Below are 288,358 nucleotides of genomic sequence, written 5' to 3'. Positions count from 1 at the left end.
ACCCATAACGACACAATTTGGTGTCGTAAGGGGTCATATGGTGTCCTAAAGGGCCATAGGACACAATATGACCCCTTAGGATACCATAAGACCCATAACGACCCAATATGGTGTCATAAGGGGTCGTATGGTATCCCATGACCCCTTAGGACACCATATGACCCCTAACGACACCATATGGTGTCCTAATGGGTCATAGTGTGTCATAAAATGGTAAGATGAACCATTATTACAATATAAAAAGCAGTGCCAATACTGCTTACAAAAATTTGACACCTAAGGGGTCATATGGTGTCCTAAGGGGTCATAGGACACAATATGACCCCTTCCCCCTCCCTCTCTCTCTCTCCTCCCCCCTCTCCCTCACTCTCCCTCTCCCCTAATCTCTCTCCCTCTTGGTGCAGGAGCACCTAGTTGAGTAAAAACTCTCCTTTTTGAGTATTTCATGCTTTCATGTTTGTAATGTCTTGTGTTAGGTTTATGAAGTTGTTTTAGGTTTTTGTGTGTATTTTTCAAGTGGTTTTGATCTCATTTTGTGCTCAAGAGGTCAAGTTTTGCCTTTCAGGATTTGAGTTGACAATTTTGGGTTTTTAGGCCAAAAAGGGCAAAAATATGTAAAATTGCCTAAAAGGTCTAGAAATGCTTTCCAAAGCATTGCAACATGTTTTATAAGTGTTTTTAAGCATGTATTAGGTGTTTAGATAAGCTGATGAGGTTAGGTTGTCAAAAAATGTCTCTTGGAGCAAAAAAATGTTGTCATTTGGGCTTGAAAAGTTGTCATATTGGACTTTTTGTGAAAAAGCAAGCCCAATATGCCCTATTTCCGTACTGGGCTTGATAACTAACTTGAAAGACTATAAAATGCCTCCCTTTTCCTTGAAAAAGGTTGGTGATTGTATAGACTAAGGATTCCAAATAAAAAAAAAAGATGAAATTATGGTTTTTACTATGTTTTTTTCTCTTTTAGAGCAACAGTCCGTATTGTAGCACATCTGGTCCATACTGTACCTTTTGGGGAGTGTTCATATTTGTTTCCCAATTCTCTCCAAGTGATCATTGTATTGGTTTTCCCATTTTCAAGTTGGTTAAATAAAATCCTTTCATTTTGGTGTGTTCTCTGCCCTGTGAAGGGTTTGGGGTCTCAAAATGCAGCAACTTGATTAATCCAGGTCTGGGCTCCCACCAAATGGACTTGGTCAAGTTGGTATGCATGTATATAGTGCATATATGTTCATTTTTGTGCCAGAGCTATGCTTGGAAGGGAAATTTGAGCACTTATTAGGCAAGTTGTCTAACTTGGCTAATATCTTCCCTTAATACTCAAAGTTTGGGTTCTAAGCACCAAATGTTGAAACAAGACATGGACAGAGGTCTGCACCTATCCTAAAAGCATTTTGAAGGAATTGGAGCTCCAAATTTTACTCCTTTTACATTGTAATATGTCACTGTTTGTGAAGGACAGCGAATTCCCTGTTTTGGGAAAGTAATTGGTTTTTATCACAAAATTGGCTCTATGAATACTTTTTGTATTGGCAAACGATTCTTGATGTTGTAGAACAGTTGAAAACTTGTTTGGTAGCATCTATTTACAATGGTGATGTTCTAGTTGTACTCCTAATTAGCTGTGATGCAGGAACAACAGAGAAAAATCAAGAAAAAACAGTGTTTGATAGTGAATTTTGCTCATTTATAGTTTGATTGTCAAGTGTTTGGCATAATGCTTGTTTAACAGTGGTAGGGGATGCATTATTTTGTTGTGGTAGAGGTTTCCTAGCTATGTGGAAGCTTGAACTAAGCTTGGTAGTGAGGACCTATGATGAATGAACCAAAACCCTCACTAAACCCTACTTTTATGCCTAAAATTGAGAACAGTCACAAAACCTTCTTCATGGAGCCTAAGACGTGAAAAATATTTGAGTTTAGACCTCATAAACATCATCCAAGACATGTTTTGTGGTGGAGTTACCCATCGTTGGTCTAGGTGAACAAAAGAGTTTGCCTTGTGTTGGTGCAGTAGGTATGAATGCCTAGAAAGCAGGGCATTGAAGTTAGAAGTATATTCAAACAAGGAAGAGTGAATTGAGTAAGGGTATAAGCCTACATCAAAGGATAGACGTTGGAGAAGCTATGCATGAGATGCTTAGCATTAAAGCCTCAAATTGATTTTGCAAACATACATGACAGTCACAAACAAGTCTTTTGGAAACAAATTGAACCATTAGACCTAATTCACCTTATCGAGTACTTCTCAATCATTCTCCCTATCACCTCCCTTCCCCCCTCTCTCTCCCCCTCCACCTCTCTCTCTCTCCCTCCCTCCCTCCCCCCCCCTAATATCTCTATCTCTCTCTCCCTTCCCCTCCCCTCTCTCTCTCTCTCTCCTAATCTCTCTCTCTCTCTCTCTCTCTCTCTCTCTCTCTCTCTCTCCCCCCTCTCTCTCTCTCCCCTCTCTCTCTTTCTGTCTCCCCTAATCTCTCTCCCTCTCCCCCATTCCCCCCTCTCCCTCTCCCTAATATCATATACTAATATATTTATAAATTAATATATTGTTTATTAATATATTATATATTAATATATTAATAAACAATGGATTAATTATGTGCAAATTTAGTTATTGAATTTACTTATAAAAATCAGATATCTGATTTTTGTTGTACAAATTTCAAATTTCAAATTTTGGCTTGAGTTTGCTTTGGGATTTGGCTTGGAAGTGACAAGCCTAGAAAGTCAACTGAAAAAACATGTTTTTCAATATTCCTTGATTTTCAAGACTTTACACTGGTGGTTGACAACATTTTTATAGCTAAAATTGATAAAACAAAAAGGGTTTCTTAAGGATGTTCTCAGATTTCCAACAATATAAGGCTTGTTTTATTGCAACTTTAATATATAATTATTATTTATTTTCTAATTGAATTCTGACAAAAGTCCTGATTGATAGACTGATTGAAAAACACTCATAACTTTCAAACGATATAACATTTTTTGAATCCGAAACATGGGCCACATCCTATGCTTCATCTACTATAGGGAAACATTTTAAAAAATTGATTTTCATAAGGTTTTGACCAAGTTAAGGTGCTCAGACTTAGGAGTTTCTGAATTTTTGAAAAATTGTAGTAAAAAATTCATAAATAATTATTTACATTATAAAAAATTATAAAAAAATATGTGTCACATCCGGACATGAGTCTAATACTTATATTATAAATCTTATAAAAAAATATTATGATTTTATTGTGACTAGGGTGGTTAGACATACACCTACTTCTTATCTTTTTCCTGAAATTTTAGTACCACTATTGAAATTTGAAATTTTCATCAAATACGATTTTTTCTTCTTCCAAAAAACAACTAGTAGATTAGAAACTACATTCAATTTTATATAGATTCTCTTCTTACATATTTTAAAAATAATGTTCAAAACTTATTCAAATTTTCATGTCAAGTTGCATAACTCTGATTTTTAAAAATTTCATTGCCACTTAAGGACCTGTTTTGGCACACCATGATCATGCACATACCCACAACTAAGACAAGTATTTATAAATATCTAGATTTATTTCTACATTGTTTGGGTTTATTTCTATATTCATATTTCTATTTTTCTTAAAATTAATATTTCTTTAAGTTGATACTTTTGTTTATCCCTATTTCATTTTCTTTTGTTTTTGCTAATAAATTTGGGTTAGGCACCTAGGGGCCACAAAAGATTTGATGTTGAAGCTTCGATTTTGGTAATAACTATCCCACTAGATCCATCTAGGGTGAAATTATAAAATCTATCATTTATTTAAAACATTTAGTTCCTTTGGATATGATTAGCCTCCTATTGTTGGAAGAGTAAGGACCATCTTCAACCCATATTTGAAATTTTAAACACTAAGATACATTGTAGGGTAAAAGCACAAAGCTGTATCACACTTCTAGAAAGGAAATGGCCAATGTTGATTCAACTTTTTAAATTGAATCAATAGAAAGTGAAATATATGTTTTGAATTTTGAAATGATGTAAACTAATAAAATGTATATTTTTTTTGTGTATTTTATGTTTATAATTTAAAAAAAAATTAAAAAATTATTTGAATATACTTTCTTATAAAGTAAATACTATAATTTAGCTACTGATAAAATGTTGAAATTGAAGTTACACGAGGCGTCACACTTTATATAGTAAATTTTACCTATTTTTCTTCAATTTTTTTTGTATTTATTGATAACTTGAAACATTAGTGCAAAAATATATTTTTAACTATTTTTTATGTATATATATTTTTCAATAAATTTGAAAAGTTGCTTGTACTGAAATATAACCCTTTCCATTTGGCGTCACTTTTTTTCTTAATTATTTATCCAAATTAGAAAATAATTATATCATCTTGACATAGACTCTTTTCTCTAGTGCATTTATTTTTTTCAAAAATTTTAGACAAATTTTAGCATTTTTCCTTTACAAGATAATAAACCTTATATTTTAGTGCTGATGAATTACTTTCAATAAAAATAAAATATTAAATATAATTAAAATATTAAAAGATATATATTTTGGAAGATTCACTCATAGATCTATAAAAGGGTATTTTTTATATTTCAAAAAAAATATTATTTATAAGAGTAGGAGTTGTTGAAACATCGAGTTTTTAAAAAAAATATAAAAAATTGGTAATAAGACCCAAAGTGGTATACAATATACATTCAGTATAAAATTCCAGTTGGAAAAGTTGTGGCCCATATATAAGATAGCTATAATGAATCTCTATAGACCATATGTTTGACTAAAAATAATTTTTACTTAGAATTACTTAAATTTACTTGTGCTGATGTGATTTTACCTTGTAGACTTCAAAATTCCATTAGAGAAAAACCACTTATCATGCCAAGTAAAAGGAAATATATATTAAAAACAACTTTCAAGGAAAATCTAGAATGGAGAAATTATGCCACAAAAGAAATTGATCGTAATACATAGGAAGCCCATATAAGAATAATATGTTGGCATTTGCATGAAGATTGCATTAATAAAATGTTATGTTGTCATTGATGTCAATTAACCGGTAATGATGTTGTTATAATATTTTTTTGTAACCGGTAGGAAGAGCTAGTGAAGGGAACTGTAACTGGTAGGTGAGTTTGTGGAGTGAATCGGTATTGCTAAGTATTGGAGAGTTGAACTGGTAAACCCTACCCATTGATATGATAAAGCCTAACTGATTAAGTTTGGTGAATTGGTTGTATTGGTTTATGATCTGATGATGAGCGGTAATGATTATGACACGTGTGCATGTTGTATGAGAAGAGTTTCAAAGTGTTTTTGGTGCATTGAGATAACGGTTTTTATCTTGGGAATGGGCAAGTATATTGCATGTAATGCAAACTGCGTGATGAGTTATTGAGTTCGATGAAGCAGTGATCAAGGAGTCATTGAGGCTATCTTGAATGATGTGCAGAGATTTTTATGTAATCGAATGGTCATACTTGAACTGACTTGTTGTAATCTCTATGAGAGAATTAGGTTTTTGTTGTGTTACCGACCTGTTGATTTTTTTATAAGGTCGATGAGTTGTTTTGTTTTAGAGTTGGCAAAGTTGTAGTTGAGTGTGGTTGCCGAATCGGATGATGTATCTGTAGTTTGTGTAAAGGCATATAGGAGCATGAAAAGGATCTGAACAAGCAAGTGTAGTGCTATTAAAACAGATCAACAAACCCCTATTCTTTTCTAACAATTACAATAGTAAAATCCTCTAACTGGGTAAGCTCTAACAAGCTTAGTATTATTCAAATACTCTAACCAAGTAGTCCATTAGCTTGGATTTCAAATCCTCTCCCGAGGTTACTCCTCATAGGGTATTGCTTCTAATAGGGCATTATAGTCAATCCCTTAACTGGGTGGTCCCTAACAGGATCTGTTCTTAATAGGACTCATTGTAAAGCTTTAACAGGCTTGACTCATAACAAGGTGAACTTTAGAAGACTTCAAAATGTTAGTCCCAACCAGTGCTGAGAGGGGAGGGGTGAATCAACACATTACCAAATTTTTACTCAATTAAACCTTTTAACTTTAGTTGTTTCTAACTCAACATTCATCAATACAAATAACTATTGCAGAAGAATAACGAAGCATGAAAAGATACAAAATAACAAACAAATTTATCTTGTGGAAACCGAATAGGGAGAAAACCACGGTGTGAGTTGGAACTCACAAAATTTGTGCTCTTTTGGAGTATGCCCGGTGAAGAGCCATACCTGTTAGGAGATTACAAAGACACTGGTTAGGTGCCACCCTATTAAGGGATTTTGATCAAGGCCGGTTAGTGCCTTAACCTTGTTAAAGGTAGCCTGGTTAAAGGACTTAGAACATCAATAAAGATGTTACTCGGTTAAGGGATTTATACAATGGGACCTGTTAAAGTCCACCCAGTTAAGGGATTTATGTTGCAGTTGTTAGAAAGCAACAAATGGATGATCAGATACAAAATGCTACTCATTATCCTGATCAGATCACAATTAAGTATCACTCTAGGTCTACATCGGTTGTGTTGGTTCTCCACAACTCTGCCTTCAACCGGTTTGCTGGTACTTGAATTCTACACTGCCGGTCCTCTGTCATCCGAGTCACTGCCCAGTGAAGCCTCCACTCTACCGGTCCTCTGTCACTCGGCTCTACAAACTCTAAAACTCCCCATATGTCCACTTTTACATTGACTTAATTCACCTGGACAACAACCATCTCAAGAATGAGATATGTGTATTTATAGACCCTTTAGTCTGTCGCAAACTTTTCCTCCAAAACATACCATTCAAAATTCCGTTGATAGGCCTCAAATCATTGAAGGAATCTTTGTCAATATAGTCGAACATGCCGATAAGTCAGCCGATTGACTAGAGAAGATTCCTGATTTACCTGGATGTAACTAAACATTACCAGTTTGTCAGTTACCTATTCTTTCAGTGTTATGATCAAAACCTATCTAGCCGATTTCTTCCTGTATACTAGTTGCTCTTTGCTTAACCGATGGACATCTTCTGTGCTGATTTACTCACCGCTACCCAATCTCCTTACTGCTTGACGGTCTTCTCATTGCTTGCCGGTTTACTACTTGCTGGTTTACTTACTGCCTATCAGTTTACTTACTACCTGCTGATTTACTCACCTCTACCCGATCTCCTTACTGCTTTCCGGTCTTCTAATTGCTTGCCAGTCTTCTGCTTGCCGATTTACTTACTGCCTGCCGGTTTACTTACTGTCTACCGGTCTACTGCTTGCTAATTCACTCACGGCCTGCCGGTTTACTCATTGCCTATGGACTGTGAAGACTAAGGAGATGATGTTGCCAAAAATGACAACCATACCATTTACCAGTCATATAAAATTGCATCAGAATGCCAACAAACTCCCCCTTTGGCATTGGTGGAAAATTCTACAAACTGTTGTACTGGTTCCATGGCCCATTTCCTGACAAGATTCCAAAAATTCCAAAAATTCCCCCTTTTTCCATCAATGGCAAAGACTATCCAAGAAGATTTGTCAAAATAAAGCAAAAATCTCTTTAAATTTTTCTTGAGCCAGTTTCAAGGAAGATTCCCATGAAGATTGAATTTGTTTCATGGTAGTGAAGTGGCCATGTAATACTGCAATGAAGACCTCCATATCATCAATTGTCTTACAGTCAGGTTCATTTATTAGGCGATCTGCTTCATTAATGTTTAGTTGCATGAAATCAATAATAGGTGCTAAATAGCACTGGAGTTCTAACAAACTAAGACTTCTTTTGTCTTCTTCATCTTTCAATCTTCTGATTTCATGATTGAGCATTTTGACTTTTTCAATAAAGGGTGATGTTGAATTGATAAGAGGATCAAAGGATCTTACCAGATCTTGAATCTCCTTTTGAATCTGACTTCTTTTATCTTCCAAGTCTTTGAATAAAGTAGGAAAACTTGAAGGTTTCACCAACAGTTGACCAACTCACTGCAGTATATTTTTAACTTCTTCTGTTCTAGTGGAGAAAGCAACTTGTCCAACTATTATATGCTCCATTAGGTTATCTCCTCACTTTGTTTCATATTGCCTTACTAAAACCTTCTGCAGATCGGTTGCCTCTGAACTAATTGCTTTAACCCAAGTATCCAACTGATCAATAATGAGTGGAGTATCATCAACTGTAATGTCCAGGATGAGACCAGAGAGAATTGTTTTGGCAGAATTGAGGATTCTTGCCTTCTTTTTCTTCTCTCTCAGTTTTACCTTTTCAGCTTGGATTCTCAGTTTTTATGATACTTTCATCAACTGTTTAGGGGTCATTTTCTTTATATCAATGACCAAGTCACCTTCATCTTCCTCCTCTATTCCTTCTTCCATTTCTAAATTCTCAACTTCTGAGCTATTTGTTGTGATGAATCTTACCTTTTTCTTTTCATTTTCATTGTCTAAGTCTAACTTCCTCTTTGTCGGAGGGGTATCCATCACTATTGTGTTATCCTTTATTTTCTTCTCTTCCTCATTTACTTCCTCTTCTTTCTTCTCTTCCTCTTTTCCTTCCTTTGATTTATTTCCTTCCTCTTTTCCTTCCTCTATTTTCTTCTCTTCCTCATTTTCTTCCTTTGTTCTCTTCTCTTCCTCTGTCTTCTTTTCTTCCTCTTTTCCTTCTTCTGCTTTCTTTTCTTCCTCTTTTCCTTCCTCTATTTTCTTCTCTTCCTCATTTTCTTCCTTTGTTCTCTTCTCTTCCTCTGTCTTCTTTTCTTCCTCTTTTCCTTCTTGAGAGAGATTAGGATTTGGTGTCAATAAGGTTCTATGAGGTGTATCCTCATAAGGAATGTCTTCAACTAACACTTCATCTTGACCAGAAAGCTTAGTTTTATCAGCTTCCTCCACCGGTGAAGTATGAACTAGTTGTTCAATACCCTTTGTCAGATTGGGGATGTCTGACACATCATTTCCTATGATATCCTCAATGGTGAAGAAATCAAATTCTTTAGTGGAGTCTATTTACTTATACTTTTCTTTATCAACGACAACTGCACCTTTGTCCTGTTTAGTTTCCTGTTCAATTTCTTCTTCAATCTTCTTTTGCTGATCCATAATTTCCTTCCACAAGGCAACACCTTCAGCGTGTACTTCTCTAACTTCCTTTACTGCCACTCTTCCAATTCTATTCCTTATTTTGAAATGTTGAATGCATGCTTCAGCCACTAGTGAAGCTTGATCAAGATCTAAGTCATGTTGCACTTCCATGAGTGCTTTTATTCTGAGTTCCTTTTTAGTAGCTAGAGCAGTCTTCCATATTCGTTCAATTTGATTTAGAAAATGTGATGGGATTATGCATGCCATACAATTCATTGGGAGTTCTACAAAAGTTGTGCAAGTTCTAGATCAGAGCTTCCTCAATTTTCCTCTTGTCTTCATCGTTACTGAGAGAATATATTCTTCCAACACTAGACAAATGTCCAAATTCTTTGATGCCATGCATGATCTCATCAATTGTTGGAGCTTTGTTCCTTTCACTTCTTCTAACCTCCTTTATTTCCACATCTGATACAGTTTCACCTTCTTTCTTATCCTCTTTAAGCTTTGGATCACTCTTCTTCTTTCTGGTGTAAGTTACTCCTACCGGTCTATCTTTTCTTGGTGAAGATACCAGAGTACCTAGATTCTTTTTCTTTGTGTATGATGCCAATTTAGTTGTTGCAGTCCCCTTTGGTTTTGTTTTTGTCACTTTCTTCTTTCCATTGGCCAGTTCTTCATCTTTGGCAGGTGTGACCCCTATTTTCTCACTCGCATCGGTGGAGGTAGTGGCACTGGATGCTTCACCTCCATATTTCTTGTCAAGGGTATCAATAATTTTCTTTACTTTTCTTTTAATGATAGGCACCTAAAGTTGTTGTTTTATTTTAGAGCTTGCCTCCTCATATGTTCCAAACCTCTTTGCCTTCAAGTCTACCAATTTAGATAGAAGCATATTGATATGAATTTTAACTAGATCTGCTGCAACCTCATAACCCATAGGTGGAACCCAAAAAGTTCTTTGTTCATCTGCTTGGATAATACAACAATCTGTATCTACAAGAAAACAAATGTTGTTTTTGTATTTCTACACTATTCCAGTTGGAATTCTTTCCCTCTTGTGCATTCTAGTTTGGAATTCCTTGAAATATCCCCACATTGCTTCCCCAAATTTATTTACCAGATCCCTAATCATTTCACCTATTTGAACCATGATAGGTTTCTCCTGTGACCATAGTACATTACCCTTACTAGGAAAATATTTTAGCACATAGAAAAATATACATACTAGTAGAGAACCAAATTTGAGGGATTGCTTCTTATCCTTCTTTATTCTTTCCATGTTCACCATGAACTGACTTTGAATCATCTCATATATATCATATGTTGCATCTTCTTTTATAATTCAATATCCAACATGGATGACACCGCTTGACACACTATTCATCTAGCTTGATTGATAAACCCTGTATCCCAACACTGCAGAGGAAAATTTTACTTCAACATCCTCAATATGAGTGATTGTCATTTCTCTACTATCACACTGGGATTTGGTCAACTGGGTGACTTTAGTTGATGAAATCGTTCTTAGGGTTAATGCTTCACCGGTTTCACTGAACCCTATCACTCTCCAAATCACCTCCTTTGTGATCTTGATCGGTACATGATCTTCTAGCCACAAAAATTGATCATGAACCCTGCTCAATACATAGCTAACCCAGTCACCATGAAACTGATCAGGAAAGTCTACAACATATGCCAAACCCTTGGTCTTCAGATGTAGGAAACTTGGTTTCAACTGATCATTGTCATAGAACCCTTCAAATTCACTTCGAATGAACTTATCTCCAAGTTCTTCAAGCTCGCAATGAATGTAGGAGCAAATATCTTCTACCAACAATACACTAGAGGGCACATATGATAAAACATCAGTCTTATCGATTTCACCGGCTTTCATCGGGTGCAGCTTGAACTCAGGTTGGGGTTCCTTGATAGCTTCAACCAACACATGAGTCGATATCTGCGCTGCCATGATGACCTTCAATCAATATATTCTCAGATGTGATAGTTCTGATACTTAATGTTAAGTACAGATGCCAAGCTAATAAGATGAGAGGGGGGGGGTGAATCATACAAACTTAATCTTCCATAAAAACAACAGATTCAACCTCAGTAACATATACTTCAGTAATATAACCAAAACTGCTAAACATGCAAACTCAAAAGCATATAAACATCATAACACTCATAACACCAGATTTAACATGGAAACCCAAATAGGGAAAAACCACTGTGGGATTTCAGACCCACTAAGAAATATACTCTTCTAGAGTATGCTCGGTTAAAAGCAAATCCTGTTAAAGATTACAAACACATTGCTAGATGTGACCCGGTTAAGGGATTTCCCTTAGATCTGTTAGGATCTTCACCTTGTTAGAAGTGACCTTGTTAAAGGATTTCAAACACTCAATCAGAATGTCACCTTGCTAGAGGGTTTTACAAATAAGACTGTTAAGTCTACTTGGTAAAGAGATTTTCTATCACTTCACAAAATAACAGTAATAAAAATCTATCTGCAACTTCACATCTAAAATGCTAAAGCAGATTCTTATTTTCTCAATACAACATAGGACTAATCTTGTCCATCTGCTGGGCTCTATACTCTGTTATTCAAACAGGTTTTCAAGCTTCTGTGCTCGGTAATCACTATGTAGCATTCCTGTGCATACACTTGCTCACATTCATTGTTTATCAACAGTTCCTTATTTATAAATAATTTGCCAACCGCTTAATCTCCTTGATCACATTTCCCATGATCAATCATAGCCATCAGATCTTCAAATTTTGACTAGGTTCAATGTATCCTTCGATCTGAAAATGTTTTACCCTGCCTTGGAACTTGCATACATTTCTTGGAACTTGTGCTAGGGTATTGTGGTTCAATTTGAGCTGTAGATCTTCCTGTCAATTTTCCTTTGCCATAGATTATTTAAGAAACTTCATTCTCGACATACCAATCATTTAATCATAGCCAGCTCATCAGCTTCCTTCATTAAATAATGCTTTTATTCATTCAATGCGTTCTGTTACTATTCGGTTGCAACTCAGTAAATACTAAACTTCACTCAGTAGACATTCTACCTTCATTAACTGATAGCAATAACCTTAGGGTTTATCGACTAGGTTCCTTAGGGTTTACCGACTAGGTTCTTTGCTCGGTAACATAGTATAGTATTAACCTTACAATCAATAACATATGTAGGATATCAAAACAATCTAAACATCACAATCTCATCATTGTCTAACTCGGTAATAGTTGCCCATTGAATAACTTATTCCTCCTCTTATTCATCACATTCTTTCTGTGTCTTTTACCGACATCTTTATATTCATCAAATCATTCTTTTTAATATATGGCAACATCATACTGAATTAGAAAATCAATTTCTTGACATCAATGACAAAATAATAATATTAAGACAGTAAACATCCTTAATCAGTTATATCCATAATCATCAACAACCTTCTCAATATCCTTATTGAAATGCCAACAATCTCTCCTTGTCTGTTATAATGCCAACAAGATGCAGTTGAAAACCCTTTCCTAGGGAATACCAAACACCACTATCGCTCTGCTTGAATTTTTATTTTGCACAAACAAAGCTTAGCAATTTTCGAATCACCTTTGAACGCACATGAGCTCATGAAAATTCATAAGTAGTTAGGTAAATGAAAATGTGCTACCATTTCCTTTTTTATCTATTGAGATTTGTCGGTGTTGTCATCCAACGGTCAGTAATGAGACTTATAACTTAAAGAACACCAATTTGACTTTATCAGTTATTTGTTGCTGATACTAACACGCAACTAAATAACTCACATAACATACTTCAATTGAGAACTTTTAGACCATCTTTCATGCATCACAACTATGCAGATAAAGCACATCCTTATATTTGTTAAGGGGATTCAAAAGTAATCTTACCATATGTGCTCCCCCTAAGCATCGACATGCCTAGTTTGAAGAGGAACTGTCATCACCGATGGATGATGACTTGGATTTAGAATGTCCTTTTCCTTCTTGATCCATGTCTTTTTTTATTTCATTTCTTATTTCTTCAGTTGTCTTCTTTCCTTTCAGGTCATTTTGCTCATTTTTCTTGCTAAACCAATTCTTGTCTGCAGACCTATTGTAGGATCGACTTCTGCATTCTCTGGATAGGTGGCTGATCTTATGGTAGTTAAAGCATGCCATACTAGTTGTCCTCCATGGTCCTGGATTGTTTCTCTGACCCATCCTCATTTTGCATGTTTTAACAACACAACCAAAATTACCACACATGGAACAAGTGGCATTCACCTGATTACTCTGTTTGTTAGGACTAACCGGTTTGAACGGTGGTCTTGATACCTTTGTCTTGAACCTGCATTCTTCTGATCTATGTCCAAACTTATTACAAGTGAAGCAATGTCCATTAAATATTTTTGCACTTGGTAGGCTTCTTGACTGAGATCTACACTCATAAGCAGTTTGACCATACTTATGACAATTGTGGCAGTAACCATCAAAAGTGAAAGTCTTTTTTTGATTAACCGGTTTGTTCCTACACTCATTGGTCTTATGACCCAATTTTCCACAATGATTACAAGAGAATTTGAAATATTTCATTCCTCTTTCTTCCAATTGATTTCTTTTATCATCCTTCATCTTTTTGGATTTAGATGATTCTCCAGTTTCCATAGGACCTGAACCGGGGTAACCAAGACCGATTGTATCCTTTGTTATTCTCTGAGCCTTCAACTATCCATCTACCTTCTTAGAGATTTCATTGAATTTTCTCAGCCTCTCATTTCTCTCATTTTCAGTTTTCAACTCACTCTTGAGTTGTTCAATCTCTTTCATCACCCTCTCCTTTTCTTCTGCATTCAATTGTTTATGTATGTATTCATTTTCCTAAGTGAGAACTCAGATCTCTTCATCTTTCTCAATCATGATTGCATCATTTTCTCTCAAGGCATCTTCAGCAAGCCTTCTGGCTCTTTTAGCTTTTGACAGATCTTCTTCTGCCTCTCTCTTTCTTTGGTCAACACTTCTGCTAGCTTCTAGTAATTTAGTCATTCTTAGGGCCTGACCTTCATGTTCTATTTTGAGATGTGTGATTTCTTCGATCAACTTCTTGTTCTTTTCCATGAGTTATGAGACTGCTTCTTCAACTTCTTCAGATCCACTTTGTTCAGAGAGTTGATCTATGATATCTTGGCTCTCATTTAGCTATTGAGCCAATTTGTTCCTTTTAGCAAGAGATTTTCTCAGTCTCTCTTTCAATTGAACAATAATCTCATTAACTTCATCAATCTGCTTCTGATACCGATACTCTTCCATGATCTTTATCCTCAAGCTGTCAAGCTTCTCTCTAGAGAAACTGTACTCTGATACCAATTGTTCGTCCCAAGTGGTGCTGAGAGGGGAGGGGTGAATCAACACATTATCAAATTTTTACTCAATAAAACCTTTTAACTTTAGATGTTGCTAACTCAACATTCATCAACATAAATAACTATTGTAGAAGAATAACCAAGCATGAAAAGATACATAATAACACACAAATTTATCTCATGGAAACCCAATAGGGAGAAAACCATGGTGTGAGTTGGAACTCACAAAATTTGTAGTCTTCTGGAGTACGCTCAGTGAAGATCCATCCCTGTTAGGAGATTACAAAGACACTGGTTAGGTGCCACCCGATTAAGGGATTTTGATCAAGGCCAGTTAGTGTCTTTACCCTATTAAAGGTAGTCTGGTTAAAGGACTTAGAACATCAATAAAGATATTACCCGGTTAAGGGATTTATAAAAGGGGACCTATTAAAGTCCACCCAGTTAAGGGATTTATGTTGCAGTTGTTAGAAAGCAACAGATGGATGATTAGATATAAAATGCTACTCATTAGCCCGATCAGATCACAATCAAGTATCACTCTAGGTTTGCATCGGTTGTGCTTGTTCTCCACAACTCTGCCTTTAGCCGGTTTGCTGGTACTTGAATTCTACACTGCCGGTCCTCTATCATCCAAGTCACCACCCGGTGAAACCTCCACTCTATTGGTCCTCTGTCACTTAGCTCTGCAAACTCTAAAACTCCCCCCGTGTCCACTTTTACATTGACTTAATTCACCTGGACAACAACCATCTAAAGAATGAGATATGTGTATTTATAGACCCTTTAGTTTGTCGCAAACTTTTCCTCCAAAACATACCATTCAAAATTCCATTGACAGGCCTCAAATCATGTCTCTGAAATCATTGAAGGAATCTCTGTCAATATAGTCGAACATGCCGATAAGTCAGCCGATTGACTAGAGAAGATTCTTGATTTACCTGGATGTAACTAAACATTACCAGTCTGTCAGTTACCTATTCTTTCAGTGTTCTGATCAAAACCTATCTAGCCAATTTCTTCCTGTATACTGGTTGCTCTTTGCTTAACCGGTGGACATCTTCTGTGCTGATTTACTCACCACTACCCGATCTCCTTATTGCTTGACGGTCTTCTCATTGCTTGCTGGTTTATTGCTTGCTAGTTTACTTACTGCCTGTCGATTTACTTACTGCCTGCCGGTCTACTGCTTGCTGATTCACTCACGGTCTGCCGGTTTACTCACTGCTTATGGACTGTGAAGACTAAGGAGATGATGTTGCCAACAATGGCAACCATACCATTTACCGATCATACAAAACTGCATTAGAATGCCAACAAACTCCCCCTTTGGCATTGGTGGAAAATTCTACAAACTGTTGTGTCAGTTCCATGGCCCTTGTTCCTAACAAGATTCCAAAAATTCCAAAAATTCCCCCTTTTGCCATCAATGGCAAAGACTATCCAAGAATATTTGTCAAAATAAAGCAAAAATCTCTTTAAAGTTTTCTTGAGCCAGGTTCAAGGAAGATTCCCATGAAGATTGAATTTGTTTCATGGTATTGAAGTGGCCATGCAATACTACAATGAAGACCTCCATATCATCAATTGCCTTGCAGTCAGGTTTACTTATTAGGCGGTCTACTTCATTAATGTTTAGTTGCATGAAATCAATAATAGGTGCTAAATAGCACTGGAGTTCTAACAAGCTAAGACTTCTTTTGTCTTCTTCATCTTTCAATCTTCTCATGTCATGATTGAGCATTTTGACTTTTCCAATAAACGTTGATGTTGAAATGATAAGAGAATCAAAGGAGCTTACCAGATCTTGAATCTCCTTTTGAATTTGACTTCTTTTATCTTCTAAGTCTTTGAATAAAGTAGGAAAACTTGAAGATTTCACCGGTGGTTGACCAACTTGCTGCAGTATATTTTTAACTTCTTCTATTCTGGTGGAGAGAGCAACTTTTCCAACTATTATCAACTCCATTAGGTTATCTCCTCACTTTGTTTCATATTGTCTTACTGCAACCTTCTGCAGATCGGTTGCCTCTGAATCGATTGCTTTAACCCGAGTATCCAACTGATCAATAATGAGTGCAGTATCATCAACTGCAATGTCCTGGATGAGATAAGAGTATTGTTTTGGTAGAAGTGAGGATTCTTGCCTTCTTTTTCTTCTCTCTCAGTTTTACCTTTTCAACTTGGATTCTCAGTTTTTCTGAGACTTTCATCAACTGTTTAGGGGTCATTTTCTTTATATCAATGACCGAGTCACCTTCATCTTCCTCCTCCATTCCTTCTTCCATTTCTAAAGTCTCAACTTCTGAGCTAGTTGTTGTGATGATTCTTACCTTTTTCTTTTCATTTTCATTGTCTAAGTCTAACTTCCTCTTTGCTGGAGGGGTATCCATCACTACTATGCTATCATTTATTTTCTTCTCTTCCTCATTTCCTTCCTTTGCTTTCTTCTCTTCCTCTTTTCCTTCCTCTTTTCTTTCCTCTATTTTATTCTCTTCCTCATTTCCTTCCTCTATTCTCTTCTCTACCTCTATCTTCTTTTCTTCCTCTTTTCCTTCTTCTGCATTCTTTTCTTCCTCTTTTCCTTCCTCTGTTTTATTCTCTTCCTCATTTTCTTCCTCTGTTCTCTTCTCTTCCTCTATCATCTTTTCTTCCTCTTTTCCTTCTTGAGAGAGATTAGGATTTGGTGTCAATAAGGTTCTGTGAGGTGTATCCTCATAAGGAATGTCTTCAACTAACACTTCATCTTGACCGGAAAGCTTAGTTTTATCAGCTTCCTCCAAAGGTGAAGTATGAACCGGTTGTTCAATACCCTTTGTCAGATTGGGGATGTCTAACACAACATTTCCTATGACATCCTCAATGGTGAATGAATCAAATTCTTCAGTGGATTATTTTTCCTTTGCTTTTCCTTTATTAAGGATAGCTGCACCTTTGCCCTGTTTAGTTTCCTATTCAATTTCTTCTTCAACCTTCTTTTGCTGATCCATAATTTCCTTCCACAAGGCAACACCTTCAATGTGCACTTCTCTAACTTCCCCTATTGCCACTCTTCTAGTTTTGTTCCTTATTTTGAAATGCTGAATGCATGCTTCAACCACCAGTGAAGCTTGATCAAGATTTAAGTCATGCTGCACTTCCATGAGTGCTTATATTTTGAGTTCCTTTTCAGTAGCTAGAGAAGTCTTCTATCTTCCTTCAATTTGATTTAGCAAATCTGATGGGATTATGCATGCCATACAATTCACTGGGAGTTCTAAAAAAGTTGTGCAAGTTCCAAATCAGAGCTTCCTCAATTTCCTCTTGTCTTCATCATTACTGAGAGAATATCTTCTTCCAACACCAGACAAACGTCCAAATTCTTTGATGCCATGCACCATCTCATCAATTGTTGGAGCTTTGTTCCTTTAAGTTCTTCTAACCTCCTTTATTTCCACATCTGATACAGTGTCACCTTCTTTCTTATCCTCTTTAAGCTTTGGATCACTCTTCTTCTTTCTGGTGTAAGTTACTCCTACTGGTCTATCTTTTCTTGGTGAAGATACCAGAGTACCTAGATTATTTTCCTTTGTGTATGATGCCAATTTAGTTGTTGCAGTCCCCTTTGGTTTTGTTTTTGTCACTTTCTTCTTTCCACCGGTCAGTTCTTCATCTTTGGCAGGTGTGAACCCTTTTTTCTCACTTGCACCAGTGGAGGTAGTGGCACCGGATGCTTCACCTCCATATTTCTTGTCAAGGGTATCAATAATTTTCTTAATTTTCTTTTAATGATAGGCACCTGAAGTTCTTGTTTTATTTTAGAGCTTGCTTCCTCATATGTTCCAAACCAACCTCTTTGCCTTCAAGTCTTCCAGTTTAGATAGAAGCATATTGATATGAATTTTAACCAGATTTGCTACAACCTCATACCCCATAGGTGGAACCCAAAAAGTTTTGGGTTCAATTGCTTTGATAATACAACAATCTGTATCTACAAGAAAACAAATGTTGTTCTTATATTTCTGTACTATTCCGGTTGGAATTCTTTCCCTCTTGCGCATTCTAGTTTGGAATTCCTTGAAATATCCCCACATTGCTTCCCCAAATTTATTTCCCAGATCCCTAATCATTTCACCTATCTCAACCATGATAGGTTTCTCTTGTGACCATACTACATTACCCTTACCGAGAACATATTTTAGCACATAGAAAAATATACATACCAGTAGAGAACCATATTTGAAGCATTGCTTCTTATCCTTCTTTATTATTTCCATGTTCACCATGAACTGAATTTGAATCATCTCGTATATATCATATGTTGCATCTTCTTTGATAATTCGATATCCAACATGGATGGCACCACTCGACACACTATTCATCCGACTTGATTGATAAACCATGTATCCCAACACTACAGAGGAAAATCTTACTTCAACATCCTCAATATGAGTGATTGTCATTTCTCTACTATCACATCGAGATTTGGTCAACTGGGTGACTTTAGTTGATGAAATTGTTCTTAGGGTTAATGCTTCACCGGTTGCACTGAACCTTGTCACTCTCCAAATCATCTCCTTTGTGATCTTCATCGATACATGATCTTCCAGCCACAAAAATTGATCATGAACCCTACTCAATACATATCTAACCCAGTCACCATGAAACGGATCAAGAAAGTCTACATCATATGCCAAACCCTTGGTCTTCAGATGTGGGAAACCTGGTTTCAACTGACCATTTTCACAAAACCCTTTTAAATCACTTCGAATGAATTTATCTCCAAGTTCTTCAAGCTTGCAATGAATGTAGGAATGAATATCTTCTACCAACAATATACTGGAGGGCACACATGATGAAGCATTGGTCTTGGTTTACTGTTAGTTTGTTATAACAATTAAACAATTTATCTTGATAGTGATATTGCATTTGTAGTTCAGTGGTTTAACTTGTTAGTTGAGAGTTTACTTTGAGAGGTTGATTCTGAGATTGGTGAAAGTTTATATCAGTTTTCTATCTACTGATTCACCCCCCCTCTCAGTAGTTGACCGGATCCTTATTCTTTCATCATACCATCACAATATTCCTTACCACTTAAAAATTATAGCATGAGGAAGATGTCAAAGGATGCCTACGATCATTTGGAGATTGTTTAGAGTGTTGGATAGATTATGTGGGGCACATATTGTCATTGATATCATGTTGGAATGCCATTTGTTGAATTTTATTATTATCATTATAGAAGTAACATTGGGAGTAGGCACTAGAATTGACTATTTCTGAATGTCTAGCACATTTGTAGAACTCTAGAAGTGTTTGCATTAATTTTTTGAGATGTGTTTCTTAGAGATGGTAACTGTACAAAGTTAAACTGCTATTATTTTTGGTGTTGCATTTTACCACCAATGATTGTTTTTACTTTTGGTTTGGAAATTAAGTATGGCTACACATCAACTATGTTATATTTAAGTTTCAAAGGTTTTTACCCAGATGATAGGAAGTTAGACATGATGGAGTGCACACTACATTAGCTTGGTGATTGTGTAAGAGTTTTTATTGGATGCACCAAAGAAAGGAAACATATGTTGGTTGGAGGAAGTATGTGAAGGTGATATGGGACCAATTGAGTTCATGTTAGGAAATGCATGTATCATGTTCTTACTTCACCTAACACATTTGGTTTTGGTTCAAGTTGACAACATGTTTCATATTATTTTGAAATAACGATTTATCCTTGGCTAACATGGTGAATTGCCAATTATGTAAATTGATTCTAGGCCAACATAATGATAATAATTTAGTGAAAATATATACTACTGTTGGAATTTTGATGATGTTTTGATTGTCATTGATGGACATAGACTTTCTTGATGTATGAGTTATGCTCAACCGGTAATTGCTCCAACTGGTATTGTGTATTATTGAATGTATAGTCTTTAGACTATCGGTGTTTTGCAGAAAATGGTTTACTGGTCATAGATTGTATGAAGACCGCAAGTGGTATGAAGACCCCAAGTGGTACGAGGATCCCAAGTAGTTCGAGGAGCTCAAGCAGTACGAAGGTACCAAGCGGTAGTTAACTTTTGATCAAAACACTACGATCTACTAGTCTTCATCTTTGAGAACTTGTAATCGGTATATTGTATTGACTGGTATTACTCTGTGATAAGTTACCAACTGGTATTACTGTAATGTGTGATGAGTTATCATCCACCGACACTTTGGTGGTATTTTTGTGTCGTGTCACCAAATGTATCTAGATGCACTGTACCTAGGAACTTGTAGTCTAATTCTATTGGACCGACATGAAATTAGATTCATTTCTAAGGACATCATGTCTAGGGTTTGCATGAGAGATGCATGTATGAGAGATAGAATAGAAAAGGTTATGTGCGATCATCGAAGAGAATATTAGGTCTGTGTGAAGAGATAGAGTGTGGAGATATTGAAGACTGAAGTAATGCTAAAATGCATTAAAAAGGAGCTGTCAAGGATCTAATTAAGCAAACTGTGCTATTAGCTAGATCATTCACTTGTTGATTACTCACATCTTCAACAAGTCTAGAGCCCTTAACCAGGTAGGCTCAACAAAGCCTTTGTAAATCCTCTAACAAGGTGGTTCACAACTGTGGATCTGAAATCCTTTAACAAGGTAGTCTTTAACATGACTTATCTCCTAATAGAGATCTAGATTCCTAACAGGATCTATTCTGGTGAAGAACATTGTATGACCTTAACCGGTCTGGTTTCTATTATGAAGATAGTTACTTTTGAGTTTCTGCTCATTGTGGTTTTTCCCATTTGGGTTTCCACGTCAAATATCTTATTTTATGGTGATTGTGCTCTTGTGGGTGAATTATTTGTTTGCTATTTGGTTTGCACTTATCTTAACTAGTTTATTAGTGAATCTGTTGCACTGGTTATCTTCTAAATTGTATAAAAGATTGATTACAGTATTTTTTGGTATACTAATCCATCCCCCCTCTTAGTATTCATCAATTGGTATTAAAGCCAACCTTTCTATAAGTCTACCACTTGGAAGGAGATATGGGGGAATATAGTGTGAGGGAACTTACTCATTGTCTCACTCAGACTGAGAGAGCCTATGATGAACTCAAAGTCAAGTATAAAGCCTCTTTGGCCAAAAGGAGAGAGCATGCTGAGAAACTGATGGAACTCACTGAAAATAGCTCTTCTGATGAAGCAGACATGAATGCCCTAGTTGAAGAAGTTGAAAAACTGAATGAATCTAAAGCCAATCTGAGAAAAGAGTTGGAAGGACCGACTATCAGAATGTGTCAAGAGCTTGAGAATGGAAGGAAAGCTGAAGATCTGGTAAAAGACAAAGATCATGAGATCTCCAAGCTAAAGCATGAAATCAGTACCCTTACCGCTCATCTCCAGGAGAGTAAAGTGGAAAAAGAAGAAATTCAAGGTGAACTAAACATGGCTATTTATGTGAATGCAACCTTGATGGAATCCAATGCTGCTATTTCCAAAGAACTTACTGAGTCAAAGGAAATACTTGCCAAATTCAATAAGAGTATTGTTAAGCTAGAGCAAAAGCTGGAATTGACAAAGCTAGTAAAGAATACCACTGGACTTGGTTTCTTTGGGTATGAGGAAGGTGAGACCTCTGGAACAAAAGCTGAAGCATCAAAGAAGCAACCGATATCCAAGGATAAAGGTAAGCAAAAATTTAAACCTGTTTGCTTTAATTGTCTCAAAGAAGGACATACTGCTAATGTGTGTAGAAGCAAGGCCTACAACAATTTTTCTTATTTTCAAACAATATGCCTAGATCCAATAGATTCAATGGAAATTGTTATGCATGCAACAAGTTTGGGCATAAAGCATTTGAATGCAGGTTGGTTTTGCACAACACTGGGAGATATCCTCCAAGGACTCAAGGAGTCATCCCTGAACCTTCTGTGAACCGGAATCCCAACCGGTACAATACCTATGACCATCGGTCAGGTGGTTATCAAGCGACAACTAGTTGGAAAGCAACTTGTTTGATCTGTCATGGTAGCGGTCACACTGTTGCAACATGCAGAAGGAAGAATGGAAGTATGAATAACGGACCATGGAGAACACCTGGAATGGTATGTTATCATTGCAACAAACTGGGACACACTGCCAGAACATGCAGACTGAGAAAGAACCTATCAGATGATATATTGATCACTCCAGAAGGGAAGATTGATGTTGAAACCATTCAGGTAAAAATGAATAAAACTTGGAAAAAGAAATTAGAAGAAGAGTCACAGAATGAACCTATTTCTACATCGAGTGTGGAAGTCTCTGAACCGGCAAACTGAGCTTCAGAAAAGCTTAGGGGGAACATATTGGTGAAATATTTCGAACCCTTGGTTTATATCGATAAAGACCTTAATCGGTATATGTTACTTGTTAGTTGGCAGAAGACTTGAAGTGGTAAAAGGCAAAATTAGGGTTTGTGCCCTAGCGGTGATGCATTTATTATGGTAGGTGAGAATTTGTTTAAAATGGTTTTTGTCGTCATTTTCACTTATCTGTTTTCGAAAGAAGAATTTTGCAAGAGCAGAACAACCAGAGCGATTTGTCTAGTAGTTGACGAAATCTTGTGTAAAATCTTGCAACCATCTTCAAGCAATCAATGAAGAACTCTAAACGGTGAACTTGCAATCGAAGTGGTGTTTTGTGCGCAACATTGGAAAACCTAAATCCCAGTTTGTGAAGGTATTTTCTGAAATTCTTACTTATCATTTGATCATGGCTTCTGCATTGCACTCTAGTTCTAGTGCACCTGTAGATTCAACCGAATTTCTTCAAAAGAAAATGAAATACAATGCCCTATCTCAAATACCCGCTAGAGTTATTATTGAGGGAGATATTTATGGGTATATAGACTGTAAATTGGAAGACCTAGGATCCCTAGTGATTCATTCCTAGCTAAGTCTATTTTGTGGGGATGGCAAGAAGATCAAACCTGAGTATAGTATTCTTGAGAAGATGAAATTGTACAATGCAGCATATTTTCTGGAAGAGTTCACAGAAGAACATATTTGCATCATCCTTAGCAGAGTGTATGGTAACAAGATGTATCTCAAGCGGACCCATGACATCACACCGAAAGCAATTTATGTAGTCACCAGTTTCTGTAATATTAGAGAGGTGCCCGCTCTACGGAAGGTCACCAAAACTAAAATGACAAAGCTCACCAGTTCTGTGAGTGACCAATGGGCGATTACCGTCAACACCATCTTTGATGATCTAGTAAAATATGCTTGCATGGTGATTGGTTACCGGATATTTTATGCCAGCAGAATGAATTCTGTCCTTGCTATTGTAGTGAATGCTGCTTACAAGATGATCAAGGAAGACACTACATTTGACCTATGTACCTGTCTACAGAAGCAATTGCTATTGAATCTGAAGTCCATCAAACAAGACAATTCTCTAAGGTTCAGGTTTGGCCAACTTCTAGTCAGTTTATTCTTCTACTTTCAAGGTTATTTCCCTGGAGTAGGTGATGTTCAATGGTTTGCTGACCTACCAGTCTCCAGACAAATTAAGGAAAGTCTACAAACAGTAGGAACTACATATCTTGAGGTTCTAAATAAGTATTTTGATGAATTCAAACAAAAGATGAACCAGAGAATAAGGATATCTGGTGATATTGTGAAGATGTATGAAGATGACATCTGCTTCACAATAAGGATAGATAACTGCATAATGGAAGCGATGGAGCCGAGAAAGGAAGTAGTTGGCCCTATGGGGTATGAAGTGGTGAATGACATGTTGATCGGGTATGCCTCTACCCTACTTGCCTCACCACTAGATGCAAAGAAAAAGAGAACCGATACCTACTTGGAGAGGGTCACACTAATTGAAGAACCAAAATAGAAAAAGGGTGAAGCAGTGCCATCAATATCTGCACCGGTTACCTCTGCCAGTCCGAAAGTGACCAAGTGGTCACCAGCTAAGAAGAAACCTGAGATCATTCCAGCAAAAGTCTTTGAGAGGAAGCGGAAATCTAGGAATCACTCACCAAAGGAAGAAGACACTGAACCAGAGATTCAAACAAAGAAGACAAGGCAATCAAGCAAAAAGACAAAGTCTACCGGTAATGTACCTGCAACTTCTGCACTGGAAAATATTGATATTTCTTCTTATAAACCAATGACATATTGTCAGAGGACAATTAAGTGTTGGCATTTTTGATGTTTATGTTGTGATTGTCATTGATGGACACACACTTGCATTGAGATCCCCTTTATATGTATGAGTTAGAGAACAATTGGTATTTGTTCCAACTGGTATGTTGTATTATAGTCTTTAGACTATTGGTGTTTTTCAGAATGTCTTTCCTAGTCTGAAGCGGCATGTTGACCCCAAGTGGTATGAGGGACTAAAGCGGCATAACACATTTTTACCAGTCTTCATTTTTGTATAAACTGGTAATACTCTGTGATGAGTTACCATCCACCGATTGTTTGACAGTGCCGACACACGGTTCTTTTTGTGTCATGTTACCAAGTATGTCTAGGTTCATTGAACCTAGAAAATTGTAATGTAATCCTATTGGACAGACATGAAATCAGATTCCTTTATAAGGACATCATGTCTAGGGTTTTAGGTTGTTGATGCGGATATAGTGAAAGTTTATGTTGTTGCTAGGGTTGAAGGTGGTTGAGGAATTAGAGAGAATATGAATGTGTAGAAGACTAAAGTAATGCTGGAGTGCATTAAGAACAAGCTATCAAGGATCTAACCGAGCAGTCTGTGCTACTAGCTAGATCAAATACTTGTTGATTACTCACATCTTTGACAAGTCTGTAGCCCTTAACTGGGTAGGCCCAAAAGCCTTTTGTAAATCCTCTAACAAGGTGGTTCACATCTGTGGATCTAAAATCCTCTAGCAAGGTAGTCTTTAATCGGACTTATCTCCTAACAGAGATTGAGATTCCTAATAGGATTGTTCTAGTAAAGAACATTGTAAGACCTTAATCGGTTTGATCTTAACCGGTCTGGTTCCTATTCTGCAGATAGTTACTTGTGAGTTCCATCTCACCGTGGTTTTTCCCATTTGGGTTTCCACGTCAAAATCTCATGTGTTATGGTGTTTGTGCTTTTGTGGGTGAATGCATTATTTTCTATTTGGTTTGCATGTGTGCTAACCGGTTTGTTTGCTAAACTATTTTACCGGTTTACTGTCAGTCTTGTAAAGTGTTTAAGTGCAAAGATTTTTGGCATACTAATTCACCCCCCCTATGAGTATTCATCAATTGGTATCAGAGCCTACCTTTCTATAAGTTTAACCACTTGGAAAGAGATATGGGGGAATACTCTATAAGGGAACTTACTCATTGGCTCACTCAGTCTGAGCAAGCCTATGATGATCTTATGGTCAAATACAAGGCATCTCAAGCAAAAGGAAGAGAACATGCAAAAAAGCTGATGAAGCTATCTGAAAATAGTTCTTCAGATGAAGCATACATGGAAGCCCTAATTGCAGAAGTAAATAAGTTGAATGAATCAAACTCCAACCTGAGAAAGGAATTGGAAGGACTGACTATCCGGATGTGTCAAGAGCTTGAGAACCAGAGGAAAGCTGAAGATCTGGTGAAAGAAAGAGATCATGAGATCTCCAAGCTGAAACAAGAGATCAGTGCCCTAACTGCTCAACTCCATGCAAGCAAAGTGGAAAAGGAAGACATGCAAGGAGAACTGAACATTGCCATCTCTGAGAATGAAAACTTATTGGAAACAAATGCTGCTATTTCCAAAGAACTCTCTGAGTCAAAGGAAATACTTGCTAAGTTCAACAAGAGTACTGTCAAGCTAGAGCAAAAGCTTGAATCTACCAAACTGGTCAAGAATACAAATGGACTTGGTTATTCCGGTCATGAGGAAGGTGAGACCTCTGGTACAAATGCTGGAACATCAAAGAAACAACTGACATCAAAGGATACAGGTAAGCAAAAGTTTAAACCTGTTTGCTTCAACTGTCTTAAAGAAGGACATACTGCAAATGTGTGTAGGAGTAAGGCTTACAACAATTTTTCTTATTTCCTAAATGATAAGCCTAGATCCTATAGATTTGATGGTAGCTGTTATGCATGAAACAAGTATGGGCATAGAGCATCTGAATGTAGGTCTGTTATGAATAACACTGGAAGATATCCTCAGAGGACCCAAGGAGTTGGTCCTGAACCTTTTGTGAACCAGAATCACAACTGGTTTAATACCTTCAATCATCAACAAAGAAGCGGTGGTTATCAAGAGGCAACCAGATGGAGAGAAAACTGTATGGTATGTCATGGTCATGGTCACACTGCTACAACATGCAGAAGGAAGAATGGAAACATGAACAATGGACCTTGGAGAGCACCTGGATTGGTCTGCTATCACTGCAACAAATCAGGTCACATTGCCAGATTTTGTAGATCAAGAAAGGACATATTTGATGATATATTGGTCACTTCAGAAGGAAACATTGATGTTGACACTATTCAAGCGGACATGAACAAAACCTGGAAGAAGAAACCAGCAGTGTTACAAGAGGAATCGGTTTCTGCCCTTAGTGTGGAAATCACGGAACTGACAAACTAAGCTTCAGAAAAGCTTAGGGGGAGCAAACGGCGAAATGTTTCAAACCCCCAGTTTACATCGGTAAAAGACCTTAACCGGTATGTGATACTTGTCGTTTGGCAGAAGACCGGAAATGGTAAAAAGGAAAATTAGGGTTTACACCCTAATGGAGGAGCATTAATTGGGGTAGGTGAGAAACATACTTAAAAGGATTTTTCAAATCATTTCTCACTATCAGTTTTCGAGCAAAGAAAAGTTTTTCAAAGAGCATAGCGACGAAAAGGCAATTTGAGCTGAGATCTTGAGAAATTGAGAAACCACGAAAGGGATTCAAATTCAAACTGCAAACGGTCAAGTGGAAAACACAAAGCGGTGATTTAACAACCGACGGAGTGTGAATTGAAGGAGAATCAGCAAGCCCTAAATTTACGTGTTTCAAAAGATATTTCTCGAGTTCTTAAAATTTCTATCATGGCTTCCACATCTCATACCAGTTCTAGTGCATCTGTCAAGTTTACAAGTTTTATTCAATGAAAGTCTAAGTATAATGCCCTATCACAAGTTTCGGTTGGTGTGATAGTAGAAGAGGGAATTTCTGACTACATAGATTGCAAGATTGAAGACCTAGGGTCTCTAGCTATCCACTCCCAGTTAGTTTTATTTTGTTGAAAGGATAAGAAGATCAAACCGAAGTATAATATTTTGGAGAAGAAGAAGCTCCACAATACTGTTTACTTCCTGGAGGATTTCACAGAGGATCATATAAGGACCATTTTGAGTAGAGTCCATGGTGATAAGATGTACCTGGAGAGAACACATGATATCACGCCATAGGCAATTCATGTAGTCACTAGATTCTACAACACAAGGGAAGTGCCAGCCCTAAGGACAGTAAGCAAAACTTAAATGTCCAAGCTCACCAGTTCAGTGAGCGACTCATGAGGCATGACAATCAATTCTATCAAGGATGATCTGGTGAAGTATGCATGTATGGTGATTGGATACCTGACATTCTCAGCCACCAGAATTAACTTTGTATCTACTATAGCGGTAAATGCCGCTTACCGGATGATAAAGGAGGATGCATCATTTGGTCTATGCACCGGTATGCAGAGACAACTCCTATTGAATCTGAAGTCAATCAAACAGGATAATGCACTAAGGTTCAAGTTTGGACAACTACTGGTTGGGTTTTTCTTCTATTTCCAAGGCTACTTTCCATGAGTAGGAGATGTCCAGTGGTTTGTTGACCAACCGGTGACCAAGCAAATCAAGGAAAGCATTGAAGCAATTGGAACTGGTTACCCTGATATTCTGAACAAGTATTTTGATGAGTTCAGATGAAAAAATGTGCCAAAGAATGAGGATATCAAGTAACATCATCAAGAAATATGAAGACGATATCTATTTCACCATCCAAGTAGATAAATGCATAATGGAGGCTGTTGAGCCCATACAGGAAGAAGTGGAGCCAATGGGCTATGAGGTGATGTACGATATGCTGGAAGGGTATGCCTCTACCCTCATTGCCTCACCTCTTGATCCTAAGGCAAAGAGGACCGGAACCTATCTGGAAAGGGTTACACTAGTCGAGGAACCCTCTGCAAAGAAAGGAAAAGAACCTACAGTGAAGAAGGCAAAGGTAGTGCCTACAGCATCAGCACCGGTTACTACTACAACTCCTAAAGTGACCAAGCGATCACCAGCCAAGAAGAAACCAGAAGCGGCACCGACTAAAGTGTTCTAGAGAAAGAGAAAGACAAGGAATACCTCTCTAGACTCAGAAGAAACTATGTCTAAGGAAAAACCAAAGAAAACACGTCAAGCAAAGAGAAAGACAAAGAATGAACTGACATCATCTGCACTGGTAAATATAGATATCTCTTCCTATAAACCTTTGACACATTGTCAAAGAACAATAAAGAATATTAGGAGAAAAGTCCTACATGACTTAATTGAGTGTTTTGATGACTTTAATGATGATGAAAAGGAAGCGGTTGGAAAGGAAATAATTCAGTACTTATGTGTCAATGACTGATCGCCCTCAGAGATTAAACCTCAGACACCGGATTCTTTATATAAGTCATTAGATAATAGATGGCATATTGCCATAGAGAAAGAATAGGAAATTAGGGAGAAATTTTTTGCACAGTACTTTCCCGACCTGTCAAATTCTAAATTATTTGATGTTATTAACCAAAATAAAGGACTCTTCTTCACTAGAAGAAGAAGACTCTGGCTGTTAGAAGGTAGAGTTGATGATGTCAAAAAAGACACTCATCAGTATATGAGAATAGCTGTCTAGTCTCACAAAGCGCGCCTAGCCAACCGACAAGCTGAAAAAGAACCGGTTATATCCAAACTGGATGAAGTATTTGATGATGAAGGAAATCTAATTGTTGAACCGATCAACACCATTGATTTCGATGCTCTAGACATAGAGGATGTTACTCAGGAAACACCATCTGAGGCAACAAGACAAGAGTGACAGGCTAAATAGGTTGATAAGCAAGCCGATGACAGACAGGAAGTGGCAAAGGAAGAGGCCAAGCAGAGGAAAAAGGATGAAGAAGAGAAGAGGAAAATGGATGAAGAGGAGAAAGGATGAAGAGGAGAAGAAGAAGAAAGATGAAGAGGAGAAAAAGAAGAAGGATGAAGAAGAGAAAAAGAAGCAAGAAGATGAAAAGAAAAAGAAAGAAGAGGAAGATAAGGAACAGGAGAAAATGAAGGAAGTAGAGAGGAAGAAGAAGGAAGAGGAAGATAAGGAATAGGAGAAAAAGAAGGAAGCAGAGAGGAAGAAGAAGGAAGAGGAAGATAAGGAACAGGAGAAGAAGAAGGAAGTAGAAAAGAAAAAGGCTGAGGAGGACAAGGAAGCAGAAAAGAGGAGAGAAGCGGAGAAGAAGAAAGTAGAAGAGGACAAGGCAGGAGAAGTGGAGAAGAGCACCTAGATAGAAACTCCAAAGGCAACCAGGAGTCAAGCCAAACCGGCTGATCTCACTAGTCCTATCGATCTCCAGTCTACAAGTGAAACAGAGCTAATGCAGAGCATCAAGGTTTCTCAAGAATGCCTTGAAATTATTCGAAGGAAGAAGTAGAAGGATGTAATTCAAGTGGCTGTGGACACTCTTACGGATTTGATACCTGGTACAAATCTTCCCAACACCAATTCATCACTAGCTAAACTTAAGCTCCTATGCATAGTAGTGGATGATAAGGTGCAGAGCCTAGAAGAGGCAGCAGAGGCAAATGTCAAGAAGGAGCATCGAAAAACTCTTAATATAGCTCTAGTGAAGAAGTTGAATGAGCTCCAGTCTGAACTGAAGAAAGAACAAAAGGATATAAGGGACACTCTGGATGAGGGGAATCTTCTACTCAACAAGATCTGCCAACCCCATCTGTTCTATGATGATGTGCTAGCTCAGAAGCAAAAGCCTCAAACGGACTTGCAGTCCTACATGAGCACATTCAAGCCACCTTATGATTCCTTTACAACTTATGGGCAAACCGTTCACCGGTTTCACATCGAGTCAGCTAAAATGGAGCAAGAGATGAGCACCCAGTCTAGAGATTTGCAGGAGCTACAACTGGTTCTACTTCCATAATTGCAAATTCTTTAGAAGTGCTATGTAAACCTGGATGCCTTAACAATTACACAGGAGATGAGTACAATCGATGCTATGGAAGAATAGGTCTCCCAGATGCAGATAGAGAAAGAAGTAGCCACTTCCCTACTTGAGTCCTGGTCTTTGTCGATGAAACAATTCTTGCAGGACTTTAAATCTGTTTTTGACAAGTATTATTCCTTATTGTCATAAACTTTTATTATTTTAATATCAAATGAAAACATGGCTGTTCAGCTGTACTTTGTCATTGTTGGCAAAGGGGGAGAAGAATTCTATTTGGGAGAAGTATCTGGTAATCAAAATTTTGATATATACTCTGAATATCTCAATGTTTATGCTCTTTATGCAAAATTGTTATACATTGTATTGACAAAGGGATAGTGTATATGCTTAGTGGGCACAATTTTGCTAATGGCATGATTTTGTTGTAAAACATTTAGATGTCAAAATTTTATTTTCCTAAGTGTTGCCATCAATGCCAAAGGGGGAGATTGTTGGCATTTTTGATGTTTATGTTGTGATTGTCATTGATGGACACACACTTGCATTGAGATCCCTTTTATATGTATGAGTTAGAGCACAACCGGTATTTGTTCCAACCGGTATGTTGTATTATAATCTTTAGACTATTGGTGTTTTGCAGAATGTGTTTCTCGGTCTAAAGTGACATGTTGACCCCAAGCAGTACGGGGGACTAAAGCAGCATAACACATTTTTACTAGTCTTCATTTTTGTATAAACTGGTAATACTCTGTGATGAGTTACCAACCGGCATTTTGTGATGAGTTACCATCCACCGATTGTTTGACGGTGCTGACACTTTAACAATGCTTTTTGTGTCGTGTTACCAAGTATGTCTAGGTTCATTGAACCTAGGAAATTGTAATGTAATCCTATTGGACCGACATGAAATCAGATTCCTTTATAAGGACATCATGTCTAGGGTTTTAGGTTGTTGATATGGATATAGCGAAAGTTTATGTTGTTGCTAGGGTTGAGGGTGGTTGAGGAATTAGAGAGAATATGAATGTGTAGAAGACTAAAGTAATGCTGGAGTGCATTAAGAACGAGCTATCAAGGATCTAACCGAGCAGTCTGTGCTACTAGCTAGATCAAATACTTGTTGATTACTCACATCTTTGACAAGTCTGTAGCTCTTAACCGGGTAGGCCCAAAAGCCTTTTGTAAATCCTCTAACAAGGTGGTTCACATCTATGGATCTAAAATCCTCTAGCAAGGTAGTCTTTAATCAGAGTTATCTCCTAACAGAGATTGAGATTCCTAATGGGATTTGTTCTAGTAAAGAACATTGTAAGACCTTAACCGGTCTGACCTTAACCGGTCTAGTTCCTATTCTGTAGATAGTTACTTGTGAATTCCATCTCACCGTGGTTTTTCCCATTTGGGTTTCCATGTCAAAATCTCATGTGTTATGGTATTTGTACTTTTGTGGGTGAATGCATTATTTGCTATTTGGTTTGCATGTGTGCTATCCAGTTTGTCTGCTAAACTATTTTACCAGTTTACTGTTAGTCTTGTAAAGTGTTTAAGTGCAGAGGTTTTTGGCATACTAATTCATCATTAAGAACATTAGGAGGAAATTGTTGGATGATTTAAAAGAACATTTTGATGATTTTAATGATAATGAGAAAGAAGAGGTAGAATAGGAAGTCATTAAATACTTATGTATTAATGATCGGTCGCTATCTGAGGTTAGATCGGTTACCCCAGATTCTTTGTATAATTCTTTAGATAATAAATGGCGCATTGCCATTGAAAGAGAATAGGAGATCAGGGAGAAAAGTTTTGCACAATACTTTCTTGATGCTTCAAATTCTGAATTATTTGAAATAATGGATAAGAACAATGGCATCTTCTTCATGAGAAGGAGAATACTCAGGCTACTAGAAGGTAAAGCTTTTGAAGTGGAAAAGGACACACATATACATGTTAAAGCTGCTGTCACAATATACCGGGTAGCTGAAGCCACTAAGAAGACTGAACAAGAACTTGACCTATCATCAGGCAAACCGGATGAGGTATTTGACAGTCAAGGAGAAAGAGTGACAACAAATTGATCCTATTGATGTTGATCCATTAGATAATGAGGATGTCATTCTTGACAAAGAGAAAGAGAAATGGGACAAAGAAAAAGTAGAGAAAGAGGAACAGGACAAAGAAAAAGCAGAGAAAGAGAAATAGGACAAAGAAAAAGCTGCGAAAGAGAAACAGGACAAGGAAAAAGCTGAAAAAGAGAAACTGGACAAAGAGAAAGCAGAGAAAGAGCAAGAGGAAAAAGAAAGGCAAGAAGAAATCAAGAGGAAAGAGTCAGAGAAAAAGAAAGAGGAAGACAAGAGAAAAGAGGAAGAGAAAAAGAAAGAGGAAAATAAGCGAAAAGAGGTAGAGAATAAGAAAGAGGAAGAAAAGAAGAAAGAGGAAGAGAAGAAGAGAGAAGAAGATAAGAGAAAAGAAGAAGAGAAGAGGAAGGAAGAAGAAAGGAAGAAGGAGGAAGAGAAGAAAAAACAAGAAGAGGAGCAAAATAAGAAAGAAGAGGATAAGAAAAGAGCAGAAGAGGAGAAGGAAGCAGAGAAGAACAAACAAGCAGAGATCAAAACAAAATAAGGAGGGTAGCCTCCTAAGGCAACAGGTGATCAAACCAAAAAGGTTGATACCACCAGTCCTATTGATCTAACTCTTGCAAGTCTAACTCAATCAACAGATGAGTTTGAGCTACTACAAAGCATCAAACTTGCACAGGATAGACTGGAAGAATTGCAAAAGAAGAAAGAACATGACACTCTTACTAGTCTAATTCCTAGTACCAACCTCCCCAATGCCGATTCCTCTCTATCCAAGCTCAAACTTCTTTGTACCGTAGTAGAGGACTAGATACAATGCTTAGAAGATGTTGCTGGAGCAATTGCAAAGAAGAACCATGAAAAGGCACTCAATGTTGCCTTAGTCAAGCAAATGAATGAACTGAGGACACAACTACTGAAGCAACAAAATGATATCAGTGTTGCTATGGGTGAAGGTAAATTACTGTTGAGTAAAATCTACCAATCCCATCTATTTTGTGATGATGTGCTTAAATAGAAAGCTCAACTCCAATCAGAGTTACAGGCATATATCAACAATTTCAAGATGCCATATGATTCATTCACTACCTATGGACAAACTGTTCATCATTATCAGCGTCAGATTGCCAAGATGGACTTAGAGATCAGCAACCAGACTCAAGATTTGTAGGAGCTTCAACTGCTCCTATTGCCAAGACTGCAAATTCTTCAGAAATGTTTTCTCAACCTGGAAGCTATCACGGTAACTCAAGAGATGAGTACCATTGATGCAATGGAAGAAATGGCATTCCGGATGAAGACTGAAAGTGAGGTTGCTACCTCCTTACTTGAGTCATGGACATTGGCCATGGAAACTTTAATGCAGGACTTTAAATTTGTTTTTGAGAAATTTCATTCCTTATTGTCATGAACATTTACTCTATTTTTATTGTATAAGGAAACAGGGGCTACTTTGCATTACTTTGTCATTGTTGACAAAGGGGGAGTACTGTACATTAAAATTTTGGTGATTGTTACCATTTTGGGAAGTAGTGTACATTGTAATCTTTGCAAAAGGGGTAGTGTATATGCTTAGGGGGAGTAACTTTGATTATGACATTTTTGTTGTAAAAACACTTAGATGTCAAAATTTTCCTAAGTGTTGCCATCAATTCCAAAGGGGAATATTGTTGGCATTTTGATGATGTTTTGGTTGTCATTGATGGACACACACTTTCTTGATGTATGAGTTATGCTCAACCTGTAGTTGCTCCAACCGATATTGTGTATTATTGAATGTATAGTCTTTAGACTATCGGTGTTTTGTAGAAAATGGTTTACCAGTCATAGATTGTATGAAGACTGTAAGCGGTATGAAGACCCCAAGCGGTACAAGGATCCCAAGTGGTTCAAGGAGCTCAAGCGGTACAAAGGTACCAAGTGGTAGTTAACTTTTGATCGGAACACTACGATCTACCAGTCTTCATTTTCGACAACTGGTAATCGGTATATTGTAGTAACCGGTATTACTCTGTGATGAGTTACCAACTGGTATTACTGTAATGTGTGATGAGTTATCATCCACCAACACTTTGGCGGTGTTTTTGTGCCGTGTTACCAAATGTGTCTAGATGCACTGTACCTAAGAACTTGTAGTCTAATTCTATTGGACCGACATGAAATCAGATTCCTTTATAAGGACATCATGTCTAGGTTTTGCATGAGAGATAGAATAGAAAAGGTTATGTGCGATCATCGAAGAGAAGATTAGGCCTGTGTGAAGAGATATAGTGTGGAGATATTGAAGACTCAAGTAATGCTGAAATGCATTAACAAGGAGTTGTCAAGGATCTAATTAAGAAGACTGTGCTATTAGCTAGATCATTCACTTGTTGATTACTCACATCTTTGACAAGTCTAGAGCCCTTAACTGGGTAGGCTCAGCAAAGCCTTTGTAAAACCTCTAACAAGGTGGTTCACAACTGTGGATATGAAATCCTTTAACAAGGTAGTCTTTAATAGGACTTATCTCCTAAGAGAGATCTAGATTCCTAACAGGATCTATTCTGGTGAAGAACATTGTATGACCTTAACCGGTCTGACCTTAACCAGTCTAGTTTCTATTCTGTAGATAGTTACTTGTGAGTTTCTGCTCACCATGGTTTTTCCCATTTTGGGTTTCCACGTCAAATATCTTGTGTTATGGTGATTGTGCTCTTGTGGGTGAATTCTTTGTTTTCTATTTGGTTTGCACTTATCTTAACTAGTTTATTAGTGAATTTGTTGCACTGGTTATCTGCTAAATTGTTTAAAAGATTGATTACAGTATTGTTTGGTATATTAATTCACCCCTTGCTCTTAGTATTCATCAACTACCAATCATGTTACACAAAGTGATGAGAGGTGAGCGTTGATGATGATCTGAAGAAGGTGGTGAATGAATTAACAAGTTGTAAAGTGTGTGAGTGAAGATGCAATATCCTTTCCACAAGTTATGATTGGATTGTAAAGGAGATCTAATCCATCTGACGATGTTGATTGTATTGAAAATGTTTGCATGACAATTATTTTTTTGTTTCTTTGTCTTCATTATAATTGAGGTAGATCTGAGTTGGCACTCAATTAATAGCTTGTAGCTTAGTCAATGGGGATTGGTGTCTCCTATAGATTGATGCCTGCAAGTCAGTATAAGTGAATGGATTGGTGTCTCCTTGGGTTTTAATTCTTGTTGGTCGGTGCCTTATTATTCTTGTTAGGATGGATTTGGGTAGTAGAGACAAACAACTATTCTCACCATGGTTTTTCCCTTCTAATTCTCCACATAAATCTAGTGTTCTCTTGTGTAGATGTGTTCATTACTTGTATTGTTCTTGATAATATTTTGATCGAGTAATGAATCCAGTAATTTAAAGCAAAAAATTTAAAATATTGATTATAGATAAATCTACAATAGTTCAAGGCTAAGTTTTAAAAGGTGGCCATATTCCTATAAGTTCATAACTTTTTTTTTGACTAATGCCACTCACTTTTTGTAGCTCACAGACTAAAATTTTGATTTCCATCAAAGTTTGCCACTTGGAAGCTTTCTTTTTATGCCATAGCTCAAAGTTTTTCTGAGGCATGTGGAGCCACCACTTGTCTTTTCATGCGTTCTTATTTTATAGTCTCACTTTTTGAGGCGTTCACCATGATGGTTGCCAAGTGTCATCCCCATGTGACTTTCAATGGAAAGGAAAACTAAAAGACTCAATAGTCTCTGCCTGCGTGCCATGTGTGCTAGAAAATGACAACAAAAATTAGGTAATGATCCTTGAAGTTGTTGCATCAAAGCCAATGAATTAGTCCAGGTGTCTTGATTTATCATGCATGCGAGGGGATAATAATGAAGAAATATTAACAAGTTAGAGGTTGTTGCAATGAACTTCATAATGATCTTTACACATGACAAATATGCATAAGCTTTTTCAGTTCCTCTCTTCTTGTTGATTAGAAGTTTTGATTTCAGCTTGTGGGCAATTTTAATTAAGGGTTCATCATCTTTTAAAGATATCAAGACTATATTATTTCTCTAACTTTTAGTTTCATTTCATAAATCAATAAAGGAAAGCATATCAGACTATGCCTAATTTTCCTCTTCTCTCTATTTGATTTCTTTGGTGGATGATTTAAATTTTTATGTCACAAGTGAGTAGAATACTTCTCTTAATTTTGACTCTTATGATTTAAATTTGATTGAATAGGCTCTTGAATCATGTATTATTGTGTCGACTTGAATTTCATTATCAGAATACTACCTGCAACATGTTAGTTTCACAAAATACAAAGGAAATGCTACAGGAAATCCAAACTCAATCAATGAAACTACATGAAATGAATATTAAAATAAAAACAATTATTGTAACCTTCATTATTTAAGTCTCATTATGTCCTAACTGCACTGTTCCAGCTGGTTGCAGATGATGTGCTCTCAGACAAGCACTGATAACTTCCAAGATGGCATATGAAGAATGGACTGATAATTGATAGTTAACTGATATTATGATATGCAATACAAATGATTATGCTAAATTTCTTCAAGATTAAACTCACGAATGCATATGTTTATTCAAATTGTTAACTTGAAAACTCACTTGAAGACTAACTCTTTCTCAACTCAAACTCCCAAATTTATAGACTTTGAGAGGATAAGATGATGTGGCCTAGATCAATGGTCATGATTAGATCTGCAGATTTGGATGGCTGTGAGCAAAGGTGAAGCTTGAGAGAAAGGGGGAAGGAGAAGACAAGTGTCACTCATCTCACCTTTACTGGGTTATTGAATGAGGGAATCTAGGGATGGTTGGAGAGAATTTAGGCATGAGAGGACAAGCGGATTCAAGTCCTTCCTAAGATATAGGGATGTTAGAGAGAATATAGAAGAAGGTTAGGAAATATGTGTACATACACAATATTTCATTTATTTTGGAAGTTGAAGATAAGTGGATAATAAATGATTTATTTATTTTAATTTGTTGACTTAATTTAGCCACATGATGGATGAGTTGGCAAATGAAAGATGAAGTGGAGATGGAAGGTGAGTTGGAAATGAGATTAAATAATTTAAGAAATTATTTAATAGTTGAGACTATAGGATAGAGGAATAACCATTAAATATTAGATATTTAATTGATTAGAGGAATAATTAAATATTAGATATTTAATTAATTGATTAGAAGAAAAATGATAAATGAATTAATTAATAAAATGTTTCAATTAAATTAATTAATAGAAAGACACAAAATGAATTAAATAAATTAATCTTTTCAAATTAACTATCTAATAGAAGAAAGAAAGATAAATTTTATATCAAACTAATGTATAGTGGGAAATAATGGTGAGTGAGGCAGGGCAGGGCGAGAGCGAAAATTAGAGAACAAATTGCAAAGTATAGAGGGAAGTATTTGGAAGTCGTTCGATGGGGGACAATATCCAGCAACAAGCTTATGACCGCATACGGGGCATGGCCAAGGAAGATGAAAAGAAGCAATCAATGGACAATTAGACTAAGAGGCGAATTTTGGAGGATGAATGGAATAATAAGGGACCAAATCATACTTGCTGCAACAATGATGATATCTCTATGGAGAAGGATGATGCCCCAAATCAGAATACCATGAAAGGAAGCAACATGCTGAGACTGGTAGAGATTGATTTAATAGAGGAAACTATTGATGACAAAGGTATTTGGGAGGATCTCATAGTTATTGCCAGAATCATTGGGCCAAAAAAACCTAGGCAAATCATTAACCCATGGATAAAAGACAATTGAAGTAGTCAAGTTGTGGCGAAATTTCTGCTGAAAGGAATAAGGGATCAAATTTTAAGTTCAAAAAACTGGTATTTTGATAATTTGCCACTCTACATTCAGCCATGGACACCCAATTTTAACCCATTGAAACTCGCAGTCTATGAAACTCCGGTATGGATCAGACTGTATAATCTCCCAATCGAATAATGGGGGGACTCAAGTCTTGAGAAAATTGGGCGAACGCTCAGAACCCTTCTGGAAATTGATGAAGAAATCATTGAAAATGATTCATATATATATGCCATGATGAAAATTGTTGCAGTTGAACAGATTCCTTCCATTATAAATCTTAGAACAGACAATGGATTATGGAAGCAGGGCATTGAAATTGAGAGAGAAGTTTATGCATGTCAAAGATGCAGACGTAAAACCCATCAAATCAAAAGTTGCAGAATTTTTGTTCGTAGGGCATATAATACTAAGCAGAGGAAAGAAGATAAGGATAAGGCAATTTGGTTAAAGAAAGTAAATGAGCAGAAACAGAAGCCTCCTAAGATAAAATTATTGCCTAATGCTAGGATGCATCTTGAACCTAACCCTCAACCCTGTCAGATAGAATCAGAAATCAATAATGTTGAAGAAGCGGCAATACCAAGCCAAATTTTGCCTCCTTTGCCAGGCTCACAGACTGAAAACATTGCTGAGGAATGCACAAGCGATACAGAAGGGAGTAGTTTAGACTGGGAGGGTGAAGATGATGTCTTGGATAGCCTAGACCCCAGATGCATTAGTTAATCAACCAATACCCTCTTGGGCAGAGCAAAAGGGGTTAAAGGCAGGAAAAGTCATAAATAGATCAGAGAAGAAAAAGCATCAGAGAAAGGTATCGTTAGTGTTCTGGAATACATGAAGAACTCCAAGGGAGGCATCCCCTTGCTTGGACAGAAATGAGAATCTCATCTTGGAATGTTAGAGGCTTAACAACCCCTAACAAAAGATGCTTGGTCAAAAGATCTTTGGCCAAGCTAGAGTCTAAAATGATCTTACTTCAGGAAACCAAATTGAATGGTCATAAGGTGGCCGAATTCATAAAATTTTGCAATAAGTGGGAAGGAATATTTCAGGACGCTAGAGGATCTACTGGAGGACTTGGAATTCTGTGGAACTCAGAGGTTTTAGAGGTGATCCCATTAGAGTCCAACAAGTTTTGGATGGCGTGCAACATTATATACAAACTGGGAGGTTTTGGATTTCCCTTGTTTAATATATATGGGCCAATTAAGATAGATGAAAAGCTAAGAGTATGGAGAGAGATATATGAGCAATTGCAGCTCTTAGAAATGCATAAGGTAATCTTGGTTGGGGACTTCAATGCAATTTTAGATATTGACAACAAGGAAGGAGGGCTAAGGAAGAGCACTAGAGTAATGGAAGAATTTAGAGAGTTCATTTCGAACTATCAAGTGGTGGATGTTATTCCAAAGAATGGTAAGTTCAACTAGACCAATAGAAGGCTTAACTTTTCAAAAATTTCTGAAAGATTAGATCGTTTTTTTGTGGGGGAATGGTGGATTAATGGTAGCTTCTCCATTGACACTAAAATCATCTCGCGAGCTGGATCGGATCATCTCCTGGTCACTTTGTCAATTAATCACGAGGCTCATAAGAACATAAATTACTTTAAATTTTAGAGTATGTGGTGGAGGGACCCTAAATTTATTGAACTACTCAAAACATGGTGGCTGGAAAGCAACTCTTTTTCGGGCTCCCCTAGCTTCTGTTTTGTAAAGAGAATTCAATATATCAAAAACAACATTAAACTCTGGAAAAAATCCTCATTCAAGAATATATTCTCTGAAAAAATTAGAATTGAGGAAGAATTGGAAGAAATCAACAATCGAGTCATGCTGGTTGGGATGGTCAAGGAAGACTACTTGAAGGAAAAATTCCTCAAGGAATAGTATGCGGAACTGCTAAGCAGAGAAGAAGTATATTGGTGAGATAAGTCGAGAGCATTATGGGTTACTGAGGTAGAACGTAACACTAAATTTTTCCATGCAACTTCAAAAGTCAGAAGAAACATAAATAAAATTACTGCTATCTTGGATGGTGGAGGCATTTTGAGAAGCACTGAGGCTGAGTTAGAGCATGTGGCACTCGACCATTCTGTTAAATTATTGGGCAATTTCTATCAGGCAGGCGATATGCCGGATAACAAGCTCCCTGAACTTATGCACAAGTTGGTAAGTGTGGAGGAGGCTAAACTGCTCTATGAACCATACTCCCTAGAAGAAGTCAAAAGGGCCACTTTCAAACTCCATCGTCACAAGGCACCAGGCTCGGACGGTATGATGGATGAGTTTTATCAAAAGTGTTGGGACTTTCTGGGATATGATATCTGGTTGGTTGTAGAAGAATTCAGGAAAAAAGGGAAGTTTGTAAGAGAGATGAACAATATAGTCATTGTTTTAATTCCCAAAAAATAGGAATGCACTTCAATGCACGATTTTAGGCCCATATCGTTATGCAATACCATATACAAAATCATCTCAAAAGCAATGGGCAATAGACTGAAGAAACTCTTACCTCACCTCATCTCAGAAAATCAGAATGGGTTCACCCCAGGAAGAGAGCTTGTGGACAACATTATTTTGGTGTCTGAAATCATGCACTCCATCCATAAAGAGAAATCAAAAGGTATGATCATTAAACTTGATGTTGCAAAAGCTTATGATAAGGTAGTTTGGAAATTCTTAATTAAGGTTCTTAGCTATTTTGGTTTTCCAAAGGAATGGATGGACTTGTTAGTTTTTGCATCTCCATGGTTAGCTTTTCTGTGCTTGTCAATGGTGCAATTTGTGACTTCTTCAAAGCTACCAATGGATTGAGGCAAGGGGACCCTTTATCTCTAGCCCTCTTTGTTCTCATGGCAGAAGTCCTTAGCAATCTAATCAAAACCAAGCAATCTGTCTGTCATTGGAAAGGTATACAAGTTCATAGATTGATAGAGCCCATTACCCATTCTCAATTTGTGGATGACACTATTTTGTTTGGTGAAGCAACATTGAAAGAAGCCAATGGAATTAGAGAGGTATTAGAGGAATACTCAAAGCTGTTAGGCCAGGTAATGAATATGGATAAGTCACAGATTTTCTTTTTTAACACAGAAAGCTTGTTAGAGAACCGTATTTCGCAATTGCTTGGATTAAAAACTACTGATCTGCCCCTCAAATATCTTGGGATTAGAATTAACATGGGCTATAGGCAATCACATATTTGGGAGGATGTACTTAATTCTTGTAAGACTAAATTGAAGCAATGGAAGAATAGATGGTTTACTCATGTCAGACGACTATTAATGATTAAATCGGTGCTATCAATAGTTCCAATCTATAGTATGCAATGCTTTCAAATGCCCAATTCGGTGGGAGCGAAATTAGAATAGGTTTCTAAAAAAGTTTGTTTGGGATGGGGCCAAGGATCATAAGAAGATACCTTTGATTAACTGGGATACAATGTGCATGCGGAAAGAGGATGGAGGTGTAGGGTTGAGAAAAATGAGTATGCAAAATTTGGCACTTGGAGGGAAGCTGTCTTGGAAAATGTACAAATGCCCCAATAAATTATGGTGCAGGATCTTTCAGAAAAAGTATTTGGACTCAGATGACTCGGAACGTATCTTCACAATTGCAGACGCAGCCAGGGGCTCTCCCACTTGGAATTTTCTTTGGGACAGTAGGGGCATATTAACGAATCATATTTCTTGGAAGATTGGCAATGGTAATAGGGCCAAGTTCTGGCAGGATTCATGGGAGGGGGAGCTGCCGCTATTAGAGTGCTTCAAAGATCAAGATTGGGTCAACACCATCGAAGCCACTTTTGGAATGCAAGTTGGCAACTATTTTGAGAGTACTGAGCCTCATGGTATGAGGACTTGGAAAAGGGTAACTATTGGCAGTACGCAATTGTGCCAAAAACTCAAAGAATTACTTAATAGTAGATCAATATTAGTGTCAGATGAAGAGGAAAACTTATTCTGGTGTTTAGCAAAGTCAAGGGAGTACAGTGTTAGGCTGGGCTATGAAATCAAAAGGCACAAAATCCTCAATCCGGACTGGCCCAGTAAGTTATGCTAGAACAAATGGGTACTGCCCAAAGCAGGGGCATTCTTATGGGTTGCGCTGAATGAGAGGATATTCATTGGTGATAGGCTGAAAACAATAGGTATACAAGGGCCAAGCTGGTGTGTGTTATGTAATAATGGGGAAGAAATAGTGGACCATCTACTTTTCAATTGCAGATTTTCTTAGAGGTGTTAGGATTGGTTCCTTGGAATGGTTAGCCTATTTACAGCCAAAAGTATGACTCTAAAAGACTTCCTTGTTGCATGGCCTAGATCTAGTCAGTCAAAATGGGGCATCCTATGGCTGATTGGTCCAGCAATGATTGTTTGGTATATCTAGAAAGAGAGAAATAAATGAATATTCAAAGAATCGGCCAAGCCAGTAGAAATAGTCATGGACAATCTTAAGATAGGCATAGAAGAAGTCATTTGTGGTAAGTCAAGAAATGTCAGAAAATTCAAATTCAATGATTGGGACATGGAAATGGAAAGGAATTGGTCTTTCAAAAATGCTTTATTCCATCATCCCAAGAAAAGAATCAACTGGAAAGAGGTCAGATGGGAGAAGCCGCATAGAAATTGGGTTAAACTTAACTTTGATGGGGCCTACAGAGGTAATCCGAGCCAAGCCGGTTTTGGAGAAGTCATTCGAAATGAGGAAGGGAATATGGTGAGTGGTATGTATGGCCATATTGGCTGTGCTACCAATAATGAAGCAGAAATAAGAGCCCTTGAGGCTGGGCTTGTTCTCTGCAAAGAGAAAGGTTTAACTAATGTATAGATTGAAGGAGATTCTCAGATAATTATAAATGGGGTGATTATTGGTAGGTTACTTAATTGGAAACTCACTAAATGGCTACCTCTAATTCAATTATTACTCCAAGCAATTGAGCCATATGAAATATCACATATTCACAGGGAGGGAAATCGAGTAGTAGACCTATTAGAAAATTTAGGAGTCAATTCACAGGTTATAGAAGTGATAGCTGATTCCAAGACACCAAGTTCAGAGATTACGGACCTGTGTAGAGAAGACCTATCAATAAAGAAATGCGATGGAGTGGGATGATGACCCTTGAACTAGGCCTATGGGTGAAGGACAAATGATAGAATTATTGCACCGAGAACAGGCCAACCCCTCAAAAGATGTAGCGACGACGGTCTAATTTACAGAGGATAGGCAGATGTGATGGAATGGCAGATTCTTGTAGACTATGGGATTTAGATTAGGTTGGAAGAATCTTCTAGAGTTTGTAAGTATTTTTATTGGCCTTTTCAAGAGCCGAATGCATGGTTAAGTAAGGTGCTTTGAAGGTATCCACATCTTGGATAGTGCCCGGGCAGGACTGAGACTTAACCATGGCCTACTTTGGTAACATTGGATGCATGAACTGTGAAGAAACATTAGATGTGCAGCTTTGCAACTTATTTGTCACTGAGGCCTATGTTTATGATGCGATCAAAGGACTAGTGGGGATCACACTTAACTTTGATCATAACTGGTGTGATGCCATAGTTTATGAAGCTATGCTCATGCCATTGGTCGACATCATTGAGTGCAAGGAAAGAATAGTGGAGATCCTGAGTGGTTTCGTCAAGCTTGTCAACGATAACAACATTGCAGATTCCATCCTAAGTTTGCCAGAGAATGAATGGATTAACATTCTCAAGAATTATTTCCAGCCGAGTTACTTCTTGCCATCAGACTCTGAAGAAGAAGAAGAAGAGGAGAGTGATAATGAGGAGGGCAATGAATCAGATGCCAACGAGATAAGTAGGGCAGAGTGCAGACATGTTGAAAGGGAAGAGTTAAAAGAGTTGATGAGAACATTTGGGGAAAATACGTGGGAGGTGTTTAGGTGCGCTGTGCAGAACGGGAACATGGCCCCTTTTCGTAGAGTAACTAACTCAGAAACATGGTGGTTCTCGACTGGAGCCACTGCCAGTGTAATCAACATTGGAGAATATGTTGGGGTGATCATGCAGACCCTAAATGGGGATTAGTAAGAGGCATAACCAAGTATGCCTTGTCTATGTCTATCGTCCTGTAGATAGTTTTACTCACTGTAGATAGCAGTGTTTGTATGGACCTGCCAATAGGCAGCGAAACCTCCTATAATATTTTCTTTTATGCAATAGAAGGGTGCTATCCCTGTACTGATAGCTCTTACCATTAAAAAAAAACTAAAAAAAAAACTATCTAATAGAAGAATAATTATTAAATAAATATAACATACTTATTTAATTACTCATAACCATTTTTATGTGTATACATTTTTCCCCTCTTTGAAATGATACCGAGACAACATTGTTTCAAAGATTAAATCAAGTCTCGATAATGTGTCTGATGGAGATAAAAATCTTGATTGTGTGCCCCCTCGGGAGATTGATCGTGAAATTGTTGAAAATTTTGGATAAGCGATTGATCTCACGATAATTGAAAAGGTCCTCCAATTAAATTCATTTATGAAAAATAAATAAAATTGCCCCATTTAAAAACATTAATTACCATTCCAAATAGTAAATATAAAACTAACCAAAGCTAATTTAAATATCACTTGCATCCTTGTCAGCTTGTGAATAGAATTGTCTTTGGTGAGGTGGCGAAATGGTGATCCCGTTGGAGAACCATCGATTTGAGCATGTTCGACGATATTAGCGACCTCTTGACTATGGTTATCTGGTATGTACCTTATCCCAAGCTTGTTGGCAACTTTCCGTACAATTTTCCTTGTTTTTCGACGCGTGTGAGGCTAATAATTTTTTTTTTGATTTTTCACCGTTTATGTTAGCATGTTTGTTTTTTATGTTAGCGCTTTTGCAATTGATGTTAGCAATTGTGCAAGTTTTAGCACATTTGTTTGTTTTGTTTACACTTTTGAGATGTATGCTAGTGCATTTGTTATGTCAGCGCATTTGTCTTGAGTGTTTGCGCATATGTTAAAAAGCTTAGTGCTAATGGCTGTTTCACGCTTTTGTTACAAGGTTTAGCAGTTTTGTGAAAAAGGTTCACGCATATGTGTGGTTTAGCACTCATGTTCAATAGAATAGCACTTTTGTTAAAAGGATTAACGCTTATGCTCCAGATGAATTTGTTTAATGGTGTTCATGTTAAAATTCATTGAGATGATGATTAAATTGAGGAATTTTTGATGCACAATTGTGATTGATAGGTAGTTGATTGATGTCTTGATTGATTGGTTTGATTGATAGGATAAATGATTTATTGATTTATTGGATAAATTGATAGATTAGCTCTAAGAAACTGATTCAGTTTCTAATGAAGAGTGTAGCAAAGTTTGATTGAACTCATTGATTGATAGAAAACCATGATTGATAGGTTTAGATTGATTTGATAGCCTGATTTGCTTCATTTTGAAAAGATGTACCAATTGTTGATTTTAGAGATTAGAAATCTCTTTGATTTGATAGATAGATGATTCATGTTTGATATAGATCAAATTATTTTGTTAATCATGAGAAACTTGATGTTCTTCAGTGTCGGAAGAAATTCTCGGCTATGCGCCACTTAGTACCAGAGCTTACACAGGCTGAGGTTAGACATATAGATGCCTACGGATTACGCCACTTGTTATACATGCCTGATATTACCCATAATAGGGGATTGTTGACTGCTTTAGCAGAAAGATGGCATAGCGAGCATAACACCTTCCACCTGCCCATTGGTGAGATTAGTGTGACACTCGAGGATGTCAATAGGATTCTCCACATCTCGGTGACTAGTGAGTTAGTCCAGTATGATTTTCAGGATCGCGGAGGGACAGAGGATTGTAGAGCCATATTTGGTGATGAGATCATTTCCAGAGGAGAGATCCGATGGGAGGATATGATTATGTATTACGAGACTCTCCTCGTGATTCATGCAGGTTTGATTGGGGGATTTATCTGTCCAGACAGGAGATCTCAAGGTTTTGTTGTTGGGTGGGGTGAGATTCTTCAGAGAATGATGCAACATTGGACTCGATATGCTTGGGGTGTTTGTATGCTTTCTCATTTGTATCATGATCTTCATCAAGTTGTTTTCGATGAGAGTGCTAGTCTGTTGACAGGATGCACACTTTTACAGATCTAGTGCTAGGAGCACATTGCCATTACTCAACTTATCTATCATAGAGTTCACGGTGAGAGGCAGCCATATGTTTATTTATATGCAGGTATCCTTACGCAGATGGGTAAGATGGAGTATTGGCGTTGGGTTCTTGATTCTTTTGATAGTGTTATTTGGATACCTTATATCGATTGTGAGCCATGGATGGATGATGTACATACATTACCATTTATTATGTAGAGTAGATATCTCATTGGTTGGACTCCATACATTATTGAGCGATAGTTGATTAGTTGCATTTTGAGACAGTTTGATATCATTCAACACATGCCTACTAGTGGTACGATATATGCACAACGGTACAAGGATAGGCGAGATTGGGGACCATCTTTTTCTTTTGAGATAGCACACATAGAGTTTCTGGCTACTCCTAGGGTGGCTTATGTTTTGAGATTACACATTCTAGATCCTAGGGTGACAACAGATTATGCTTAGTACATGCTTGCACACCCATTTCCTTGCATTACCAATCCAGTAGACCCTCCTCCCAGCTTAGGAGATGAGGAGGATGACTCAGATGATTCTATTATTAGGAGACAAAGACAGAGATGAGAGCTGAGAGTGGCATAGGAGGGCAGAGGTGATGGAGATGAGGGAGGAGATGGAGGCGGAGGCAGTAGGAGACCTGAACGAAGAGGAGGTCAGTTGAGAGTGCGTGGAGGATCTTTTGGACCAGTTGGCAAGATTGGGAGACCACTTCCTATGGGTGGGAGAGAGGCATTATGGATTGGGAGGGATATTGATAGGGTAGGGATGAGATCAGTGAGAGGGTTACCCTTTATAGGAGGAGGCATGATTACTGGACTGGATGGGGGTTGCGGGAGGCATTGATTTTGGTCAGATTCAGCCAGACCCTAGGGTGATTGCAACTCATGGTGGAGAGGAAGAGGATCCAAAGGATTATGTTCCCCTTATTAGATGACGATTTCTGAGAGCTACTCGGGTTAAAATTCCAGCAGGTGGACAAGGAGGTGGAGATGAGGGGATTCAGGGTCATGCTCCTTAGCAGGATGTACCAGAGCAGGAGGCCTTGGAGAGTCTCAGAGCATAGATAGATCAACTTAGAGCACAAATAGAGACACTCATGCCAAAGAGGGACAAGGATATTAGGAGACATCAGGACACTCAAGGTCTCCTTGATCATATTCAACAGGTTGGATCAGGCACTCTCTCATCTCATACTATCAGAGCATTAGTTTGGGCTGGGAAGGAGACATCACATTGGCGACAATTATATGAGGATTTAGTCGCAGAGAGCCAGAGGGAATGTAGCTATTAGACCACTGTGAGGATGGATACTAGCAACAATGGAGTGATGGGACCTCCTCAAAGGAGTGGTGATTGTGTAGGACAAGCATTTGAAGAATCTTCTCGGCCACAACCATAGAGACAGATAGAGTTAGGTGGTAGTGGTACAGGGCAGCCGTGACTTGATTTATATGGATGAGGCATTTATATTTTTGATCTGATATCATTGTATACTTGGAATTTTTATTGTTTATGATGATTTATTATGCAGACATGGACTTTATATGATGATGTTTTATTATGCATGTCGACTTCACTTAGTAGCCTTTCTCATTGCTCGACCCATCGACTCCATTCGATGAGATATTACATGGATGCATATTTTGATGATATTTTCTTTCCATATCATGATGATGATGTTCTATATAATGCGATAATGATATATGAAAAAATTCTTTTGATTTTTGATTTTGATGATCATGAATGCACTTTAATGGTTACTAACCTAAATGATGCAAATGCAATGATCTATATGGGAATGTAAATGAATGACTATTTTTGTTTTTAATGTATATGCATATAATGATGTGAAAATGCAAATGATCTATTTTTTATTTCAAGTTTTGATAATTTAAATGCAAATGATGATTATGAATGCTATGTTTGATCAAACTTATAATGATAAATGCTTATAATGATAAATGAATCTAAGTGCAAAGATGCAACTAAATAACTTTAATGGATAAAAAGAACTGCAATGATAATGATCCTAATGCAAATAATAATGATGATATACTACATGATTTAAAGGAAATGCACTTAATTGAATGCAAACTAATGCAATGATTGAATGAAACTAAATAAAATGAATGATGTTTTAAATGATTCTAAAATGAATGCACCTACAATGATCAAATGCAAATTGTTTTTGTTTGTCCAAGTATACTCAATCTTTATTTATGACTATTGATCTATGAATGAAATGAAATGCTTATAATACAACTGACAATGAATACTTATAATGTAGATGAATAATGAGCTAATCTAAAAAATGATCTAAAATGATATTTCCATTCTTCATATGCTATCTTGTAATAGTGCTTGATTTCATCATTGAGCTTTAAAAATGTTGTAAGAGAATACACGCAACTTGACATAAATATTCAAGCTGACCTGAGTATTTCTTACATGGATTTTGATATAGCAAGTTAATACAAGCAACTTGATATAATGAATCAAGTTGACCTGAGTATTTCTTGCAGAACAAACAAGGATTATCTCTTTTCATGCATGACTCAGAACGTTCTCCTTGATCTTTTGTCGATCATATCCTTAGACAAGTACATACCTTAATAAGAGATAAACCACAAACAACAAACAAATAAAATAAGCATGCCCCATCATAGCTTCTCTAGTCATGGACATCCTTGAGTCGCATAGAGTACATGATTAGCATTAAAATCAAGATATAAACACTGAATCTTGTATGCCATTCACATGTTCTCATGGTCATTGACTGATATAATCATCTTGATGAATGATCATTGATAATCCTTTACTACTTGTTGGTTGATTGTTTGTATCTTGAGTTTCATGATTTAGTTGATATGAAAGGCCTTGATCTTCGTTGCTTTGTTGCTTGTTATATGTTTCAAAACCCTAGGTGTTTTTGGTTTTTCTATGTTTTCTAAATGTTTTGGATTTTCAAAGTTTTAAAAGATCACCTTGGCAAAAGGAATTAGGATTTTGCCCCCAATGGAAACAAACTTTATTATGGAAATGAATTGATCAAGATCCAAATCATGGCGGGATAAAATGCAAATTGATTGATTTTGATAAAATCTAAGACAGTGACTACGACAAGTATGTCAAAGATTGATAACTGTTGGTAAGCTGCATATTTCCTACTAAATGGTTCAAAGAAATGGATGTGAAAGATGAAATGGATAAGCTAGGATAAATGGAAGTGGTAGATGCGATAGAATGGAGTGAATAGGTGTGCAAAGCGATCTTATAGATGGAGGAACTCACTTTTTAGATAGTGCCTATTTGCTAGGTTTTCACTATCTAAATTTAGCGCATTTTTCCAGATTTTAATTTTTTCCTTCTATTTTCCCTATTTTATGCTTTTTAAGGATTTTCTTCTTTTTCTGATTTTTACTGATTTCTTCAGGTCTTTATATGCTTTATTGATTTTTTCCAGGACTTCTCATCTCAAGCATAGAATTTCTTAAGATGGATAGAATTGATAGGTTCATCAAACCAATCACCTTCACAAGTAGATAACTTGTATGCTCTTGAGCCATATACTGCTATGACAAAAGGACCTAACCAATTTGGTTCAAATTTACCCTTCTTTTCTCGGTCTTGCTGATTTCTTGGATTCTCCCTTAGAACTATATCTCCAATTTGAAAAATGTGTGGCTTGACTCTATGCTTATAAATTCTTTCCATTCTCTATTGATATACCTTCAAATGATCTGTTGCATTTTGGTGACATTCCTGAATCAGCTCAAGTTCTTGAAGTCTAGAGACTCATTCTTCTTCTTCTGGTATGAGACCTTTCAAGGAAACTAATAGAGAAGGTACCTCTACTTCTATTGGTAAGATGGCTTCTAATCCATAGACTAAACAATACGGAGTTGCCCCTATTGGTGTCCAGATGCTGGTTCAGTATGCCCAAAGAGCAGGATTTAGCTGAATGTGCCAATCTTTCCTAGCTTCATTGACTATTTTCTTCAATATTTTCAAGATAGTCTTGTTTGATGCCTTAGCTTGGCCATTTCCTTGTGGATAATATGGAGTATAAAACCTATGTTGGCTATGAAATTGCTCACAAAGTTCCTTCACATCTTGATTTTTAAATGGTCATCCATTATTAGTGATAATGGTCATAGGAACTCCATAGTGACAAATTATATAATTCAAGATGAATGATGATATTTGTTTTCTTATCAATTTTGTCAAATGTACTGCTTCAATCCATTTAGTGAAATATTCAGTAGCAGTCAGAATGAACTTATGTCCATTAGAAGATGAAGGGTTTATCTTACCCACCAAATCAAGACCCCATTGAGAAAATGGCCATGATCCTGCCATAGGATACAATTCTTGTGTTGGTGCATGAATAAGATTCCCATGGATATGGAATTGATTGCATATCTTGGAATATGTAAATGAATCTCTCTCCATAGTAGGCCAATAGTAACCCATATGAAGAAGTTTCTTAGCCAGTGTTAATCCACTTGAGTGTGTGCCAAATATACCTACGTGAACTTCATTAAGAACTTTCTCAGATTCTTCTTGTTTGAGACATTTCAATAAAGTGCTATCTAGACCTCACATATATAAGGTATCAACAATAATAGTATAGCGAGATGACTGACAGATAAAATTTCTTCTTTGATTGCGGGATAGGTTAGGGGGAAGGATATTCTCTTTTAAGTATTGATAGGTTTGTCCGTATAAGGATTGATTAGTTCCCGATACATGGAAAATCATGTAGGTATGCTAGGATTTAATGGTAGGGGTTAAAATATATTCCACTGAGAATTTGTAACATTGTTGATTTTTTTGATTCTGTAAGAGAGATGCTATTGTAGCCATTACATCTACTGCTTTATTCTCATTTCTTGGGATCTGGGTGAATGATATTTCTTCAAAGTGTTCTTTAAATTCTTCTACCAATTGTTTGTAGGGCATGAGCTTGTCATCCTTACTTTTATAATCATCATTTATTTGGTTGATGATAAGATGTGAATCACCATAGACATGTAATTCCTTGATATTCCATTCAATAGCCATTTTAAGACCAATAGTCAATGCTTCATATTCTATAGTATTGTTTGTCCATGGAAACCACAGTCTATATGATTTTGGAATTGTGTGTCCCTGAGGTGTGATGAACAAAATTCTTGTGCCTGATCCATATTGTGTATAAGAACCATCAAAGTACAACTCCCAAAATTTTGTACTTATTGTCAAAATGTCTGCATCAGGAAATTCAATGTGTAATGGTATGTCATCTTGTAAAGGTGCTTCAGCTAATTGATCAACAATGACCTATCCTTTGATAGCTTTTCAATCAACATATTCTATATCAAACTCACTTAGTACCATAACCCATTTTGCCAGTCTACCTATCAAAGTTGACTTGTTCAGCAAATACCTTAGTGGATCAATTTTTGCTATCAATTTCACATAATGAGTTAGCATATAATGTCACAGCTTCTGAGTTGCAAATACAACTACTAGGCATGCCTTCTCTATTGATGTATAATTCAATTCATAGCCTACAAGTGTTCTACTGATGTAATACACTGCTCTTTCTATACCTTTTGCATCATGTTGTGCTAGGAGAGCTCCTAATGATACATTTGTCGCTGAGATATAAAGTAACAATGGTTTCCCTTTGATTGGTGATACAAGTACTGGAGGATTTATGAGATATTCTTTGATTTGCATAAAATCCTCTTCACACTTTTGATCCCATTTAAATGGAACATTCTTATGTAAAAGATGAGTGAATGGATGACATTTGTCTGCTAATTGAGAGACAAATCTTCTGATTGATTGCAATCTTCCTTGTAGAGAACGCAATTGAATTATATTCCTAGGTGACTCCATTTACATGATAGCTTTGACCTTTTCTACATCTAATTCAATTCCACAAGCTGATATAATGTACCCAAGAAGTTTTCCAGAGGTTACTCCAAATGCACATTTCTTTGGGTTTAACCTTAACAAATATCTTTCAAGCCTATCAAAGATCTTGCCCAAGATGTTCAAATGTTCTTGTATGAGATTTTGAAAGTATATCATCTACATAATCTTCCATAAATGTATGCATCATATCATGAAAAATTGTTGTCATAGCTCTTTGATAAGTTGCTTCTGCATTCTTAAGCCCAAATGGCATAAAATTCCAGCAGTAAGTACCCATGCATAGGTGAATGTTGTCTTTTCTTGATCTTCAGGAGTGATTCTTATTTGATTGTATTCTGATAATCCATACATTAATGAAAACATCTCATGTCTTGCTGATAAGTCCACAATTATATCAATGTTGGGTAGTGGGAAATCATCTTTGGGACATGCCTTGTTCAAATCTCTGAAATCGGTGTAGACTCTTATGCTTTTATCTGGCTTTGACACAAGCACAATGCTTGAAACCCATTTTGGATAGGCAAAAGGTCTTATGAAACTCACATCTAATAGTTTCTTTAGCTCAAATTTTACAAGGAGAGCGATGTGTGGATGCATCTTTCTTAGCTTTTGTTTAACTAGTTTTTCTTTTTGATCCACATTGAGATGATACATTATAAGATCTAGATTTAGTCCTGGCATGTCTGCATAGGATGAAGAAAAATTTATTTGTCTCTGTTTAAAGAATTCTATGTAGTCTTTCCTCTCTTCATCTGATAATGATGCAGTAGAATGAAGTATCTTGGGATCCTTTGGTGTGCCAATGTTTATTGCTTCTGTTGGTTCTATTAGAATAGCAGATCTCTCCTGAAAATATATGCAGGGAGGATGTCAAACTTTCCATCTTCTAGCGCCTCAAAGAGGTTTTCACTGTTAGATACATCCTTTATTTTTTCTTTTGATTGATTGATTGTTGCCATGAAATGGTTTTCAACACTAGGTCTTTTTCCTTGTTTTATTTCAATTTTTTGAATAAAAAGTTTGGTATTCTCTTGACTGCAAGAAAATTTACTTGATTCCATGATGGAAGATATCTTATGTGTTATGGGTTCAATGATATTAAGATACACAACTAAATCATGATCATTAGAAAAGACATCCAATTCAGGGTTTTCTAGGTTATCCTAATCAATTAGTTCTGGATGAAGAAGGAGTAAGTCATAGTCATCGTCAGTGTTAGGTGCTTCAAAGTTCATGACATAATAGTCATAATTTGGCCTAGAGTAGGTAATGACATAGATAGAATGATCTTGAGGATAGTCTCTCCCAAGTGTTCTCCAATCAGTTCTAACAAAATCAGTACTAGTATTTTGTGATTCGCACTCCAGTGACACTTCATCTGACGTTTGTCCGGATGGACTTGTAAAGCACTAAGACGGGGGGGGGTGAATCAATGACACCAAAAATAATACTACTTTAAACACTGACCAGTAGATAAACTTAACAAGTGCAGGTAAACTTAACAAGTTTGTTAAACAATATGCATGCAATCAAAAATGATATAACAACATCCACAATAAGTAAAACATCCACCATAACACAAGTGTTTATACGTGGAAAACCCAAATAGGTAAAAACCACGATGAGATGGGACTCACAAGTTAACTATCTGCAGTAATAGATAACTGACTAGTTAGGGTCTACAAAATGCTCTGCTAGGAGTGAATTCTGTTAAAGATCCCAAAGCTTAGTTAAAAGCTATACCCTATAAAATGTAGTACCCTATAAAATGTAGATAGATCAATTTGTTGGCTTGATGATGATTCTAATATATTCATCATATGTTGTCTTTGATGAAACACATACACACATAGACATGTTTATATTGTCTACCAATGTAACTTCAAGTTGTTTATTCTACAACCGGTATGCTAGAGGTTATACTAAGAGGTTTATCTCTAACCGGTACTTTGTGACAAACCGGTATATACATAGAAGACAACCAATGGATACACATTAGTTGGCATCAAGATGAAGATCAAGCGGAGATTATATCAGAAGAGTCAAGGATAATAGTTCATATGTTTAACTCTAACCGATATTTATTGTTCCAACCGGTATTCATTGATTTTGTGATGAGTTATCCCACCAAAAAATTTTGGTGGTATTTTTATGATGAGTTATGATCACTTGACGAGATACACTGCACCTAGGAAATTGTGTTATGATTTCTTTGGGCCGACATGAAATCTTAATGTCTATATATTGACATCACAATGAATTATTTCATATGAGTGAAAGTGATATGTTGTGTATGAAAGTCAAAAGAGTTAAGTTGCAGAGTATGCATAAGAGTAGTGTTGAATATGTTTAGAAGGATTCAATCAAGCAATTATTGTGCTACTCGGACATATCAAACCAATCCTTTTGTTTTCTAACAATCACAATGGAATTCAAATCCCCTAATTGGGTAAGCTCTAACAAGCTTCAATGTACAAATCCTCTAATAGGGTGATCCATTAGTTTGGGTTCAGAAATCCTCCATCGAGGTTACTCCTAACAGGGTACTACCTTTAGAAGGGTATAAGCTTCTAATCAAGATTTTAGATCTCTAACAAGATTCGCTCCTAGCAAAGCACTTTGTAGACCCTAACCGGCCAGTTATCTATTACTGTAGATAGTTAACTTGTGAGTTCCATCTCACCGTGGCTTTTACCTATTTGGGGTTTCCACGTACAAACACTTGTGTTATGGTGGATGTTTTACTTATTGTGGATGTTGTTATATCATTTTGGATTACATGTATTGTGCTTAAAAGTTTTGTTAAGTTCATCTACTAGTTAGTGTTTGAAGTAGTTTTATTTTTGGTGTCACTGATTCACCCCCCCCTCTCAGTGATTTTCAAGTCCATCAATCGGTATCATAGCCTAACTTATTTAAAGCCTAATCTCTTAGAAGGGAGCCTTGAAACCACCATTGGGACATGAGCTACTTTGAGATGGCTAGAGAGCTAGAAGCTTGTAGAAATGAGCTTGAAATCCTTAGGGTCAAACTAAAAGCTTCACAAGTCAAAAGGAGAGAGATAAATGAACAATTATTAGAGATATCTGACAATAGTTCTTCATATGAGGCTAATATTGATGCCCTAGCTGAGGAAGTTGAAAAGTTAAATGGTGAGAAACTAAATCTGGGGAGAGAGCTAGAAGGTCTTACTATTCGCACGAGTCAAGAACTGGAAGCCAGAAGAGCTACTGAAGATCTTATCAAGGAAAGAGATCAAGAGATTGCCAACATCAAGCAAGAAAATGCTACCTTGCATGAGAATTTGAATGCTGAAAGAGAATAGAAGGAGAACTTACAGCTAGATCTTGAATTAGCATCATCTCTGAGAGAGAACCTATTAAAGTATAATGAAGATCTCACCAAACAACTTACCAAAGCTAATGAGAAATTGGAAAAGTTTAACAACAATTCTACCTTGCTTGAAGAAAAAATTCAATCACAAAGGATGAAAGGTGATACCTCTGGACTTGGTTTTCACACATCTGAGAAAGGAGAATCCTCCGGTACTAAGAGCAACACTCTTAAGAACAAATCTGCTCCTAAGATCAAGAAGCCTACCGATAAGAAGGTCTTCAAAACTATTTGTTTTGTTTGCCATAAACTTGGTCACACTGCAAATGTTTGTAAAGACAAACCTAACAGAAATGCAAGCTACAATACTAATGCTAGGTATGTGTCCAAGAAATTTGAAGGTCATTGCTTTACATGTAGAATGTATGGACATAGATCTGTTGAGTGCAGATATGGGGCAAATAATCCTGTACCACATATGCATCCAAGACCAAATGGCAACTGGATGAGGAATTTTGACAATCGGGTCAACTTGAACTGGTAAAGACCCTATGTCAACTGTTTTAGTCCATTTGAGATGGAAAAGGTAAGAAATGTCATTTGCACCAATGTGGCTATGAACTATAGAAGAAGACATGAGAGAGGAAATGTAGGACCTTGGAAATCATCTAGTGTGGTCTGCTATTACTGTAATAAACCGGGGCACTTAGCAAAATTCTGTAGATCCAGAAATAGCAAACCGGTCAATTCTTCTAAGGATCAGAAAGGAAAGAAGAAAGTTAATCTTGAAGAAATCAGAGAGGAAATCAATCAGATATGAAAAAAGAAAAGTGATGACTCACCTGGAGAAGAAATTGTTCCTTCACCCAGTGAAGAGAACATTGCACCAGTGAATTAAGCCTTTTAAATATGGCTAAGGGGAGCATAACAATAAATCCACCTCCGAACCCCTTGAGATGAATGAGTGGTAAGAGAATTTTGAAGCATGAAAATTTGATAATTTTTTGCCAATATGTTATCAATTGGTTTTCTTCTTGAGCGGTGAAATTAGGGTTTGTAACCCTAACTAGCGAGTATTTAATGTAGTAAGTAAAAAGGATAAAAGTGAGTTTTTACTTTGTCATTTTTACCCTAACGCAATCCAGAAAGAAATTTGGAGCGCTTGCTGAGCTAAAAGAGTTTTTTGGCTGATAATTGTCGAAGTTGCATTATGATTTGCAATCAAGTTGATTTGAAGGTTGCAGAAGATTGAACTGGTGTGCACTTGGTTGTTCAACTGGTAAATGAGGCAATGTACGTGAAATAAGGTATTTCTTTAAAAAATCCTTCTTTGAATCTTGTTCATCTGCAATGGCATCATCTTCAAAGACCGTAGAAAGGTTAATGATTACATTTGAGCCAATGGAAGTTGTAGAGGCAGAACAAATTGTGTCATATAATGCATTATCACAAGCTCCGAGTGGAGTTTTAGTAAAAGGAGATTTGTCAAGTTATATTGATTGTAAGATAGAGGATCTAGGATCACTATACATTTACACTCAGCTAAAATCCCTCTATGATGAGAATGGAAAGATTCAAACACAGTATGCTAGGGTTTTCAAGAAAGGTTTTCACAACGCCGCTTATTTTCTAGAAGATTTTGAGGAAGAGCATTTTAGAATTATTTTGAGTCGGGTTCATTGTGAGAACATGTACTTAGAGAGAACTCACATAATTACCAAGGATTTCATTCAGGCTGTAACTGGTTATTTCTCAACCGGTAAAGTACCTGAGCTGAGGCGAATTTCAAAAGAGACGGTATTCTCACCAACTGGTTCAACATCTGATAAGAGTGCTTTTTCTGTTAACAATATCAGAGACCTAGCTGTGAAATTGGCAGTAATGGTGATAGGCTATTGGGTATTTTACTCCAGTAGACTAAATAGTGTTCCATCTACAACAATTCATACAACTTACAAGATGATAGTTGAAAATGCAGATTATGATCTTTGCGAGGCTATATGGAGACAACTATTTTTAAATTTGCAATCTATCAAAAAGGACAACAGTCTAAAGTTCAAGTATGGAAAGCTATTGATTGGGTTATTCTTTTATTTTGAAAATTTGCTACCGGGAATAGGTGATATTGAAAGGTCAAAGGACTTACCGGTATCTGCACAAATCAAGAACAACATCAAGGCTATAAAGAATACTTTCCCTGCTGCTATGAATAAGTATTTCAATGAGTTTCAGAAGAAGATGAGCATGAGAATAAGATTGCCTGAAGATGTGGTAAGTCATTTTGCAAAAGACATTGTTCACAGTTACCATTGATTTTTATTTGATGCAAGCAATTGAGCCAAGGAATGAAGAAATTGAAGATATGAGTTATCAGGTGAACCATCACTTACTGGTTGGTTATACTAATAACCTATTAGCATCTCCTAAAGATAAAAAAGAAGGCAAAACTGGATATTTTGGTATTCCAGGATGTACAAGCCAAATCCAGTATTGCTCCTGCCACAAGTGGGTAAGGAAAGAAAAAGAAAACTGATGAAGCACCTCCGGTGATAAAGAATACAAGGGTGACTCAGAGTATCCAAACCAAAAAGGAAACGACACCTAAAGTCTATACAAAGAAGGAGAATTTACCAAAGAAGAGAAACCAGAAACTTATTCTCCAAGCAGAATCTGAGGGTACAGATATTGAAGAAGAACCTAAGAAGATGAAAGCTACTGGTAGAGTAGCAAAGATAGTAAAGGAAGTGCCAAAGGCAACTCTGCCTATTGATATATCAACTTACAAGCCTGATACCCATTTTAGAAGAACAATGAAGACATTAGGGAGGAACAAATTTGACAATGTCAAAGAGCATTTTGATTCCTTCACTGAAAATGAGAAGAAGCAAGTCATTCAACAGGTAATCACCCATTTGCGTTATTACAGTAGATATCCACATGATTTGGAAAAGGATATCTCAAATTCTTTGTACACTATTTTTTTAGATAAATGGGAGGAAGCTATAAAATTGGAAAAATAAATCATTGATGAAGTATTTGTACAATATTTTCTAGAATTTTCTAAAGATGAAATTAGTGCTTTAGCCGATCGGTACAAAGCTTAGTTTAAGTTCAAAACAAGGAGATTGAATCTACTCAATGGAAAGAGGGCAATTATTGAAACCGAGACCCATCAAATAGCCTATGAAATCAAAAAGATGGAAGAACTCATCCATTCCTCTAAGAATGAGGAAGATGTTGTTAATCGACTGAAAATGGATGAAGAAGAGATTGTACAAGCTGATAAGGTCTATCCTGTCAAGAAGAAGGATGAAACCATTATTCATGTTGATGATGATGTTCAGGATATAGTTGATCTACCTAGAGACAACACTGCCCCAGATATGGAACCTCTTGAAATCACTAATACACATATTACTTTAGTTGAGAAACCGACAACTCAATCGAAAGTGGACCATCCACCAGAAACTGAACAACCGGAAAATCCCAATCCCCACCGGTCTTTCAAGATACTCAGAAGGAGTCTATGGAAAATGTTGTCACACAGACTTCTGAACAGGAAGTAGAGAAAAATATAGAGAAAGCAATCATTAAGGTTACATCCTCTGAATCGGCAAAGCCATTAGTCACTCAACAGACTAATGAGGATGATGATAATTCATTAGGCATTTCAAGGCCTATCATCATTGACAACATGAGCGCATTTGAAATGATGAATATTGCAAGTGTTATGCAATATAGAGCGCATAAGAAGAGACTTAAAGAGCAAAGGTTTGAAGCTGAAACTATTTAGAATGCAATAGATATTTTATCTAGTCTACTACCGGAAAACTTACAACACATCTGACATCCCCTATTAGAAAACTTGGTTAGTTGGTTACTGATGCATTTGATCAAATCAAGTCACTTGAAGAAGCAACACTAACCTATGTTGAGAAGAGTCACAAGAAGAAGTATGGAGAGAAACTTGCAAAGGACATTGATACTGGCAAAAAGGCTCTATCACATAATAAAGATTTGTTGAGCAAAGCTATTAAAATAGGAGGAAAGTATCTTGCTTCTACCTCTAATGTTTCATTTTGTTATTCTAATATCACAAAAAGACAAACAAACATAGAGAAAGAGCAAGAAAGGATATGCAATGCATATATCCCACTTCAGGACTCTATATTTGCTTTTAGCAAATCTGTAGATAATCTACATAATAGGTTGGAGACTTATGACCATGAGAAGGAAAAGAGACTCCGGTCTCTCAAGGAACTCAAGAGTCTACTCACATCACATGTGGACATACTACAAAGAGCCTACTCAAATGCAAAAGCTATCTTAACAACTCTAGAAACCTGTACACTAGATTTGATGGAAGAATTCCATACACAACTTATGTCTACAAAAGAGTACATTGAGAACATGCTAGCGACATGGACAAATGCCATATCACAGTTGAAGTAGAACTTTAATGATATTTTTATGAGACTAGCTAATGCATGAACATTTTAAGTTATTGTTGTATATGCTGAACACTTTGATACAAATTTTATATATATATATTTCAATTTGGCATTGTTGTCAAAGGGGGAGTAGAAATATGTATGTGTATTTTTGAAAATTTTGTACAATGTATGTATTAAGGGGGAGCATGTGTATATGTGTAAATTTTGTTTTGTATGCACACTTAGTGGTATTACTGTAAAATTTTAAGTGTTGCCATCAATGCCAAAGGGGGAGATTGTTGGCTTGATGATGATTGTAATATATTCATCATATGTTGTCATTGATGAAACACATACACACACATGTTTATATTGTCTATCGGTGTAACTTCAAGTTGTTTATTCTACAACCGATATGCTAGAGGTTATACTAAGAGGTTTATCTCTAATCGCTACTTTATGACAAACCGGTATATACATAGAAGACAACCAATGTATACACATTAGTTGGCATCAAGATGAAGATCAATCGAAGATTATATCAGAAGATTAAAGGATAACAGTTCATATGTTTAAATCTAACCGATATTGATTGTTCCAACTGATATTCATTGATTTTGTGATGAGTTATCACAAATCGCGATGAGTTATCCCATCGACAAATTTTTGCAGTATTTTTATGATGAGTTATGATCACTTGATGAGATACACTACACCTAGGAAATTGCGTTATGATTTCTTTGGGCCAACATGAAATCTTAATGTCTATATATTGACATCACAATGAATTATTTCATATGAGTGAAAGTGATACGTTGTGTGCGAAAGTCAAAAGAGTTAGTAGAGTATGCAGAAGAGCAGTGTTGAATATGTTTAGAAGGATCCGATCAAGAAATTATTGTGCTACTGAGATAGATCAAACCAATCCTGTTGTTTTCTAACAATCACATAGAATTCAAATCCCCTAACTAGGTAAGCTCTAACAAGCTTCAATGTATAAATCCTCTAACAAGGTGATCCATTAGTTTGGGTTCAGAAATCCTCCACCGAGGTTACTACTAACAGGGTACTACCTTTAACAGGGTATAATCTTCTAATCAAGCTTTGGGATCTCTAACAAGATTCGCTCCTAGTAGAGAACTTTGTAGACCCTAACCGGTCAGTTATCTATTACTGCAAATAGTTAACTTGTGAGTTCCATCTCACCATGGTTTTTACCTATTTGGGTTTTCCATGTGTAAACACTTGTGTTATGGGGGATGTTTTACTTATTTTGGATGTTGTTATATCATTTTGGATTACATGCATTGTGTTTAAAAGTTTTGTTAAGTTCATCTACTGGTTAGTGTTTGAGTTAGTTTTTTTTTTGGTGTCACTGATTCACCCCCCCTCTCAGTGCTTTTCAATTCCATCACAATTGTATCCTAAATATCATCAACAACTTGGATAATAGTGTCATCCTTCTTCTTGACAGGATAGACAACACCAACTTGCAAAATTTCTTCTTCATCCATTTCAGGTTGATGAATAATGTCTTTCTCATCCTTAGAAGAATCTATAAGCTCTTCCATCCATTGGATGTTACAGGCTATCTGATGAGTCTCAATCTCAACAATCTGCCTCTTTCCATTAATTAGCTTCAATCTTCTTGTTTTGTAAGCAAAAGGAACTTTGTACTTATCAACCAACACACTCAATTCATCTTTGGACAATTAAGGAAAATATTGCACAAATATATCATCTATAATTTCTTTTTCCTTCTTTACAACTTCCCATTTATTCAAAAGAATAGTATACAAGGAATTAGCGATATCCTTTTCAAGATCATGTGGTAATCTATTGTAATTGCATAAATAATTGATTACCTATTGAATGATTTTCTCCTTTTCAGCTTCAGTGAAAGAATCAAAATGTTCTTTGACATTATCAAATCTGTTTCTCCCTAATGTCTTCACTGTTCTTTCAAAGTTGGTCTTAGGCTTGCAAGTTGAGATATCAAAAGGCACAGTTGCCTTCAACACTTCCTTCACTGGTTTGGTTGTTTTACCAGTTGCTTTCATCTTCTTGGGTTCTTCCTGAATGTCAGTACCTTCAGATTCTTCTTGGAGAATTAGTTTCCGACCTCTTTTCTTTGATGCACTCTCCTTCTTTGTATAAACTTTAGGTTCTGGTTCCTTTTTGATTTGGACACTTTGTGTCACTATTGTATTTTTCATCACCGGAGGTGCTTGCTCAACCTTCTTTTTCTTACCTTTACCACTTATGGTAGGAACAATACTGGTTCCAGCTTATGCAGTCTGAACTTCAACAATATCCAATTTTGCCTTCTTTTTATCCTTTGGAGATGCTAACAAGTTATTAGCATAACCAATCAGTAAGTCATAGTTGACCTCATAACTCATATCTTCCAATTCTTTTTCTCTAGGCTCAATTGCCTCCATCAAACAAAAATCAGTGGTAACTATGAAAACAATGTCCTTAGCAAAGTGTTTTACCACGTCCTCAGTCAATCTTACTCTCATGCTCATTTTCTTCTGAAATTCATTGAAGTATTTGTTCATTGCAATAGAAAAGGTGTTCTTCACAACCTTGATATTGTTCTTAATCTGGGTAGATACCGGTAGATCCTTAGACCATTCAAGATCACCTATTCCCGGTAGGAAATTCTAGAAATAAAAGAATAGACCGATCAATAACTATCCAAATTTAAACTTTAGACTGCTTTCATTCTTGATAGACTGAAGATTTAACAATAATTGGCTCCTTATGACCTCACATAAGTCATAATCAACATTTTCAGCTATCATCTTTTAATTAGTATGCACCGTTGCTGATGGAACACTATTTAATCTGTTAGAATAAAATACCCAGTAGCCTATAACCATAGCTGCCAACTTTACCGCTAGGTCCCTCATGTTATTGATAGAAAAACAACGCCTATCAAATGTTGATCCAGTTAGAGTGTATACTATCTCTTTTGAAATACGCCTCAGCTTAGGTACTTCACCGGTTGAGTAAAAACCAGTTAAAGCTTGAATGACTTCCTTGGTTATAGTATGAGTCCTTTCCAAATATATGTTTTCCCCATGAACTTGACTCAAAATAATTCGGATATGTTCTTCAAAATATTCAAGAAAGTAAGCTGTGTTATGAAAACCTTTTTCATAAACCCTAATATATTCTGATTGAATCTTTCCGTTTTCATCGCAAAGGGATTTTAACTGAGAATATATTTACAATGATCCTAAATCCTCAATCTTGCAATCAATGTAGCTAGACAAATCTCCTTTCACTATAACACCACTAGGAACTTGTGATAAAGAATTATAAGACACAATTTGTTCCACTTCAACAACTTCCATAGGTTCAGATGTAATCATTAATCTCTCCGCTGGTTTAGAAGACGACGTCATTCTAGATAAACTAGATTCGAAGTAGGATTTTTCAAAGAAATACCTTATTTCACGCACACTGCCTTGTTTACTGGTTGAATGCCCAAGTGCACACCAGTTCAGTCTTCTCCAACCTTCAAATCAACTTGATTACACAAATCACAATGCAACTTCGACTGAAATCAACTAACAATCCTTTCTTAGCTCTACAAGTGCTCAAAAATTCTTTCTCATATGCGTTAGGGTAAAAATAACAAAGTGAAAACTTGCTTTTATCCTTTTTACCTTCTGCATTAAATGCTCTCCTATTAGGGTTACAAACCCTAATTACATCACTTAATGATACATGGATGTAAAACTGGTTGATAATCGATTGACAAAAAGTTATCAAAATTTCATTCATTCAAATTCTCTTACCACTCATTCATTTCAAGGGGTCCGGAGGTGGATTTACCGTTATGCTCCCCTTAGCCATATTGAAAAGGCTTAATTCACTAGTGCAAGATTCTCCACACTTGGTGAAGGAACAATTTCTTCTCTAGGTGAGTCATCACTCTTCTTCTTCCATATTCGATTCATTTCTTCTCTGGTTTCTTCAACATTAACTTTTTTCTTTCCTTTCTGATCCTTAGAAGGATTGACTGGTTGGCTCTTTCTGGATCTACATAATTTTTCCAAGTGTCCTAGTTTATGATAGTGATAGCAAGCCATACCAAATGTTTTCCAAGGTCTTGCATTACCTCTCCCAGTTCTTCTTCAGCAATTCATAGCCACATGACCAAAGTTGTTACAGATGGTGCAAATGACATTTGTTACCTTTTCCATCTCAAATGGACTAAACTGGTTACCATAGGGTCTCTGCCAGTTCATGTTGATCTGGTTGTCAAAATTTCTCATCTAGTTGCCATTTGGTCTTGGATGCATATGTGGTACAATATTATTTGCTCCATATATGCACTCAACTCATCTATGTCCATACATTCTACATGTGAAGCAATACCTAGCATTAGTATTGTAGCTTGCATTTCTATTAGGTTTGTTTCTACAAACATTTGCAGTGTGATTAGGTTTATGGAAAACAAAACAAACAAGTTTAAATACCTTACCAGTAGGCTTTTTGACCTTAAAAAGCAGATTTGTTCTTAAGAGTGTTGCTCTTGGTACCGGAGGATTCACCTTTTTCAGATGTGTGAAAACTAAGTCCAGAGGTATCACCATTCATCCTTTGTGATTGAATTTGTTCTTCCAGCAAGATAGAACTTCTATTGAACTTCTCCAATTTCCCATTCACTTCAGTGAGCTGTCTGATGAGATCTTCATTATGTTTTGACAGGTTCTCTCTCAGAGATGATGCTAATTCAAGATATAGCTGTAGGTTCTCTTTTTCTTCTCTTTCTGCATTCAAATGCTCATGTGTAAGGTAGAATTCTCTCATTAATTTTGGCAATCTCATGATCTCTTTCCTTGGCGAGATCTTCAGCAGTTCTCTTGGCTTCCAGTTCCTGACTCATACGGATAGTAAGACCTTCTAGCTCTCTCCTCAGATTTATCTTTTCACTATTTAGTTTTTCAACTTCCTTAGCTAAAGCATCAATATTGGCATCATCTGAAGAACTATTATCAGATATTTCTAACATTTGTTTAGTTAGCTCTCTTCTTTTGACTTGAGAATCTTTCAGTTTGACCCTTAGGGTTTCAAGATCATTCTTACTAACCTCAAGCTCTCTAGCCATCTCAAAGTAGCTTATATCCCCCATGGTAGCTTTAAGGTTTCTTTCCAAGTGATTAGGCTTTAAGGAAGTTAGGCTCTGATACCAATTGATGGACTTGTAAAGTACTGAGAGGGGGGGGGTGAATCAATGACACCAAAAATAATACTACTTTAAATACTAAATAGTAGATAAACTTAACAAGTTTGTTAAACAATATGCATGCAATGAAAAATGATATAACAACATCCACAATTAGTAAAACATCCACCATAACACAAGTGTTTATACGTGGAAAACCCAAATAGGTAAAAACCACGGTGAGATGGGACTCACAAGTTAACTATCTGCAGTAATAGATAACTGACTGGTTAGGATTTACATAATACTTTGCTAGGAGCGAATCCTGTTAAAGATCCCAAAGCTTAGTTAAAAGCTATACCTTGTAAAAGGTCGTACCCTGTAAGGAGTAACCTCGGTGGAGAATTTCTAAATCTAAACTAATGGATCACTTGGTTAGAGGATTTGAACAATGAAGCTTGTTAGAGCTTACCTAGTTAGGGTATTTGACTGTTGCAGTGATTAGAAAACAACAGGTAGTGTGATCTTGTAATAGCACAACTTGCTTGGATAGATCCTCTTCTGTGCACTTAACACTTCTTTACCAACATACTTTGCGACTTAACACTTCTACCTTCACACATAACATATCACTTTCGCTCATACAAAATAATTCATTGTGATGTTAATATATAGACATTTAGATTTCATGTCGACCTCTAGAAATCATAACACAATTACCTAGGTGCAGTGTATCTGGTCAAGTGATCATAACTCATCACACAAATACTGCCAAAACTTGTCAGTAAGGATAAATCATCACACAATCAATGAATACTAGTTGGAACAATCAATACCACTTGGAGTTATATATATAAACCATTATCCTTGATCCTCCTGTGATAGTCTCCGCTGGATCCTCATGTTGATGTCGAGTTATGTATAATGACTGGTTGTCTCCATGCATATATATACTGGTTGTCACCAAGTACCGGTTAGATATAAACCTCTAGTATACCGGTTGTAGTATAAACAACTTTGAAGTTACACTGGTAGACAATATGAACATATGTGTTTTATCAATGACAACATATGATGAAGTCATTACAATCATCATCAAGCCATTATGTCCCTCAAACGAATAGATTATATCAACACTCACATCTTTAACACTGCAAGTTCCTTCTTGATTAACTTCAATAGGTTCATTTGTGTTTTGAAGTTGACATACTTGTGCACATGATATAGAAGATTCTTTTTCTATCGTCTGTCTTCTCTCGAACTCAGCTTCTTCTACTTGACTATCTCTTAGTTCTTCTATGGTTCTTCCATACCTTGGCACATCTTGTTCTTAATTTGATAGAAATTTGATATTTCCTGATGTTTGATCAATATCTGTTTGTGCTTCTTGTGGCTTTACTTCTTGGTCTTTTTCATCTTCTTTCTTTTGTTGTCTTGTATATGCCTCTTTTCTCTGGATTCTTAGTTCTTCTTGTCTTCTTTCTAACTCTATCTTTTTTTTTGTAAAAGATAAGTCTTCATTTGTGATAGTTTCTTGCTCTTCATTGTTTTCTTCAATTGATACACTAGATGATAGATCTGGACCCTATTCATATTCATTTGAATCAGTCTCTGAACCATTGTCTAGGATTACACCACTGTGCCATACAAGAATTTTGCATGGTGCAAATAGTTCTCTGATTTTTGCCATCTCTACTTTTACTAATTCTAGAATATCTTGTTCAGATTTAGAATTTGCTCATATTCCTTGAACTTGTTTACAAGGTTATTCTTCTCTTTTGATTGCAAGTTCTTCTTGTTGTTTCTCATATTCTTCTTGTTTTTGCTTATTGGCTACTATTTATGCTGCTTGATGTATCTTTTCTTGTCATTGTTCTTCTTTAGGGATTGATTTCTTTCTCCACTTTGGATGTTGATAATTATGTTGCTTTTGATTTGATTTTGGATATCCAAGACCTAATTTATCTTCTTTAGATTACAAGTGAGGACAAATAGGTTCTGAAATACCTTGATGTCGCTTACCAATTGGTCCTTTTCCTTCATATCCTATTTTTTGCATGATCTTATAACCATTACCATATTGCTCTATGGGAATATTGACTTCTGTAGTTGTTGCTATAGTTTCATTTTCATCATTGTACAACCAACCAAGAATGTCCTTGTCTTCAATTTCTTTTGCAAGTGTTCCAGCTCTAACAAATTTTCCATTAAACATTTCTTTTGATTTTTCTGAGATATGTGGTTGGTTATTTGCAGGCTTTCCATATGATTTAGGTGAAAGTGGAAAATTATGCAAAGAATATTTTCCCATTCCTTCATCATTTAATTTGAGCTTTTTCTAGAAGGTTTCCCATAGCTTTTCTTGAATTTATTTTGTAGGATATATTGATTCTCTGTTATGTGGAACTCTTGTATTTGTGTTGGCTTCAGATTATTGCAATATTGGCTAGAGTCTACAATTTTAATGGCCTCTTGTCCCTCATGAGGAAACTTTACACATTGATGATATGTAGAAGGAACTGCTTGCATGTTGTGAATCCATGGCCTTCCCAGAAGAATGTTATAAGAGAGATTCAAATCTAAAACCTGACATAATGTATTCCTTTCCATAGGTCCTATTTTGATTGGTAACACCATAATTCCTTTAGAAGAATGCTCCTCTTCATCATAAGCCTTAATGGTTATTTTCTTCTTTGGATCTACTACATTTTCTGAATATCCCAAAGCCTTTAATAAACTTAATGCACAAATCTTTAATCCAACTCTACCATCTATGAGTACGTGTTTGACACGGGTTTTATTGATGGTGACTTCAACATGTAAGGGAGCATTGTGAGGATGTTGCAAGGATGCATCATCATTTTCAGAAAATGATAAGCAATGAGGGGCTATAAGGTGTCCCACCATGTTTTGGAACTGATCCACATCCAAGTTTTTTGAAACTGTTGTTTCTACTAGAGATTTTTCCAAAATTTCCTTATGCATAGGTGAAACTTTGAGAAGCTCTAAAATTGATATTTGAGCAGGTATTATTTGTAATTGTTCCACTAAGTTATATTGTCGTGAAGTGGAGGTTGATTCATTTGTTATACCTGGAAATGTGACCTTTGCTTTACTTCTCGTAATAATGTTGATTGGTTCTAAAGGTGTGTTATCCTTAACGATGATCACATTTACCACATCATCATATTATAAGTGTAGTTCACTTTGGTTTTGCCTTTGTCATCTTTTGATTTGGATTGCTCACCTTTTTCATAGTTTGGAAGTGGAGTTTTAAAGGCTAGGTGGGATTCGTTTGTCTTATGACTATCCACTGTGATAGTTCCATTATCGATTAAATCTTGGATAAGGTGCTTCAATCTTTGACAATCATTAGTATGGTGTCCTTTATTTTGATGGTAATTGCAAAAATGATTGTCATTCCACCAATTTGGTTTGACTTGTGGTTCATAACTTCTTGCTTTTGGTAAAATAATCAATTTGTTTGCAAGAAGAGTTTTCAAAGCTGATTCCAAGGGTTCTCCAATGTTTGTGAATTTCCTGCAAGGATTGGAGAAGAAAGACTTGGATTTATTGCTTTCTTGATTGTTATTGTTTGGGATTTGACTTGATAATTTAAAGATTGGTTGTTGTTTCGTAGAATTATTGTCGTCATTTCCTCCATTGATGACATTCCTATTCTTTGACCAGAACTTGGGTTTGTCATTGTTGTTGTTGTTGTAAGAATTATTATTATAAAGTTTTAGCTCTCCTTTCTTTACCATTGCGTCTTCTATTTTTAGACCATTCTCAATCATCTTAGTGAAAGGAGGACATTGCATTTTTAGACGATAACTCATTTCATTGATAATATTATCAATGAATATGTCCATCTTTTCTTGATCAGGTACATCTCTTGGATACCTATTAAATATTTGTTTCCATCGTTGTAGGAAAATCATGAAAGATTCACCATTCTTTTGTTTAACATTGCATAAATCCAACATTGTTATCTCATTCCTTACATTGTAGGAGTATTTTGAAATAAACCTATTCACAAGTTCTTCAAAAGATTTGATTCTAGATGGTAATCTTGAAAACCATTCCATTGATTTTTCATTTAAACTCCTAGGGATAGACGCATCAGGTAAGTTTTGTTGTGCGAAAATTCCATACTCATAGTACAAAACTCCCTAATATGATCTTGAGGATCAAATTTTCCATTGTATTTATAATATTTAGGGATCTCACAATACTGTGGAAATGGTATCATATTCAAACTTTTATCAAAAGGATATGGATAGATATCTTCCAATGAATACTTCTTGGAGCTTATTCCATTTTGCATATCTTGTATCTATTGTTGTAGAATTTGCATTTGTTGAGTGAGGTTTAACAACAGATTATCCATATGGTTTCTCCTTGTCTTGTCATAATTTCTTCTATCACTATGATCTTTTCTTGTAACATCATGTTCTTTTATTGTTTCTTCACGACTTTCTTTGTTTATATATTCGTTATTTGGATCATCTGTTTTTTGAGTGTTACTTGCCTCTGCATCTTGTTTCAAGCTTTCTATGTTAAAGTCTTGTGGCAATTTAGCTCCTGATTTTGCCAACATCAAAAGATATTTTTCCTTTTTCTTTGCTAATAATTTTTCCATTAGTCTCAAGTTTGAAATCTTGCTCAAGGTCTCTAATGGTGCTATTAACTACTTCTTCATCAACAACTATATACCGAAAAGTTTGGAACATCGGATTATCTTCTTCCTCCATTTATTTTTGTTGTTTTATCAATTGTTCGTATTGAGCTCTAGTCCAAATTGGCATGTGATCATTTCAAAATTTTGAAGTTTTCTAAAGACAACTCAATAGGTGATTATTGTTTTAGGAAGGTATGCTTTGTTGATTTTACCACTATTATTTGTTCATTGTGATAAAGCATCTCTTTGTTGAAAAGCATGTCCTTGCAAAATTTCTTCGTCAAATTATGTCTGGCAGCCACGTAAATAGTGACAAAAACGGTGTAAGAATATCATATGCTTTAATAAAATCTTGCAATTGATATACAAGAATCTTATTCTTTTCTGAGTAGCTTTATAACTGGTCTTTCTTTTCTTAAGGCGATATTTAAAAGTCATATAAGCGTATGATAGTTAACAAGTTTTCTTGATTCCAATGTGAGTGTAGATTTGATTTTGATATAACCTAGGTTCAAAAAAGGAAAGATATATCCAAGACAATGAACACAAGGTGGATTGATCAAGTTTCATGATAGAGGATTTGATAAATCCTGATGAGAAACTGATAATGATGTTGATTTTTTTGCACTTAAGATGTTTGAATCAATAGCTTGTTGAATGTTTTATGCTTATGAAAACCTTTTTGGAAATAGCTTGTTGGATTGGTGACCTAGTTATGGTAAATGACTATGCTAAATTGCTTCAAGATTAAACTCACAGATGCATACATTTATTCAAATTGTTAACTTGAAAACTCACTTGAAGACTAACTCTTTCTCAATTCAAACTCCCACATTTATAGACTTTGAGAGGATAAGATGATGTGGCATGGATCAATGGTCATGATTAGATCTGCAGATTTGGATGGTTGTGAGCAAAGGTGAAGCTTGAGAGAAAGGGGGAAGGAGAAAACAAGTGTCACTCATCTCACCTTTACTGGGTTGCTGATTGAGGGAATCTAGGGATGGTTGGAGAGAATTTAGGCATGAGAGGACAAGCGGACTCAAGTCCTTCCTAAGATATAGGGATGTTAGAGAGAATATAGATGAAGGTTAGGAAATATGTGTACATACACAATATTTCATTTATTTTGGAAGTTGAAGATAAGTGGATAATAAATGATTTATTTATTTTAATTTGTTGAATTAATTTAGCCACATGATGGATGAGTTGGCAAAGGAAAGATGAAGTGGAGATGGAAGGTGAGTTGGAAATGAGATTAAATAATTTAATATTCGAGACTATAGGATAGAGGAATAACCATTAAATATTAGATATTTAATTGATTAGAGGAATAATTAAATATTAGATATTTAATTAATTGATTAGAAGAAAAAGGATAAATGAATTAATTAATAAAATGTTTCAATTAAATTAATTAATAGAAAGACACGAAATGAATTAAATAAATTAATCTTTTCAAATTAACTATCTAATTGAAGATAATTATTAAATAAATCTAAAATATTTATTTAATTGCTTATAGCCATTTTTATGTGTATACAGTTATTATACTCTTTTAATAGTTTGTAATGTTTGTGACTCGATATCATATCATATCAATTTGATGAGCTATAAGTTATTGAATGAGTAATCATCTAGAGTAACTAAGAAATTTGTATCTCAACATGCCTTAATATGCACTTCTCTTAAAAGATCTGAATATTATGTTATGTGTCCTATGACCTTATGCATTTTGTTATCTTTCTAATAATGAAGAGATGGTGGTATTATGTGCTTAATTTTCAAGGGATTGCATATTTCTTTTCCAGAGTGAATTTTAAAGTATGACAAAGATCTTGTCATTCCACTTCAGGTATTGATTTGTTTTCTCTATTTTCTTCTATTCCTTTTTCATCCAACATAATTAAAGAGAAAACTTTTAAAACCCTAAAGGTCATTTAATGAAGTGCGGATCAACAATTCTTTTTTCACATGCCTGGTGGAACACAGACTTTGAAACCTTAAGCAAGTGTATGAGCATAGGTCTTTTACTAGATCTGAAACCTCGTACAACCTAAGATTTTTGTTGCCCTCTTTAGTAATCGTAGCTTAGGCCAAAGTTGCTAGACAAGGCACAATACAAACTCAAGCGCAAACTCGACCAAAACTAAAGATGACCCATCACTACACATGAACTTTATTACTTGGAATAATAGGAGTCCACTAATTGGCCCTATACCTTTCATCCAATGGGATCCTATTCCTACGTCAACATTGAAATATTTACATAAGTGTATAGGGGAGGATTTTATAACACATGTGGAACTTTTGCAAGATGTAGCTAATTATTGTACTATCCACAATGCTACGAAATAGAATATTTCTCTTAGATTTCTTGCAACCTCTTTTAAAGGCAAGGCATAAGACTAGTATAGATCATTAGCTTCAAATTCCATAACAAATTGGGATGCACTCAAGAATTGTTTCTTTGATAGACTTTTTGAAGAGGGAGACCATTCCATGGGGGCTTCAATTAGTGAACCTGAGTTATAGCACGTGCATTCATGGCATACTAAAGAATCCCCATATTTTCAAAAAATATTGCCCTAAACTCCGTTCTTAGTCACCCCCTCCCAATACGCAACCCAAATTAAAAGCCCCCCTATTTTCACTAAATATTGTATTTTTCATAGCTAGAATTAAAAACCCCCCTATTTTCACCGATAGGCAATATATTGTACCCTCATTTTTGGGATATTAAACCCCCAACATGAATGCATGTGATATAATATTGCCTATCTAGTGAAGCCCCCATGGACCATTCATCCATGTTGTAATAACTGATAACCATTAAGAGAGACCCACAAGAAGCAGTGATAGATTTCAACACCTAAATCCATAAAACCTAGGAAAAAATTCCCTTAACGACTCATCCCCCTACTCATATGGCCTTTTCTTTTTGTCTCAAAGGTTTCAATCTAGACATATCTATCATGATCTAGTCTTTGGGAGGTAATACCTTGCTACAAACATATGAGATGGCAATTAGAGCTACTAGAAAAATAATTTGATCGATGTTGAGAAATTTCCACCAAGGATACCTATGTTTGTGTTTCGTGAGATACCAACTCAACCTCAAGGAGAAGCTACTCCTAGGACCTTTGTTCCACCTCAATCAATATACATATTTTAGACTGCTCAACAAAATAATGATACTTTGATATCACCCTCATTGGCAACATAAATAAGTGATATGAATAATTTATTGTAGATATTTTAAAAAAGAGATCATCAACTTTAAGCACCAACAAGCGATGCCTCCGAAACCTCCATTCCAAAGCTACCAAGTAGGAAGACCACCTTTTCAACAAAATTAGTATCAAGGAGGCCTTAAAGAAAAAAAACCGCCTGAACCATCAAATCAAATCATTCTCATTCCCACTCCCCTCCAAACTATACCTCCAAGCCGAAATAAGTAGTTGGTCACAAGACATAATAATCTGGCAAATGACTTAATTCCTAGTGCTTTTCCTGTAATTATGCCCATATGCCTCAAAATTGTCTATGAGGCAATCTACAAAAAAAGGTGGTAGAGCAACACACTCAAGTCATTACACCAGATACTATACTTTATGCCTATTCATCCCTTGGCATACATAATGCAATATTGAGTGCCCAAATGCAAGGTATGTCACTAGAGAAAGAAGCTAAAATTGCATCGAACCATATTTTCTTCTCTTGGATGGAAGAAGAGAATGTTGGCTTTGCAAATTAAGAATCCAATTCAAAGGCCCCTCAAGTGCAATCTGATTGTAATACTTTCTCAAAGTGGAGGTTTATTGGATAGCATGTGGTCCAATCCCAACAACCTAAAGCTATTTTTGAGAAGAACTCTCAATCCCCTGTAGTGGTGCAACCTTTTCAAAATCCAAAGTAGAGTGTTCCTTGGAAGACAAGAAAATCTAACCCCTTGCATCACTTAATGTGGTGGATAAATTGATGAAATCCCCTTCTAATGTGCCCTTATGGTATTTCTTAGTGATTCTAGAGAACAAATCATTACTAAAAGAAGATTTGGAAGGTAGAGAAAATTAGGTGTGAGCTATAAATGTTGTAGAGAAATCTCATATGAAAGGAAATATGTCAATCAATAATGAACAAGAACAACAACCATCACCATTCACTACCTCAAGTGAAAACCAAAAGGAGGGGGGAACAGGTAAGTCAAAGCATATGCCTTTTTTCTTGACACTCATTGTTGGAGATAAGTTGTTAAATAATTTCATGATTTATTTTGGGGATAGTACTACAGTTATGCCAAAACAAATAGAAGTAGCTCTTAAGCTGAAATATGAGCCTTTAAATAAGGAATTTATGCAATTAGATAGATAGGCATAATTAAAAATATTCCTTTAATCTTGTATTCTTGCCTAGGTAGCATCATAGTTACCTAAGAAGTGGTCATAATTGATATTCCTCCCATTTTAGGCCTTCATTTATCCTATAATTTTACAACAAAGATTGGAGGTTATATGTTCATTTATTGGTCACACTTAATCCTAAGAACCAATAATGGATCTAAGTTAAAATTAGTATTTTTTGAACCTTTACACCTTGAACATATAGTAGATGATACTATGATGAATTTTGATGCTATGCATTGAGATGTTAGAAGAAAATGTAATTGGGGACAAGAGTGAAGATTAAGAAGTTTTACTAAAACAATTTATTGATAATGACCCTTTCAAAAATTATCATTCTATTGGCTTGGGAACATATGTAATATTTGATGAAGATCAGGTTATTCCTTGGGTCACTAAAAAGGATAGGAGTGGATTCAAAAGTAATAGTGACCAACAATATGATAAATAGACTATGCATTTTGACGGTGCAAGATGCAAAACATGATTTGGAGCTGGTGTTTGTATAACCTCTCTGACCAAAGAAAGAACCTTAATTGATCTTTTCTTTAAGTTTGCTTGTACAAATAATAATGATGAATATGAAGGTTTGGTTAGAGGACTTAATCTTGTTGAATGAATGAGAATCAAGAAATTGAAAATTTTTGGAGACTCCAAGTTGGTTGTCAAACAAGTACAAAATATTGCAATTGCCAAAAATGTCTATATGAGAACATATCGACATTGAATGTGGGACCTAATAGAATGTTGTTAAGCTTTGAATATTGAGATGGTTCTATGAAATCAAAAAGTTGAAGAGGATCGGTTAGCCACAATCCAATCTCAATTTGATCTTTCTATAGACTTATTTGTAAATAAACACTTGGTTCGGGTGATTATTAGGCCATCAATCTCAAACAATGATCAAAATTGGCAAGTCTTTGAGATTGATGTCAAGATTGCCATGTTTATCCAACAAGCTGGTGAGTTTGCAAAGAAGTTGCAATTGAAGATTGAAGAAGCATACAAACACCAAATCATCCAACTTATGAGTAACAAGCTTCACAAAGGGTTGATAACCTTAGAAAATCTCTTTGATTATGATGATGTAAGAAATTACAAACTAAAGTTTATTGTTGATAAAGGAAATTATATAGACCTTGAGGTCAAGAATGGCAGGAAGTTCAAAGTTAGGAAGGAAGTGCCTCAAAAGGATAGAGACCGACTTATATCTTTATATGATAAGTATGAAGGGGTCATAGCATGGACTTATGATGACCTAAAAGGATATGATCCTAATGCTATTAAACATACTATAGAGTTTGTTGAAGGAGCTAAGCCTATATACATGTCAAAATCAAAGACCAATTAACTTGAAGATTGAGTCCCTCATGGCTTAATAATTGAAGAAGCTTATTGATTCCCAAATTATATACCCCATCAAGCATAATACACGAGTGTCTAATCTAGTGCCAGTTAGAAAGAAAAATGGAGATATTTGCTTGTGTGTAGATTTTTGTGTTCTAAACAAAGCTTCTTGAAAAGATCACTATCCTTTGTTCTCTATGGAATTTTTTTTGCAAACAATTGTAGGATTTGAAATGTTCTCATTACTTGATGGTTTGTCTAGCTATAAATAGGTTTTGGTGAAAGAAGAAGATACCCATAAGATGACATTCACCAGTAAGGGGAATTTTTGCATATGCTAAGATGTCGTTTGGTCTCTTTAACATTGGAGCCACTTTCTAGAAAGCGACCGATATTTCCTTCGATGATTCGATTAACATAATCATCCTTATTTACCTAGACGACCTTACAATATTATCAAAGAAAAAGGAGGATATTTTTTATCATCTTGAGAAAGTCTTCCAGAGGTGTCAAGAGTTTGGGGTGCCACTTAATCCCAATAAATGCATATTTGGGGTCCTGCAAGGGAAGCTCCTTGGATATGTTGTGACAAAAGAAGGGATCTCAATTGATCCAGAAAAAGTTAAGGTCATTATGCCTTTTCCTATCAATAAGAAAGGAGTTAAATCTTTCCTTGGAAAGATAATTTTTCCTAGCAGATTTATATCCAATTTCATTGGATTGGTCAGACCAATCACTCTCATGTCACAAAAATATCATTTATTCAAATTCAATTCCAAAGATAGGATGGATTTTGAGATAATTAAAGAAGTTGTGGCCTTAACTCTGGTGCTAGTTAACGCAAACTTCTCTAAGGATTTTATCATGTATGTCCATGGTAGTGAACATAGCATTGCAACAATGCTGACCCAAAAAGATGAAGAAAAGAAAGTAGAACATTCTATCACCTTCCATTCAAGGACCATCAAAATCTATGAGTCAAAATATAACTTTTTTCGAGAAACAAGCTTTTTTCATTATCAAAGGTCTCAAGAAACTTCAGCACTTGATTGCTAGAAACAAAGTATTGATATATGTGGCACATTCAAGTGTACACGAATACATAATGGAAGGAGAAATCATAGAAAAAAGAGGAAACTAGATCTCAAAGATCCTAGAATATGATGTAGAAGTCCAATCAACTAAATTCATTTGTGGAAGAGGACTTTGTGAACATATGGCTATAAAAGGTGAGTTGACAACAATACAAGATGAAGATCAAGAACTGGCATCGATTAATCAATATAAGCTTGTAGCTAATTGTATAACTAATCGAATTGATTTTATGTAGGCTAGTAGATATCTACCCATTATCCCTCCTTTTAAAGCTATATTTTATAGGCTACAATAATCCAAGTATGCTTTAGTCAAAGGAGTGTTGTTTAATTTTTTTTATGTCATTCTCCTTTGCCGTGTGGACAAAATACAAGCAGAAAAAGTATTAGATAACATGCATGTTGAACACTTTTAGATGCTGAGAGGGGGGAGTAGCATATATTAAAACTTAACCAATCATTTCAATTATCATAAGTACAAAAGTAAACAATATAGAAAGAAAAACATTAATCACACAATGACACCAAGATTTTACATGGAAAACCCAATGAATAAAAACCACAGTGAGAATTATCTCACTATATGAAAACTGATTACAAAGTTTTAGGTTCCAGGCCAAGAACACTGTTCCTGATGTGGACTTGAAATCTAAAGCACACAACCTTAGGGAAGATACAAAGGAATTGAAAAACATGAAATATCACTTATTTAAGAAAATATGAAATAGATCTAATTACAAAGAGTAATAGTTGTTGAACTAAGTAGATGCACATCCTCTAAAATGTTGATTGTAGTTCATTGTTATAAACATTTGAAACTAACTTCATCACTTCTCATATGCACTTGAACAACTTCACACTTACACCATGCATCATATAAAATGTCTCATCCAACTGATACACTCACACACCATCCTGTGAAAAATTTCTTCCTGTATATATCATCTTCTCAAAGAAAACACATCAATTAGGTTGACCTAATTAGATGTAATATGTAGAGTATAAATAGTCAGCCCAAAAAAAATATCTAAAGAAATGTGAAAGGGAAACAATATATGTGAAGCATCACACCATGTCGGCTCACCTTCCTAACAATCCTAAATCTTTTCCTTCAACTTTAGATGCTATTGCATGGACTAAAAACACTCAAGTCAACTCCAGAGGATATAACTAATAGTACAACCAAGTTAGACATACTCAAATATGGTGTGGACCTCCACAACACTTATGGAAGCACAAAATAGCATCACCCAACACCAATAATACAACATTAGAGAAATACAACACTTAAATCACCAAAAAGTTGAGGAATGCAAATCATTCCTACAAATAGGTAGAAAACCACTGTAAATCAACACTCAAACTAACACCAAATCAACTACGAATTAAATGAGTACATGAAATATTAGATATAATGTTCTTTTACATCCACCAATATCATATTACAATCATAATCAAAGATGAATCAATGTGGCACAATGTAGACTAGAAAGTTGACCTCATCTGACAATTTATTCACTAGAACAATCACACAATCAAAATTTGTTGCAATCATCCAAATACATCTTCAATTCTTTAAAATAGTCATAATACAACCATATATACAAATCTCCATACATCAATATGAACCAATGAGTAGTCACTTAATATAGCACCATTTATCACATACTTCCAACCGACTTTTGAACCTTGGTAGAACATGAAATCATATTTGCAATAGTTTCCCCTTTGTCATTGATGGAAACACTTGTGAAACCACCAAAGCACTAGTATATCTCTCCAACAATAACTTTCTCTCCCTTTGACATCAAAGACAAAGGGTGACTCTACCTCACTGTATAAACTCATTCTTTCTCTGCAAAATTTTACCCACTATCACAACAACTCCTGAAAACCAAAACTTTATTCTAACAGTCTTCTACTCATCCATCCACATATAATTGTGTAGGAACAAAAATGTATTATCAATAAAAAATTAAGGAGTCTACATAGCTAGGGGCGTAATGCCCTTATGAACAAACTTGAGTTGAGACCAAGTGTTCTTCCAATATTCTTTCACAAAGATCAAAATATTGTGCTTACTTTCCATCCTCAAAAGAAGATCCTCTGCCTCACTACATATATTTGTAACCTTTATTGTTTGATCAAACATTTGAGAGTCTTCAAGAAGTCTCACCATGATAGTGAGCTACAAGTCTACAAATTTAACATCATGTACAAATTTTCTATCTGATTTCTTCCATTACCATCAACATCCTTCTTCTAGTCTATAGTACTAGATAAAATGTAGAATTTGTGATTATATAATGTCTATATATCCCTCAATGTCTTTAGTAGATTCAAGCCATTGGTGACAAAACCTATATGTAGCCACTACATCCTTTACACTCTTTTCAAAAACTACTATCTTGTAGCTTGATATGTATTGTTGCATATCTATCTACTAACTCCTCTAATCTCTTCTCTTTTGCCTTCTTCTCTACCTCCTTTAAAACTTTGGTTTTCAATGTGGAAGCATGTTCCTTAAAACCCTTAAGAAACAATTATAGCTGCTCCTCACTATATAAACTCTCATCCAAAAGAATTTTTGGAAGTCCTTCATGAAGAACTTTCATTACATCGTTAATTACTTTTGATCCTTGCATATGTGATTTAATGAACTTATTGCATAGAAAATAGTGAGGTATATCATCCAAATGAAGCATATGCAGGGGAGACAACTAGTCAAGGTTCATCTTACCTTGAGATATAGGTACTTGAAGTACCTCAGAGGTAATCACTAGTTCAAACTGCATTTATAGACTCAAAAGATCTGAAATAGAACCTCTAGGATGTCCAGAAGATTATCCACTAGGTTTCATGTTCTTCTCTCCTTTTGTCACTTTTTCCTTTTCACGTTTATTCTCCAAAATCTTCTCCTTCTTTGAAATCTTCTCTGCAACTATCTCTACACCCTTTTCTACCTCTTTTAGTTTATCTAGACTAGTTTATAGACCTACATTATCATATTTTTGCTCTCTAGTCTTCTTCTTCATCTCATCTACAATATTATTACCACTGGGAGTACCAATTTTAGTCACTACCGGACTGGTACTAGTGCTTGTCTTTTTCGCAAAAGAATATACATTCTTCGTCAATTTTTATACAACATCTTCTACTACCTCTTTTGTCTGTTCGTCTACACTTTGATAGTCACTCTATGTCTTTGATCCCTCTTGTAAAAGTTATTTTGTCTCAGAAGATATTTTTTTGCAAAAGGATGAAATCATTGATACCTTTCTTAATGTTACTCTACCATATCTTCATTCCAATGCACTCTCTTCTAGAGTTGATGCATTAGTGACTGATGAATCTAATCTCACATCTGAACTCACAAGCAAGTTCCTTCAAGTAATTCTTCTACAAGTAGTAATTATTTCGTGAATGTCATTGCTATCTCTCCTGCCCCTAAAAGGCCTAAGAGACCAATCATTTATGTGACTGCATCTAGTTCTTCACCAGATAAGGTAATTTCTATTCATGGTGTTCCTTTTAAAAGTGACCCATCATATCTTCTTATGAGATATAAATAGTCTAAGGCTGCTTCTTATTAAATGGTAGCCCATACTTATAACACTTGTGGAAATAAGAAAAAATATCTATCAATCAAATACTTATTTACGACCTTCTCAACCAGATCTTCATCAAGCACCTAAGCCTTCAGTTAAACAACCTAGTGATTATGATCTTATTGAGCAACTTCGTGTTACTCCCACTAAGATCTCACTTTGGGATTTGCTTCAGACTGCTCCAGTTTGTCAAAATATGCTTCATGAATCTCTTCAGAAGATCTTATTGCCTTCTTTTACTAGGCCTTCAAATGTGAATGCAATGATAGATCATATTCATGCAGATTCGCTGAATATTATATTTTATTCATGTGAACTCCTTCTTCCAGAAGTAAGAAATCAAATAGATCCATTAATGATAATTGTTTATGTTAATGGTGTCAACATTAGATGGAATCTCATTGATATTATCTCAATACTCAATGTTTGTAGTCTAGACCTATTGCCCAAAATCAAAGTGGATTATCTCTCTCTTTCAACATCTTTTATATGCATCAGTGGTTTTGATAATACTAGTAAAACTGCTTTGGGCACTCTTACTTTACCAATAAATGCCTCGGTTACAACTACCTTTAAGAACTATATTACATCTTTATCTTCTAATATGCTGACAACTATTCCTATGGTTCCTCCTAAAGAGGAAACCCATGAGAAGGTTGTCCCTAAAGAAGATCCTCCTAAAATAGAAAGTCCTAAGTCTACTCCTACACTATCTCCTTCAAATTCATCTTCTTCTCAATCATTTGCATTTCTTGGTGATGATTGGGGTTACATAGAATTTACAAGCTCCTTCATTGGAGAATATAAAGTCAACCCTATCCACCGTAACATTTCAAATGTTTCATTCGCACTTACTATCAAAGATGATTATTCTTCTGTATTGCAGGATCATGTGAATGCCATTGGCTATATACCATTAAAGGTGATCCTTCCCCTTTGGAGGAGTTGCAATCAGGATATGGTCTAGGATTCAATATTGCTTCCAAGTATAGATACAAAGGAAATGGTCTTGGGCACATGGGTCAAGGAGTTAAGGTCCCTTTGGAATGGAAACTATGCCCTTTTACAATGGATTTAAGTTACAAAGCTTCTCCTTTGTCTTCTTCTTCTTGTGAGCAATCAAACATTTATCCAGAAGAGAAAGGATTGCTTCCTTCTCCTCATCCTTTATCTAATCAAGAGCTTATTTTGTTGAGGCTTCTTAAAGCATGCTTGATTACTCTTCCTCCTACACATAAGAAGTTTCACAAGGATGATAAAGAAAAAAAATCATTTCTGTGCATACAATCAAGTGATTAGTCATTCTACAAGTGAATGTAAGGCCTTGAAGGATAAGATACAAGAATTTCATCAATCCAGTGTCATCAATTCTTCTTCTTCTTTGCACAACATGTGATATCAAGGTTTACCTCTATCCTATTCTTTTACATATTCCACTCATTTGTGCATTATTACTATACCTACTCTCCACCTATGGTGGCACCCATCTCTCACCCGCTATGGTGACTATCTTTTTGTCACCTGATGTGGCGAGTATCTATCTTTGCCCTTTGCGGCTCTTATCTATAGTGGCCTCCCTCCATAGTGAGGTTGGTCCTATATATCATCTAATTATCTCTATCAGTAGTGGCTTTCTTGCACAAGCGGAGTTGGTTCTATTGGGCATCTCATCTTTTGGTAGTGGCTTTCCTTCATAGAAAAATGTAGAGTACAAAATTGCATACCCCTTTGCAATTCCACGTACACTTTTGTAGCCACTTTAGTGTCCATTCCCCTAGCATTTGAGTAGGCTCATTTTAACCCTTGTATCAACCTTTTCCCTCTCAAGATGCTCAAGACACATTTTTAGCAGCTATCCTTAAGCTTCTATTTTGCATTAATCGTGTGTTTCTCTTGTCGCTCATCATTTTTTAGTGTGATTTGTTTGGACACTAGCGCACCACGCAGATGTCTGCGTGCCACATTTTTTTCCTATGACATGTTGACATTCAAATGTCGATGTTTTTATCCATTTCAACACTTGTCACCTATCTTGGTTGGTGGAAATGGACAAATTTCTTTTCCCTCCTATTCTCTCATTTAAACCTATCTCTTTCATTCATGCAATCTCTCTTGGTTCTCTCAAAAAAGATCTCACATTCTTTGGGCTCTCACATCTTTCTCTTGCTCTCTCGTTTGCTATAATAGTCTCTAGTTTTCTACAACACTCTCAAGCTCTCATAATACACTTTGCATCTCTCTTGGCTTTCTCAAGCCTTGTCAGTAATATCTATCTACTTATCTTGTCTTCGAGCATCTTAAAGATTTATCACAACTCTTATCTATCAAAGCATTTATTTTTTCTATTTATATTTTTATCTATCTATTTATCTGACTATTGTGGAGGTGGAAACACCAAAATAGGGACTTAACTGAGGCAAGTCTCCAAATAGCCCCAAACATTTTTCCTCTTTTGTATGGGTGCAAGTTTCTTGAAGGCATTCAACCACATTAAGGTTTGCAATATTATTGATTTTGTTCCTCTCATTCAATCCCTTAAATCTTGTTATTTATTTTATTCTTTTATCTCTATATTTGTTGCTACGTTTCTAACTTCTAGGTTTTGTAGGTCATTTGAAACATAGAGTTGGGTTTTCTCTGTTTTTTGAGTTGTTTGTTCGCGGTCTGTACGAGACTACAATGTGCCGTGTTGGCATCCTTGACCAAGATGCTCAGATTCAAATCGAAAACTCCCTCTCATCTGCTCTTACCATTTCTCTAATCTTCACCAATTTCACGAGTTGGAGATATATGAATATATGTTGTGAAATTGGCTCTCAAGGGAACATAGTTTTTCCCTTTGAAGGGTCACTTTTGCACCATTACACTTAAATGATCTATGAACTAATTTAATAGAAGAGACATTATAAGAAACAACTAACATTATTATCCTTAACCAAGAATTAAGAAACCTAGCTCATGCCTTAACCCCTAAATCTTGGTAATGAAACTTTAATATGTTTGAGTATGTATTGTTTGGGAATGAGTTTATTTAATTTTTATGTTAAGGCGTGAATTATGTACATATAAGGGAATCTACATTTAATGATAAATAAAGACCAATGTCATAGTGGTGAAGAAAGATTAGCTTAGAAATACTATGCATCATATAAGAAATCATATCCCTTTCGTTAGAAGATTTATGAGTAGTAAATAAATCCATATACAAGACAAGTGGAGAAGGTATGATTTGGAACCTATTCCTTTAAGTTATGGTTTGGACCTTCTATGTTCATCAGAGACAAACAAACAAAAAATCGAAACATTTATTTGTATAATTTGATTTGAAACAATGCAATAAATTATAGATCAACCTTATAAAATTTAAATGAGTTATAACCCCACTGAAAAGAAATCTAAGAAAAACAAAATCAATATCAAATTCGAAACTTTAAACTACATTCTCATAATTAATAGAAAAATAATCTCTATTAAATTTTTATCTTTGTTACATCCACTCTTCTTGTTGAAGAGTAAACAACTCCCTTATTAATTTCCGTTTTCATCACTTAATACTACTACTGAAGAACAATTTTGTATTTGGATAGCTTCTCAATATTTAAAGCTTTTTGGTGATCCATAGTACCTTAGCTTTACTTATAATACTTTTGTTTTGGCTTTATAGTTTTATTGTCATTGATCACTGTAAACTCTTTTTATAGTTTTCCAGCTTTATCTCAATAAAAAAATATTAAGTACTTTGGAATAAATACTCTATCCCCAAATAGCTAAATTACTTAGGACCCACATACAAAGTCATTGTTTCTATTCACCCAATATGCATGAGCCTTTCATATCGATTGATTTAGCTCAAGAAATCGACACTCTTTAAGATGTCTTTATCAGAAAGACATTCGATGTAGATTTGTCCTCAAATACAATCATAACTTCAGCATCCATCCTTAAGCCTTACAAGCATGCATTCCACCACCGACACTGTTTTCCACCAACCTGCAAATTCAAAAGTGCTCTCTCACATCGCCTCTTTACTGCAAAAGGACCACATAATCTGCCAGGGACCATGAAAGCTAACCCAATGAATATCCACACATGCCCAAAAAAGGGGGGTGGGATTCCTTGCATTCTTGCATTGGAATGAGGTTTCTGCAGTTCAGGAAGATAACATTATTTTTTTTAAATTATATGTTTTGTATATTGATACGTTTCAAATCATGTTCAATGATCTGTTATCAAAAATTAAAAATATCTTTGATTCAAACACAACAATTTCAATAAAATGTCATGAAGTTGCTATAAAATTGACAAATTGTCTTGTTGGCTTTTGGATTTGACTGCGTGATCAATTTTTTCATCAATGTCTTGGAACATGCAGCATGATCCAAAATTTTGATTACAAAATTGATCACACAGTCAAATCCAGAAGCCATCAAGACAATTTATCATGGACTGTGGAAATTTCATGCAATTAATTAATAAAATTGATAGTTAAATATGTTTAAATTGACGATTTCGGGATTTAAAAGCATGAAATTTCCACTGTCTATATCAATGTTGCTAAGTAATTTCTACCATGTGAACTTTTATTATTACGGATCAAACTCTATTATCCATCTTCAGGGTAAGATAGCAAGAAAAGAGAGTAGAAAATCATTTCAGATCAACATAAGAAATCTGGATTTGACTGTACATGATTTTTTTCATCAACGTTTCAGATCATGCTCCACGATCCATCGTCAGGAGAGAACTCTAAAAGAGAAGAGTTTTCATTGTGATGATGGATCATGGAACACGGTCTTAAATGTTGATGAAAAAATCACCCACACAATCAGATTAAAAAATCATCAATTTAAATCTATCATATACTTAAATATTTTTTTCTAACTCTGACTATTTGTAAGTGTTAGGCTTTTTCTTAACTATCAACAGAGTATTCCATTATCGTTTGTTATGTAGAAAACCTGTGGTTGACTAACAAGCTAAATTGAAAGCTGATCTATCAAATAATACACACATTTATTACACCGAAAGTATTGCTTGGGAGAGAAAGGACTTGTGAAAGTACATTTACAGTACCAAACTAAAAGTTGATCATTTCTGAAAGACCATACATTGAATTTTGGTCAGATACGTATTGACCTCCTTTGACGGTGGGAGGTCCTGGACAAAGTATTTAGACACTAGTTTGGTCTTCGCCTTCACCTCCAGCTGTATACGGATTTCTTCAACGTCACAGAACAACAATGGCGTCAGCCTTATCTACACCATAAGGAGTTAAGTTTAGAAAATAACTAAAAAGTCACAATTTCTAATTTAACTTCCGAGACATGTTCAATCTTAAGTTTAGGGTGTCAAAATAGAATAGGCTAGGGTCACTCGGCTCAAGACTTGTCAGGACCTGAGTCCTAGAACTATGATTTAAATGTTGGGAAAGATATTAATAGTTGTTATAGTTAATTTTGTGTAAGGATACATTAAATTTTGACAGTTTTTTTGTTAATGCTAGTAGATTTCCACAATTCATGTGATTGATATGAGCAGCTTCTGGATTCAATTGTGTGAATATTTTTGTCTTTATACGTGGCTTAAGTGCTTATAGCTATTGTTTTGGCTTATGGGTAGTTATGATGAACGTTGTGGGATTCGTTATGCACAAAATGGTCAAAAAGTGGTCATTTTGAGTTGGCGTTCTATACATATTCCCTATTACCTTGTTAATAGTCCACTTTGACCACCATAAAGTTTGCACAATTGATCAATCCTTATGCACAAATGCCCCAATAATTGCGTGTTATAGGTACCGATAAGGTGTAAAATTGGTCTATTTACTAACTTTTTCCTAGCTATTGGGTAGTGATATTTTAATAAGCAAAATCCAACGAATGGTAATTGGAACACAGGCGGTAACTAGGTCCCTTCCCCTATATAATTACCATCATTCACTTTTACAGAATATATACATCTTTTAAGATAATTCTTCTCTTTTAGACTTTTAGTTTGGTAAATGTCACCTACCATCTTTCATAGTGCAAATGTTATGCTCTCCTCTAAGACATTTGAGATTATAGAATTTACAAGAAAGAACTAAATGGTTCCTTCTACTTTATTGTCCAACCTTTTCTAATATTCATCAAACATTACATGAGACTTTCCTTCCTTTGAAGCAAAATTTCAATGATCCATGTCTTCCAAGTGACACTCCATCTTCAAGTTCCATAACTCATACCTAGTGTCATTTTATCAATCTTTCATAGAGAGGTGCAAGCTAGGGAATCTTATAACCAAGACTACCTAAAACCATGTTATAGAAAAAACCAATGCCCCATAGGACAAATCAATGCATCAATGGATATAAAAATAATGTGCCCAAGAATCAATGACCACTCCACTTCATGGGTAAAGTCCCTAAAAAATGACACTTTTGTAACGTCATAAATTGTGTCTCTGGATACAATTTCATCCTCACTTACGCCTCACTTAAGCGTTTTGGCCTTCCTTACTTTTACCATGATTGATTTTGCTCACACTGGCTTCAAATTAAAATTTTCACCTAAGATCTGGTTCAGTGGTCTGTTGATCATCTCTAATAGGCTAGAAAAGGATGTTCTAGGTGTCATTGTCCTTACACAATGGCACCCTAGGTGCCATTGTCCACCTAAAGCGGGCCCAACTTTGGACCTTCCAACGGTCAAAAAATATGAGCAATAATTCCCTTCTTGTGTCAACCTGCTTCAGAATTTCAAACATGTTTCATGAGGTGAGGTATAAAAGCAAGCCTTGCCCCGTCATTTGAGACAAGTCCATCACCTCTCATTTTTTAATTCAATTCCTATCAAGAAAATTCAAGTGAGCAAGTAATCAAACATCATCAAGGTAGTGAAGGAGAGGTCAAGTATTCAAACTTCAAGCATTCAAGATGATATCCATGATCAAGACATTATAAAGACATTTCTACACTCCTATATGACAACATCAACCTTTGCATGAAGACTTCAAAGCAAGGCTCGTCAAGGTTTAACATTCCAATATCAGTATTTTAATTTCAGATCTAGCCTCTGACCTCTTAAGGCACACTTTCAATTCCATTTCAATTCAATTATAGGGTTAATTCCAAACCTGAGGTTTAATCTAGGCAAACCCCTATCACAACAAAAATTCTCTTCTTTTATGTACAATTGGTAGGTTTGAAAGACACAATTACATATTTAGGTAGAGTAGACAGAGACACTTAGAGTAAGCTTTTGTAAAGACAAAAAGTGGAAGACAAGGTCACCCCACACCTATGTCCAACAACTTTTTGGTGAAACTCTAGGGAAATATTCAGAGAAGTATCTTGATCTTGGAAAGGTACCTGTTACCCGCATCTAATACTTTGGAGACAAAATCACCCCACACATCTATATCTGATAGTTTCAAGCTGAAATTTTAAGACACATTTTCCTCTCCACTTCTTTCTAGATTTGTAATTTATGTCTACATATTTGATCTGATCCTATCTATGCATGTTGATTACTATCAATTTCAAACTTTGAGACCAAGACCTTGCATTCTATTTACATTTTTCCATATATCATTTTTAACTAAAACAAGGAGAGTTGAATCCACCTTGTGCTGAACACAATGTACCACTGAGAGGGGGGGTGCGAATAAGTGGTTCCTAAGAAATCTTAACCTTTTAAACCAAGCTTTGAGTATCGGTTAACAACCTAAGAACCAAGCAATCAAACAGGTAAGATATGAGAGGATATCAAAAAGGCAAACACACAAATGCACAACTCACAACACCAGATATACGAGGAAAACCCAATATGGGAAAAAAGCTTGGTGAGAAATGCTGCTAGAGTCTACTGCTCCAATCCATCCTCACAATAAAATAATGGATTAAAATGATTTAGGACACCAACCCCTACTGATTTAGGGGACCAACCCAAGGAGCACCAACTTAGTGTATTACAATGAAATACAACTTAATGCAATGATAGCACCTTGTTACAAATGAGTTTTGAAACACCTGATCAACTAATATATGTCGGTTACCTATCTCCTCTGTTTCACCGGTTCTTTCACTACCGGTTATCAAATTGCTCTCTTTGATCACTTACTGGCTACTCTCTGCCTTCCTTCTCTTCTTCTAATCTTCACCCTGCATCGTATCACTTTCGGATGCCTTCCTAACTATTCAATCCCTACCGGTACACTTGACTGTTAAGACGAGAACAACTCACCAGTTACTTTGTCACTTTTGGTAAAGATCTCTTACCGGTTCTGTCTGCTAACTCCACACTCTGGCTGTCCATGAAAGAACTCTCAACTAGATTGTCTCTCTTCTTTCTCGAGATCTCTTTTCTCTCACAACTTGCATCTATCATCAATCGATTCAGGCTTGAGTTCACATATTTATATCTGAATGTTCCCACCAAAACCAATATTCAAATAGTGGCGTGCTAGAGTTTTCCTCCACCAACTCAATCCGCATCAAATCTGATCGGATCTTCTTTTCTGGAATGATGATTTGCATCACATCAATCAACACTACCATATCCTTACCTTCCAATGCACGTTTTCTATTTTTAGACGTCTGCAACTTGTTTTTTGGCCTTTCTTTGTACATCATCATTAATGCTTCAGCTGTTTCCTTTGACCAACGATCACAAGGATTGGATCATCCTACAAGATTATATCAAACACTCTACCTCTATGTCTTCCTTGAGCCACAACATTCTGCCATCATCCCATGATTTACAGGTTCTCCATTAATGCTGACTTACTCGTCAACTACCACGTCGATGAACACTTCACCGACCTCTACTTGCTCACCACCTGGTGTCCACCTGTCATCCTTATCGACATCCACCTCTGCTCAGACTGCAAAGTCAATTTGGTATAATCTTCAGACGACTATGTCAGTTCGACATCCTTTACCGACCAAGACTCACTACTGGTTCAACTCACCTTACTAGTATAACCTAACCTTACTGGTGGATCTTCATACCTGCTAACATCTCCTTTGTTGGTGGATCCACTTGGCTTGCCATCAAACACAATCTAAACACACCAGTCCATCCACTAAGACTATTTATCGGTGATGTTGCACTTCTCTCTGTATATCGGTGATCACATCCCTTTGTTATTCTTTGCTTGCTTTCCAGTGGTCCTGCTTTATTGGTAGATGTTGCACTTCATGTGTACCGGTAATATACCTTTTATGTCTACTTACACACTCCATCCTTCATACCGGTTGACATCACTACTTACTTCACCCATATCGGTCACCACTACTTACTCGCCGGTGACCATTCTATACCGGTTGACATCAATGACAACCTAATGTCAACACCTTGTTCTCGTTCCTTTTTAGTAAGTTTTGTGATTGAGCCAAGTGGGTCCATTCATCTCCTTAAATGTGATCATTGTGGAAATAGTTCTAGTTCCTAGTTTGCATGCAAAAGCTTGTGAACCCTATTTTCAAACATTACATTTTGGGTGAACCCAATATAGTGCTTACATTACTTCTAATTTTCATTTGGAGATGTGATTTGTATGCATTTCATTGATTCATATTTGCAATCATTTCTAAAATGCATCATCTATGCACTTAAATAACATTAATTTAGAGATTTAATTCACAAAAAATGCTATATGTTTTAATAAATTTGACTTGTGCATTGCATTACCTTTGATTTATGAGCTTAGATATTATTGTTATTGCATGCTATTTTTAGATTTAGAAGCATTTATTGTTCACATCTATCATTCATTTAATGTATTTTGTTGGTTAATCAATCCTTGTATTGAAAAATTGTATTGTTTAATCATTTAATTTGATTTCATGAGAGGCATTGTGAGTGAAATTATATTTCACTATCTTTTTCCTCTTTGTGTATGATTTTCACTACCCTTTCTTCCACATCCAATATCCCAATGAGAAGAAGTTATAGACTTATGGCTTCCCAAAGTTTAAATACTAAGGGTATTGAGTCTGGGTTGACTAACCTATTCCATGGGAACTTGGGTGAATTCTCTAGTCCTACACAAGACATTCCTAACATTTTGGAGAACCATTCCTCTTGCACCTCTCATGATGAGGATGATTCCTTAACTCAAGTAACTATTGACCAAATGGGTAATCTTGACCATGATTCGAATAAGCTTTGAAAATGGATGGGTAAAGAATAGTGAATCAATCCTCTTGATTGAAGGCTTGAGGAGAATGATTCAAAGTGATGAAAATGGTGTGGAAGCATTGTATGACATTGCTCATATTGTTGATAATAATGTTATGCCAATGAAAAGTCATACCGAATCCCCTAGTCTTTCCAATCCTATAAATAAAGTTGAAAATTTCATTCCTATGTCTACATCTTTTCCTAATGCACCTACATATACATGTTTCATCATAGCTACCTCTACACAAAATGTTAATCCTACACATGTTAGTAATGGGCACAATCCTATCAATCAATACTCCTAGATAGCTCCTTCCATTATCTTTCCATTTGTGTCACAACCATTTCCTATACCCACATATCATAATGTTCCACCTTCTTATTCTCAAGCTCCACCCATTTATCCTAATGTTACACCTCCATCACAATCCAACATGTCCAATTCCCATTCATCCATCGAATCCACTATAAAAAAATAGCTCAAATTGTTTTATCCTTACAACAATTGGCTTCCTTAATCCAATCCAAATTCAATGTCCCTACAATAGATATAGGTAGCCCACTTTTTGATGAAATCGTCCATACTCTTGTCCCACAATACATGGAGGTTCCTCAATTGGAGTTATACAATGGAAAAGGTGTTGAAAATATGTGTTGGCATTGATGTCAACCTGATGTCTAACAATATATTTTGTCACTAAGAAGAGGTGTTGAATTTTTTTATCGATGTTGGTGAGGCATATTTGAGAGCAGTTGTGTCTCTAGCTCAATTAAGTATCTGGAGATATGCAAGGAAGATATTTGACATAGAAGCATCAGAGATATTCATGACAATATATCAGTCCAAAGTTACGATATGTATTGTTTAACATGATTGATGATTTGTTTATAAGTTGTGGTCACTGTGGTTGTTATCTACTTGTGATGTTTGAGATCAATCTCATGCTCAGTGTTTAAAGAAAATTGTCTGGGTGTTGAAATAGTGCATTTTCCCTTTATCTGTGAACTAATATTTTGCTCTGCATTTTATCATATTGCATGCTATGTGTGTGAAATTTTGGAGTTAAGATAAGTATGTAACCTGTTTCTATACCAATATTCATGACATTCACATTTGTATAGAAAAAGTTAATAAGGGTTTGTATCCGAAATCACAGTTTGTCAGTGTAAAGTGTTCATGTTAGCTCCCTAGAATGCTCCATATTCTACCTTGTTAATTGGTAGGACTATGAGGTTTTGGGAGGATGGTAAGGATGGCGTATTGGATCAATGATATGATTTTCAAGTGTATTTGCCTACTCCAATGTATAGTATTCTACACGTTGATGTCAAACAGTCTATCTGATTTACATAGTGTTTACCAACTTAGTGTTGTTTATCTTCTGCACGAGCACTTGATGGTTGATTACTTTAGGAGACATTTGTAGAAAGGTGCTTGATTATTTTCATAGCCTTCATGATGGTATGCATGGTTTTTTTGCTTCTCCTTAGAGGTATTAAGATAAATAGAACCTAGCAATTTTGATAGTGGTGTTGATATCTGAGTCAACTAGGTATGTTCCTTTAATTATGATTGATCGTGACCCATTTCATTCTCTTTAAAGGGTGTGGTATGACACGTTTTTATTTTAGATTAAGTGTTGATTGATATGAAATATATTTGTGTTGATGGTGAATGCATTTAAGGCCGACCTATGGTATGTCACACATTTCATTTATTAGGTCTTGTTGAATTGATCTAATTGGAGTTTCATGGTGTTTTAGAGGATATATATAACTTGATAATTAATTTTTGGAGATGTGAGAGTTGATGTGAAGTATTTGTAATGTGTGAAATCAATCAGTGATATATCAAATGATTATGAAGTGTGTGAAATCTATGTGACAAAATATTTGGGCTACAAAGAGGACTACACTATCAACATTTGTCATCTTGGATGCTTCTTCTACAACAGTTCATTTAATGTTTCTCATTGTAATATAATTTTATCTTTCTCGATAGAAGTGATATTTAGTTTGCAAGTCCATTTGCATCTTGCCCTAGGGTAGTGTACCTTAGTCTACAAGTTCATTCAGGAAGTAGTAAACTTCCTTGACAGTGAGCTTAAAACAAACATTGTAATATCAGTTTCATATAATGTGAGTTGATCCTCATCATGTTTTTTCCCTCCTTGGGTTTTTCACATAAAAGCTTGGTGTTCTTGTGTGGAAAATGTTCTTTTTTTTTTCTTTACGTTTGTAGATCTGATTTAATATATTAAAGGTTAATGAATGGTTAAAATTTAGCTTGTGTTGATTCACCCCACCTCTTAACATCCGAGTGTGTTCAACAATTAGTATTAGATCAAGGTTCTTAAGGCAACAGTCTAACAATTGAGGTGGATCTTGCGTTGGAACACAAAGGATTTTGGAGTGATGTTGAATAGTGAGAATCTTCTAAAAGCGATATTAAAATAAATGAAATTCAAGAAGGATGGGATATTGATCCTGCTAATTGTTAGGCTGATCTTGAAGAAGAAATTTGATCTGCCTTTGATGATCTAGATGTTGCAAGAGAAAAATATGAGGATTACAAAACCAAATTCAGTAAAGAGGAAAAGATGATTTCCAAATTGAAAAATCAAGTTGTATAAAATAAGGAATGCAAAGAAAAAATCAAAATGGTAGAAGATGAGATAGTCAAACTAAAAAATGAGAATGAAGGAAGTCAAAATTGTGATGATAGACTCAAGAAGGAAGAAAAAAGGTATAATAAATCTGTAGATTCAAGTAGAAAAAGGAAAGAAGGTTGTTGATTGTTTAGAGACTAATCTTTATAAGTTTTTTCTGAATGTACCATATTGTTGCTCCAAGAAAAGAATTGAGGGATGCAAAAGATAAAATTGAGAAAGGGCTGAAACTCAAAGGTGGTAGTGTTTTGCTTGATGAGATCCTTAGTTTTCAAAAACCACAGAAGAACAAGGGTGGTCTTGGTTTTGAAAAAGGAGAAATATCTTTTAAGACTAAAGACACAAATGAGAAAGGAAAATAAAAGGTTCAAGATGATTCCAATAAGATAGAAGGAGATGGGAACAAATTCACTCAAGTTTGTAACAAAAGGAAGAATTACAAAAGATCAATTCCTAATCAAGCTAATCAAACCAAGTACTACCATTATTTTAATGGTAATTATGTTTCTTGCGATAAAATTGGACATAAAGCTATTGAATGTAGGAGTAGGATGAACATGAATTCATTTAGGCCCTCAAGGCTTCAACCATTTAATGGTCAGTGATATGCTTGCAACAAATTTGGTCTTCTTTAACCATCTTTTCAATATATATTAGAGTGTAAATTTGACACATTTACAACTAGAGATTGTCCTACAAAATACACTCTACGTTTGAATATTTACAAATGAATGGTTGTGAATAATTTTAAATACAACTCAAAAATATCTATAACTCAAATAGAAAGCCCGAGTAAAATGGGGTATAGTATTGAAGAGAACACTCATGATGAATCAATAACCACTAGAGAACATATGTATTAAATCCAAATAGTTGAAGAAATAGGTGTAGACTATTCCAGGGCTCTTGGTAGAACTGTGAGAAATAATGAAATATTTGTCACCCACAACTTCAATCTTTTAGCATACTAATATATACAAGAATTTATCAAAGTAAATAAAACAACAACTGGTGGTTACAAGTATTTCTTAGAACACTACAACAATTTTTACAACCCAATTAGATAGCCTAATGAGAGAATAATTTAATGTTAAGAAAATGTATATGATAAGTTGAGAGCTACTAAAGTATAAAAATATTAAATCTCCAAGGTTGAAGAATTATAAAAATTGAACATAAATTTGTCACTCGCTACTTAACGCTTTCATTGTAATAGACAATAAATATAAGAGAGAGTGAGTCATTACATGTAATGCCCCGCCAAGAAACCCCGAAGGGATAAAGCTAAAAACACTCATATGGAGTGTAAATATATATTTTTTAAAAGTTTTAATTAATAAGACACAACATTAAGATACATTGGAGTTATCTAATGCTTAGATAACACAACGGAAGGCTAAACGAACCTAAGGAGTTTCCCGACGTGATTACGTAACCTTACACCTAACTCAACTCACAACATTTGATCCAATTAAGCTGGATGTCTTAATTACATGTTAATGTACTTAAGACATGGATATACTATGTTCGATGAATTGACATTTTAGAATTTAGGAAGCGTTCATCTATTATGATAGGAGAGGAGGCTAACATGAGGGTATTTACTCAATGAATTTTAAACGTAGGCAACTTAAGAATTCTCCCATTAAGGTTTAAATATGGTTACCTTGGCGAGACCATCCATTTTAGATACAATATAACCAATATATCGAAGTTTATTTGTAGATGGTTAAAATGTATATAGCCAAAAGAGTTCATCCATTGAAGTTAAAATGATGCTAAGAGATGAAGTTCATTCATTAAGGTGAAAATGTAATATAACCACATGAGTTCATCCATTTAATTAAAATATAGCTAATAAGATGAAATTCATTCATTAAGGATTAAAATTTAAATACATAATGAAGATCATCCATTAGGGTTAAAATATAACTAACTCGATGAGTTCACCCATCATAGCTAAGGTAAAGTTAAGATGATGCAGTTCATTTATTAAGATTGAAATACAAATAACTAAATGAGTTCACCCCTTTTTAGTTCAATTATAGTTATTATGATGAAGTTCATTTATAGATGTTGAAATGTGGGTAACCAATTGAGTTCATCCCGTTATAGTTAAAATGAAGCTAATTTGGTGAAGATTATTTATCTAGAATAAAACGTAAATAACTAAATAAATTCATCCCATTTAGTGAAATAAAGCTAACATGACGATGTTCATTTATTAAGATAAAAAGGTAAAAAACCAAATGAGGTTCCTCCATTAGATTTTCAATTTAGATATTATGACAGTTAATCCCATAATAGATATCCATTCATTACGTTCAAATTTCATGCTTTATGACAAGTTAATCCAATAATTGCAACCTAGTGAGTTTCCTTCCATGCTTACTTCATTCATTAACATAAATAAAATATTTTTTTTATAATCATATTTACAATCTTTTATGACCCTAATTACTACATTTAACAAGAGGACTTTATTCATGCATTCAAGAAATAACTTCATTAAATCCCCATTAAACACTTATGAAATGCAACCATACATGCTAGCTCTAAGAATGAAACAAGAGAGACAAAAGCATCACATAACATAGATATGATCTCAGAGTTCTCCCCTAGAGGGCTACATCTCCGGGTTTGCTCAACTGCAAGACCCCTCTGACAATTATTTAAGTTAAGATTACATAAGGTTCATGTCATTTACATCTCTGCCTTTTTAGGCGAACACAACCACTATACAACGACCACTTCGGTCAATAATTACATAAATTTGATCTTGCCATATTTCCTTTTGTCTATATCACAAAACCGAAGGAGGGTGTAACTAAACCATTTATTTTTACAAATGAGGATATCATTAACTTATCAATTTCCAAATCGATGCATTATTAATTTTTCCGATAATTCAATATCATATCATTTGAGTTTTTAGAATGACCAATGTTAAATATCCCATTTTCCAATTACTCCTTTTTCTAAATATCCCTTATGTCCTATAACATCTAAATCTAAAAATAATATGCACTTGGATAATATATAAATTTAAACACCTCCGAATAATAAATATGATTTATTTCATAAATTTCCATTAAAAGAGGGTTATTCTATCTACCCCCAAATGAGTATTTCCTCATTTAAACAAGTTCCCAACTTCAATATTAATCATTATATAATTGTTAGCCCCTGGGTAATAAAATATAATCAATTAATATTTTAATAATACATGATTTTAATTTAATTATTATTATTAAAATATATATATATTAATCTCATTATATATATATATATATATATATATATATATATATATATATAAACAATTTGGATAAATCATAGATTTCAAACTTAATATTAATTAGTATATGTTTATTAACCCTTGTTAATAAACTATATAATAATAATATTTAACACTAAAATTAAAATGAACTTTTCTTTTTTTTTTATAAACAAAAATTACTTTATGCAATAAAGAATGTTTTATTTTCTTTTAAAAAAAATTAAAAATTAAAAACCTTTTAATTAATGAAATCACGGGGGAGTCACTGTTGGGCCCATCATGGCACCGCTCATTGCGGCCACCGCGGGCGCAGGTAGCTGCGGAACCCGCGGGGGTAGGAGGGGAAGGGGGCAGCCGTGTGAGCCAAGCTTCGACTCCTTCGCCATCAAACCCTAACCCAAAATTTTTATTTTTTTTCAATTTCGTTTTCTCTTTTCTTTTTTTAAATAAAATAAAAACTTTAGAATTTATTTAAAAAAAAAAAAAAAATTAAAATATAAACTAAAATAAACTCCCACTAAAAAAACCCAGATCTCATTCACAACCACAGTCATATATATATATAATTTTTTTTCTAGAATGTTAAAACAATAAAATGGGGAAAATTTTCTCAACAAGATCATGATTCTCCAATACACATATGGATAAAATCCCATCTATCTATTTTTTTTTTTAACAATCTTGACTCAAAAACAAATCAATATTCTCAAACTAAAAACTTAAATCTTAAGAGCATTCATGGATATTTTAAAATCAGCATTTCATGAAGAACAACCAAATACCATTTTTTATTTTTTTTGATTTAGCAAAGAACAAAAGGGAAAACCAGAATCCTACCTCTTTAGCATTCCTGGTAAGATTCGAAGAAGAGCCCCCAATCCTGCAGCTGTAGAAATCCATCCTTGCAAAAATCTCCAAATTTCCATCCCAATATTTTTTCTTTTCCAAAAATTCAACCACCCCCAAAATATTTTTCAACCTAGGTTAAATGAATCACCTTTTGACCTAATTTCTAATTTTGAAATTTAAACATTTTTTAAATAAAAAAGAAATAATAATTTTTTTCAACTATTCAATTAATTTAACTTGATTTTCTAATTAAAATGCTTCTCTCTTATTAAATTTTAATTTCTCAATATTAATTAAGCCAACATTTATATTTCGCAATATTGACAAGGGTAAATATTTAATTAAATTAATTCCCAAAATCAATCTTTTACACTATATCAAATTTACTTCTAAATTAAACTTGCTTTTCTAATAAAAAATGATTTTCTTAAAAAGTAAAATTAACCTTTCTTTTTCAAAATGCAAAAGAGGTTAATTTAATTATATTTCAAATAACTTTAAATATTTCCCTTTTAAAACGCATAAACTAATTAAATTCATTATTTAAAATTAATCATTAAATTAAATTCGCTACAATATAAATAAAGCAATCTTTTTAATTAATGATTAATCACCTAAAAGAAGCCTATTTATTTTGATTTCTCAACTACTAATGCGTAAATGAACACATTAATTCAAATTAAATACTTAAGCTTGCTACAAATATAAATAAAGCGATCTCTTAGATTAACAATTAATCATATAAAAGAAACCTATCTATTTTAATTTTTCAATTACTAATGCATAAATCAACACATTAAATTGAATTAAATACTTAAGATAAAATACTCCATTTACCACACACAAGGCACGCAAACCAAGAAAATCCACCAATCACACGACACACAACCCAAACGAAAAAAGAACCCGACGGACCACACACGATGCTCACCTGATCATGACTAAGGCAAGACGAGAGTTTTATGAGCACCTAATCCAAATTCTAAGGATTAAGGGGTTATACTCAACCCTGCGAATCCTGATGGAGGCGAACCTCGCACCTAGGCGATATAGTACCTGCAATCTCCAACAACCATGAGTCACACAAGCATACATATATATACATATTCAATGAAGGCGTTAGCTCAAGATTTATAACAAGAATTAGGGAACAATTACATTTACACAAGAATCGATGCAAAAACACAATAATAGGTATGCACAATTATTTATATTATCTAATCTACAACATTACATCACGGTTAATCAACCATTCAAGAATGCCACATAGGAAGTCAACCAAGGTCAAATGGGTTTTACAAGGCCGACTAGGGTAGGGCATTACATTACATGTCTTTGGAAGTCACTTATCTCCATTGGGGATTTGATCTTTCTCACCATTGTAACTAGCATGCTTTCAAAGAAATCATCACATTCAATCAAATCTATTATCAATAGAAATAACTCTTGGTAAAAGAGTGCAGGAATTATGAATGCATTATATCATGACAAGGGTATTTACAAATGGTCGAAATAGAAGTTAAACAAACCCTTTCTTGACTCTTCTATAGATAATTGGTAATGCATTGTTGCCCACTTCCCTGCTTTGCAACCTTTAAATGATCTTTATTTTTCTTTGCTTAAAACAAAAAAGAAGATTTTTTTATGAATAGGCAGGTCAGATTTTATTTAAATTATAAAATATACATGTATTTACAAAAAAGGTAAGAGGACACAAGGTCACACACCGAAGTCACATTGGTTGTGTCAGGCAAGCTAAAAAACAACAATAAAAATCAATTTAATAACAATAACAAGAAATTGAATAAAATTTAAATTTGAGCTTGACAGTCAATAGAATGCATGGCATGATGTGTCAATCTATCTCTGCAATATATGTCTTTGAAAGTCTCTCATTTATCTTGAAAGATCAATCTTACTCTCCATTGCAACTAATTCTATCAAAGCATTTGTCTATACATTCAATTGAACTCATTTCAATATAAATAATTCTCGAAAAAAAAACTACAGAAAACTATGAATGCATTCTGTGATAATTATCAAAATATAAATTAAACAAACCCTTTCCCAACTCTCGTCTATGTAACTAATAATGCTCTATTACCCACTTCGCTACATTGTACCCTTGAATGGTGTTTCTCTTCTTTTGTTTATAAGAAATATAAGCACAATCAATGGGATGCATGGCATGATGTATGAATCTAAGTCTACAACATATGCCATGATGGGTGGTGAAAATATCCATTACATTCACAATTATCAAGCCCACTCTATAGTAATGAAAATTTGTGCGGCTTTAAAGAATTCTGTTTCTATCCCCACAACTTGTAAAATGTCTGAATCAAAAGACCTTCAACGTACAGTTATCCTCAAATACAATCATTATCTCAAGACTTGGTATTTCACTAGGAATTTGCACATCCAACTTTAACCAGTTAATCCTCACAACCATTCCACCACCGACAATTTTTTCACCATCCTGCAAATTAAAAAGTGCTCTATAATCTTTACAAAATTGTCAGGGAATTGACAGTAAAGCAATCCTGTCCCTGTATATCCTTTTTCAGCATCTGTTGTTTTGAAATGAAATTACTTTATATACATCCATATTTGGAAATAGTTGTATAGTATTTTTAAAATCTTTGTTTGGATCACATTTTCATTTTCTTTTTTAACTTAATTTCAATCTGAAATTTCTATTTTCTTCTCTAACTCCATCTTATTTTGATGATACATTATAGAATATGATCTGAAACATTGATGTTAAAAAATATTATATAGTCAAATTAAAAAATCTATGTATATCATATCATAAATTATGAAAATTTCATCTTGTTAAATGAAATGATTTATTTTTAATCTTATCCATTAGATCAAAATTGTTTATGACATTATATAGATTGTATGTCCTTTTTCAGCTCTGCTCGTCTGGAACTGCTGGTTTTGAAATGAAATGACTTCTTATACATTAATTTTTGGATTTAGTTGTGTAGTATTTTTTAATACCAATGTTTCCCATCATATTTCTATCTTCTTCTGTAATTTTATCTCATCTCCTCAATGAATTGTCATACTTCTTTTCTCTTCTCTAACTCCATCTCATATCAATGATAGATCATAGAGTATGATTTGAAATTTTGATGTTACAGAATATTAGACAATGAAATTAAAAAATCTATTTATATAATATTTTGAACTATGAAAAAATCATAATATGAAATGAAATGATTTACTTTTAATCCTTCACAGCAGACCAGACCAGAAAAATTGTTTATGAGATTATATAAATTGTATAACAATTATAACTATTCAAAGATTAATGAAATACTATTTTGAATTACCAGTCCCCAAAAGTTTATTAATCTGTTTTGGTCAAATAGTTCTACCACCCAATAATTCTATCACTATCAACAACTTTAGATTATCTCGTTTGTTGTTATTTAATACAATATAAACAAATTGCAGAAAAACTTTTCAGTTTTCTTACAAGGTAATGAAAGCAAATATAGATCTGGCAGGCACATTTAGTGCCGAAAGCATTATTTGCGTGGGAAAGGACTTGAGAGTACATTTGCAGTACGATTTTAGCAGTTTGAAAGTTGTAAAACGTTGAGAGACCATACATCAAGCTTGCTCAGACAGTACTGATCTGCTTTGAGGCACGGTGGGAGGATCGGACCACAGAATTACTTTTTTCTTATACAGTGTGAGGTATGGTCCTTTTGGAGTATACTTGTCTTCTTTGTTGCACGAGGGTTTTCTCATAACCGTCTCCCAAAGCTTTGGTGTGCACGGAGGGGCCTGATGGCAGCAATGGCGTCATCTTATCTACCCCATTCCACTCGTGTCTCCATCGTTTCTAAGCTCCATTGGGGGCACACTCACACTTCTGTCCATGATTACGTGATGATGGGTGTGATATAATTCTTATCAAGATCTATAAGTGAAGAATCCACAATGAAAAGAATTTGAAAATTGTTAACGATGATGTTCTTGGTTTTATAGATTGGTGGTTTTGTGCATGTCATTGAAACTTATTCATTCAAATGTACTGTATAAAAAGGATTTGTCAAACTAGAAAGCTACCGACATTCTTAGAATTGTATGGTTTGTTTTCAACACGTTCACAAGTTAAAGACATTAAATTCTTATAATCTATAATACTAGGTGCACAAGTAGTTACTTGAATCAACTACGTAAGATTTGTTTAGTATCGATATTAAATTCTTATAATCTATAATACTAGGTGCACAACTAGATATTGGAATCAACTATGCAAGATTTGTTGAGTATCAGAAACGTTTCAGGTCACATTCAATGATTAAATCATTAGGATAGTAGAGATCTTTAAGAGTAGAATGAATTAATTGTAGACCAAGACATGATAAAAAGAGAGGGGAAGGGGAGGGGAAGTTGCACATGGTTCGAGGTAGAAGGAAGAAATTTAGCATGTGGTTGAAAAGGAGTATTTGGATAAGTGTACATATATAGATAAGTAAATGAGGAAGTATACTTCCTAGTCAACTATGCCATTCAACATAATACTAAGTGTTACATACATGTTAAGGTGATTTTTTGTGAAGGCTTTGAAACATTTCCTTGTCCCTCATTACTATGACATTGGAACTAATGTTGGAGAATGGATACCAATTAGCTTCTCTTGTTGTTAATCGTTTTATAAGCATAGGACATAAACAATGATTTCACAACTCTAATGGGAGATGAACTCAAAGACATAATGATAAAGAATATAGATATAATTTAGGCAAGACTATTATCATTCACATGCAAAAACCATTTCATTTGCTATAAGTTAAACCTCCTTTAATGATATAATGCATAATAGTGTCCACTTGGTAACAAAGCAATAACAAATGACCTACTTGGTGTATTCTTAAAGAGCTATGCCATGCCTAGATGTTTGCTTCTTTGAGTTCTAGTTGCTTTGGAATTATTTTTTGACTATATATCAAGATTGTGGTTTTGCATGTTTCTTTGAGTGCTTAACAATGGATGAAATATTTTAATGATGTCCATGAGACCAAACAGTCTAAGGGATTGAGAACCACATCCTTAAGTAATCTTCCAACTTTTTTTTTATGTCAAATCCTCTCCTATGGATCTTTAGCAAAAAATTGGCCATCTTGTTGATTTTTTTGCCGTTTTTGTTGTTGATGAAAACCGACATTGTAATAAAACCCTAAAAAGGCCAACTTTGTTTGTTGCCCTAAAAATGCATGTTATAAGCGGTTGGGATGCTTAAGGCATTGTAAGGTTGATGTACTATTTTTGCTAGATAATAAGAAAGATTGGATGACTGTGTATGGTGGACGTAACCCATTTTGGGTGAACCACGTTAAATCTCTGTGTTATCTGTGTTCTGTTTTATTTCTTTATCTTTTGTATTTAAATTTGCATATAATTGTTAGTTCATATTTGTTTTAGATCTGCTTGAAATCCTAACAATTGGTATCAGAGCGAGGTTTTCTGTAAATTGGCAGGACTTTCAGATTTGAGTGGGAGCAATGGAGGATTCCAAATTCAAGGTCGAAAAGTTTAACGGCTAGAATTATCAGTTATGGAAAATGTAGATGGAGGATTACCTGTATCAAAAGGATTTGTGGCGACCGTTGGAAGGAAAGGCAAAGAAAGCGACTACAATGTCAGATGAAGAGTGGGACATTCTAGATAGAAAGGCATTGGGATCTATTCGATTGTGCCTTGCACCGTCTATAGCATTCAATATCACCAAAGCAAAAACAACTGTAGATTTGATGGCGACATCAGCTAAGTTGTATGAGAAACCCTCGGCTTCGAATAAGGTATTTCTTATGAAGCGTTTGTTTAATTTGAAAATTAGTGAGGGAGGATCTGTAGCGGAGCACTTAAATGAATTTAATATAATTACCAGTCAATTGTCTTCGGTAAAAATTACTTTTGCAGAAGAGGTTAGGGCTTTCTTGATTTTATGTTCTTTGCCAGAAAGCTGGAATAGCTTGGTTATGGTTGTAAGTAACTCTGTCTTTGGTAAAAATACTTTGGTATTTGATGATATTGTTGGTGTTAACCTAAGCGAGGAAATGCGAAGGAAAAGCACAGGTGAGACTCCAGCATCATCAGGTAGTGTTTTGAATGTGGACAATAAAGGAAGATCAAAGGAAAGAAGAAAAGGCCCTTGGAATGAGAAGTCACGAGGGAAATCAAAGAAAGGACACTCTTAATCTAGAGGAAAGAAAGATTGCTAGTACTATAGAAAGCCTGGTCTTCTAAAGAAAGGCTGTTGGTTTCAGAAAAACAAAGGAGACAAAAATGAAAATGACAGTAAGGAAGCTAATATTGCAAGTAATACTTTACAAGATGCTTTAATCTTATGTTTGGATAATGTTAATGATTCCTTGGTAATAGATTCTGGGGTTTCATTTTATGCTTCACCCCATAGAAAATATTTTCTAGATTATGTTCAAGGTGATTTTGGACAGGTATATTTGGGTGATGATGAGCCCTGTCAAATTGTTGGAAAAGGAAAGATAAAGATCAAGTTGCAGAATGGAAATGACTGGTTTCTATAGGAGGTAAGACATGTTCCTAACTTAAGAAGAAATTTAATTTTTGCAGGGCAACTAGGTAGTGAAGGTTGCATAGTTACCTTCTCAGACAGTATCTGGAAGGTCACTAAAGGATCATTAGTAGTAGCTACAGGTGCGAAGGTAGGCACATTATATCTGTGTACTGGTAACACTTACTCTACCTTAGCTACTACAGATAAAGTTACTGCAAGGACAACAACAATAGATGTTGCAAGAACAGATTCGATAATGTGGCACCATAGGCTTGGGCACATGAGTGAAAAAGGGATAAAAATCCTTCACTCCAAAAATCTATTGCCACAACTAAATAAGATTGATTTAGAGTTATGTGAAAATTGTGTTTATGGCAAACAGAAAAGAGTCAGATTTCTTAAGGTTGGGAAAGAGAAGAAGAGTGAGAAGTTAGAGCTTGTGCATTCAGATGTATAGGGACCGACTCAGGTATCATCTCTTGGTGGCTCTTGTTATTATGTTATTTTTATTGATGACTCAACCAGAAAAACATGGGTATATTTCCTAAAACAAAAATCAGATGTTTTTGAAACTTTTAAGAAATGGAAAGCTTTGGTTGAGAATGAGACAGGAAAAAAGTTGAAGTGTCTCAAATCGGATAACGGAGGTGAGTATTGCAGCAAAGCATTTGAACATTACTGCTCCTTAAATGAGATTTGAAAGCAAAAGATAGTTCCAGGAACTCCATAGGAAAATGGTGTGTCAGAGAGAATGAATAGGACTATCATGGAACGTGCGAGGAGCATGAGATTGCATGCTAGATTGCCCTTACTTTTTTGGGTAGATGCTGTACATACTGTTGTCTATTTGATAAATAGAGGACCTTCAACCCGTTTGGATGGTGGTATTCCAGAGGAGGCATGGACTGGTAAAAAGGTAAATTATTCTTTTCTAAAAATCTTTGGTTGTGAATCTTTTGTCCATGTTGATAAAGAAAATAGAACCAAGCTTGATGCTAAATCTCAAAAATGTACCTTCATTGGATATGGGATAGATCAATATGGCTATCGGTTATGGGATTTTGAAAATAAGAAAATAATTAGAAGTAGAGATGTTATATTCAATGAGAAGGTTATGTATAAAGAACAGATTCAGGAAAAGAAGCATGAACATGACAAACAAGAATATGTGGTGTTGGATGAAATTCCTGAAAAATGAAATGCCACAGGTACCTAATGCTTAGCAACAACAGATTGTCCCACAAACTCCTGCAAGTGTTAGATGTTCTACGAGGTCAAGTAGACCCCCTGAAATATTTTCTCCTTCTTTGTATTCTATTTTATTAACTGATTCTGGTGAACTAGTAAAATATGAAGAAGCAATGCAGGTGGATGCCAAACAACAGTGGGAGCTAGGCATGAAAGAGGAGATGGACTCCTTGATGAAAAATAAGACTTGGGACTTAGTCCCTTTACCTGCAGAAAAAAGAGCCTTGCCTAACAAATGGGTTCATTGGCTGAAGGAGGAGGAAGGAGGTCAGAAAAGATATAAGGCCAGACTTGTGGTAAAAGGTTTTGCACGGAAAAAGGGTATAGATTATGATGAAATATTTTCTCTAGTTGTAAAAATGACTTCAATTAGAACTGTACTTAGTATCGTGGCTACAAAGGATTTACATCTTGAACAATTAGATGTCAAAATAGCTTTTTTCCATGGAGATTTGGAGGAGGAAATTTACATGTTGCAACCACACGGATATGAGGTCAAAGGTAAGGAGAACTTGGTGTGTAGGTTGAAGAAAAGTTTGTATGGCCTAAAGCAAGCACCCCAACAATGGTATTTAAAATTTGATAGTTTCATGGTTGAACACGGTTATCATAGATGTCATTCTGATCATTGTATATATTTTAAGAGATTGGATAATGGCAGTTATATTATCTTGTTGCTTTATGTTGATGACATGCTTGTTGCTTGGTCTAATATGCAACATATAAATGATCTTAAATAGAAATTAGCCAGGTCATTTGCTATGAAGGATTTCACGGGACAGGAAAAAGAGAACCTTGAATTTGTCCCAAGGAGAGTATATAAAGAAGGTGTTGAAAAGATTTAACATGCAGGATGCAAAAGCAGTTAGTACATCTTTGGCTAGTCATTTCAAATTGACTAAAGAGATGTGCCCAAAGGAACAGGAAGAGGTAAATAAAATGTCTAACATCCCATATTCATTAGTTGTTGGTAGTCTGATGTATGCAATGGTATGCACAAGGCCAAATATTGTACATGCAGTGGGAGTTGTGAGCAGGTTTATGAGTAATCTGGGTATGGAACATTGGAATGTTGTGAAATGGATTCTTTGGTATTTGAAAGGAACTACTACGAAGGCATTATGTTTCAAAGGATCTAATGCTACTCTGAGTGGATTCGTTGACTCTGATCTAGTAGGTGATATTGATTCACGGAGGAGTACTACAAGGTATGTTTTTACTTTAGGGGGAACTGCAGTCAGTTGGATTTCTAGGCTATAAAAGGTTGTTGCACTTTCAACCACTGAAGCTGAGTATGTTGCTGCTACAAAAGCCAGCAAGGAGATGATTTGGTTACAATGTTTTGTGGAGGAATTGGGTCAGACACAAGAGGATCACCCATTGTATACTAATAGCCAAAGTGCCATTCATCTTGCAAAGAACTCTACTTTTCATTCAAGGAAAAAGCACATTTAGCTCAGGCACCGCTTCATCCAGACTGTTTTGGAGGAGGGTCAGTTATGACTTGCGAAGATTCACACAAGTGAGAATCCTGCCAATATGTTCACGAAGGAAGTTCCACATGAGAAGCTGATTTCTTCAACAGTTTCTATTGGTCTTCTTGATTGAAAATTGTGAAATTTATACCAGTCAAGTCCAAGTGTTTTATCCAGTGGATGCTACAAGTATAGTGGTGTTGTCCAGTATCAGTCTCCAAGTGGGAGATTGTTTGGTGTGGAGCCTGATCAGTCTCCAAGTGGGAGATTGTTGATATGTGCGACTGATCAGCAAAGTACTGTACACTCAGCATGTATCCTCGCTAGGGTTTGGGGCTGGGTCAGGCTCTGGGAAAGCAGGCGTAGCCCGCTGTAGGGGCTCGGGGGCGGCAACCCCCAAGATTGATTTTTTTGCCATTTTTGTTGTTGATGAAAATCAACATTGTAATAAAACCCTAAAAAGGTTGACTTTGTTTATTGCCCTAAAAATGCATATTATAAGCGGCTGGGATGCTTAAGGCATTATAAGGTTGATGTACTATTTTTGTTGGATAATAAGAAAGATTGAACGACTGTGTATGGTGGACGTAACCCATTTTGGGTGAACTGCGTTAAATCTCTATGTTATCTGTGTTTTTTTTTATTCCTTTATCTTTTGTATTTAAATCTGCATATAATTGTTAGTTCATATTTGCTTCGGATCTACTTGAAATCCTAACAGATCTTTTCTTCCTCAAATAGTTCATGAAGGCTTCCAACTTCCAAGTTGTATTTGTACTAGGTATGGATATCCTCATAGGTTACACACTCCATGATAAAGTGGCATTCTATCTCCACTACCCCTTTGCTAAAAAGTTTGCATGCTCTTTCTTCTTAGACTTCCTTAGGTATGATGATATGATGAATCAATAAGGATATAGACAACTAATAAGAGTGGGGGGTGGGTGAATCAGTAGATAGAAAAATGACTTAACTTTCACCAAACTCAAAAACAATCTCTGAACTAATTGGTTAAAACACTGGACTACAAACTGCAATAGCACTATTAAGTTAACTGGTTGACTAGCATATCAAAATAACAGTATAATAGCTTTGAAACTCTCAAACCATTTAACCAAAACATCAAAATACTTTACTAACAATAGTAAAAGCACAATTTAGATTACTGACGATCATCTTAACATAACTAAGTGGATTTAACAATTAAGCAAATTAACCATATCAAAACATAACCACAAAAACCATTCACCACTAGACACAATGATTTTTGATGTGGAAACCCAAATGGGAAAAACCACAGTGGGGATGAATACCCACAAGTGTTCTGAACTCTTATGAAATTCGCCCTATTAGGAGCCAAGCCTATTAAATCTTTACAAAATATCCTATTAGGAATAGATCTAGTTAAGGACCACCTGGTTAAGGGATTGACTATAATGCCCTGTTAGAAGCAATACCCTGTTAGGAGTAACCTCGATAGAGGATTTGAAATCCAAGCTAATGGATCACCTGATTAGAGGATTTAGATAGCACTAAGCCTGTTAAAGCTTACCCGGTTAAGGGATTTAACTGTTGTAATTGTTAGAGAACAACAGGGGTTTGCTAATCTGGTAAATAGCACTACTTTGCTTGATCAGACCCTTTTCATGCTCCTATCTGCCTTGACACATATTGTAGATACTCCTTCTGGTTCGATAATCAATCACACTGACACTTAACCAAAATTGCCAATGCTACTACAAAACAACTCATTGACCTTATAAGAAAAACAATAGGTCGGTAACACATCACAAACCTAAGATCTCATAGAGATTACAAACAAATCAGTTCAAGTATGACCATTAGATTACATAGCAATCATCAACAAATTGTTCAATACAACCTTGATCTCTCCTTGATCACCACTCATCGATTCCTATAACTCATCACGTCATTTCCTCTTCATGCAATGTATTCGCTCATTCCCAAGATAAAACTGTTATATCTACGCACCAAAAACCACTTGAAACTCATCACATACAGCATGCATACATGGCATAAACATTATTTATCACCATTTCATCATAAATCAATACAATCGATTCACCAAGCTCCATCGGTTAGGGTTTGGCATATCAATAGGTAGGGTTACCAATTGATCTCACTGCTTCTAAAGTAATACCGGTTTCCTTCACTTTCTCAACTACCAGTTGCAAAACAACATCATAACCGATTACAATTGACATCAATGACAACACAATAGTTCATCAATGCAATCTTAAGTCAAATGCCAACAATCTCCCCCTTTGGCATTGATGGCAATACAAATATCAATACCCTTGATTGTGATGATTGAGAGTAATGCACATACACAGGTATAGGAATCTTGGTTTACATTTACCATGTACTTTCCTTCAGCTGAGTCTCCATGTCTTCAGCTAGTAACTGGCTACAGTTCTCCTCTCTATCAATCATACAATTCTTCTCCCTCATAATCATATAGTTCTTCTCCCCTTTTGACAACAATGCCAAAGTAAAAGTAAAACATGTAGTTCCATACTTCCCTATTCTACAATGACGATATGCAACTTGTTGCTCCCCCTGTGGAGTAGCTCCACTCTACACCAATCCTACTTCAAGATTCTTCAATTTTCTCTGGGACTCATGTCATCCACATCTACTCAATTGACCTTGTTGGCATTTTGAGTTTGTTGGCATTTTCCATAGAGATTGCATTAATGATATGTTGTCATTGATGTCAATTGAACCGGTAATGGCATTCATGTTATTGTTGATATTGTTGTTTTTGATATTGGCTAGTAACCGATAAGAAGAGATTTGTGGAAGATGTTGTAAAATGGTATGTAAAGTTTGTGAGTTGAATCGGTGAACTGATGTAAAGGGTTAAACCTTTCTAAGCAATGTAACCAGTAAACCCTATCAGTTGTTAAACCCTAACCGATCAACTTTATTGGTTTATTATCTGATAAGCGGTAATGATGAAGACACGTGTGATCATTGTATAAGGATAAGTTCAAATTAATTTGGTGCATTTGTTTTTGTTTAGGGAAGGAGCAAAGTGGATTGCATCTAATGCACAACGCGTGATGAGTTACAAAGTCCGATGAAGCGATGATCATGGAGTGGTTGGAATTTTCTTGAAGAATGTGAATAGATTGTCATGATTTCTAATGGTCAAGATTGTACCGACTTTTTTGTAATCTCGATGATGAGAATTAGGTTTTTGTTGTGTTACCGACCTAACTGATTTGTATTTAAGGTCGATGAAGTTGTTTGTAAAGGTTGTTGGCAAGATTGATAGAAATCTGTTGAGTGTGTAGTTGCCTAACCAGTGAATGGATCTGCACTTTGAGTGAAGGCAGATTGAAGCTTAGAAGGATTTGGTCAAGCAAATGTAGTGCTACTCAGACAGATCAAGAAAACCTGTTATTTTCTAACAATTACAACAGTAGTGAAATCCCTTAACCAAGTAAGCTCTAACAAGCTTAGTTACTCATTAAATCCTCTAACAAGGTCGTCCATTAGCTTAGATTCTTAAATCATCCAACGAGGTTACTCCTAACAGGGTATTGTGCTTTTCATCAAGGCATATTTGTAAATCCCTTAGCCGGGTGATTCCTAACCAGAATTAGTTCCTAACAAAACTTATTGTAAAGCTTTAACAGGCTTGGCTCCTAATAGGGCGAACTTCAGAAGAGTTTAGATAGCTATCCTTGTGAGTCTCATCTCACTGTGGTTTTTACCTATTTGGGTTTTCCACGTATAAACATTTGTGTTAAGTGGTGAATGCTTTTGTGGTTATGATCTTATTTGTTGATTTGGTTAACTTCTGATAAGGCATGATAAGTAGAAGCATTGAAAGATGAATATGTTGAGTTATGATTAAGAATGGCTGATGTTTATAAGATTGAAGTTGTTTATTGTTAAGTTGTCATAATAGTTAAACCAGTTGATGTCAAGTATTCTTATGAATATTGATCTTGACTGAGATATGTTTACTTTGCATCGGTTTTTCAATATAGTGATTCACCCCCCCTCTCAGTATTTTACCGGATACTTATTCTTTCATCATACCATCAGACCTCATGTAGGGGCACAACTCCTAGCTAACCTCTAAGATACTCAAAAGTAGTCTTAGGAAGAGGTTTATTAAATATATTCGCTAGCTACTCCTTAGTAGATACATGCTCCAATAACACATTTTTACTTTGTACTTTCTCCCTCAAGAAATGATATTTTAGCTTAATATGCTTAGTTCTAGCATGCAACACCAGGTTCTTTGAGATATTTATTGCATTGGTGTTATCACATAAAATTCTTTACTGGTTTTCCAATCTTCAACTTGAATCCTTCTAGAATTTATTTCATCCATATTATCTGGGTACAATTTATATACGCTACAACATATTCAACTTTAGCAGTGGACTCTGATATACAGCTCTGCTTCTTGCTGCTCCAAGATACAAGTCTTCCTCCAAGAAAGAATGTACCACCGGTTGTGCTCTTCTTGTCATCAACAATTCCTGCCCAGTCTGCATCTGTATAAACTTTCAAATCAAAGTTACCTACATATGGATACCATAATCCATAATCAATAGTACCTTTTAAATATCTAAATATCATTTTTAGTTGCAATCATGTGTGTCTCCTTTGGGTTCTTCTGAAATCTGGCAACTAATCTAACTGCATGAGCAATATCTGGTCTGCTGTGAACAACATAATGCAGTTTACCTATCATTGAACTATACTCCTTTTCATCAACAAATGCGGCATCATCCTCCTTAGAAAATTTACAACCTGTAACCATTGGTGTCCCAAATGGTTTATAGTCTCCCATTCCAATTGTCTTCAATACCTCTTTCACATATTTGGACTGTGTGATAAAAATACCACTCTTCATCTGTTGAATTTGCAAACCTATGAAATTTTTTATCTCTCCTACCAAAGACATTTGAAATTCACTTTTCATCTTATTTGCAAAGTCATCACTCATGTCATCATTACCTCCAAAAATGACATCATCCACAAACACTTCACTAACCAGTATCTTATCTCCTTCAGTCTTGAGATATATATTGTTGTCTTCACTGGTTCTCTGGAAACCTATCTTCATTAGGTGTGAATGTAGTCTTTCATACCATGCTCTCGGTGCTTGCTTCAAACCATATAGTTCCTTGTGTAGTTTACACACCATATCCTTTGCATCAGTCAAAACATAACCATCCAGTTGTTCAATGTATGCTTTATCTTCCAGTATTCCATTTAGAAATGTTGACTTCACATCCATCTGATATGCTTTGAATCCCCTATATGCTGAAAATGCAAGTAGATTCCTAACACCTTCCAATCTAGCAACTAGTGCAAATGTATCGCCATAGTCTTCTCCTTCTTCCTGTGCATAACCTTTGCATACCAATCTAGCTTTGTTTCTGACTACTACTCCATCTTCATTCAGTTTATTTCTGAGTACCCATTTAGTACCTATCACATTTTTGTTTACTAGTCTGGGTACTAGTGTCCATGTATTGTTCTTTTCAATCTGGTCAAGCTCTTCTTCCATAGCCTTGATCTAATGATCATCTCCAAAGGCTTCCTTAGTGGTTCTAGGCTCAATAGTGGAGATCATGCAAGAATTCTCTCTAATTCTTCTTCTAGTTAACACTTGGACATATTTTTTATCTCCAATAATCTGGTCAGGATTACGATTGAGTCTCACATACCTTGGAATGACATGATCATTATCTTCATCTTCTGTAGATTCTACCTGTTCTGGTTGAACTGGTGCTACAACATTCACTTCACCAACTTCTGGCTCCATCGGTTCTGGTTCCAAAATCAAAATGTAAGGTTCATCTTCCTTCTTCTCCTCACTAGTTTCTCCCGAAACTTTAGGACACTCATCCACTTGGACATCAACACTTTCAATGATTCTTTTTGTCTGGTTGTTGTGACATATATAGGCTTTACTCTTGGTGGAGTAACCAAGAAATATGTCTTCATCACTCTTAGCATCAAACTTACCAACATAGTCACCTCTCTTGATAAAACAGTTACTACCAAAAATCTTAAAATAACTGACATTAGGCGACCTACCATACCAGTATTAATAAGGAGTTTTATCCTTACCTCTCTTTACCAATATCCGGTTCATAGTGTAAAAAGTTGTGCTGACAGCTTCTCTCTAGAATTTTTTTGCTACACCTCCTTGTATTAGCATCGTTTTACCAGCTTCAATAATTGACTGATTATTCCTCTTCACAATACCATTTTGTCGGGGTGTCCTAGGTGTAGAAAGTTGCCTCTTAATTCCATCATCTTCATAATATCTAGTGAATTCCTCTAAAGTAAATTCACCTCCTTGATCAGTTCTTAGACACATTATCTTCTTTCCTTTTCAACTAAGGCCTTGAATGCCTTGAGCTTACTAAAGGCTTTTGTTTTGTCCTTCAAGAATGTGACCCACATCATTCTTGAGCAATCATCAGTGAAGATCATAAAATATCTATCACCTTGAATACTTTTAGTCCTTATTGGTCCACAAAGGTCTGTATGAACCAAATCTAACAAATGTTCTATTGAGAAATATTTGCTCTTAAAAGTTGAGGATGTCATCTTCCCTAGCTAACATTCCTTACATAGAGCGTTCACCAGTTTGTCCAACTGAGGTAAACCTCTTACTGACTTGGACTTACTAACTTTGACAATGTTATCAAAATTTATATGACAAAATCTCTGATGCCAAAGCCAACTATCATCTATTTTAGCAATTAAACAGTTGTTGACTTTAGGATTTAGGTGAAATAGGTTACCTTTTGTCTGCTTGTCGGTTGCAATCAATTCACCTTTGCTCCCATATATTTTGCATATTTTATTCTTGAATTCCAATGGATAACTTATGTCATTGAGTTGAGCTACACTCAACAGATTGTGCTTTAATCCTTCGACTCAGTAGACATCATCTGCACTACTCTTTCCATTAAGAGAAATGGTTCCCTTTCCTTTTACCATGCAGGGTAAGTCATTTCCAAAACTCACAACTCCTCCATTAAATTCCTTCAAAGTAAGAAATTTACTCTAGTCACTGGTCATGTGGTGTGAACAACCACTATCTATGATCCAATCGTCCGAACTATCCATGTGAGAAACTAATGCCTTCTAATCAGATGTCTCCTCTTTAATGGCAACAAAGACAATGTCTTCATTCACATCTCCCTCAGATTCCTCATCAGCGATTCCACCATCAAATGCAATGAGGCAATCTCTTTTGCCTTTTCCTTTTTACTTCTTATACTTCTCACGCTTATGCTCATTGTTGCCATTAGGACAACTAGCAACAATATGTCCAATCCGGTTACATGCAAAAAACTTCAAAGGTAATTTACCTCTGTACTTATCGGTAGCTCCGGGTAACCACTTGGCCAACAATGCTTCAAGCTTGATCAATCTGTCTTCATCATCAACTTCTCTGCTAGATCTAGCCTCATAACTGTGGCTAGCTTCTCTGCTTTTCCTCAGAGGTGGGTTAGAAACTGAAGCACTAAATGCAGATTCAGATTTTTGAGCACTACCACCATAACCATTTCACTCAAATGCAGTAAGTTTATCAATGATGGAGTGAAGAGTTACATTTGTTTTATCAATATACTTTAGCTCTTGAATGGCTGCAACTTAGATAGCGTAGACTAGTAGAAGGGTTCTCAACACCTTACTAACCACTATGGCATCCCCCACCTTACCATGACCAACACTCTTGATCTCACCGACTATCTCCTTGATCCTCTGACCATACTGTTGAATATTCTCACCTTTAGCCATCCTCATGTCATCAAATTTACCTCTCAGACTCTCTTCTTTGGAAATATTCACATGCTCATCACCTCTATATATATCCTCAAGTTTCTTCCACACACCATAAGCAGTCTCCAGACCATGGACATCAGCATACTCTGAATTAGACAAAGAACTGATAATGGCATCCAATGCTTGATTATTCTCTTGTTGCTCTTTCTTTTGATCATCAAGCAGAATCCCACTAGGTGCAGTATATTTTGTAACAACATGCTCCTAGTATTGACTTCCTACACTCTTGATATAGATTTTCATCCTATCACTCCATATTCTGTAGTTTTCCCTACTAAACTTTAGACCTTCTTTCTTCATCATGTTCTTCTAGATCTTTACCTCAAGCTATTAGGATTAGACACTAGAGGACCTGAAATACTCTGATACCAATTGATGATATGATGAATCAATAAGGATCCAGACAACTACTAAGAGGGGGGGTGAATCAGTAGATAGAATACTGACTTAAATTTCACCAAACTCAAAAACAATCTCTGGACTAATTGGTTCAAACACTGGACTACAAACTGCAATAGCTCTATCAAGTTAACTGGTTGACTGGAATATCAAAATAATAGTATAACAACTCTGAAACTCTCAAACCATTTAACCAAAACATCAAAATAATTTACTAACAATAGTAAAAGCACATTTCAGATCATTGTCGTTCATCTTAACATAGCTAAGTGGATTTAACAGTTAAGAAAATTAACGATATCAAAACATAACCACAAAAACCATTCACCACTTGACACAATGATTTTTTACGTGGAAACTCAAATGGGAAAAACCATGGTGGGGATGAACACCCACAAGTATTCTGAACTCTTCTAAAGTTCACCCTGTTAGGAGCCAAACCTGTTAAAGATTTACAAAATATCCTGTTAGGAACAGATTCGGTTAAGGACCACTCGTTTAAGGGGTTGGCTATAATGCCTTGTTAGAAGCAATACCCTATTAGGAGTAACCTCGATAGAAGATTTGAAATCCAAGCTAATGGATCACCCGATTAGAGGATTTAGATAGAACTAATCATGTTAAAGCTTACCGGGTTAAGGGATTTAACTATTGTAATTGTTAGAGAACAACAAGGGTTTGCTGATCTGGTAAATAGCACTACTCTGCTTGATCAAATCCTTTCCATACTCATATATGCCTTCACACATTTTGCAGATACTCCTTCTGGTTCAGAAATCAATCACACTGACACTTAACCAAAATTTCCAACACTACTACAAAACAACTCATCGACCTTATAAGAAAAACATTAGGTTGGTAACACATCACAAACCTAAGATGTCATAGAGATTACAAATAAATCAGTTCAAGTATTACCGTTAGATTACATAGCAATCACCAACATATTGTTCAAGACAACCTCAATCACTCCTTGATTACCACTCATCGATTCCTGTAACTCACAACATGGTTTCCTCTTCATAAAATGTATTCGCTCATTCCAAAGATAAAACCGTTATCTCTATGCGCCAAAGACCACTTGAAACTCATCATATACAACATGCATATGTGGCATAAACATTACCAATCACCATTTGATTATAAACCAATACAACCGATTCACCAAGCTCCATCGGTTAGGGTTTGGCATATCAACAAGTAGGGTTACCAATTGATCTCACTACTTCTAAAGTAATACCAGTTTTCTTCACTTGCTTGACTAGCGGTTGCAAAACAACATCATAATTGGTTACAATTGACATCAATGACAACACAATAGTTCGTCAATGCAATCTTTAGTCAAATGTCAACATGGTATATCCCATCCCTAGTCTCACACCTAAGATGATGCGATCCAATCATCAACCAAGCAATTAACAACCTTGGTTTTCCATTAATAGTTCATCCTAAATATGTTTAATCATTGCTCCTAAATTGGGTTAAATTATTTGATGTAGTGAGCTTTCTTTTTCTCAATGTATTTTGTCCACAAGGCAATTCAAAATCTTTTTGCCACATACTTTTTTATTTCCTCATTTGTGTTAGGACACTCCTACAAGTTGATGTCCCACTTGCTCAACCATTTGTTATTTTTCTTCATCCAAGTTTTCTTCCTTGGCCTAATTCCTCCTCCACAACTATTTTGGGCTAGCAATGGGTAATCATATTTTGATCCTTCTTTAAATAGTTTAGCAACCAAGTTATTGTTGCTTCCTCTAATAGTAAGGTTCCCGCTTCAGCCAAAACAATCTCCAAGGGACCATGATTTTGACTTTGAGACTAGTTATGATTAGATGCTTTTGGATTATTTTGACTTGTCTACATCTATGATTTTATATGCCACTTCCCCATACTTTGTAGCCATAGAGGATAATGTTAATTCTTTAGCATTTTTGACACTTGTTGTAACTATTGTTTGCTTGCATTGAAATACATATTTCGTTGTGTGCCAAGTTCCTTGTGAAAATGTATTTCATTACTGTAGACGTATAAAAATGACTACTTTATTAAGTGAATATTTAATATTCATTTTAACTTCATTCTTCTATTTAATTAAATTTTGCTTAATTAAATTATTCACATTCATCTATTTGATTAAATAAGTTATTCAATTTATTTAATTAAATTCACCTAGGCCCTTCATATCATTTAATTGAATAAATCACTTTATTTAATTAAATCCCTCTTCTACTCTTTTTAATTAAATTTACATTTAATTAAATTGTTCACTTCAAATAAATAAATCTAAGTTATTTAAATTCTCCACTTGCATCTATTTTATTGAAATAAAACAATTTATTTTAATTAAAATTACCCTCCATCCACTCGCATTCTCCTACATCTCCCACTTGCCTCTCTAAACCCCTTCTAAATTCTTCTAATCCCTTCTAAATTAACCTAACCCATCTACTAAATATTATCACAATCCTAAGTAAAGGGAAGTCACTTCTCAAACCCTTAAAAGTCTTCAATAACCATTAAAGGCTTTATGTCCTCAACAACTTAACCATTTAAGTCTCTTACATAACCATTAATGGTTAACTCAACCTTCTTAAATGGTAGGAGATTTTTTGCCTAACTCAACCCTCATCTAACCCTAGGGTCTCATTAAGCATTCATTGCTTTGACCATGGTTATTCCTTTAACCCTTGCACAAGAGTTTATCCTTTGGGTAAAAGCTTTACCCAATGGGTTTTCTTAATCTAACCTTAACCCTTACCTTCTAAGGTAACCATGAGGTCTTCTCAAGCATTTAATGCTTCTTGCATCCCCTCTCAAGCAGTCTTATGTTGACAATTGTCACCATTTCATTGGCAAGAATTGTAAACATGGATTGATAACTTTCAATCCTGACCCTTGATAAGATCATCCAATCTTGACCCTTCATTGCCCTATTTTTCCTATAAATAGAACTCTCTTTCCTCCATTTATCATCCAAGTCTTTAACATCAAACTTATAGACATTTTACTAAGCATCTAATCTAAATCATTTTAATCAAGCATTTGGCCTCTCTTTGATAATCTTCATAGCATCTTAAAATAGGCATTTGTATTATCACATAATACTCATCTCAAACTAGTATAACATGCTAGGATAGTTTTGTTACTAATCCTTTCATCTTTTGTTAAAATCATGCACATTAGGATTGCATTCATGTTAGATTGATCAAAACATCCCTCATTCTCATGATTGTCATCCCTAAGTCATTTTGCCAAGTGATCTGAGAGCAAAGGCATTGGCTTAAGGGGTCTTGTGAGATAGAGAGCAATGGAACATCCCTTGGGAAGTTGAGCTATTCCATACAACTCCATAACTTGCACCAAGAGTTCCATTGGTGTGTGGACTAGTCCTGAATTCATAATATTTGTTTCATCGAGCCATTTTTCTCGCATTCATTTCTGGTGCCCACTGTGGGGCATAACCCTATTTATCAGATCATTTTTAATGCAAGACTAACTTTGCAGGTATGCGAAAAACTTGAATCAGCGAGTGGATACCATTCTATAGCGCATCCAGTCTTTACTTTGGTACATCTGGCTGACTATAGTGCGTTGATACCATACCATAGCGCATCCAGACTTAACTTTAGCGCATATCACTTTTGCTATTTCCTGTAGGTCTCGGTGCTTTAAAACACCAGTAGCGCATTTAGACAACAATGTAGCGCATCTAGACTTTTTGCTAGCGCATCAGTTCCATTCTGTAGCGCATTTGGTCTGTAGATTAGTGCATGACAGATATAGAAGAAAAACAGAATTGTAACAGAAATGAAAAAATTAGACTTGTAAAAGTTCACCTTCTTTTCTGACTAGTTTTTATTGCAAGTAACTAATGTTTGTTTGTAGGATCGAGAGATTTTCCTTTTACTAAGTTAGGTTTGTGATTAAATTTTTCTATTTCTAACTAGGTTATTTAAAATTTTTCTTCAATTCCTCATGAGTAAAATTGAACTCATTCTCTTTTGGAATACTTAAAAAGAACAACAAACAAAACTTTGCTTTCATAAGAAGAGAAAACACTTCGTTTTTGGGTTTTAAAAAGAACAAAACAACTTTTATTTGTGCAAAGCTTAAAATGAACCTCACCATCCTTTGGTGTTTAAAAGGATCCATTTCATTTCTTGCATAAAGTTAGAGAACCTCATTTTCAAGTTCTATATAAACCAATAGAGGGAAATCTTTCCCCTATCTAATTCATTTTGTTGACCATCTTTGTTGACCTGGATTTCATTACTTAGCTTAAAAAAATCATTGATTTGGGAGTTAAAAAGAACACCATGCATTTTTGGATCAACATCTCCCACTAGAATTAGCAAACAACTGAATTGTGGGATTAAAAAGAGTCATTTTGTGCCTTGTCTCGAAAGTGGAAGGTATATGCTCTCCCCTTAACTGGGTGACCAAATGCCAAACCACTCTTACGCTTTCAGTATTTCAAGCATTTACAACCTTTAGCAGGCCTGCCCTCCCGAGTTGCTCTTAGAGTGCCATTTAAATGGTTGGTGAGAGGAGAATGACCTAAGTGGGAAACAACTTTATCGCCACGTGTTCCAACCCACTATAATCAAAAGTGTAGAGTGTTGAAAGTCCCTTTCAACAGTTTCACGCAGCGATTAGCCTTCCCCCAGTATCTTTACGATATGTAAAGTCTTTGTTCTAAAGGTTGTGAAGCCTCCCGAGGGAGTTTATCACTGACGACCGAACAAGAAGCTTGATTACGAACCTTAGAAATAGAAACCTTGAGTTGAGTCAGTATTTAGACACTTCAATATCATAGTGCAAGGGTGGGGAAGAATCCACCCCCAAGATTACTCACCATATATCTCCCATGATAGCTACTCAATTCTGATGCAATTCACTTTGGGTTAATTTCTGGCAAAAGGCAAAAAAATGGGTGCCCCCTAGGGGGTGACACAACTGTTTGAGATGACGGAGTATCGAGACTAGTGGGCTATGATATTATTGATGAACCTTGAATAAAGAGTTTGCTTGAATTGTATTATTTGTATCCAAACCTGTGAAAACATTGGGGATTTGAACACATCCTCACAGAACATACACTCTTTGTTTAGAATAAGCAAAAATGGTTGTCTTTTTTGTGTTGTGTTTGCATTTTATACTTCAAAACATCATCTGTCAAAGTTAAGAAAGTGTTAAAATTTCTAGAAAAACCCACAAGAAAAACAAAACAGGACACTTTAGCGCATAGGAACAACATCCTAGGGCATCTAGAGAAAACTTTAGCACATAGAAGCTGACACTTAGCACATTCATTTTCAAAAATAGCACATAACAGTCTAAACATTTGACAACTAAACATTAGCGCTTCTTAAGGACATATTAGCGCATTGAAGCATCAACCTAACGCATTGGGGGCAAACTGTAACACTTTGAGTCTAAACCTTAGCGCATACTCAGGACAGATTAGCACATAACCATTCCTAAAAAAACAGAAGTCAAAATATTGGTTTAGCGCGTGACACAGGCAGCTTAGTGCATTGGTGGTTTTAAACAGCGCGCCTGAGTCAAACTTTAGCGCATTCAGTCTCTGTCTTAGCATATAGATAAAACTGTGAAAATAGAGAGCAAAACTGAACCTTCTTGAAAAAGTTTAAACATCAGTTTCAAACACCCTTTTGGATCTTCAGACGACTTCATCAGGCAAAACTCGAGTCAGAACATCAGAACTATTCCAAACAATCGAGCAAGTCATTCTTAGAACAAAAGTTGTCAAAAATCCAAAAGTAGCTAAGGATAACACTTTCTCCTATCAAAATTGGGTAACATCATCACACTGATCAAAAGGTCCGCCAATTAAAGATTCCATCATCAAAACATACCTAGTTTAAACTTAAGTTGTCAAATCAAGTTTCTATATCGGGAAGGCTCTTATTCCATATCATTTGACGCACTTTGTCGTGAGGGGGCATCTAAACCTTCATTTGATAAAAGAAGGCTTAAGTTTTCAAACAAAGTATCATAATCCAAACAAATCAAAGGAAACCATTGATCACCTGTGTATGACTACTCCTCATATTTTGAGAAGAAAAAGTCTTCATCCCAACACTAAGTTGAAGAAATGACAACCTAGTTCCCAGAAACTTGCTAAATGGAATAAATTTCTCTACATCAATCACCAACTCTTCAAATCTCATCACACATTTCTCCATCATATGCGGTTATATCTTCAAGACAAGTCAAATGAATTTGATGAAGAACCATTGAGAAGTAGGGCTTTTTGCCAAAAATTGGTATTCAACCAACGCTTAAATCATGGAGGAAAGATCAATCCAACTTTCTTCCTCATAGTTTGCATCACTTATAACATACCTCGATTTGAACCACCAACTCCTGAGCAACACGTAGAAGAAGAATTCATCCCCTTTGTCACAGAAATTTTCTACTAGATTCCCGTTGTCACTCGCTCTCAAAGAAACAAGCAAAGCGAACAACAACTAGAGTCTAGTATGGGTTGACGATTATCAAATCCTTTCAAGTATCCAAATCTAGAAGACATAGAGATTTCTGAGGAGATCCTCGATGAGTGTCAAGAAAGTGCTTCATTTCAAAAACTTGTGGAAAACCTCATAGAGGCTGACAAAGAAAAATACATGCTCATGCTAACGAGCAAAGGAGTTAGGATCCTTGAAGACTTCGATACTGATGTCTTTAGAACAAGGTCTCAAAATTATACTTATCAAGAACAACAAAGACAAGAGGAAGCACGTGACCCTGAACAAAACATACCTGAGCCAAACATACCATAACACACACATACCCAAACTAGGGATAATGAAAGGGAAGAACTCTTCCCTCGACAAACAAATGCACCCTTGGTTTCTCTCACACAACAAATACAAATGCTGTAGAGACAAATGTAGGACATGCAACAGGGGACAATAGTATGGTATTCCTTAAACGAAATTTGTCCTTACCCTTTTGACAGAAGGTTAAACATGATACCTTTTCCCTCGAATTCAGATATTCCCAAATTTAACAAATATGATGGTAAGAGCGATCCTTGCGATCATGTTTGAGAGTTTTGTACCATTAGCCTTGAATTTTCCCTTGATGACACCTATTTGATGAGGCTATTCCCAAGAAGCTTGGGAGGAAAAACAATAGAGTGGTTATCCAAACTCACACCTCCTGTCAGATCCTTTGATGAGTTAGTCAACAAATTTATCACTCAATACTCCTACAATATTCAACATGCAATCACCATGATAGATGTTTGCAATACCAAACAAAAAAAAATGAAACATTCATGGTGTTTCTTCAACATTGGAGACAGATGGTTTCGAGATATCCTCGAGATGTGCCTGGAAAGGAAAAGATGGAAATTTTCATCAATAGTCTGAATAGTGAGATGAGTTACATACTCAAGCTCCAATGCATACCATCTTTTGCCAAATTGATCGAAATGGAATCCAAGTGGAGGAAGCATGTATCAACAAATTTATCACTCAATACTCCTACAATATTCAACATGCAATCACCATGATAGATGTCTGCAATACCAAACAAAAAAAAATGAAACATTCATGGTGTTTCTTCAACATTGGAGACAGATGGTTTCGAGATATCCTCGAGATGTGCCTGGAAAGGAAAAGATGGAAATTTTCATCAACAGTCTGAATAGTGAGATGAGTTACATACTCAAGCTCCAATGCATACCATCTTTTGCCAAATTGATCAAAGTTCTTTAATGAAGGAACTAATTCATCCAACTCTGATTTCAATAACCAGAACAACAACAACAACTTAGACAAATCCAAGTTTTGGACCAGAAACAACAATACTGGAAATGAAGGAGGAAACGATGCTAATGATGTAAAGTCCAAACAACCAGTATTGGCTTTATTAGGTAATCCTTAGGCTAGCAAGAATCAAAAGGGTGCTAACCAAGGCACTAACACTTATGCACCAAATACCAATCCAAAACCTTCAAATGCGAACAATACCAACAATATCCAAAACAACAACACAAATCGAGGACCTAATCCGAATTCAAGGGGTAACACCAACAACTTTCCAAATAAATGCATTTACACACCATTGGGGCAATCATTAGAATCAAAATTCAGAGAACTCCTAGCAAACAAGATTATCACATTACCAGCTATAAACAAATTTGAACCCCAGGTCAAACCACCTTGGTGCAATGACTCACACTTCTGTGATTTTCATCGAAACAAAGGACATCAAACAAATGATTGCACAAGGCTTAAAAACATTGTTCAAAACATGATTGATAGAGGTGATTTAACGGTTGATGGTTTCAAGACAAATGGTGATCATGGCATTATCAGGATTCCCAAAGATACTGAGAGGGGGGGGGGTGAATCAGTATCTAACTGGTATAATAATTTTCTAAGCTTATAACATGAAAAGCATATTAAAACTGTGTACCGGTAAACTAGAAATAATGCAGCAAATAAGAATAACAACCACAACATGAAAAGCACACCATAACACAATATTTTAATGAGGAAACCTGGTGTGGGAAAAACCTCAGTGGGATTTGTGACCCACAATATTCACTTACTGGCCAATAGGAGAATATTACTGCTTACAATAGGGGCCTGCACATGCAAGAAGGCCAAGTGCCTAGAGCTCACTGCTCAATTACAAAAGAAGTCACATTGAATTACAAAAATGGATTATACTAATCCAATGTCTTGTACTACTTTAGATCAACATCTACTATGCTAGATTCATTACCGGTTTAAGCTCTGCAATATACATAAATCCTTATCCAATAATTCTCATATTAGGTCTGCTACCTTCTTTTCATACTTAGAATTATTCCATATCATATATCATACCCTAAATGATCTACAATGATCTCATACATATATGAGTCATATTACAATCCGCCATGTCGGCTTACAAAATATTTTACAATTAATTACAAAATACATTTATACAATTGTCGGCCAAGGTGCCGGTGAACTGTATGCCGATGCCGGTGCCTATGTCTACTTGCCGGTATCTCATGATTGTAAGGCTGCCATCAATGACAATACCTTAAATCACCTACAATGTCTCATTGGAGTGTGCATTTTCCAACAATCTCCCCCTTTGGCATTGATGGCAACACTCATGAGAAAAATAAAAAAGTGTCCAAAAAGATGTCCAAAAAGAACATGCCAAAATTTGTCTTACCAAAACTATGTGCCCAAAAATGTATGCTCCCCCTGAGTTGATGATGTCCTGTTTTGATCATTTTTCTCATCACACTACTCCCCCTTTGATATCAATAGAAAATGTTGTCATTCACTGTCAATGGAGTGTGGTTCCTACCTAGATTTTTGTAACTAGTGGGTTACAATCTGGAATATATCTGCCAAAACCAGATTTAAACCGTCACTAAATCTTTTGCTTTCCTGTAATTCCTCTTGTGTTCTCTGAACTGTATCAGTGAGTATGTGCATTTTCTCTTCCGGTGTCTTAAGTCTGGGAACCAAAGCCTCAAAAACTTCTTTTCTCAAAGAAATGAGGTAATCTAGTTTAGGACCAAGTTTACACTTTAAGCTCTTTGCCTTATCCTTTATTCCTTCTTTGTCCTTTTCTAACTTCTCTATTTTCTCTTCAAGGTTTGCAATTTTCTTTTCTATCTCCAAAAATGAATTTGATGTGCCTATCAGATTGTCAGCAATATTTTTAATCTCATCTTGTGCTTTGCTGATTTCCTTGTCTAGGTCTTTTGTCAGAATATTTGTTTTACAAGTATCTCTATATAGTTTTTTGAAATCTCAAATTGTCTCTCCTAGTGCTGGTAATAAGGTTTTTGTTTGTTCTTTAGTATTTCCTCAAAGAATTTTTCTTTCTCCTTAATCATCCTTTCTTTGAATGTGTCTTCATTTATTTGATCAACAGTCAAAATGTTGCCGGTGATGAATTTAGACAATGTGTCTAGTTGACCTAAAGAATCTTTGTTATCCATAATTCACTTGGGTGCTACCAATTTGAGAATAGGAATTGTGTCATCGATAGCCTTATAGGCTTGTGCATTACACTTTGTGATTTTCTTTATTGAGTCCAGTAAGACCTCTGTCACATTTGTAGGCCAGAATTCCGCTATTGAAGTATCAGATGTCCGCCCAACTGCTTACACAATATCCATGTTGTCGGTTGTAGTGATAACCCTGCTTGATTCGACCTCTGGTAGGTCAGTTTGTGTTTGCATTTATATTGGCAAAGGTTTAGGCTTTTCAGGCTTAGCTGGTGGCACTGTTTCAGTCTGAACTTGTTTCTGTTCCAGTTTCTCCATTTGTGTTTCAGAAGGTTTCTCCATCTGTGTCTCAAAAGGTTTCTTTGAGCTCTCAATAGTCAGTTTCTTAGTTTGTACCTCTGCACTGTCCATTTCCAGTTCTCCTGATTGTTTTTTAGTTTTATCTACTGGTTCTTCTAATATTTTACCAATGGTGTCTTCTGTTGGTTGCTCTGTTTGAGTAGGTTTTTATGTGCTTATGTTTACAGTATCATTAACCTTGACCTCAACATCTGTAGTCGGTGACTCAGTAGCCACATCTTTCCTTTTATCCTCAGTGGTTTCTCTGTCAACCACAACATTTACTTCCTATGTGTCTATATTCATAGTGTATAAAATTTTGGATTCAGGATTAGTATCCTCTAGAGGAGTCTCCATACTCTCAATAGCTAGTTGATTGTCTGTAGTTTCTATTGGTGGAGTATTCGAAGGAGCTGGGGTTAAGTTATTTAGTTATTTTTAGGCTTGGAGGTCCACCTACCTTAACTTTCCCCTTATCCTTGTCCTTTTGGTATACCCTGATGGTTTCAGGTCTTAGTATCTCTTCTTGTTTCTCTTTTTCCACAAAGAATATGTCCCATTGGTCTGCAGTTTCTTCTGTTACCTCATTTACTCTCCCTGCCATTAGTGCTACATGTCAGTGAGCAGTTGAAAATACTATCTGGTTGGCCTTACTGATTAATTTGTCTATCTCATCAGGTGAGTTTATTGGATGCACTGCAAGTAATTTTTCAATTTTTATCTTCTTATCCATCTCAACAATGGCTACCCTTCTAGCTTCTAGTCTTCTATACAAATCAGCTGGTATTTCATCAACAATTTCCATCAAAAATTTCTTGTATATATCCAATTGTAAAATTACACTATTCTCTATGCTTTCTTTGTCATCGGCAGATAGTGTGTTGTACAGTTTGCTAATATTTTTCAACTTTCCATCTTTAGTTATTTCACTTAAGATTTTATCCAGTGGAGCAATATCTTGTTTTACCTTCTTCTTCTTAGGAGTTAACTTCTTCACTGGAGGCCTCACTACTTGTTTCTTTTGCCTTGTTTTCCTAGGTGTGGGTGAGGGTACCGGTGAGGGTTTTCTTTTCCTTTCTACCCTTTTGAATACCGCTGGAATATCACTCTCAGAGGAAGTTGCAACCAGTGACAGATGAGTTTTCGGTTGAAGTCCTTCCAACTCACTTTCTTTGATACCAGTTTGCTTCAATACATCTTCCTTAAGTGCTTTTTCTTGTCTAGTGCCTTTTCTTACTGTTTGTTCAACTTTCTTAACTGTTTTCCTAGACTGAATACCACTTTCTATTGTTTTAGCACTGCCAAAGACTTTCTTAGAGGGTTCCTTAGGTGCTTCAAGGAGGGCTTTAGCATAAGTTTCAATAATATTATCATATGTTTCATATCCCATATAGTCCTAGGGACAACTGCCTCCATCCAGATTTCATCCTTTTTAATTACAAAGCAAATTTCCTTCTGATATTTATCTACAATAGCCTGTGACAGTCTTATTCTAGTCTTCATTCAAGTCTTCAGTGCTTGAAAATGTTCGTTTATGTTTTTCTCTCTGTTTTCTCCCATATTATTTAATAGATCCAATAGTTGCTTTCCTACTGGTATATGAAAGCCAAAATATTTTCTACCAATACTGAGTACTTGCTTAGTAATGTACAACATTAAACATACAAGAAAATTTCCAAATTTAAAGGTTCCTTTCTTATCTCCTTTGATCTTTTTCAGATTGTCTATTAGTTCATCTTTGAGCCATTCACACACATCTATTCTAGCATTATCATTAACCATGTCATATGCACTTTTAATACATAGGCTAGATACTGAGTTCAACCTATTTGCACGTGTAGCTTTATAGCCTAAGATCATACTAATAAATCTAACATTGATGTCCTTTACATCATTTACCCTTAGAGACCTTTTGTCAAATGTTGCACCGGTTAGATCTATCACTGTGTCATTTGAGACTTTTTTAGTTCTGGCAGGTCGGCTGCCAGTGGAAGGTAACCTTGTTACTGCTTTAACGACTTCTTTTGTGATTTTATGGATCGAATCCAACCAGAAGAATTCACCATGGAATTTGCTTAAGACTATTCTTATCACATCTTCAGGAAAATCAGGAATGCTAAGAATATCCAGAAAACCTAGGGTTTCTACTACCTTGTGTTCCAGTTTGATATTGCCATTTTTATCACAAATCACAGTGCTATACATTTTCTTAATTTCATCATCTCCTAGTTCCTCTATATGACAATGTATGTATATTCTAGGATCTTCAGCATATACTACTCCTTTAGGAATTTGAGAGAATGCACCTATGTTATCATCTTTCTTAGCTATTTTGGGAATAAGCTTAAAAACGGGTCTAGGGAATTTGATAACCTCAATTACAGTAGGGTTTGCTATAAATTTAGGAACAAAGGAGGATGCCATGTTTATAAATACCTAAATCTACCTTAGGGATGAGTGCTTGGATGAACTGCTTCAATTCTTCGCTAAGGATGCCTTCGCTTAGGAATTTTTGTGCTCTCGAAGATTTGAATGCTCGGTGAATAAGAAAGAGCCAAAACACTTGCTTTATAATGTTCTTTTCTCCAACTATCGCATTTAATGCTTTCCGGTTAAGTCACAACTTAAGTTATTTACCGATAAAGAAGTAATTCAACTTTTCACCATCAACCGAGGGTATATTATCATGTTTTTCAGTTTGCTAAACCCCCAAAGGATTTTCCTTTAGTTATATGAAGAGTCTCCTGCCGGTAGAGTGTTACTCTGTTCTACTGATGGAGGAGTATTCCCATCAACATTCTGATCTGACTTTTTGATCCATTGTTTTGAGAATTCTTGCTTTACCTCTTCAACCTTTTCTTTACCCTTCAAACTAAGACCTTTGTTATTTTCCAGTGATGCCTTCTACAAAATTTTGCAATATGTCCAATCTTGTTACAAGCATAGCAAGTCACATTGTTTTTCTGAATAGCTTTCCCATATCCTATGCCGGTAAGTGTTCTGCATTGATTAGATAGTTGTCCAAATCTTCCACAAACATAGCATCTTACATTCATTCTGCAATTTCTGAAATATGACCAACTTTTTTGCATTTAGAACATTGACCAGTGGGTGTATTAGTGTTCTGATAATTTCTAGATCTACACTGATTTTCTCTATGACCATACTTGTTATAGTTAAAGCATTTCCCATTGAATTTGTAAGCATTAGGTTGTCTTACCAGTTTACTATGATCATGTTTGTTTGCAGTACCGAAGCTTTTGCTAACTTCAAAGCCAAGGCCATTTGTATCACCATTAGGTTTCTAATTCTTCAGCATGTCAACAAGTTCTTCTGAACTTTTCTTGAATTTCTCCTAGTGTTGATTTGCAGCAGTTAGTTCATTTTCCAAGATTCCTTTTTGTCTCATGGGTTCAGTTCTGTCATTCTGTGTATGCATCAAGTCTATTTTCAACATATCATTTTCATGACTGGGTCTTGTGTTTTCATTTCCAGCATCATTTAGTCTTCTAGCCAAATCATCTTCATTCTTCTTTCTATCTTCAATTTCTTTACAAAATCTCATAGTCATATCTTGCATCTCATTCTTCATTGTAAAATTATCTTGTCTTGGTTGGTTCACCAGATCATTAAGAGTTTCCTTTTCATCTTCCTCATTCTACATCTTCTCACAAAGTTCTCTTCTTTTATTCCTTTCTATGGTGAAATTTTCTTGAAGTCCTCGAATAATATCCTGAGCAGCCTTCAAATCATCCTCAAGTTTGATATTCTTTACTTTTTCTGCATCATAGTCTGAAAGAACTGTTTCCAATTGCTTTCTCAAATTTTCCATCTCTACCAGTGTCAAGATCTTCCTCAAGCTATTAGGATTTTGAAAATAGAGGACCGGGCTTTGATACCAATTGTTAGGATTCCCAAAGATACTGAGAGCAGGGGGGTTGAATCAATATCTAACCGTATAATAATTTTCTTAACTTATAACATGAAAAGCATATTAAAAACGTGTACCAGTAAACCAGAAATAATGCAGCAAATAAGAATAACAACCACAACATGAAAAGTAACACAATATTTTAATGAGGAAACCTAGTGTGGGAAAAACCTCGACGGGATTTGTGACCCACAATATTCACTTACTGGCCAATAAGAGAATATTACTACTTACAATAGGGGCCTGCACATGCAGGAAGGCCAAGTGCCTAGAGCTCACTGCTCAATTACAAAAGAAGTCACACTGACTTACAAAAATGGATTATACTAATCCAATGTCTTGTACTGCTTTAGATCAGCATCTTCTATGCCAGATTCAGTACCGGTTTAAGCTCTGCAATATACATAAACCCTTATCCAATAATTCACATATTAGGCCTGCTACCTTCTTTTCATACTTCACATTATTCCATATCATATATCATATCCTAAATGATCTACAATGATCTCATACATATATGAGTCATATTACAATTCGCTATGTCGGCTTACAAAAGATTTTACAATTAATTACAAAATACATTTATACAAAATTGTTGTCGGCGAAGGTGTCGGTAATCAATATTTTTGGGTGTCGGTGAACTGTATGCCGATGTAGAATCTTCCGGTGCCGATGCCTATGTCTATCTACTAGTATCACATGATTGTAAGGTTTCGATCAATGACAATACCTTCAATCACCTACAATGTCTCATTGGAGTGTGTATTTGCCAACAGTCGCCTTTAAAAATCCTCTTCCAAATTACAACAAAGATGGAGCTTCATCATCAAACAATACATGAGGAGCTCACATCAATCACATATACAATAACACCATCAATCATATATCAACAAATAACAATCAAGTAAATATCATTAAAATCAAGGACAAACACGAATATGAATCGACCAATGTAACCACCAGAGCTCAAAAATATGTCTTGAAAGGGCATTCATCAACAACAACCACTATCCCCAAGACTCAATATGATTTGGTAAGTCAACTACGTAGAACTCCAGCTCAAATATCCATACTTGAGTTATTAAAGCTTTCACCAAAACATAAAGACATCTTGGAACAATCACTATTGGAAACAAATGTACCTCAAGATCTGGATATTGACAAATTTCAAGCCATGGCGACTCACATGACAGGGCCTCATAACCTCACCTTTTCTGAGCATGATAATATGTCATTGAGCCATCCACATAATACTCCCCTTCACATTTAAGTCTTGGTCTACAAACATTGAGTTAAAAGAGTATTAATAGATGGAGGAGTTGAGCTCAATATCTGTACCTTAAAACTTATCTATGCATTAGGCTTCTCTGAGCAGTCTATTGATCCAGACAAAAGGATCACCATCAAAGCATATGATGATGAAGAAAGATCATCCAAGGGAACAATAATATCACCTACATAGGTAGGACCAATACAAAGGGACACTATGTGCCAAGTCTTAGACATAGACCTCACATATAATATTTTATTGGGTCGTCCTTGGATACATGAAATGCAAGCGGTACCCTCAACTTGCCACTAGCATGTTAAATTCCCTTATAATGGGTAGGATATTTCTATATTAGTAGATAATAACCCCTTTCAACATTGCAATTCTATGGGGGAAACCCAAGAGAGCTTGGTTCCACATAACAAGGAAAAACAAAATTCCTCAGCGCGAGATCATCATCGAGAAAAGCTCAAATCTTTATCCATGGATTTCAAACAAAAGATGAAAATCAAAGAGCAAGGCATGGGAGAATACTATTTTGAACCCATGTGTCTAACCAACTTACCAGCATTGCAAAAATCTCATGGGCAACCTTCTACATCAACACATCAAGCAACACAGCCCATCACCAAGTTTGATGGCAAATTTATCCAATTGGGCACACTAGCACATGAATCAGAAGAAAAGGACATCCTTAGTTGGCTATACAAGGATGAAGATGAAGTTAGAGCTTCTACTATGGAAGAAGCTATACCAACACAATAGTATGGGAAGGGATACCTGATCATATAATGAATGAGGTACAATGGCAAAGGACCTATCGACAAACATCAAGAAGGCATCATAGAGCCATTGGATCCTCCTTCACAGTTTTCTAGAGACAAAACAGGATTGGGCTATGGACACACTCTACCCCTAAAGAAGAAACCAAATAAATATCAAAAACCTCAGTGGAAAGAAAAGAATAAATACAAGGAGGACTCATGGCAGGAGGCACTACATGAATCAACAAAAACAATAAGGAAAGAACGAGAACATCGGGAAAAAGAGAAACAAAAAGAGGAGTTGGCCATTCAAAGAGAAGAAGCATCTTATGTAGAAGTACATCATGTTTAAGAACCTATTCCAAACAAGGCAGAATCACCCCTTGAGGAAATCACTACTCCCCAAGGAGAGAAAGTATATGAACAAATGCAAAGAGTACACATGGGATCTGATACAAAATCAAAGAAAACTATCAGATTGGTATCAATCATTAGGGACCTCTTTTCACCCTACAACATACCTGTCCACAACACTGAAAGACTCTGGGACAACACTTATGAGACTGATTCTAATGACTATGAATGGGGCATCTGTTCAAATGTTACCGAAGATATTCCTGAGAGTACTATTCATAAATCCCTTTCTCCAGAAGGACAAGGCACATAGTCTAGACTACTTGAATTTGGTCCACAAAATATCTATGAAGCCAAAGAAAATGAGCAGCAACATTACGAGCAAGTCTACATGGAAGATGATACCATCGAAGACCTTGGCAAAATCATTAACTTATTCAATATCCTAGCCAACCTTGACAATACCTCTATCATGACACTTACCGCAGCCGAACTCGGCCCACCCAATGACTCTTTACCGCTCATCTTTCCTGATCTCATAGACTGGGATGAGCCTGAAAACCATGACATACCTATTTTTCTAGATGATGACTCCATTATCCATTACCTATGTATTGTCAACCCAGAAACAAACTCTACCAGTGAACAAAGTAACGACATTTGCAATCAAGAGAGTGCCAAGTCTCAGTCACAAAAATGAAAGAAATAAAGGATCTACTGCTGAAAACCAGTAAGGATGGGAGACTTGACACTCTTCCTGAACACTATCAGGAGTGATCACCCATATTGATTGAGCCCACTCAATCAATCAACATTGGTACAAAAGAAGCAGCCAAAAACATACACCTAGCAGAATCTCTGACAGATGAAGAAAAACCAATTTATCAAATTCTTCAAAGAAAAGAAAATCAATTTTCCTTGGTCCTATGCAGATATGCCCAGGATTGATCCACACTTAATCATGCATCACTTATCTATTGCTCCAGGAGCTAAGTCAGTCAAGCAAAAATTAAGAAAGATGAATACACATGTAGCACTAATGGTCAAAGCTGAACTAAAGAAACTATTAGACGTCAGATTTATTCAACCTATAGACTATGCTGAATGGATTTCAAAACATTGTGCCAGTTTCAAAACCAGATGGCAGCATCAAGATATGCACAAATTTTAGGGATGTTAACAAAGCTTGTCCAAAGGATGACTTTCCTTTGCCTAACATTGACATAATTGTAGACCTCATAGTAGGCCATGCAATGCTATCATTAATGGATAGTTTTTTTTGGATATAATCAAATCAAGATAGCTCCAGAGGATCAAGATAAAACAATGTTCACCTATCCTTGGGGAACATATTTTTGGAATGTCATGCCTTTTGGCTTAAAGAATATTGGGGCAACTTATCAAAGAGCAATGGCAATGATATTTCATGATATGATGCATACCTTCATGGAGGACTATGTGGATGATTTACTAGCTAAGTCATTTACTCGAGCAGAACATCTGGGCATATTAGAGAAAATATTTGAAAGATTGCAGAAATTTCAAGTTAGACTCAACCCTAAGAAGTGTGTCTTTGGGGTAACATCAGGCAAATTATTAGGCTACATCATGTCAACAAAAGGCATTGAAGTAGATCCAGCAAAGGTATAGGCCACAATGGAGATGCCACCTCCTAAGAACATTAGCCAACTCAGATCTCTACAAGGACGACTACAGTCAATCAGGCGATTCATCGCCCAATTAGCAGATAAAAGTCTACCATTCAATCATTTGATACATAAGAATGTACCATTCATATGGGAAGCCAAATGTGCAGAATCATTCTATTAAATCAAGCAATATCTAATGAACCCACCAGTTCTAGTACCACTAATAGCAAGAAAGCCGCTTATTCTTTACATATCAACAACAAACATATCATTGGGGGCACTATTAGCACAAGAAGACCAAGAAGGCAAGGAACAAGCTATTTATTACATCAACAGAACATTAAATGGATATGAGATGAATTATACATTCATTGATAAGGCTTGTTTAGTAGTGGTATTCGCCTCTCAAAAGTTCTGACATTACATGCCAGCTCACACAATCAAGCTAGTAGCAAAAAATGATCCTCTCAAGTATTTACTCAGTAAAGCGGTTCTCACAGGATGACTAGCTAAATGGGTCATGATTCTCAGTGAATTTGATATCCACTACATAGAGTGTCAGGCTATTAAAGGATAGGTAATTGTAGATCAATTAGATGAAGCACCACTATTAGATAAACAACCAATGGAGGCTGAATTTCTAGATATGGATGTCCTTACTGTTACCACCAAGAAATGGACCCTGTACTTTGATGGTTCCTACACTCAACATGGCTCAGGTGCCGACATCTTGTACGTCACACACCATACCAAGATCATATAGACTCATGTTTCCATGCATAAATAACGTTTCTAAGTATGAGGTACTGGTCACAAGAATCAAAATGGTCCTGGAATGGAGAATCACAGAACTAAAAGTCTATGGAGATTCCCAACTAGTCATAAATCAGATCAATAATGACTATCAAACAAAAGATGACAAGCTACTGCCATACAAATGAATGGTTGATGACTTCAAGAAGTATTTTGTACCCATCACCTTCGAGAAAATACCAAGGTTGGACAATAGAGCAGCCGATGCAATGGCTACTATCACTTCACTACTACAAATTCTAGAGAAACAGAGTCATTATGAGTTTCTGGTAGAGCAACTAATTTCCCCAGCCTATGACAATTCCGCATCCCATGTAATCTATACTGCAACCATTTTAGACTCTCCTTTATACGAGACAATATGAGTATATTAAAACCAATATCCTACCCATTGACCTATCTCGGAACCAAAAACACAACTTTATCCGACAAGCCACCCGTTATACCCTAACTGCAGATACTCTTTATCATCGAGGTCTAGATGGTACTCTTCTTCATTACCTTGATCGTAATGAATCTGACTCTGCTTTACATGAGCTTCATGAAGGTATCTGTGGCACACATTCAAGTGGTCCTACTCTTGCTAAAAAACTTCTAAGAATGGGATATTACTAGCCGACGATGGAAAAAGACACTTATCAATTTGCAAAGAAATATCCTAAGTGCCAAATCCATGGAAATCTTATACATGCACCAACACAGGAATTGCAGCCATTTACAACATTTTGGCCTTTCTGCCAGTGGGGACTTGACTTATTAGGAAAAATACACCTTTCACCTTCAAATGGACACAAGTTCATTATCACTGGAACAAAGTATTTTACAAAATGGATTGAAGCCGTCCTAATGACCACAATAACTGGAAAACAAATTGCCTCTTTTATTCTCAATTATCTGATCTGTAGATACAACATTCCCAGTTCTATCATCACAGATAACGGATGTCCCTTCAAAAACCAAGATGTGCAAGAACTATGTGAATGATTCAAAATCCAACATCATTTCTCTACACCTTACTACCCACAGGGGAATGGTCAAGTAGAGGCCTCAAATAAAACAATATTGAAAATCCTAAAGAAAATAGTAAATGATGCAAGAAAGGATTGGCATGTGCAACTCAATCCAACACTTTGGGCATACAGAAATTGATGAATACTAAGAGGTGGGGGGGGTGAATTAGTACCCAAAAATACTAAACTCAAACACTTAAACAGATTAGCAGTAAACCGGTATAATAGCTTTACTAACAAACTGGTTAAAATAAATGCAAACCAAACAATAAATAAGACATTCACCCACAGGAGCACAATCACTATAACACAAGAGATTTTGATGTGGAAACCCAATTAGGAAAAACCACGATGAGATGAAACTCACAAGTAACTATCTATAGAATAGTAACCAGACCGGTTAAGGTCATACAATGTTCTTCACTAGAACAGATCTTGTTAGGAATCTCAATCTCTATTAGGAGATAAGTCCGATTAAAGACTACCTTGTGAGAGGATTTTAGATCCACAGTTGTGAACCACCTTGTTAGAGGATTTACAAAGGCTTTGCCAGGCCTACCCAATTAAGGGTTTTAGACTTGTCGAAGATGTGAGTAATCAACAAGTGAGTGATCTAAATACTAGCACAGTATGCTTGGTTTGATCCTTGACAGCTCATTGTTAATGCACATTTAGCATTACTTCAGTCTTCAATATCTCCACACTCTGTTTCTTCACACATACCTAATCTTCTTCTATGATCACACATACAAAAACCTCATCAATCACCTTAAACCCTAACAACTCCTAAAACCCTAGACATGATGTCCTTATAAAGGAATCTGATTTCATGTCGGTCCAATAAGATTACATTGCAAGTTCCTAGGTTCAGTGCATCTGGACACATTTGTTAACACGACACATAATCACCACCAAAGTGTAGGTGGATGATAACTCATCACAGAGTAATACCGGTTCATATATTTACCGATTATCGATTCACACATCTTACCAATTATTGGTTTGTCAAAATGAAGACTGGGAAAAATGATAACAACCGCTTTGTTCCTTCGAACCGCTTTGGGATCCTCGAACCGCTTGAGATCGGTAAACACTTTCTACAAAATATCGATAGTCTAAAGACTATAATACATAATATTGGTTGGAACAAATACCAGTTGAGCATAACTCATACATACAAACAGTGATCTCAAAGCAAGTGTGTGTCCATCAATGACAATCACAACATCATCATCAAAAATGCCAACAATTTCCCCCTTTGGCATTGATGGCAACACTTAGGAAAATTTTGACATCTAAGTGTTTTACAACAAAAATATGCCATAATCAAAATTACTCCCCCTAAGCATATACACCATCCCTTTTGTAGAAAATACAACGTATACTACTCCCTTAAAGAGATAACATGAAAGCACACATAGCATTCACCAAAATTTTAAATACAAAATACTACTCCCCCTTTGCCAACAATGACAAAGTATTGCAGAATAACCCTTGTTTCTCATTATCATTAATATAATAAATGTTTATGACAATAATGAGTGAAACTTATCAAAAACTGATTTAAAATCCCACATAAAGGTCTTCATGGATAAAGACCATGACTCAAGTAATGAGGTAGCCACCTCACTTTCTGTTTGCATCTGGGATACATGTTCTTCCATGGCATCAATTGTGCTCATCTCTTGAGTGACCGTTAAGGCATCCAGATTGAGATAGCATTTCTGAAGTATTTGCAGTCTGGGTAGTAGAACCAGTTGAAGTTCCTCAAATCTCTCATCCGGTTGCTAATCTCTACTTCAATTCTAGCAGACTGGAGCTGAATCTGGTGAATAGTTTGCCCATATGTAGTGAAGGAATCATAGGGCGTCTTAAAGGTGCTTATATATGCCTGCAAATCAGATTGTGGTTTTTCTTTCTGTACAAGCACATCATCACATAATAGATGGGGTTGACTTATCTTACTGAGCAACATTTTTCCCTCATCCATAGCATCTCTTATGTCCTTCTGTTCTTTCTGAAGTTTAGACCGGAGCTCGTTCAGTTTCTTCACTAAGGCAGTGTTTAGTGCCTTTTGATGCTTTTTCTATGCATTAGCTTCAACAACCTCTTCCAAGCATTGTACCTAGTCCTCCACAACTGTACATAGAAGTTTTAGTTGGGCCAGAGCGGAATTAGTACTGGGGAGGTTAGTACCAGGAATCAAATTGGTAAGTGTTTCAACTGCAGTTTGAATAACATCTTGCTCATTTTTCCTCCTTAATGATTCCAGTCACTCTTGTGCAAGCTTAATGCTTTGGAGCAACTCTAATTCATTTGCAGATTGGAGGTCAATAGGATTGGTGATGTCAGCCGGTTTGGCTTGACTACTGGTTGCCTTTGGTGTCTCCACATGTGTTCTCTTTGCCGCTTCCTTCTTCGCTTCAACTCTTTGCTTTTCCTCTTTTGCCTTCTTTTGTTCCTCTACTTCTTTCTTTTTCTTCTCTTCATCCTTCTTCCTTTCTTCTTCCTTCTGCTTCTCTTCTTCTTTCTTCTTATCCTCTTCTTGTTTCCTCTTCTCCTCTTCCTTTTTCTTCTTCTCCTCTTCCTGTTTCCTCTTCTCCTCTTCCTGTTTCCTTTTCTCCTCTTCCTTTTTCTTCTTCTCCTCTTCATGTTTCCTCTTTTCCTCTTCCTTTTTCTTCTTCTCCTCTTCCTATTTCCTCTTTTCCTTTTCCTTTTTCTTCTTCTCCTCTTCCCGTTTCTTCTTCTTCTCTTCTTCTTGTTTCCTCTTCTCTTCTTCCTGTTTCTTTTTCTCTTCATCTTGTTTCCTCTTCTCTACCTTTTCTTTATCCCGTTTTTCCTTGTCCACTTTCTTTTTATCAACCTTTTCTTTTGCTGGATCTAGAGTGACATTTTTACCATCCAAAGAATCAACGTCAATTGTGTCCATCTATTCAGTAACCAGTTTTCCAGTTCTTGTTCAGCCTTCTTGTTGGCTTCAGACACTTGGTGCAATCTCAGAGCGGCTTTGGCATGTGAGTGTGTATTTTTCACCATTTTAGGGACTTTGCCTTCCAGTAACAAGAGTCTTCTTCTTCTCATGAAGAAGAGGCCTTTGTATTTATCCATAACTTCATAGAGCTCTGAATTTGATACATCAAGAAAATATTGTGCAAAAATTTCTTCTCTTATTTCCTGTTCCTTTTCTATGGCAATGAGCCATTTGTTATCTAAAGACTTGTATAAAGAATCCAGTGTCACAGATCTAATTTTTGATGGCGACTGGTCATTAATATAGATATTGAATAACCTGTTGTTTGACTTCCTCCTTTTCATTGTCATTAAAATCATCAAAATGATCTATTAAATAACTTGGCACTTTTCTCCTAATATTCTTGATAGTCCTTTGATGAGGAAATGTCTATATTTACCGGTGCTGATGATGCTAGTTCATTGATGGTTGTCTTTGCTTTCTTCCTCATTTACCTAGTCTTTTTAGGCTGCACTTCAGGTTTTGTATCCTCAGAATCTGGTGAGTTGTTCTTAGTTTTCCGCTTTCTTTCAAAAACCTTGGCAGGTGCAACTTTTGGTTTCTTCTTGGCCAGTGACCACTTGGTCACTTTAGGACTTGCTGAAGTAACCGATGTTGATACCAATGGCACTGCCTTTCCTTTCTTCACTTAAGGTTCTTCAACTAGTGTTACCCTTTCTAAGTAGGTTCCAGTTCTCTTCTTCTTTGGATCAAGAGGTAAGGCGATTAGGGTAGAGGCATACCCATTGAGCATGTCATACATCACCTCATATCCCATGGGCTCCACTTTTTCTTTTCTGGGCTCAACCGCCTCCATTATGCACTCATCTACTCTGATGGTAAAGTAGATGTCCTCTTCATACTTCTTGACAATATCGCCAGATATCCTCATCCTCTGGCTCATCTTCCACTTGAATTCATCAAAGTATTTGTTCAAGACTTTAGGATAACCGGTTCCCACAGCTTGAAGACTTTCTCTGATTTGTTTGGTAACCGGTTGGTCAGTAGACCATTGAATATCACCAACTCCCAAAAAATAGCCTTGAAAGTAGAAAAACAATCCTACCAACAGTTGTCTAAATTTAAATGTTAAGGCATTGTCCTGTTTAACAGACTTTAGGTTTACCAAAAGTTGCCTCTTCATACAGGTGCCTAGATCAAATGAGGCATCTTCCATGATCATTCTGTAGGTAGCATTAACCACAATAGCACAGATAGAGTTAATTCTACTAGTATAGAATGTTTGGTATCTGATCACCATGCAAGCATACTTGACCAATTCATCCTTGATGGTGTTGATGGTCATTCCCTGTTGGTCGCTCATAGAACCGATGAGCTTGGTCATTTCCATCTTAATGACTTTTCTTAGGGCTAGCACCTCTCCAACGTTATAGAAACCGGTGATGGCATGAATCGCTTCTGGTGTGATGTCATGTGTCTTCTCAAGATACATTTTGTCACCATGCACTCTGCTTAGAATAATGCATATGTGATCTTACGTGAACTCTTCAAGAAAATACACCGTATTGTGAAGTTTCTTCCTTTCCAGGATGTTGTATTCAAGTTTGATCTTCTTGTCATCCCCACATAATAGACTTAACTGAGAATGGATCACTAGGGATCCTAGGTCTTCTATTTTGCAATCAATATAATCTGAAATACCTTTGTCAACTATAACACCAGTGGGTATCTGGGATAGGGAATTGTATTTCATCTTCCTTTGTATGAAATTCGTTGAATAAATAGGTGCACTTGAACTGGAGTGCAAAGTAGAAGCCATGATAAACAAAGAAACTCAAAAAATACCTTCAAGAATCAAGATTTAGGGCTTTGACACTATAGCTAGCAACACACTACTTCAGTTGCTTGGAACACCGCTTAGTGTTCTTCACTTGACTGATTGATACTATTTCCGGATTCTACTTCAAAGTTTTTGAAATCTCTCTAAATCACAAAACAAATTGCCTTTGGTCGCTCTGCACTTGATAATTTCTTCGCTCGCAAATTGATAAGTGAAAATGACTTGAAAATCCCTTTTAAACAAATTCTTCACCTACCATAATAAATGCTCCACCATTAGGTTATAAACCCTAATTTTTCCTTTTACCAGTTTCGGTCTTCTACCCATTGATAGGTAACACATACCAGTTAAGGTCTTTTACTGGTGTAAACTGGGGGTTCAAAACATTTCATCGATTTGTTCCCCCTAAGCTTTTCTGAAGCTTAGTTTGCCAGTTCAACGACTTCCACACTAGATGCAGAAACCGGTTCTTCCTATGACACTTCTTCAGGTTTCTTTTTCCATGTTGTCTTCATATCCGCTTGAATGGTTTCAACATCAATCTTTCCTTCCAAAGTGACCAATATATCATTTGATATGTTCTTTTTCATTCTGCAGGTTCTGGTAGGGTGTCACGGTTTGTTGCAATGATAGCATATCATTCCAGGTGTTCTCCATGGTCCATTGTTCATTCTACCATTCTTCCTCCTGCATGTTGCAGTAGCGTGACTGCTATCATGGCAAATCAAATAGGTTTCTCTCCAACCGATTGCCGCTTGATAGCCACCACCACCTGACTGATGGTCATAGGTATTATACCAGTTTGGATTCTGGTTCACAAAAGATTCAGGAAAAACTCCTTGACTCCTTTGAGGATATCTTCCAGTGTTGTGCATAACAGACCTGCATTCAAATGCTCTATGCCTAAACTTGTTGCATGCATAACAGTCACCATTGAATCTATTGGATCTAGGCTTATTGTTTAGAAAATAAGGAAAATTATTGTAAGCCTTATTTCTACATACATTAGCAGTGTGTCCTTCCTTGAGACAACTAAAGCAAATAGGTTTAAACTTTTGCTTACCTTTATCCTTTTGTGTCAGTTGCTTCTTTGATGCTATATCTTTTGCTCCAGAGGTCTCACCTACCTCATAACTAGAGAAACCAAGTCCATTAGTATTCTTTACTGGTTTGGCTGATTCAAGCTTTTGCTCTAACTTAGTAGCACTCTGATTGAATTTGGCAAGTATCTCCTTTGTTTTAGTGAGTTCCTTGGTAATAGAAGCATTGGACTCCTTCAAGGTTGCATTCTCAGAAATATCCATGTTTAGTTCACCTTGCATTTCTTCTTTTTCCATTTTACTCTCTTGGAGATGAGTGGTAAGTGCACTGATTTCTTGCTTCAGTTTGGAGATCTCATGATCTTAGTCTTTTACCAGATCTTCAGTTTTCCTCCGGTTCTCAATCTCTTGACACATTCTGATAGTCAGCCCTTCTAGTTCTCTTCTCAGATTGGCATTAGACTCATTTAGTTTTTCAACTTCTTCAACTAGGGCTTACATGTCTGCTTCATCAGAAGAACTATTTTCAGTAAGCTCCATCAGTTTTTCAGCATGCTCTCTTCTCTTTTCTAGAGAGGCTTTATACTTGACTTTAAGTTCATCAAAGGCTTTCTCAGTCTGAGTGAGATGATGAGTAAGGTCCCTCACATTGTATTCCCCCATATCTCCTTCCCCATATCTCCTTCCAAGTGGTTAGACTTATAGAAAGGTTTTCTCTTATACCTGTAGCTAGGAATCTGGAAATCATCACAAACAAATATAAAAACTAGTCTAGCTCAATCACGAAAACTTAAATGTAATGATCTATCCTAAGCACACTCAATAAAGACATAAAGATAAAACATTCAAAAGTAAATACTATGCAAACCATATGCAGATCTGAATGCTTCCTTCATGCGGCTCCATTGTTCTTCTTTCTTCTCCAAATAGTTTTTGTTGTGGATCTCACCTACAAGTGCACACACATGATTGAAAGCAAGTAGACAAGATGATTGCTCAAGAGTACTTGAAGCATGATTGATTAGAAATTTGATAACCTGATTATTCTCATTATTCTCATTATTAGATTGGGATTGAAGAAATTCATCCAATTTATAGAAAAATTGGAGAGATGATCAAATTAGCATGATTCAATTCAAATGGAAATTGCAAATCAATTATGTCAATTATGACAAATTATGACAAATTATGCACTTTCTATGCAAAATTTGTTGATTGATAATTTATGACAATTTATGACAAATTTCTATGTCAAGATTTGATTGATTGTCAATTATGACAAATTATGACAAAATTCTATGTCATTCCTATGAATTTAGGAGAGAAATAGGAGGAAAAGAAATTAAGAATTAAGAAATTAGAAAATTAGAAAAAGAGGAATTAAGAAATTGATGAAAATTAGAAAATTAGAAATTAGAGAAATGAGGAAATTAGGAATTTAGTGAATTAATTAATAATTTGTCATTTATTAATTAACTCACAAAAAGGGAATAAATTGATGAAAGATTAGGAAATTAATTAATAATTTGTCATTTATTAATTATTTCACAAAAGAGGAATAATTAGCCAATTAAATGAACATTTAATTGTGATGAGAAGACTTAGGATAAATAAATCATTTATTAATCCTAAAGGGAGAAATGACAAACAAGGTTAAATGAATTAATCACAAAACCCTAGAAGATGAATTAGCAATGCAAGGATGACAATTAGGTCTTGATGAAAGATAATTGACTCGATCATGATTCGGATTAACAAGGGACCAATGTAATAAATGATTTGATTGATAAAATGCACCAATTGACGAGGAACAATGACTAATTGATCCAAATTGACATAATTGAGACAGACAACGATCGATGAAAAATCGATCGCAAAATGACAAGATCGACAAGAGGACAAGAATCTATGACAAAAAAGATTGCAAGACGACAAGATTGAAAATGACCATGATCGATGACAAATTGATCGCAAAATGACAAGATCAAACATGACAACGATCGATGACAAATCGATCGCAAAATGACAAGATTAAAAAGAGGACAACGGTCGATGAAAAATCGATCGCAAATTGACAAGGTTGATAAGAGGACAAAACCCTAACTAGGATTGACGATGTCCAAAATAATGATAAATGAGCACACACGTTGATGCGATAGGATAAGATCGATCAAAATCATGACTGAAGATTGTTTTCGACAAGACCAAATTTGAGAGCGAGACAATTGAAGAATGTAGAAGAATGACTCTATGCTCGCAAATGATAAAAACCAAGTGCGTGACATAGGAGAAATGTTAATGAGACGCAAAAACCTAAAATGAGGCAATGTGCAAATGTTAAAGTATGATTCCACAAGCGTTGACCATTTTTAGGTGTCTACAATACCAATTGATGAATACTAAGAGGGGAGGTGAATTAGTATACCAAAAAATACTGAACTCAAACACTTAAACAGTTTAGCATTAAACCGGTATAATAGCTTTACTAACAAACCAGTTAAAACAAATGCAAACCAAACAACAAATAAGGCATTCACCCACAGGAGCACAATCACCATAACACAAGAGATTTTGACATGGAAACCCAAATGGGAAAAACCACAGTGAGATGAAACTCACAAGTAACTATCTGTAGAATAGTAACCAGACCGGTTAAGGTCATACAATGTTATTCACTAGAATAGATCCTGTTAGGAATCTCAATCTCTATTAGGAGATAAGTTTGATTAAAGACTACCTTGTGAGAGGATTTCAGATCCACAATTGTCAACCATCTTGTTAGAGGATTTACAAAGGCTTTGCGAGGCCTACCCAGTTAAGGGTTTCAAACTTGTCGAAGATGGGAGTAATCAACAAGTGAGTGATCTAAATACTAGCACAGTATGCTTGGTTAGATCCTTGATAGCTCATTGTTAATGCACATTTAGCATTACTTCAATCTTCAATATCTCCACACTCTATTTCTTCACACAGACCTAATCTTCTTCTATGATCGCACATACAAAAACCTCATCAATCAATTTAAACCCTAACAACTCCTAAAACCCTAGACATGATGTCCTTATAAAGGAATCTGATTTCATGCCGGTCAAATAGGATTACATTGCAAGTTCCTAGGTTCAGTGCATCTGGACACATTTGGTAACACGACACAAAATCACCGCTAAAGTGTCGGTGGATGATAACTCATCACAAAAATACTGATTGGTAACTCATTAGAGAGTAATAATGTTTCATACATTTACTGATTACCGGTTCACACATTTTACCAATTATCGGTTTGTCAAAATGAAGATTGGGAAAAATGATAACAACCCCTTTGTTCATTCGAACCGCTTGAGATTGGTAAACACTTTCTATAAAACACCGATAGTCTAAAGACTATAATACATAATACCGGTTGAGCATAACTCATATACACAAAAAGTGATCTCAAAGCAAGTGTGTGTCCATCAATGACAATCACAACATTATCATAAAGAATGCGAACATAAATAGCATTAGGACACCTACAGGTGTTACACCATATTCATTGGTGTATGGATCAGAAGCAATTTTACCTCTTGAGGTAGAACTTCCATCACTCAGAGTATCTTTGAAAGGTCTCATTCCAGATGAGGAGTATCAAGTAAACAGATTACAAGAACTAGATCTTCTAGATGAAAAATGACAATATGCCTATAATCATACCACAAAGTCACCCCTCAACATTTTAAAGTCGGTGATCTCGTACTCAAAGAAAATCCCAGAAATCAACAAGATTGAGAAAAGAAGGGGAAGTTTGAACCTAACTGGTTGGGCCCCTATGTTATCATCTCATCTTATGGACCAGGCACCTATCAGCTAACAACTTTAGAAGGTGATGTCCTTGATGAACCAACCAACAACATCCATCTGAATAAATACTATACTTAAGTGGTCTAATGCACAAAAAAAGTAAAAAATACAAAAAAAATAAAAAATATGCAAAAAAATCAAAAAAAGAAGGGTGCAATAAAAACAAATGGTGAAAACCTGGCAACAGGTGCTACTTGTGAGGGAACAACTCCTCTATCTATCTTTTCTCATATCTTTTTATCCGAAGTCAAAAACCCTTGGCTATTGCCCAACACTTTATCAAAATAACATTATCCAGGACATACTTAGCGTAGTCACTATCCTAGCTTATCTGAATATCAGTTCGTTATATCCCACCATGACTTGATAATCACTATACATATCCACATCAATCGATATCTATAACTAGGGGCAGCATTCTTCTGACTTCAAAGAAATTTCAACAAACAAGCAAACAAAAATCGTAGCATGACAAGAAAATTATGTCAAGAAAAACTCCAGCGGCTAAGAAAACAAAACACTGATTCCACTTAACAACTTCAAAAACACATGATAGATGATTTTTTGAAGTATAATTTTTTTACATCTTGCATGAAGTTTTGGCTATTTTCACACTTGAACTTTTTTGAACTATTGGATCCCCTAAATTTTCTCAATGATGCATCGAGCTAGAGAAAGTGGTTGGAGACTCCAATATTTTTAGTTTTTTGTCTATGAGGCGATCACTTGTACTGTGCAAAGAATTGTCTCGAGAAGTGATTCAAAACATATAACTGAAGACATTGTTCCACTTTGTGCATACAAATGGTTAAATCTTGTCTGTTTATATGCAAACAACACTTAGGACGTCTTGGTTCAATTATACCTCGACGCTTGTGCCATCTTGCAATATCAAAAGTCATGTAAATTTTTCTCAGGTCATTATGGTTCAATTATACCATTATGCTTGTATAAATTTTCAACATATCAATCGCTCAATGATGATCAACCCAAAGAAATAAAAAACATGTGACTATTTAGGAATGACAAATGAGAAAATGAGGATGATCAATTAGTTGCATATCATGTAAATTTGCATTTTAGTCACAGCATATCATTATCATACATCTCATTTTCAAGATACATCTCACAAATCACATCATTGCATCATGCATCATCAATCATATCAATCAACATCAAATCAAACGCATTTATCTAAGCATTACATCATCATCATAGAACCATCACATCAATGCATAAATCATCACCCATAAAAACACATCACATGTGGATCAGAAAATCGGTGTCGTATATATATCTCAAAAAATGGTCAAATATACAAAAGATGTCATGTCTGTCAAAATACAACACAATGATCAAAATACAATGGAGATAAGTCTCTTTGGTATGACTATCTCCTAAGGCTGATGGTCTCATAGTAGATGTCTCGGCACCTGGATCTTTGGGTGGACCATGTCGAGACGGCCCGGTCACACCTCTACTCTCCATCCTTGAATGAGTCTGCATGGATCGACTGGATCTCACCGCAGCATAGCTAGGAGCTCTGTGATCTCTAGTAGCCACCTCTTCATATAAATGCCTATAGTACTTAGCCTCCTTGGCTACATACTGCATCTCTCTCAGTGTGTCTCTCACAGAACCACCAACCGCCACTCTCTCCAGGCTATCCGCTTGAGCCTCTACTCGACCTAAGTGCTCTATCACTGTATCCTGCTCTATGGTAATCTGCATAATCTGACGCTGCTAGGCTAGTACCTGTGCGTAAAGATGCTACACTGACAACTATAGGGACTTAATCTGTGCATCCTCTCGGTGGGTGGGTACCCGCATCTGAATAGGTACCTATGTTGTAGTAACCCCTATCCCTATCCCTATCCTAGGCGTTGGTGGAGGTAATACATCTGATCTCCTCCTCTGAGTCAGCCACCTAAAATCATCCATCCCACCCATAGCTACTATAACCTCGCCCACTCAACCAACTCCACCAAATCTCCCCTCCCTCCCTCACCACCTACTCACTTGACTACTCCAATCCCCTTCCATCTCCACCTCATCGTCTCCCTCTATCTCCTCCATCCCCCCTCTATCTCATCATCTCCCTCTACCACCTCCCCTCCCATCTCCCCCGTCATCTCCTCCACCATCCCCATATCCCTCCTCAAGATCCTCTCCCTCATCTCTTCATCTCCCTAGCCTCTCAGGCTGCTCATCCTCATCATCATCATCATCATCATCAAAAGAGGGAATCATCTCCGCTGGATCTGATATCCGTGCTACAACATGGGCTATGAAGAGTGTTGCAAACTCCCCTGTCATCCCTGCATCTACCACCTCAAACCTGTAGTCCCATATCTGTCCGACCAAATGCATATAATCCTCCACTACTGTTGCAGTATCAATAGTCAGACCCCACTTTGGCACATCCTGCCTCCGACGAGCATATAAGCATGCTCCATGCGGTATACCCTACTGTCGACCATATTGCCACTGAACTCAGCTGTGCAAAAACCTCTCAATGACAAAAGGCATCTGCCCTATCAAGTATCATGACATATATACATAGGGCATCTCTAGCCCATCCTCCACCCACACCTCACACTCCATGTACGGTCTCCAAATAACTGTATCAATGTCATCCATCACCCTCCTCCAATGATCTAGCTTTCCTAGCTTACGCTGGACAGCTATCCCTATGTATCCATATACATAAGCCTGACCAACTAGCCTATCCTTGTCTATAAGTGGCCTCACTACGGGAATGTGCTCCCAAGCCCACACCTATAATAATGTGACCCTAGCTGATAAACTATTGTATCCTACATATACCACCTGATACAAATCTCTGTATAGATGGGCCAAAATGCAAGACCCCCAAGAAAACCCACTACCCTGTGTCACCATATCCTCCAGAACCAATCCCCATCTCACTGCCAGTCCCTTCGACATACGATCGGGACACATAAAGCCACCTACAAAACCTTCCAGTACCGACGGTAGTGGGGCATAATCGAAATCTATGAACTCCTGCCACAAGATCTCATATCCGTAAATATGCTCATCATGGAAAATCCGACAAAGCACCTTTATCCCATCCTCCTTGATCTGCTCATAAGGCAATAGTGCCCCTACCACAGGGATCCATAGAATTCGATAACTGTCCTCTGGAGTGACTATGATCTCACCTATAGCCAAGTGAAAGGTGTTGGTGTCACTGTGCCACCTCTCTGCCAATGTTGTCAGTAAACCCCGGTTAATGATATACCGAGGCATGTCCAACAAAGAGGACAACTCACATCTCTCAATGATATGTCTATCCACCTATGTCAATCATGGAATTAGAGACCATGGCCTCATAAATTTCTCTCACAACTGAAGAACACCAAGACGTTCCTATAACAAGCTAAAAAGGTCCAAATATTAGTTCCCACATCTATCTGATATATCGAAGTCAAAATTGCATATCAACTTGAAACAAATCCATATCAAATCAAGTTTCATATCGAAAATCAAATCCATATTGAAGTCAAAATTCCATATCAAATCAAGTTTCATATTGAAAAATCAAATCCATATCGAAGTCAAAATTCCATATCAACTTGAAACAAATCCATATCAAATCAAGTTTCATATCGAAAATCAAATCCATATCGAAGTCAAAATTCCATATCAACTTGAAACAAATCCATATCAAATCAATTTTTATATCGAATATAAAAAAAAAAAATTAAAAATCCATCTCACATGACTCATATTAGGAACCATATTGGAAATCATAGATCAAAACTCATATCGGACATCACATTAATGGCAGAAATCAAAGATCCAAATCAATAGAAAATCAGGATCATCATTCAATCAATGAGCTTGGAACTTCAATAGGAAAAACAATTTAAAAAAAAGTCTATCAAACAATTACACATCAGCACAACATACACAAAATTGGCTACAATACCCATCCAGGAACACTTGGCAGACACCTACCCACCCCAACCCATCTTCCTTCATATATTTTCCCCCCCCAACATCATCTTTTCTCTCCTTTCTAGCTACATTTTCTGGCCACGTGCTAAGAAATCTCCCCCATGCTCTAAGCTGCCACCTATGCACTAGCTAAACTCAGCTACATGCTACAAAATTTACCCTATGTGCTAGGTTACCCTATGTGCTACCCTGTTCCCCGCATGCGCTACCCTATTAGCCCTATGCACTACCCTGTTCCCTGCATGCGCTACCCTATTGGTCCTATGCGTTGTCCTACCACATGCACTACCCTACACTGGTGACGTGGTATCCGAGGACACCTAGATGCTACCCTAGTTTACTAACCCTATGTGCTAACTATTTTATCTATGTGCTACGCAAATGACCCGATGCGCTAAACCGCAAGAATCCGACACAAAAAAATTAAAAACATGATCAAAATCGGCAAAACAAAAAGCATAAGGGGCAAAATTTAGATGACTTATAGGTGGACCATACGTGGCGGGCCTCTAGTATCGATGAACGTGCTCGAATCGGTGTGAAGCATAGGGAACTGACATTTTGTCACTCTCACCAAAAGTCAAAAGGCACAAATGATACAAATGAAATCACTTTTCACCTTTTTTAGGGTAAAAGTAAATTAGGGTTAGTAGGCAAGGCATGTATTTTGCTCGTTATCCTGCTTGTAACCCCAGCAAATATCATTTTTTTGGGAGATGAATCAATTGGCGCGCATTAAACACAAAAGAAAATTCCAAAATGCGATCAAATCTACAAACAATTATCAAATCAATCACATCAATCAAATTTTGGTGACACATCAATTTTCTTTGAATCAACATGTGCACACACGTCACTTCAAAGAGGGGTAAAATGTAGAGGTATAAAAATGACCACTTTCTTAAGTGAATATTTAATATTCATTTTAACCTCATTCTTCTATTTAATTAAATTTTGTTTAATTAAATTATTCACATTCACCTATTTGATTAAATAAGTTATTCAATTTATTTAATTAAATTCACTTAGGCCCTTAATATCATTTAATTGAATAAATCACTTTATTTAATTAAATCCCCCTTCTACTCTTTTTAATTAAATTTACATTTAATTAAATTGTTCATTTCAAATAAATAAATCTAATTTATTTAAATTCTCCACTTGCATCTATTTTGTTGAAATAAAGCAATTTATTTTAATTAAAATAACCCTCCATCCACTTGCATTCTCCTACATCTCCCACTTGCCTCTCTAAACCCCTTCTAAATTCTTCTAATCCCTTCTAAATTAACCTAACCCATCTGTACTAAATATTGTCAGAATCCTAAGTAAAGGGAAGTCACTTCTCAAACCCTTAAAAGTCTTCAATAACCATTAAAGGCTTTATGTCCTCAACAACTTAACCATTTAAGTCTCTTACATAACCATTAATGGTTAACTCAACCTTCTTACATGGTTGGAGACTTTTGCCTAACTCAACCCTAATCTAACCCTAGGGTCGCATCTGATAATCCAATGATGAGACTGTTTTTGAACTCTTTAGAAGTCCGCTCTGTTAGGAGCCTAGTTTGGTTAAAGACTGTTACAATAGGTTCTATTAAGAATCGATCCTGTTAGGGATCACTTGGTTAAGGGATAGCTAGAATACTCAGTTAATGGTTAAACCTTGTTAGAGGTTACCTTGTTAGAGTATTTCATGAACCCAATGGCTTTGAGTCACCCTGTTAAAGGATTTATAGCAAGCTGGTTAAAGCTACCCTGTTAAGGGATTTTCCAACTATTTAAGTGGTTAGAGATCAACAGGTATTACAATGGTCTGGTAATAACACTTCAATGCCAATGCAAATCCACTTTAGTTCCTTTCTTATGCATACACACTTTGCAGGTATCAACCCTCTTATTTGGTCTAGCAAGAATCACGTGTCTTTGCACTTAGATACACACACAACATTTGCCAACAACTTCAACATGAAACACAACATTGACCTTATAGGAAATAGATAGGTCAGTAACATAAACCCTAAACCCTAAACATTTAGGTTGAGCAATTGAGTTGGTTCAATCCTAACCATTGAACACTTTGCATTTGAATACAATGGTCTTGAACAGATCTCAAGACATTCTCCATTGTTCTTTCTTCGTAGCTTCTTGAAGGCAATAACCCATCACGTGTTCTCCACCATTTACAGGGACTTCGCTCATTCCCGAGGTAGATAGGATCAATCCCCTTCATGCAAGATCCTTCACGTGTATGAGGCTGACATGGCAACATGATCTGACCTCCATTACACTGCTAACTCATCACACAATGCCATCGGTTGAATTACATAGGCTCAAAACACTTCAACCGGAAACCTTGAAGCTGAGACTACCAACCGATAGTCATGCCATATTAAACCGCTTCACCTTTAGCACATATACCGGTTCTCATCATTCTACCGGTTCACTTTTCGAGTTGCTTAACTTCAATAAACCTGTTCACTCTTCATCAAATTACCGGTTCACTCTTCAGCATATTACCGGTTCTCTCTTGAGCATATTACCGGTTCTCTCTTGAGCATATTGACATCGATGACAACACAATATCATCATGTCAACATATTCTGCACATATGCCAACAATCTCCCCCTTTGGCATCGATGGCAATATACAAAGAATACAAAGATATCTCTCTTTCTGCATCACATCTTCTACTTAATACTACAGATATCTTCTTTGCTTCACATCTTCCCCCCCTTTGACAACAATGCCAAAGTGGAGGCACAAGTTTTCTTGTTCCACTATGCTGCTCCCCTTGAGGAGTAGCATCCTTCAACACATCAATCCTAAAAAGATATATCAAAGTAAGATTTGAATGATGTGGAGCACACACCTTTAGATCACTTCTTGAAGGGGAAACACTCCTAATTCACCTCTCAGATAGGTAAAAGTAGCCTTCGGTAGAGGCTTGGTGAATATGTCTGCTAACTGCTCCTTACTAGAAACATATTCCAATACTACCTCTTTGTTCTGAACCTTTTCCCTCAAGAAATGATACTTGAGTTCAAAGTGCTTGGTTCTAGCATGTAAAACTGGATTCTTGGAAATGTTAATTGCACTTGTATTGTCACAAAGTATACTTACCAATTCAGATACAAGAACTTTGAAGTCATTCAATACATGCTTCATCAAAATTGTCTAGGTGTAGTTCATAAAAACTACAACATACTCTACCTTTGCTATAGACTGAGAGATACAACTCTTCTTTTTACTCATCCATGAGACCAGTCTACCACTGAGAAAGAATGCACCACCAATTGTGCTCTTTCGGTCATCCACATTACCAGCCCAATCAGCATCTGTGAACACTTTCATATTGAAATCATCATTGTATGGATACCATAATCCATAGTCAATAGTTCCCTTTAGATATCTAAGAATCCACTTGACTGCTACCAAGTGGGATTCTCTTGGGCTTTGCTGAAACCGAGCGGTAATACCCACTACATGTACGATGTCTGGTCTACTATGCACTACATAATGCAACTTACCAATCATTGATCGGTATTCCTTCTCATTTACCAATGTTGAGTCATCCTTTTTTGATAGTTTACAACTGGTCACCATTGGTGTACCAATCGGTTTGCTATCTTCCATGCCAAAGGTCTTCAACACCTCTTTGACATACTTGGACTGAGTAATAAAGATTCCATCTTTCATTTGGTGAATCTGCAGTCCAATGAAGAACTTAATCTCCCCTATGAGTGACATCTCAAACTCTTTTTTGATCTCATCTGCAAAGTCATGACTCATCTTGTCATCTCCACCAAAGATTATGTCATCAACAAATAGTTCATAGATCAGAATCTAATCTCCTTTTGATTTCAAGTAGATATTGCTATCTTCATTTGTTCTTTCAAATCCAATCTTCACAAGATGGGAGTGCAAGTGTTCATACCATGCTCTAGGTGCTTGCTTCAGTCCATACAAGGCTTTATGTAGCCTACAAACCATGTCACTATCTTCTGATAGGGAAAACCCATCTGGTTGCTCTATATATACCTCCTCTTCAAGCATTCCATTCAGGAATGCAGATTTTACATCCATTTGGTATACCTTGAATCCTTTAAAAGCTGCATATGCAAGAAGCATACGACCTCCTTCCAATCTTGCTACTAGAGCAAAGGTTTCTCCATAGTCTTCCCCTTCTTCTTGGGCATATTCTTTACACACTAGTCTGGCCTTGTTCCTTACCACTGTGCCATCCTCATTCAGCTTATTTCTGAAGACCCATTTGGTTCCAATGACATTTTTATGCTCCGGTCTGGGTACCAAAGACCATGTACCATTCTTCTCTATCTGGTCAAGTTCTTCTTCCATTGCCTTGATCCAATCTTCATCATTATGTGCCTCTTTGAATGATTTAGGCTCAAATTCAGAGATCATGCATGAGCTTTCTCTAACCTTTCTTCTTGTAAGAATTCCTGCATCTTTGTCTCCTATGATATGCTTTGGATCATGATTAAGTTTGACATACCTAGGTATATTCTTAATAGATTCCTCTTGCTTTTCTTCTTCATCCTCATCTTCATCAACATTAGCATCCACCGGTGTAGGAGCACAATTACTGGTACTGGGCTGATTTGCAACCAGTTCCCAGAAGGTTACTACCGGTTCATCTCCTACATGCTCTCTGCTAGTTTCCTTAGGTTTCTTAGAGTTTTCAACAACCCTAACATTGATGCTTTCAACAATTCTCTGAGTCCTATTGTTGAAACATTTGAGAGCTTTGCTCTTTGTGGAATACCCTAGGAATATTCCCTCATCACATTGAGCATCAAACTTGCTTTGATGTTCACTCCTCTTGATATAACATTTACTTCCAAATACTTTGAAGTAGCTTACCACTAGTGTCTTATCAGTCCAGTACTCATAAGGAGTCTTATCCTTTCCTTTCTTGATGAGTACCCGGTTCATTGTGTAGATAGCAGTGCTCACCACTTCTCTCCAAAAGGTGTGAGCAACCTTTCCTTGGATTAGCATGGTTCTACCCACTTCAACCACCATCCGGTTGTTTCTCTCTACTAAGTCATTCTACTATGGAGTCTAGGGGGCAGACAGTTGCCTCTTGATGCCATTCTCTTCACAATATTTGTTGAATTCACCGGAAGTGAATTCTCCTCCTTGATCAGTTCTAAGGCATTTGATTCTTCTACCACTTTCCTTTTCTACCAGTGCTCTGAAAGCTTTGAAATTTCTAAAGGCTTGAGACTTATCATTCAATAATGTGACCCACATCATAATTGAGCAATCATCTATAAGAATCATAAAATACCTATCTCCCTACACACACCTAGTTGTCATAGGACCACACAAATCAGTATGCACAAGATCAAGTAAATTGTCTACAGTGAAAGATTTACCTTTGAAGGTTGAGGAAGACATTTTCCCTAGTTGACACTCTCTGCACAAAGGATCTTCTGGTTTGCTCAACACTACCAATCCTCTGACTACCTTGATCTTACTGGCTTTCACAATGTTATCAAAGTTTACATGGTAGAGTCTCCTATGCCATATCCAGCTATCATCAAACCTAGCCATAAGACACGTACTTATACTTGCATTCAACTTAAATAGGTTACCTTTGGTTTGCATACCGGTGGCCATCAGTTCACCAGTCTTTCCTTTGATTTTGTACATTCCATTTTTGAATTCCAAAGTGAGTCCACTATCATTCAGCTGGGCAACACTCAATAGGTTGTGTATGAGATCTTCCACCCAATACACATTGTCAGCACTACTCTTTCCATTAAGAGAGATGGACCCTCTACCTTTGACCATACATGGTGCATCATTACCAAAATGAACCACACCACCATCATATTCTTCTAGAGACAGAAACTTACTCCGGTCACCAGTCATATGGTGAGAATAGCCACTATCAATAATCCACTCATTGGAATTATCAAAGCGGGAGACAAGAGCCTTCTTTTCTGACACATCTTCCTTGACTGCTACAAACACAATATCCTCATTTTCTTCATCTTTTGATTCTCCAATGTAATACCGTAAAAATGGTCATCTAAACCATGAGCCCCTAATCTTGACAACATCACCAAGGTCCTAACCAAAGGCAACTAAATAAATCTTGAGCACACAATTAATTTCTAAATCATCAAATGTCACATGACGAATTAATCAATCAATATTAATTAAATATTTATTTAATTAATTAAATCATTCCGAGTAAATCATTTAAAACAATTATCTTATTTATTTTATTAAATATCCTAGCATATTTAATTAAATAAATCAATTTGCCATTAAATCATCAAAAAGAGGAATTAATTTAATTAAATGACTCAATTATGAGCACAAATCTTCAAAAATAGAAATAAATCAAAAAAAGGAATTAATTGACCAAGAAAGAATTAAAAATTGAGAAAAGAAATCAATTGGAGATAATCTTGAAAAATAAATTAAAAATTGATAAATAATCTCAAAGAAAGCAATTAAAACAATTAAATATTAAAATTGAATGAAATAGAGAATAAATCAGTTTTTTCTAATTTTATCTTATTTTTAGTTCAATTTCCTTTTAAAAAACTGAGAAAATCATCCAATCACATCAATTCACCTGGATTGTGCTTCCTCTTGGAAAATCTTGACCGCTCATCATCTTTTGATCTTAGCCGTTGGTTTCTTTCTGAATTTTCTATAAATTCAGGCTCATCTCTCATTCAAAGGAGGTTGGAGAATATATTGTTATTATACTATTTTTGCTCTAGACTCATTGATATATTGCATGTTAATTACTTCATATTGATTAAATCATTTAGCTTAATATTGCTTAAATCTTGTTAGATTAATATTGCATCCATCTAGCATTCATCATGTTCATATAGATAAAATCCTTCGTCTTGATGTTGTCTAGTCACTGGTATTGCTAAATAATCTGAGAGCAATCCTATACTCGCATCTTTTAGAAGGTAATGGGTCGATTTGTTATGGTTTACTATTCATTGATTATATCTGATTAACCATGTATGTAATGACTTGATTGAAGTGTTGTGTCTTGCAGATATAGGTTCTTATTCCACTTTTCTCACACACATTTCTGGCGCCCATCGTGGGGCGGAAAATTACTTTTTCGGCCTCAAAATCATTTTTTTTATCCTGTGGGTTTCGTCCGTATAGCCTTTGTGAAATATCCTACGAGCAGTTTCATTGCATCGTATGACATTATATTGACGCTTGTAGTTTATCGTATGAAACAAGATCATATCCTTTAAATTGTCGTACGAATTAGAATATGGACTCATACAACATACTGATTTTCTTATAGTTTGTCGTTCTATGCTGATTCCTAACTCGTACGACATACTATTTATGCTATCTTTTTGTCATTTTATGCTGGTTTCTAACTCGTATGATAAAACTATTATGTCATTCTTTTTTATGAATATTGTCGTACGATTCTATTTTCTGATAGATTAAAAACAAATTACCTTCCAGGATTTTTGCTTAAACTTTGATGATGCTAACGTTGACCCTGGATTGTCTTTTGTCTGCCTGAGATTTTTACAGCTTGACCAATTTCTTGTAGGACGCTTGTCAAAGAATAAAAACAACATGACTACTGATGCGTTGTTTTTGCAGGTTGCCTAAAGAGAATCAATCAAATGTCGTGTATTCTTTAAATTCATTTTTTTCAGGTACTTAAATTGCTATCTGATTAAAGAACAAATCTGTCTTTCATGTTTTCAGGAAAATCTAAGAGGTAGGAGAGTATGCTCTTATCTTTTATAGACAATCAGAAATCTAGACCCTCAAAGTTTTTTTCTAAATTTTGAGATTTGTGTACCTTTAGCGGGCCTGTCATAGTGGGAAAAAGTAATCACCCTGTGAGAATGACCCAAGTGAGTACAACTGGACCTGAGCATTCCAAATCACTATAATAAATAGGTCTTTGATGATTAAAGTGTTAGAGGATGGGATTATTCAAGTTTTCTCTTTGAGATCTCTCATATCGGGCATTTTGTAGGGCCTCACGGTCTCAATCGCGTTTACGTGACTACAACTTGTTTTAGTACCTTGTCGGGCTATAGGCCTCAATCATGCTTGCGTGACTTCAAGGGGTAATTTCAAATAGAATTCCTGATTAAGAACTATAAAATAGAAGCTACCCGATTCACCTCCGAAAGGTTGATAATCTTTGTGCAAGAGAGATAGTAACTCTCCCAAGACACGTGCCAAATCGTGCCCCCATTAGCATTTGGAGTCGACTAATATGGTGTTGAGAATCCATTGCATGAGACTTAGTGGCTGTATTCTGATTAGTTATTGGGTGTGTACCTAAGTCAGCAAGCAAAGGTTTTCTTCTCTAAGCCAACTTCCATAGGGTTAGCATGTTGTGCTTGAAATATTACATATCTTGTGTGTTTTCTGTGTTTTCATCCCTGAAACTAAAAATGAAATATTGAAACTAGAGAAACAAATCAAACAGATCAAACAACTCAGTGATAAACTCTGTCTATGTCAAACTAGTCCATCCTGGTCAGAAATTAATCCATCCCAGAATTGGTTGTACTTAGTTGTCATACTCAGCCATTGAAAAACTTGGAATTTTTAGTCTCTGCTTTGTGAACAGTCGTACAAGTCTGCTGAATTGTTGTCCTGCACCATATCCCGTGTCGTACAAGTATACTAAATTTTCATCCTGAGTCCAATCTTGTGTCGTATGAAACCAAACAGTCTGCCATTTAAGCTAAATCATGTGTTGTATGAAACATAACCAAACAAAATCATTTGTCATCTGGGACTTACCCATTTGTCGTACGGTACTAGGTAGCAACTTGTAGGAAACAAATTTATTGTCATCCTGAACTTGTTGAACTGTCATACGGTCTCAAAAATTACATCGTATGAGTCTCTGGTTTTGCCAATCTAGAATAGTTAAACCTGTCCAAAATAGTCTACAGTGAGCCTAAAACTGGTTATCATCCTCATAAGCATAAACAACCTTGATAGTGTACCTCTGTAGTTGCGTTGCACGATTTTGTCGATTATTTCTCGACTAGTTCAAACAAACATTTTATCAAACCTAAGTCAACTTGGATAACATCTTACACAGGATAGATCATTCCTGAAACCAGACCAGATCTTAAGTTACTTCTCTTAATTATTACGTTAAACGAACTACTAGCTACAATTTTATCTTGACTTCTGCAACACATCTCGCTCTTGGTCCTGTCGGTTAGAAATACCTGTTCAAACCAAAAACTCTCACAACAAAATAGACAAAGAAAAAGAGACACCCTTTTCAACCAAAGACAATCCATTCTTCAAAGAAAACCCCTTTTACAATAAACCATCCTCGTCACAGATACCAGTTTACGATATACCAATCTTTGGTCAGCCCTTATCTCCCACCATGTCTGGAGAAAGGAAAGAAAGAGAAGCTAGTAAACGAAACACTCATGAAGATTTCAGCAATCATGCCATTGATAGAGATTCCTCATCAACTAAATCTGAGCTTCCTGAACCTCGTGAAGACGAAGTACATAGATGTCAGAATGATAAAGAATTCTGGAAAATGATGAAGGTCATCATGGCTAGGGAAAAAGAAGACTATTTCTTAGAATTAGCAAAACAAGGCGCCAAACTCCCTACTGGTTATAATGTGGAGGCCCTCGTTGCTAAAGAGGAAGAGACACCATGGGGAAAAATGAACAAGCAAATGCAAGCATTACAAACTGTGGTCACAAAAATAGAAAACAAAGACAAAGCACCAAAACAATATTCTTTAGATACAATATGCCCATTCCCATTTGACAAACATCTTTACATGTCTCCATTTCCTTCATGAGTTGACATACCAAAATTTGACAAGTATGATGGTACCTTAGATCCTCAAGATCATGTTAGAGAGTTTTGTGCTGCTTGTATGTAATTCATGCATGATCAAACGTACCTCATGGACCTTTACCCAAGAAGTTTAGGAGGACAAGCAATGGAATGGTTCACAAGCCTACCCAAAGGAATAAAAACGTTTGAAGAACTAATCCAACTATTTTTAGTACAATACTCATACAACATTCATCACCCAATCACTATGATAGAGCTTTGCAATACCAGACAAAAGACAGGAGAATCCTTTCTCACTTTCCTCCAACAATGGAGAAAGATGTTCTCTAGATATTCACGGACTATACCAGATCTTGAGAAAATGGATATCTTCGTCAACAACTTAGTCCCTGAATTGAAATATAGTGTCCAGATGCAAGTACACCCTTCATTCAACAAAATGGTAGATAACGCCCTCAAAATGGAAGATGTGCTTATCAAAAAGGGAGATATATCACTTTGGAAAGAAACATCGCAAGGTTCTAGCTCTAAAGAAAAGAGTAAATACTGGAAATATGGCAAAGATAGCAACAAGAACATTGTTAATGATGGAGTGGTAGATATTGTCCAAGCAAAAACAAAATCCACAATATTTAACTTGGCCAGTGGCACACAAGCACTCAAGGCAGTTGAAACTACAACAAAGAATCCCCGAAAGAAAACAAGAGAGTGGTTTAAAGACAAACCTTGGGTCTCAAAGCCTCAGTGTGAGTTTACTCCTCTAGATGAGTCATATGAATCGGCTTTTAAAACTTTATTGGCAAATAATCTGATAACATTACCAGACAATTCCAGACCATATGACCTAGAAATTAGACCCAAATGGTGGAGAGAGAATGAATACTGTGACTACCATCAGAACAAAAGACATAACATAAACCACTACATGAAACTCCGACATGAAATCCAAGATCTCATTAACGTAGGCAAGATTGTTGTTGGAAATCACAAAACTAATGTTGATCATAAGGCCTTTGAATATCCCTTAACCACTTATGAACAAGGAGATTCCTCAAAATCCAAGGGAGGAGCTAGGGTCAATTATACTTGTACTAACAATGATAATGTGATCAACATGATTGAATATGTTCAACCTGAATATTGCAATGTGATCATAGTCCCAGGCCACCAAAAACAAGCACAAGCTGCTAATGCTATGACTCACGCTCAAAGGAAGATTTCCCTCCCAGGAGCTAGTCCCCCAACTTTTTATCAAACAACATCAAAACTGCCAAATAAACAAACAGACACAATCATGGCTAAATCGAAACAACCAGCTTCATTGTCTTCTCCTGGTTATAGTATTATCGAACAATTGAAGAGAACCAATGCTCAAATCTCCATTTTAGAACTGCTTGAGATCTCTTCTACTCATAAAGAGGTCTTGGACAAGGCTCTACTTACCACCAATATCCCTAAAGATTTGGACATAGATTAGTTTCAATCTATGGTAGGTCACCTGACCTCACCGCATTATCTCACATTCTCTAAAGAAGATGATAATAGATTGAGTCACCCACATAACCGGCCATTACACATTGAAGCCATGATTCATAAACACTGCGTTAAACGTGTTTTGATAGATGGAGGCGTTGGGTTGAATATTTGTACCTACAATCTATTGACACAGCTGGGATTTTCTAAGAATGTCATTGATCCAACAAAGAAGATAACAATCAAGGCTTATGATGAAGAAGAAAGAACTTCTAAGGGACTGGTATCATTACCAATCAGAGTAGGACCTGTGGAAAGAGATGTCATTTTTCAAGTCCTGGACCTTCATCTTTCATACAACATCTTACTGGGTAGGCCACGGATTCATGAAATGAAAGCAGTACCATCTACGTATCATCAATGCTTGAAATTTCCCTATAATGGAATAGAAGTCAATATTCCAGCCGATACAAGCTATACCTACAATTTATTAACATAGGGTGCTGATGTTGTTGTTCCTAATAATAGAGTAGCTTCTGCAGCTAAAAGTTCAGAATCTTTGCTGAAAGATTCGAAAAAGAAACTGAGAATCATAAACACTGGCATGGATGGTTACAAGATAGAGCCTATACTCATACTAACATCTCTTCCTCCATCATCAAGACAGTTGGGAAAACCATCAGAGGGTATGAGGCCACAAACTTCAACTCCAAAAGTCATTTATGATGGCACCTTTATATAGTCCTCTACTTCTCTTGTAGGTGAAATAGAAGGGGATGATGTCCTTAAATCGCACTTCAAAGAAGATAGTGCAGATAAAGAAATACGACATTGTTGATGAATACTAAGGGGGGGGGGGGTGAATTAGTATGCCAAAAATCTTTGCACTTAAACACTTTCCAAGACTAACAGTAAACCGGTAAAATAGTTTAGCAGACAAACTGGTTAGCACATATGCAAACCAGATAGCAAATAATGCATTCACCCACAAAAGCACAAACACCATAACACATGAGATTTTGACGTTGAAACCAGACCGGTTAAGGTCAGACCAGTTAAGGTCTTATAATGTTCTTTACCAGAATAGATCCTGTTAGGAATCTCAATCTCTATTAGGAGATAAGTCTGATTAAAGACTACCTTGCTAGAGGATTTTAGATCCACAGATGTGAACTACCTTGTTAGAGGATTTACAAGAGGCTTTTGGGCCTACCCGGTTAAGGGCTATAGACTTGTCAAAGATGTGAGTAATCAACAAGTGATTGATCTAGCTAATAGCATAGATTGCTTGATTAGATCCTTGATAGCTCATTCCTAATGCATTCTAGCATTACTTCAGTCTTCTACACATTCATATTCTCTCCAACTCAACCACCTTAAACCCTAGCAACAACATTAACTTTCGTAACAAGAACCTATAACCCTAGACATGATGTCCTTTTAAAGGAATTTGATTTCATGTCAGTCTAATAAGATTACAATCCAATTCCCTAGGTTCAATAAACCTGGACATACTTGGTAACATGACACAAAAAACACTATTAAAGTTTCGGCACCGTCAAACAATCGGTGGATGTTAACTCATCACAAAATGCCAGTTGGTAACTCATCACAGAGTATTACCGGTTTATACAAAATATCGGTTCAAGAAAAATGCCAGTTGCTAGTTTGACAAAATTGAAAATTGGGAAATATGTGTTCTACCACTTTGATCCTTCGTACCGCTTGAGATCCTCGAACTGCTTGGGGTTAACATGCCGCTTCAGACCGGTAAACACTTTCTGCAAAACACTAATAGTCTAAGGACTATAATGCATCATATCGGTTGGAACATGTACCGGTTTAGCTTTACCTAATACATACAAAAATGATCTCAATGCAAGTGTGTGTCCATCAATGACAGTCACATCATAAACATAAAAAATGCCAACAATCTCCCCCTTTGGCATTGATGGCAACACTTAGGAAAATAAAATTTTGACATCTAAGTGTTTTACAACAAAATCATGCCATTAGAAAAATTGCTCCCCCTAAGCATATACACTATCCCTTTAACAATACAATGTATAACTATTGCACATAGAGATATCAGAGCATACATCAAAATTTTAAATACTAGATACTTCTCCTCCTTAGAATACTTCTCCCCCTTTGCCAACAATGACAAAGTACAGCTGAACAACCCCTGTTTTCATTTGGTATTAAAATAATAAAAGTTTATGACAATAAGGAATAAAACTTCTCAAAAATAGATTTAAAGTCTTGCAAGAATTGTTTCATAGATAAAGATCGGGACTCAAGTAGGGAGGTGGCTACTTCTTTCTCTGTCTACATTTGGGAGACCTGTTCTTCCATGGCATCAATTGTGCTCATCTCCCGTGTCACTGTTAAGGCATCCAGATTTAGATAGCACTTTTGAAGAATTTGCAGACATGGGAGTAGAACCAGTTGTAGTTCTTGCAAATCTCGAGACTGGGTGTTCATCTCATGCTCCATTTTTGCTGTCTGAATGTGAAACCAGTGAACGGTTTTCCCATAGGCTGTAAAGGAGTCATAAGGCGACTTGAATGTGCTCATGTAGGACTGCAAGTCATATTGAATCTTTTGCTTCTATGCAAGCACATCGTCACAGAACAAATGGGGTTGGCAAATCTTGCTAAGTAGAAGATTCCCCTCATCTAGAGCATCCCTTATATCCTTTTGTGCTTTTTGCAGTTCAATCTAGAGCCCATTTAACTTCTTCACTAGAGAAATATTTAGAGCCTTTTGATGCTCTTTCTTAGCATTTGCCTCTGCTACCTCTTCTAAGCTCTGCACTTGATCATCTACTACTGTGCATAGGAGCTTTAGTTGCACCAATGATGAGTCGGTACTGGGAAGGTTTGTACCAGGTAATAAACCGGTAAGAGTGTCCACCGCAACTTGGATCACATCTTCCTCCTTCTTCCTCCTTAACACCTGAAGGCATTCTTGAGCAACCTTGATGCTCTATAGTAGCTCCATTTCACTTGCAGACTGGAGGTCAATGGGATTGGTAAGGTCAGTCAGTCTGGCTTGACTATCGGTTGCCTTAGGTGTCTCCATCTGCGTTCTCTTTGCCGCTTCTCCTACCTTGTCCTCCTCTATTTTCTTCCTTGCTGCTTCTCTTCTCTTTTCCTCTTCCTTTTGTTCCTCTTCCTTCTTCCTTTTCTCTATTTTCTTCCACTTCTCCTCTTCCTTATCTTCCTCTTCCTTCTTCTTTTCTACTTCCTTTCGCTTCTCCACTTCCTTTCTCTTTTTCTCATCCTCTTCCTCTTTCTTCTTCCTTGCATCTTCTTGTTTCTTTTTCTCTTCTTCCTCTTTTCTTTTCTTTTCTTTTCTTCTTGTTTCCATTTCTCCTCATCTTCTTCCTTTTTCTTCTTCTCTGCTTCATCCTTCTTCTTCTTCTCCTCTTCATCTTTCTTCTTCTTCTCCTCTTCATCTTTCTTCTCCTCCGCTTGCTTCTTCACTTCCTCCTTTTTGTCCTCTATTTCCTTTAGCTTTACTTCCTTTTTTGCTTGCTTCTCCTATCCTATAACTTCCGATGGTGTAACATGAGTAGCTTCTTCTGCATCCAGAGCATCGACATCAATAGTGTCAATCAGTTCAGCAACCGGATTTCCCTAATCATCAAACACTTCATCCGGTTTAGTTATTGTCAGTTCTTGATCAACCTTCCTGTTGGCTTCAACCACTCTATGCATATTCAGAGCTTCTAGAGAAAGGGTGTATATATTCTTGAGTACTTCTTTACCCTTCCCCTCTAGTAATAGGAGTCTTCTTCTTCTCATGAAGAAGAGGCCTTTGTATTTATTCATTACTTCAAACAGTTCTGAATTTGATACATCAGGAAAGTGTTCAGTAAATTTTTTTTCTCTCATTTCTTGTTCCTGCGCTATGGAAATGCGCCATTTATTGTCTAAGGATTTATACAAAGAATCCAGTGTCTTAGATCTAATTTCTGAAGGCGATCGATCATTAACACATAAATACTGAATTATTTCTTTTTCAACCGCTTCCTTTTCATCATTATTAAAGTCATCAAAACAATCAATCAAATCATTCAACACTTTTCTCCTACTATTTTTTATAGTTCTTTGACAATGTGTCAAAGGTTTGTAGGAGGAGATGCCAATATTTATCGGTGTCGATGATGCCGGTTCATTCTTTGTCTTTTTCTTTGCTTGATGCATCTTCTTTGGTTTTTCCTCAGACACAGTTTCTTCTGAGTCTGGAGAGGTATTCCTTGTCTTCCTCTTTCTCTCAAACACTTTAGCAGGTGCCACTTCAGGTTTCTTTTTAGCTGGTGACCACTTGGTCACTGTAGGACTAGTTGTAGTAGTCGGTACCGATGCTGAAGGAACTGCTTTTGCCTTCTTCACTGAAGGTTCTTTTCCTTTCTTTGCTAAGGGTTCCTCAACTAATGTTATCCTTTCTAGGTAGGTGTCGGTTCTTTTGCCTTTGCGTCAAGCAATGAGGCAATAAGGGTAGATGCATATCCTTCCAGCATATCATTCATTACCTCATAGCCCATAGGCTCCACTTCCTCCTATTTGGGCTCAATAACCTCCATTATGCATTGATCCACTTTAATGGTGAAACAGATATCATCTTCATATTTCTTGACAATATCACCTGATATTCTCACCCTCTGACTCATTTTGCGTCTGAACTCATCAAAGTACTTGTTCAGAACTTTAGGGTAACCAGTTCCAACTACTTGAATGCTTTCCTTGATTTGCTTGGTTACTGGTTGGTCAACAGACCACTGGACATCACCTACTCCTAGAAAGTAGCCATGGAAGTAAAAGAACAACCCAACCAGTAGTTGTCCAAACTTGAACCTCAATGCATTATCATGTTTGATCAATTTAAGATTCAATAGGAGTTGCCTTTGCATACCGATGCATAGGTCAAATGATGCATCCTCCTTGATCATTCGGTAAGCGACATTTACCGTTGTAGCAAATACAGAGTTAATTCTACTGGCTGAGAATGTCGGGTATCCAATCACCATACATGCATATTTCACTAGATCGTCCTTGATAGAATTGATGGTCATACCTCGTGAGTCGTTCACTGAACCAGTAAGCTTGGACATTTCATTTTTTCTTACCATCCTTAGGGCTGGCACTTCCCCTGTATTGTAGAAACCAGTGACGACATGAATTTCTTGTGGTGTTATATCATGCGTTCTTTCCAGATACATCTTGTCACCATGAACTCTGCTCAAAATGATCCTAATGTGATCATCTGTGAAATCCTCTAGAAAAGAAACAACATTGTGGAGCTTGTTCTTCTCCAAGATACTATACTCCGGTTTGATCTTTTTATCTTGTCCACAAAATAAACCTAGCTGCGAGTGAATTGCTAGAGACCCTAGGTCTTTGATTTTACAATATATGTAATCTGAGATTCCCTCTTCTACTATCACACCGGCTGGAACTTGTGATAGGGCATTATATCTAGACTTGTGTTGAATAAAACTTGTTGAATCTACAGATGTACTAGAGCTAGTATGGGATGCAAAAGCCATGATAGAAATTGAAAACTCAAAAAATACCTTTCAAAAATCATGAATTTAGGGCTTTCACATTCTTCTCCACCTCACACTCCATTGGTTGCAGAATCACCGCTTTGTGTTCTTCACTTGACTGTTTGCAATTTGAATTTGAATCTCCTTCAAGGTTCCTTAAATTCTCAGAATCATAGCACAAATCACTTTGTCGTCGCTCTGCACTCAAAAACCTCCTTCACTTCAAAAAATGATAGTGAGAAATGATTTGAAAAATCCTTTTAAACATATTCCTCACCTACCGCAATTAATGCTCCACAATTAGGGCGTAAACCCTAATTTAACTTTTACCATTTTCGGTCTTCTGCCTATTGACAAGTATCGCATACCAGTTAAGGTCTTTTACTGGTGTAAACTGAGGGTTCGAAACATTTTTCCGTTTGTGCCCCCTAAGCTTTTCTAAAGCTTAGTTTGCCAGTTCTGTGATTTCCACACTAGGTGCAGAAACCAGTTCCTCTTGCAATAGCACTGGTTTCTTCTTCCAGGTTTTGTTCATATCCACTTGAATAGTGTCAACATCAATATTTCCTTCTGGAGTGATCGGTATATCATCAGATATGTTCTTTCTTGATCTATAGAATCTGGCAATGTGACCCGGTTTGTTGCAGTGATAGCAGACCAATCCAGGTGCTCTCCAAGGTCCATTATTCATGTTTCCATTCTTCCTTTTGCATGTTGCAGCAGTGTGACCATGACCATGACAGACTATACAGTTTTCTCTCCATCCGGTTGCTGCTTGATAGCCACCGCTTCTTGACTAATGATTGAAAGCATTAAACCGGTTGTGATTTCGGTTCACAAAAGGTTCAGGACCAACTCCTTGGGTCCTCTGAGGATATCTACCAATGTTGTTCATAACCGACCTGCATTCAGATGCTCTATGGCCATACTCGTTGCATGCATAACAATTACCATTAAATCTATAGGATCTAAGCTTATCATTTACGAAATAAGGAAAATTGTTGTAAGCCTTACTCCTACACACATTTGCAGCATGTCCTTCTTTAAGACAGTTAAAGCAAATAGGTTTAAACTTTTGCTTACCTTTATCCTTTAATGCCGGTTGACTCTTTGATGTTCCAGCATATTTACCAGAGGTTTCACCTTCCTCATGACCGGAATAACCAAGTCCATTGGTATTCTTTGCCAGTTTGGCAGATTCAAGCTTTTGCTCTAGCTTAAAAGTACTCTTGTTGATCTTAGAAAGTATTTCCTTTGACTCAGAGAGTTCTTTGGAAATAGTAGCATTTGTTTCCATCAAGTTTTCATTTTCAGAGATGGCAATGTTCAGTTCTCCTTGCATGTCTTCTTTTTCTACTTTTCTCGCATGGAGTTGAGTAGTTAGGGCACTGATCTCTTGCTTCAGCTTGGAGATTTCATGATCCTTGTCTTTGACTAGATCTTCAGCTTTCCTCCGGTTCTCAAGCTCTTGGCACATTCGAATAGTCAGTCCTTCCAATTCTTTTCTCAGGTTGGAATTGGATTCATTCAGCTTTTCTACTTCTTGAATTAGGGCTTCCATGTTCGCTTCATCAGAGGAACTATTTTCAGATAGCTCCATCAATTTTTCTGCATGTTCTCTCCTTTTTGCTTGAGATACCTTGTATTTGACCATGAGATCATCATAGGCTTGCTCAAACTGAGTGAGCCGATGAGTAAGTTCCCTCAATGTGTATTCCCCCATATCTCTTTCCAAGTGGTTAAACTTATAGAAAGGTAGGCTCTGATACCAATTGATGAATACTAAGAGTGGGGGGGGGTGAATTAGTATGCCAAAAATCTTTGCACTTAAACACTTTGCAAGACTAACAGTAAACCGGTAAAATAGTTTAGTAGACAAACCGGCTAGCACACATGCAAACCAAATAGCAAATAATGCATTCACCCACAAAAGCACAAACACCATAACACATGAGATTTTGACGTGGAAACCCAAATGGGAAAAACCACGGTGAGATGGAACTCACAAGTAACTATCTACAAAATAGGAACCAGACCGGTTAAGGTCAGACCAGTTAAGGTCTTACAATGTTCTTTACCAGAACAGATCATGTTAGGAATCTCAATCTCTGTTAGGAGATAAGTTCAATTAAAGACTACCTTGCTAGAGGATTTTAGATCCATAGATGTGAACCACCTTGTTAGAGGATTTACAAGAGGCTTTTGGGCCTACCCGGTTAAGGGCTACAGACTTGTCAAAGATGTGAGTAATCAACAAGTGATTGATCTAGCTAATAACACAGATTGCTTGATTAGTTCCTTGATAGCTCATTCCTAATGCATTCTAGCATTACTTTAGTCTTCTACACATTCATATTCTCTCCAATTCCTCAACCACCTTAAACCCTAGCAACAACATTAACTTTCACAACAATAACCTATAACCCTAGACATGATGTCCTTTTAAAGGAATCTGATTTCATGTCGGTCCAATAGGATTACAATCCACTTCCCTAGGTTCAATGAACCTGGACATACTTGGTAACACGACACAAAAAGCATTGTTAAAGTGTCGGCATCATCAAACAATCGGTTGATGGTAACTCATCACAGAGTATTACCAATTTATACAAAATACCGGTTCAAGCAAAATGCTGGTTGCCGGTTTGACAAAATTGAAGACTAGGAAATATGTGTTCTGCCACTTTGATCCTTCATACTGCTTGAGATCCTTGAACCGCTTGGGGTTAACATGCCACTTCAGACTGGTAAACACTGTCTGCAAAACACCAATAGTCTAAGGACTATAATGCATCATACCGGTTGGAACATATATCAGTTGACCTTTAACTAATACATACAAAAATGATCTCAATGCAAGTGCATGTCCATCAATGACAATCACATCATAAACATAAAAAATGCCAACAATTGTGAGATTTCTCCAACACAATATGGTCCAGGCTATAAGATGCTTCAATGCATGGGATATTCAGGTACTGGTCCTCTTGGAAAATGTCAAAAAGGTATTGTTGAACCTATCCAGTTATAAACTAAGTCTACCAATGATAAAGTTGGACTGGGATATGATCCAAGAACATCATCAGATCAAAAGCACACATCTCACCCTCAACGTAAGTGGAAGAAAAAGGTACTACCTTTAACAGCACAAAGAAATTGATACTCAACAAACTCAGGAGGAATGTGATGGTGAACAAAAAGAATTGCCCACCTAGGTAGAGGAAATAGATGGTAATCAAGTTCCAGTTATATCAGCTATAATACCACATGAAGTAGACGCCCTAGAGGATATGAGAGACAAAATATACAACCAACTATTAACTCAAAGGCTTTCCAAAGTTATTATGATTTTAATGGCATCAAAAGGCAACTTACTACTGCATAAACACCTCAACAGAATAGAGTAGCTGAAAGGAAGAATCGTACTATGGTTGAAATGGCAAGGTGCATGTTACAAACCAAGGGATTGAGCAATTCTTATTGGGGAGATGTAGTTGCTACAACTGTGTACATCCTCAACCATAGCCCCACCAGTGCACTAGAAAAGATGACTCCTTATGAAGCTTGGTATGGAATGATTATGATTATTGGTGCATTAAGATGTTGACCTTTTTGATTGGAAAAGATTTGTGGGAGATTATTGAATCAGGTTATGAAGAGCCAACTGATTGGAAAGCCCTTATAGCCAATGAAAGAACAACAAGAAAGGAAGCAAGGAAAAAGAATGCTCAATCTTTGTTTCACATTCAGATAGCTCTTGATAAGAGCTTATTTCCAAGAATATCAGGAGCAACAACTACCAAAGATGCTTGGAAGACTCTACAAGAAGCTTACCAGGGTAGTGATCAAGCTAAAGTGGTCAAGCTTTAGACATTGAAGCGAGAGTTTGAGAATTTGAAGAAGCAAAACTAAAAACAGTCCTAAGGATTAATGCATGTTGGAGTACATGCTTTATTTGCATGAATAAACAAAAAACTATTAACTAAACTAATCTAGCTGCATGCTAGAGCAGCATCAGCTATCAATATACTCCCCCTTGATGCTGAGAGCATTGACAATCTTATCTCGTAGTGCTATAAACTGAGCTTTCGCAACCGCTTTGGAGAATATATCTACTAGCTGATCCTGGGTGTTGATGTGCTTCAATTCGACATCCTTCTTCTAAACCAAATCTCGTATGAAGTGATATTTCAAATCAAAATGCTTTGTTTTGCTATGATGAACCAGATTCTTGGCTAACTTGATGGCACTCACATTGTCACAATAAATTACTGTAGGTTGAATTTGTTTTTCTCCAATTTCTTCCAAAATTTTCTGCGCCAAAGAGCTTGTGTACCTGCTAAGGTAATTGCAACATACTCTACTTCTGTAGATGAGGTAGTATGGATGACCGTAAATCTACATCTGGAAATTGTTTTTCTTTTGGTTCTGGTTTGATTACCTAGAGCTCGAAATATACTAGTAGACAACAAGTAGATGACTCAGAAACTGATTCAAATGAGTATGAATGGGGTCCAGATCACATCTCAGATACATCTACTACAGAAACACTTGAAGAACTCAGGGATACCACAGATGACACACAAGAGCTAATATGCCTAAGAATGCAAAAGGAAATAGAAGTAATTAGATTAAAATGACAAGAAGACTATGACCAACAGCAGGAGAAAGAAAGGACACAAGCAAGTCCTTCACCTACCAATCCTCCTAATGAGAGAAAAAATCAAGTATGAAATCACACAAGAAGAACTAGAAGCTACAACAAGAGAATGAGTCACCAGTCTAGAAGAAGCTGAATGGAATAGACGATAGGGGTTAACAGAACCGTCAAAGTCATGTCCACAAGTGTGTCAAATGCAAGCAATCGATGAACCAAATCATGAAGGAACTTGTAGCATCAAGGATGTGGGTGTTGATACTATATATACCTTTACTAAGCCACTTGGAGATGAGTCAGCAACTTCATCCTATGCCTCTGATGACTTAGACAGGAGCTTTATTTACGACAACAACTATTCAACAATGCATTATGACTACTCTGTCATGAATGATGAGATACTGTCTACTGTTACACCATGGTATGTAGCCCAGTCTGAAGTAGGTAATGATGCTAGAAGTAGGTTGGTTGAATTAGGTCCAATACATACTAACATGAATGACAATAATCATGTCGTAATGGTCTCGAGACACATACACAAGGTAATCATCTAGAACTCGACAAGTCAATCCAAAACAATGATGATAGTACCGTGAACTCCCTTGAGCCTGTTCCAACCTTATCCTTAATACATCTAGAACTAATTGATTACACCCTTTATAACCAACCCTTGAATGTACCTACCTTTTCCAATGACTATACACTAGCCTACTATCTCAATGCAGTTGAACCCATGTACTCTTCCACCAATGAATAGAATGAAAACATGACTGAAGCGGATATCAAGTATCTTAGTTGCAAAAACAAGAAAAATAAGAGTAAAGGATTTGATGGTGAAAACCACATTGTGGCGGTGTCAAACTCTAAAAAGGAGAAAATAAAGGATGAACCTAAAGGTGAAAACCTCTCTGAGGCACCTGAAGGTGAGATATTTGATATACTGCTGAGTCACTTCCAAGAGAGATCTTCCATATTGATCAAGCCAACTCAGCCAGTGAACATTGGGAGTCAAGAGATATCGCATATCATTCATTTAGCTCAATCAATGTCAGCAGAAGAGTTAAAAGATTTCATCAATCTATTTTTAGAAAAGAAGATCAACTTTGCATGGACATACTCATATATGCCAGGACTAGATCCTGATCTCAACATGCATCATCTCTCTATTATGCCAGGAGTTAAACCAGTCAAACAAAAACTCCAAAATATGTATCCTCATGTGGCACTACTAGTCAAGGCTGAACTAGAGAAATTGCTAAAAGCTAGATTTATCCGAGCTATAGACTACACAGAGTGGATATCCAACATAGTACCTATATCAAAAGTAGACAAATCTATTAGAGTTTGCACAAATTTTAGGGATCTCAACATGGCATGTCCAAAAGATGATTTTCCATTGCCCAACATTGACATGATAGTAGATATGACTACTGGATATGAGATGTATTCATTAATGGATGGATTCTTTGGTTACAATCAGATCAAGATAGCACCTGAAGATCAAGAGAAGACAACTTTCACATATGCATGGGGAACCTTTTGCTGGAATGTTATGCCATTTTGTCTAAAGAATGCAGGAGCAACTTACCAAAGAGTAGTAACCACTATTTTCCATGATATGATGCATAAAAACATGGAAAATTATGTTGAAGACACTGTGGCAAAGACTATGAAGAGATCTACACACATTCAAGAGCTAGGCCTCATATTAGATCGAAAGGAAAGATTCAAGCTCCGCTTAAATCCAAAGAAATGTGCATTTGGGGTAACATCAAGAAAATTGCTTGGGTACATAATATCCAGAAAAGGAATTGAGGTTGACCCTGAAAAGGTCCAAGCTATAATGGAAATGCCACCACCAAAGAATATCAGTTAGATGAGAAGTCTACAAGGTCATCTTCAGTCCATAAGGCATTTTATATCTCAGCTAGCTGACAAAGCTCAACCCTTCACGAAGGTATTAAGGAAAGGGATTCAATACAACTGGGATGAAGATTGTGAATGACATTTACAAAAAATCAAAGAATATATTTATAATCCACCCATATTAATGCCACCGATTCAAGGTAAGCCACTGATCCTATACATATCAGCTACGACTACTTCACTGGGGGCACTTCTGGCACAACAGGATGACAATAAAAAGGAACGAGCTATCTATTACATCAACAAAACATTGGTGTCATATGAAATGAATTATACTATAATAGAGAAAGCATGCTTAGCTTTGGTCTTTGCATCACAAAACTTAAGGCATTATATGTTGGCACACTCTATTAAGCTAGTAGCCAAGATTGATCCACTCAAGTATCTTCTCAGTAAAGCAACGCTTATAGGAAGACTAGCCAAATGGGTCATGGTCCGTACAGAATTTGACATTGAATACGTAGGAACCTAATCCGAAATGCATCACGGTACGTCATCATCACTAACAACCTATTCAGGCGAGGTTTAGATAATAGTTTTCTTAGATGTCTAGAAACTGAGGAGTCTCAACACGCATTATCTGAAGTTCATGAAGGTGTTTGTGGATCTCATTTGAATGATCTGACTTTAGCACACAAACTACTAAGGGCTGGCTACTACTGGCCAGACATGGAGAAGGATAAAATTTACTAAAACCTGTGAAAAGTGTTAGTTGCATGGGCACCTTATACACGCTCCGACAAGGGATCTCATACCCTTTGTGACACACTGGCCCTTCCAATAGTGGGCATTCTATCTAATAGGCAAAATATATCCCACATCATCTAATGGACATAAATTTATTATCACTACCACTAAGTACTTCACTAAATGGGTAGAAGCAGTTCTGCTGATCAAGGAAACCAGAAAACAATTAGCTTTGTTTATTCTTAATTATATCATCTGCAAATATGGTATACCTTCATCAATTATAACAAACAATGGAGGACAATTTAAGAACAAAGATCTCGGTGAACTCTGTGAGAAGTTTAAAATCAAACAACACTGGTCCTTAGTATATTAGCCTCAAGGTAATGGACAAGAAGAGGCATCTAACAAAAACCTATTGACTATCTTGCACAGAACAATGAACAAATCTGGGAAGGATTGGCATCTGTAGCTCAATCCTACACTATGGGTTTATAGAACAAGTATCAGAACACCTACTGGGGCTACACCTTTTTCTTTGGTGTATGGGTCTGAAGCAGTATTACCCATTGAAGTAGAAATACCATCTCTAAGAGTTTCCTTGCAAGGTCTTGTTACTGATGAAGACTATAGAATATCTAGATTGCAAGAGCTTGAATTGCTAGATGAGCATCGACAAGTGGCATTTGATCATCTCAGAGTGTATCAAAAGAGAATGTCCAGAGGATATAACAAGAAAGTTTGATACCAAGAATTTCAGGTTGGTGACTTAGTTCTAAGAGAGAATCCTAAAAATCAGCACTTTCAAGATAACAAAGGGAAATTTGAACCCAACTGGTTGGGTCCCTATATCGTTACTATAGCTTTTGGCTCTGGTGCTTATCAACTTTCAACATCGGAAGGAGAACAACTTCACGAACCAATTAACACCATCCATCTAAATAAATTCTTCACCTAAATATTCTCTACTCCAACCGCTTTTACAGCGGAAAATGTCCTGAAGAAATCATAAAAATCAGAAAATGTCCTAAAGAAATCATAAAAATCAGAAAAAGTCCTGAAGAAATTCAAAAAAAAAAAAGAAAAAGAAAAACAGAAGAAAAAAAAGGGAAAAAGAAGAGAAAAATGCCTTGGTGAAAACCTGGTAAATAGGCACCTTGGTAAAAAAAAATATATGCACATCTACCAAGCAAGTGAAAACCTCATAAACAGGCACCTCTTGTACTTGAGCGCTCCATCTATCAATGCAACGTTGGCAATCCCACTTTCTTGCATATTTGCTTTCGCTTGTACATATTTCAGTCACTTTTGTGACATCCTAGTTTGTTGGAACTTTCATGGCTTGAAACTGATCAATGTCCTAGTCTTAGGTAATCAATAGAGCACATTACATATCCTAAGTAGTATCAACCAAGTCAACCTTACGTCAGTGAAACCTGGTCATCCACTCCAAGTCAGTTACCTATCTTCTGACTACTGAAGACTTTTATCACTTAGTAAAACAAGCAAAACAACAAAATGGAAAACAATCACTAAACAGTTTGAGCTATGCCTAAAAATTTTATTTGTGTGCTGTCTTTTTATATTGGTTTTCGATTATTATCCCTCTGAGTAACTCGATGAAGTCTATTGTGACTAAGAGAAGCATCTAAATTAGCTAGGTGTCTGTGATAAGAGCCTTCACATCAAGGTGAAATCACCTCACATACCTCGACTCCCCTTATTTAAATGCTGCAGGGAGGTTCCCATCATTTCTTTGTTTGTTTTGAGGAAATTTCTTTATTGTGAAATCCGGGTCCATGCGTAATCTATCCAAGGATATGAATGACAAAAGGGTCATTACGGACAAGATAATTAATATTGCATATGCAAAGAAAAGAACTCTATTCTGCCTACTATAAGTGTAAAACGCTCAATGATGAAAATTAAGCTTTTCACAATCCAGTGACTAGGTTTAGGTTGCATTTTGCATCTCGTCTTGCATTTCATTCTGCATCTCGTGAATGTAGAGTGATTTTAGTATGGTAACACTAATATTTGTATCTTCTGAATGAGAGTTGGAAGCTTCATCATTTCTTAGCTAAGTGGTCTCTTTTTCATCATCGTTTCTCTGATCAAGTACTTGTGTATTGAGATGTTAGCAGGATACACGAGCATCTTCTATAGATTCATACATTCATTATCACTCATTTGCATTCATCTTATTGCATAGAAAAATGAAAACATTACATTATTCATATTACTCATACTCATTCATTTATGTGCATATGAAAAGAAACAAAAATAGACATCAATAATCATTTACATTACATTCATCCATGTTGAAAAGTAAATGCATACATATAGAATAAAGCATATAAAACAACATCTTATAACCAATCAACACAAGTATGATGAAATCAAATCAAGAGCTCATAAATCAGCTGTCCTGAGTCCATTTTCGGGATCAAAATGAAAATCTGACATCAATTCTCTAATTTAAATTTCATGATGTGGACCACTTAGCACTTTTCATCAAATGCTCTTTCTTTAACTTTGCACTCAATTTCAATGCTGAATCTCATTTTAATTTCTACAAATCAACTTTGTGCTCAATTTCTCGCTAAATTTTTTAAAATTCCTCTAATTCAATTTATGCTCAAAACAACTTATCATCACTAAAGAATTTGCCTATCATCATGTACCCTTGCTATTTTTTGATTTCGCTCCCGAGGGGGCATACTCATGACCTTATGACCTCACATTCTTCAATGTCGAGAAAATTTTCAAATCTTCATCAAAAGTCAAGCAAAAAAATCTTTTTCAACTAAAATCAATCAAATAAGACCTCATCACTAGGGGCATCTCAACTTTATCCCTTTATATCAAGTTGAGATTTCTGAATCGAATTAATTTCTAGGGGCTTAACAGTTTCATCACTTCATATCAAACTAATATTTATCTTCATCTGAATCAATCTCTTAACATTAATTAGTTTCATCGCTTTTCATCAAGCTGATTATTCGTTTAAAATCAATCAAGGGTTTAAAGAGTTTCTTTGATCACTCAATCTAAGCAGGTGTTCAGTATTCATTTCTTGATCAAGCTGAACAGTTTATCTTCATCGTATCTTGATCAATCAAGTTCAAGATCATTTTTTATCATCACTCACTATGTCTAGTTCAATCAAGTTCTAGATCAGTAAGATCCGCTTCTTGATCAATCAAGTTCAAGTTTGGTATCTTTTGTTTTCTATCATTCCTAGGTTCAAACAAGTTTAGGAATGGTATCGCTTTAATCAGACTTCATTCAGCTTTGTCACTTCGAATCAAGCTTAACACCTCCCTTTTAATCTAGTTCGTGATCAATCAAGTTCAGAACTAGCATCTCCTAGACATCAAATTTTCTTTGAACTAACACGTTGCTCGCACATTAATTCAAAGAGGGGCAAATGTAATACCCTAAAAATGGTCATCTAAACCCCGAGCCCCTAATCTCGACAACATCACCAAGGTCCTAACCAAAGACAACTAAATAAATCTTGAGCACACAATTAATTTCTAAATCATCAAATGTCACATGGCAAATTAATCAATCAATATTAATTAAATATTTATTTAATTAATTAAATCATTCCAAGTAAATCATTTAAAATAGTTATCTTATTTATTTTATTAAATATCCTAGCATATTTAATTAAATAAATCAATTTGCCATTAAATCATCAAAAAGAGGAATTAATTTAATTAAGTGAATCAATTATGAGCACAAATCTTCAAAAATGGAAATAAAGCAAAAAAAGGAATTAATTGACCAAGAAAGAATTAAAAATTGAGAAAAGAAATCAATTGGAGATAATCTTGAAAAACAAATTAAAAATTGATAAATGATCTCAAAGAAAGTAATTAAAACAATTAAATATTAAAATTGAATGAAATAGAGAATAAATTAGTTTTTTATGATTTTATCTTATTTTTAGTTCAATTTCCTTTAAAAAAATTGAGAAAAGCATCCAATCACATCAATTCACCTGGATTGTGCTTCCTCTTGGAAAATCTTGACCGCTCATCATCTTTTGATCTTAGCCATTGGTTTCTTTCTAATTTTTTTATAAATTCAGGCTCATCTCTCATTCAAAGGATGTTGGAGAATATATTGTTATTATACTATTTTTGCTCTAGACTCATTGATATATTGCACGTTGATTAGTTCATATTGATTAAATCATTTAGCTTAATATTTCTTAAATCTTGTTAGATTAATATTGCATCCATCTAGCATTCATCATGTTCATATAGATAAAATCCTTTGTCTTGATGTTGTCTAGTCACTGGTATTGCTAAATAATTTGAGAGCAATCTTATACTCGCATCTTTTAGAAGGAAATGGGTCGATTTGTTATGGTTTACTATTCATTGATTATATCTAATAAACCATGCATGTAATGACTTGATTGAAGTGTTGTGTCTTGTAGATACAGGTTCTTATTCCACTTTTCACACACACACTCATCAGTGACACCTTCATAAACTGCTACAAAACAGTTTCTCTGGTTTCCTCCTTTGAACTTCTTGAACTTTTCTAGTTTGTCCTTGCTATCACCATTAGGATAGTTTACAACAATGTGTCATATTTAGTTACAAGATAAGCATTTCAAAGGAATCTTACCTCTGTGTTTACCGATTCCCTTAGGAAGTCTCTTGGCAAGAAGATCTTCAAATTCCATCAAGATCTCCTCATCATCCATTTCTCTGCTCTGTCTTGGTTCTCCACTAGTACTAGCTTCTTTTCCTTTTCTAGATGGTGCAACAGATGCTTTAAAGGCTGATTCAGTCTTTTGAACACTGCCATCAAAACTATTTAGCTCATAGGCTGTCAACTTTGCAATGATGGAGTCTAGGGATACCTTAGTCTTGTCTATTGACCTCAACTCTTGAATATCAACAACCCTTATTGCATATACCGGTTATAAGGATTTCAAAACTTTGCTAACAATAGTGGAATCTTCCATTTTACCACCTACACTCTTGATATCTCCAACAATAGTTTTGATTCTTATTCCATATTGTTGAATGGTCTCTCCTTTAACCATCCGCATGTCTTCAAACTTTCCCCTAAGGCTTTCTTCCTTAGCTTGTTTTACATGCTCATCACCGCCATAGATATTCTCAAGAGTATCCCATACTTCCTTGGGATTTTCTTTATCCTTGACATCAATAAACTCAATGTTAGACAAGCTACTGATTAGGGCTTCCATGACTTGCCCATTCTCCTGGATCTCTCTCTTTTTATCATCGATGAGAGTACCGGTAGGAATAACATAAGCATTCTCAACATAGCTCTAGTGTTGAGCACCCATGTTTCTGATGTATATCTTCATTCTATCCTTCCATATTTTGAAATTATCTCTATTGAACTTTGGACCTTCCCTCTTCATCATTACAATAGGATCTTTCCCTCAAGTGGTTAAGCTTACAACACAGAGGACCTGGAGGATGCTCTGATACCAATTGATAATACAATGATGGACAGTGAGTACCAAACTGGTACTGAGAGGGGGGGGGGTATCAGTACAGATATTAAAAAATTTCCTGAACTGGTTTGACTATAAACAGTGAACTTGACCGACAATCACTAACATAGGTCATAAACCAAATTACTACTAGTTAAACACAATGAGATTGTGAAAGATATAAACTAGAAACACTTATCTTACCACACAACCTACACCCGCATTTCCAAATTATCCTTGAGCATAAATAGGTAATCTATCATCAAAAATATAATAACATGCTAGATCAACATGATTCACTGCTTGACAGAAAACAACAAAGAATCACATGAGAAGGACATCACACATGACACACATATTTTTCATGTGGAAAACCAACTAGAAAAAACCACGGTGGGGATGAATACCCACAAGCTATTTTTGAACTCTTTAGAAGTCCGCTCTGTTAGGAGCCTAGTCCGGTTAAAGACTGTTACAACAGGTTTTGTTAAGAACTGATCCTGTTAGGGATTGCCTGGTTAAGGGATGGCTAGAATACTCGATTAATGGTTAAACCCTATTAGAGGTTACCTTGTTACAATATTTCATGAACCTAATGGCTTTGAGTCACCCTGTTAAAGGATTTACAACAAGCTGGTTAAAGCTACCCTATTAAGGGATTTTCCAACTGTTTAAGTGGTTAGAGATCAATAGGTATTACAATGATCTGGTAATAGCATTTCAATGCCAATGCAGATCCACTTTAGTTCCTTTCTTCTGCATACACACTCTGTAGGTATCAACCCTCTTATTTGGTCTGGCAAGAATCACGTGTCTTTGCACTCAGATACACACACAACATTTGCCAACAACTTCAACATGAAACATAACATCGACCTTATAGGAAACATATAGGTCAGTAACATAAACCCTAAATCCTAAACATTTAGGTTGAGCAATTGAGTCAGTTCAATCCTGACCATTAAACACTTTGCATTTGAATACAATGGTCTTAAACAGATGTCAAGACATTCTCCATCATTTGTTCTTCGCTACTTCTTGGAGGTGATAACCCATCATGAATTCTCCACCATTTATAGGGACTTCGCTTATTCCCGAGGTAGATAGGATTGATCCCCTTCATGTAAGATCCTTCACGTGCATGAGGATGATATGGCAACACGGTCTGATCTCCATTACATTGCTAACTCATCACACAATGCCATCGGTTGAATCACACAGGCTCAAAACACTTCAACTGAAATCCCTGAAGTTGAGACTACCAACCAGTAGTCATACCATGTTAAACCACTTCACCTTTAGCACATATATCGGTTCTCATCATTCTACCAGTTCACTTTTCCAGTTGCTTAACTTCAATAAACCTGTTCACTCTTCATCAAATTACTGGTTCACTCTGCAGCATATTGTCGGTTCTCTCTGGAGCATATTACCGGTTCTCTCTTGAGCATATTGACATCAATGACAACACAATATCGTCATGTCAACATATTCTACACATATGCCAACATCATCAAGAATTCATTCCTTTGACCATGGTTTTTCCTTTAACCCTTGCACAAGACTTTATCCTTTGGGTAAAAGCTTTATCCAATGGGTTTTCTTAATCTAACCTTAACCCTTACCTTCTAAGGTAACCATGAGGTCTTCTCAAGCATTTAATGCTTCTTGCATCTCCTCTCAAGCAGTCTTATATTGACAATTGTCACCATTTTGTTGGTGAGAATTGTAAACATGGATTGATAACTTTCAATCCTGACCCTTGATAAGATCATCCAATCTTGACCCTTCATTTCCCTATTTTTCCTATAAATAGAGCTCTCTTTCCTCCATTTATCATCCAATTCTTTAGCATCAAACTTATAGACATTTTACTAAGCATCTAATATAAATCATTTTAATCAAGCATTTAGCCTCTCTTTGATAATCTTCATAGCATCTTAAAATAGGCATTTGTAATATCACATAATAATCATCTCAAACTAGTATAGCATGCTAGGATAGTTTTGTTACTAATCCTTTCATCTTGTCATCATAAGCATGCTAGTTTAGTTCATCTTTTGTTAAAATCACACCCATTAGGATTGCATTCATGTTAGATTGATCAAAACATCCCTCATTCTCATGATTGTCATCCCTAAGTTACTTTGCTCAGTGATATGAGAGAAAAGGCATTGGCTTAAGGGGTCTTGTGAGATAGAGAACAATGGAACATCCCTTGTGAAGTTGAGCTATTCCATACAACTCCATAACTTGCACCAAGAGTCCCATTGGTGTGTGGACTAGTCCTAAATTCGTAATATTCATTTCATCAAGCCACTTTTCCCGCATACAATTACATGTTGTACACTTGAGATACTTGTCTTATGCTTGCTATAATAGAAACATAGATGTGGTGCTTTTAGTGATCTCAATAACTTAACTTTAACAGATTATCGTTATTCCATAAGTATATGATATTGAACCCCATTGGATGATTTTATTTTGCCTTGACTATTATATACATATATGTGGAGCAATTATAGTTGATGTGTGAATCAAGTATGAAGGTACAAGTATTGAGTTATGTATTGGACCCCTTATTATGTAGGTCTAATTTTTTCCCTCAATGATGGTTATTCAGAGATGTCACTTGAGGCTAATGTGTATGGTAACCCTTATTGGACTCCATTTGAGTGAGGTTGGTTTTATTTATGGTTTTGATTGTGGACTCTTTGTGTTCTAAAAATTTGGTGGAATTGCTTGGAATTGGATCACGTTCAGGCCTTGAGTTTATAATTGCAAATGAAGAAGGTTTTCTTGTGTTCATTACTTCTCAAATTTGGAGTAAATTGAAGAAAACTTGATATTTGTGTGAGTTTAAACTTGAAGTAATTCTCCTCATTTCTTCATATTTTGAGTTTCTCTATTCTATGGTTTTCATCCTTACCCTTATGGAAGCATATGGCCTCCATTATAGATTTAATTTCATAAATTTTTATCAATTAAAATAATTATTTTTAAAATTTAAAACTATCCATTTCGAGGACAAGTTGTACAAAATTTATAAAAACTAAAAGGGAAAGATGTAAATAAAAAGATCTTTGAGAACTTGTATGCACCTTTAGTATTTCAATAACTTGATACAAATACATACTAGTAAGCCATTAAAGAAAAAAGAGACAATTAATTTCCCATCCATTAACCCTTAAAGGAAAGATAATGTAGTTAGCAGATCTAATAACATTTTGGCAAAATAACAACATGTAAATCAGCACTAACAAACAAATGCTTCAGGCCCTCAATGCTACTTTTCTTGTTCTTATTCCTAAAAGAGAAGGGGCTAATTAGCTAGACTTCTTTCAGCCTATAGCTTTGTGTAATATGGTTTATAAAATTATTACTAAGTTGATTTCTGAGAGGCTTAAACCATGGCTAGGCACTGTGATCTCAGATGAGCAGGGGGCTTTGTAGCTGGAAGGAAAATTATTGATGGGGTGGTTGTTGCTTCAGAAACCATTCATTCTATGGTGATTTCCAAGGTGTAGTCTATGTTTATCAAATTGGATATGGTTAAATCTTATGATAGATTTAAGTGGTGCTTTTTGTAAAAAGATTCTACTAGCTTTAGGGTTTAGTCCAGAGTGGGTTAGGTGGACTATGAGTTGTGTCACAAGAGGTCTAGTAAAGGCACTACCACAATACTGACTGCCTTTGTTGTCTATAACTCACACTTCACACACTTTTCTATCTTTTCTACCAACTATCTTTCACACTTCACTCACATTCACATTCACACTCACTTGTTCGATCTGTTTCTCACCCATACCACTTCATATGTATATTTATATATACCAGAGGTTATAGATACAAAATAGTGTATCAGCCAAGCCCAACACATTACCAATATCCTCATGTCGGCTAAGATTTCTAGATGCTTCCTTTTCATACTCCAATTATCAATGCATATACCAGGATTACCAAAAAGGGGTAGGGTAATCTAGACCCAAGAATACTGACCCGTTATATCAAGATCAAGCCCAATATCTCCAAAAAGGTATACTTCACATGAACTAAGGAAAACACAACATGAAACTCAAAGAGATACTTTTGATAATTACCAAAGATACTAACACTAAGATACATAACTGATATCAAGATCAATAAGAACTCCTAACACTAGGATACCAAGATCAAATAGAACTGAATGAATCCACAAAATAACCATCTATAGTTGTCCATGCTGCATAATAACTTCTAACCAAAATCGCAACATCTGAACTGCACATACATACTACATAAAATTGTTGGCCATTTAGTGGAATTGATTATGTGTTGCAATGATGTTTTGTCATTGATGTCAACACTATCTAGTTGGATGCTTTACTGACACCCTTCTAGTTCTGGTAGGTTGAGTGATTTCTGGTTGACTTGGATCTAACATGATTCGATAGGCTCCAGTATAATCTGGTGATGGAATTGGTTTGTTCATAATGCTTATACTCATACTTGATCAGTTGGTTTTGGTATGGTGATTGGATGCTATCCTGCTTGCTTAGAAGCTTGGTTTTTGGTTCCAGCGAGGGTTTCACTAACAAAGATTTTTTTGGAGATCTTTGATGAATCGCATAAGTGATGTTGGTGTAGCTTCCGATGGAGTTTCAGGATGTTGTTGATGATCATGTTCAAGACTTGGCATTTGGAGATCATTGCTGAAGTGTGTGGACCTATACTTGGTCCCGACTGATCTAGGTTATCGACCGACATTGACATAACGTGTGGATAGGACCTATTGATGTATTTCCAAGATGTATTATGTGTTGGATATTATTTATTTGGCCTAAGGCCGACATGGTTTGTAATTATGTAATTGGCTTATTATCTAGTGGCCGACCTGATTATTTATGGTCAAGGGTTTGTATATATTGATGTAAGATCTCATTGTAGATCATCATGGTAAATGTAAGAGGTCATGGTCAAGGAATGTAATGTGCAAATAATGTAATATCATTCAGGAAGAGGAGTTGATCGATCATTGGAGATCGAATTGGGTTTATGTGAGAGGATTTAGTCCTCGGGTATTGAGCTTAACCGGAACTGTATTCTGACATAGGAGATGCTATCTTTTGTAGTTAAACACTTCTCTAGATTGTAGTTTGGATTTGTATGTAGTAAGTGAGAATCCTTTTGTGATGAGCAGTGTGCTCTAGGATGTTGGCCTTCCTGCAAGTGTAGGCCCCTTCATTGTAATTCACATACTTACTGCAGAAGTATTATCTAACTATGGGTAGGCTTCCCACAGTGGTTTTTCCCTTTACTGGGTTTTCCACGTACAAATCTTGGTGTTGTGTGAATGGATTTTACTCTATGATTATTGTTTATGCTTAATTGGTTTAACTGCTATTCCAGTATTATTGTTTTTGGTTCTGGTATTAAAGTTTAACTGTTGATTTCTTACAGTAATCTGTGACAACTGATTCACCCCCCCCTCTCAGTTGTCTTTCGATTATCTGAACTATCTAACAATTGGTATTAGAGCTTTGGTCCTCTCTGCAAAAAGCTTAACTGCTTTAGGAAGATCCTATGGTGACTAATAGTTCAAGTTCATCTAGTTCTTCTGGAGCTATCTTTCGAAGGGATATACTGAGGTTTGATGGAACAAATTACACAGTATGGAATATTCAGATGGAGACTCATCTTAGATGTCTTGGCAAGGAGATTTAGGGGATCACACAGAATGGTGTCACACCCTATAATCTAGGATTTGGAAATCCTCCTCAGAAAAACCTGGACAAGGAGCTTGAGAATGATTGTAGAGAAAGAGAAGCTCTCTTGTGTGCACTTTCTTATTAGAAAATAATGGGATTAACCGACAAATCATCTGGAAAGGCTATATGGGATAAGTTGGAGACTCTTAATGAAGGTGACCCTACAGTGCAGATTGATAAACTTGATGGTTACTAGGTGAGATATGAAAACTTGAAGATGGAAGAAGATGAAAGGATTACTGCATCCATGGAAAGAGTAAATGAGATTGTTATGGGCATTCAATGTTGTGGTGGAACTTTGAGTGAAGATGAAATTGTTTTTGAAGTCCTGCGAGCCCTACCACCAGTTTACAAAATGAAGGCTATTGCTATCAATGAGTTAAAAACAATGGCTAATACATTTGTCAACAAAGATACCTTGGTTGGGAAACCATCTTCTTTTGACCTTGAGTAATTTGGACCTTCTAAAGTTGTGAAGACTAAACCTACTTTTCATGCATCTACATCTGCAACCAGTAAGCAAGACTAGAAAGATTTATATGCAAAATAATTAGAAGATATGAAGATAGAAGATGATGCATTTGAGAAACGTGAATCACTATTTGCTAGAAGAGTACCAAAAGGACCAATAAGAAGAAATTATGAAGGAAAAGCATCTTTTAAATGTTTGAATGTAATAAGATTGGTCATTTTGCATCTAGATGTCCTCAAAGGAATTCAAGATTTGAAGAAAGAGTTAAAATATCATTTAAGCCTAACCCTGGATATCAGAACAAATATAGATTCAAGAAAAAAAGAGACAAATCATGCTACATAGTAGATGAGGAAGGCATTACCGATTCAAATGATGAACCAACAAAAGACTCTACTAGTGGATCTAACAATGGGAAGGAATGGGTATTCTTGGCTATCAAGGAAGATGATCTGACACTAGAAGAAAATGTACCAGAAGAGAAGGCACTTTCTGCTAAAATTGAGGACAAGGATGAATGGTTAATCGACAGTGGTTGTTCACATCATATGATTGGAGATAAAGGGAAGTTTCTGATGGGGAGATATCCTCAAAGAGAGTTAATTCCTTTTTTAAGGGAAGTCAAGTATTGTCCTAGTGGGCTTCATTCATTTTTCATCTATTCTACTAATCAATTTAGACACCTCAACTCTCTAAGAGTGCTCCCAATCAAGATGTGCTCACTAGTTGCTCAGGCATGGTTGAGATTCACAACTATAAATCCAACCTTCCACTCTTAAACTCCTAAAAAATGCTTGCAGAGGTTTTAGTAGGTGTTTGTGATGTTTTCAAGGACAATCAACTAGTTTTGAGTGAGGGTTTGATTCATTTCCCTATCGCTCCTTCCTTTTCCTCTTTTCTAGGCCTAGTAGCCCTAGAGCCCCAATTAACCCTACCTAACTGGTTTTTGTGGATTTTCTCATAATTTCTACAAAGACCCACACAAACTCTTTACTAATCAAGATACCCTTTTGGAAGTAATTTCTAGTTTATGAAGTGAGGAATCTCAGTCTGACCATATAGGTACGAAACTTGAGAAATGCTTGTTTTAGGTGGTTTTAGGCTTGCTTTGGTCTTTTTCCAAGGGTTAGGTGTCTTCCTTGATCTGCCACACCTCCAAATTCACACATATGATCTTCCACACATCACTTGTTCATCCCAAATACTCTACAACTCCAATCCTGCTCATTCCTGCAAACACTTGCATAATCTCATTCATTTCCTAACCGGGCTATGACTGAGCTCACCTAGGAAATGATGCTCATTAGCCTTTCAATTACCTCCAAAGGAAAATGAAAGCTATATACACTGTACAAAGGTTCCATGGCTCGATTCCCAAAGGCTATTGAGAAGAACTCAAAGGACTTCAAGCTGGAACCATGTTTGGGCCTCGCAAACCCTTACTCAAGCCGAGAGCTTGCAAAATTGAAAACTCAATTCAAACCTACAAATAAAATAACCAAATTTCTCCCTGAGTACTACAAGAACATATACAAAAAAAAAAAAAAAGAATATCAATTCAATCAATCCATTAGGTATGAATTGCTACTCTAATTCTTGGAAAATGCTATGTAAAACTAAAAAAAAATGGTCTCCAATTTGTATTCAAATCTACTCCAGGCATTCAAAAAAATAATTACATTCATTCTTAGGGGATTTATATTCCATTTTTTGCCTAATTAATTCTCCATCGGCTTCCTAACCAACCCTTTTCTCAAAAATGCAAAAAGTTGCTCAACGTTGCAAAAAGTTGTCAAGCAACTTTGACAACTTTTGCCAAAAAGTGCATTTTTGCCTTACATGCTTTGTTTTCTCCTCCAAACCATCTAGGATGACTAAAAAACATTACATTATCATTTCCCAATGCCAAAAAGTGATTTTGAAAGCATTTTTCATCAAAATGCAAGATTATGCCATTTTAGGCTTACAAGGGCTTACAAGCCAAAATTGAGCAAATGCATTGTCCTAAGGACATTCAACCTACCAAAGCATTACAAAAAAATATGAAGACCTAAGAGAAGACTCTTATTCACCACTCCAAACAAACCTATGAACAAACACACCAAAATGAATAAACTAGACTCAAAACTAGGTGCTCCTACACCATACTCCCCCAAAGAAAAGAAGTCAAGTGACTCCTTGAGGTAGAAAAGAAAATGGAACTCCATGATTAGAGAAGTCTACCTTAGGTATCCAAGTAGCCTCTAATTCTATAAGGTGCTGCCACTTGACCAAGTTCCCCATGTAGGTGGTATGCCTTGTTTTCTTCAAAATTCTAGAATCTAACACCTTTGCGGCTTGAGGAATGGGTGCAACTGGTAAGGGCAGGTTTGAAAGTGGTTGAGAGACCTCTAAAACTCTGCTATCTTCTACTAGAAGTGTGCCCTTATATTGCACCAAATCTTCCACATTGAAAATGGGTGACAAAGCCATACCATCGGGTAAGTCTACCTTGTATGCATTGTTGCCATACTTGGCCAAAACTTTGCAAGGACCTATCCTCCTCATCTGAAGCTTACTAGGGACACCTTTCTAAAGTATTTCCTTGTTGAAATGAACCATCACCATGTCACCAATAGAAAATTGGATATCTTTCCTTTTCTCATCCACTTTGTCTTTGATCTTTTGAGTAGTGTCTAATAGGGCTGTCCTAACCTGCTCATGAACCTCTTACATTGATTGAGCCATGTCTAAGGCATGTCCACTCTATTGTCCCATCTTTCCCACATATTTGAGCTCCGAAAATCCTCTAGGATGAATTCCATGCACCACCTCAAAAGGACTTTTACCGGTGGACCTATTCACACTATCATTGTAAGAAAACTCAGCTTGATGGATGATCTGATCCCAAGCTTGACCATACTCTTTTGTTAGGCATCAAAGTAGATTCCCAAGTGTTCTATTGACCACCTTAGTTTGACCATATGTTTGGGGATGATAAGCTGAACTGAAAGACAAATTAATACCTAATCTTTACCACAAAGTCCTCCAAAAATTACCAATAAACTTTGCATCCCTATCTGACACAATGTTGATAGGTAAACCATGAATCCTAATAACCTCTTTGAAAAACAAGTGAGCAATGTGGCTAGAATCATGAGTGACCTTGCATGGAATAAAATGACCCATCTTACTAAACCTATCTACCACAACATAGATGCTATCAAAACCTGATTTGGTTTTTGGCAAACCAACCACAAAGTCCATACTTACACACTCCCATGGCTGGTTGGTAATAGGTAAAGGTTGATAAAGACCAGTATTGGAAGATGTACCCTTAGCTCTTTGGAAAACCACACATTTCTCCACATATCTTCTAATGTCTCTTTGCATTTTAGGCCAAAATTAGAATCTTTGGACAAGTTCCAAAGTCTTGTTCAAACCAAAATATCCACTCAAGCATCCATTATTCTTCTCTTGCATCAAGTTTTCCCTCATAGACCCTTTAGGCACACATAGTTGTCCTTCTTTGAAAAAATGGCCATCTTGCAAGGTGTAATCTGCATATTCACTATGAAAATGGTTTCCAAACCCCTAGCAAACCTTGTAGGCAGCAGCAAAATCTTCATCTTCTTCATACAAATTCTTGAAGCTATCCACTCCAATGCTTTTTAGTTGCACTTCTTGCACTATAACCTCCTACTCATTGCATCATCTACCTTATTACATTGTCCATTTGTTGTGTTTGATGGTAAAGGTATATGACTGCAAATACTCTACCCATTTAATATGCCTACAGTTTAACTTTTCTTGAGAATTAAGAAAGCTAAGAGCTTGATTATCAGTGTAAACCACAAATTCCTTAGGTAGAAAATAATGCCTCCATTTCCTAAGTGATGGAACAAGTGCATACGATTCCAAATCATATGAGGAATACCTTTTATTTGCATCATTGATTTTCTCACTAAAGATGGCAACTGATCTATTGTCTTGACTTAGAATTGCTCCAACCACTATGTTGCTTGCATCACATTCAATTGTGAAGAGTTTGTCAAAGTTTGGTAGGATAAGTACCAGTTGAGTAGCCACCTTTGTCTTCAAGAGATCAAAACCTCTTTGTGCTTTCTTTGTCCATACAAACTTGGTTCTCACACTTCCCTTGATTGTCTCAAGCATGGGTGCACATATTTCACTGAACCCTCTGATGAACTTTCTATAAAACTGAGCCAAGCCATGGAAACTTCTCACTTCACTTGCCATCCTAGGTGTGGGCCAACTGATTATGGCTTCCCCCTTAGAGGTATCCATCTTCAAATCACCTCTTGAGACTACAAACCCAAGATACACCAATTCCTGTTTCATAAACTCACATTTCTCCAAATTGATGGTTAGTTGATGGTTAGTTGTTCATCACATAGTTTACTCAAGACAATTTCTATATGCTTAAGATGCTCATCTTTAAAATTTCTAAAAATTAAGATGTCATCTAATTAAACAACAACAAATTTACCAATGTAGTCCTTGAGTACTTCATTCATGAGTCTCCTAAATGTGCTAGGGGCATTTGTGAGTCCAAATGGCATAACAAGACATTCATAAAGTCCTTTTGTAGTCTTGAAGGCTATCTTCCATTCATCACCCTCCTTTATTCTGATTTTGTGGTAACCACTCTTGAGATCTATCTTGGTGAAGTATTCAACACCTCCCAAATAATCCATCAAGTCTTCAATTCTTGGGATCGGAAATCTATATCTGATAGTAATCTGGTTTATGGCTCTAGAGTTAGTGCAAAGTCTCCAAGTACCTCCCTTATTTGGAGCCAAAATGGTGGGTACTCCACATGGGCTGATGCTCTTCCTGATTAGTCCCTTATCTAGGAGTTCTTGTATTTGCTTGGCTATCTCCTTGTTTTAATCTAGTGTCATTTTATAAGTTGCCTTATTGGGTAAAGAAGCTCTAGGTATAAAGTCAATTTGATGACTTACGGCATGTTGAGGAGGGAATGTAGTTGGTTCTCCATCACTAATGATGTCCTCAAATTGATCTATAAGCTACTGCACTTCTTTAGGAATGCTCACCTTCTTCTCCTTGCGGTCCTCTTTTGGCTTCACAACAATGGAAAACCCCACTCCTTCTCCCTCCTTGAGTGTGTTGATGAACTCTTTCTCACTAACCAACAACACATTATGACCTTTGGATCTTCCCTCTACTTGGTCTCCTATGTACTGGATTTTGTAGGTGGTTCCATCCTTTTGGAAGGTATAAGCATTCTTCTCTCCATGATGTATTGCCTTTCTATCAAATTGTCATGGCCTACCTAGGAGTAGGTGGCAAGCATCCATGGGCAAGATATCACACAAGATTATGTCTTTGTAACCTCCAATGGTGAACTCAACCCAAGTTTGTTCATTTACAAGAACATGCTACCCCTTTGTTGAGCCATGTAACTCTATAGGGATCGCTATGTGGTATTCTTGGCAAATTGAGCTTACTCACCGCTTCCTCTGACACTATGTTGTCTATGGATCCTGAATCCACTACCACTCTACATACCTTTCCCATGATCTTACATTTTATTTTGAACAAGGATCTCCTTTGGCTAGGTTCCTCCTTAACCAGTTCTTTGATCAAGACTCCTTATCATGAGGTTCTCTCCAACCTCTGAATCCAAGCTTACTTCTTATGCCTCCATGTTTTTTGCATCCTCTTGAGCATAATTTACTTTCCTCTAACCTCCTTAGGATGAAGAAGAAGTTGATGGCAGTTGTAGCACTTCATGGTGGCAAAATAGGACCCTCTTCCTGATCCACTAGACCTTCATCTACTAGATTTGCTAGATCCCCTTCCTCTATAGCTACTCTTGCTATTGGAATCCCCACTTTTCTCAACCAACTTGGATTCCCCTTGGGATCTTTTGTCTACACTTCTTCCACTAAAACTACCTCTCTAACCTCTGCCATCTCTTCCCCTACCTCTGCCTCTGTTGATTTGTTCTTGTTTCTTCTTGCTCTTTTCCTCCACTTTTAGTGCCAACTGATAGCACTTGTGCATGGTGTTGGGGCATAAAAAGCTTAATTCCTCTTGAATATTCCATCTCAAGCCATTAAAGTATCTGGCTACCTTGATGTTCTCATCCTCTACCACCTTGGATCTTAGACACAACTTCTGAAATTCCTCAATATAGCTGCTCACATCCAAGTCTCTTTGCCTCAAATTTTGTCTCCTCTTGTGCAACTGGATCTCATAATATTTAGGGATGTATGCCTCTTTCACCATGGCTAACATGCCCTTCCAAGTAGCTATGGGGTTCTTGCCCTCTTTTTGCCTATCTTCTTGAATAAATTTCCACCAAGTCAATTTTGCCCCTCTCAATCTAGACTTAGCCACCTTCACCTTTTGTGCCTCACTGATTCCATCACATTTAAAGTGATTCTCCAATCCCTCTATCCATTCTAGGACTACCTCAGGCTCCATTTTTCCATAAAAAAGTGGCACTCCTTCTAAGGATTTTCCTCCTAAGGCTTTAATTACTTCAAGGAAAGGTTCTTTAGGTAAAATAGGGCCTGGTTCAGGAGTCCTATCGTCTTCTACAAATTCTTTTCCCTTCCCCTCATTGACCTTGATTGTCACTTTCTCAGTTTTATCTTCAGCTGCGTCTAGTTTGCGCTCCTGTTGTAGTAATCTTTCTCTGAGTAGCCTATTTTCTTCTTCTTGGTCTTCTACCTTCTTTTCTAGCTCTGCATTTGTCACCATCCTTAAACTATTCTCTCCCACTGATTCAGTGTGTCATATGTAAGCTTCTTCCCAAATCTTGGAAGCTTTGATACCACTATGATGGGGAGATATCCTCAAAGAGAGTTAATTCCTTGTTTAAGGGAAGTCAGGTGTTGTCCTAGTGGGCTTCATTCATTATTCATCTAGTCTACTAATCAATTTAGACACCTCAACTCTCTAAGAGTGCTCCCAATAAAGATGTGCTCACTGGTTGCTGAGGCATGGTTGAGATTCACAAGGGTAAATCCAACCTTCCACTCTTAAACTCCTAACAAATTCTTGTAGAGGTTGTAGTAGGTTTTTGTGATGTTTTTCAAGGATAATCAACTGGTTTTGAGTGAGGGTTTGATTCATTTCCCCATCGCTCCTTCCTTTTCCTATTTTCTAGGCCTAGTAGCCCTAGAGCCCCAATTAGCCCTACCTAACCGGTTTTTGTTGATTTTCTCACAATTTCTCCAAAGACCCACACAAACTCTTTACTGATTAGGATACCCTTTTGGAAGTAATTTCTAGTTTATGAAGTGAGGAATCTCAGTCTGACCGTACAGGTATGAAACCCAAGAAATGCTTGTTTTAGGTGGTTTTAGGCTTGCTTTGGTATTTTTCCAAGGGTTAGGTTTCTTCCTTGATCTGCCACACATATGCTCTGCCACATATCACTTGTTCATCCTAAACACTCTGCAACTCCCACCCTGCTCATTCTTGCAAACACTTGCATAATCTCATTCATTTCCTAACCGGGCTATGACTGAGCTTGCCTAGGAAATGATGTTCATTAGAATTTCAATGTCCTCCAAAGGAAAATAAAAGCTATATACATTGTACAAAGGTTCCATGGCTCAATTCCCAAGGGCTATTGAGAAGAACTCAAAGGACTTCAAGCTGGAACCATGTTTGGGCCTTTCAAACCCTTACTCAAGCTAAGAGTTTGCAAAATTGAAAACTCAATTCAAATATAAAAATAAACTGACCAAATTTCTCCCTGAGTACTAAAAGAACATATACAAAACAACAAGCAAAGAACATAAATGCAATCAATCCATTAGGTAAGGGTTGCTGCTCTAATTCTTGGAAAATGCTATGTAAAACTAAAAAAAAATGGTCTCCAATTTGTATTCCAATCTACTCCAAGCGTTCAATAACCTGATTAAATTAATTCTCAGGGAATTTGTATGCCATTTTTGTCCTAACTAACTCTCCATCCGTTTTCTAACCAACCCTTTTCTAAAAAATGCAAAAAGTTGCTCAACGTTGCAAAAAGTTGTCAAGCAATTTTGACAACTTTTGCCAAAAAGTGCATTTTTCCTTACATGCTTTGTTTTCTCCTCCAAACCATCTAGGATGACTAAAAACCATTACATTAACATGTACCAATTCCAAACAAGGCTTTTCAAGGCATTTTTCATCAAAATGCAAGATTATGCCATTTTAGGCTTACAAGGGCTTACAAGCCAAAATTGAACAAATGCATTGTCCTAAAGACATTCAACCTACCAAAGCAATACAAAAACATATGAAAACCTAAGAGAAGAATATTATTCACTACTCCAAACCAACCTATTAACAAACACACCAAAATGAAGAAACTGGACTCAAAACTAGGTGCTCTTGCACCAGTTTCTATCTTTGCAAGAATTTGAAGGTGGACTAGTTAGATTTGGAGATGACAAGGCATGTATGATCAAAGGAAAAAGAACTATATCATTGGATGATAAGAACAATGCTGACAATGTTTATTATGTTGTAGGTTTCAAGCATAATCTTTTGAGTGTAGGACAATTGGTAGATAAGGGATTTCAATTACAGTTCAAGGATGGAAAATGCAAAATCATTAACAAATCTCACTTGGAGATTGCAACTGGTACACAGATAAAAGGTAATATATTTCATTTGAACTCCGATGAGAAGACATGTTTGATTACACAGATTTATGCAAGTTGGCTATGACATAAAAGGCTGTGTCATGTGAACTTTGATTGCATTATGAAGATCAATTCAACTAAGGTAGTTAGGGATATGCCTCAGATTGTGAAGCCCTATAATCCGATATGTAAAGAATGTCAAATGGGTAAATAGGTCAGAACTTCTTTTAGGAGTATACAAGACAAATCAAATGATTTTATTTATCTTATTCATACTGATTTGTGTGGCCTTTTAGAGTTAAAAGTTTTCATGGTGAAAGATATTTCATGCTAATCATTGATAATTATTCTAGAATGATGTGGGTTACTTTTTTGAGAGAAAAATCTAAAGCATTTGAAAAGTTTAAAATATTTAAGGCTAAAGTAAAAATTGAGACAACATTGAAGATTAAATATTTGAGATTAGATGATGGTGGAGAATTCACATCTAGTGAGTTTAATAACTTTTCTGACAAGCATGGTATAAGAAGACAATTTTGTGCTCCCCAAACACCTCAACATAATGGAGTTGGGGAAAGGAAGAACAAAACTATCTTGGATGCTACTAGAAAAATGATGATGGAAGATAATCTACCTCATATCTACTAGAGAGAATCAGTGAGTACAACGGTTTATACATTCAACAAAGTACATATCAAAGGAGAAACCGATAAGATACCTTATGAATTATGGTTTGGAAATACACCTATAGTTAAGTATTTTAGAATTTTTGGTAGTAAATATTATATAAGGAGAGATGATACTATTTGGAAATTTGATCCTAGATGTGATGTGTTGGTATTTTGATGATGATTAGTTGTGATTGTCATTGATGGACACACACTTATTTGATGTATGAGTTATTCTTAACTGGTAGTTGTTCCAACTGGTATTGTATGTCATTAGTATATGTAGTCTTTGTTTGTTGAAGACTATCGGTGTTTTATAGAAGATGCTTATTGGTCAAAGCATCATCAAAGACCCCAAGTGGTATGAAGATCTCAAGCAGAACGAAGACCCCGAGCGACAGTTAATCTTTTGATTAGAACACTATGTTCCATTTTTCTAGTCTTCACTTGTCAACCGGTAATCGGTATACTTTTTTAACTAGTATAATTGTAATGTGTGATGAGTTATCATCCACCGACACTTTGGCGGTGTTTCTGAGTCGTGCTATCAAATTTGTCTAGATGCACTGTACCTAGGCAATTATAGTCTAATCTTATTGGACCGACATGAAATCAGGTTCCTATATGAGGACATCATGTCTAGGGTTTTAAGAGAGTTGTTGTGTGCAATTGTTGGAAAGAAGATTAGGTCTGTGTGAGAAAAGGTCTCTCACAACAGAGATAGAGAGTGCAAAATATAGAAGACTGAAGTAATACTGGAATGCATTAACAGGGAGTTGTCAAGGATCTAATCAAGCATTCTGTGCTACTATCTAGATCATTCACTTGTTGATTACTAATATCTTTGACAAGTCTGAAACCCTTAACCAGGTAGGCTCAGCCAAGCCTATTGAAAATTGTCATGCCCAAACTTTTGGGCAAAACACTACCAACAAATTTTTTTCTTAAAACACTTATTTACATGCAAGCTTAGCTTAATTAATTGTGACAACTTAACAATTGTTCCAAACGAAACCCTTTTAATCATTATGAGGAAAATGGGTTTCTAAAGAGAACGATGAATTAAAGTTTAAATAGTAACCTAATGTTTTGGTAAAACTCCTAGATGATAAAAAAAATCAAAATATTACCTACGTAACAATTACGATAACTCTAATAATCAAGAGATCAAATTATCTTTATAAGGGTACTATTCAATACACTCCAATGTCCCTTTTCTTCGGTTACATTTCATAATAATAATTAGATCATCTTCCACCAAGTAGACATAAATATAATTACTAGATTTGATAATGTCCATTATTTACTAAATACCAACACTATTACTATTACATTTCATTAATATTACCTAATTGAGCAGATACATTTAAGGTGCCAAACATCATTATGATAATTAAATTATCAAATAAAAGTATCCACATGGGTTGGCTAGGTTCGCAAGGCTTAGTCCCTAAAGTTTATTATAGAGAAATTATATTGCGCCATTACAATATCTTCTTCTTCTACTATATTGAATCATTCCGTTTAATTTTTTTAAAAATAAAACCTCTTAGATCTCTAAAGTGTAATTATATATTCTAAATCAATTGGTTATATATATATATATATATATATATATATATATATATATATATATATATATATATATATATATATATATATATATATATATATATATATATATATATATATATATATATATATATATATATATATATATATATATATATATATATATATATATATTTTTAAGCATCGGCTATTAATATTTTGTATTCGATATTAACATTTCCTCTTGCTTTAAATCCAATTAATAAATCTTCTCAAATATAATTACCCAATAATAATGTTGTAGAGAAATTCATTACTTATTCCATTAAATTCCAACTAGTTTAGGAAATCCCAAAAATAACTTACGAGATCCATTAAAATTCTTTAAAGAAAATAAACTCCCAAAATTAAATAGAATTTATACATCCTTATTAAATATACCCATATGTTTATTTTGAATCATGTACAAAATTTAAACACTTAGTAAAATAATTTATCTAAAATTTGCCCCCCTATCCATTCCTCTCTCTCTCTCTCTCTCTATATATATATATATATATATATATAAAATTATATACCAGAATAAATATGTTTCCACCCTTAAAAATCGTCCATGCAAAAACCCTAACTAAAAAAGATTATAAATATATTATCAAATACCCTATTTTTCAAACTCTCTTTTTCCGCTACCCTAGCCCCACCCGGGCTAGGGTTTAATCCTTATCTCTTTTTTTTCCAGGGCGCTGGTTTTGCACCAGTGGGCAGCCATGGGAAGTCTTCGATGAAGGGGGGAGTAGGGGCGGAGAGAGCAGTGGGCGGCCAGCGGTTCCACCCAGACTCCACTCACTGTGGGTTTCCACAGTGGCGGCATCCACTATGGTCGCCCATAGTGGCGGCCCTTGGGCCATCCACTGTGGGAGGCCACAGTGGCGCCGTCCACTGTGGGAGGCCATAGTGGCACCATCCATTGTGGACGCCCATAGTGGCGGCTCTGGCCGAGCCGACCACTGTGCTTTGCACAGTGGGTTCAACCCGTGCCCTACCACTGTTATTTTTTAAAAAAAATTTAGTTTAATTTTTTTTTTCTTTTTTTTTTGCTTTTAAATAAAATAAAATATATTTATATATATATTTATGTATATATATATATTATACAATAGGTATATTTTTGGGATGAAGAACAATAAACCTATATTTATTTGTATATTATTTTGTTTGTATACTTAAATTTATTTTTGTAGCATAATAAATCTAGGTCTATTTTTTTTTTGAATAGAAAAATTGTCATAATTCAGTGAAACCACTATTTTCTTTAAATTTAGTTTCTTTCAATAATTTCTTAGTTACTAAAGAAATAATTAGGCTAACTAAGTATAGATTTTCTTTCTATAAAAATAAGAAATTAACAGCTTTAGATATACTTAGGACAACATCGTTAGAATTTATTCATTTCCATTAAATCTGATTAACTATAGGATTTATTTCTACAACAAATGAATGACAGAGTCTGATATTTCTTCAGCAACTATCAAAATGACAAATTTTAATAAAATTATCAGCAACTAAATAAAACTACAATTTATTAATTTCAAATGCTAGAGATGGCTATAAAATCTTTGATTTTATTTTCTGCAAATAATTTAATAACAGATTTTAAATACTAAGTTTTGCAATTCTATACATAGATCTAAAATGTATTATTTCCAGTCTATAACATGCAAGCATATCTAGTCCATTCCTCTTCTAATAATTCTTTTTAAATGCGTAAGGGAAATATCAGTTTTTTCTTTCTTTTCAAATTATCCTATACACACATTTTTTTTTTTAAAAACATAGGAACCAAATAAAAAATAATCTTTTTCTTTTCTGCAATAAACTTAAATGATTATTACAAATATTTAAATCTTATCTCCCAGATACTCTTGTCACTTTACATAGGTCTCTCATTTCTAGTACATGAGGAAAATGATAAATACATATCCAACCACTTTTCTGCAACTACTAATTCTAGCCACATCTACTTGTACTGCTATTTTCTTCTGACAACCTGCAATTATAATCAAAGAGATGACCATGGAGTGCTCACCTCCCAGCCTAGGCTAACTGGTAGCCACCCCCGAGCTCAGAGAAACAAGCCCTAGACAGGAATACACACATGCAAACACAAAAGACAAGGGAAAACACAAGCTCAAACACAATCCCAACCCAGGCTACACTACACCACACATTTGTGATGTCTTTATCAAGGGTGGTAGTGGACCAAGTACCATGAGGAGACTGCAAGTATGGTAAAACATATAGCCACCTCATGGCAAACCAAATACATCAAGTATAACAACCCCACATTCCTTATGCCCCCCAAGGTATTCATGCCTTATTTCCCTCCTTATGACCCCCAATGCATAAACAAGCCATGTAGCAGGGGTCACATAAAATCCCTTGTGATCACTCTCATAGCGAGAGCCTCTCACTTGAGGGTTGTCACTTCTACCACCCACAAGACCATCCTCTCTCCCAAGAGTAGGAGGTCTTGATTACTCCCAAAACACATAAATTGCATAAGCACAAAACACCAAATAAATTTCCAAAGAATACATGCAAGGACAACTAGCCTTTAACGCAACAATTCTTTTAATACAACATGCAATAAGAAAGCATTTCAAGAAAGTAAAACCAACCTTAAACTGCCCAAAGGTATGCTAGTTTTGTTGAGGATGAGCAGCCCAATTCCACAAGCCTTTTCTTTCTACACTCAGCCAAATTCTCCAATCCCAAATCTATCTTTTTTTCTTTTCAAAATTCTTTTGTCTCCAAAAATGGAGAGTGGGTGATTACCCACTAATTTTCTAATTCTTGCTTAAGCAGCCCTTTGTGAGAGTTCTCATAAGTTTCTAAAAGCTGAAATGGAAGGAAAGGTAAAATGGGAAAGGGAACTCTCATTCAAAAGGGAAGGTTCACAACTTAGTTCAAGTCTTCTAATTTCCATTTTTGCACAACTTAGAAAAGTCACTTTTTAGGGTACCTAAAAGGTCACATGGGAGTAGAAACTTGCCTAAAATTACCTCTAACCCTTAGGTATACCTCAGGGCTTTAGGAAACCTTATTAAACTACCCCTAGGTGTCCATTTAACCCTTTTATAACCCCTCCGAAGTTTATTTTTGGGTCAAACTTATGTTGACCATCCCAAAGATTCTTTACCCAAGGCATTTATGGAATCTCATTACATTAATTGAAAAAAGCTATAGTTAAACAATTCCTTCCAAGAGACAAATTTAAAAACTCAAACATAAATCCACACATGTGTCAAGTGACATAGAAAATACTTTTACAAGATTTTACATGAAATCGTGTCTCTTGTTGGATTTAAATAAATCAATTAAATAACATTTAACACACATGCATCATTGACTATTATGAATAAAATACAACACAAACGGGGTGTTGTCTCTCCAAATAGACAAACCCTGGTTTTACGAACATACATAGGTCTAGGTTTGGTTCTCCATAATATTTCCGTGGTCACATGGATATCTTTTCTTGCGCCACTCAAATACACATGAGTAATTTCCAATAACCTCGTATAATATTAAACACATGAATTAGAATACACATCAAACACTTTGCATACAATTTACATTTGAACAATTCATTATATCTCTTATCCAAATAAATCCACATAAGCAATTGTCATAATTCTCATTATTTTGGTCCACACATAAAACATACATCCTAATTCTATCATCATAGTAAAGTCCTGCAAATCCAATAATGACATACATCATCTCCAATTTATCCTATTCTAGAATCATATAGAGTTCTATATCATGAAGCATCAACATTCATCAATGTTATCCAAATCATGGAATCATATAAGTTCTAAATCCAGACATAGCTGACATACGTTAAATCAAGATTATCCAATCAATAGATCTTTTAGGATTTCAAATTCATAACACATCAAAATGTACACCACAAGGTGCAATAACTCTATAACTTGGTTTGATTACTTTTCTCACCAATCTATCTGTCTAACACAGTCCATTCTTTTGAATTATAAAGCATTTATTAATAGGGTCAAACATGGTCAACTAGGTTAATCAAAGCTTGGTTTGGGGAAGGCCTTACAAAAATCCTCTAACAAGGTGGTTCACAGTTGTGGATCTTAAATCCTCTAATAGGATAGTCTTTAGTAGGACTTATCTCCTAACAAAGATTTGGATTCCTAACAGGATCTGTTCTGGTGAAGAATGTTGTAAGGCCTTAACTGTTCTGGTTACTATTCTGCAGATAGTTGACTTATGAGTTTTACTCACTGTGGTTTTTCCCATTTGGGTTTCCACATCAAAACATCTTGTGTTATGGTGATTGTGCTTCTGTGGGTGAATTCTTTATTTTCTATTTGGCTTTATTTATGTTTTAACTAGTTTATTGTTTAATCTGCTACATTGGTCTACAGTTAAACTGCTTAAGAGTTTGTTTAGATTATTGGGTATACTAATTCACCCCCCCTCTTAGTATTCAACAATTGGTATTAGAGCCTTCCTTTCTAGAAGTATAACCACTTGGAAGGAGATATGGGGGAATACAGCATGGGGGAGCTCACTCACCGTCTTACCGAGTCTGACAGAGCCTATGATGAACTCAAAGTCAAGAATAAAGCCTCTTTAGCCAAGAGAAGAGAAGTTGTTGAGCAATTGATGGAATTTATTGAAAATAATGCTTTTGGTGAAGCAGACATGGAGGCCCTAGTCAGGGAAGTGGAAAAACTAAATGAATCCAAAACTAACCTAAGGAGGGAGTTAGAAGGACTAACTATCAGGATGAGTCAGGAGCTATAAAACAAAAGAAAAGATGAAGATTTGGTAAAGGACAAGCAGCATGAGATCTCTAAGTTGAAACAAGAAATTGGTACCATTACTGCCTATCTGCAGGAGGGTAAAGAAGAGAAAGAAGAAATACAAGCTGAACTGAATATAGTTATTTCTCAGAATAAAACCTTGATGGAGACCAATGATGCTCTTTCCAAGAAACTTGCTGAGATAAAGGAGATACTTGCTAAGTTCAACCGAAGACCTACTAAGTTGGAACAAAAGCTGGAATCAGTGAAGCCATCAAAGGATACCATTGGACCTGGTTTCTCTGGATACAAGGAAGGTGAGACCTTTGGAACCAAGAGTGATGCACTAAAGAATCAATCAACACCTACGAACAACAACATGAGTAATGGTAAGAAAAAGTTTAAACATGTTTGCTTTAACTGTCTTAAAGAAGGACATAATGCCAATGTATGTAGGAGCAAGGCTTACAACAAATTTCCTTACTTTCAAAACAATGTGGCCAGATTTGGTAGATTTAATGGTCACTATTATGCATGCAACAAGTTTGGGCATAGAGCTTTTGAGTGCAGGTCGGTTATGAACAACTCTGGAAGTTATCCACCAAGATCTAAAGGAGTTGTTCCAGAACTTCCTATGAACTGAAACCCAAACCGGTACAAAACCTATGACCATCAGTCAAATGGTTATGGAGCGGCAACCTATTTGATCTGTCGTGGTAGCGGTCACACTACTACAACATGTAGTAGGAAGAATGGAAATGTGAACATCGGACCATGGAAAACACCTGGAATGATATGCTATCATTGCAACAAACCAGGCCACACTGCCAGAGCATGCAGACTGAGAAAGAATCCATCGAGAGACATACCAATCAACCTAGAAGGGATGATTGATGTTGAAACCATTTAGGCGGACATGGATAAAACTTGGAAAAATAAATCTAAAGAGAAACCACAAGATGTACCAGTTTTCACACCTAGTGTGGAAATCCCTGAATTGACAAACTGAGTTTCGAAAAGCTTAGGGGGAACATATCAGTAAAAAATTTTGAACCCCCAAACTATATTGGTAAAGTGCCTTTAACGGTATTTGTTACCTGTCAACCGACAAAAGAAATGAAGCGGTAAAAGGTAAAATTAGGGTTTGAGCCCTAATGACGATGCATTTATTATGGTAGGTGGGAGCATGTTTAAAAGTGACTTTTGTCATCATTTTTACTTACCTATTTTCAAAGAAGAATTTTTCTAAGCTTGAGCAACGCAACCAAAGTGACTTATCTTGCATTCGAAAGAATTCAGAAAGGAATCTTGCACAAGATTTAGCAGCCGCTTCAAGCTATCAGTGTGGAAGTCAAAGTGGTAAACAAGCTTCTGAAGAAGTTTTTTGTGCTTGACATTGGCAAACCCTAGTTTAGAGAGTGAAGGTATTTCTCATTGAAACAATCTTGTCATTTGGAATCTTCTAGATATGGCTTCTACATCTAAAATCCCTTCTAGTTCTACTGAAACTAAGGAAGCACCTGAGTTTCTTAAAAGGAAGATGAAATATAATGCCCTATCTCAAATTCTCGTAGGAGTCATTGTTGAAGGTGATGTTTCAGGATATATTGATTGCAAACTAGAAGAGCTAGGGTCCCTAGTGATTCACTCCTAGCTGAGTCTCTTCTGTGGAGACGATAAGAAGATTAAACCTGAATACAACATAATAGAGAAGAAGAAATTACATAATGCAGTATATTTTCTCAAAGAATTTACAGAAGAACACATCAGGATTATCCTTAGTAGGGTTCATGGTGATAATATGTACCTTGAGAGAACCCATGATATTACACCGGAGGCAATTCATGCCATGATTGGTTTTTGCAATGTTGGGGAAGTCACCATTCTTTGAAAGATCACCAAAACCAAAATGACAGAGCTCATCGGTTCTATGGGTGACCAATGGGCAATGACTATCAACACCATTAAAGATGATTTGGTGAAATATGCATGCATGGTAATTGGGTATAGAATATTCTATGCTAGCACAATGAATTTTGTTCCTATAGCTGCGGTGCATGCTGCTTACAGGATGATCAAGGAGAATGCAGAATGTGACTTATTTACCTGTATGCAAAAACAACTCATAGATAACCTAAAGTTGATCAAATTGGACAAAACCCTGAGGTTTAAGTTTGGTCAACTACTTGTTGGTTTATTTTTCTACTTTCAAGGATATTTTCCTGGAGTCGGTGATGTTAAATGGTCAACTGACCTACTGGTTTCTAGACAAATAAAGGAGAGTCTGCAAGTAGTGGGAACTGCATATCCAAAGACTTTGAACAGATATTTTGATGAGTTCAAACTAAGATGAACCAGAGAATGAGAATATCTGGTGATATAGTTAAGAAATATAAAGATGACATTTGTTTTACAATCAAAATAGATCACTGCATAATGGAAGTGGTTGAACCCAGAGAAGATGTAGTTGAGCCTATGGGGTATGAAGTGGTAAATGATATACTGACAGGGTATGCCTCTACCCTACTTGCTTCGCCACTAGATCCCAAGAAAAAGAGGACCGGTACTTACTTAGAGAGGATCAAACCTATTGAGGTACCGAAGAAGAAAAAGAATAAAGCAGTACCATCAGCATTGGCATCGGTTACATCTGTTGCCAGTCATAAAGTGACCAAAAGGTCACTAGCAAAAAAGAAATTGAAGGCTATTCTGCTAAAGGTATTTGAAAGGAAGAGGAAAACCAGGAATAACTCACCAGATTCAGAAGGCACTGAACTGGAGGTAGAAATAAAGAAGACAAGGCAATCAAGCAAGAAGAGGAAGTCAACCGGTAATGTACCAGCAACGTCTCCACCGGTAAATTTAGACATTTCCTCTTATAAACCTATGACACATTGTCAAAGGACCATAAAGAATATTAGAAGAAAAGTTCTTGATGATTTAAAAGAATATTTTGATGATTTCAATGATAGTGAAAAGGAGGATGTTGAACAAGAACTTATTAAATAATTATGTATTAATGATTGGTCACCTTCTGAAATTAAATCAGTTACTTCTAAATCTTTGTATGATTCTTTGGACAACAAATGGCACATTGTCATTGAAAAAGAGCAAGACATTAGGTAGAAAGTTTTTGCTCAATATTTTCTAGGTGCCTCTAACTCAGAATTGTTTGAAATTATTGATAAGTACAAAGGCATTTTCTTCATGCGAAGAAGAAGACTTCAGCTACTCGGAGGCAAAACTTCTGAAGTGGAAAAAGACACCCATTTTCAGGTTAAAGCTTCTGTCAAAATACAACAAGTATTCGAAGCTAATCAGCAGGATGAGAAATAGCCTGACCTATCCACAGCCAAATCGGATGAATTCCTTGACAGTCTAGGTGAAAGAATGGCATAACAAAATGAACCCATTGTTATTGATGCACTGGATATTGAGGATATCACTTTAGACAAAGAAAGAGAGAAACATAAAAAAGAGAAAGTGGAGAAATAAAAGAGTGAGAAAGAAGAATTGGAGAAAGTGAGACAAGAAGAGAAGAGGAAAGAAGAAGAGAAGAGGAAGGAAGAAGAGAAGAGGAAGGACGAAGAGAAAAATAAGGAAGAAGAGAAGAAGAAGGAAGAAGAGAAGAAGAGGATGGAAGAAGAGAAAAAGAAGGAAGAAGAGAAGAAGAAAAAGGAAGAAGAGAAGAAGGAGGAAGTAGAGAAGAAAAAGGAAGAAGAGAAAAAGAGGGAATAAGAGCGGAAGAAAGAAGAGGAGAAGAGGAGAGTGGAAGAGGAGAAAGTGAAGGCTGCCAAGGTAGCCCAAGAAAAAGAAGAAGAGGAGAAGAAAAGACAAGCGGAGATCAAGGCAAAGGAAGGAGGACAGACTCTGAAGGCAACCGAAGATCAAGCCAAGTAGGTTGATTCCACTGGTCCCACTAATTTGACTCTTGCCTGTCTAACTCAATTGGTTGATGAGATTGAGCTACTATGGAGCATTCAACTAGCACAGGAGAGATTGGAAGAACTAAGGAAAAAGAAATAACTGGATGTTATTTAGTTTGTTGTTGACACCCTTTTTAATCTAATCCCTGGTACTAACCTCCCTAGTACTAATTCCTCATTAGCCAAGCTCAAACTTCTTTGCATAGTAGTGGATGATCAAGTACAATGTTTGGAAGATGTTGCCCAGGCCACTGCAAAGAAAAACCATGAAAAGGCACTCAAAGTTACCTTAGTAAAGCAAATGGATGAAGACAAGACACAACTGCTTAAGCAAAAAGATGATATAAGTTTAGCTATGGGTGAAGGTAACCTACTCTTGAGTAAAATCTGTCAACCTCACCTATTTTGTGAAGATGCTCTAAAACAGAAGACTCAACTCCAATCAGAGTTACAGAAATATATCGGCAACTTCAAACTGCCCTATGATCTGTTCAAAGTATATGGACAAACTGTTCACACTCACCAGCATCAGATTGCAAAGCTTGACTTAGAGATCTACAATCAGACTCGAGATCTGTAGGAGCTCCAGTTTCTCCTATTACCAAAATTACAGGTTCTTCAGAAGTGTTTCCTGAACTTGGAGGCTATTACTATGACACAGAAGGTGAACACCATCCATGAAATGGAAGAATTAGCCTTCCAGTTGAAGACCAAAACTGAAATTGTTGCCTCACTTCTTGAGTCATGGTCTTCAGACATGAAAATTTTTATGCAAAACTTTAAATCTCTTTTTGAGAAGTTTTACTCCTTATTGTCATGAACATATACTCTGTTTTCATATTATGCAAACAAAACGGGAAAATTTTGCATTACCTTGTCATTGTTGGCAAAGGGGGAGTAGTGTATTAAAATTTTGGCGAGTATTAACAACATACTTGTAATTTTTGCAAAGGAGTAGTATATATGCTTAGGGGGAGTAACTTTGATTATGGCATCTGTTTTTGTTTTGTAAGCACTTAGATGTCAAAATTTTCCTAAGTGTTGCCATCAATTCCAAAGGGGGAGATTGTTGGTATTTTGATGATGATTAGTTGTGATTGTCATTGATGGACATACACTTATTTGATGTATGAGTTATTCTTAACCGGTAGTTGTTCCAACCGGTATTGTATGTCATTGGTATGTGTAGTCTTTGTTTATTGAGGACTATCGGTGTTTTGCAGAAGATGCTTACCAGTCAAAGCATGACCGAAGACCCCAAGCGGTATGAAGATCTCAAGAGGAAAAAAGACCCCAAGCGATAGTTAATATTTTGATCGGAATACTATGTTCACATTTTTCAGTCTTCACTTGTCAACCGGTAATCAGTATACATTGTTAACCGGTATAATTGTAATGTGTGATGAATTATCATCCATGACACTTTGGTGATGTTTTTGTGTCGTGTTACCAAATGTGTCTAGATGCACTATACCTAGGAAATTGTAGTCTAATCTTATTGGACTAGCATGAAATCAGGTTCCTATATGAGGACATCATGTCTAAGGTTTTAAGAGAGTTGTTGTGTATGATTGTTGGAAAGAAGATTAGGTTTGTGCGAGAAAAGGCCTCTCACAACAAAGATAGAGAGTGCAAAGTATAGAATACTAAAGTAATGTTGGAATGCATTAATAGGGAGTTGTCAAGGATCTAATCAAGCATTCTATGCTACTGTCTAGATCATTCACTTGCTGATTACTAATATCTTCAACAAGTCTGAAACCCTTAGCCGGGTAGGCCTAGGCAAGCCTATTGAAAATCCTCTAACAAGGTGATTCACAGTTGTGGATATGAAATCCTCTAACAGGGTAGTCTTTAGCAAATTTTATGTCCTAACAGAGATCTAGATTCCTAATAGGACCTGTTCTGGTGAAGAACGTTGTAAGGCCTTAACTGGTCTGGTTACTATTCTGCAGATAGTTGACTTGTGATTTTTACTCACCGTGGTTTTTCCCATTTTGGTTTCCACGTGAAAACATCTTGTGTTATGGTGATTGTGCTTCTGTGGGTGAATGCTTTATTTTCTATTTGGCTTGTTTATGTTTTAACTGGTTTATTATTTAATCTGCTACACCAATCTGTAGTTAAACTGCTTAAGAGTTTATTTAGATTATTGGGTATACTAATTCAACCCCTCCCCCCCCTACTCTTAGTATTCAACATGATGAAGGCATATTTCATAGTTATTCTAATGAAAGAAAAGCATATAGATATTATAACAAAAGATTGCAGAGAATTGTGGAGAGTGCTAATGTCAAAGTAGATGAGCTGAGAAAAAGTCAAATCAAAGTTTATGAGAAGGAACCGAAAGTGGAAATGATTATATCTAAACCAGTAACACCCCTACCAGAATAGAGAGTTGAACCAGTTACTCTGACAACATCAGAGAAATCTACAATAACTGAAGAATAGGGAAGATGAACAGAGAGTCAGAATACTCCTAGGTATGTGAGATTGAATCATTCTGAAGATCAAATCATTGGGGATAAGAGCAATAGAGTGATGACAAGAAGAAGACTAACAACTAATGAGGTATGTTTGATTTCACAAGTTAAACTGGTATCAGTAATTGAGGCATGCAAAGATGAACATTGGTTAAAAGCTATGAAAGAAGAATTAGATCAGATTGAGAAAAATAATACATGGAATTTGGTTCCCTAATGAAAAAATAAAAATGTCATTGGAACTAAATTGATTTTTAGGAATAAATTAAATGAGGATGGTAAAGTTATAAGGAATAAGGCCAGATTGGTTTGTTAAGGATATTCTCAGAAGGAAGGAATTTATTATGGAGAGACTTTTGTTGGCAATTGACCCTCTATTGGTTGGTTTCATTATGTTGTCATTGATGGCAACAAGATTTTGGGTTCTGGCTTCATATGGTGTACCGCAACATACTTCACAGACTCTACACCAACACCGACATGATAGAAGATTTCTTTGGCTACCGACAATGCAAGCTGACATGGTATAGCAAGGGTCGTCGATATTGGAGGCCGACACATCTTGAATCTGGCATCAACAAATTATTTTAATGATTATTCATTTATGTTATCTGGCCGACATGTAAATATGATATTATATATATCTTTGTAAGATGACATAAGGCATGTAAATTGTATAGGGTATATAGGTCAGTTTAATAGATCATTTTGGAATATAGTTATGGTTATGGACATGGAAATGTAATATGATGCAAAATCATTCTGAGAGACTATGTATGTGAGGAATTCATTATAAGGGTTATTCCGATACTAAGGTTTAGGGTTTTAACTGGAATAGACAGAGCTTAATCCGGCACTATATTCTGGCATAGGAGATGCTATATTAAGTAGTTCATACTTCTCTAGATTTTTGTCTGGATTGTTATGTAGTCAGTGAGGCTCCTATTGTGATGAGCAACGTGCTTTAGGTTGTAAGCCTTCCTGCAAGTGCAAGCCCATCATATATTGTAATAGCTCTTCATATGGCCAATGAATTTATATTGTTGGTCACAAATCCCACCGTGGTTTTTCCTCTTTGAGGTTTTCCACGTATAAATTTGTGTGTTATGTTTCTCATTTATGTGTTTGGCTTATTAGTTTCACTACTTCTTTCAATTCTGTTTATACTGGTATACCAGTTGGTGTATGAATATTTTGTTAAGACTAAAATCTTCTATTCTAGTATAACATTGATTCACCCCCCTCTTAGTGTTATTGGTTTCCAACAATTGGTATCAGAGCCTTGTGCCTCGGAGGAAGTTTAACAACTTGAGGAAGATCCAGTTGGCATTTTGATGACTATGTTGTGATTGTCATTGATGGACAATCACTTGCCATGAGATCACTTTGAGAATGTATGAATTATGCTCAATCGGTAATTGTTCCAAACCGGTATCATGTTGTAGTCTTTAGACTACTGTTGTTATGCAGAAAGTGTTTACCGATCTCAAGCGGTATAAAGAAACAAGCAGCATAGAGAGATCAAGTGGTTTAAGGATCTCAAGTGGAGTGGAGCAAAGGAGCTAGAAGCGATGGTTATCTTTTTCCTAGTCTTCAATTTTTGTCAATTGGTAATCCATTAAACCGGTATTACTATGAGTCACCAATAGGTAACTGGAAAGTTGGACAAATCGATAATACTCTGTGATGAGTTACCAACCGGTATATTTTTGTGATGAGTTACCATTCACCGACACTTTGATGGTGATTTTGTGTCATGTTACCAAATGTGTCTAGATACAGTGAACTTAGGAACTTGAAATGTAATCCTATTGGACCGACATGAAATCAGATTCCTTTTAAGGACATCATGTCTAGGGTTTTAATATACGTGTGTAGCTGATAGGGTTCTGGTGGTTGATGAGATCTTGAATGTGTGATCTTAATTGAGAAGATCAAGTCTATGAGTTGTAACAGAGTAAGGAGTTACTGAAGACTGAAGTAATGCTGAAATGCATTAGCTATGAGCTACAATAGATCTAATCAAGCAGACTGTGCCATTTGCTAGATCATTCACTTGTTGATCACTCACATCTTTGACAAGTTAGAAACCCTTAACCGGGTAGGCTCAGAAAAGCCTCTGTAAATCCTCTAACAAGGTGGTTCACATCTATGGATCTGAAATCCTCTCACAAGGTAGTCTTTAATCAGACTTATCTCCTAATAGAGATTGAGATTCCTAATAGGATCTGTTCTAGTAAAGAACATTGTATGACCTTAACCGGTCTGGTTACTATTCTGCAGATAGTTACTTGTGAGTTTCATCTCACCATGGTTTTTCCCATTTGGGTTTCCACGTCAAAATATCTTGTGTTATGGTGATTGTGTTTCTATGGGTGGATGTATTAATTTCTATTTCATTTGCATGTGTATTAACCGGCTTGTTTGCTAAATTGTTTAACTGGTTTACTGCTAGACTATTAAAGTGTTTAAGTATAGTTTTTTTTGGTATACTAATTCACCCCCCCGTCTTAGTATTCATCAATTGGTATCAGAGCCAACCTTTCTATAAGTCTAACCACTTGGAAAGAGATATGGGGGAATACACTATGAGGGAACTTACTCATTGGCTCACTTAGTCTAAGCAAGCATATGATGAACTTGTGGTCAAATATAAGGCCTCTCAGGCAAAGAGAAGAGAGCATGCTAAAAAACTAATGGAGCTAAATGAAAATAGTTCTTCTAATGAAGCGGACATGGAAGCCCTAATTCAAGAAGTTGAAAAACTGAATGAGTCCAATGCCAACCTAAGAAGGGAACTTGAAGGCCTAACTATCAGAATGTGTCAAGAGCTTGAGAACTAGAGGAAAGCTGAAGATCTGGTAAAAGACAAAGATCATGAGATCTCCAAGCCGAAGCAAGAGATTAGTACACTTACCACTCATCTTCATGGAAGCAAAATGGAAAAAGAAGAAGTGCAAGGTGAACTAAACATGGCTATCTCTGAGAATGCAACCTTGAAGGAATCCAATGTTGCCATTTCCAAAGAACTCACTGAGTCAAAGGAAATACTTGCCAAATTCAACAAGAGCTCTGCCAAGCTAGAGCAGAAGCTTGAATCAGCTAAACCGGTAAAGAATACCAATGGACTTGGTTTCTCTGAATATGAGGAAGGTGAGACCTTTGGAACAAAAAGTGGAGCATCAAAGAAACAAACAACATCAAAGGATAAAGGTAAGAAAAAGTTCAAACCTATTTGCTTTAACTATTTCAAGGAAGGACACACTGCTAATGTATGTAGAAGTAAGGCTTACAATAATTTTCCTTATTTTCTAAACGATAAGCCTAGATCCAATAGATTAAATGGTAATTGTTATGCATGCAACAAGTTTGGGCATAGAGCATTTGAATGCAGGTCTGTCATGCACAATACCAGAAGGTATCCTCAAAGGAATCAAGGAGTTTTTCCTGAACCCTTTGGGAGCTGGAACCCAAACTGGTTTAATACCTATAGTCATCAGTCAGGTAGTAGTGGCTATCAAGCGGCAACCAGATGGAGAGAAATCTATATGATTTTCCATGGTCATGGTCACACTGCTACAACAAGGAAAAGGAAGAATGGAAACATGAATAGTGGACCTTGGAGAGCACCTATAATGGTTTTCTATCACTACAACAAACTGGGTCATACAACAAGATTCTGCAGAGCAAGAAAGAGTATATCGGATGATATACCAGTCACTCCGGAATGAAAAATTGATGTTGAAATTGTTCAAGAAGATATGAAGAAAACCTGGAAGAAGAAGCTAGATGAAGTGACTCAAGAAGAACTGGTTTCTGCACCCAGTGTGGAAGTTGTTGAATCGGCAAACTAAGCATCAGAAAAGCTTAGGGGGAGAAAATGGTGAAATAACTCGAACCCCCAGTTGACACCAGTAAAAGACCTTAATCAGTATGAGATACCTGTCAGATTGGCAGAAGACTAGAAACAATATAAGGCAAAATTAGGGTTTATGCCCTAATAGTGGAGCATTTATTATGGTAGTTGGAGAATCTATTTAAAAGGAATTTTCAAATCATTTCTCACTATCATTTTTTTGAGCAAAGAAGTTTTCAAGTTTAGAGTGAAGAAAAGCGATTTACATTGCGATTCAAAGAATTTATCAAAATATTGAAGAAGAATCTGAAGCAAACATCTGTTGGAGAAGTGTAGAATGCAAAATGGTATCTCTGCAACCAAAGGAGTGTGTAGAGAAGTTCAAATTGTGAAGCCCTAAATTTCAATCTACAAAGGGATTTTTCAAAATTCCCTGTTTATCATGGCTTCAGCATCACATGCTAGCTCTAGTGCACCTGTTGATTATGTAGACTTCATTCAACGGAAGGCAAAATACAATGCCCTATCTCAAATACCTACTATTGTCATAGTGGAAGAAGGAATTTCAGATTTCATTGACTGCAAGATTGAAGACCTAGGATCTCTAATGATCCATTCCCATTTGAGTCTGTTTTGCAGAAAGGATAAGAAGATTAAACTAGAATTTAGCATTCTAGAAACTTCACAATGCAACCTATTTTCTTGAAGAATTTTTGAATGATCACATTCGAATTATTATGAGAAGAGTACACAGTAATAAGATGTACTTAGAGCATACGCATGATATCACACCAAAAGCAATTCATGCCATCATCGATTTCTACAACGTTGGTGAAGTGCTAGCCCTAAGGAAGATCAGCAAGATGGAAATGACCAAGCTCACCGGTTCTGTGAGTGATTCATAGGGAATGACTGTCAATTCAATCAAGGACAATCTTGTCAAATATGCATGTATGGTGATAGGATACTGGATGTTCCATGCTAGCAGAATAAACTCCATCTCTGCTGCAGTGGTAAATGCCACCCACGGGATGATCAAGGAAGATGCATCATTTGATCTTTGCACCGGTATGCAAAGACAACTTTTGTTGAACCTCAAGTCAATCAAACAAGATAATGCCCTAAAATTTAAGTTTGGACAACTATTGGTTGGGTTGTTCTTCTACTTCCAAGACTATTTTCTAGGAGTAGGTGATATTTAGTGGTCTACTAGCCAACCGGTGACAAAGCAAATCAAGGAAAGCCTACAAGCGGTAGGAACTGGTTATCTGGAAGTGCTGAACAAATATTTTGATGATTTTAGATGCAAAATGAACCAAAGAGTAAGAATATTCGGTGATATTGTCAAAAAGTATGAGGAGGACATCTGCTTCACCATCAAAGTTGATGAGTGCATAATGGAGGCAGTTGAGCCTAGACAGGAAGAAGTGGAACCAATGGGATATGAGGTAATGTATGATATGTTGGATGGATATGCCTCTACCCTACTTGCCTCACCTCTTGATCCAAAATAAAAGAGAACCAACACCTATCTAGAAAGGGTTACACCTATTCAAGAACCCTTAATAAAGAAGGGAAAGGTAGTGCCTTCAACATCGACACCGGTTACTCTAGCAAGTCCCAAAGTGACCAAGTGGTCACCAATAAAGAAGAAACTGGAAGCGGCACCTGCCAAAGTCTTTGAGAGGAAGTGAAAGACAAAAATCAATACACCAGACTCAGAGGAAACTGTGTCTGATGAACAGCCTAAGAAGACTAGGCAAATAAGGAAAAAGACAAAGAATGAACCGGCAACATCTGCACTGGTAAATATTGATATTTCCTCTTACAAACCTTTGACACATTGTCAAAGAACAATTAAGAATATTAGAAGAAAAGTAATTGGTGATTTGAAAGAGTGCTTTGATGATTTTAATGATGATGAAAAGAAAGAAGTTAAACAGGAAGTTATCAATTATTTATGTATTAATGATCGGTGGCCATCAAAAATTAAGTCTGACACACCTGATTCTTTGTATAATTATTTAGACAACAAGTGGTGCATTGCCATAGAAAAGGAAGAATAAATAAGAGAGGAAGTATTTGCACAATACTTTCCTGATGTGCCTAAAATAGAACTGTATGAAGTGGTGGAGAGATATAAGGGCCTCTTCTTCATGAGAAGAAGAAGACTCCTGTTATTGGAAGGAAAAGTTTTGGAAGTGGTCAAAGATACCCACTCCCTTGCTCAATCATCTTTAAGACTACATGAAGTGGCTGAAGCCAACAGGAAAGCAGAGCAAGAATCAGAAATCACTCAACCAGATGAAGTATACAACAGTGAAGGAGCACCGGTCACCACTCAAATGGAACCAATTGATGTTGATGTCTTAAATGGTGACAATGTTACTCTAGATGCACCAGTAGAAATAGAAGGTTAGGAGAAATAGAGGAAGAAAAGAGAAAAGAAGAGGAAAATGAGAAACAAGAGGAAGATAAGACAAAATAGGCAGAATAGGAAAAGAAGAAAGAGGATGAGAAGAAAAAGAAAGAGGAAGAGAAGAGAAAAGAAGAGGAAAATGAGAAACAAGAGGAAGACAAGAGAAAATAGGTAGAGAGAGAGAAAGAGAAACAAGATGAGGAAAATAAAAAGGAAGAAGAGAAGAGGAAACTAGAAGAGGAAAAGAAAAGAAAGGAAGAGGAGAAGAAGAAACAAGAGGAAGAAAAGAAAAAGAAGGAAGCAGAACAAGAAAAGGAGAAGAAAAAGGAAAACAAGAGGAAGAAAAGAAGAAGGAAGTGGAACGGGAAGAGGAGAAGAGAAAGGAGCAAGAGAAGAAGAAGCAGGAAGAAGACAAGAAAAGAGCAAAAGAGAAAGAAGAAGTAGCAAAGAGCACTCAGATGGAGACTCCAAAGGCAACCGGTAGTCAAGCCAAACCGATTGACATTACCAGTCCTATTGACCTCCAGTCTGCAAATGAATCAGAGCTACTACAGAGCATTAAGCTTGCTCAAGAGCGATTGGATTCTCTAAGGAGGAAAAAGGAGGAAGATGTTATCCAAACTGCTATGGAAACACTCACCAATTTGATACCTGGTACAAACCTCCCCAGTACTGATTCCTCACTTGCCCAATTAAAGCTTCTATGTATAGTTGTGGAAGACTGAGTCCAAAGCCTGGAAGAAGTTGCAGAAACAAATGCCAAAAAGGAGCATGAAAAGGCTCTGAACATTGCCTTGGTGAAGAAGTTGAATGAGCTTCAGTCAGAACTTCAAAAGGCACAAAAGGACATCAGAAATGAATTGGATGAGGGTAATCTACTACTCAACAAGATTTGTCAACCTCATTTATTCTGTGATGATGTGTTCACTCAAAAGGACAAACTGCAATCTGATATGCAGTCATTTATTATCACCTTCAAGATGTCATATGATTCCTTCTCCACATATGGACAAACTGCTCACCGGTTTGAACTTTAGTCTGCAAGAATAGAGGCTGAGATAAGCAACCAGACACGTAATTTGTAGTAACTTCAACTAGTCCTACTACCAAGACCACAAATTCTCCAAAAATGCTACCTCAATATAGATGCCCTAACGGTTACTCAAGAGATGAGTACCATGGATGTCATGGAGGAGCAGGTTTATCTGATTCAAATGGAGAATGAGGTTGCTACCTCATTGCTTGAATCATGGTCTTTATCCATGAGGACATTTATGTAGGATTTTAAATTAGTTTTTGACGAGTTTCACTCTTTATTGTCATAAACTTTTTAAATCAATTTTTAATGCTAATGGAACAGGGGTTTTTCAACTGTACTTTGTCATTGTTGGAAAAGGGGGAGTAGTATTGTGTATTTAAAATTTTGATGCATGCTTTGCATACTTTCTTGTTTATCTCAGTAAGGAAGTAGTATACATTGTATTTTCTGCAAAAGGGATAGTGTATATGCTTAGGAGGAGAAATTTTACTTATGGCATAATTTTGTTGTAAAACACTTAGATGTCAAAATTTTTCCTAAGTGTTGCCATCAATGCCAAAGGGGGAGATTGTTGGCATTTTGATGATTATGTTGTGATTGTCATTGATGGACACACACTTGCTATGAGATCAATTTGAGAATGTATGAATTATGCTCAACCAGTAATTGTTCCAAACCGATATCATGTTGTAGTCTTTAGACTATTGTTGTTATGCAGAAAGTGTTTACCGATCTCAAGCGGTATAAAGACCCAAGCGACATAGAGAGATCAAGTGGTTTAAGGATCTCAAGTGGAGTGGAGCAAAGGAGCCAAAAGCAATAGTTATCTTTTTCCCAGTCTTCAATTTTTGTCAACCGGTAATCCGTTAAACCGGTATTACTCTAAGTCACCAACCGATAACCGAAAAGTTGGACAAACCGGTAATACTCTGTGATGAGTTACCAACCAGTATATTTTTGTGATGAGTTACCATTCACCGACACTTTGATGGTGATTTTGTGCCATGTTACCAAATGTGTTTAGATACAATGAACCTAGGAACTTGCAATGTAATCCTATTGGACCGACATGAAATCAGATTCGTTTTAAGGACATCATGTCTAGGGTTTTAATATACGTGTGTAGCTGATAGTGTTCATGGTGGTTGATGAACTCTTGAATGTGTGATGTTAACTGAGAAGATCAAGTCTATGAGTTGTAACAAAGTAAGGAGTTACTGAAGACTAAAGTAATGCTGAAATGCATTAGCTATGAGCTACAATGGATCTAATCAAGCAAACTATGCCATTTGCTAGATCATTCACTTGTTGATTACTCACATCTTTGACAAGTTAGAAACCCTTAACCAGGTAGGCTCAGAAAAGCCTTTGTAAATCCTCTAACAAGGTGGTTCACATCTGTGGATCTGAAATCCTCTCACAAGGTAGTCTTTAATCAAGCTTATCTCCTAATAGAGATTGAGATTCCTAACAGGATCTGTTCTGGTAAAGAACATTGTATGACGTTAACTGGTCTGGTTACTATTCTGCAGATAGTTACTTGTGAGTTTCATCTCACCATGGTTTTTCCCATTTGTGTTTCCACGTCAAAATATCTTGTGTTATGGTGATTGTGCTTCTGTGGATGAATGCATTATTTGCTATTTGGTTTGCATGTGTGTTAACTGGTTTGTTTGCTAAATTGTTTTACTGGTTTACTACTAGACTATTAAAGTGTTTATTATTGTATTTTTTGGTATACTAATTCACCCCCCCTCTTAGTATTCATCAGATCCTGAAACCAAAATCATTGAATATAGCTTTGGAGAAGCAACTTGAGATGACACTTGAAGATTATGATGTTGAAAGATTGAAAAATTTAAACCTACAAGATGAGTTGAATTCTGCTAAGGAATTCATTCTTGTCCTACAAGAGAGACTTCGATATGTTCAAGCTAGGAGGAAGGAACTTTTGCAAAATTAGGATGATGAAGATGCAGTTAAGGAACAATGCCAGAAATTGAGTCAGGAGAACATGGTTATGAAGATTGAAATGCAAGCTATGACTATGAGGGTGTCTAAGGAGATTGAGGACATAAAGAAAAAGGAAGAAAATCTTGTTGTATCCCTGAAGAACAAATTTGAAGAATGTGGTAGGTTGACTCATAAAAATGAGATGTTGAGGTCTAATTTGGTACAATCCCATAGCAACAAGCAAGATCTTGAGAGACAAATGATGATACTAAGAGAAGACTTAACTGGTGCTAGTGAGTATAAAGAAAAATTCAAAATTAGCTCAACGCAGCTTGATGACTTATTGACGAGACTGAGGTAGATTGGAGATTCCAGTGGACTTAGATTTGAGCAAGGATAGGGTTTCGGTACTGTTAATGATCATCAAAACCATAAGGCACTGATAAGACAATTCAATGCTTATAAATTCAATGGTAGATGTTTTGTTTGTAATAAATTTGGACACATGGAGAGGCAATATAGAAACAGAGCAAATTAGAACCCTGATCCTGCTCTCTGTAAATGTTCTAAATGCAATAAGTTTGGTAATAAGACATAAGATTTCAGAAAGAATGTATAATGCTATGCTTGTGGAAAATTTGGACATATGACTAATCAGTGTAGGTCAAGCAATTTCACCGATTTTAGCAAAGTAATTCAAAAGAACAATGTTACATGTTATGCATGCAATAAAATTTGGACATATTGCTAAGTTCTACATAAGCAAAAATTCACCGATAGGCAATGGAGGATCAAATGAAAAAGGAAAGGAGAAGGTTACTAAAATATAGCATGATCACACTCAGAGATGGGTTAGGAAGACTGAAGAACAATCATCAGATGGGAATATCCTGGTTATCTACCTGACAAAAGTGGTTGCTCCTGCACTGACAGTGAGCTCAACCGCCAACTAAGGAAGATGCCTTAGGGGTAGTAAAATTTCATGGAAGATAATGCATATGCCCTAGGAAGAGATTCTAGAAGATGTTCCAGATATTGGTGAGGATTATCCAACATTGATATGTTCAGAGCAAGATCCGGTATCATCCATCGACAGTCATTTATGTCAACAAAAGATTAGGGTTTTCTTGATGGATAAAAGGTCTGATGGACTTGAAAAGCACTAAGAGGGGGGGGGGGGGTGAATCAATGACACCAAAAACAATACTACTTTAAACACTGATCGATAGATAAAATTAACAAGCTTGTTAAACACTATGCATGCAATCCAAAATGATATAAAAGCATCCACAACAAGTAAAACATCCACCATAACACAAGTGTTTGGAAAAACCATGGTGAGATGGGACTCACAAGTTAACTATCTACATAAATAGTTAACTGACCGGTTAGGGTCTACATAAAGTTGCTCTGCTAGGAGCGAATCCTGTTAAAGATCCCAAAGCTTAGTTAAAATTTTTACCCTGCTAAAGGAAGTACCCTGTTAGGAGTAACCTTGGTAGAGGATTTCTAAATCCAAACTAATGGATCACCTGGTTAGAAGATTTGAATAGTGAAGCTTGTTAAAGCTTACCCAGTTAAGGGGTTTGTCTGTTGCAGTGATTAGAAAACAACAGATGGTGTGATCTAGTAGTAGCACAACTTGCTTGATTAGATCCACTTTGTGCTCAAAACTTCTTTACCAACATACTCTGCAACTTAACACTATTGCCTTCGTATCAAAACATATATCCTTCATTCATACAAAATAATTCATTGTGATGCGAATATATAAACAATAAGATTTCATGTCGGCCTTGAGAAATCATATTACAATTTCCTAGGTGCATTGTATCTGGTCAAATAATCATAACTCATCATAAGAATACCACCAAAATTCATCGGTGAGGATAACTAATCATGACCAGTGATAACTCATCACACAATTGGCTAATACCGGTTGTACCAACAATACCAGTTAGAGTTTAACATATAAACTGTCTGACCTTCAATGCTCACATGATCTTTGCTGGATCTTTCTGGTTGATGTCGAGTTATGAGTATCCTAATATAAACATATCAGTTGACTCCATGGATATACCGGTTTGATATAAACCTTCTAGAATACCGATTTGCAGTATAAATAAGTTTGAAGTCACAGTGGTAGACAATGTGAACATATGTGTGTGTATGTGTTACATTCATTGCAATCATCATCAAGCCAACAAGGTTGATTACACTTCATTTTTAATCACCCAACATTTAGAGAAATTTCAAAGAGATTCAAATTAGTGCAATCAGAATTTAGAGGCGATCCAATTTCTTCTTGAGCGATCACACCGACATCTGGAAGGAATTGTTGAAGGTTTTCACTAGAAGCATTCTAAAGGTATTTTTATTGAATCATGGAATCACGATCATCTTTTGGTCCTATTTTCATTGCAAATCCAACTTTAGTAGAGGTTAAGGACCACCCCAGGCCAATTTTCAAATGGTATCCACATGTGGCTACCAAGGAAGATTCGGTTGGAGCGTTTTCTCGCATTCCAAAGGGAGTGGTATATGTAGAAGATGTTAGAGCTTATATTAATTTTCATATAGAGGACTTGGGCACTTCAGAGATCAAGGGGATGTATAAGAATGAACTCATGGGAGAATCTAGTAAGATCAAACTGGCATAGCAACACATCGAAGACCTAGGGTTCACTAATATTCTAGATATTCTAGAGTTTGAGGATGAGATAATCAGATTGTTGGGACTCATTAAATTTGAGTCAAGTTTAGAGGCCCATTTCAAAATTTTACTCTGCATTTCCAAATGAGTCTGTTTGAATGGCCTAGTTACAGAGAGGGTAAAATGGAGCTAGTTGATTTTCAGGGGGTAAGGCTTGGGAAGCATGTCCTATACCTTTCATTTGGCCTATGCAGTGATGTGAAACTTTCAAAATTTAGTTTGGATCAATTTATCAGGTACCCATTTCGAAGGGTGAGCTGAAAGTATATTTTAGGCACAAATGCAGATTTTACTAAGTAGCCTACTTTGAGTGTTTATATCTTTTTCCCTATTGATCATCATGGAAAATTTCAAAATGGATTCAATTGTATGCATAAATATGAGTTGGCTTGAAAAATTTTAAGTCCTTATGAATCCATTTTCTTAGTTTCCAAAGCTCAATCTGTTTGCATCTTGTATGTTTTGACAAGTCCCTGTTTCAGGACCTAGTTGGAGCCCTGTTTTGCATAAGTGTAAAAGTTGCCTCAGTGAATGTCATGTCAGAATGTTTGTTCCAGGATGTTACTGGTATAAATTACAAGCTATGTTTCAAGTTTCAAGCCTCTGCCAATCCGTTTGATCGGTTTCCAAAAGGGTTTCTTTAGCCATCTCTTTCAGTGATTCGTACTTTCATTGTTGTATCAGTTAAAGTAGCAATTTTTTTGAGCACACCATTTGCACCCAGTCAGTCTTTTGGTCAATTTGAGTGCTCTAAGATTTCATATATACTTCAAGGTACCTATGTCTCAAATTTGAGAGTCTACGGAGATCGTTTGATATTTTTAAGAAAGGCATCATGTGTTGCCTAAACATTGACTTCATCAGTTCCGTAGTGTGGACAAAGCCAGTTGGTCATTTTCAAAAATTAATATCTCTTCGCTTAGGATTTTCCTTGAGAAACCATTTGGTAGAGTTCATTCTTGTATATTAGAGTACATGCCTGTTAGATGGCGAGGTCTAGAAAGGTGTTTTGACCCATTTGAAAATTATGTCTTCACGGTTAAATGCAAAAATGTGGCGCAGGTACCTGAAAGTTGCAAAACTCAATCTGATGATCCAAAAATGGTGCCGATCGATTCCAGAGGTAATTTTAAGGTTCCTGAGGTATTTTAGAGGTCATTTGCATGAAAACAAACTATTTTTTTAGTCGGACCCACTTTGGGGCCCGACCTGGCTTATGCTCACGGATCGATTTTATTGGCAACTTGGTCCACTGAGAGATTTTCAGAATATTTAAATGGTTGTTCATTGGTAAATGAAGTGTCTAGGGTAGTCTTCCTAGAGGATCTTAAGTTGTTCAAAAAAGAGAAAAGGTTATTTGATCCTCAAGATGGGGTCCTTGAGAGGCAGAACATATTTTTTTTTATTATATCATGCATGGTTGCAATATCTGTGTGGCAGCAGCCCCTGCGTGGAGTGGTGTTTGGCTTGCATGGTCAAAGGTCCTACTGGAAGGCATTGAAAATTTCAACAATGTCTGCTATTATCCTCTCTGCCTCACGCAAGCTAAAAGAAAGTTGAAAAGACTTCATAAAGTTCCAAAGGAAAATGAATACCAATCCTCACTACTGCATGGAGAGTTGAAGAAGCATAGAAAACCCCAAGCCAATGCAATGGAGTGGCAGTGTGGTTCTGAAAGTGATCCTTACCGTGGCATGTAAAATGTATAAACTTCCAGGCAATGCAAATGATAGAAAGGCCGCCATTAAAACTCAAAGGGTAAGCTCATAAATGCATTCTCAAGAAAATGCATATATCCCACATTGGTGGTGGGAGCAAAATTTTTAATGTTTATAAGCAAAGCTTTACACATCCATAGTGTCAAAGCTTTGGGTTTTTGACGGATGGTGTTGATGGGTGCCCAAGGTGGACCCCATGCACATGGGTGCGCTTCCCAAGGTGACCAAGGAGGCCGACAAGTGGTGACTAGGTGGACCCCACATAGGAACGGATCCTGAGGTAGACAAATTTTGCAGAGAAAGAGAAGATTAACAAGTGAGCAAGTTGAGGAGATTAGACGATGCACGTGGATTCATGAAGGGAAGATGCATGCCAAATACCCTTCGTGAAATAGCGGAAAAAATGTGCGGAAAATGAAAGCTAAAGACCATGTAGGTTGCAGAGGATCCAATGCCTCACGTGACTTCGTGACCCGAAGATGCAAGTGTTGGCATTATGTGAACCGATATAAGGACATAATGATATTATATGTTGTCATTCATGTCAATATGTGATATGAAGTGAACCGGCATATGTGATATGTGAGAAGAGAGAACCAACATATGTGTGAACCAGTATATATGCCAAAGTGAAGTGGTATATTTGTTCAAGGTGAATGGGCATGTAGTTATGGGAACTAGCACATGGAAGCATTGTATGACTACCGGTTGGTAGGTAGTTTCCACTTCAGGATTTTCGGTTGGAGTACCTCAAGCCTATGTGACTCAATCAGTGATCTTTGTGTGATGAGTTAGTAGTATAACGGAGAACAGATCATGTTGCCACGTAAGCCCTGTGCGCGTGAAGGATCTTGCATGAAGAAGACTATCCCTATACACCTTGGGAATGTACGAAGTTTGTCAAACGGTGATAACGCGAGATGGGTTATCAGCCGCCATGAAATCGATGGATAATGGACGATGGAAAATGTCTTGAGATCGATTCAAGATTGTTGCATTTAATGTAGTATGATTCAATGGTCAAGATTGAACTGTTTGAATTTCTTAACCTAACAGGTTTAGGGTTTAGGGTTTTTGCTACCGACCTATCTATTTCCTATAAGGTCGATGTTGTGTTTCTTTCTAAAGGTGTTGGCAAAAGTTGTATGTGTGTATCCAAGGGAAGAGATACGTGATTCTTGCCAGACTAAAGGAGAGAGGAGATACCTGCAAAGTGAATGTGCAGAAGGTGAAGAGGAGCCAAAATGGATCTGCATTAGCATTGATTGCTACTACCTGATCATTGTAATTCCTGTTGATCTTTAACCACTTCAATAGTTGTGAAATCCCTTAACAGGGTAGCCTTAACCGGCTTGATACAAATCCCTTAACAAGGTAACTCAAAGTTATTGAGTTCTGGGAAGCTATAGAGCTCTGGAGATCCTTTAACTATTGAGTTCTTGAAATCCTCTAACAAGGTAACCCTAACTGGGTTAACCGGGTATTGTAGCCATCCCTTAACCGGGTGATCCCTAACAGGATCGGTTCCTAGGAGAACCTATTGTAATGTCTTTAACCAGACAAGGCTCCTAATAGAGCAGACTTCTAAAGAGTTCAAAAAGCAACTTGTGGGTATTCATCCCCACCGTGGTTTTTCCCAGTTGGGTTTCCACATGAAAATATGTGTGTCATGTGTGATTCTTTTATCTTGTGATGCTTTGTTATTTCCTGTTAAGCTTATGATGGTTCAATGTTTTATGCTTGTCTATAAAACATATTGAACTAACTATTGTGAAGATCTGATGATAGTTTACCTGTTCATGCATGAGGGTGTAATGGTACTATAGTAATGAGCTAAGAGGAAAGCTAAGAGAGTAACCGGTTTATGATTGTTTTAGTTGTTTTTGGTCTTACTGGTTGCGCTCTATTTCAACCAGTGTCACTGTTTGCCAGTCATTTGGAGTATTTGCTGTCATACTAGTTTTGGACTGTATTTTTGTCTATACTGATTCACCCCCCTCTTAGTACCAGTTTGCTACTATTCATTCATCATTGAGTTATCAACAAGATCATTAGCCATCTCAAAATGGTGAAAGACAGGTGGCAGGTCCAGGTGGAAGTCCAACTCACGGGTCCCGTCCAGTGGCGATGACGTGGTGTACGCGTGGCAGTCCAGTGGTACATAGGTGGCAGAGATGAGGTAGTATAGGAGGCTAATCAGTGACGAGTCATCCCAGTGGATCCCATCAACCAATCAAAGACTGCCACGTGGCAAGGCATCAAGCCAAAAAAGAGGGAAAAATCAAAGTTAGATTGTATAGTGCAGGCTATATAGAAAATTAAAAAATTTAAATGATGTGCACATATGAAGGATTTAATTCGCCCAAAGGTCCATCTTTGGCCAAATAGGCAAGTATTATATATTGTCGAAAAGCTCTCGAGATGAAGAATACAGTTATGTGGTTAATTTTAATAGCTTTGGGATATTTTGAGAGCAGTTTCCATGGGAAATGGAGAAGAATTGAAATTCAGTTGGAAAAAGAGACACTTGGCTTGTTCTGATGAGACCTAATGTTTTTCCCTCTCCTTCTTATTCCAATTTTCTTCTCATTGTAAGGGTTCCAGAATTCTGTGAGAAAGGCTCCAGATTTCTTGGTTTCCAATTTTGGGTTTATTTTCAAGGTTACAGAGTAATGTCTTATTTTAAGTAATGGAGTCTTATTTTCTTGCTATAGGTGTTATTTGTTGTAGGTTCTTGTGTATGTAAGGCATGCACAAATTCGCACAGAATTTGTCTCTGAAATGCACTTTCATTTTATTCAAATCTGATTCTTAAGGAGGATCATGTTTGTCATGAGCAGTTGTGTCTATGAGTGTCAATGCTTTTTTGTAGGTAATCTTCAAGGAATATTTTAAACTCTGTGAACAAACATTAATGACATGGGGTTCATGTTTCTGGATCTGATGTTTTCTATGGATATGCTTAGTAATGCATTTATGCAGGAATATTTCATGATGAAGATGGATTTGCAATGAGTGTTTTCATTTGTAGTCTAATGTATGACTCTGTTGCCCTTGGATAAGGCACTGGTCTTGCACATTTTGGGGTTTTCTCAGAGATTTAAAATCAAATCAGAATTTAATGTCTTTTCTTTCTATTTTGTGGTAATGACCCACCTATCTCAAGCTCCGATGTAGTTGAGAGTCAATGTAAATGTAGCTAGTTTGCAGTACGTTCCTTATTGTTGAGCTATGTTTGAGATTTCTGCTTTAATAGTGATTCTATGTGTGAGTTTAGACTGTATTTGAAGTGCATCATAGGAAAACCTTGTTGGCATAGGGAAACTCCAATGAGACATTGTGTGTGATTGAAGGTTTTGTCATTGATGGCAACCTTGCAATCCTATGGCACTGGCAAGACATTCTACCGGCAAAGCATTATTCAAGAAAGACAGTGCACTGGCATCAACAAGACCACTCTACACCGACACAGAAGAAAAGATGTATATCGGCGCAGAGGTCGACAAGATTTTTGATATGTAATATTTTGTTTATTATTATAAGCCGACTTGGCAAATTGTAAAATGACTCTTGTATATAAAGGAGATCATTGTAGACATTTGTAGGATAGGTAAGGTAGCATAAAGAAAATTATGAGACAGACCTAATGTGCGAATTATAGGTCAAGGGTATATGTAAAGAACAAAGCAAGAACCGGTACTAAATCTGGCATTGAAGATGCTATTATAAAGCAGTACAGAATATTGGATTAGCATAATCCTCATTGTAAGTCAGTGTGGCTTCTCATTAAGTAGTGTGCTCTAGGTAGTTGGCCTTCCTACATGTGCAGGCCCCTATTGTAAGTAATATTCTCTTATTGGCCAGTAAGTGAATATTGTGGGTCACAAATCCCACTGAGGTTTTTCCCACACCAGGTTTGCTCATTAAACATCTTGTGTTATGGTGTTCTTTTCATGTGGATGTTTTTGATTTTGTTTATTACATTAATTCTTGCATACCAGTACACTGTTGCTTTATGTTTTGCATGTTTTATATTAAGAAAATTACATTACCGGTCAGATACTGATTCACCCCCCCCCCTCCTCAGTATATGTGGGAACCATAACACACCCACCTAGGCCTTGCAGAGCCTGAAGAGAAGAAGGATTAACTATCCTTGTTAAGTTGGTCTAGTTAGTCCTTTTGAAATCATAGTTGAGGTTGGCTACCTTTCAATATTTGGTTGTAGATTATACTAGTTGTTGATTTTGTTGTTCAACATAAAAAAGTGGCAACAAAATGGTGACTCTACTGGAGACAGAGATGTAAGAATTTTGTCAAGTCAAATCCATGAGTCTGGCCATATCCATTTGAGGAAAGAGTCATAAAAGTGTTGTAAATCTGAAAGTGTTTTCAGATCTATTGTTATCTGCCTGGTAGTGTTGTATGAAGTCAGGAATGTCTACTTTGTGAGATTCAATTCCTATCCAAGTGTTGTAAATCTGAAAGTGTTTTTCAGATCTATTGTTATCTGCTTGGTAATGTTGTATTAAGTTAGGAATGTCTTCTTTGTGAGAGTCAATTCATATCCAAGTGTTGAAAGTTTGCTATCTTTTTATCTTTGTGTAAGTCTAGATCTGTTCATGTTCTATATTGATTTTATAAATTCTCATAGCAGTGAGTGGTGACTCTGAAAGATCTCTACACCAGTGTGCACTATTGTAAAAAATTTAAAGGATTTGGTGAGCTTGCAGCAAAGAGGTAACAGAGGCTTGGAGTTTTGAGATTGAAGGTCTCGGTCAAGGGAAAATGAAGTGAACAATAGCAACATTGATTTTACCAGGTATTCCTCAAAGTATCTATGAAATCATATGTTCCTTATAAGGTGAAACAGTCACCGTTGAAAGGAAAATAAATTTGCCCTTTACATACTTCATGTTTTAAAAAAAAATAGTCATAAGTGATTGGAGAAGTGTGTATGATTCTTAAAATTAATGACTACATGTGTTTTGAAAGGAGTTTGTAAAGAAGTAGGATGCATTGTCCAAATAATGGTTCAGTAAATGATATAAACTTGATGGATCTAGATGTAGTTCCTAGATCTCCAAATCCTTTGTCAAATCTGAAAGAGATTGATAAAGAGATTGCAGTATGTCTTCAAAAGATGCAAGAGAAATTCATCTGGTTTTTAAGAAAAAAAGTAGGGAAAAGAAAAGAGGAAGAGTCATCATATATTTTTTTATGAAAGATTTATAGTTGCATTAAATGAGTTTCTAGCTGATGCTAGACCCCATGAGTCTATTTTGATTGAATTATTTTTAGAGCTTGATGAGCCTGACTCAATTAATTAGTCTACTACCTTGAGAGAAGAAAGTGTTGCCTACATTAAAGAATGGATAGATGAGACTGAAGTAATTAAATCTAAAAATGTACACAAGATTGAGTACAGTGAAGGAGATGAATCCGTGAGTGGATATGCCTCCTATGATGCTGAAGGTGATTGTTATTTTCAGCATGATAGTTTAGATGTGTATTCGGAGCAAGAAGAAACTTGTGAGAACATAAGTAATTGTTCAAATAATCATAAGCCAGTTGAGGTTTTAGATTTCAATAATATGGATCACCTTGTTATTAAGTTCAATCCACAAGATGTTTGTAACCCAAGTTATGAAACTACGTTGCAACATATAGCAACACTTTATGAGTAGCATGATAAAGGTTATGATGCAGATGTAAGTTGTTGTAATGATGAAATAAATGTGTATAAAGACATGAGTAGTGCAGATTTGATACCTTTATCAGATTGGGACAATGTTTACATCGCAGAAGATGAAGCCAAGGAAAATGAAAAGGAAAATGAAGGAGAAGGTTCACTAAGTAGTGAACAAATTTCAGAGCTCCTAGCTGCTAATTTTTAGAGGTATGCATCCAAAAATGTGCCCAATCTCTCATGCCCAACCAGTACCTGTTTAGATATTGATGATTTTTTTGAAGGTGTGAAGTATGATACATATGCTATTGATTCTTTCCCTATTTTTGATTTGAGTGATGGACAAGATGAAGATGCATATATGCTTGATAGGTGTGATAATATAGATTCATATGTTGATATGAACTCAGATTTTGGTATGCATTGTATGGATCTTGTTGTTAAAGAGAATGACAAATTTGAAGTAGTTTTCTCAGATTTACAAGTGGGAAATGAACCATTGATAAGTGATGATCATGTGTTTTTACTTATGCAAAGTGCTGATAGAAATTGTGCTCAGCAAGATGAAGTGCAGTCATGTTATGAGGAAGTTTTCCTCTCTAGTTTGCAAGCCATCATTGTGGAAGAGTGTTCATTATTTGAGAAAACTAGCAATAGAGATGTGCCTGATGTTTCCAACTTTCAGAATAAGTTAGGCCACTTTTCTTTTCAGCCAGGAAGTAATGGTGAAGAGTATGTCACTCTTATGTCACCTAGTGACCAGCCCTTTCAACATTCATTTGGTTTTCAAAGATTGGTTGATTATGAACATGCTGATGATTATGTTTCATGTGATCAGCTGATCAGAAGTGGAAGTTTTTCTAAACAAGCAGATGTAAATGATGATTTTAGCTTGCCTTTGATTTGTGGAAATGAAAATCATGTGTTTGACAGAGGTAAGAATTGATTTCAGTTTTGATGGCCTGGGGCCATTTATAAGTTGTATATTTTGTACAGTTGCTTTGCTTCTATTGTGTGGTTTTCAATAAAATGCCCTTTTGTTTGGGTAGAATAAGGAGCCCTTTGTTTTTGAGAAGTGAAGAGAGTGATTCGTTTTTGGGTGGTCTGCTTAACCATAGATATCTCAATTCTTGTGTTGATCTTGCAATCAACCATCCCCAATCAGAGCAACTATTGGGACTCATTAAATTTGAGTCAAGTTTAGAGGCCCATTTCAAAATTTTGCTCTGCATTTCCAAATGACTCAGTTTCAATGGTCTAGTTAGAGAGAGGGTAAAATGGAGCCAGTTGATTTTTAGGGGGTAAGGCTTGGGAAGCATGTCCTAAACCTTTCATTTGGCCTATGAAGTGATGTGAAACTTTCAGAATTCAATTTGGATCAATTTATCAGGTACCCATTTCGAGGGATGAGTTGAAAGTGCATTTTAGGCACAAATGCAGATATTACTAAGTAGCCTACTTTGAGTGTTTATATCTTTTGCCCTGTTGATCGTCATGGAAAATTTCAAAATGGATTCAATTGTATGCATTAATATGAGCTAGCTTGTAAAATTTCAAGTCCTTATGAATCCATTTTCTCAGTTTTTCAAAGCTTGATTTGTTTGCAGTTTGTATGTTTTGACAAGTCCCTGTTTCAGGACCTAGTCGGAGCCTTGTTTTGCATAAGTGTAAAAGTTGCCTCAATGAATGTCATGTCAGAATGTTTGTTCCAGGCTATTATTGGTATAAATGACAAGCTATGTTTCAATTTTCAAGCCTCTACCAATCCGTTTGATCGGTTTCCAAAAGGGTTTCTTGAGCCATCTCTTCCAGTGATCCGTACTTTCATTGTCGTATCAGTTAAAGTAGCAATTTTCGTGAGCACACCATTTGCACCCAGTCAGTCTTTTGGTTGAACTGAGTGCTGTAAGATTTCATATATACTTCAAGGTACCTATGTCTCAAATTTGAAGGTCTACGGAGATCGTTTGATATTTTTAAGAAAGGCATCATGTGTTGCCTGAACATTGATTTCATCAGGTCCGCAGTGTAGACAAAGCCAGTTGGTCATTTTTGAAAATTAATATCTCTTCGCTTGGGATTTGTCTTGAGAAACCATTTGGTAGATTTCATTCTTGTATATTAGAGTACATGCCTGTTAGACAACGAGGTCCAGAAAGGTGTTTTGACCAGTTAGAAAATTATGTCTTCACGATTAAATGCGAAAATGTGGCGCAGGTGCCTAAAAGTTGCAAAACTCAGTCTGATGATCCAAAAATGGTTCTGATTGATTCCAGAGATAAGTTTAAGGTTCTTGAGGTATTTTAGAGGTTAGTTGCATGAAAATTAAATTTTCTTTTAGTCGGATCCACTTTGGGGCCCAACTTGGCTTATGCTCACGGATCGATTTTATTGGCAACTTGGTTCGCTGAGAGATTTTTAGAATATTTAAATGGTTGTTCATTGGTAAATGAAGTGTCTAGGGTAGTCTTTCCAGAGGATCTTAAGTTGTTCAAAAAAGAGAAAAGGTTATTTGATCCTCAAGATGAGGTCCTTGAGAGGCGGAACATATTTTTTTTATTGTATCATGCATGGTTGCAATATCTGTTGATTCATTATTCTTTTATGTGCCACTTGTGGATGATGGATTAAATTGTTTTCAGTATAAATTATTTTTTGGAAACAGTTGTTATGGTTTTGCAATCCCTCATAGATATCTTTTGTTCAGTACACATGGTGTTTCAGTTCCGAACAACTTTCATATCTCCATCTATGCTATTTGGGGAAAGAGAGCTCATGATAGATCTAAAACAAATGCCTTTGGCTGGTGTAAAGCCAAATTCCACAACCTTCCTAGCATTCTCCTTGCTGTGTGTGATGTCTGGGAGTGCAATTTAAAACTTCAAACAAATGCAATCAGCAAGCCCATTAAATTTTAAAGTTAATGCAGATTTGCAGTGTGACAGGTAAGAGTGCAATTTTAACTACCAGCAAATGCCAAATATCCTCTTCTACGTGATGTTGGAAGGCTTAGAAAGGCACATGAAATGTTCTAAGCAAATACAAATGAGATGTTAAATGCCAGATCCTATCCTCTGTGTGGCAGCAGCCCCTGCGTGGAGTGGTGTCTGGCCTACATGGTCAAAGGTGCTGCTGGAAGGCATTTAAAATTTCAACAATGTCTTCTATTATCCTCTCTACCTCACGCAAGCTAAAAGAAAGTTGAAAAGACTTCATAAAGTTCCAAAGGAAAATGAATTCCAATCCTCGCTGTTGCGTGGAGAGTTGAAGAAGCATAGAAAACCCCAAGCCAGTGCAATGGAGTGGCAGCATTGTTCTGAAAGTGATCCTTAACATGCCATGTAAAATGTAGAAACTTCCAGGCAATGCAAATGATAGAAAGGCTGCCATTAAAACTCAAAGGGTAAGCTCAGAAATGCATTCTCAAGAAAATGCATATATCCCACATTGGTGGTGGGAGCAAAATTTTTGATATTTATAAGCAAAGCTTTACACATCCATAGTGTCAAAGCTTTGGGCTTTTGACGGATGGTGCTGATGGACACCCAAGGCGAACCCCACGCGCATGGGCGTGCTTCCCGAGGTGACTAAGGAGGCTGACAAGTGGCGACTAGGTGGACCCCACATAGGCACGAATCTCAAGGCAGGTGAATTTTGCTGAGAAAGAGAGGATTAACAAGTGAGTAAGTTAAGGAGATCAGACGGTGCGTGTGGATTCGCGAAGGGAAGATGCACGCCGAATACCCTTCCCGAAATAGTGAGAAAATGAAGGCTAAAGAAAATGCAGGTTGCAGAGGATCCAACGGCTTGCGTGAATTCATGACCCGAAGATGCAAGATCATTAGCCATCATGAAATGGTGAAAGACAAGTGGCAGGTATAGATGGAAGTCCAACTCATGAGTCCCATCCAATGGTGATGATGTGGCGATGACATGTTGTACGCGTGGCAGTCTAGTGGCACATAGGTGGTAGTGATGAGGTAGTCCAAGTGGCTAATGAGTGAGGTGTCATCCTAGTGGATCCCATCAGCCAATCAGAGACCACCACATGGCAGGGCATCAGGCCAAAAAAGAGGGAAAAATCAAAGTTAGATTGTATAGTGCAGACTATATAGAAAATTAGAAAATTTAAATGATGTGCACATATGAAGGATTTAATTTGCCCAGAGGTCCATTTTTGGTCAAATTGGCAAGTATTATATATTGTCGGAAAGCTCTCGGGATGAAGAATGCAGTTATTTAGTTAATTTTAACAGATTTGGGATATTTTGAGAGTAGTTTCCATGGGAAATAGAGAAGAATTGAAATTCAGTTGGAAAAATAGACACTTGGCTTGTTCTGATGAGACCTAATGTTTTTCCCCTCTCCTTCTTATTCCAATTTTCTTCTCATTGTAAGGGTTCCAGAATTCTATGAGAAAGGCTCCAGATTTCTTGGTTTCCAATTCTGGGTTTATTTCCAAGGTTGCATAGTAATGTCTTATTTTAAGTAATGGAGTCTTATTTTCTTGCTATACGTGTTATTTGTTGCAGGTTCTTGTGTATGTAAGGCATGCATAAATTCGCACAGAATTTGTCTCTGAAATGCACTTTCATTTTATTCAAATATGATTCTTAAGGAGGATCATGTTTGTCATGAGTAGTTGTGTCTATGAGTGTAAATGCTTGTTTATAGGTAATCTTCAAGGAAGATTTTAAATTCTATGAGCAAACATTAATGAAATGGGGTTCATGTTTCTGGATTTGATGTTTTCTGTGGATAAGCTTAGTAATGCATTTATGCAAGGCATTAATGGAGGAATATTTCATGATGAAGATGGATTTGCAATGAGTGTTTTCATTTGTAGTCTGATGTATGACTTTGTTGCCCTTGGATAAGGCACTAGTCTTGCACATTTTGGGGTTTTCTTAGAGATTTAAAATCAAATCAGAATTTAATCTTTTCTTTCTGTTTTGTAGTAATGACCCACCTATCTCAAGCTTTGATGTAGTTGAGAGTCAATGTAAATGTAGCTAGTTTGCAGTACTTTCCTTATTGTTGAGCTATGTTTGATATTTCTTCTTTAATGGTGATGTTGTGTGTGAGTTTAGACTATATTTGAAGTGCATCATAGGTAAACCCGCCTAGGCCTTGCAGAGCCTGAAGAGAAGAAGGATTATATATCCTTGTTAAGTTGGTCCAGTTAGCCCTTTTGAAATCATAGTTAAGGCTGGATACCTTTCAATATTTGGTTGTAGATTATGTTGGTTGTTGATTTTGTTGTTCAACATTAAAAAGTGCCAACACAGATATGTACTGAGCATAGTACATGGGGAATTCATATGGCTGGACCGACCCTACAAAATCACTAAGGAAGCCATCTGGGCAATTACAGGCTTGTCATCAATAGGGAAACATCTGGATAAGAAAGTATCAAATGACTTCATAAGGAAGATCACTAGCGCCACATCATACAAGAGATTGATGAAGGTGAGCACCATCACCGACACTGACATCAAGTTTGGTAGCATGATCATAGGCTACAAGGTAACTCAGTCTAACCGACTGAATTCAGTTTCAAGTTCATGTATTTCGGCCGCATATAGGATGATGAGAGAAAATATCAAGTTAGATCTTTGTGATTAGATGCTTGAGGAGTTATTGATCAATTTAGGGAAGATTAAAGGTGAGAAGAAGGGCACTTTCCATTATGGAAATCTATTAGTTTTCTTAATATTATACTTTTTGAATGATACTCCTGATTCTGGAAGGAAGCAATGGGCTTTTGATATCTCAGTAGGAAGACAACTTAAACAATCAATTGTTGCATTGGGAATTCTTAGAGATGATAAGGGATGAGGTTACTTCAAATCTTTTCAGAAATCTATGAGGTCTAGAATAAGAGTACCTGAGCATATAGTAAAGTAATAATCTACTGTCATATATTTCATGGTCAAGAAAGATGAGACCCTCATGGAGGCAGTAAAGCCCCGGAATATTTGGATAATTGAAATGGGCTATGAGGTGGATGCATTAATTCTTAATGCATATGCAAAAATTCTACTTGATGCAGATATAGATGAAGTAGAAAAACCTTGTGGAACTACACAACAAAAGGCTCTTGAGGTTGAAACTGAGTTCAAGCGAAAGAAGAGGGAAAAACAAGAAGGTAAGGCAAGCAAGTTTGTATAGAAAGTTTATAAATAAATTAAGGCTTTTATTGATGCTATCCCAAAGAAAGAGAGAAAGAGGAAGGATTTGGTAGTTCACATTGAACCCATGATTGCAGAATCTGAATCTGAAGATAATACACCGTTATCCTTGAAAAGAGTTGTGAGGAAGAAACCAGAAGAACCTAAGGTGGAAGAAAAGAAACAATCAATTAGGAAGGTTACCATCAAATTACCAGCACAAAAGCAAGCACCTAAGGCCACACCATTAGCTACATCCAGTACTACTAGGAGGAGAAAGAAAAGTGACATTGACTTGGCACTTGAGACTGGTAATGTAACCATTATTCCACCTAAGACTTGTACTGAAATTGTTGATGAAATCACTAAGGATGGAATACTAAAAAATGTTAAGTCTTATTATGATACAATAGAAGTTGATGAACAGAGAGAGGTAGAGGAAGCAGTGATTCTATATTTATATATCTATAAGAAAACATTGATTGAAATAAAAAATCAAATACCGGTAGAGTTATACAACATGTTAGATGCTAGAAGGTTATCTGCAATACAAGAAGACAAACACATTAAGATGCAGGAACTTTTAGCCATCTATGTTACCATAGCTCTAGATAAGATAGAGAAGACAATAGAGGTTGCTGATAGAAAGGTCTTTAACAACAAACACAAAATAACTAGCCTAATGTTAGGGAGAATGAATGAGGTGATAAAGGAAACACAAAACGCTTGGATAAATTTTTTGGGAGAGCATAGAAGATTCTTCATTTCACCAGAGACAAAAAATGAGATTGTAGATACACCAGTTGAAGGGAAAGGTAAAGGAATTATGGGTATTCCACCCATAGTTTTGAATAACACCAAGATAGTGTAAATTGAGCCACCAGTTATCACAAATGTACATACACATATTGAGACATTGATTATTACTGAGAACATTGTACATAACACTAACATTGAGGACACTTGTCCTCCAGATAAAAATGTATAGGTTGAGGATATTGTTCATAGAGAGGAACCGATAGTTGTACAGACTGCACCAAGTGTTGAAGCCACCTGTGCAAGTGAGGAGGCAATAAAAGTTAAATCACCAGAGAAAACTGGGGAATCTGTTAAGGCACCAATTGGGAGTCCATCATTGTTGACAATTGACACTTCTCAAGTTGACAAGAAATCCATCACGGATATGAGTCCCATAGAGCTAATGATGATGGTTTTTCCTGAAACTAATGAAGGAGGGATCCATAGATAAGGGGATAATAGATCATTCAATAATAGTTTTGCACAAATTGGTCCCAAAATGTAAGATTGAGAATGAAGCGAGCCCTTCTGGCAAGCTTAAGGTAATAATTGAGCACATCTCTAAAGATTTTGAATCATTACAATAGATCTCTAACCGACAAGCACTTGAAAGATTCACTTTGGCTAATAGAGCTGCTTTTGATCAAATCATTGAGATAGAGAAGAAGAAGATTGAGGAGAAACTTATTCTTATTGAAAATTCTTTGAACCAAGGTACTAACATATAAAAGGTATGTTGCAATACAAAGATTCTTACAATAAATGTAGATAAGAAGATAAAGAATCTACAAGAAAAGATTGCTAATAATGCTAACTCTTTTCATGGACTAACTTCATTGACCACATCTATTGATGGACAAATTTTGACCTTGGAGAACCAAATTTCTGCTCTTGAAAAGGAAAGAGATAAGATCATTCAGAGAGCCAGAAGTCTCAAAGGTTTGGTGAGTCCAAGATAGGATTCACTTGGTATACATAAGAGGGAATGCATGGATATGCTTGGTAAGCCCACACCGGAAGAAGTCACTAAGAAAGAATCACTTGCATATTTATTGAGTGGACTTGTATCCATCTACAGAACATTCAAAACTGACTGGGATACTTATATAGAGTTATTAGAGAAAGCTTATCCAGAAATCGTGAAATTGGTCAAGCTTCGCTAAGACATTTTCGGAGGTATTCAGTGTATAGTTATTATTCTTTTACATTATTTTTTATAGTTTTTGGGCATTGATGTCAAAGGGGGAGTAGTATACATGTGAAAAAGAATGAAGAGTTGCATACATTAGGGGGAGCTACAGAGTTTTTGGAACTTTTGGATGGAAGTATTTGTTACTACTTATCAAGTTGCCATTAGTTTTATATCCAAAATCATTCTATATACTCTAGTCGGTTAATACTACCAAAATATTCAGTTAGTATCCATAGTCCAGTCGGTTATAGAAGAAAGTAGTCACAAAGTCCAGTATGCACCGAGTTGTCTACCGAGTATCATTCCATGTCTACCGAGCAGCAAAGATGACACAGCGAGTTGATATACACCGAGTGAAATGTGTTACCAGATTCATTGAACTTAAACATACATATGAAAACGTGTTACAAGATCGTGGAACATAGAACCGTTATCACATTGGAAATTGCACTTAAAGATTGTGTATGATTTTGAGGTCATCTAACCAATGAAATATTTTGCATGGTTATTCATTCGAGAAATCATGTTTGTAAGATCGAAGCAATGAATTAGATCACTGACATAAGAGATCTATTTATACAACATGGATTGAGATCAGATACACACATGTAGTATGATAGAAAGGAAGATATAGAAATATATGAAGCAAGACATGTGAAAGCACTAAGTGTTATGATTGTTACAGAGACACAGAGGTCACCGAAAAGGATTTTAGAGAACAGTCAAAGAACAGAGTCAACAGAAGGGTTTACCGAGTTACTTTATGGGTTAATGAGGTATGCTATAGGCAAGGTTCTCTTATTTTGAACACAAAGAATCTGCTATAACATTCTAGATATAAAGTTGTAGATAGTTGTAAAGATTTTATTGAAAATTTTGAAGTTGTAAGAGAAACCTTTAAGAGGGTAAAAGACTCTAATCAAGTCTATAAATTGTAAAGCCTCTAACCAGGTGCAACATTTAGATTAAGTGTTGTAAAATCCTTTAGCAAGGTAGATCTAACAGATCTTGATACTCCTAACAGGGTAAGCTATCAGAAATAGCTAAACATGTAGCTCTAACCGAGCAACCTTTATTATTGCAGTAGTGAAGTTGTGGGTGCCATCCCCACCACAGTTTTTCTCTCTAACCAAGAGTTTCTGCATAAACAAAAAATATGTGTTATGGAGTTAATCACGTATGATTGTTATTTATTTATTTTAACTTTATGTTATGTTACATAAGGTTTTGGTTTATGCATAACAGTAAAGATATTGTTAATAAAAGGATTTGAAGTACTGATTCACCCCTCCCCTCTCAGTACATTACCTTTCCATACTGGTCCTAACAATTGGTATTAGAGCTTCAATCTAGGAAAAGGGTTTAACTACCTAAAGAGAAAGATCCTATCAATGGAAGGCTATAAACAATCTCAGAGGATTGTGTATCTGCAAGAAGAGTTGGATCATGCTAATCAAGTGATTGCAGACATGCAAAGGAAAATGCAAAAATCTCTAAAAGTGAGAAGAAGATTATCTGATGATTTGCAGGACTCTCAAGAGTTAGTGGAACAAATTGAGACATCATCTGAGAACAGTATATCTAAAGAGACTGAAGAAATTATTGGAGTATTGAAAGAAAAGAACAAAGCATTGGCTGATCAACTAAAAGCAATGAAAAGAGAACATGAAAATTTCAGCACACAGATGACTAAAAATCTTGATGCATTAAGGATAGCCAAGGATAAAGTCAGAGATCTAGAAAGAGAGAAAAAACAACTTGAAGCCTTAGTATCTGATAAGAATGATGAAATCACAAGGTTGACTGGAATTCAACAAAACTTGTCAGATCAACTAGGTTATGCACATCATGAAGCAAATCTGAAAGATGATGAGAATCAAGCATTGAAACTTGAAGTATCAAGGTTGACCAATGAACTTGAAATAGAGAAGAAATCCAAAGAAAAACTGAAGAAGAGTTATGAAGCATCAAAGATGTTGGATGAGCAACTGAATATAAGAAGACCCAACAAAGATGCAGGACTCGGTTACAAAGGAAAAGACTCTACCGAGAGAGGAGAATCATCAAAGCAAGCTGGAATCAAGAAGAACATCAAAAGAAAGAAGCCTATTTGCAGCTACTGTGGAAATCAAGGTCATACTACCAACATGTGCCAAATCAGAAAAAGTAAGCAACCGAATGTCACTAAGTCCAAAGGTTATTATTACAATTGGAATAAATATGGTCACACATCTAATCAATGTAGGAAAAATTTTGTTAACAATTATCAGAAGGTAAAATTCAAAGGGTTTTTTAAAAACTGAAATAGATATGAACACAATACCGAGAAGTGTTGGCTTAAGCAAAAGAATTATATGTGGTCTGCACACTGAGCAAATGCTAGAGGTTACCAAGCTCACATAGATCCTTACTGACAGTATTCTGCAGTACCATGGGATTACAATACAAGGATATGGTGTAAATGTTGTGGAAGATATGGACATATAAGTGCCAACTGCTTTATAAGGTTTAGGATGAACAACTGAAGATCATGGAGAAATCCTGGTATGGCATGTTTTCATTGTCACAAAGTGGGACACTTGGCTGGAGATTGTAGAGATCAACCTAGAAAAGACACTGAGGAAATAAAAGAAAAATTAAAGATGATTTGGAAAAAGAAGGAAATTGTGTCAAATGAAGAAAGCACCTTACTAATCGAGTTAGGTGCTCTTATTCCTATAGTCACCCAAAATTGTCCAGTCTAATTAAATAAATATTTTATTTATTTAATTATCTAAGCTTAATTTTTCTATTAATTAAATAAATCTTTATTTATTTAATTAATTCATTTATCCTCTTCTAGCCTTATTTCTCATTTAAATAAATACATTTATTTATTTAAATTATCCTTTTCCTAAATTAAATAAATATCTTATTTATTTAATTGATCCTACTTCCTCTATTAATTAAATAAATCTTTATTTATTTAATTAATTCATTAACCTTTTCTACCCATGACACATGTCATTCATCTCTTAATTCATACACTACCTACCCCTTTCATTAATAAAGATTTATTTAATTAATTCATTAACCTTTTCTACCTATGACACATGTCATTCATCTCTTAATTCATACACTACCTACCCCTTTCATTATTTTATTATTTCTTTTACCTACCCTCTAATCATAGCCGACCTCCTTTTACACCTCTCAATCTTATCCCTCCATTTCATATTGTGTCTTCTATATAAGGAGATGCTTCCTTCATTATCAAACATTGGCTAATCATTTTTATGCACTTGACTACACTACGCTTTTGAGCATATGCGATCCTACTTGCAACCACATTTCGTTCTTTGTTGAGCTCTTGTGCACACATAAAATCTGAGAGCAAATTTATCAAGCAAGATCAATGGAGATAGGAAGAATGGAGATCCAAAACCCTATTGGACATGTGATGGTATAATCTTTATGATTTCATTTGATTTGCATTGTCTTAGGTAATCTTCATATGTTATGGTGGATCTTTGTTGTTGTTAGGCTAGGGTTTTTGTGGTTGAATTCATTTAGCCTTTCAATATCGTTATTATTGTTATCCATTTTCACCATAAACAATTCCAAATTAATTGGTAAAGGTATGAAGGGACTACATTCTCTCAAGGTTAAATCTTAACAGTTCCTATTTTATTATGTACTTCATTCAAAATATGCATAGTTAAGATGTAGTAGTAAGTTTAAAATTCTACAGGAAACCTGTCAAGTTGGTGAATACAAGAAACCTGTGAAGTCGGTGAATACATGAAACCTGTCAAGTCGGTAAATGAAGGAAGTTTGGTTACTCGATTAAAGCGTTAAAAAAAAAGAAAAAAAGTTTAGTGGAATCGAGTGCATTTAATGTTCTTGACCTAACCTACATGAAGCTCGATAAGGTATATTGTGTACTTAAAGCATTTATGCTATCATTTTTCAGTTACCAAGTTTTCGAGAGAGCAGAGCAAAGCAAATCAAAGGCGATCAAACCTCCTACAAAGCAAAATTCAAGGTATTTACATTAATCTCAACGCATTGTTAAGCTGGTTTACCAATCTTATCAAGTTGTTATTATCTGCTAAGTGTGAAGCATCTCCCATTTGAAAATCCTCAAACCCTAAGGATCTTTTGTTAGTTTTTATCTGAAATCTACAAATGCCACCTAAGATCCAAGATCCCATTGTTGTTAAGAATATTGAGAAGCCCTCACTAAAATACTTGTTAACTCCCAAAGTTGCATCTGAACTGGATGACAAAACCGCATTCTCACTCATCCTAGATAGAGTGTTATTAGTTGAGGATGTGAGATTCTTCACCAAATGTTGTGTTGAAGAACTCGGTCACATTGAAATCAAAGACACATATGATGAATTGTGCACCAATGGTAAAATGGATAGCAAGTATGAGCACATTAAGATCAAGGGATTAGCTGAAGCCCTAACCTATCCCCATGTGTTCAAACCCCAGTGGGTCAAGTTTGTTATGAGCAAAGTTCATGATGACTTCATGTGGCTAGAAGAGCAACCGTATAAAATTACAAAGGAAATCATTCATTTGATCACCGGTTACCCTATTTATGATCATGGTCGAGCTCAAAAGATGATATCACAGAAGGAATTGATCAGTTTAACCAAAGTGGAATCAGATTGTAGAGGACTGAAATTGAACAATGTCACTGATGCAAAACTAAAATTTTCCATTAGAGTAATAGGTTATTGTTTCTTCCAATCATCAAAGGAAAACAATGTACCCTGTGCAGCACTAGACTTAGCATACAAAATTGTAAAAAAGGGAATGAAAATTGATCTATGTGAGGTGTTGCTGAAAAACCTATTTGAGAATCTGAACACCATCAGAAAGCCGAAGAAGAACAACTCGGCTAATACACTAAAGTTTGGATCACTACTTGTATGTATGTTTTTCTATTTTGAAAAATTCTTTCCATCAGTTGGTAAAGTTGTTTGGGAACTACACCGACCAATCACCCATTAGATCAATGACTTCATCAAGAAGCTAGGTGATAATTTTAATGATATTATGGATGATTACTTCAGTAAGTTTCAAGAGAAAATGCATAACAGATATCGGATTCCACCCAAGCTAGTGGAGAAATACAAAGATGACATATGTTTTGAAGTAGACACTGATTACTGTTATGTGAATGTTGTGGAACCAAGAACTCAATCTTTGCCACCTATGGGTTATGAGATTGATCTTGAAATCACACAACAACAAATAGATGCATTTCTTACATTACCAAGGCATGCTACCGAGCTGGGGTATGGAACCTATGAAGAAGTGAAAGAAAATGTAAAAATGAGCATTGTAGTACCCAAAGCTACAAGAAAGGCAACAAAGATGATAAAGGCATTATAGGAGAAATTCAGAGAAGATTCTTCCTCCACACCTGTCAAAGGCACTATAGCCATTACCAAAGAGGAATCTGAAGCCCAAGAGGTAGCTATAACACTGAGCACCAAATTGCCTAAGGGAAATGTGTTGAAAAGAAAGAAACAAGATACATCAAAGGCCTCACCGACTCCTCCAGCAAAGCGAGCTAACACAAGAGAATCTGCAACTTCACCGAGTAAGAAAACAAAGAGTGTTACTCTTCCCAAGGTAACAAAAACTTACAAGAAATCTACTCGGAGACTCATTTTGGCAAAAGAGTCTAGTGACACCAAATCTGAGGATGCAAGAAAAATTTAGATTGTCAAGAGCAAGAAGGTAAATGTACATAGTGTTGAAATTTTTTGTACTAATCTGAAGGAATATGGTAGATTTGGAAGATTCAGATATGTTAAGTATGAATCTACAAATGATGATGAAAAGAGATAAATAGAAGAAGTTGTCATCTGCACACTTTTGAAATTCTGATTGGTCCTATTAGAAGTCTCTAATTCTCTTCCAAAAGAATTATATGCACCTATTGATAACAGGTGGCAATATTCCCTGGACTCAGAGAAATAGATCAAAGAAAGAAGTCCGGTACATCTCTTTCCTGACATGTCGGTAGTTGCAATTAAAGAACATCGGACAACCTACCACAAAAAGTTCCTTATCAAACAAAAAGCCTTGAAACTGATGAATGGTCTGTATATTGATGTGGAAAATGAGACAAAAGAAAAGTGGCAGGAAATCTTTCGACTCAAGGATGCTGGTGAGCAAGTTGAAGTTGAAATAATTGATGTCATCGAGTAAGATCCTGATGTTACCGAGCAAGATCTTGCTGACATCATTCAAATAGATGAAGATATCATGGATACATAGGCATCTGAATAGGAAATGATAGAAGGCAATGCATATGCAAAACTTGTATCCAGTGAATCAGTCTTGGAACAAGTTCAGCCTTATCCACCGGTCAATCAACTTGTCTCAACCAAAGCCCCTCAGAATATGGATCAAGGCACCGAAGGTCACAATTCTACAGTAGGAGAAGGTACTATTCAAGAACAGACTTCTCATGCACCTTCTAGCACTGAAAATGTTGCAACTGAGACATCGAGTACCGAGACACCAAAGGACACTACAGAGGCTAAAGAAACTAACAAAAGTGTTGCATCCACCAAGCAACCTATTGAGGATCCACAAGCCTCCCAAGCCATTGTATTGGTTCAACTGGCCAAATCTAGAGAAAAGAAGATGAAAAAGCATAGTTTCAAAGTAGATTTGTCAAAACCAATAGTGTTGCCCAATGTTGATATATCCAAATTAAAGGGGCAAACACTCATTGATTTCGGTGAACTATGCAAAGCAAAGGCCGAACAAGAGAAGCAAATGGCTATTCAAAAGAAAAATAAAGTACTTCAGAAGGTGAAAGCACTCTTAACAGATATGCTACCTGAAGCTACTATAACCAAAGATGTGGCCATCCACATTCAACTGGATGAACTCCTAACCAAGATAGAGACATCTGGAGTAGATGCATCTGAATATTTGAGCAAGTTAAAAGACAAAGAGCTCACTACAAAAATGATAGAAGAGGTACCGAAAGCTATAGCTATTGGCAAAGTCAAACTTGTCAAATTTATTGCTGAGTTGTCCCCTCAACTCAAGCACATTCTTTATTTATTTTAGAAACTCTATACATTTTCTTTATTCATTAAAGACATCAAAAATAAAACTGCAGCAATTGAGAAAGAGATCACCGATCTCTCAAATAAGTTGACCACAGAGCCCAATTCAGTTCAGAATTTCTATACAAAGTTACAACAGCTCATGGCCCAACAATTGGACCTAATAAATGAAGAACACAAGATCAGGATGGACATAATGACACTTCAGACATTATTCCTTCCTCATCTTTCATCCGTCCAAGAACAGATCAACTGAGCCACATACTTATCTACTACACAAGAGGGAAGCACTTTAGATGACTTAATATCATTATTGGCTAATATTCAAGCATATAATTCTTTAATGGACAGTGTAAAGGATGCCCTCTCTGTTGCTCTCACCTTTGCACAGATAAAGTACAAATCCATTTTTGACCAGTTGCCACCATTGAATGGTAACTAAATTTTGATGTTTGTCAAAAAGGGGGAGTGATATAGTATTCAAAGCATCAAAGTATAGTATCAAACAAAAGGAGTGTAGTATACAAGGGCAGTATACTGAGTAGAGTATGCAGAGTATCCAAGAGCAATGAACCAAGTAGTGAACAAAATAGTAAGCAAAGAACAAGAGCAACACATTGATCATTGATCACCAAGAATACAAAATCAGAGTTTTGTACAGTATATTGATAAGGGGAGTATATCTGGATATACTATTTCATTGACTATTGTATATACTATCAGTATAGTCAAATTTTGTAAAGTATATAGATTATTGAGTTATGACTTTGAAAGTAGTTTTGTCAAACATCTCAACTAATGTCAAAAGGGGAGATTGTTACTACTTATCAAGTTGCCATTAGTTTTATATCCAAAGTCATTCTATATACTCTAGTCAGTTACTACGACCAAAATATTCAGTCGGTATGCACAGTCCAGTCGGTTATAAAAGAAAGTAGTCACAGAGTCCAGTATGCACCGAGTTGTCTACCGAGTATCATTCCATGTCTACCGAGCAGCAAAGATGACACACCAAGCTGTCTACTGAGTATCATTCCATGTTATTGAAGTTGTAAGAGAAACCTTTAATAGGGTAAAAAACTCTAATCAAGTCTATAAATTGTAAAGCCTCTAACCAAGTGCAACATTTAGATTAAGTGTTGTAAAATCCTTTAGCAAGGTAGATCTAATAGATCTTGATACTCCTAACAGAGTAAGCTATCAGAAATAGCTAAACATGTAGCTCTAACCGAGCAACCTTTATTATTGCAGTAGTGAAGTTGTGGGTGCCATCCCCACCGCATTTTTTCTCTCTAACCAAGAGTTTCTACGTAAACAATATATATGTGTTATGGAGTGAATCATGTATGATTGTTATTTATTTGTTTTAACTTTATGTTATGTTACAACAGTTTTTGGTTTATGCATAACAGTAAAGATATTGTTAATAAAAGGATTTGAAGTACTGATTCACCCCTCCCCTCTCAGTACATTAGCTTTCCATACTAGGCCTAACAATATTTTGCATAATCAACTCAGGGGGAGCAGGGCAGGATGAAACCATGACCATTTTTCATATGAGTGTTGCCATTAATGCAAAAGGGGGAGATTGTTGGCAATTGACACTCTATTGGTTGGTTTCATTATGTTGTCATTGATGGCAACACAATTTTGGGTTCCGGCTTCATATGTTGTACCGATAGGCACTTCACATACTCTACACTAGGGATAACTTTAAGAAACTACCCCCTGGGCAAAAGTGTAAAATCTTGATGAATCAGACATTATTTTTTTGGGGAAATTTTCATATTGATGGCGAAATTGTTTTTCAAAATAGGGAAAAAATTATTTTGTATTGGCGATTTTTTTTTAGTGTATGAAAATTCCATAAATTTCTGGCAAATAATACCTTGTTCTATGGGGAAAATATATATTGTAAGAGGCGAATATTTTTTGTTTAAAGGAACAAATATATAATTGTATGGGTGAAAATTTTTACTCCGAAGGAAAAATTATTTAAATGTATTGGTGATTTTTATCTAGCGCTTAAAAATTATTTAATTTGTTTGGCTAATATTTTTTTATTTATGGAAAAATATATATTTCATTAAAAAAAAAAATATTTTATTGGCGATTTCATGAATTCATTGCCATTAATAGACAAGTAACATCCCATCACATCAATACATCACATTGATTCCGGACTCTACACGATGTATCAATAAGCGTGGCCTCTTTGATACGTGAAGGGTGACACGTATCTAAAATCCATCAATAATTTTAAACCGTTCAATGATCATAGATCAATGGATGAAGTTTTATTTTAGCCCAATTTTCTAAAGAGAACATAGTTCACCAGAAAGTGCCCAGAATGGAATTGGATTCAATAGACACGTATCAAATGTCATGATCGATAATTTGGTTATTTAATATATGTCTAGTCACTAACTGCAATTCATTCTGTCCCCATGACTTCCAGTGTGGTACTTGCCAACTTGGTACTGGTTTATAGTTGTTTCCAATTTCGCACACTAGTGTATTTATGGGAAAGATTTGTAGAGATACGAAAGATTTAAAAAAATTTAAAGGAATTAATATGGTTAGAGAAGTAATTATTACAATCAAGAGCTTCAACTATTTATATACGATCTTTGCTTCTTTCATCTTCAATTAGCCTTTTACATTTGGTAGATAAATCATCAGAGCTCATGGTATTTAAATTCTGCCTCTGGTTTAGGTCTATAGGCTCAGGTTGTTTAATATGGTAATCTGATTTCTCAAGATGGACACTCCTATCCACTTGAGAAGCATTTATGTAGAGGACCAGAGGGCCTTTTTAGGCTTTGTTAAAGACCCAACCCTCCAATCAATCTGCAAGGAGGTTGGGATGTTCACCAATGAGGTTGTGCAGATGGTGCTGGGTAGAGACTTTCTGCGTAACAAAAATAGATACTGTGTTAACATGGACATTACATCCTGGTTCTTGGCATCTCTTCTAGACCTTAGAGGAGACAAGGTGGATTTGTTGATGTTGGGATCCAAGAACACTGAGAGGGGGGATGAATCAGTGTTATGCAGGTATCTATAGATTTTATCCTTTTATACCATAGACATATAAACCAGTAAACAAATAAACATATAACAAGAATCAAATACACTATCCACATAAATGAACATGATAACACATAGAATTTATATGTGGAAGACCTCAAAGAGGAAAAACCATGGTGGGATTTGTGACCCACAATATCAGTTCACTAGCCATATGAAAAGATATTACATATAATGGGAACCTACACTTGTAGGAAGGCACATTGCCTAGAGCATACTCCTCATCACTAAAGAGCCTCACTGACTACAAGCTTTCTGCTAAATAAAATACTCAAGAATGAACTCAAGAATGCATCTTCTATGCCAAATAGAGTTTTGGTTCTAGCTCTGCTTTGTACCGGTTCATAAACCTTGAACTACTACCGATATCCCTTCTCCTCCAAGATTGCTTTCCAAGCTATCTACAAATTATTGCATGATATATCATTCACGTACAAAATGATCTTCATACATATACAATTCTTCTATATTCTCCTATGTCCATATCATGTCACTCTCTCATGTATCTCATATCATATCACATTATGTCATATCCTATACAAAATGACCTAGCAGACTGACCTATATACCCATTACAAATAATATGCCTTATGTTGGCTTACCATACATTTATAAAAGATATTCAATGTCAGCCTTGACAATAATTACAAAAAATATTTACAAAATAAATCCTCCTTGATGCTAGCTTCCAATGAAGTGTTGATGTCGGTGTCGGTGTTGGTGCCGATGTAGCCCTGAATGCTCCAAAGTCGGTATCTGTCAGTATATGCCTCCTAGTGCTAGTCTATGACTGCCATCTGATCTTTTTGCCATCAATGAGAACAAAATGAATCCGATGAGTGTCAATTGCCAACAATCTCCCCCTTTAGCATTGATGGCAACACTCATGTGAAAAATGGATTCCTTGCTAGTATGCTCCCCCTGAGAAATACATTCCTTATGATATCCTGATATCCTTCCCATGTGTTTTATCTGGTATTCTATGATATTTTTCACATTTATACATACTCCCCCTTTGACATTAATACCAAAGACTGGTGAAAGAATTGAAAGAATTTAAAACAAATGAATGAATACAATCACTTTTCACTGTAGCTTGACTATCCTCAAAATTTCAGGGTATGCCTTATCCAACAACTAAAGATATGTATCCCAACTGGTTTTCAAGGTTTCAGAAATGGATACTAGTCTAGTTAGTAAGTGTGTTAGTGTTTCCTTCTCTTTGACATCTTTTGGTGTGGGTTTAGAAATCATGTACATGCACTCCCTCTTATGAACATCCAAAGAATCCAATCTAGGACTTACCAGTCCTCTAAGACTTCTTGCTCTGTGAATGATCTTATCTTTTTCTTTCTCCAAAGCAAAAATTTGGTTCTCCAAGGAAAAAATTTGTCCATCAACAGATGTGGTCAGTGAAGTTAATCCATCAAAATAATTAGCAATGCTAGCTATCTTATCATATAATTCCTTCAGCTTGCCATCTACACTAGCAGTAAGAATTTCTATGTTACAACACACTTTGTAGATATTTGTACATTGTTTTAAACAAACCTCAATAGGAATAAGTTTTTCCTCAATTTTCTTCTTCTCTGTATCTATAATCTGATCAAAAGTTGTTCTCTTAGCTATTGTGAATTTATCCAAAGCCTATCGTTCTGCGATCTGCCTCTAAGATTGAGAATTGTTATAGATATGTTTTATTAGAGTCTTGAGCTTACCGGAAGGGCTTGCTCCATTTGATAGTCAGGGATTAATCTTTGCAACACTGTGACCAATTGATCAAGTATTCCTTTATCTGTAGTACCTTCTTTCAATAATTTTTGAGTAGCCATCATCATCAATTTATTTGGACTTAACTTAGAGACTGATTTCTTCTCAACCTGAGAAGTGTCAATTGCCAAAAATTTTGTCGGTGAGTCAATATTGATTGCCAGTATGGACTCAGTTGCTTTTACCTTGTCCATCTCAACCTCTTTTGCACTGGTGGCTTCGCCACTTGGTGCAGTGTCAGTTACTGTCAGTGGAGAATTATCCACAATATTTAAAGTGTCTTGTACATTGCCTTGCTAAAAAATGGTTTATGCTTGTACAAATAGTACATTCTCCTTTACTATCGGTTGAGTCTGAATATCTATTGTTATTGCTAGTTGTGTCAAAATTGGAGTTGAACTACCCAAAATACCTTTCCCTTTTGAGTTGTTAAGAATGGTGGAAGTTGTTGCCTTTGCAAATTCTTCTTGAGATGTGAGAAAATCTGGGTTTTTTTCTGAAAGAATTTGGTCCAACTCTTACTAGTCTCATTTATCACCTCATTTACTCTCTCCATCATAAGACTTATCTGTTGGGGTTCACTACTGAAAACTATCCTATTTGCAGTATCTATACATCTTTTCATTTCTTCATTATTTACAACACCACACATTTCCAAGAGTGCTACTTCCTTAATCTCCCTATCTCTCTTGACAATGTCAAGTCTTCTAGCCTCAAGTTTATCATTCAAGGATAGAGGTATCTCATCCAAAATTTCAACTATGGATTTCTTATAGATGTCGAAATACAACAAAATAGCCTCTTCTATTTCATTTTTCTCATTCTCTACTAAATCTTCATAATACTTTTAATACATTTTTCAATATGCCATCTTTTGTGATTTCATCAATAAGCTCAGCATAGTTCATTATGGTCTTACCGGTTTCAGTATCAACACCTTTCTTCTTTTTTTTTGTGGTTGTCAGTGTAGATGTGACTTGTTTCCTCTTTTGCATAGGCTTCCTTGTTGGTGGTGGAGGTGCAGTAGGCTTAGTTGCCTTTCTAACAAGTCTCCTCCTAGGCTCTTCTTGCTTCTACTTTACCAGTGGTTGTACCACTTTCTTCCTTTGCACCCTTCTGAAAGCCAAAGGTTAATTATCCTTAAGGTCAGAATCGGAAGTGATAGGGGAAATGTGAACTTGTGGCTTCTTCACTTCTACTGTACCAACCTCTATTGATTTAGCTGCCTGTTTGGATCCAGATCCTAGTTGAGTGTCTATCTTATGAATTACATCCTATACATATACAAACATCTTTTCTATTCTCTTCTCTCTTCTCTTCTTGTTAAAACTAGTTTTTAGTTCAAGAGCCTTCTCTCCTACTGTACCAAAATGCTTTGTTTTGTCATCTAATGGGGCATCTAACAACATTTTTGCATAGAGTTCAAAAATATTGTCATCTACAGCATATCCAAGCTCTGTAACCCATATTGTCCTTAGTTCAACTGCTTCCATAAGAGTTCATCAGTTTTTACCATAAAACGGATATCAGAGGAGTACTTCTCCACAATGTTCTTTGATATTCTCTCTTTTTGCCTCATGTTTTCTTGGAATGTTTTGAAATACCCCCAAAGTTTCTCATCTCTGTCAGTACCAAGACCGGTGATTGCTTCCTTGATTTGCATACCTACTAGTATATCTATTACTACTTATCAAGTTGCCATTAGTTTTTATGTTCAATGATATTCTATATACTCTAGTCGGTTATCTCTACTAAAATATTCAGTCGGTTATAGAAGAAAGTAGTCTCAGAGCACAGTATACACCGAGCTATCTACCGAGTGTCATTCCATGTCTACCGAGCAACAAAGATGACACACTGAGTTGATATACTCTAAGTGAAAATGTGTTACCGGATTCATTGAACTTGGACATACATATGAAAACGTGTTACAAGATCCAGGCACATAGAACTGTTATCACATTGGAAATTGTACTTAAAGATTGTGTATGATTTTGAGGTCATCTAACCAATCAAATATTTTGCATGGTTACTCATTCGATAAAACATGTTTGTAAGATCGAAGCAATGAATGGATCACTGACATAAGAGATCTATTTATACAACATGGATTAAGATTAGAAATATACATGTAGCATGACAGAAAGGAAGATATAGAAATATATGAAGCAAGACATGTGAAAGCACTAAGTGTTATGACTGTTACAAAGACACAGAGGTCACCGAGAAGGATTTCAGAGAATAGTCAAAGAACAGAGTAAACAGAAGGGTTTACCGAGTTACTATATGGGTTACCGAGGTATGATATAAGCAAGGTAATCTTATTCTGAGCACATAGAATCTGCTATAACATTCCAGATGTAAAGTTGCAGATATTTGTAAAGATTTTATTGTAATATTTTGAAGTTGTAAGAGAAACCTTTAACAGGGTAAAAGACTCTAATCAAGTCTATAAATTGTAAAGCCTCTAAATAGGTGCAACATTTAGATTAAGTGTTGTAAAATCCTTTAGCAAGGTAGATCTAATAGATCTTGATACTCCTAACAGGGTAAGCTATTAGAAATAGCTAAACATGTATCTCTAACCGAGCAACCTTTATTATTGTAGTAGTGAAGTTGTGGGTGCCATCCCCACCATAGTTTTTCTCTCTAACCAAGAGTTTCTGCGTAACCAAAATATATGTGTTATGGAGTGAATCATGTATGATTGTTATCTATTTGTTTTAGCTTTATATTATGTTATTACACTATCCAGTTTATGCATAGTAGTAAAGTTATTGTTGAAGAAAAGTTTTGAAGTACTGATTCACCCCTCCCCTCTTAGTACATTAGCTTTCCATATTGGGCCTAACAATTGGTATCAGAGCAAGAATCTGGAAAAAAGTTTAACTGCCTAAAGAGAAAGATCTTATCAATGGAAGGCTATAAATAATCTCAGATGATTGTGTATCTACAAGAAGAGCTGGATCATGCTAATCAATTGATTGCAGACATGTAAAGGAAAATGAAAAATCTCTGAAAGTGAGAAGAAGATTATTTGATGATTTGCAGGACTCTCAAGAGTTAGTGGAACAAATTGAGATATCATCTGAGAATAGTATATCTGAAGAGACTGAAGAAATTATTAGAGTATTGAAAGAAAAGAACAAAGCACTGGCTGATCAACTAAAAGCAATGAAAAGAGAACATGAACATTTCAGCACACAGATGACTAAAAATCTTGATGCATTAAGGATAGCCGAGGATAAAGTCAGAGATCTAGAAAGAGAGAAAAAACAACTTGAAGCCTTAGTATCTGATAAGAATGATGAAATCACAAGGTTGACTGGAATTCAACAAAACTTGTCAGATCAACTAGGTTATGCACATCATGAAGCAAATCTGAAAGATGATGAGAATCAAGCATTGAAACTTGAAGTATCAAGGTTGACCAATGAACTTGAAATAGAGAAGAAATCCAAAGAAACACTGAAGAAGAGTTATGAAGCATCAAAGATGTTGGATGAGCAACTGAATATAAGAAGACCCAACAAAGATGCAGGACTCGGTTACAAAGGAAAAGACTCTACCGAGAAGGGAATCCATACTACCGAGAGAGGAGAATCATCAAAGCAAGCTGGAATCAAGAAGAACATCAAAAGAAAGAAGCCTATTTGTAGCTACTGTGGAAATCAAGGTCATACTACCAACATGTGCCAAATCAGAAAAAGTAAGCAACCGAATGTCACTAATTCCAAAGGTTATTATTACAATTGGAATAAATATGGTCACACATCTAATCAATGTAGGAAAAAGTTTGTTAACAATTATCAGAAGGTAAAATTCAAAGGGTTTTTTAAAAACTGCAATAGATATGAACACAATACTGAGAAGTGTTGGCTTAAGCAAAAGAATTATATGTGGTCTGCACACCGAGCAAATGCTAGAGGTTACCAAGCTCACACAGATCCTTACTGACAGTATTCTGCAGTACCATGGGATTACAATACAAGGATATGGTGTAAATGTTGTGGAAGATATGGACATATAAGTGCCAACTACTTTATAAGGTTTAGGATGAACAACTGAAGATCATGGAGAAATCCTGGTATGGCATGTTTTCATTGTCATAGAGTTGGACACTTGGTTGGAGATTGCAGAGATCAACCTGGAAAAGACACTAAGGAAATAAAAGAAAAATTAAAGATGATTCGGAAAAAGAAGGAAATTGTGTCGAATGAAGAAAGCACCTTACCTACTGAGTTAGGTGCTCCTATTCCAAATTAATTAGTAAAGGTATGAAGGGACTGCATTCTCTCAAGGTTAAATATTAACAGCTCCTATTTTATTATGTACTTAAATCAAATTCTGCATAGTTAAAGATGTATTAGTAAGTTTGAAATTCTATCAAAATATTTTGGAGCACTATATAGGAAACCTGTCAAGTCGGTGAATACAGGAAACCTGTCAAGTCGGTAAATGAAGGAAGTTTGGCTACTCGGTTAAAGCAAAAAAAAGGGGAAGAAAGTTTAGTGGAATTGAGTGCATTTAATGTTTTTGACCTAACATGCATGGAGCCCAATAAGGTATATTATGTACTTAAAGCATTTACGCGGTCATTTTCACTTCCCAAGTTTTCAAGAGAGCAGAGCAAAGAAAATCTAAGGCGATCAAACCTCCTACAAAGCAAAATTCAAGGTATTTACATCAATCTCAATGCATTGTTAAGCTGGTTTACCGATCTTATCAAGTTATTGTTATCTGCAAAGTGTGAAGCATTTGCCATTTGAAAATCCCAAACCCTAGGGATCTTTTGTTAGTTTTTATTTGAAATCTACAAATGGCACCTAAGATCCAAGATCCGATCATTGTTAAGAATGTTGAAAAGCCCTCACTAAAATACTCATTAATTCCCAAAGTTGCATCTGAACCGAATGACAAAACCGCATTCTCACTCATCCCGAATAGAGTGTTACTAGTCGAGGATGTCAGATTCTTCACCAAATGTGGTGTTGAAGAACTCGATCATGTTGAAATCAAAGACACCTATGATGAATTGTGCACCGATGGTAAATTAGATAGCAAGTATGAGCACATTAAGATCAAGGGATTAAATGAAGCCATAACCTATCCCCATGTGTTCAAACCCTAGTGGGTCAAGTTTGTTCTGAGCAAATTTCATGATGATTTCATGTGGCTAGAAGAGCAACCATTTAAGATTACCAAGGAAATCATTCATCTGATTACCGGTTACCCTATTTATGATCATGCCTGAGCTCAAAAGATGATATCACAAAAGGAATTAATCAGTTTAACCAGAGTGGAACCAGATTGCTGAGGACTGAAATTGAACAATGTCACTGATGCAGAACTAAAATTTGCCATTAGAGTAATAGGTTATTGTTTATTCCAATCGGCAAGGGAAAACAATGTACCCTGTGCAGCAGTAGACCTAGCATACAAAATTGTGAAAAAGGGAATGAAAATTGATCTATGTGAGGTGTTTCTGAAAAACCTGTTTGAGAATCTGAACACCATCAGAAAGCCAAAGAAGAACAACTCGGCTAATACACTAAAGTTTGGATCACTACTTGTATGCATGTTTTTCTATTTTGAAAAATTCTTTCCATCAGTTGGTAAAGTTGTTTGGGAACTACACCGACCAATCACCCATCAGATCAATGACTTCATTAAGAAGCTAGGTGATAATTTTAATGATATTATGGATGATTACTTCAGTAAATTTCAATAGAAAATGCATAACAGGTACCGAATTCCACCCAAGCTAGTGGAAAAATACAAAGATGACATATGTTTTGAAGTAGACATTGATTACTGTTATGTGAACGTTGTGGAACCAAGAACTCAATCTTTGTCACCTATGGGTTATGAGATTAATTTTGACATCACACAACAACAAATTGATGCATTTCTTACATTGGCAAGGCATTCTACTGAGCTGAGGTATGGAACCTATGAAGAAGTGAAGGAAAAAGTAAAAATGAGCATTGTAGTAGTTAAAGCTAGAAGAAAGGCAACAAAGATGATAAAGGCATTATCAGAGAAATTTAGAGAAGATTCTTCCTCTACACCTATCAAAGGCACTATAGTCATTACCGAAGAGGAATCTGAAGCCCAAGAGGTAGCTATAACACTAAGCACCGAATTGCCTAAGAGAAAAGTGTTGAAAAGAAAGAAACAGGTAACATCAAAGGCCTCACCGACTCCTCTAGCAAAGCGACCTAACACTAGAGTAGTTTTTGTCAAACATCTCAACTAATGTCAAAAGGGAAAATTGTTACTACTTATCAAGTTTCCATTAGTTTTTATGTTCAATGATATTCTATATACTCTAGTCGATTATCTCTACCGAAATATTCAATCGGTATGCACAGTCCAATTAGTTATAGAAGAAAGTAGTCTAAGAGCGCAGTATACACCAAGCTGTCTACTGAGTATCATTCCATGTCTACCAAGCAACAAAGATGACACACTGAGTTGACATACACTAAGTGAAATGTGTTAACAGATTCATTGAACTTGGACATTCATTGTGTATGATTTTGAGGTCATGTAACCAATGAAATATTTTGCATGGTTATTCATTCGATAAAACATGTTTGTAAGATCGAAGCAATGAATGGATCACCGACATAAGAGATCTATTTATACAACATGGATTAAGATTAGAAATATACATGTAGCATGATAGAAAGGAAGATATAGAAATATATGAAGCAAGACATGTGAAAGCACTAAGTGTTATGACTGTTAGAGAGACATAGAGGTCACCGAGAAGGATTTCAGAGAATAGTCAAAGAACAGAGTAAACAGAAGGGTTTACTGACTTACTATATGGGTTACCGAGGTATGATATAAGCAAGGTAATCTTATTCTGAGCACATAGAATCTGCTATAACATTCCAGATGTAAAGTTGCCGATATTTGTAAAGATTTTATTGTAATATTTTGAAGCTGTAAGAGAAACCTTTAACAGGGTAAAAGACTCGAATCAAGTCTCTAAATTGTAAAGCCTCTAACCAGGTGCAGCATTTAGATTAAGTGTTGTAAAATCCTTTAGCAAGGTAGATCTAATAGATCTTGATACTCCTAACAGGGTAAGCTATTAGAAATAGCTAAGCATGTAGCTCTAACCGAGCAACCTTTATTATTGTAGTAGTGAAGTTGTGGGTGCCATCCCCACCGTAGTTTTTCTCTCTAACCAAGAGTTTCCACATAACCAAAATATATGTGTTATGGAGTGAATCATGTATAATTGTTATCTATTTGTTTTAGCTTTATATTATGTTATTGCTTTATTCGGTTTATGCATAGTAGTAAAGTTATTGTTGAAGAAAAGTTTTGAAGTACTGATTCACCCCTCCCCTCTTAGTACATTAGTTTTCCATATTGGGCCTAACAATGTCATGAGCCCAATGCTTCATCCCTAGACCAGGTAGCTCATTTAGGAAGTAAAGCATTAAACAAACAATCAAATTTCCATATCTAAAAGTGCCTTTGTTGACTCCCTTGATCTTTCCAAGGTTCAACATTAATTCACTCCTCATCCATTCACATAAATCATACTTAACATTATTCCTTAGCATCTGATATGCAGCATGAATGTATGAGCTAGCAACATAATTCAATTGGTTGGATTGAGTTAACTTGTAACCTATTATCATGCTTGCAAACTTTACATTTAGCATCGGTAATTGTGCTTATCCTCATTGATCTGCTTTCAGAAGTTGCACCGGTGAGTTTTTCAACCTCATTGTTGGAAATTTTCTTGCCAGGTTTGTGCTCGACCTTTGGTAAGCCAGTGACTACTTGAATAGGCTACTTCATGATCATGTAAGGCCTATCTAGCTAGATAAACTCATTGTGAACCTTGCTCAGAACGTATCTGATAACCTCATCTTTGAATTCTAGTATGTACAAAATATCAATTAATCCTAGATCCTTAATTGTTTTGTATTTTGGTTTGATGGTTTGAGAGTCTCCCAGTATCACGGATTGATACATGCTTTTAATTTCCTCTATACCCAAATCCTCTAGGGTACAGTGAATGTATGCCCTCACATCTTCAACATACATCACGTCGTTAGGAACCCTAGAAAATGCTCCCGCGGAGTCTTCCTTTTTAGAAATTTTGAGAACCTCCTTGAATACTAGCCTTAACCTATCCTTGACTTTGAAAATGGTGGGATTCACAATTAAAGTAGGATCTGAAGATGCTATTTCAAAGGATACCTGAAAGTGAACGTCGCTGGAAGATTGAGTGCTTCAGATAACTGCTCGAAAACCTTTCACAATGCTTTTGCTTGCTCTTAACTTGCCTTTTCTTCTCTCTCAATGCTTGAATGTTCAGTGAGTGAAAATGAATTCACTTACCCCTTTTATTAGCAAATAAAACCCTAATTTTTTGTAATAAATGCTTCACCAACAACCCTACGGATGTCAGTTTCATAGTCTTGTGTCGGGTGAACCTTTATTGATGATGAACACAACTCTCTAGATATCTTCCAAATCTCCTGAGATCTCTTTCGGGGTAATATACAAGATTTTGCAATGACTTTGCCAACCCCTAAGGCTTATGCCTCAATTACCGTCGGAGTTTCCTACTAGTGGAGGAATACCCCATTCTACTGATGGCGTTACCAGTGTAGATCTATCTCCACTTGGTTCTTCAGATTTTCTAACCCATCTCTTGGTGTGATCTTGTTGTATTTCATCTACCTTCTTCTTTCATTTTTCATTATCATTACTAACCAATTGAGTCTTGCTTCTACAATACTTAGCAATATGACCAATTTTGTTGCATGCATAACATGTAACATTGTTCTTCTAAATTGGTTTGACATATCGAGTATCATTTCTTGACCTACAATGATTAGCAAAATGTCCAAACTTTCCACATGCATGACATTTAACATTCATTCTACAGTCTTCTGATCTATAACCACACTTGCAATTTGTGCATTGACCGGGAACAAAATTGTAGTTTTGATTTGCTTTGTTTCTACATTGTTTAGCCATATGCCCAAATTTGTTGCAAACAAAACATATACCATTGAACTTATAAGCATTAGTTTTCCTTACTGGTTTCCTCTGTTTTGATGAGTTCTGCATATTGGTTGTCTGATCTTCATTTGCAGTACCAGAGCTTTCACTTGTACAAATCCAAGTCCTCTTGAATCATCAATCTATCTTTGTCTTTTCAATAAGTCATCCAACTATGTAGCACTGATCCTAAACTTTTCTTTATACTCACTTGCAGTAGTTAGATCATCTCTCAGAGTAGTTATTTGTCTTTCAAGTTCTTGTTCATTGTTCTGGGAGTGTGCCAAATCAGTTCTCAACAGATTATTTTCATGAGTTAATCTGCTACATTCATCAAATTTGTTCTTTAGAGATATAACAAGATTATCTTCCTTCTTCTTTCTATGCTCAATATCTTTTGATAACCTCATAGTCAGATCTTGCATTTCATTCTTCATGAGCATGTTTGCTTGACTTAGTTTCTGACATTGTTCCTTAAGTGCATTCTTCTCCTCATCATCTTGGTTTTGCAAAAAAAAATTTCTCTTGGCTTGAGCAGATGATAACCTTTCTTATAGGATAAGAATGAATTCATTTGTAGAATTCAATTCTTCTTGTAACTTCAAGTTCTTCATCCTTTCAGCATCATAATCCTCAAGACTCATTTCAAGTTGCTTCTCCATAGCCATGTTCAAAGATTTTGGTTTCAGGATCTTCCTCAAGTTGTTAGACTTCTTTTGAGGTACCAGGCTTTGATACCAATTGTTGGGATCCAAGAACACTGAGAGAGGGGGGGGGGTGAATCAATGTTCTGTAGGTATCTGTAGATTTTATCCTTTTATACCATAGACATATAAACCGGTAAACAAATAAACATATAACAAGAAGAAAATACACCATCCACATAAATGAATACCATAACACACAGAATTTATATGTGGAAAAACCACAGTGGGATTTGTGACCCACAATATCAGTTCACTGGCCATATGAAAATATATTATATATAATGGGGGCCTGCACTTGCAGTAAGGCACACTGCCTAGAGCATATTGCTCATCACTAAAGAGCCTCATTGACTACAGGCTTTCTGCTAAATGAAATACTAAAGAATGAACTCAAGAATGCATCTGCTATGCCAAATAGAGTTCTGGTTCTATCTTTTCTCTGTATTGGTTCATAAGCCCTGAACTACTACCGGTATCCCTTCTCCTCCAAGTATTCTTTCCAAGCTATCGACAAATTATTGCTTGATATATCATTCAAGCACAAAATGATCTTCATACATATATAGTTCTGCTATATTCTTCTATGTCCATATCATGTTACTCTCTCCTGTATCTTATATCATATCACATTATGTCATATCCTATACAAAATGACCTAGCAGACTGACCTATATACCCATTACAAATAATATGCCTTATGTCAGCTTACAATACATTTACAAAAGATATTCAATGTCGACCTTAACAATAATTACAAAAAATATTTACAAAATAAATCCTCCTTGATATCGGCTTCCAATGAAGTGTAGATGTCGATGTCGATGTAGCCTTGAATGCTCCAAAGTTGGTATCTGCCAGTATATGCCCCCCTTCTGGTATATGACTTGCATCTAATCTTGTTGCCATCAATGACAACAAAATGAATTCGATGAGTGTCAATTGCCAACAATTGATGCTGCTAAGGAAGGTGTTTAAGGAAGACTTTCTTGGAGATGAATTTACTATTGTTGTCCTTGCAGAAGTAGGGGTGGGGATCCCTTGGGCAAGTAAATTAACTAGGCTTCTCCTCCCTGACCAAACCATGTCAGTGGCTAGGCAACCGTTTCTTTTGAACCTAAATGCAGAGCAGTTAACGTGTCACAGAAAATTGGCACAAATTGGCAGGGACTTTCTCCGAAAATGGTTGCTCCTGGATGACTTTCCAAACTATAGTTGTCTTGAAGAATTCTCTCAGCTTATGCTATCTGAAGAATTCTACATGGAGGGAGGGCCAAATTCTTAGGGTAAACCATCCACTACTTGTGCCCTAGCCCTAACCCCCTAGTAGTTTTTTTTTTGGCTATGTCCTCGTAACCTCACAGGTTGAGTGGCTCGCTCATTTTGGCTTTAAATTTTGTGAGGGACTCGAGTCTCAAATATGTAAAAATTGTAAATTTCCGAAACATAAATATTAATGATAATTTTGTAAATCTAGTTCATTTCAATTTGCCTCTTATGGATATAAAAATGTTTTCTATTTCATTTTATGTAATGCTTCTTCCTCTATATTTGATATATAAAAAAAATCCAGTTCGTTCCATTAATTATTTGCACATTGATTATGGTTGATTATAATTTTATAAATATATAAAAAAAGATGTTTATCTCATGAAAAACAAGTGAATTAAAAGTCTAACTTACTTGTTGTTGAAGTTTTGAACTAGTGCATGTGTGGGTTGGTATTGGGTACGTGCTATGATTTATAGTTAAGATTTTGTCATAATGAAGAAATTTGAGACATTTATGAAGGGTAGATGGGATCGCTTTCATGAAAGAGAACCAATGATATCCTAACTTCACACAAAATTGATCTAATGTAGGAATGATAGCAAAAATGACATCTAAGCACTTTGTACCAACCTTAACAGGAAGAGTAATAGAACCTATAGTAGGACAAGAGAAACCATCAAATATCTTAACCACTAAATCAAATTTATCATATGTTACTTCATGCAATTGGAAAGTATAAAGATATTCTTAAGTTATTACATTCACCATACATGTTGGATCAATCATCAATGAGAACCCCTCGTGAGAGTATATCTTTGATCTTTGCAGTGATAAATAGACTTATAGTGGGCCATCAGGTGTTTCCATAGTCTCACTAGGATCAAAGGTAATGCATATTGCATAGGTCCTTAGGAGGTGCAGGTTTATCAATAAGATTCACCACATTATTAGACTCAAGGCCAAGGTCATTAGAAGAAAATTCAAGATTCTAGACTCAATTAGAGAACAAGATTATACTCAATTAGATCAAACAACTTAGGGTGGTTTTTTCATAGAGGCTATAAACTTTGTTGAAAATACAATCATATAATTTTTTATTGTCTTTATTTGTTTATTAAATTCATTTAAACTAAATTATATTAAATTAAAATTTATATTAAACTAAATTTATGTTGAACTTTTATATATATTTTTAGTCTTTATTTATTTATTAAATTAAATTAAATTAAAATTTATACTACACTAAATTTATGTTGAACTTTTATATATATATTTTAAACTATTTTTAAAAATTATATATCGTAAACATATTTTTAAATAATTTTGTTAAACTTTAAATTTATATTTTAGATTTAATAGTGAATGTTTTCTTTTTTATATTAAACTTTTACCTTTCAAATTGTATATCAAAATTTATATTTTTATTTAGTTATTTTTTTATATTCTAGAATCTAAGTTTCATGTTCTATACTATTTTTGTATTTCATATTTTTACAAATAATATTAACATTATATTTAATATTTATCTCAAACTATTGCACATCTTTAAATGTCTCTTATTATGGGACCCACGACAATTGACAACAAGTACCATTGTCCGTTGGATGAGCACAGATCAACGACTTAGGGTGGATTTTGGCCCGACTGTGGGAAGTGAACACATTTGTGAGAAATTAGCCTAGAATTGAATGTTTTACATTTAATTAAATATAATTAAGTCTATAAGGCCCTATTTTGGGTGGAAGTTGAAAATGATTCAACAGACTTAAAAAACAGTTCGAAAAAGTGACTCGAGTGTGGTGACGTACCTAAAAAATGGCAAAAGTCATGGGACCCATGACAACTGACAACAGATACCATCATTCGTTGGATGAGCACAAATCAACGACTTATGGTGGATTTCGTATCGAATGTGGGAAGTGAACACATTTGTGAGAACTTCGCCCAGAATTGAATGTTTTACATTTAATCAAATATAATTAACTCTATAAAGCTCTATTTCGGGCTGAAGTTGAAGGATTAAAAAGACTTAAAAAATAGTCCAGAAAAGTGACTCGAGTGTGGTGACATGCCCAAAAAATGGCAAAAGTCATGGGACCCACGACAATTGACAACATATACCATCGTCCGTTGGATGAGCACAAATCAATGACTTAGGGTGGATTTTAGCTCGAATGTGGGAAGTGAATACATTTGTGAGAACTTCGCCCAGAATTGAATGTTTTACATTTAATTAAATATAATTAAGTCAATAAAGCTCTATTTGGGGCAGAAGTTGAAGGATTAAAAAGATAAAAAACAGTGTGGAAAAGTGACTCGAGTGCAGTGACATGCTCGAAAAATGGCAAAAGTCATGGGACCCATGACAATTGACAACAAATACCATTGTCCATTGGATGAGCACAAATCAATGACTTAGGGTGGATTTTGGCCCGAATGTGGGAAGTGAACACATTTTGTGAGAACTTCACCTGGAATTGAACGTTTTACATTTAATGTCCTCAGAATTTAGATTGAAATAATGAATGTTTTGTCCTTCGATGATGAATAGATATTAATAATAATTAATAAAATTACAACATGATTCTAGATATTTTGCCCTTTAGGTATTACTTTTGTATTTTTCAATGTTTTCAATAATGCATGGTACTCTGTTGGATCAGAATCATAAGCCTCCTTATGATTCTAACATTTTTGTTCCATGGGTTGCGGATACTATTTCCTTGCTGACATTTTGCTTGGGATTGGAAAATGATAGGGAAGTGGGTGCTAGCCTTCTTGAAATAATTTTTAATATCCATTGTGTAACTCAACCAGTAAGATATAATTTTGTTGAGCACGTTGTTAAATCCATGCAAAAATAATTACTAATGATCAAAAAATGTTCCTATAAGACATTTAGGTTCTCATCCTACTTGTGCTATCTCCTTCTATCCAAGTGTCATACAATATTCGAGACCACCAATCTTCACATTGTAAATTATAAGATAGATGAGAAGACTTGGAACAGAGAAAAGTGTCCAATATATGAATGGACACCAAAGATAAGGATGCATGATAATAGAAAGAACTACAACCATTTTGTAGAATTCTTTTTGGCACCAATGTATAATGAAATTATAAGCACTCCAATGCCTAGATTGTTTGTGTCTTGTAGAGATTTTATTCAACTCGGAAGTCAAATACAATTGGCTGACTACTTCTTCATGGAAGAATATATTGTGTTAAGGTTTTACGAATCAACAGTAAAACCATATAGACTTCCAATACATGTGATAGAGAGGTTATTTGCATTGGAACAAATGATAGTTGGAGAGAACAGATAGGTACTTCCATGGTCAGAAAAAGAAGAGCATGTTTCCTTCCTTGCCTTTCTCATGTGGAGGGTTCACATTTGAGAGAAAAGAATTCAATGTGGCACATGATTTTTTGACAGTTTTTAGCTTTGGTGATGAGGGTCTCTGGTAGTATGATCCAATCAGTGTAGTTCAAGAAAGGTTTAATAAAAATGTGAACTCTTCAGTATTATGTCAACATGAAAGTAAACCATTGCTAGAAAATCTTACAAACATGGACTCCTGGGATGAGGTAAAAAAAGAGATGGAGAAAATTGCTGCTAATAATAACATTTCAATAGAAGAAATGTCATCACAAATTATGGCATTGCACACACAGAGGACAATGGAGGAGGGCCAGGGCATCCAAAATAGGAGGTCCTACAATTTCTACCAATAATTTTCTAATCCATCTAAATCTATTCTCAAATAAATTATGCAAGAATGTAAAGAAAGTTATTGGATTCAAACAAAAATAAATGACTTTTGGACTATGAGGAAGAATCTTGGTGAACCAAAGACTAGTGCAGAATTTAAGTCCATCGACAAGGATGAAGAGTTTAGCAAATTGTGGATAATGGAGCATCCCACAACAACATATTACAGGAGTGAAGATGATGATGAGTATGAGGTTGAGCCCACTCCAACAACTACTACAGTCCATAAAGAAAAATATAGCAAAGGGGAAAACATTGTGGAAAAAAAAGGTTTTGAAGGTGGTGGTCTAGGTCCTAGAGGAGAAGGTATTTGGTATCCACTTGAGGTACAACCTCCATCAAATTCAAAATCAAAAGCTCATGTTAAACTAGTCATTGGAATTGATTCTTCAGATTCGTCACAGAAAGGTACTACTCATTACCATCAAGGTCCACTTGCATTTGTTTCATGTTCAAATCCACAACCACCACCACATCATGGTATTCCCATTGGTGGTGAATCAAGTGCCATTGCCACTGGTGCAGAATCTGGGGATAGTATTCCTATTAGTGTTCAGTCAAGTGCCACTATGATTGGTGGGGTTGGCATGGGTACTACTACTGATACTAGTTGTCTTGGTGTTGGACAAGGGCAACAACAAAATATCTCTCGCAAGAGGACACTAGTGTTAGATACTCATACTATTCAGAATCCTGTATCAAGTGCCACTAACACTACAAATCTATCATTTGCAGCTTCAGATCACACACCTCAAAAGATTATAAAAACTACACATGAAAGTGACAGTGGGACAAGATCAGGAATGGTTGTTGGTAATCCTAGTAATGCCTTAGTTAAAACCATAGGCATAAGTGGAACTGGAGCCTCTACTATTCCTATTTCATGTTTCAAACATTCAATTGCTTCAGCAAGCCCAGATTTTCAATTTCGTGATTACTATGAAAAATTTGAACACACAACAAATGCAACTAAAGAAAAAAGTGAGTATTTCATAGGGTTGCCCTGACTGAAGTTTTAGACGAACAACCTGGAAGGAATAGGGTATTTCCAACATATGACCCACACAAAGATATGATGGAGTTCATGGTTGTTAAGCCCCCAACTAAAGATAAAAATCCACCACACTGTCAGATAGATCCCTCTGAATTTTAAGTTAGCACCCTCCAAATGGATTTTTCCAAAGTACATAATGTGGAAAAAATTAGTGTGTCAAAAAGGACTAATGAAATGGTCTACACTTCACTGCTAAAGGTGGAGAGAGAAAAAAATAAACTGGAGAAACAAATAGAAAAGTTATAGGTAGACCCAAAAAATGAAAAATCAAAGAGGAAAGCAACAGATAACAAGTGCAATGATTTATAGAAAAGGATAAAAAATAGGGCTCTGCAGTAGAAATTGCAGATAAAGAAAATATGGATGTAGAATTGAAGGACCTGAGAGAAAAACTGGCTAAAAGAAGTAAAAAAATTGATGAGGAAAGAGTCAGTTTTCAAAAATTATACAAAAGTTATGAGTCTATTGTTGCCAAGATAAGAAAAGAAAATAGGACCTATTGGATCATGAGAAGGAAAAGAAAAACATTTGGAAGAGGAGGTAGAGGAAGAAAGAAAAAAAAAATGGGCACAAATGGAAGAAGACTTGCACAATGCAAATGATAAAATTAAAACTTTGGAGGATACATTGAAAGATAATATGAAAAATACAACGAAGTATATACAAGAAAACATTTGGGGGAAAATAATGTAGAGGAGTGACAAGTTGTGTGAATGGTTTGAATTGAATGAAAGTCTGAGATTAATTTATATGAAAATCAAAGGGCACATTGAGAAGAGCATGCATGTTTATTCAAAAGACGATATGGCAAAATAGATTTTGTAAGTAGTCTATAGTACCAATGACAACTACTTGGCATCAAAGGGAATTAAGAGCTGCATTGATACCATAGTTAAGACATCATCTATCCTTCAAAAATGTCAGAAACTAAGGGAAACATCAAAAGTTATGGATAAATTTGGAAAAAGATATTGAAGCTGCAAGAAAAGACAACTACTTTGATTAAACTTGGTTTGCCTAAGACTGTTGACCCATCAAATAAATTCATTATAAAAGAAACTTACAAAAAAAACATGGAGATAAAAATGAAGTCTGGTTTAGACTTGCTTCCTAAGAACACAACTCCCCAAAGCTTTCTATAATTCATCCAACCATTTACAACTCTGAATGTGGTATTGGGTGAAATAGTGATGTCAAGTCACTCTTCTAAATATGGATTGTTGATGAAGTTGCAGTTGACTTTCCATAGTTTAAAGAATATTTTCTTTCCATCAGAGAAAGAGTGGAGAACCCTACAAAAACTGGCACATAAATCTTAAGAATCATAGTATGTATTGCATAGTTTTCTGCTTTTACTCTTAATTTCAAGGTTTTTTTTTAATTTTTGGAATTTGGCATTGCTTGAAACAACTCTATTTTATGAACAACAAAAAACCGGCACTTGCTATTGCTAAATTGCTAATCCATCCTATGAATCTATGATGCACAGTGCAAAACTTCAGCCTGTAAATTTGTATTCTCAAATTCTCCCAAATTTTAACATTTCTGCATTTCTCTATTTCTGATTACTAGGTTTTGGGAACTGCTATTATCTATATTTAATTTGTCATGGCTTGAATTAATATTTAATTTTGAACTCTATTTTTTGAACATGAGACATCAGACATGTAGCAGTTGTTAAATTGCTAATCCGACTTGTGATGGCCATGTAAATTTGTGCTGAGTTTGTGATTTTGATGATGAAATATAGTAATAAGATTAATAAATAGCAATCTCTTATAGTTTCCATTCATCCTCATCAAATTCAAATCTTTCTTGATTATTGTCTGTTTTCTTCACTTTGAGTCTGCATACCTTCATTGAACTGCATCTCAATGCTACTAGTAGGTCCAATACATGATTCAATAGTCCCAATGGCACTTTGGTTTGAAGTGTTTCCCAAACCTCTTCTTTCACATTTGGACCTCCAGATTTGCGGTGCCCTATCGTAAGGAAAAGTGTGGACATCATACCTAGATGTATAGAGCCTCAAGAAATTTTCCAAATTTTTGTCTAGTTTGTTTCTTAACTTTGATTTTAGGAATCCCAAAGCACTAAAAACTCTGTCATCTTCCATTGAACCCAATATCATGGTAAGACATAAATCAGCAAGCTTCAAATATTCTGGCATTGAATCACGCAACGGTGCATTCTCAACTATATATTTCCAAAGCCTTTTTACCGATCCCTCTTCATGGAGGTTCTCCATTGTGCCATATTGTTCTCTCATAGTGTATGAAAAATGAGATGATTTCTCTCTAAGATGAGTTTCATCTAATATTCCATTTATAGTTATTCCATTCAATTCTCTGGATATGCAAAATTATTTTATCAAAGTCAGTAGCATACTTTGAAAATCAGCTACACTGTTGAGGCTCCAATATTGAGGAAACACAATAGACATGGCTTCGAGTAGGTTTTCAGGAGGGAACATCCTTCTAATTTGTGAGGAAAGATCATAAGAAATTTTCTTCACAGAAGTAGTTACAGTCTCAACAATCTTGTCAAAATCTTCCCTTGTAACTCTTGCTAGTTGCTTCCTGGGGCGCTTTCTTGGTTCCACGGGGTTGACCGTGGCATAGAAGTGCATTGGCATCTCAACTCCCTATACATTGGCGCATACATCCCCGTTTGCACCAATTTGTAAAAAGTTATCAAGATTGTTCAAATCTGTGAGTGTCTGCCACTTAACAAATTTTTCATCAGATAGTGTTGGTTGATTTCGATAGAGATTGTCGAGGGTCATGCATGTCATCTTACACAGCATAGCATATTCTATAATATATAGAACTCTTTTTTGGGTAGCCTTCATAATATTCCTCATTTCCTCTAGCATGGGTAGAAGAGATGCTAAAGTTAAGCGTGTCTCTAGATTACTTAACCTCTGAACAAGGTCAGGAAATTTTGGTTGCTCTAATTCATCACGAGTTGTGTGAAATAGTCCAATCAAGGATGGTATTCAGAAAAAAATCGATGCGTTGGACCATCCAAAGAGATCCATCTGGTATCATTATCCTTGAGAAGCTTTTCCCATCAATTATTCCATTAACAAAGTGTTGAAATTCCATAAATCGCTTGGGACTTCGACAGAAGTGTGAGTAGAGCTCTCTAATTAAAATTTCAATTTTTTTTACTTAAGCATACTTTCTCACAATTCCAAAAGCTACATTCATTCTATGAGCCATACAATGAATTGTAGTAATGTATGGTGCAAATAAAGTTTCAATCTTTTTAAAAAGACCATTCCTGTGACCTTGCATTAATGAAGCTCGATCTGCTCCAACACACACCAATTTTTTGGCAACCATCATGTCATCCATACCTCCATATTCAATTAAACTTTTCTTTACTAGTTGAAATAAATTTTCCGCTATTGAACTCTCCTTCATTTTTGCAACAAATAGTAGATGAGGTTGGCGGGCATGATTTTGTATAGTATAAACATGCATGCATACCCATGAAGTATTGTCTACTGTCGTAACTTCGTCTAAAGAAAATGCAATAAACTTTTACTCTCTTATTTTTTCGTTTACATCTTCTTTTTCAACGTCAACAAGACAACTTGCCCATTCCCATCCATTTTTTACTGACCAGTGTCTTTTAGGATAGTTAGGAACTTTCAAAAAGTGTAATAAACCACTAATTGATGGGAAATCTGTCATAGCATGCCCTCTGCTCAAAATATAAAGAACAACGCTTAACTGAACTTTTCATAGTTGTTCTATTTGCATTGCTTTTCCAAAATTAGCTTCAATAGAACCTTTAACTTCAATAGGCTTCGTCTGTATTTTCTCATTAAAATAATACTCTTTAGCTTTCCTCACATGCTTACATTCCTCCTTTGTTTTCCATCTTATCACTGATTTTTCAACTCCATCTATCATTTGTTTTTCCTAAACTTTACCCATATGCTTTTCTATGGTGTCAAATTTTAGCTGCAACCTAATTTCCTTGTTATTTTTCCAAGTGCAAATCTTACACCTACATTCTATTGGAGGCTCACCTTCATTTGCATTCTCCACTAGTTCAATCAATGGATACTTTGATGCCCAATTAATTTGAAAATTTCTCACTGACATATCCCACTATCGATCCTTTTTTGATTGTGGTTCATCCTTTTTTTATCTGGCTTTTCTTTTCCCCTTTCATGCATTATCATCAATGTCATTATCACCCAAGTCGATTATATCATTTTGGATAACTTGGGTATCTACCAGATAATATTCTTCAAGATCATCCTAATCTGAGATATCAGGTTCACCGTCGTCTTCAACATGCGATTTAGGTTGTGAATTTTGTACTTGTACTTGTGATGATGTACCTTCCTGATTTTCACCACAATCTTTTCCAAAGCCAAAGTACGAAGACAACGTTCTTCTTTTTGTTGGCCTCTCATGGCCTTCCCCACATTTAGGTTTCCTACCCTTCTTCCTATTTGACATCTCCAACAAAATAAAGGCTAGCTAAAAGATATCAATTTGTTGAAGAAGCAATAATAGACTATAAAGTATAATATATGTTTCATTGTCCCTACGACCTACAATCTAGATGTTTGAGGTCTGAATGTCCCAGCTGACCACTTGGCACTGACGGGTCCCCACTAAATAAAAATAGTCTCAACAGTGCAAACAAATATAGGTAAATTCGGAATAATATTATAACACTTCAAAAATATGATCGCTCACCTTTAGGTCACTAGCAGTTGCCAATGCAGTCAACAACAATGATTTTCCTTGGTCTGAAACTTTGCTTTTGATCAGAATTTAGAGCCTAGAACCCACCAGATTGTGTAGAGATCGATCTAATCTTTGCATGTATTTATACCAATCCTTATATGGTGAGTTCCGTGGGAATTTTATATGGTATACAAATATTTGGCGAATCCCGTGTAACTATAACACGACTTATGTAATTTTTGAGGCGATTATGGGTCGTCCAAATAATTGGCAAATACAATATAGTTGGGGAAAGTTGGGGTGAATGGAGACCCACATCGGCAAAGTCTTAGGCGAATTAGTACCTCTTGGATAACAAATCTTCATATGCCTATAGGAAAATTTTGGTCATCTATTAAGGCAATCTCGGAGAGTGTAGGCGAAAAAATTAAATTTACTGTGTGTCCACCGTATATTGTGTTGGTGAAATCCTCGCATAGAAACATTTAATTACATAAAACATATGGCGACCGGGCTGTGAATTTGACAGAAATTGATAATGTTTTGGTGAAATGGCCACCCCAAGTCGGTACAAAATATTCACCATTTCCCAGGTCATCGACGTGAAAAAATCACCATTGGCAAATATTCGCCACTAAAGTAATCTCTGCTCTACACCGACACCGACGGGATAGAAGATTTCTTTGTTTACCTGCAATGCAGGGCGACATGGTATAGGAAAGGTCATCGGTATTGGAGGCCAACACATCTTGAATCTAGCATCAACAAATTGTTTTAATGCTTATTCATTTATTTTATTTGGCCAACCTAAGAAATATGATATTGTATATATCTTCGTAAGCCAACATAAGGCATGTAAATTGTATAGGGTATATAGGTCAGATTTAATAGATCATTTTGGAATATAGTTATGGTTATGGAAATAGAAATGTAATATGATGTGAAATCATTCTGAGAGACTATGTATGTGAGGAATTCATTATAAGGGTTATTCCAGTAGTGAAGTTTAGGGTTTTAACCGGAACTATATTCTGGCATAGGAGATGCCATATTAAGTAGTTCATACTTCTCCGGATTGTTGTCTGGATTGTTATGTAGTCAATGAGGCTCCTATTGTGATGAGTAGTGTGTTTTAGGTTGTAAGCCTTCCTACAAGTACATACCCATCATATATTATAATATCTCTTCATATGGCCAGTGAATTGATATTGTGGGTCACAAATCCCACCATGGTTTTTCCTCTTTGAGTTTTTCTGTGTTATGTTTCTCATTTATGGGTTTGGCTTATTAGTTGCACTACTTCTTTCAATTCTATTTATACCAGTATACCGGTTGGTGTATGAATGTTTTTGTTAAGGTTAAAATCTACTATTCCGGTATAACATTGATTCACCCCCCCTCTCAGTGTTATTGATTTTCAACAACCTTTGCACCAGTAGCTAGGATTGAAGTTGTAAGATTATTTCTTGCCTATGTTGCTTACAAAAACTACAAAGTTTATTAGATAGATGTTAAATGTGCATTATTGAATGAGGATCTTGATGAGGAATTTTATATTGAGAAACCTGATGGTTTTTCACTATCAGATGTTACTAATATGGTTTGCAGGCTAAGGAAAGCTTTATATGGATTGAAACAATCACCTAGAGCTTGGTATGCAAGGTTGGATAAATATCTTTTGAAGCTTGGCTTTACTAAGGGTAGTGCTGACAGTAATTTATATTATAAAATCACTGATGATGATATACTGATTGTTGAATTATTTGTTGATGACATTATTTTTGGAGGTGAAGATAAATTATGCATAGAATTTTCTAAGAATATGGAGAAAGAATTTGAGATGTCTATGATTGGTGAGATGAAATTTTTCTTAGGATTACAGATTACTCACACTAACAAAGACATTTTTATCTGTCAAACTAAATATGCTAAGGAATTATTGAAGAAATTTGGTATGGGAGATTCTAAACCAGTAAGTACACCTATGGTTACAAGTGAGAAATTGACAAGAAAATATGTTTCTGATTGGAGGTTTACTTTATTTGACTCAGACTAGGCCTGACATTATGAATGATCTTTGTATTATTTCAAGATTTCAGAGTGATCCTGAAGAAAATAATGAGATGGCAGTGAAAATGATTTTTATATACTTGCAAGGTACATTAGAATATGGCTTATGGTACCCTAAGGATGATAAGTTAACTTTATGTGCATATATAGATGTTGATTGGGCTGGAGATGTTGATGACCGCAAAAGTACTTCTGATGGAGCTTTCTTTCTTGGAAAGAAGTTGGTTTCTTGGATCAGCAAGAAACAATCATGTACTTCTTTATCTACTCTTGAAGTTGAGTATGTTGTTGTTGCTACTAACTGTACACAAGTGTTATGGATAAAGCAAATGTTGAAGGATATAGAGGTGGATTGTAATACACTGGTAGTTGTTCACTATGATAACTCTGTTGCTATTGATATATCAAAGAATCTGGTATTTCAATCTAAGACAAAGCACATATCTATCAAGTATAGCTTTTTGAAGGATAAGGTGGAAGTAAATGAAGTTAGACTAGTTTATGTGAACACTAAAGAGTAGATTGTAGAGAGTACTTGAGAGATAGATTGGGGGTTTCTGCCCCTCTGGCAGAGACTTGATTGATGTGGTTTGGCATCAGCCCGACATGCATTATCTAAGATACTCTTCATTCTAGCACTGATGTGGGATGCTACTGCTTAGGGGGAGTAGTCAACTTTGAGATTCAGAGGTTTATACTTATGCTTTGATATTTTTGTCAAATTTTTGGCATTGATGTCAAAGGGGGAGTGATATTGATGTGAAAAAGTTAAATATATTACTCAAAGGGGGACTGATATTGATATTCAAAGCTATATGTGAGAAATTGTTGGTTGTCTTCCATAGGGGGAGACTTGTTTGGCAATTATTGGTACTTAGATCTTTTTCACATCTAGTGTTGCCATCAATGCCAAAGGCCGAGATTGTTGGCCATTTGGTGGAATTGATTATGTGTTGCATTGTTGTTTTTTCATTGATGTCAACACTATCTAGTTGGATTCTTTACTGGCACCCTTTTGGTTCTGGTTGGTTGAGTGATTTCTGGTTGACTTGGATCCAGCATGATCCTGCAAGCTCTGGTATAATCTAGTGATGGAATTGGTTTGTTCATAATTCTTATACTTATACTTGATCAGTTGGTTTTGGTCTGGTGATTAGATGCTATCCTACTTTCGTAGAAGCTTGGTTTCTGGTTCCGATGAGGGTTTCACTGACAGAGCCTTTTATGGAGATCTTTGATGAATCGCATAAGTGATGTTAGTGCAGCTTCTGATGGATTTTTAGGATGTTGTTGATGACCATGTTTGAGACTCAGTGTTTGGAGATCATTGTTGAAGCATGTGGACCTATACTTGGTCCCGGTTGATCTAGGTTATGGACCGACATTGTCATAACGTGTGGATAAGACCTATTGATGTATTTCTGGGATGTATAATGTGTTGGATATTATTTGTTTGGCCTAAGTCCAACATGGTTTGTAATTATGTAATTGGCTTATTGTCTGGTGGTCGACCAGATTATTTATGGTTGAGGGTTTGTATATTTTGATGTAAGATCTCATTGTAGATCATCATGGTAAATGTAAGAGGTCATGGTCAAGGAATGTAATGTGTGAATAATGTAATATCATTCAGGGAGAGGAGTTCATCAATCATTTGAGATCAAATTGGGTTTATGTGAGAGAATTTATTCCTCTGATATTAAGCTTAACCAGAGTTGTACTCTGGCATAGGAGATGTTATCTTTTGCAATTCAACACTTCTCCAGATTGTAGTCTATATTTGTATGTAGTCAGTGAGAATCCTTTTGTGATGAGTGGTGTGCTCTAGGTTGTTGGTCATCCTACAAGTGCAGGCCCCTTCATTGTAATTCACATACTTACTGTAGAAGTATTATCTGACTGTGGGTAGGATTCCCACCATGGTTTTTCCCTTTACTAGGTTTTCCACGTACAAATCTTGGTGTTGTGTGAATGACTTTTATTCTGTGATTACTGTTTATGCTTAATTGGTTTAACTGATATTCCGGTATTAAAGTATAATTGTTGATTTCTTCTGGTAATCTGTGACAACTGATTCACCCCCCCCCCTCTCAGTTGTTTTTCAATTATCTAAACTGTCTAACAAAAATATTATCATCCATAATATCCATAATGTCCAGACTAATATCTGGGCCTCAAAACACAGTCTGGTCCAAGATCGGATGACTAGTTTGACATCAATCACAACACAACATTATTCACATAAGTCTAACACTATGAACCATGAACATTGTCTCATCACAAAGTGGTTAGAATGCTCAACACACCCTATTCCATACCTCATAAGTTTAATCTCTTTTCAAATGCAAGAAATAAATGACTCAATAGTATCAATAATGTTTTTTTTCTAATTTGATCCTTAGAAGATTACTCTGATCCCATTTACTAAAAAAATTTAAAAAATGAATCCAAGAGCCCACATCTTCCAAACTAAAAATTATGCCTCTTACTCTATTACTTATTTTTGCATGCCTTTCATGTAGATAATTTTTTTGTATTGGCATGGGAAGAGGAAAATAATCTGAAAATTAAGACTTTTTTCCATACCTTAGGTTGCTCGCTAATATTTCATTCCTTTTGCAATTGGTAGTTGTGGAGACACCATCATGACTCCATTGTGCTACAATGGGGCTGAAACCATCACTATTATCTACCTTTTCCATGAGAGATATCAGTGATATGTTCTCAACACTTTCTTCCATATGAATTCCCATCACTAGCACAATCTTTGAATGCATAGAGGAAAGTGCATGTTTCCTCATCTGGAGCTCCTCATATCTAGCTTCAAACTGCATATTGGTTTTGTCTAGAATTCACCCAGCCCCCACAACATTATTTGTGAGATATTTTCTAATTGAGAAGAATGTTTGCCTTTCCACCATGTATCACTTATTGTTGATTTGTCTTTCCTTGAAAAATATACTATATTGCTATCATGTTCAAAATAAGATTTATCAAAATAAAAGGATTCATCTACAACATCCTTCAAGAATTCATGCACATCAATATGGCTTCATGAAAAACTTTCTTTAACACTAGATCCCATTTAAAACATACATCTTCAAAGTAAAAAGGTGATTCATCATTAATTTCCTTGCTACAAATATTATCCTCATGTATTAGCTTTGTAGGGAAAACTAATAAATTCATTGAGGAATATTTATGAGAGATATCCAATGCAAATTCTTTTTCCACTATTGGATCTGATTTAAATTCTTTTTCAATATTTTATTGAAAACTAATTTCCTTGTCTTTATCTTCATAAATATTAGACTAATTCCTCGTCTTTATCTTCATCAATATTAGACTAAAACAAATTATTTTTCAGAAGTTTTATTTTCAACAAAGACATTTTTACCTTCTATTTGTTGGATACAATTTTTTTTATCTTTCTACTTGTTTGACTCAAATGAATCTTGAATCTCTACCTTCATCCATTCTTCCTAACTTTTGGTATTTGTAGCTTTATCGAAGTTAACCTTCTTCTTTATTTTGCTCGTGAAGTAATCTTCAAATGATACTTCAATTTTCCCTCTGAAAGGTACTCCTCAAGAATTCTAAAAACGTCTCGTTCTTTCTATAATTCTTTCTTTGAGAGCTCTACATAGTCATAAAAAGCAAGATTTTCCTTTAAAATTATACATTTTATAAAATACTCATCAAACCATCCTGATATTTTGGAGACAAAAATATCAATTTCCAAACCCTTGAAAATAGATTTGTAAAAACTTCCCATGATTAGAAACTTAGAGCCCTATAGGCTGGCAAGATCTTAGATAAGATACCACTGTAATGTCCCTTGGAAAAAAATTATTAGATCTAAAAACCCTTTTGAAACTCTTTTATTAAAATTTGCAAACAATAGAAATTTTACAAACTTGAAATAGAAATAAATTCTAAAAATACCACAAACTTTAGCAAACTTTCATGAAACTGATATATAACTATTATAATAGATTTACATCATGAAAATACATCATTTTTTTGTCATAAATTTCTACTAAGAACAAATTACATCTACTGCAACTTCTCACAAAATAGGAAGCAAAATGAAACCCAAACACACACTGAACTTTACCCAACTTGCAAGGAAAGTCTCCAAACTCCACATAAAGGTTTATTATGATACAAAAAAACCAAATAAAAATAATTATTAGTAAATACACATCCACAAAGCTTACATAAACATCTATGACAAATAGAGCCCTCAAATCCCAAACTACCTCTTCAAACCCTCGCCTGGAAGCGAAAACTCTAAAACTGTTGAAACTGTCAAATCCTTAAGTACAATGATAATCTCTGAATGAGATTATTCTATGGTAATATTTGAATCCCATATTATACTACCTAGTAATCCTATGACTCTCATCCTTATATCACTTGGATGTTGGGATCCAAAAACACTAAGAAGGGGGGGGGGGGGTGAATCGGTGTTCTACTGGAATGGAGAAATTTAACCTTATTAATACAACAACTCAACAACTGGTAAATATAAAAGCATATAACAATAAGCAATAATGCAACCACAAATATGAACACCATAACACCATAGATTTATGCGTGGAAAACCTCAAAGAGGAAAAGCCACGATGGGATTGGAGACTCACAATATCTATCCACTGATCAGATGAACAAATATTACAATAAGGGGCCTGAACATGCAAGAAAGCCAATATTATAGAGCACACTTCTTATCATAAAAGGAGTCTCACTGACTACAGAAAACATTGGACAACAATCTAGAATGAATATTGAACTGCAAGTATAGAATCTCCCATGCCTGAATATAGTTCTGGTTAAGCTCAATACCGAAGGCCTTAAACCTCTTCCACAAACCCAATTCGACCAACTATGATTGACCAAAACCTTTGCATGAATGATTATTACATTATTCGCTTAATCCCATACCATACATGGTCTTCTTGATCTATAAAGAGATCTTACATCATATATATACCAACCTAGGACCTAAATAATTACGTCAGCCACCTAAAAGATAATATAATTAATTCATAACTTAAACCTGCAATCTAATGATAAACCAAGTTGGCCTAAGACCAAAACAACATAATCCAATCAATGAATCCAACCGGTAATGCATCAGGAGCATCAACCCACACGTTACATAAACTAGTCCATAACCTAGTAGAATAACCAGCAAACCTATAATAGGTTGTCATAAGCCAAATGAAACACCACGAATAACTGGAACACGAACATGATAACCATCAACATTTAGATAACCTTTTAGAAGCCTCACCAACACCACTTATGCATAATATCAAAAGATCTTCAATAAAGCTCTACCAGTGAAACCCCTACTGGTAACCAAAAAGATTACTAGAACAAGTGATAGCTTTTAGATCATCAAATCCTGAACCAACTGAATGTGATACACATTAGGAATACATGAATAACCAATCCAAACCAATTACACAGACCAAAGCATATCGGATCAACATGATCTTATCAACCAGAAACCAATCATCCTATCGAGATCAAAAGGATATCGGTAAACAACCAAAGTAGCTAGTGTTGACATCAATGACAAACATCATTGCAACACATAATCAATTCCTCAAAATTGCCAACATTGGAAACCTTCAAACATCCTATTCTATAGTCTCCTTCTCCACTAGTTCATTAGTCACACAAGAAACAAGCATAAGCTTTGATAAAAACTACAACATGAATGATTCTAAATGGAGTCAAATCCATGCATATATGAAACCACTTTCAAAAATTAATTTTGGCCCCTTAAAACCACCACTTGAAATGGAGGAAACTTGCATGAAATGGAAATAATCATTTTTGGCAACTTAAATAAGAATCCATTAGAAAGGATCTAACTTTGGACTCATAAATTTTAACAAAGATATTTGGAATAAAGAGTGAGCCAATGTGATTCAAACATGAATTCTAGTTATGATGGCTACTTGCAACTACTACAAAGATCATGCTTGAAGTAAATCACCGATTCTACGAAGGAGATTGTATTGGCGAATACAAGTGTTTCGACATTGGCTATTATGGCAATGGCATTGGCTACCATGCAGACTGTTGAATTTATGGAAACTGCAATATAATCAACTATAATAGATAATAATAGAACCGTCTGCCAGGCTATTCCAAGGAGTTCAACGGAGTGAATATTTGACAGATAGGGCTTGGCACCTAAACAGTTTTGAAACCTGCTGGTGACATCTATGGCGATGATTTCCTTATGGCTTGGTCATGGATCAGAGCATGGGGATTTACTTTTGTTGGTTTTCCTTTTGTGATCCAACTTTGTGGTGCCCTAGATTCTGCAAAGTTGTGCGAATTGGCAGAGCCATTTTTATTTTTTTGATCTAGGGGTTAGATGATAATTTTCCGGACATGGAAAAGAACAAAGTGGATGGAAGTCGAATCATCTTTTCTGCTGTAGTGGAATTCTGAATCTCCTGCGTTTCCTTCCTGCAACAACTTCTAACAAATATTTAGGGTTTCAAATTTCAATAAATGAAAACAGGGGCAATCATTAGGGTTTGAAAGAAATATTATTTGAGTTTGGTAGGAGGTGAATCCTTTGAGGTACGACATGCTCAGAACCTGTTCAAAATTTTATGTATTCGATGGTTTCATGAAGCACAGACGCTATGTCTATCTGTGATTAAAGAACAAAACCCAAAATATAGAAGAAAACTATCAAATTTTGAGAGATATTAGCTGTAAAAGCTATGAAGATATCTTAGAATAAAATTGACGAGGCTCCACAGCTTTTTAAAAAAGAAAAACAGTGTTCAAATTCATGGCCGATAGAAGGCATTTGGGTTCATGGGTGGATGTGGGTTGGGAAGACCCGCCTCATGTTCTGCAGTGGGTCTACATGAATGACAGATGGAAGGACATGGCGATACAGGTAAACCGGAGTAGAAATAACAAGGTTTTTCGGCCAGTTTCAAAATACTTTCAAGGCTTCTTTTGGAACAGACGCGGCATGGCATGAAGGCAAAATAACAATGGAAGGAGATTCACTCGAGGGCATTTTAATAATGGTGCAAATCAAGGAAATTCTAAGAAGCAATTGAAGGGCTTTTCGGGGAAATGGTCTTTGGATCAGGGAAATCAGCGAACATTTGCTAGGGTTGTTGGCTTGGCAAATAAGGAGACTGCATCTAGGGTTTTTGTTTCTTCATAGTAGGTGGGAAATAAAGTAAATGTGAACCTCAAGGAAGCTAGTTCAGAAAAGGTAAGTAAGATACCTATTGATCCTATTCTGTCAGGGGTTTCTTCATCATAGGTTTGGGCTCCTATCCCTTGTATTGATATTTTGGGTTCCTATGTCGATGATAAAGCGAACTGTTTGCATTCAAATGCTATTTCTGGGGAAATTTGGGGTGATCAAATTAGTTTGTTAAAGATTTATCATAAATTGTAGAAAATATGGGGGGATATGCATTATTTTCAATTATTGTCTACGAATGCTTTTATTATTGTCTTTGATTCTCCTTCTTTCAGAGATGAGGTATTAAGAACTTCACATCATTGGTTTGGAAAACATTTAATTTCAGTTGCGGCTTGGAAACCATTTTTTGTTCCTGCTTGGTCTAGTTCGAAACTTATTCCTTTTGGGTTTGGTTTACCAAAAATTCCTTTTGAATTTATGGATCTGGATGTTCTTGAGCAAATTGGAAATACTATTGGAACTTTTTTAACATCTAAAACAGACTTTGTGGAGGGGGAGGTTCTAGTAAAAATTTGTGTTCTTATTAACCCTAACAATGTTTGCCCCCATACTTGTAATATCAAGTCTCATGATGGTATTTGGTGCCAATCAATTGAGAAATTAGATACAAAACTTCTTCAGTCTCCTTTACTTTTGGATGCTCTGTTACTTATGGATTTTAAGAAAAACTAGTAGGTTGTTGGCTCTGTCCCTAAATCCCTTAATAAAGATAGTTTGTTGACAGAACCTTCGATTGAAGGATGTGGCAATGTCTCTTCACATAAATTGGTAGAAACAGGTCACATTAATCTTGAAAATAATCCATTGTGTCATAGTTCTAGGAAACCAAATGATCACACTTCGGGTTCGGTCTCACTTTTGTCTTTTCTAAAGACATTTTCTAATAATGGGGGTATAGTGATGGATGGTAATCCCCCGATAAATGGAGTAGATCATTCATTGACAATAGATTGCCCTAAGATTCCAAATAATCACATAAAGGTAAGAATGACAATTTGTCTTCATCCACTCATAAGGAGGTTTTGGATGCTTCAAAGAATGTGAATTTAGATAAAAATGCAGTGGTTAATATGGAAACTATTAAACAGGTACCCGCCATAGGTTTTCCTAGTGATGCTTCTTTAGTTTAGGAAATTAAGAATTTGGTGTCTAATAATTCCCCTCTGAATGTTGAAATTAATATGGCTAATGAATCTTCCTTAGGGAATAGTAATCCATCAGAGGTTGTCCCTATTATTATGCTAGATGAGAATCTAGTTCAGCAAGTAAATGCTATTTTTAATAATCATGCACATCAGATGGATGAGGGTATTACAGATAGAGTTGTTTGTTCAATTGAGAATGATTTGGGGGGTATAAACTTGACCCTTCCAATTTCTGAATCTGCTAATCCTTTTGCAGTTTTGGCTGCAACAGAGTTAGGTTTTGAAGATAATCCAATTATCATGGCTTCTCTAAAGTCATGTAAGAGTTTACCAATTGTCCAAACAACTCTGGTTTTTTCACCATAAGTGGTTTCTCCTAGGAGAGGTAGGCCTCCAAATAATCTTAAGACTCAAATGGAAATTGATGCTAGAATTCAAAAGACTTTGTCCCTTTCTTCTGCTAGTGGGCAAGGGAGGTGTTCAGTCTCTCTTGGTATTCCTAAGAAAACATGCCTAACTCCTGTAAGTGTAAAAAGAAAGAGGAGTAAAAGATCTGTGACTAGTCCTCCTGTGACAAGGTCAAGGGTTGTGAAACATAATTTGCAAGGTTGCTTTGGGGAAAGCAAAAATTCTTCAATTAATGGGAAGAGGGGAGCTTTGGCCTCCCCTCAAGGACAATGAGAATTATTTCTTGGAATGTTAGGGGCTTAAATACCCCTAACAAGAGACACTTAATTAAGTCCTAGATGGACTTAATTAAGTGTGATATTTTATGTTGCAAGAAACAAAGTTGTTAAAGGAGTCTACTGATTTGGTTTTTTCATCTTGGAGAAGGTGCAATTTTCTTTCTTCTCCTTCTTGTGGTGCTTCAGGAGGTTTGGAACTACTTTGGAATAATTATAATATTGAGGTATAGTTAGTGGCATCTTCTACAAATTGGATATTGACTTTAGTTATAAGCAAGATTTCGAAGGTTAAATTCTGGCTTTTTAACATTTATGCTCCGTCAGGAATTCAAGGGAAGAGTAAGTTATGGGGTGAATTAAAGAGGATTTCTTCTCCCTTAAGACATGGTTCCTTTATTATCTTCGGGGGTGATTTTAATGCTATCACTAATTTAGATGAGAAAAGAGGAGGTGTTTTCCCTAATAAAAATATTATGGATGACTTTGGGGATTTCATTTCTAATATGAGCCTTTTTTATTGTAAGTCTAAGAATGGGGTTTTCACATGGACAAACATGAGAAGGGATTTTTCTCAGATTACTAAGAGATTAGATCATTTTTGTTATCTGAGAATTAGATTGATTCAGATTTTGAATTCTTTTCTTCTATTCTACCGGTCTCGAGTTCTGATCATTTTCCAATTTCCCTTTCAGTTATTGAGGATAGGGTTTCTTTTAATTCTCCATTTAAATTTGAGCCCATGTGGTTTAGGGATTCTTCCTTTTTACCTCTACTTATGAAATAGTGGAATTCTACTCCTTTCTATTTTGGGTCTTGTATGTTTCAGATTTCTAAGAAGTTAAGTTATTTGAAATTGAATATTAGGGAATGAAATATCTCACATTTTAAGAACATTTTTCAGGAGAAAAAAAGGATTCAAGATATGATTGAGTGTCTTAATACTCATGTGCTTCAACATGGTATGGTGCCACAAGTTTTTGATGAATTGAAATCACTAAAATTACAACTTGAGGAGGTGTTAGCTAGAGAGGAAATCTATTGGAGACAAAAATCTAGAGAGTTATGGCTTTCACATGGTGACAGGAAAACAATTTTTTTTCATTCTTCAACTAAGATTAAAAGATGTAAGAATAGGATATCTTGTATTCAGTGTCAGAATGGGAATTTATTGATAGAGCCAGAGGATATTGCTTCAGAGGCAGTTAGGTTTTTTAAGTCATTATTATCTTCGGAAAATGGAAATCTCAACAATGATATTGTATCTAGTATTCCTCCTTTAGTATCTTTGGAAGACAATAAGATGTTGATGTCTCCCTTTTATGTAGAAGAAGTTAAGAGTGATGTCTTTGCCATGAATATGAATAAAGCTCTGGGACCAGATGGTTTTACTCCTTTATTTTTTTTAGAAATTTTGGGATTTTGTGGGCAATGATGTTTTATTGGCTCTTGAGGAAGCTAGGAGAAATAGGTCTGTTTTAAAAGAACTTAATATTATAATGATTGTAATTATTCCTAAAAAAGAGGATACTAAGACTTTTGCTGACTTCCACCCCATTTCTTTATGTAACACTTTGTATAAGATATTTACAAAGGCAATTTCCCTTAGGTTGGCAAAAATTCTACCTAGGATCATTTCATTGGAGAAAGGTGGTTTTGTTCCTGGAAGGGAGATGATAGAGGGTGCAATTGTAGCACATGAGGTGCTGCATTCTATTTCCACCCAAAGAAACCCAACCATGATACTTAAACTAGACATGATGAAGGCTTATGATAGAGTAGAGTGGGGGGATTTATGTGTTGTTCTTTAGAAGTTAGGTTTTTCCAAAGCCTGGGTCAAATGGATTCATGCATGTATTTCTTCTGCAAAATTCTCAGTTTTAATTAATGGTTCTCCTTTTGGTTTTTTCGCTTCCTCCAGGGGTTTGAGACAGGGAGATCCCCTTTCTCCCTTTTTGTTTATTCTCCTAGCTGAAACCTTTAGCTGGGTTATTAGGGCTGCTAAAGTGGGGGGGCTTTGGAAAGGTATAAGGATTCAGAATATTCCCAAAAGTATTTCTTGTTGTCTCTTTGTAGACAATACTCTATTATTTGGACATGCTTCGTTAGTTTAGGCAAATGTGATTAAAGGAATAATACAAAATTATGCATCATTTTCTGGTCAGAAAGTGAATGGTGATAAATCAAAGATTTTCTTCCTTAATACATCACAACTGGTTTAGCATAGGTTGCAATCCTTTTGGGGATTTGAGATTGGAAATCTTCCATGTACTTACCTTGGGATTCCTTTCTTTATTAAATAGGATAAGATTGGTTTTTGGGATAAGATTATTTCGGTCATTTCTAAAAGAGTTCTCTCATGGAACCATAGATGGTTAACTTTGGCAAGTAAAATTGTTCTCATCAAGTCTATTTTGAAGTCTCCAAAAGTAGTTATTGTTAGTTTACATGATACTCTTAGAGATTTTCTTTGGAACAATAATAAAGATGGCAAGAAAAAATTCCCTTTAGTTGCATGGGATAAGGTATGTTTGCCCAAGGAACTTGGGGGAACAGGAATTCGGAGTCTAGAGAATCAAAATTTAGCCTTAGGTGCTAAGTTGGTTTGGAAATTATATGACAAGCCTAGCTCCTTATGGGCACCAATTATGTTTGCCAAATATTTAAATAATGGACCGAGAGAGTATATTTTTAAAGTCTCAAATTTGCCTTTGGGTTCTGCTATTTGGAATTTCCTTTGTAAATGTAGATTAGTTATTTTGCCTCATCTCTCATGGATTGTTCACAATGGTAGAAAGGTCAGATTTTGGGATGAAGTATGGAAAGGACACACACCTCTAGTGAATATTAGGGATTGGTATCCTCTGATCACTATACTTTCCTCCCTTTGGGGTGTTTTTGTAGCAAATTATTTTGAAATTGTGACTAGTGGACCCCTTAAGCTAGCTAGATGGAAGTCAATTGATTTCTTAGATGTTGATCGAAGTATGAAATTAGATTTTGAGAAGATTTTGGGGGATAGAATTGTATTTATTTTTTATTTTGAGGATGAACTTATTTGGACAAAGAATATTTCTGGTAAGTACACTATTAAAGATGGTTACAACTCTCTTATGGTTGCTAAAGATTTATCATCCTGGCCTTAAAAGTTGTTTTAGCATTCAACTTGTCTTCCTAAAGATGGAGCCTTTTCTTGGTTGGTATTTCAGGACAGAGTCCTTACAGGTATGAGACTTGATAGGGTTGGTATTACTGTTGTTTTCCCTTGTGTCCTTTGTAACAAAAATTTGGAATCTTCTTCACACTTGTTCCTACATTGTGATTATGCTTATGAATGTTGGCAGTGGTTGTTTGAGAAGTTAAATATATCCTTTGTTATTGGTAAGGATCTCATTTCCCATTTTAGATCTTGGCCCTTTCTGTTTGCCTCATCTTTTTATGCATGCCTTTGGATCATATCTCCATCTATTGTGATTTGGAATATTTGGCTAGAGAAAAACAATATGATATTTAAAAAAACAAGTTCTCATGTGTCTGAGGTTCTATTAAAAATTGAGTCTTCAATCTTTGAGGTTGCTTTGTCATTTATTTTTAAGAATTTGGACAATCTTCTTTTTTCGCACTGGGATAGTAGAGTTACTAGAGCTTGGAAGATGTTGTCGGTTTTACCCTCTCATGGTTTAATAATAAAAAAGAATGATGCAATAGGTAAGAGATACGTTTCTAGATGGAAACCTCCTCCACAAGGGCACTTTAAACTGAATTTTGATGGGGCCTCTTGTGGTAACCCTGGGCCGGCTGGGGTAGGCATGGTAATTTATGATCACAATGCAAATTTTATTCGAGCTAAGTGTCATGCTATTGGTTTTAAAACTAACAATTATGTGGAATTTCATGCTTTGTCTTTTGGATTGGATATGACAATCTCTTTGGGAATTAAGGACTTAATAATTGAAGGTGATTCTATGGTGATTATTCAATGTGCTATGAAAAAGAAATCAAATTGTTGGAATTTGCAATATATACTTGATCTAATTTTACAAAAATTAGAACTGTTTGAATCTTTCTTGTTATCCCATTGTTACAGAGAAGTTAATAAGATTGCAGATTATTTGGCAAATTTAGCCATTGATAGCAATGCTAAACAGCGAGAGGTGGATTTTGATGAAATTCCTTCTGGGGTATGGGAAGGTTTGCAACAATAGTTATGTGATTTTCTTGAGTAATGTTGATGTAAAATTTTATGATGATAATTATTCCCGCTTTCCCCTTTCATTTCAAGTATTCATGTTCATTGTCTAGAGGAGAGTTCAACCTCATGGTATTTGATACAATAGTGTTTTTCCAAAGGTTTTTTGATACTTTATTTTTTGGTGGGAAGGTTTTTGGCTCATGGGATTTGGCACAGGGCTTTGGAAAATTTTGTCTTCTTCCATTGAAAGCAACTGTGGAGTCTACATTTGAAAATTATATGGGCTCTATGTAAAACTGATATTATATGTGTTGTGACCGCATTTTGTATGTGGTTTTGCACGGGCTGTATAAATTGATCTATTAGATACTATAGGTTTATTTTATGAGCTGTGACCAGAGGTTTTCTTCCCAGGGTTCTTTCCTTTGGTATGCTCTTTGAATCCTATGTAAAAAATAGAAAAAAAATATTAATAAAAAACTTTAGTGGAATAATCCACTTTTATTGAAAAAAAAGAATCCATTAGAAAGACATTAGTTGCCAAATTTCCCAAAGATGCCGAGGAAACGTTTCAAAAACATGCACTACTAGCCAACTTTCCAAAGCCAACAAGTTGCTTCTAAAATCAAAGCCCAAAACAAGAAGTTACTAATTTAATGTTGGTTGTTCTAAGAAATATGAATTTGAAACAACAAATAAATATTAAATTAGTAATATTTCCCAAATTATCATATGATCCTTATTTACTATTTTGGGATGGTTGGGCTTACTATTTTTGGAATTTGTTTTGAAAAAGGGACATAACAAGATATCCTTTCTAAATTGACTTCCTTAGCTTGGAAATGCAAAAATAGCTATGAAGAATACATGAGGATTATTTTTGTGTTGGAAGATGAGGAGGAAAAGGCCAAATTGCATGATGCCTAACTCTAGCTCAAAATCCTAGCCAGAAGGAACCCTATGCCTCTCGCTAACAAGTAAGTCAAGTTCTTTGGAATTATAACTAGGTGCCATAGGTTGGGCCCTGAAAAGCCATTTTTATTTTTATTTTGGGTAACTATTCGGTTCTTAGAGTGATCATTTTCAAACACCATTATTTTAAAGAAACGGTTACAAATTATGGTCTATTTATGTTAGATAGTATGCATAGACTATAAATATTTTTTGTTTTGTTTTTTAGCTTAAAGGACTTCAAAACAGTTTATTTGAATGCATACTTAATGAAAATATAAATGAAATATCATGAATGATAAACTTTGAGTTATGGTTAGCGAATTGTGTTGTTCTTATGTTGAAGCATTATGCATCCAGATTTTCATTCTTATAATCTAATAGATAAAATTAGGATTTGCATGTGTACATGACTATAAAATTTAGCTTTGGATAAATGGAATAGTAATACTTTATCCTATAAATCTCAAAAAGATAGAATCTTTGTATTCTATTTATTTGAATGATCATTATAAACCTTTCCTTTTTCTAAAAGAGTTTCTTGGTTAAAAATCTCTTCCTTTCCTACTTTCTGGTAAAAAGCATACTCAATTTACATAAATCAAATTACATCTTATGAGGCAATTGTACCTCTAAAATTTAGAGGAAAATTGCTAATTTAATTAGTGATTCCACCAACTGTTCGTTTCTAGTTTGTCCTTCCTTTGAGCATAGTGAGTCAGTTTTATGATTATTTTCAAAAGACAAATTTGTTAACCAGCAGTCAACAAGAGTCGAATAGGGAGATCTATTAATCAAATAACAAGTAGTACCAACGACTTCTACCCAAAACAATCTATTAAGCTTAGCACCACTCAACATGCTCCTATCTCTTTCCATTATGGTTTGGTTCATTATTTCTGCTACCCCATTTTGTTGGGGAATGTAAGGAGAAAATGTCTTTCAAACAATTCCTGCATGCTTACAAAACTCAATAAATTCCTTGGAACAATATTCACCCCCATTGTCAGTCCTCAACAATTTTATCTTATAATCTTATTTCTTTTCTACTAAGGCCTTAAATTCCTTAAATTTAGTGAAAAGTTCATATTTAGAATGCATAAAATAAATCCAAGTGTATCTCAAAACATCATTAATGAAGGAAACATAATATCATGCAAAGAATTACAAAAAGAAAGAAAAAAACATCCACTAGATAACATGCATTTGAATGAATAATTTCTAAAGATATCTTTGCCTTATAGATTCCTTTAGGAAATTATGATCTATTTTTTTTACCAAACACACAATGCTCACAAAAATCATTTTTGCCAAAAAAATAATTAGAAGGACTATCAACCAACTTTTTATTGAGAATGGTCCTAAGACCTTTTTCACTAATGTGACTCAATCTTTGGTGCCACATCATACATGCATTTTCATTACTAGTTACATTGGTAGAGTTACAAATAGTAGAGGCATTGAGCCTAAACAAAGTCCCTTTTGATATCCTTTGCTTGCCATTAAACTCCCTCTTACCAACCTACAACTAGACTTATCAAATGTCACATGCACTCCATAATCATTCAACTTGGATAGACAAAGAGGATTTCTCACAACTCCTAGAATATGCAAAATATTATCAATAGTTTTTTACCCTTTCATCAATAAAACATAATTTTAATGCCTTTCCTTTAACAACAAATTTCTTTGTATTGTTTTAATCAAGGAAAACATCTTTGCCATCATATTCTTTGTAAGAGGAAAATCACTCCTTGTGAGGAGTCATGTGGTAGGAGACACCTAAATTAATAAGTCATGGTGTTTGAAAATGACCGCTCTAAGAACTGAATAGTTTCCCAAAATAAAAATAAAAATAAAAATGGCTTTTCAAGGTCCAACCTATGGAACCTACTTATAATTTCAAAGAACATGACTTATCAGTTAGCGAGAGGTGCATGGTTCCTTCTGGCTAGAGAATATTAGTATTTGTTGTAATAATCTTGCATATGCTATAATCTTGATGAAATGTGTAATCATTATCTTTAATTAAATAATGTAGTCCTATTTGTAGGAGAAGGATAGATGTAGTTTCAAGATGTGATAGATAAATGATAGAATATTATGGGAATTAGGTACATTTGATACGGTGCTCCAAAATGAACTTAGATAGTTGACAGGGTTATGTTGATAGGCATTGATAGTATATAATCTCATGATAGAAGGATAGTAATTCATTTGAGTAAGAATGTAATTATCACAATAGAAGTTAATGATTTTATGTTATGGATGTGTTATTACGATGTTGCTAGTGAGTAGTTGTTAGACAGTTCAGATAACCGAAAGACAACTGAGAGGGGGGGGGTGGGGGTTGAATCAATTGTCATAGATTACATGTGTTGGCATTTTGATGTGATAGTTCTGATACTTAAAGATAAGTACAGATGCCAAGCTAATAAGATGAGAGGGGGGGGGGGTGAATCATACAAACTTAATCTTCCATAAAAACAACAGATTCAACCTCGGTAACATATACTTCAGTAATATAACCAAAACTGCTAAACATGCAAACTCATAACACCAGATTTAATGTGGAAACCCAAATAGGGAAAAACCACTGTGGGATTTCGGACCCACTAAGAAATATACTCTTCTAGAGTATGCTTGGTTAAAAGAAAATCCTGTTAAAGATTACAAACACATTGCTAGATGTGACCCAGTTAAGGGATTTCCCTCAGATATGTTAGGATCTTCACCTTGTTAAAGGATTTCAAACACTCAATTAGAATGTCACCTTGCTAGAGGGTTTTATAAATAAGACTGTTAAGTCCACTCAGTTAAGAGATTTTCTATTACTTCACAAAATAACAGTAAAAAAAATCTATCTGCAACTTCACATCTAAAATGCTAAAGCAGATTCTTATTTGCTCAATACAATATAGACATAGAACTAATCTTGTCCATCTGTTGGGCTCTATACTCTGTTATTCAAAACAAGTCTTCAAGCTTCTGTGCTCGGTAATTACTATGTAGCATCCTTGTGCATACACTTGCCCACATACATTGTTTATTAATAGTTCCCTATTTATAAACAATAGCTAACCGCTGAATCTCCTTGATCACATTTCCCATGATCAATCATAGCCATCAGATCTTCAAACTTTGACTAGGTTCAATGTATCCTTCGATCTAAAAATGTTTTACCCTGCCTTGGAACTTGTGCTAGGGTATTGTAGTTCAATCTAAGCTATAGATCTTCCTGCCGATTTTCCTTTGCCATAGATTATTTAACAGACTTCATTCACAACATATCAATCATTTAATCATAGCCAGCTCACCAGCTTCCTTCATTAAATAATTCTTTTAATCATTCAATGCATTTTGTTATTACTTGGTTGCAACTCAGTGAATACTAAACTTCACTCGGTAGACATTCTACCTTCATTAACCGATAGCGATAACCTTAGGTTTTACCGACTAGGTTCCTTAGGGTTTACCAACTAGGTTCTTTGCTCGGTAACATAGTATAGTATTAGCCTTTCAATCAATAACATATGTAGGATATCAAAACAATCTGATCATCATGATCTCATCATTGTCTAACTCGGTAATTATTGCCCATTGAATAACTTATTTCTCCCCTTATTCATCATATTCTTTCTGTGTCTTTTACCAACATCTTTATACTCATCAAATCATACTTCTCAAGATATGGCAACATCATACTAAATTAGAAAATCAATTTCTTGACATCAATGAAAAAATAATAATATTAAGACAGTAAATATCCTTGATCAGTTATATCCATAATCATCAACAACCTTCTCAATATCCTTATAGAAATGCTAACAATCTCTCCTTGTTTGGTATAATGCCAAATGTCAACAATCTCCCCCTTTGGCATTGATGGAAAAACCAATTGATTTGACCTGAAATGATCTCCTTCTGTCATCAGAATTCTCCCCCATACATTAGACTTCTCCTCTTTTCTTAGTTTTTCTTTTCTTCTTTTCTCCAGTCTTCTCTAGTCTTCTCCCCCTTTGACAACAATGCCAAAAAGTAAAGAACTAAAACATAATTTCTTCCTATATGAAGTGATTTCCTACTGTTATGTGTCAACTTAGTCTTGGTCAGAGCATTTTGTCTTCAATTCTTGTTCCCTGTATTGTTTCCTGCACACCTTGAGAAAACCTCCTAAAGTGTGTAAATCAACATTAACTCCTAAAATATATTCTGTAGAGTCATCGAATTGATGCTTTCACCGAACTCGGTCAGTGAGTAGAAGATAGGGGTAGGATCCCTAACTTACTTCTGAGATACTCAAAAGTGTCCCTTGGTAGTGGCTTGGTGAAGATATCTGCTATTTGTTCCTTTGTGCTAACATACTCCAACACCACTTTCTTCTCTTGAGCTTCTTCTCTAAGATAATATTATTTGATAGAGATGTGCTTTATCTTAGAGTGCATAACAGGATTCTTTGAAATGTTAATGGCACTAGTATTGTCACAGAATATAGTTACTAGCTCGGTAACTTTCTCATTTATACCTTGCAATAGTTGTTTGATCCATGCTATGTTGGTACAATTTAGTGCTGTAGCAACGTATTCAGTTTCTGCTGTTGACTGTGAAACATATCCTTGTTTCTTGCTAAGCCAACTCACTAGTCTTTCTCCTAAAAAGAAAGCTCCTCCACTTGTGCTTTTTCTTTCATCAATGTTGTCTGCCCAATCAGCGTCAGTATAAACTTTTAAATCAAAATCATTTCTTTTCTGATATACTAAGCCATAATCCTCAGTGCCTTTCAAGTATCTAAAAATTCTTTTGATTGTTGTCATGTGTGTTTCCTTAGGATCTGTAGAGAATCTTGCAACTATACCTACTACATGTGCTATGTCTGGCCTGCTGTGAACAACATATTGCAACTTTCCAATCATGGATCGGTAAAGTGTCTTATCAACAGATGCAGATTCATCATTCTTTGATAGTTTACAGTTGGTAGTCATAGGAGTACTTACTGGTTTTGAATCCTCCATTCCAATTTGCTTCAAGATTTCCTTTATGTACTTGGATTGAGTA

The sequence above is a fragment of the Cryptomeria japonica genome, chromosome 11, assembly GCF_030272615.1.
Source record: "Cryptomeria japonica chromosome 11, Sugi_1.0, whole genome shotgun sequence".
Taxonomy (NCBI): domain Eukaryota; kingdom Viridiplantae; phylum Streptophyta; class Pinopsida; order Cupressales; family Cupressaceae; genus Cryptomeria; species Cryptomeria japonica.
The sequence above is the reverse complement of the archived record's forward strand: the minus strand, read 5'-3'. Positions refer to the sequence as shown.